The sequence below is a fragment of the Phascolarctos cinereus genome, unplaced genomic scaffold (genome assembly GCF_003287225.1).
Source record: "Phascolarctos cinereus isolate Bilbo 61053 unplaced genomic scaffold, phaCin_HiC Scaffold_4;HRSCAF=312, whole genome shotgun sequence".
NCBI lineage: Eukaryota > Metazoa > Chordata > Mammalia > Diprotodontia > Phascolarctidae > Phascolarctos > Phascolarctos cinereus.
This window is the reverse complement of record NW_027555847.1, coordinates 209,544,988-209,764,881: the sequence shown is the minus strand read 5'-3', so window position 1 is coordinate 209,764,881 and position 219,894 is coordinate 209,544,988. Positions and strand designations below refer to the sequence as shown.

At 39.3% G+C, this 219,894-nt stretch overlaps 6 protein-coding genes across 19 annotated transcripts; 2 read left to right on the top strand and 4 right to left on the bottom strand.

Moving 5' to 3' along the window:
• Window positions 1–4,524: 4,524 nt before the first annotated feature.
• On the bottom strand, window positions 4,525–43,658 carry REXO5 (RNA exonuclease 5). 2 transcript variants are annotated; one of them, XM_020965335.2, is made up of 20 exons: window positions 43,576–43,658; window positions 35,886–36,037; window positions 34,675–34,805; window positions 33,848–33,974; window positions 31,537–31,648; window positions 25,510–25,656; window positions 24,708–24,796; window positions 23,378–23,493; window positions 22,218–22,356; window positions 21,980–22,074; window positions 21,165–21,267; window positions 16,735–16,880; window positions 15,400–15,520; window positions 14,593–14,703; window positions 14,309–14,446; window positions 11,384–11,476; window positions 10,404–10,623; window positions 9,967–10,163; window positions 9,051–9,169; window positions 4,525–5,252 (listed from the first exon to the last, which is right to left on the bottom strand). In XM_020965335.2, exons 2-20 carry the CDS (start codon window positions 36,009–36,011, stop codon window positions 5,171–5,173), a joined length of 2,412 nt encoding a protein of 803 aa, XP_020820994.1. In that variant the 5' UTR covers window positions 36,012–36,037; window positions 43,576–43,658; the 3' UTR covers window positions 4,525–5,170. The 2 variants fall into 2 exon arrangements, with proteins under 2 accessions (XP_020820994.1, XP_078009007.1); XM_078152881.1 differs by lacking the exon at window positions 11,384–11,476.
• A 9-nt stretch (window positions 43,659–43,667) lies between these two features.
• On the top strand, window positions 43,668–57,104 carry ERI2 (ERI1 exoribonuclease family member 2). Of its 2 annotated transcripts, none has more exons than XM_020965336.2 (9): window positions 43,668–43,870; window positions 46,241–46,311; window positions 46,398–46,481; window positions 47,214–47,341; window positions 47,811–47,967; window positions 51,872–51,972; window positions 54,207–54,288; window positions 54,841–54,929; window positions 55,130–57,104. In XM_020965336.2, the coding sequence occupies exons 1-9, from the start codon at window positions 43,668–43,670 to the stop codon at window positions 56,480–56,482; spliced, it is 2,268 nt and encodes a 755-aa protein (XP_020820995.1). In that variant the 3' UTR covers window positions 56,483–57,104. The 2 variants fall into 2 exon arrangements, with proteins under 2 accessions (XP_020820995.1, XP_020820996.1); XM_020965337.2 differs by lacking the exon at window positions 43,668–43,870 and adding an exon at window positions 44,152–44,384.
• A 1,400-nt stretch (window positions 57,105–58,504) lies between these two features.
• On the bottom strand, window positions 58,505–97,191 carry LOC110193481 (acyl-CoA synthetase medium chain family member 3). 6 transcript variants are annotated; one of them, XM_020965332.2, is made up of 14 exons: window positions 97,105–97,191; window positions 87,171–87,451; window positions 79,191–79,401; window positions 76,670–76,877; window positions 66,970–67,113; window positions 66,701–66,857; window positions 65,898–65,977; window positions 65,188–65,311; window positions 64,283–64,363; window positions 62,876–62,977; window positions 60,582–60,709; window positions 60,367–60,466; window positions 59,674–59,793; window positions 58,505–58,770 (listed from the first exon to the last, which is right to left on the bottom strand). In XM_020965332.2, the coding sequence occupies exons 2-14, from the start codon at window positions 87,372–87,374 to the stop codon at window positions 58,684–58,686; spliced, it is 1,746 nt and encodes a 581-aa protein (XP_020820991.1). In that variant the 5' UTR covers window positions 87,375–87,451; window positions 97,105–97,191; the 3' UTR covers window positions 58,505–58,683. The 6 variants fall into 6 exon arrangements, with proteins under 6 accessions (XP_020820991.1, XP_020820990.1, XP_020820992.1 ...); XM_020965331.2 differs by lacking the exon at window positions 97,105–97,191 and adding an exon at window positions 96,677–97,038; XM_020965333.2 differs by lacking the exon at window positions 97,105–97,191 and adding an exon at window positions 96,705–97,038.
• A 99-nt stretch (window positions 97,192–97,290) lies between these two features.
• Window positions 97,291–104,280, top strand: THUMPD1 (THUMP domain 1 NAT10 acetyltransferase adaptor). Its single transcript, XM_020965334.2, is given in 5 exon segments — window positions 97,291–97,527; window positions 97,529–97,669; window positions 100,849–101,026; window positions 101,550–101,798; window positions 102,658–104,280. Coding segments are annotated over 5 exon segments (1,104 nt in total). The 5' UTR covers window positions 97,291–97,434; the 3' UTR covers window positions 103,101–104,280.
• Window positions 104,281–105,827: 1,547 nt separating this feature from the next.
• LOC110193529 (acyl-coenzyme A synthetase ACSM4, mitochondrial-like) lies at window positions 105,828–137,078 on the bottom strand. Its single transcript, XM_020965399.2, is given in 14 exon segments — window positions 105,828–105,914; window positions 108,338–108,417; window positions 108,420–108,456; window positions 111,193–111,292; window positions 113,099–113,226; window positions 113,344–113,445; window positions 114,032–114,112; window positions 116,646–116,769; window positions 118,061–118,140; window positions 129,342–129,498; window positions 129,641–129,784; window positions 132,704–132,911; window positions 135,012–135,222; window positions 136,878–137,078. Coding segments are annotated over 14 exon segments (1,740 nt in total).
• Window positions 137,079–162,237: 25,159 nt separating this feature from the next.
• On the bottom strand, window positions 162,238–219,671 carry LOC110193490 (acyl-coenzyme A synthetase ACSM1, mitochondrial-like). 7 transcript variants are annotated; one of them, XM_020965350.2, is made up of 17 exons: window positions 219,534–219,671; window positions 219,190–219,315; window positions 217,162–217,248; window positions 215,679–215,947; window positions 213,483–213,696; window positions 209,368–209,575; window positions 207,259–207,399; window positions 204,195–204,354; window positions 199,935–200,014; window positions 198,375–198,498; window positions 191,799–191,879; window positions 187,713–187,814; window positions 181,302–181,429; window positions 180,370–180,469; window positions 176,396–176,515; window positions 163,660–163,793; window positions 162,240–162,508 (listed from the first exon to the last, which is right to left on the bottom strand). In XM_020965350.2, the coding sequence occupies exons 4-17, from the start codon at window positions 215,877–215,879 to the stop codon at window positions 162,364–162,366; spliced, it is 1,938 nt and encodes a 645-aa protein (XP_020821009.1). In that variant the 5' UTR covers window positions 215,880–215,947; window positions 217,162–217,248; window positions 219,190–219,315; window positions 219,534–219,671; the 3' UTR covers window positions 162,240–162,363. The 7 variants fall into 7 exon arrangements, with proteins under 7 accessions (XP_020821011.1, XP_020821009.1, XP_020821010.1 ...); XM_020965351.2 differs by lacking the exon at window positions 217,162–217,248; XM_020965348.2 differs by lacking the exon at window positions 219,190–219,315.
• Between the last annotated feature and the right edge of the window lie 223 nt (window positions 219,672–219,894).

The window sequence follows — 219,894 nt, the reverse complement described above, 5'->3', positions numbered from 1 at the left end:
AATTCACATCTTTTGATTACAGATTCTGTTTTCTTCCCATTCATTGTCCCATTGCTGGAATGACACACGTTGCCACCCCTCTCTGAATTGGTCGATAGGCTTAGGGAATTGTCATAAGTGGAAAATTCATCTCCCTGTGGCTAATGTAGAGGCAATCATTTTAGGGTGAAAACCCAGGATCGACTCAGTGCCATGATGTTTAGACTGTTGTGGGAGAGGTAGCAGTTCATATACTTAAGAAAAATAGTCCTGTTTATGGGGGGTCCTTTTGGACTCTGGTCCCTTTACAATGAATGAAATCACTCTTAAGTGTCATCATCCTGGCCAGCCTTGGTCACTTCTGGTGGGTGGTGGCTCTATAGAGTTTCATTCTTAGAACACCATAGTCTTGGGGGGAGGTATATGTTTCTGTTGTTGGATCCTGAGGCCAGGCTTGGCCCAAACTAGATTAAAATGTAATTGGGAAATAGTTAACAAAATAAAAATACAATAAAATATAGAAAACATTACATTTTAAAACTACTAAGTCAATATGCTTCCTGCAGGGATCCTTATGTACAGATTAGTGGCCCCAATTTCTATTTGAGTTTGACACTAGTGGTCCAGGAAGGGAAAAGCAAATGGAGTTCCCTTTGTTGGATTGTTAATATGAAACAGCTTTGTTTCTCCATCGGGGGGGTTAGGGGTGGGGGTGGAGGGGTAGAGGAGTGTTGCCTATCTACTCATTACAGATCTTGCCCTCCCCTAAATACGCTCTTTCCTGTATGGTGCTCCATCTCTGCCTCACAAAACTGAAATTATGTTGTTTTAATGGGCTCTGGAGTTAGAGACTAAATTTTCGCTTTAGCCACAGGGTTGGCATTAGTGTTTCCTAACATGAGAACATTATTAGTGGGCTGCTTTTTTCCCCATGTGACCTTAGTTCCCTATCCCCTTACATAACCCAAATTCAGCATCAAAACTAGAAGTCTTCTTATAGTTTAGTATTTTCCCCATAGTTGAAGATGTTGCCTGGAAACTTTTTCTCAGTTGGCTTTTAGACTTGAATCTGTTTCATAACTCTGGCACTTCTGTTCCTATAATATTTGTGAATAACAGCTACAGAAACCCAAGGCCTTCACTAGAATAAACTGATGCTTGCTTCATGTTGAACTGGCAAATTCCATTTTTCAGTGTTTTCCTAGCACAATGGAGGTAATTCCAAGATTTGTTACCACACTGTACAGATGACTTTAAATTGTAATCCAGTTTAAATGGGAAGGAGAAAGAAAAGAAGCATTTGCCTTCCTTGATTAACAGCTGACCCTAATGACAATATAATGGAACACTTCTGGACTTTTTTTTAAGCAAGAAAAAGCCTGAGGGTAAACCTTGGTTATTAGAAGCTTCAAGCCCACAGTGAATGGAAAGAATCTCTTCCCCTGTATCTAGGGAGCCTTCCAAAGTGGAATGGCTCAGTAGGCTCTGAACAGCAATCACTTGGTCTAGGGTGGAAGGTGAGGCAAGAAGGGATTTTTGTCCTATATGGAATAAATTTCACATTTGTTACCAAGTGATTCAGTAATTTTGTCATGAGAATGACTGTGTCTTGAGTTATCGGTGGTCCTTCTATAATAATAAAGATCATAGGCTCTTAGGTCTAGAACTGGAAGGGACCCTAAAGTACTTCATTGTACAGATGAGGAAACTGAGGCACAGAGGGAGATTAAATGATGTGTCTGAAGTGGGACATGAATCTAGGTCTTTGGCTCCTTAGATAATAGCTGACGTGTCAGTCACTTCACAGCTTACAAAGAACTTTTCACATTGTTCTCATTTGATCCTCTAAACATCCTTATGACTTATATACAAATGTTATTTGCATTTTATAGGTGAGGAGACAGACAGCTTGAGGTATCATGACTTTGACCTTGATTTTGGTGCTGTGGCAGGAATTTGCCACTGGCCTTTCAAGCAGTAGACACACCCAGCCAATGGGCCCCTAGTTAAGTGCCCTTTCACAGTGAATGCTCTACCTGTATGGCATCTCACAGTGGAGGAGGTGCAGCCAAACGGCAACCGCTTTGTTTACTGTTCTGTGTTGAAGGATTGCCGTGGGGACCATGAGCTCATAGGTGAGTCTGCCAGGTGCTTTGGCAGATGGGCAGATCACAGCAAACTTGGCCACTCTACTGACTTTGATGATAGGGGACTGGAAAGGGGAGATTACAGCTTTGACTAACTTAGATTCTGCTACTTAGGTGCCAAAGAAATAATCTCTTCAGCTGCACCTTTCTTTTTACGTGCCCAAGGCCATGTGCTAGATTTAGAAAACAACAAATACCAACGCATTTGGCTTCTCTAGCCAAATATGGGGAACAAGAAATGTTTATGCACAGTGCCTCCAAAAGTTGTCTTCCCCACCCTACCTCCCCACCCAAACAAGGAGCTGGTTCTATCGCAGCTGTGTTGGCTAGGACTGACTGCAGAGCCTTGGCTTTTTTAAATTGGCTTAAAGGGCGTGGGAGGAAAAAAGGAACACAACTCATTTGTGAATGGAATGTGCCTTTTTGAAGAGTCCAAGTGGCAGTTTTGGCTCCTAACGGGTGGGATCTGCACGGAATAGACTATAACATTAAGGCCCTAAGCAAGGGATCTGATCAGTCCCTGTAGTTTTGAGATGCAGGATTTTTGTTGTTTCCCTGTAAACTCTCTGATGATGAGAGCAGTTTAATTTTTGTCTTTGTATCTCTATACCTGTTAACAGTGCCTCATACACAGGTAGGTGCATAATAAGACTTGAAGTAACCCCTGACCATCCCTCACTGGCCCCTTTCCCCTTAGTTAAGTTAGCTCAGTTTTAGCTCCTTACCTGACAACCAGGAATGGTTAGTAAGCATTCTGACAGTCTTCTGATGTTTCCCTGATTCAAACTGCAGGTCTAGAACAACCTTGGGCCAGTAGCTTTCTTGCAGTATTCCCAATTCTGATCTTGATGAGATACCGTACCCTAGACCAATTTGATCATGGGTCTGGTTGGATTTCCCTATTCTTTTCTCCTGCCTTTCCTTGCCTCTCCCCATCTCACCCCATCCATGAGAAGAAAAAAAATCCTTCTTTTGCCCTTGTGTTTCTCATACTTTATCACACGTCCCTTACAGTGGGATTCATCCTACAAACTTTTTTTTTCTGTTTTCCTCCAACCTCATCCTCCTTGTCGTCTGCTCCAATGACACTATGGACCACCCTTCTCCTCTGGAGTTCATGGTACACTCTTTCCTTCCATCTGGCTCACACCTCCTCACTATCTTCTGCTAGCTCATCATACCTCCTGACTTCTTCACAGAAGCAACCCTAAACCTTTTCTTCCTCTCTTTAATCTCCCACTTATTCCTTCCCTTGAATACTCCTGCCTTTACTAAAAAAAGAGAGCATCCAACACAAGATCCCTCTCCTCCCATTCTCTTAATCTCTAAAGACTTCAACATCATCTTCCATTCTTTTTCCTTAGTCTGTGGCAGGTGACCCTTCTTCCTGTCCAGGCCAACCCTTTATACTTTATATGTGCACATCCCCTCCCATTTCTCACCTAGATTATTGTAATAGCTTCCTACACTCCTATGTTGTAACCAAAATAATTTTCCACAGATTTGACCGTGACTCCCTAGTGTAGACAACTTCCTTAGCCTGCTCAGGCCAACCCAAATGCCTGGAATGCACTCCCTCCATCCCTCCACCTCATAAAGTTACTCTCTTCTTTTCAGATGCAGCCCAAGTACCATCTTCTATGTCTAACCTTTCCAAGTCCTCCCAACTGCTAGTATCCTCCCTCTCCTATTACCTTATATTTAATGTATATATCTGTATTTATTCACTTTATATTTATGCTATATATAGTCACATAGTTCCCTATTGCCTCTCCCATCTGAATGTAACCTCATTGTGAGCAGGGACTGTTTCATTCTTTGTTACTTGCATCACTAGTATCTAGCACAGCTGGGCAGCTTGGTGGGTAGAGTGACAGGCCTGGAGTCAAGAACCAAGTTCAAATTTGGCCTCAAAGACTTATTTCGCTATCTGGCCCTGCATAAGTCAATTAACCTTTGCCTGCTTTGGTTTCCTCAAATCTAAAGTGAGGATAATAAAAGTACCTACTTCCCAGGGTTTTTGTGAGGATCAAATGAGTTAATAATTGTAAAGTGACTGGTACACAGTGATATATGTTAGCTATTATCATCATACAGTAGCTTAATAAATGGTCGTAGATTGAATAAACATTTGTGCCCATTATGTGCAAGGCACTATAACAGAAGCTTATTTTATCGAATTTCCAATTTAAAGAATTAGGTAAATAAAGTAGACATTGAGTTTTTTTTTAGTTGACTTGATATAAACCTAAGAAATTTTCAGGATGAAGATTATCGGGTGTTAGATCATAAGTCTTAACCTTTTTTTGTCACTCACCTCTTTGGAATTCTGGTTAAACCCTCAGAACATTTTTAAATGCATAAAATATAATACAAAGGATTACAAAGGAAACCAAAGTTAGTGAAAATAAAGATGTAATTTTTTTTCAATCCAAGTTCACAGATCACTTTGAGGTCTGTGGATCCCAGGTTAAAAATGTTTTAGTTGGAGATACCCGCTAGTGAAGTGGAATATTGTAGCCCAAGTTCTACTGGAGACTGTAAATAGACAAATGAAGTGATCGTAGAGAAAAATGGGGAAAAATCCTTTTCCCATGTCTGGAGATTTTTATCACCCAAAAATGGGGATGAGGTTGTGCTGAGTTAGGAGAGAACTGCAAAAGCATTCCCACAGCACAGTGTGCCACGGACACCTTGGATCTGGCCGCCATTTAATACCTTCTTCTTCAAAAGGTGTATGTATCAAGTCTTGGATTTTTTTCCCCTTGGGACAGATATCCAATTTCATGAAAGGATCTGCTTTACAGAAATCTGTCTTATAGCCACCGTCTCACAAAATACATGTCTCTCATAAACTGAGAAATAACCGATGTTAAAAGGGTTTGCCTGCTTTTCACCAAGACCCCAATTTGTGCCATCCATGTGTATGCAACTGGCACCTGAAGGTCGAGAGATGGCATTTTCTTCTTTTCCAATGTTGCTGAGGTGGTGCTGTGGAATGGGAAATAGCAGGAAAGGAACTGTCAGTCCTGGCTGGCGACCCACTAAAGCACCTCTGGGGTGGCACTTTTTATATCATCACCATTTATTGATATTAGCCCCAGGCCAGTGGATGATCCACGAACACTGCAACAAACAAGAAAAATTGCAAATTTTAGTCTGAAGGAAGCCTGATCTTCTCATAGGACTAGACAGCTTACATTAGTACCAGTAAGCCTTCAAAAATCATTGCACTGATACTAAGGCTTTGTGGTATAAAGAGTGCAAACTTCACCTAGTGAATGGAAGTAGAGAACATAAATTGGTTATCTGGGTTCTGGAAGACTAATAGCTAAAGAACGATTGCTTTGCACACAAGAGATGCTCAATAAATATTTTTAAAATCACATTAAAGATAGAAAACGTAGGAAAACCTGACAGATGGGAAAAAAGGGTTGAGAAAAGAACTTATTGTTCAATCAGAAGATGAGAAGTTTCTGAAACCACTGTGGAGGGAGAGTACACAGGATCCCGGGGATAAAAGGATCAAGGGTACCAGCTGGAACTACAAAGGTCAACGTCCAAAGCTGGTGCTGTCTGCCGGCTGAGTGGGTGAAGAATGGTATTCCAGGTAGATCCAATTTCAGTTTTGTCTCTTCTGACCTGTGTATGATATACTTGGCCACCAAGAAAGCTCCCTCTGGGTGAATGCTGAGAATTGTGGCTCAACAGTTTGGTTCTAAGGTTATGCTGGGGAGAGGGCCAAGGGGCTCTAATTAATAGCAAAGCAGAAAATGGAAAACAAGGCAAAGAGCAGAGTCACTCTGAGTATTTTGCTTTCTAAAGCCAAAGGGAAATCTGGGTTCTGAATAATCTCTATTCACTCAGTTGTGGGTGGAAAAAGAGCTGCTGCTGCTGCTGCTGGCTTGAAAGGCAAACTCAGCTCTCTGTAAGGATCACCAGTAATTACCGAATGTGGACTCTGGGCCAGTACTGTGGCATGGACCTTTAAAGGCTTTATATAGAAAGCAGAGAAATGATTTAAAAATTGTGATTAGTGTGATGTGGTGGAATGTTATAGAATGTTTTCTCCAAGTGTGAAATATTAAAAAGGTCAAAGCAAACCAGGAAACAGATCTTCCCATAAGCTAGTGGCCTAAGCCTGGTTAAATCACCTTCCTCTCTGGGCACCATTTATAAAATGGAAACAGGGTCCATCCAGTTGTAAGATGTGTAATTAGAACATCCTTGGGAACCAGAAAAAGCAACTAAAGGCTGAAAATGGGGAAAAGATTTCCTTAGGCAAGTGGTTTAATTTTTATTTAGTCCCATAAGGTCACCTTAGCCATGAGGTATGTTTTGTGTAATTTCTGTACATTTTTCTTAATACCATCTTCCTCCTGTCCCTCCTTGATAGCTGTAGCCTATTTAAAGTAGAACATCAGTCTAATTTTTCAAAAAACATCCTGTGTAATACTTGTTTCTACTGTATATATGCAGTCTGAATTCTACCAGTCCAGCAGAGATCATGAGCAGGCATACAGAACTTCCCATAAGGATCACAGGTGTAGAGATTAAAGGGGCCTCATACACAATGTAGTCCAACTTTCTCACTTTACATGAGGTTAAATGACTTATCCAAGGTCACACAGAGAGGGACAAAGGTGGAACCTGAAGCTAAGTCCTAAATACAGTGTCTTTTTCTGTTGCACTACAATAAAAATCTGAAATTTTGTACCAACCAGGCCACAAAGAATTTTTATTCTCCCAGTTAGGAATGAAGAAGTAAAAGGGATTGAAAAGATGAAGAATGACTTAATTCTTCCTTTCTAAACCTGGGCTGAGTGGCAGCCAGCTGTCTATGCACCATGCCACCCAGTCTAGCTAGAGTCACTCCAGACCATGGGACATGCTGGGTCCTATACTCCTGCATGAAACATGGCATGCCTGGGACCTTGCAGACCTTGTCAGGATGGCCGATCTGGCAAACTTAGGACTGGGAAAGAGAAGCTGTTGAAATATGAATGTGAACGAAGAAAAAGTTTGGGGGCTGACAGGGCCTGAGTGAGGCTGGAAGGTGCTTTTAGAAAAAGGAGGGAAAGGGACCTGGATGGGGGCAGACTGCATCAAGTATGGCCTGGGGATAGAAAACAGGAGTATTCAACAGGAAAACCTCCATTCCTTTCCCACCTTCCTAGAGGAGAGAAAACACACACACTCTCTCTCTCTCTTTCTCTCTCTCTCCCTCCTTTCCTCTTTTGCTCATACAAAACACTCCTGATGTACTGTGAGGGGATGGTGCTCCCTAGTGGCCAGAGCAAAGGACCTGGTCCCATCGGACCCTCACTATTACCAACCCACACAGGCTGACAGTTCAGGAAGGAACCTCAGAGGCCACTGAGTCTGGCTCTTCTTAACTAAACAGGAATCCCTTCTAGAGTAGTCTCAATTGCTGGTCATCCAGCCTCTGTTTGAAGACCTCCAGTGTGGGGGAACCCCCTACTTTCTGAGGCCTAGGGGGAAAAAAGGGGGTATTTTTTTCCTCCGTCACCTTAAAAAATGTGAAGAACCTCTGCCTGAGGTTTGAGATGCAGGGTCTGGACCTTTGTCTTTAAATTAGGAATAAACTATGTCTCTGAGGGAAGAGAAAAAGCCCCTCAGTGTGGGGCTGGTTGCAGAAGTTTAGCTCATGGTAATGGGGTAAGCCTTCTGCCTTGGGGTGGAGAAAACACCACCCTTAAATCCTTTTACATAAGAAAAGCGATAAAGGACGGCAATCAGCTGCCTGAAAGAGCAATGAATTGGCCTTAGGAGAACAAGTTCTCTGCTAGGTTGAGGTTGTCTTGTCACCGGAACCTAGCCCCAATGCCTCTTTCTCTCTCTGTGTGTGCAGGCTGATGAGAATCTCCTTTGCTAGATCATCTTCTATAACATGCTCCCCAACTGTGATGTACACCAAAGCTCCTCCCTGGCCGTCTTCTCTTTTCTCCTTTGGGGACCATATCTTCTCCCATGGATTTAATTATTGTTTCTATGCAGACCACATCCAGCCCATCTATCTCCTAAGTGTCAGTCCTACATCTCTATCTGCTTCCTAAATCTTTCACAGTGGATGTCCTGCAGTTATCGGACATGTCCAAAGCTGACCTCATCCTCTTATGAACTTTTACATTTCTGACAAGGGCACAACCATCCTTCCACTCACCTGGGTTTGCCACTTTGGCTTTATCCCTGACAGCTTACTCTCCCTCAGCCCACATACCCAACCAATGGCTGAACTGTTATTTACCTCCAAATACTTGTGACTCCCATGGCTCTCACCCAGGCCCTCCACATCTCTCACCTGGACGACTGCAATTGCCTCCTAATCACACATAACTGCCAGAATGATCACTTTCCTGTTTAATAAACTTCGTATTGCCTCTAGGATCGAATATCAATTCCTTCAACCCTAGGCCCCACCCTGCTTGTCCAGCTTTACCCCACATGGTCCTGCCTTGCTGGCAGCCTTCTTGCTATGCCTTCACATGCAACACTCCATCTCCCATCTCCTCAGCTTTGTACTGGCAGCCCCCCATGCCTGGAATGCACTCCCTCTTACCTCATTCCCCCTTCTTAGAATCCCTTATTTCCCTCCAACTGCCCAAGTGACCCCTTTTCCATGAAGCCTTTCCTGACTCCCCCATTAGTGCCATGCTATCTCTATCCCTTCCCCACCAAATTTACTTGTATCTACTTGTATTATTTTGTATCTACTTATTTATGTACTTGTTATCTTCCCTGATAGAATGTCAGCTCCTTCAGGACAGGGGCTGTTTCATTTCTTTGTCTTCACAGTGCCTAGCTCTGCCTGACACCCGGGAGACACTTAGTAAATGATGGACAGGGACATCAGTTGTGCCTTGGTGGTTCATCCATTGAATACGGTTTCCCAGGCCCATTTACCTCTCTGTTCCTGGCAGGAGGACGAGGCACAGAGTGTGGGGTGGCAGCCTCCCATGCAGCTTTGCGATCCTCTCATCTAACCGACTCATGGCTATCTTCAGTTCTTCTCCCTGTGGTGACTGGGCAAGCCCATCAGAAAGAGAGATAAGTTCTGGGGCTTAGGATGCCCTCATCTAGCTAGTATTAAGTCTTTTCCCCAATGGCAAAGGGGGAAAAGAGATGGAAACACTGTGTATGGGCAGAATAACAAGGGTGTTGGGCCTTTCTGAAGCTGAGAGGCTAAAACCAGAGCTGAGACCAAGAGGGTCTCTTCCTCTTCTCCCACTCTGGGCCAGTTTAGGATCACTTCAGCCTGCACATATCACAGACAATGACCTTGGCAAATCAGGACGGCAGAGAAACTAGCAGAAAATTTTTGTGCATTCTTTATGGTGAAGCAGAAAGCACTGTTTGACTAAAACAAGAAGACTTAGTCCTGGTCCTAGCTGTGAAACCTTCCACGAAACCCTCACCTCTCTCTAGGTCCACTTTCCTTATCTGTAAAATGAGTGGGGTAGACTGAGGGTCCTTTGGGCTCTGGTATTCTATGACTTTCACTCTGCAAAGAGAAGCCTGTCAACTCTCTTCATTCTTTCACCGGCAGAAATCAATAACAGACACACTGAAGGAATATGGTGGGAAGAGAAGACAATAGGGAAATCAGTGGCATTAGGAGAGAGGCATGATGAGTGAGGACAGGTACAAAGACATGAAAACAATGGAGGGGCCATTCTAGGACACAGAACAGCTAAAGGTAACTGAGTAGGATGTCTGTGATCTGATCTGTAGCAATTGCATTTAGCTGGGTTGCAGATGTGACCCACCCTTGAGGAGGTCTAACCAACAGAAGACCAAGGACATCAGTAACCTTATTTACCAACGGAGACTTTTCCTTTGAGGCTAGTGGGACAACATCAGATGCTTGTGGGCTTCCTGGGTCAGGACAGGAGTGACAAATCCATTCGTGGAGGTGGCTAGGGGTCAGGGCTCTCCTGCACACCAGCTTCCAGTTGAGGCCAGTTGGACCCTGCAGAATTTTCAGGGCATTCTGGGCACATTCAGAGCTTCTAAATTCTGGAAATAAAAACACAACATATTAACAGCAGCCAGAAAACACTGGCATTCAGGAGGCCAAAATTCATCAGGCCCAAACCACTGGCTTCTGTGTGGGTCACGCTTCAGTATGGCTCTTTGCCTTCCATCTACTGACCTCTTCTCCTCATTAGACACACCGTCATTAATATTCTTCACTCCTCTTGCCCCTCCTCACATCCCTGACCCCCTCCAAGGCCAAATGAAGTGACAGACACTCACTCAGGAAGCAATACTTCTTGTGTTTTTTGCTTTGAGGATCCACAGGCAAGAAGACAGCTTCCAGACTGGGCAAGAGATTAAACTTCTGGGACATGTCCTCTTCAGTATAGCTCTCCTTCATTCCATTCACATAGATGGTACTTTCGTTCTCTGGGTCTGTCTCCAGGGTACTCACCATGGTGTCACAGTCCAAAGTGAGCTCTTGCACTGGCCTCTGCACCTGGAGTGGAACAAGATGAAGACTGACATATTAATTTCACCCATTCACCCATCAGACTTAAGCAATTTTCAAAGGCTGCCCAGCTGACCCTACTATCTTCTATTAGGCTGAAGGGTAAAAAGGGCCACATTTGGTTCTTTCCATCCAATCAGAAAGAGCCACTCAGAGCAAAACATTCAGGGCCCTAACAAGTAACAAGGAAGACAACTACATATTCAACCTGGTAATTAGTAATAACAATGGCTGATATTTTCAAAATACTTCCATTTGAGCCTCACAACCACTGTGAGGTTGACCTATAGCTAATAATATCTCCATTTTACAGATGAAGAAACTGAAATTCAACTGAAATGACTTGCCCACGGTCCCAAAGCTGGTAAGTATCAGCAAATAATAGGTACTTAACAAATGCACATGGAATTAAGTTAAAACAGGTATTCCTGACTCTAAATCCAAAATACTATCCACCAGGACTATGGTAACTGATCAAAGTCTCCATTTCTGAAGAGGACTGCTAATTTTCTTACTCTACTGATATTTTTCTATGGCAGGAATGGACAAGATACCTATTCCCATGTATGTTCTGTGTCTTCACACAGAACTGACCTAGGATTAATGAGCACCACACTATGTGAGTCACTGTGGCACCTGTATCAGCAGTGTGCATTCCCCAAAACTGGCTCTTAAAGACTGCCTAAAGAATGCATGCAGATAGGTCTTGTTTCCTGTTTTCATTCAGCAGTTCTCATGTGCTCTCTACCTTGATCCGGACCCCTTGGACACATGCACCATTCAAGGTCTCTATGGCCAGCTGGGCAGCTTCTAGTACTCTATACCGGATGCAAAGATAGGGCTGCAAAAAGAAAAGACACTCAGAATCAACTTTGCTTCTAGGCTTCACATGACTGTCCCTCCACTTTTCACTGCAGGAACTAAGGAAAGATTCTCAGTGAATCATGTCGATCAAGAACACCAAGAGCAACTATAAGTAGTATAATATTATGGGCAGAGCTTGATGGTTTTTCTGGCCTGTTTTTGAGGGGGTCATCATACTCCACATTCTGGGTCTTCAACTCTATAAAACCCAGTTTTACAGACCTGTATAATTCTACTCAGCCATGACTAAAATTGGGGAAACTGAGTCATATTAACTAAATTTGAATGAGACTAATTTATAAGTCAGAATGCAAGTTTGCTAATCCTCAATAGGAAATGAACCGTGGCAGAATAATTCCCTTCCTTGAGGAAACCTCCTATCAAAACATTGCCCAAGGAGTAGAGAATGAGTGGGAAACAAACAGAAAAATAGTGGTCAAAAAGAAGTATTATAGGGCAGCTAAGTGGCGCAGTGGATAGAGCACCAGCCCTAAAGTCTGGAGGACCTGAGTTCAAATCCAGCCTCAGAACAAACACTTGACACTAGCAATGTGACCCTGGGCAAGTCACTTAACCCCAAATGCCTGGGAAAAAAAAAAAGAAGTGATATGGCCCACTGCTGGCCTTCTCCCATCTCTTGTTACTTTTGTCTGATTCCCAGCTTCAGGGTTCTCTCCCCATTCACTAAAACGCTCACAATCCTCCGCTCTCCAACTGTCATCCTTCAGCATCACTTATTTAGCTTCCACCCTTAAAACATTACCTTGTGATAGTGCAATTTCAGATCGGTTTTTTTTTGTTGTTGCACACCATCTGATGGACTTAAGTCACTGTCATCAAGCACTGGACTAGCTGAGGTCAGAGACAGACATCCCCGGTGAAGCCACAGGACTGAAAATTGTTTACTAAATTGTAGAGGGGGTAGGTTTATGTTGATGAAGGGGAGGTACTCATAAACATGAAAGCAAATATTTAAAAATGCTTGAAGCTGAAGTAGTTATAGTTTAGCTTGGTGGCTTCCCAAGGTGATAAGGAAGGTTTTTTCTCTGTTATGTATGTATGTGTGTGTGTACATGTATACACACATGCCTAGCACACAGTAAGTACTATATAAATGTTAGATATTATAATTATTGTTATTTTATTTATGAATCATTTCTAAGGGTGAATTATTTTTTTCAAGGGTTTTCAGAAGCTGTTCTGTGAATTCATGGTATACATGAAAATTCTTGTTATCCCAATCCCTAGCTTTGGAATCTTACCTCTTCTAAACTTTATCTTCTGATTCTGAAAAGTTAGTACCAGAAAGGGTGTGTGGAACAGGGGAAAGAAAATTACAACTGAAATCATGAAATGTGATGAAAGTCTGAGTCCTAGCTCTGCCCTCTAATAGATGTGTGTCCAAGTTCACAAAATCTGTTTGCTCAGCTGTAAAATGTGGATAATAATAATGACATGATGTTTCACAGGATGATTATAAAGACAGAATGAGATAATAGATCTCAAAATGCCATGCAAATATAAAAGCAATACAGACATGAATGCTACTCACAAAAATGACCAGGGGCCAGTGGTCCGGATCAGCTACTGTAATCCCTTAGTCTTTGGCAGCTGCTTTTTCTGCAGGACTAGAGTTGCTACGGCTGCCATCAGAAAGGAACATTCTTGGCATTCTAAATACCTCTTCCTTGCTGTATGGAGCTTTTCCACTCAAATCCCCAAATGTCACTGATTCTTTGTAATTATTCAAGCTGCTGTTTCTTCTTCCAGTAACAAAAACAGTGGTAAACTACAGAGAAAGAGGCAGTGTAGTGCACTAGATAGAGCTGGACTTGACTGTTAGGGAGACCTGGGTTCAAATCCTACCTCTGGCTCATTTCTGGTTGTGAATATATCATTAATCTCTCAGTGCCCGAGGCAACTCTCTCAGACTATGTAAAATGCAGAGCAAGTGACAATCTACATTGCCAGAGTGTTTTTACACCAATGAAATCATGGCTTTAATCCAAAAATCAGGGAGATTAACGCTTTTGTGTAGCTACCATCAAGCTAAGCATAGTAGATATAGTCTGTTCTCAAGGTAGGAAAGATCTCGCTCTAAAGATTATTTTCAAAACCCTTTTTCTTTTTCCATTTTTTCCACAATAAATTTGCAGAACTATAGAGATGGAAAGGACTTCAGAGGCATCCAGTTCAACCTACAGGACCTGAAAAAGCTATCCTGTAAATGGTGATCTAGCCTTTAAATATTGCCCAGTGAAGGGGGCAGCACCCACCACCTCTTGAGGTAGTCCATTCCACTTTTAATTTTAATTTTTAATTTTTTTAAATTTTTTTATTTTTAGGCAATTGGGGTTGAGTTGCCCAGGGTCACACAGCTATTAAGTGCCAAGTATTTGGTCTGAGGCTAGATTTGAACTCAGGTCCTCCTGACTTCAGGGCCAGTGCTTTATCCACTGGGCCACCTAGCTGCCCCCCATTCCACTTTTAGATAGCTCCAATTGTAAGGAGGCAGTTATGTTTAACACTCCAGATGTGGTTTGACTTGATATCATAACAGGATCTCTTTTCAAAGTATGGAATAACAAAAACAGTGCCAAAAACTCATTCCTTGTAGTCTAGCTACATTAAATCTGCATCATTTCATTTTGGACATATAGAAGAGAAAATCGAAACCCAAAGTCACTTCCACCAAGACCACTGCTTCTTATCTGTGAAAAGTACACAGGTCATCTCCATCAGAGGTTTCATTTTGTGGCTATCAATCTGTTCCAGTACTGGCTGAAGGGTAATTCTCTCGGCTCTTTACCTCATCAGTTTCAAGAATGACTTCCAATGAATGGATAGGGCCAAAGCTTGCAAACAACTTCTTCAGAGGCTTGAGGCAGAAACTTCCCCCAAAAGGCCCTGCATAGACAGTTGACATTTCTGCCCACTTGACTTTGATCTACGGGAAAAACAAGATAAAAAACCCAAGAGGTCAAAGTGGAGAAGCAACAATACAGAGAGAATAATGCCCCAAAGTCATCTTCAGAAGATGCATCGGTTCATTTGATGAGATTTTAGCACCAAGAGAGTGTGGTTCAGCATTACCTTTTTATGCATCTCGACAGTGAGGCTGGGTGGAAGGGGATGTGGCCACTGTGAGAACTGGATGACACTGAAAGGTGACAGAGGGACCTCTGCTTGGGCTTGCTCAAGAACCTGTAAGAAGTACAAGGCACTGGGAAGTAGGGAATGGGGGAGATGGGTCAAAGGACCCTGACCATTTTTTATCTGAGATGAAATGTCCAAGGCTTTAAAAACAATAATACCCCACGATAGCAGAGTGAATCCTCTAGCTTATTTACATTTCTCAAATCCCCCAGAAGGAAAGCAATGGCTACTGTCTACTTTTGCAGTCAGAATGACAAGTGTTCTCATGTTCAACAAATTCTTTGACACATATTTTGGGATAGCAGAGCTAAAAGAAATACACGTAAGACCTGGGTGTTGACATGAAATCTTCCTTCATGTCACCTTAACTACTTTTCATGGCCATATCACTGTCACTGAGAGGGTAAAAAGCTGCCTATCTGAATATATACATACATAGAGAGGAAGTGTGGAGGAGTAAACACAGTACTGGGCTTTGAGGCTGGAAAGGCTGTTTGAATCATGCCATGCACAGGTGGGGCAACCCTGGGCAAGTAATTTATTTAATGTCTCTGATCCTCAGTTTCCTCATCTGTCAAATAATAGCACACACCCCACAGCGCTGTCATGAGAATCAAATAAGAGAGTCTATGTAAAGCACTCTGGGTGATTTATCATCATTTTCATTATGATACATGAAGTGTTCTGGGGGAGGTTCTCACTCTGGAAAAGCTTCATTTCTAACAAGGAGTCCACATCACTTACCTCCTCATCAGAAGTACAGAGAATACTTTGGCAGAATCTAGAAGACATAAGTGTGCTGCCACCTGCCTTATGGGACAGGAAGAGTAGTTTCTGACCAGCCAAGTCCAAACACTCTAAAATACTAAGAGAGAAAGAATGACAATGAGATGGGGAGGAGGAATGGAATATCCCTCTGAAGACTTAATCAGCTCCCAGAAAGACATGTAAGTTACTGCCTGTATCAAAATTCCTTGCAAAATATGAACTGACATGTATCTGCAATCTAGCCAACGTGACCAGGACTAAGGCAGACCTGATTATAAATGACGCTCCTGGGAAAAGAGCATTAAATAATGCTGCTGCATGGCCAGTGTGGTCTCTTACTAGTTTTTCTTTTGCCTTTATACCAATGCTTTTGAATTCGTAACTTTATGAGTAGGACATAACTTGGGAACAACAATTAGATGTCAATGGACAAAGTGTATTTAAAAACACACTCACTGAACTAATATTTTTACTGATACCTTTTTTATATGGCATTCATTTCTGAATACATCTCCTCCTCCTAGAACTGAACCCTTTTTTGCAACAAAAGAAAAATAGTTAAGCAAAAACTACTGATGCCGTGATGGTGTCTGCCACTGCATGCAACATTATGTCCCTGTAGCCCCACCTCTCTGATGAGAAGATGACAGAGGTATGTTTCAGGACCTGTTCTCTAGGGCCAAATTGATGATTATAGTTGCTCAGTTTGGCTCTCTTTTAGAATTCTTTTCATTTACATTACTGTTGTCATTGTTCACTTGTCCTACTGGTTCTGCCCAAGTCATTCTACATGAATTTGGATGATCTTTTAAGAAACTATTTCCAGGAGGTAATGACATTTTAAGTACCCTGCAATAACTCTATGGGCATAAGATTTAAAGCTGGAGATCATCTAGTTTGAGGGCAACAAAGGTGCCCAACGTCACAAAGCCAGTACATAATAGAATCAAGATGTCAACCTAAGTCCACTAATTCCAAATCCTGTGCTCTTTATTTTTTTCAATTAATATACATCTTTCCACTTGTTCCCTTCTTCCTCCCACTTCTGCCACTGGAGGAAGAGAAAAAAGAAAAAGAAACCCTTGTAACAAATATGCTAGTCAGGTAAAACAAATCCCCACACTGGCCATGTCCAAAACCACCTCCCCGTTATGAGGTGAATGGAATACTTTATTCGTGGGTCCTTTGGAATCAGTGTCCTTTCTACTACAAAAACCTGCCTCTCAATACACTGGGAAATGACATGGAGGAGAAAGCAATCTCCACCCTCATTCTACTTCTTCCCATTTGCCTAAGGATCAAAAAAGTTACCCTGAATTCTTCTGCCATGTTGCATCTGTTGGAAGTCTTGCTTCTTTATGGGGTCCACTGGGGCACAAGGGCAATGTGTTTTTCTGTTTTGGACTTGCCAGAAATTGTTGGGAGTTAACTGCTGTATCCAGCTTCATCTCTGCAATCTTGAGGAAAGAAAGAGTGGGAAACCCACCAGTTTCTTGGGTGTTTATTATAGAATAGTTTTCAGCTAGACAGGCTGCATTTTTTTTTAGGCAAAAAAGAAAAAAGAAAAGGTGGTAGTGGGAGTGGGGTGGGAGGGAAGGAAGGGTAAAACAAACTAGAAAGGTTCAATGGATGCTTCTCCTTTTTCAGATGCTGGGCTGACAACTCAACAGATGGTTTCTAATTTGCCTAACTAGAGATGCCAATCTGTCACAAAAAGCCCATTCTGTCACATATGTAAAGGAAATGCCAACGCACGGCTCAGTGAAAAGGGATGCCAATTTTGGCTGGCTCGTTTATTACTCTATAGTTAGTCACTTAAAGTGTATTTTTGCACTGAATGTGCAACCAAGTCTCCGGGAGAGGAAATGGCTTCCTTTGGAAAACATAATGAAATCCTTAGTAGACTCATTTTTATAGCTTCAGAAAGAAAAGTCTTATTTTGTTTAGTACTAGAAATGCCACTCTGTCCATTTATAACATTTAAAACTTATCTGTTCTCGGTAGTTACTCTGAGATACAAATTTGTGTCTAGCCTAAAAATTCTCTGGATTCCCAAACTCCCATTCTTAAAATTTTATTGGTTTCTTTCATTTTTATATCATCCTTTGCTTCTGAATACCTCTCTCTCTCTCCAGTGAGCCACCCCTTCAAATACGGAAAAAAGAGGGTAAAAAAAGCAGCTCAGAAGAACCCAACATTATCAAGCAAGCCTGACAGTGTATGCAACATTCCACCTCTATAAAGAAGAAAGGAAAGGTGAATTTTCTCATCTCTTCTTGGTCACTAAAATTACATTATCACAGAGTTTGGCTAAGCCCCTATTCTAACTGTTATTAGTTCTCCTCATGCTGTCGGTCTAATCTTGTACTGAGGTACAACTTGGTTTGACAAGGCGTGAAATGGAGCAGAAAGAGGATAAACTGTCTACACAAAAAATGTCCCCATATGAGGAATGGAAAAGATCTAGGTGCCCAATGGTGTAGTTTAGAAGCTCCTTCTCAAAAGTCAGCATTGAAACACCTTCTTGCTCTATGTGGAAACACAACCATGGATTCTGTCAAATGTGCTTATTTCCTGTACAAGATGGAGCATCATTAAAACCTGCAATGTTACTTTCCAGGTTGGTTTTATAGAGTGTGCCTGCATCTCCTGCCCTTGCATCAGCAAGACTGCATCATAAGGCAGACTCTTGTTACCTGATTCAACAAACAACAGGAGCATCCTCCCATTCTGTCCCTGTATCTGATAAGGGGGGGTTTTCACCTTATTTTTCCTTGGGACCAGGCCTACATGACACTTCCTCATCATACTGTTTCTCCTTTGGTCATCACCCTCAGCTTTCCACCACCACAACCACCTGGGACTTGGCCCTGGTCTCCTAACTCTTACAGATGAGCTTTCACCTTTTCCTGCTCAGAACCAGCCTGCCATGCCACTTTCTGAACAATTCAACTCCACTTCCATCCAACTACCTAGGCTTCCTTTAAGTCCCAATTAAAATCCCACTTCCTACAGGAAGCCTTCCCCAACCCCTCTTAATTCCAGTTTGTTCCTTCGGTTAACTGTCTTTTTCTGTATATAGTTTGCTTTGTATATATTTGTTTGTATGTTGTCTCCCCTATTAGATTGTAAACTCCTTGAGGGCAGAGACTATCTTTTGCTTCTTTTTGTGAACAACACTGTTAAAACAAATGACTCTGAAAGACTTAACATAACAGCAGCATGATGAAGCATACTCCCTACCTCCTGAAAGAGAAGGAATGGACTCGAGACACACACACACACACACACACACACTCTCTCTCTCTCTCTCTCTCTCTCTCTCTCTCTCCCTCTCCCCCCTCTCTCTTATTTAAGGGAGGAGGAGGGAATGGCCAATGTAGGAATTTACTTTGCTTGACTATACTATTTGTTACAAGGGTTTTATTTTTCTTCCATTTCAATAGAGGACAGGTAGAAGTGAGAGAAAATAAATTTTTGTTAATTAAAAAAAAAGTATTTGTGCCAAGACCTGAGATTTACAGAGAAAAAAATTAAATACTCCCTGCCTTCAAGTATGTCCTATTAGGAAATGTAGAGAAGAGTTCAATAATTAAACAGCTCTGACTGATCTGTCTACTGTAAATGCTACTCCTAAGATCAAGAAAATGATCCTGAGGTTCCTGAAAAATGCTTAAAGACAGATTTTGTGGTTAACATAAATCACCTTTTCAAAATTCTATCCTAGTTAAAAAATAAAGTTGATGAAGCAGACATAGAGGTAACACAAAAGATAAAACTGATCATTTCAATCACTAAATTGCAATATTTTAATGCTAATAATATCAATGCAACTAGAACAAGAGGAGCTGAACAGGAAAAATATTTTCATCAAATATCTCTGTAAGAGTCTGATATCCAAGATATATAAGAAATGACCTCTAGGTACATATGTATACACATACACTATACACACTACACATAACACATATACACACACACACAAAACACATCTACGGGAGAGAAAAGGGGGAGCAATAGAGCTAGCCAGCCATGAGGGGTCATTTCCCCCTCCCCTGGGCCCTTAAGTTACACTTTTCTGTCCACTGCCCAAACACTGACCCTTCATTCCACCCCATGCCAGAAGGAACCCAGAATTCCAGTTCTACTGGCTGTCAGATCCATTTCCCATTTCTCAATGATGGCAGTGGGGCAGTCCCCTCCAGGATAAGGACTCCTGGGACTTTTAGTTGACCCCCATCCTTTCTCTGTACCTCGACTGAAAATTCCTTACATGTTTTTGTTGTTGTTGTTTTTCTCGAGGGAATGAGGTTAAGCGACTTGCCCAGGGTCACACACCTAGTGACTGTTATGTGTCTGAGGCTAGATTTGAACTCAGGTCCTCCTGACTCCAGGGCCTATGCTCTATCCACTGTGCCACCTAGCTGCCCCCAAATTCCTTATATGTTGTCTCTCTAAATTAGAATGTAAGCTCCATGGCTGTCTTCTTTTGCTATTTGCATCCCCAGTTCTTGGCACATAATAAGTGCTTCTCAAATGCTTCTTCATAGATTAATTCAACTAACACAAATCCATAAGACCAAAAGCTATTCCCTAATGGACAAATGGTTAAAAGAAATGAACAAATAGTTCTCAAAAGAATTAAAAACCTTTAAAAATCATATGAAAGACTGCTTCCAATAACTAATAAGAGCAATGCAAATCAAAACAATTCAATTTTAGCTTACACCTAACAAATTGCCAAATTAAGAAAAGACAGAAATAGTCAATTTCAGAGGGATTGTGGGAAAAAGGGCACACTGATACACTGCTGGTAGAATGGAACATTACTCTAACCATTCTGGAAAGCAATTTGGAATTATGCTAAGAAAGTGACTGAAATGTCCATACCCTTTGAGTCAGGGATCTCAGTGCCAGATATATACTCCAATGAGGCCAATGACAAAAAGAAAGGTCCTACATATGCAAAAATATTTTTTGTAGAAGCAAAGCATTAGAAACAAGGCAGTAGTAGTGGGAATGGTGGTGTGGTGGTGGTAGTGGTGGGTAGTAGTAATAGTAGTAGTAGTAGCAATAGTAGTAGTAGTAGTAGTAGTAGTAGTATAGAATTAGAAAGTAGAAATAAAGAATTGAAAACACAGTACTACTTTTTGTTGGGGATAAAGAAGTAGAGAGACAGTAGATGCCCACCAAGTAAGAAATGGTTAAACATACTGTAGAATATGAATGTAATGAATAGAATCTGTGAGTCAAGAAATCATGAATATGCAAAATATAGAAAAGCATTGGAAATGATGCAAAATCAAGTATAACCAGGAAAATAATACCTATGACTAGGACAATGTAAATGGCAAGAACAACCCCCCCCAAAATCAAAACTAAATGACATGTAATTATAACAACCAACTCTGGCCCCAAAGTCCAGGTATAAGAATGCTCTTCCTTCCCCCCCTTTTTTTTCCAGAGGTAGGAGACTATGGGAGTGAAACACTACCTAAAATTTCCTATCTGGTTGACATGCGGATAATGTTTGCTGAACTATTTTTTCTCTTTTTGATAAAGAATAGTGCTCTGGGAGACAGAAGAGAAGGGAGGGAATATATTGGTAAATTAAAGTGACATAAAATCAAAACATGTGCATGTCAATTTTTAAGAAAAAGAGATAATGATTTACAATTTCACTCTAGTTTAAAAAAGCATGTAAATATTACTTAGACTTAAAGTACATTATAAGTACTAACCTTCTTTGGGCCGTGTTTAATAAAATACTGAGCCAGTTCAAGGGTTGCAACAGCATCTTCTGTAGAATCATGGCCGACCCTGTCAGGGCACTGTATTTCTTTCCTAAAGAAGTAAGAGTGAAAGAGAGCTTATTAACTCAGAGTCACAGGCTAACACTTGGCATAAAAGGCCCATGTCTGTGTAGCTCTCTCCGGCTGATGTTTTTTCCTGTGTTTTCTGGCTGCACGTGGAATCTCAGTGATTCAGAAATAACTAAAAGGGCCTACATCTACAGCAGGCATGTCAATAGATGCTGCTTGTCACAGTTTAGGGGCTGACAATGGTGGGATTTTGAAATGTTTTGTCAACTTTGATACTTTTTTTTCCATCCAATTCAATCACAGTTTAGTTCCGTGTTGTCTACCCTACAGGGCTCCCAAGAGATGTATACGGCACTAAGCATAAGTCACAGAAAAGATAATACAAATTGAGAGGTGTATATTTCCAATTCATTACATGAAGCACATTGTACAGCAGACAAAGCACCAGGGCTGGAGTCAGGAAGACTTGGTTCAAATCCTGCCTCAGACACTTACTAGCTTTGTGACCTGGGCAAGTCACTTAACCTCTATAAGCCTCAGTTTCCTTATGTGTAAGATGGGGATAAAATTGGCACAAGGATTAAATGAGATAATGTATGTTAAAGCACTTTACAAACCTTAAAGAGTTGTAAATTTGAGCAACAATCATGATTAGAGATATTCTGCCCTATTTGAACATGTCAATCACAGGGAACTACTGTAGTGTAAAAGAACTCAAACTGTAATAAACTTACCCTAAAACAGCCTTGGCTAAGAACTTGAGCTTAAACCTTCGTCCCAAATTTCTGACAAAAAGCAATGAAGTGTCAATAACATTGGGATGTATCATCTGTAGAGGGAAAATAAAACCCTTTTTCAACCTTCTAAAATAATGGGTAAATGAAAGGGTCAGGGAGGTGAGAAAGGTAGAAGAAAATAAAGAGGATATAACAGGATGTAACAGAAAAATGGAGTCCCCAAACAGGTACATACTTGTAAGGCTTGAAGGTCTGCATTTAAGGAATGGCCCACTAACACCGCATCTGGTGGAAGCAGCTTTTTTAACTTGGCCTGGACATCTCTGAGTTTTGTGGTCACAGGTTTAAGAATCTTCCGTGTGATGCCGGAGAACCTTTCCATAAAAACAAAAAGGTAGAGTCTGTGAGAGTAGCTGGTTCCATTCCCCCAGCTCCAATCCTGAAATGTTTCCTGAGGAAAGCATTATGACCATAGGGACTGTACTTATTAAAGAGAATGTAAGTCATTGCAGCTAATTAAGAACAGCTAACAAGGCTGCTTCTGAAATTTTGACTGTTGTCTACACTTACATATTGGATAGTCTTTTGAAACACTTAGCTCCCTTGCTTTCATGTTACTACATGGTTTCCATCCTACCTCTCTGACTAATCACATTTTCTTCACTGCTTCTTTTGTTGTTTTTTTTTTCTATCCCCAAATGCAGGGACCTATCAAGGCTCTGTTCTTCAGCCTGCTATTCTCTATGTACAATTTCAGCCTTCATGATCCCCCCCATTTTCACAAGTACATCTTCAATGGACAAAACAACAAAAATGTTTCATTGTCCACTTTCTTTTTGAGAATGCTTTGATAATGCCAAAATTAAGCACATTATGTGGCACATGCCTCAATACATTAATTCAGAATCTTTGAACAGAAAGACAGACATGTATTGATCCTGGATATTTTTGGTGAAAATTTGTTTTTTTTCTAACCGGCAGGCTAAGCTTTAAGATCAACTCAGGAACTGCATGCAATCTGATGAACTTCAAGTTTCCAGAAAAGTAATCTTGTTAGATGGCACAGTCTCATTTAATGTGATCTAATGCTAGAATGACTATTATGAGATCCCATGGCAAAGATACTAGCAATTTCCCACTGGTCTAAGTTCACAAGAGAATTATAGGGAGAAAAGTATAAGAATGTTACACATCTGAAAATGAGTCAAAGCACTTCTGGTAGAGAAATGTAACTGACAGGGTGCAGTCCAAATTTCTTCCCGATGGACGTTTATATCCTGGCAAACTAAATCATGCAACTCCACAGAAGCTCCAGGCCTCTTCCTATAAAAGTTTCCATTAATTCTAATCTGACCTGGGTTGGGAAAAGCTACAAGTCAATTTGCAGGTATTCACCTGGTGAGGTAGTTCAGAATCTTGTTGTCAGGTTTGACAAGTTCATCCATGACACAACGGCCTTCTGCATTAACCAACGAAACTCGTGTGAGTTCATTCCCATTTGGTGTAAGGCACTGAAAAACCAAAGACACAGTCAGGCTGCTGTAGCCTTGTGGGCCACTGTTTCCTGCTTTTCTAAATATGACCTGGTCTACTTACTTTGTGGATATCAAGGTGGGAAAAATCAAATCAAGGGTTTCTGAAAATTACATTCATGAAAACCAGCACGACACAACTTCACTGTAAAGGCTATGTTAGGGAAAGAATAGGAAAAAGATGCAGAGATGCTATCTCCCCACCAGAGAAAGCAGATGCCTGGTCTGTAATGGGAACTGGGGACTCACACATCATATACAAAAGGGTCCAGGACTATTTTCTACTCTTTATTCTGTAGCTGTAAAAATGTCCTCTTGTAGTAATAATAATAACAATAATAGTCATGTGAGGTAGGTTATAAAGCTATTTCTATTCAGGATTTTAACTCAGTTCTTCCTGACTCCAATGCCAGCACCCTCTTTACAATACTGCCTCACCGGCAACTGTGTAAAGAGATCATAAAACAGAAAGCCCTCTGTCAAAAGGATAAAAAGAAATAAATATGCTTCTTGTGGTTATACGTAAATAATTCATATGTCACAGAAATGTTAGACAACTAATGTAACTTATAGACTTATGTTTGGAGGCAGCTAGGTGGCACAGTGGATAGAGCACTGGCCTTGGAGTCAGGAGGACCTGAGTTCAAATCCGGTCTCAGCCCAGACATTTGACACTTACTAGCTGTGTGACCCTGGGCAAGTCACTTAACCCCAACTGCCTTGCCAAGAAAAAAAAAGCCAAGCAAAAAAAAAAATACCCACCAAAAAAAATAGACTTAAGTCTGCTGGAAACCAGCACCAAGGTGGTTTGTTTTTATTTTTTTTAAGTATTTGCATTCATAATAGCTTACAATAGCCCCATGAGGTAGGTAGTATAAATATTAATATTCTTAACTATAAAAAGGAGAAAATGAGGCTCTGAGACTTGCCCAGGGTCATAAAACTAGTAGGTGGTGGTGCCAGGATTCTGAGTCAGAAGATCTGAGTTTAGGTCTAGTGCTTTTTACCATGCTGTGACCTTCGTGTTTCTGGTACCCAAGCCCCATAAACACAGATTTGGAAACCCAATTCTTTGCATTAAACTTGAATTGATCAAAAACGCTTTGTTTCACTCTACCATGAGTGAATCCTGTCCTTGGAGATGGCAACATCTATTCTGAGCAGACATTATAATAATGAGATTCATCTCATACCATTTCACAGTCTAGGCCAAAAAGGGGGCTGCTGTCGCTTACTGGACCAACACATTCAGTAGAAACAAAGTTTTTACAGTTAGCCAAACCTGGAGATGAACAAACAAACAAAAACTATGTTTATACAAAAAATTACTGAGATGATGATGTTCAACTGTCTAGAAGAGGCACACAGAATTTAGCAAGGACAACTGGATCCTGTTGCTGCAACTGGTGTTACCCTTAGTACCCTTAGGGCTCTGAAAGGTCACCTTACATTTGTCATTATGGCATTCTACCTGATTTCTCAGCTGCAACACTTTGGTCATGAAAGCATCATACAAATCACTTACTCCTGGAATAAAATAAACAGTGGCTTCTGGGGAAAGTCTGTCCATCTTTTAAAAACACCAACAAAAAGCATAAACATTCCCCCTTTATTTAAGAAAATACTGGCTAGTGTAATTTTTCTGGCCATTGTCATTTGTCACCACAGTGAATTTTTATGCTAGTATTCACAGAAAAGGAACAGGCTTATAAAAGCACTTCTTCCCAGAATAAAAAGGAGACTTAACATGGACTAAACAGAATTAAAAACAGGAATAAAAACGTTCAGGGTTTAACTTTGTTCCATGTCCCTATGGACTTAGCTTCCAAGTTCTATTAAAGCACCACTATTATTGATAAAAGAGAATGGGTGGAGATGGATTCTATAGACAGTGGTTAAGAAGATCAAACATTAATTCTCTAGTTTTTTAAAATAACTTTCTTATCTTTACATATTTCTACTTCTATCACCATGCCAATGGTAATCTCAACCAACCTTGGAGTGGAAAGTCAAATTTTTTCATCTCTTCTTTGGTCAATAGGCATCTGACCAAACCTACTTTTTCATATCCATATTTCTGAATGATGGGATCATTTTGCAGGTCTGTGATGGCTTGTGGATTGGCAAGAGAGGACGATGACACTGAAACAAGTAGGTCCAGAGTTGATGTGTTAAAATGTGTTTTTAACAGAGCATTCCCAATGGCATATCTCTGTTGTATAGCTCTTTGAAAATAATTTTCTTATTACTCAACAATGATTTAGTGAAGTATTTAAGGTATAGCATATAGGGATAAAGCTAGAGCTATGATTTCTTTGATACAGGGAACATCCTAATGAGAAAACTCCCTCTACCAATTCAAGTTGACACCTTCTCTGTCACTTATAGTCTTGGAGTCGTCCGTAGCACTGACAAATTAAATTACTTGCTTATAGCCACAGAGGTGATACATGTCAGGCATGAGGCTGGGACTCAGCACTTTCTGGATCTGAAGCCAGCTCTCCATTCACCACACCAGAGGTGTCAAACTCAAAGAGAAATGGGTCCCGGTGGGCTACACGTTCATTTAGAAAAATCACAAGTTAACATTATCCATGCTGTATTTCATTTTGTTAAAAATTTCCCCATTTCATTTGAATCTGGTTCTGGCAGCACTCATGAGCTGTGCTGCCCACCTGGGCCATGACACTATACCACACTGTATCCAAATGCTACATGCAGATATACAACTAAGAAGGAGGTGTAGCTTTTTCTTTCATGGATCTAATATTCTAGACGTGGAGACACTGGTTTGTTTACTTATTTATGTCTTAAGAGATAAAAAGTGGTGTGATTTCAGAGGAGGGAAAGATCACTTCAGGCAGGGTGTTCAGGGAAGGTGTCAGGGAGGTAGTGAGACTTAAGCTGGGCCTTGAAGGACTGAGTGGAATTCATATGGGTGGAACAGGAGGAGGAACATGGCATTCCAGGTTAGGAAAACAGTGTGCACAAAGGTGCAGAGGTGGGAATACACTGGTAGTAGACTGATCTGACTAAAGCAGAACATCTGTGAAGGAGAATAAAGGGAGATAAGATTAGAAAAAGAATGTTGGGATTAATCATGGAGAGCCCTGAACACTAGACTTGGAGTCTGATCTACATCATGTAGGTAATGGGGAGACATTTGAATTTCTGGAACACAGTAGTAACACGATCAAAATGGTGTTTTCAGAAGATGAATACAGCATTAGTATACAGAACTGGTTTTGGTTTGGACAGAAGAACAATTATAAGTGGGGAGAATACTTAGACCACTACAATAAGTGCAGATATAAAGTGATAAGACTTGAACTAAGGTAAAGGCAGCAAAGGAAGAAGTATGGTAGAAAGAGTAGAGAGAAATAACAGGACCTAGTTATTAATCAGGCATAGGGGTAAAGGAGGGGAGTAACTGTAAGGTTCTGAAGGCTCAGGCAACAGGAAGAAGGGTAGTAGTACCATGGAGAAAAATAAACAAGTAGAAGGGGAAAGAGGCTTGGGGACATTGAGAACTAAAAATAGATTACATGAGATTTAAAGAAATGAATGGGAAGTGAGGAAATGAACACAGACCATTCATTTAAGACTGGCAGTAAAATAAAGAAGAGAAATAGAACAATAACTAGGAGCAAACAAAACCAATGCAGTTAAAATTACAAAGGAAATATTTAATCAGGAGAAAAATCTTTGCATAAAGGTTCTCTATTAAAAGTCTCAGATCCAAGATACATAAGGAACTGATTCAAACTTAGAAGAAAAAGAGTCATTCCTCAAGATAAGTGGTCAAAAATTATGAACAGGCAATTCTCAAAGAAGAAATATAATCTATCAACAACCGCATGAAGACATTCCCAATCACCAATAATTAGAGAAATACACAATTAAAACAACCCTGATATTCTGCCTCATACCTATCAGACTGGCAGAGATGACCAAAAAAGGAAAATGACAGCTGTTTTACAAAAACAGGAATATGAATGTCCTGGTGGCAGAGCTATGAACTAGTCTAGCCATTCTGAAAAGTAATTTGGAGCTATGCCACTAAAGTCTGCATATTCTTTGACCCAGCAATAACACTACTAGTTCTATACCCCAAAGAGATGAATTAAAGAGGAAAAGGATGCCTACACACAAAACTATAGCAGTTCTCTTTGTTTTAGCAAAACAGGAAGTTAAGAGGATGCCTATCAATTGGAGGAATCAATGAACAAATTATGGTATAGTAATGTAATGGAGTATTGTTTCAATGTAATAAAAGATGAGAGAGATTAATTTTCACAAAAACCTAGTAAGTCAAGTCAGGAAACTTTGTTGAGTACTTACTACTTTTCAGGCACCCTACTAAGCACTGAAGATAACAAAGAAAGGTGAAAATAGTCTCTGCTCTCAAAAAGCTCACAATCTAATGGGGAGGACAACAGAAAAACAACTTTATCCAAACAAAATATATGTAGGATAACTTGTGGTACTTCCAGAGGGAAGGGACTGACATTTAAAATGACTGGGAAGTTGGCTTCTGGCAGAAGATGAGAATTTAGATAGAGATTTGAAGGAAACCAAGGAAGTTAGAAGATAGAGATGAAGAGGGAAACAGGGCTAGGGAAGAGGCAGTGAAACTGAACACAGCTGGAAGATGGGAAGGTTTTCTACAAGGAATCAGCAAGGAGGTCAGTGTCAATCATAAACATTTACTAAGCACTTAGTATGTGCCAAACAATGTACTAAGTGCTGGGAATAAAAACAGAGGCAAAAGACAGTCTCTGACCTCAAGGAGACAATAAGTAAACAACTACATACAAACAAGCTATATACAGGTTACATACAAAAGGCCCCTTGTAGAAGATGGGATTTTACCTGGGATGTAAAGGAAGCCAGGGAAACCAGGAGGGAGATGAGGAGATAAAGAATTCCAGGCATGAAAAACACCTAGAGAAAATGCCTGGAGAGAAGAGATGGAGTGTCTTGCCTCCGGCCCTGTCAATGGACTGAAGAGTACATCAGGGAGTAAGGTATAAGATTGTAAATGTAGGAGTGGGCTAGGTTATGAAAGGCTATGAATGCCAAGAAGAGGATTTTATATTTGATACTGGATATAAGAGGGAATCACTGGAGTTTACTGAGTAGGACAGCGACATAGTTGGACATGACTTTAGGAAAATCACTTCAAATGGCTGAATGAAGGATGGATTGGAATGGTGAGAGACTTGAGGCAAGTAGACTGACCGATAGGCTATTGCAATAGTCGAGGTATGAGGTGATGAGAAGCTGTACATGTCATTACACTGTAGAGTTTGTGGAGGTAAGTAAGGGGTAAGAAGACTGGAAAAGTAGGAAGGGCCAGGTTATGAAAGGCTTTAAAAGCCAAGAGCATTTTATATTTGATCCTTGACGTAGTAGAGCCACTGAAGTTTACTGAGTAAGGAGGTGACACAGACAGACCAACATTTTAGAAAAATCACTTTGGCAGTTGAATGGAGGGTGCGGAAAGACTCAAAGCAGGAAAATCAACTAGAAGGTTACTACTGTATTAGTTATCATCACAGCACTTCAGGTGATGCAGGTCCACACTAGAGTGGGGGCAGTATCAGAAGAAAGAAACCCCCTTCTATGAGAGATATCAGGAAGGTAGAATTGACAGTACGTGGCAACAGATTAAATATTGGAGATGAAAAAGAGAAGAGCTGAGTATGATATTTATGAAGACCTGTATGAACTAAACCAGAGTAAAGAGAACCCAAGAAAACACTTTCTCCAATAATAACATTGTGAAGACAAACAACTTTGAAAGAACTCCAATCAATACAAGGACCGATCATATGATTTCAGAGAACTAATGATGAAGCATGCTACCCACCTCCTGACATAGAGGAGAGGGAATCACATTGTACAATGAGACACACATTTTCAGGCACAGACATTGCAGAAATTTATTTTGCTTAACTGTGAATATTTGTCACAAAGGTTTTGTTACTTTTTTCTCAATTTTTTTTTGGGGGATTGGCAGGGGGAGGCAAAGAGTAGGGAGGGAGAAGGGAGCTAAACGGCGCCTCCAGAAAGAAAAAGTAGATCACTGAAGCATTTTTTTTTAGATACACAAACGAGGACAAAAGGAATCACAAACAAGCAGGACAACTTTGAAAATGACACTGAATTTATTATATACTTAAAAAGAAAAAGCAAGCTATATTTAATAAAGATTTACAGTTTCATGTACAACCCTCTCTATTCTACTGTGTATATGGAAGTGCTCACTTTAATTGATGTCTGTTAAGTTCGGAACTTTTTTTAAATGGGAGAAAAACAAACTATGAAAAGGTCTCAAAGCTCAACATATAAATAAATAAACCAAAGTCGGATCATTAAAAAGTCAGTGGTTAGGAAGGCCAATTGTATTGAGAAAAACACTTTTGAGAAAGTGACACGCAAATGATTGTGGGCAGAAGGAAAGATGCCAATGGAGAGATCATACAACAGAGAGAAGATAACGGAGGCAACCAGGTCCCAGAGACAGTAGGAGGAGATTATTAGGTAAAATGTCATTTACAAATTGTTTGAAATATTCTTAGTTCATAGAATTGTTATTTTTCTATGTGTATGTTTAACACAAATATATTCATAACATCCTTTCGAATGAGCAAATCATTGACAAGATTTATATCTCTAAAATATTACAAGCTGCCAGAAGGGAACAATTCAAGTACTGTGGAAACACAATCAGGATAACACAAGATTTAGCAGCACCTACGTTAAAGGACTGCAGGGTATGGAATATAATATTCCAGACAGCAAAGGAGACAGGATTACAACCAAGAATCACCTACCCAGCAAAACTAAGTATAATCCTTCAGGGGAAAAAACGGTCATTCAGTGAAACAGAGGACTTTGAAGCATTCCTGATGAAAAGACCAGAGCTGAATAGAAAATCTGACTTTCAAATACAAGACTCAAGTGGAACATGAAGAGGTAAACAGGAAAGAGAAATCATAAGAGACTTATTAAGACTTAACTGTTTACATTCCTGCATGAAAAGATGATATTTATAACTCATGATATCTTTGTCAGTATTAGGGTAGTTGGAGGAAAAAAATTCTATGTATGTATAGATAGATAGATAGATAGATAGATAGAGGGCACAGAGTGAATTGAAGATTAAGGGTTCATATCTGGAGAATAAAATTAAGGGACGAGAGAGGATGATACTCAGAGAAGAAGAAAGAGAGAGGTAGAATGGGGTAAATTATCTCACAAAAAAAACCCCAGAAAAGTCTCTTACAGTGGAGGGGAAGCAGGGGAAGGTGAGAGGGAATGAGTGAATCTTATTCTCATAGGATTTGGCTTAAGGAGGGAATAACATACACATTCAATTGGGTTATGGAAATCTGTCTTACCCTACAGGAAAATAGGGGGAGAAGGGGACAAGAGAGCAGGGGATGATAGAGAGGAGGGCAGATTGGGAAAGGGGGTAATCAGAAGTAAATACTTCTGAGGAGGGACAGCATCAAAAGAAGAGAATAAATGGAAGGGCAGGATAGGATTAAGGGAAATAGAGTTAGTTTTTCACAACATGTCTACTGTGGAAGTGTTTTGCATAACTGCACATGTATAACCTATATTGAGTTGCTTGCCTTTTCAATGAGGGTGGGTGGGGAGGGAGGAAGAGAGAAAATTTGAAACCTAAAGTTTTAAAAACATATGTTTAAAAAAATGTTTTCACATGCTACTGGGAAATAAGAAATACAAGAGATGGGGTACAGAAGTCTATCCTGCCCTACAGGAAAATAGAAGGGGAAGGGGATAAGAGAAGGGGGGGAGACATAGAAGAGAGGACAGACTAGGGGAAGGGATATTCAGAATGCATGCCATCTTGGGGTGGGGGGAGGGGTGATGGGGCAAAAATTCGGAACTCAAAAACTAGTAGAAGTGAATGTTCAAAATTAAAAATAAATACATTTATATTTTAAAAAAACAAACAAAAAACAAAAACAAAAAGATTTATATCTCTACCTTGCAGGCTACTGGGTGTAGGCAGGATTCTTTCTTCTTCTTTATTTCCATTAGGCTGTTCCCCAATAAGGTCTGCAAGAAAATTGGCTGATGGAGCCGGCAAACAGAATCTCTGTACAAACAGTGAGTAAACAGGAACAGATTTTCACTAACACCCCTGAAAAGGTAATGAAATAATACCACCCAAATAAAATGTTTGTAAAAATTAGGCAGTTTTTAAACATCTGAATTCCTAGGTTCTCAGTATTCATGCATTCTTCCTTGGATCTGACTTGTTTGGGGGCACTTCAGTCTAATTGAGCCAGGAATTCTCTGCTTAGCAACCTATGAGTATTTTGATAAGGATCTGTGTATCAATTGTCTTAGTTTCAACTGAACAAACATTTATTAATATGGAACTAGGTGCCAGGCAGCATGCTAGGCACTGGGGAGACAAAAACAAAACAAGATGTAGTCCCTGGCCTCAAGGATACTTAACGATCAAAGGGGGGACAGAAAAGATATCCAAATAGGCATGATACAAGATAGATTACAATAAAGCAAAGGAAAACATTTAGAGAAAGTGTTCTAAGAAAATTGGAGGAAAAAAAAGATCACTTCTCTCTGAAGGAAATCAGGGAAGAGGGTGAAATAGATGGCACCTAAACTAGGACAAGAAGGAGAGAGTAGGTTGTCAATAAGTTGAAATGAAGGGAGAAATATATACATTCTGGGCCAATGGAGAGGCAGAAAACAACATGGAGAGACTGGGAAAAATAGCTAGCAACAGTTTGGCCAGAACATTGAATGCATGAGAGGGTGGGGTAGTATGAAAAACAAAAAGGCTTGAATGATAAAGAGGCATCAGATTATGGAGGGTCTTAAAAAGCTAGCTCTACATTTTGCATTCTATACCTTAGGCAGCTGGGATACACTCAAGGTTTCTGAGCAGGGCAGTGAGGGACATGACCAGATACCTGTGCTTCAGGAAAAGTATTTCACCAGCTGTGTGATGGATGGGCAAGGGAAATGACTGCAGGCAGGAAGAACACTGAGAAGGTTACTACACAGCACAAAGGAGAGGTGACAAGGGCCTAAGCTGTGTTTTAATGGATTAACCAGGCTTTATCTCATATGTATTTTGTTTACACATATAAAGATGTGTAAAAACTTCTCCTTAAAGGAAGGTTTTAGTTTGGGAGAGCAAAGCTTAGTACGAACTAGGAGTTTGGACAATCACCATTTAATTAGGTTCAGCCTTTTCACATTGTATATTACTACACAACAGTCCCAAAATAAATTGATTTTATTAAAAAAAATTTTGTATATTATTTTTAATTGACTTAGCTATGTATGTACTGAAAATTTAAATTCCTTTAGGTCAAAGACTGTTTTGTTTTTGTCCCAAAATCAATTGATATATAATGATGGGAAAACCTCACACAATGATTCAATACAGGCTACATGTGGAGACAGCCCTTTTATAGAGTTTAAACACCTAAAATGTCACATACAGAGTGACCTGTGCAGTCCCTGGAATAGTAGTCTCTAGTAGGATTCTCCACAGCCAGGTGTCTGAAATAGAGAGGAAAGGGCAATACATGTATTTGCCTGTGCCTAGGCAAATTATGCTGCTTTTCTCAGGCAGCTTCCCAGTTCACCCATTCACATTCATTCATTCATTCACCCATCAAGTTAATCCTAGTGTCCTGTACACTCTAAGCACAATGTTAGATGCTTTGAGGTACACAAAGAAGTATAAGGCATTGTTCCTGCCCTCCCTGAGCTTACTATCTAATTAAAATGTTCACTTATTTCTTTATTCCCCACTCCACCACACACCTTTTTTGCTTCTTTCTCACCTTTCAAAAATTACTCACTCAAATTCCTTCCTCTTTATCATGAATCCTTAAACATTTCTTTGTCCTCAGACAGTCCAATAAAGGAAGAAGACAGTCAACAAAAGCCACTATGAACTCGTACTAGAGCACAATTTGGTGAACACAGCCTAACAAGCCACTCTGCTTCTGTAGAGGGCACTGCACTTTTCAATCTAGTATCTCATTTAATCCTCATCCTAGATAAATCAAGCTGGTGGTAGTACTCCCATTTTACAAGAAAGGAAACAGGGAAGCTAAATGAGAAAGCAAGTCAGTGATATAGTCTGTCTATAAGTCTAGCCCTGAGCTATCCAGACCTGGCCACTGGAACAGTCACTAAAACAGAATGGGTTCTTCAGGACGTAGGAAGAAAGGTACTTTTTGAGACAGCATATCAGGGACAAAGCAGGAAGGCTTGGTTTGGACTGCTACACAAGGCTTTCTCAACTTACATATCTGAATGCCTTTCGGAGATGTTTGAACTGCAAATAGAACTTGTAGAAGTGCAGCTGACTCACTTCCTGAAGAACAATAACCACCACACTGTTCAGATGCTTTGGGTGAGAAAGATGGCACCAGCTGTTGAGAAATCAAAGCAACAGCAAGACCCCAAAGTTAGCTTCAAATACACAGTGAGGAGGAGGAGTGCAGAAGAGCAATTAGCAAGAGCTAACAGATATTCACTGCTGTCTCACATGGGTGATGAGGCCAGCTGTCACCACAGAGTTCAAATAAACATCAATGAGCTGTGCTGAATGGTCACAAGCCAAGCAATCTGGAAAAAGTGAAATTCTATGTATCAAATCCAATACTCCCCTGGCCTGGCACTTTAAACTGGAACCCAGCTTTCTTTTTAAAATGACTGACTATGGGAGAATGGGGTTTCCTTTTCTATGCAGGGAGCTGGTCCTCTGTCCTGCTTCCCTTCTACTGATGTGCAGTCCTCCCTTAAGTGGGAAAATACATGTGTGCTTTGAAGGGCCACCTTCACATGTCAATCAAAAAACTGTTCCACTTTTATTCTGCACATGCCAATAGAAAGATATATATGCATACTAATGACAGCTTTGCCACAACTCATTTCACACCCTGGCTCAGCTCAGGAGTTCTTAATCTTTTTTTGTGTCATAGATCCCTCTGGCTGAGTGAAGCTTATGGAACCCTTCTCAGAATAATATTTTTAAATGCATAAAAATTTAAAAAATATAATAACAAAGGAAACCAATTACATTGTAATACATTTATATATAATACACACATAAAATCCAAGTTCACTCACCCCAGGTTAGGAACCCCTTGTTCAGTGGATTTGTGTTGTTTTCCCAACACTGCAGACTTCAGCAGTTGACGTAACTGGTCATGGCTTATTTCACAGTTCTTAACAAATAACTTGGTGGATAAACGGGCTTTCTGAAAAGACAAAGATGGGAAACAGTCACTCATAATCATCAATATGTTTAGATGAAAAGCAAGGTAAATAATGTTTCAAAAATAAAAACAAAATAATAATCTATGTTTGGATCCTATCAACAGGTGTCCAAACAGCTTTCTGTTTGGCTGAAAAGAGGTATCCAGGTGGCAGAGTAGAGTACTAGGCTTGAATCAGAAAAGATCTGAGTTCAAATCCAGCCTCAGACCCTTACTACCTGTGTGACCATCAACAAGTCACTTACATCTGACTGCCTCAGTTTCCTCAATAATAAAATAGGGATGGTTGTGAGGATGAAATGAGATATTTGTAAAATGCTTAACACGATGCCTGGCTCACAGTAAGCACTTAATAAATCCTGGTTTCCTTCCTTCCACTATGCTACACTAGAGGCTACATAAATGGAGAGGCAGCATGACAGATACAGTAGTAGATTTGGATTCGGGGCTTTTGGATTTGATTCTTGGCCCTGCAATTTAGTATATGCATGACAAGGGGCAAGTCTTTTAAGTTCGGACAAGATGCCCTTTATGGTCCCTTCCTTCCAGTTCTAAACCTATGCATAACCCATGCCCATAAAGAATTTGTTTACTATGGTAACACAGACATAAACATTAAACCAGTATCTCCAGAGTGAAGGCCTCAAACTACATAAGAATATACCCACCAACTAAGTGTTTCTTTCATTTATCTCATGACATTGCAAGGCTTGTTCTTCAGCTCATTTGGTAAAAGTATTTCTGGAAGTCATAAATAGGTTGGGAAGAGAACAGTTTATACACAGTGGGGGGAGTTGCTTCCACTGAATAGTTGGTACTTAATATTTATATACTGTCATTATTACTACATAGTGCCATATTCTCCCTAACTATATAATATGTATACTTCAATGAGTTACCCATCAAGTCACCACTGTGGAGTTCATTTCCACATCACCTTGGGTTCTTGCAATAGGATTCTGTGGAACCTATTTATGATATTATCCTTCAACTTACAGTGACTCAGGTAAACAACAAGCTCATAGCTGTGATGGCCTCAAGATAGTGGTTAGTAGTACTTACCTTCCACTTAGGCTGACTGTCTTCATCATCTGGATCCCCACTGGCTGTACCTTCCCCAGAACCTCTAAAAAGCTTATTTTGTATCTGCTTCCTCTTTTTGCTTTTCCCATCTAGGGCTGCATCCATTCTTCTTTGCGGTGATACTTTTCCCTCTGGCAACAGATCATAATCTACATCAGAATCCTTTGTGATTCTTAAGACCCATGTCTACAGACTAAGCCAGGCTTCTTCAGTAGTACAACCACCCTTCTCCCTTCCCTCCCCCAAATGCCCAACAAATGGTGCAATGGCTTAGGGGGTGGCCTAGGTCAGTCTTATTTCAAGGTTATGTGAGTAGCCCCCTTGGTGCAGTAAAATGTGGATTTCTTCATTTCTTCTGTATTGTTAAAACACAGATCTGTATACCATAAAGCTTTCTCTGATCATCACTTGCTGTGTTAAGTTGGAGTGGGGTGCACTAAGGTGATAAGGCTTCTTTTACCTCTAAAACTCTGTAGTTCTGTGCCCTACACAGCCTTGAGCAGATGCTTCTGCACCACAGAGGGGGAATGAAAACTTTCCCCATATAACACTGGGAGAGATCCAGCTCAGCCTGTCTCTATTTCCCAACTTTATGTCCCATAATAATTTTCAATTAAAAACAATGATAAGAGGATTGCAGTGGGGTTGGAATATGAGAAAGCGGTAGCAATCCTCCTCCTTCAATTTGCTTAGGTTCAAAGATTTAAATAGAACTGCAGAGGTCATCTAATCCAAGTCTCTTATTTTTTTTCCCCACTTTTTAAAAAAAATTTTTTTTTAATTTTTTTGTATAAATTTATTTATTTTTAGTTTTCAACATTTACTTCCACAAAATTTTGAATTCCAAATTTTCACCCCATTTCGCCCCTCCCCTCACCCCAAGATGGCATGCATTCTGAATATCCCTTCCCCTAGTCTGCCCTCCCTTCTATCTCTCCCCACCCCCATCCCCTTCTCCTATTTTCCTGTAGGGCAGGATAGATTTCTGTACCCCATTTCCTGTATTTCTTATTTCCCAGTTGCATGTGAAAACATTTTTTTTTAAACACATGTTTTTAAAACTTTGGGTTTCAAATTTTCTCCCTTCCTCCCTCCCCACCCTCACTGAAAAGGCAAGCAACTCAATACAGGCCATACACGTGCAGTTATGCAAAAACATGTGAAAAACTAACTCTTTCCCTTAATCCTATCCTGCCCTCCCATTTATTCTATTCTTTCTTTTGACCCTGTCCCCCCTCAGAAGTATTTGCTTCTGATTACCCCTTTCCCAATCTGCCCTCCTCTGTATCATCTCCCTGCTCTCTTGTCCCCTTCCCCTCCCCCATTTTCCTGTAGGGTAAGACAGATTTCCATACCCAATTGAGCATGTATGTTATTCCCTCCTTAAGCCAAATCCTATGAGAATAAGATTCCCTCATTCCCACTCACCTTCCCCCATTTCCCCTCCACTGTAAGAGCCTTTCTTGTCTGTTTTGTGTGAGATAATTTACCCCATTCTACCTCTCCCTTTCTCCTCCTAGTATAATCCTTTCTCACCCCTTAATTTTATTCTCCAGATATGACCCCTTCATCTTCAACTCACCCTGTGCCCTCCCTCTATCTAATCTATCTATCTATCTATACATACATGTAATTTTTTCCCTCCAACTACCCCAATACTGATAAAGATCTCATGAGTTATAAATATCATCTTTCCATTCAGGAATGTAAACGGTTCAACCTTAGTAGGTCTCTTATGATTTCTCTTTCCCAGGTAGGTATTCTTGGTTGTAATCCTATCTCCTTTGCCCTCCGGAATATTATATTCCATGCCCTGCAGTCCCTTAATGTAGAAGCTGCTAAATCTTGTGTTATCCTGATTGTGTTTCCACAATACTTGAATTGTTTTTTTCTGGCTGCTTGCAATATTTTCTCCTTGACCTGGGAACTCTGGAATTTGGCTACAATATTCCTAGTTTTCCTTTGGGGATCTCTTTCAGAAGGAGATCAGTGGATTCTTTCCATTTCTATTTTGCCCTCTGGTTCTAATATATCAGGGCAGTTTTCCCTGATAATTTCTTGAAAGATGATGTCTAGGCTCTTTTTTTGATCATGGCTTTCAGATAGTCCAATAATTTTTAAATTCTCTCTCCTGGATCTATTTTCCAGGTCAGTTGTTTTTCCAATGAGATATTTCACATTGTTTTCTAATTTTTCATTCTTTTGGATTTGTTTTACAGTGTCTTGATTTCTCATAAAGTCACTAGCTTCCAATCGTTCTATTCTAATTTTTAAGGAAGTATTTTCTTCAGTAATCTTTTGGACTTCCTTCTCCACTTGGCCAATTTTGCTTTTTAGGGCATTCTTCTCCTCATTGGCTTTTTGGACCTCTTTTGCCATTTGGGTTAGGCTATTTTTTAAGGTGTTACTTTCTTCAGTATTTTTTTGGGTCTCCTTTAGCAAGCTGTTGACTTGTTTTTCATGATTTTCTTGCGTTACTCTCAGTGTTTCCTCTGCTTCCCTTACTTGCTTCTCAAAATCCCTTTTGAGCTCTTCCAAGGCCTGGGACTGATTCATATTTTTCTTGGAGGCTTTGGATGTAGGAGCTTTGACTTTGTTGTCTTCTTCTGGTTATATGTTTTGATCTTCTTTGTCACCAAACTAAGATAATACAGTCTGACTCTTTTTGCAAGGTTTGCTCATGATCCCAGCCAACTACTTGAGTTTTAAACTCTTTGTTAAGGTAAGAGTCTGCTTCCAATGAGGAGAATGTACTGTCCCAAGCTTCGGGGGTTTGTACAGCTGTTTTCAGAGATACTTGTAGGTACCTGTAAATTTTCAGTTCTTTCAAGGTGATATGATAAGGGGCGAGGTGTTTAATCTTTTCCTGGCTGTGCTCTGGTCTATGAGTGACTGACCACAAGCACTCTTTTTTCTCTTGGAAGTGTGAGGAAGATTTTTTCTCCCCAGCCACTACAAGCTCCACCACACCAGAGCTCCTCCCTGCCCTAACACCACCGACTAGAACTGTGACGGGCAAGATCCAAGCACAGGCAAAGCAAGAGAATCCTGCCTCAGCACTGGCAGAGAGATCCCTGTAAACCCCTCTGATCAGCCACTTGATTCCCCCTCAGTCTGTGGGCCAGAAGTTCAGGAGGCAGCTGCCGCCCTGGGGGCCAAAGTCAGGACCCCGAGCTTCTCTCTCAGCACCACAACAGACTTTTCCCATTGACCTTCTAAGTTGTCTTTGGCGTTTATGAGTTGAGAAGTCTGGAAACCGCCACAGCTGCCTACGAGGCCTGCTCCAGGTTTGCTAAGACCTGTGTGCCCACACCACACTGTGCTCCTCTACCAGCCGGGCACAATATACCCTTCTGATCAACCATCCAGGCTGTCTTGGGCTGGAAATTTGTTTCACTCTGTCTTTTTGTGGGCTCTGCTGCCTTAGAATTTATTCAGAGCCATTTTTTATAGGTATTTGGAGGGGTTTGGGGGAGAGCTCAAGCAAGTCACTGTTTTCACTCCCCCATCTTGCCTCCGCCCCCAAATCTCTTATTTTTAATGATGAGAAAATGAGACTCAGAAATTTAATGACTTGTCCTGGCAGAGTTAGGATTTGAACCCAAGATCTCTAACTGCAAATCTAGCACTCTTCCTATGGTACAACATTATCAGTCTAGTCCCCTCACTATTCTGGTCGCTTCCAACCAAGATGCCCCACCCTGGCCACCACTTCTCTATTTGTCTTGTCACCAATGTAAGGGCAAAGACTGTCTTTGATGGAATCCTACTAAAGCTGCCTCCAGCCCCAATATTGTAACTTCCTTATGGGCTCCACTAAACAGCAGGCCTGTCCTATTTTAACCACACAATCTGGCTTTAAGCACACCTCAGGCCCCCAGACTCAATATAACCACTGCCCCTAGCTAGCTACTGTCCCTAGATTTAATTCACATATTTGAACAGGTGTGTCCTTGTACCCAACCACAACCATACCATCCACTTAGCCGAAGACAGGACCACAATACCTAACTATCCCATCTTGACCAGACAGGACCACAATAGCTAGCCAATCAGAAAGCAGCACCACCAGGGCATTTGATCACCCAACCATAGAAGGGAACCCTTCCTGTTACCTAATCCCTTAACAAATCCCTCCTGCCTTTTTAATATTCATAATTTCTGTTGTGTAATCAGCATCATTGCACTATAAATTTTCCTGTGTTGTCTTACTAAGTTGCTGGTTCCTCTTGGAACCTAGCCTGCTTCTGAGGGGTGTCAATCCTCAATAAATGCCTGTACTTAGATTAGACGTAGTCTGACTCTGAATTCTTTGAGATGGTGCCACCTTGACACGCTATGAAACTGCAACATCTTCAGTTTTGTAATTGTATCCTCAGTGCTTAGCAGCTTTTTGGTACATAGTAGCCCTTAATACTTTTTCATTCTTTCACTCCCATAGCCACCACCCAACTTCAGTCCCATTACCTTGCCATACTGCACATAATAGACCCTTAATGAAGGTGTCAAATCAAAATGCATGAGAAGACATTTTCCACAATGATAACAAGGGTCCTTAACTTAGGGTACAATGACTCCCAACGGGTCACTGGTTAGATTTCAGGGAGTCCATGAACTGGAATGGGGGGGGGGGAGAAAGCATGTTTATTTTCACTAACCTTTAACTGAAATTGAGCATTCTTTTCAACTAAGAAATTTTTAAAAATTATTTTAAGAAGTTCACAGGCTTTATCAGACTGCCAAAAGGGACCAAGACACAAAAAGGTCAGGAAATCCTGTTCTAGAGCCTGGAAGGGATGTCAAGGGCTAGCCCAAGGACACACAGATAGAAAATGTGAGAGGCAAGATTGAAATTCAAATCCTGACTCCAGAACCAGTGGTTTTCTTAGTTGGTCTATTGCAACAGCCTCCTAACTCCCCACTCCCACTCTCCCTTCTGCAACCCATATTCCACCAAGCTATAACCATCAATAATCTTACTAAAACAAAGGTCTAGCAATATCACTTTGTTGCCCAACAAGCTTCTGTGGCTCCCCTTTGCCTTTGAAAGAAAAGGCGATCCCCCAAGCTCGCATTTAAAGCCATCCCCTTCCGGGCTCCAGCTACCTTTCCAGGCTCATTTCACATACGGGAATATGTGCCATTTGCCCATGCCATTTCCAGTCTCTAGTCTTTGGTAAACTGTCTACTATGCCAGGGTCACAAGATGGTGTCAGTAGACAGAATCAGGATGCCTAGATTGGACCCTGCTCTTAGATTCATCATTTACTAGCTGTGTGACTTCAAGTCAGGTAAGTCACTTCGCATTCGAGCTAAAAGCCTTCCCCTCTGAGATTTCTTTCCATTTACCACATATAACTTTTAGGTACTTAGTATTGTCTCCCTCATCAGAATGGAAGCTCATTTTGAAGCAGGATTACTTCATTCTTTGTACTTCTATCCCCAGTGCCCGGAATACTGAAGTGATTAATAAATATTTGTTGATGGACTCACTGCATAGGCTGCTCCTTATGCTTAGAATGCTACCCCATCTTGGATTCAGCCTTTTAAAATCCAAAGCTACCTTACCTGTCACCTTCAGCTAGAAGCCTTTCAAAAACTCGTTAGTTCTTAGTAATTTCTCCCTCTTTAATTATTCTTGCATTTCCTTATAATTTGTACCCTGCCCCACCTCCATCCTCCTTCCCTCCATGTTTGATGTAGTTAATTTCCTTGAGGGCATTCTTGGCACCTAATATTTAAAAAAAAAAAAGCACCGTGCTATGCTATGTGCTATAGGGATACAAATACAGAGAATTCTCATTAGTGGATATTCGGTTAGAACTGAACTAGAATCCTGCCTCAGCAGCTGTGGAATCCTGGCGAGGCTACTTAGCTCTTCTCTACCTCAGTCTCCCCATATGTTATAAAAAAAAAAAAGGACAATAACAGCACAAAACTCAGAAGGTAGCTGTGAGGATCAAATGTCAGAACATTTTCTAAAATTCTTTTCAAACTTTTAAGTGCTGTATAAATTCAAGCTGTTACAACTGCTCTCTCAACCTGTTTCCTCACATGCAAAATGGGGGATAATAGCACCTAATTCACAAGGTTGTTGTGAAGACCAAATAAGATGATAGATGGAAAGTACACTGCAAACCTTAAAGAGTTATAGCTGTTCCAGAAAGTCCTATCACAGTTTTAAGCTCTACCAATTAAAACAGACTAAACGGGTCAGTGGCGCATCTGCATATTCCTGGACTTGCAGTCAGAAACATCTTAGTTGGAGTCCTGTCTCAGAGGTTTTCCAGTTGTGTGACTGGGGACCAGTCCCTGAACCTTACTTTCCTTATCTATAAAAGGAGATAATCTGTCTGGGTGGATGTTAGGATTAAATGAGACTGACATACATAAAATGCTTTGTAAACCTTAAAGCTATATATTATCATCAGCCTTCCTCCATCCACCTTCTATAAATAGCTAGCATTTATACAGCACTATCTAAGGTTTGCAAAGTGCTTTGTAAATATTATATCATTTTATCTTCACAAAAACTCAGGGAGATAGGTGCTATTATTAGCACCATTTTTCAAATGAGGAAACTGAGTCAGAAAAAGCTAAAGTGTCTTACTTAGGGTCTCACACATCTACTTTGAACTGTAACAGTTTAAAACTGCACTGAGACTTTTGGGCAACTTCCCAAACATATAAATACTAAATAAACAAATAGTGGAGCAGCTATTATAAATAGCAGCTAGCATAATAAAAAAAGGGGAAATAAATAGTGGCTAGTAAAAATACTAGCTGCTGCTGCTGGTCTTAGTAACTGGGTCCTGTAGTACAGTGTCAGGCCTGTAGTCCTGAGTTCAAATCCAGCCTCAGACATTTACTTAGCTGTGTGACTCTGGATAAGTCATGTAACCATCTCTGCTTCAGTTTTCTCATCTGAAAAATGGGTATGATAATCACACCCACCTCGAAAGGTGGTGATGAGGGTAAAATAAGATAACATAAAGCCTTCTGCAAACCTTACACTGCACATGTATATATATGTGTGTATATATACACATATCTTCCTCATTTGAATAACAGCACATGTATTTACATATGAATATATGTTACATAATATAAACATAATAATGATAACATGTGTACCTTAATACGTGTGCTATCATTATTCTAAGTCTAATAAGGAAACAAATACCCATTTAGGCTGTGAGCTCCTTAAGGGCAGGGGCTGTCTTTTCCCTCTTTTTGCATCCCCGGAACTTAGCACAGTGCCTAGCACACAGTAAGCGACTAATAAATGCTTCTTGACTGCCATAAAATACAGACAACATAATTATAAATAAATACAACAAAGTCAATCTATACAAACGTATACAAAACTGCAGAATACAAGGCAGTGGGACGGGATGTAGCAGCATTTGTGGGGGCGGGGCGGGGGGTGGACGAGGAAGCGCCCGAAGGAGCTGAAGACGTCCGCGGACGGAAGGAGGGGTCGGGGCCCGGAGCCCCACATCCTCCTCGTCCCTTCCCTCCTCACTTCTCCTGGACCTGCATTAGGGTCCCTTCCCAGAGGAGGCCTTGGGTGCAGTAGGTTCCCCTCCCTCCCCCTCCCCCCGGAATGCCCCCCCAGCCGCCCCCGCCCCGCCACTCTCCCCTTCTACAGGTTCCCCTCCCCCCTCACCTCCTCGGTGGGCTACCGGTCCACGCGCCAGCACGCAGCCCGCGCCGCGGCCCCAAACTAAAACCTCGAAGGAATTTCCCAAGGCCTGGCCAATGGAGGAGCGGAAAACATCGATTGGTCGAAGCTTCCGCGAGGGGGCGAGGGACGAGCAAAGCCTGGCGGAAATGACGACATCAGAGGCCGCGGGAAGTTCGAAAGGAGGGGAAGTTCCTTCTTGTCGGCTTCCGAGGTGCGCCAACTGGGGGTGGAGAGCCGAAAACGCTGCGGAGGCAATGGCCACCAAGCAGCTGGCCCGGTATAGTTGTGTGCATGTGGCGTATGCGTGTGTGTCCGTGTCGTGCGTCTGCGCGCGCACGAACCTTGGGGTGGAGGGAGGGCTCTTTGGGAACCCTCGGGCTTCCTTGAGTACGCTGTCTGGGCGCATGCGCGTACCTGTGGAGAGCGTTTTCGGGGTCTTCGTCTGGCGCTCTTGGGGGGTCTCTGGCTGAATTCGAGCAGGTCCGGCTTGGTCCCCGAAGGAAGGAGGGATGTTGCCAGAGCGCCAGAAGGTCGGGGCAAGGCCAGGGGTGCGTCTATGTTTTTCTGGACTCGAGAGTAAGGAAGACCTCGGTTCGAATCCTGTCTCAGAGACTTACTAACTGTGACTGACCTGGGACGGATCTTGGACCTCTCAGCCTCAGTTTGGTCGTCTGTAGAACGGGAAAAACCGCACGTACCTCACCGGCTTGATGTGAGGATGAAGCGAGACATAAAACGCTTTGTAAACTTCAAAGTGATGTTATGTGCCCTCCCCTCCTGCACTTTGTAAGGTACTTTAACGTTTGCAAAGTGCTTTACAAATACCATCGTTTTATCCTCACAACAGCCGTGAAGATAGATATTGTTAGCTCTATTTTACAAATTGGGAAATTAAGTCAGAAAGAGCTGAAGTGACTTGCCCAAGGTCACTCAGCTAATAAGTGCCTGAGGCTGGATTTGAACTAGTTTTTCTGACTCCAGTCAGACATTTATTAATCCCCTACTGTGTGCTAGGCACTATCCTAGCAAAGTGGATAGAACACCAGCTTGGGAGTCACGAGGACCTGAATTCAAATGTGGCCTCAGACACTTGACACTAGCTGTGTGACCCTGGGCAAGTCACTTAACCTTAGGTGCCTGGTTGGGGGTGGGGAGAAGACACTACGCTAAGCTCTGGGGATACAAGGAAAGCCAAAAGACAGCCCCTGCTTTCAAAGAGTTCAGGGTCTAGTGAAGGAGACAATATGCAGACAACTATGTAAAAACAAGTTATAGACAGGATAAATTGGAGATAACTAACAAAGACGCTAGAATTAAAGCTTGTGGGGGATTTTAGTTGAGACTTGAAGGAAGGCAGAGAAGCAAAGATGAGGAGGGAGAGAGGGCATCCCAGGCAGTGAAAATGTTTGGGTCGAATTGTGAGAGAGAGGTCCTTGCATATTTTATTATTTTATGTTTCTTCAATAGCATTTTGAGACTTTCTATTATTAGGCCACCAGATGGTTGGGGGTGGGGATCCCTAAATTGTTAATACATCAAAATGTTGAAAAGTGATTGTGGTTCCTATTTTCCCCCCACATAACATCACCCAGTACTTAACTGGATGAAATACTCACATATAAAGGCAAGAATAATAGTGTACTTCTGTAGTGGTTCATATTTGACTTCAGATACATATTTTGAGTTTGACACAGTGTGGTAGGATACTAGGGATACAACAAAAATTATAGTTTCTAATTTCAGAAAGTTTAGATTCTGTTTGGAGTAACTGGGGAATATGACATGTATACAGATAGTTGTACTGCAGGGTTAAGAGTGATAGGATTAAAGAAGAGAAACAGACAAAGTGCCCTAAGAATATTTGAGGAAGGGGTGGGAATGGGGATTAAGGAAGCCTTTTTGGAGAAGTTGGCTTCTGATCTGAGCCTTGAAGAAAAGTAAGGATTCTGAAAGGCAGAGGTGATGAGAAATTCCAAACATGGGCCTAGCCTAGGTGAGTATGTAGAGGTGGAAGATGGCATGTTAAGTTTGGGGAAGAGCTTAATTGTCCAAATTGACTGAATTATAGACTGTGTTAAAGAGATATGTGAAATGATAATGTAAAGGTAGGTGAGGACCAGATTGTAGAGGACCTTAAATGGCAGGGTATAAAAAGTTTTGTGCAGGGGATCACACTTTATGCCTCTGATAGATGATTATGTCAGTTTTCTGAAGCATGTACAATTCTAAGTCCAGGGCTCTCTTTCCATTACCATTTCACATTACTGCAGCCGTTAGCCTCATTTTGCAATTGAGGAAAATGAGACTTGTAGAGAAGTTGTCACAAGAAGAATCCAGTCTCCTGACTTCTTAGTCTTAATAACAGACCATACTACATTAATGATAATTTTGCCTTCTGTTCAAGCCTGTTTTGATAAGGATTACACACAGCAATTTTGTGGTAAAGGAGCCCCAGAAATAGCTATGGTTCTGCTCATTTCACTCTTCATTATTTCATGCAAGTCTTTCCATGTATTTCTAAAATCACTCTGCTTATCATTTCTTACAGCACAGTAGTATTCCCTCTGCTGTTCATTTTCACAATGTGTAACCAAAGAAAGATCCTTTAATACTCCTTTAATGATTATCTTTGATCTACATTTTTTAGGCAACTTGGATTAATTAGGAGGAAGTCCATCAGTCCAGCTAATAAGGAAAATCTGGGTAGAATCAGGTCAAGTAAGTTGTTTGCTTAATTTCATCTTATTTTGTAGTGCACTGCATTTTAAGTACTGCTAACATAACCATAATTTGGCCTGTTGCAGAGCAATTATTTGACTACTTAATTATCATTGATTTTGAGTCAACATGCTGGAATGATGGGAAACGCCACTACAGCCAGGAGATAAGTAAGTTTGAAATAATATGTTAAAAGCTGGGTTTAATTAAAGTTGAAAATTAGATTAATTTGAGTTTATATTTTGTAGAGGAAATAAAACTTAATAAATGTTGTGTATGTGACTTGCACCTTTAATGTGTGTTCTTGATAATGAATAACTTTAGAATCTAACACTAGAAATGTGAGCTGTTTTTCAAAGTAAAATATTATGTTTTGGTGTTTTGCTGTAAAATTGACCTGATTTAAATAAAAGATTTTTAAAATCATTCTTATACTAATTCTTAAACATATTAATAAAGAAAATTCTGCACTTACATGCCAATTACTTATACAGGAATACTGATATTCCATAATGAGCAAATGATTTACTGAAGGAGGAATCAGTTTCTTCCTCTGTAAAGTGAGGTAATTGGATTAAATGGCTTCCCAGGTCTGTTTTAACTCTAAATCTGTGATCCTATAATCCTGTGAATGGATACACTCACCACTTTTTCTGTCTTCATGCTTAGCTGTAGTCTATTAGTATAGTCAAAATTTTATTTTGAAGAGAACAAATTATGTGATCTCAGGACTTTTACCTGTGATAGAGCCTATTATAGTTACCATATCACCTTGCACCATTCTTTCAATCCTAACTTACTTGGAAATACAATAATAGTGTTGTGTTTTTTAATTTGTGGTAGTTACAATGCTAATTTAGTAATTCTATTTTAACATATATATTGATTATTATTTATTTTAGTTGAGTTTCCAGCGGTCCTTCTAAATACATTAACTGGAGAGATTGAGTCTGAATTCCAGACCTATGTCCAGCCTGAGGAACATCCAATTCTTTCCAAATTTTGTGTTGAATTGACAGGCATAAGACAGGTATGACATAAATATTAAAATTAAACTAGAAAGTGAAGGCAAATGTCCTTTTTCCCAAGTATCTATTAGTACATTCTACCTGTTAGTGCAAAGACCTTTTAGTGTGTGCACGTGCGCATGTACACACACATACACTATCTGTGTATACATGCATGTATATATGTCATCATTTATTGGTGTGTGTGTATTAGAAAAGGAATAGGCTTGGAGGAAGTTAATATCAAATACTGTTATGGAAATGAAACAACAAAAACTTGTCTTCCATCTGAAAATTGTGGAGGAATTAGTTTTGTCGTCATAATCTTGCCATATGGCAAGTTTTATTCATCCCAACTTATAGTTTGTGATAGTAAGGCCCAATATGCTGTAAGGGGCTGATTTTTACTTCCAGTCTTTCCATTTAAAAAACTCATGTGCCCATTTCTAAACCTATTACTATCTGAATTTGTTTTTATGGTATTATATTTAGGCTCAAGTTGATGAAGGAGTTCCTCTGAAGATTTGCTTGTCACAGTTCTGCAAATGGATTCAAGTGATTCAGCAGCAGAAGAAGATAACTTTTGCTCCCAGTGTTACAAATAATTCTGCTTCAGAAGTAAAATTATGTGCATTTGTTACTTGGTCAGGTACAAAGAACTTTGGTTTGGGATCAATGTTGAATGGTATGTTCTTGTTAAAGGAAGATACACTGTTCAGATTAAACTGCATAATTTCAACTTGTCAGTTGAAATGAAAAGCACTATTTCTGATTGCTTTTTTGTGCAGGAAACTCAGTAACTCTTGGATCAGCTCCTCCATCCCCCAAATAGAGTGCCTGGTGTATGTTAGCTCAGATAATTAAATTCATGTGTGTCTAAATTTCGTCCTATTAGAAATTTTTTGACCATTTGTCTTCACTCTGATAATTTGATGAAAAGGTGAAAACTTCTCTATCCACGGACCTGAATAAGGCGAGGCCTCACTTCATGTTTGTGTTCTGAGACTCCCAAGGTTGAGAGATAAAGCAGGCTCTTTTTACTGTGTAGCAATGGTATGGTATAATCGGGTATCTTCATTTGGTAATAATATTTGAATATTTTTCTCATATCATTCATCTTTTCAACATGCGTATTAAGTAGCTTCACTGTGCGAGGCGGTGTGCTGGGTGTAATGGAGTTAACAATGACTTCAGTTCCCAAGGAATTTGTAATTTAGCCCAAAACATTCCTGATTTCTGAAATACATATATCGCTGTTCCATCCTTTAAGGAACATCCATCTGTTTATTAAAAACTTTCCTATCTTTTAAGGGCCAGCTCACATGCTACTTCCTCTATGAAGCCTTCCTTGCTCTTTCAGTTCTATAATGATTCCTCCCCTGGCCTCTAGTTTATATAGTGGTAATAGATGTGGCTGTTTGTAGAATTTGCTAAGCCTCGTTTTGACTCATTGGGCTTTGGATTCCTGTTTTTGAGCTCTGCCTTGAAGGATGGATAAGAATTTGAAAGGCAGTAGTGGGAGAAAGGACATTTTAGAGTGAGCAAAGGCACAGTGGCCAGAAAGAGTGGAATGTTTTAGGAATGGTGTGTAGCCCAATTTGGAGTGTTGGGTACATGAAAGGGAACAATGAAGTAGATTGCTAGGAGAGGTTGGAACAAAATTATAGAATACCTTGACTACTAGTCTGTGGAATTTAGATTTCATTTGGTAGACAACGTAAGCTCTTGGAGGTTTCAGAGTTTAGAGTGGAGGTACTTAGGTATGGGGAAGGGCATGACCAGAGCTGGGCTTTAGGAGGATTGATCTAACAATCCTATTGGAAGATAGATTGCAAAGAAGAAGGAATGGAGAGGAAACCATATAGAAGTAACTGTAACATGCCCATGACCAAATTATTCATCTTTCCCATTAAACTTGCCTGTCCTCCAAACTTTGCTGTTTCTGCAAGTTGCACTGCCATTATCCCATTCACCCAGATTTAAAACCTTGGAGTCATATTTGCCTCCTCTATCTTCTTTACTTGCCACACTCCCCATCCCCATGTTTAATCACTTGTTTCATATTCCTCTGCAAGATCTGTCACATCTATTAACTTTTTTCCATTTTCCGTGCTACCTTCATTTTTCTGTCTCCATGTAATTCCCTCCATCTGGGATTACTCCCCCTTTTTGGTAAGGTAGAACAAAATACTGCTTATCTTTAAAAGTCCAGCTCTAATCTACCACTTCCACTCAGATTGCTCTGATGTGACCAGGATAAAAGTATCAGTTCTTCTGATTTCTCATTGCACTTTATCTCTCATACACTTATCATAGAATCATGGGATTTCAGAGTTGAGAGAGACTTGAGTAGTCATATACTCCAACTTGTACCTGAACAGATATCCTCTCTACATCAGTGGTTAGTCTAGTAAGATCTGTTGCTAATGAAACCATCATGATTCTTTGTGAGCTCTGCTTCCTTTTCTAAATATTCACAAATCCAGTGACCAATCTTAATATTGGTTCTGGAGAATTGATTTAAATTCTGTGGGAACTAAAGATGTGGAATGTGGTACTTGCCATCAGGCTTCTGATGGTGAAATGGTTTTCTTTGTTACAAGAGAAGGTTGAAGGTAGGAGTTAGAGGAAAGGAGGATTTACAGAGAAATGATATGATAGATATGGGGGAAAAACATCAATTGAACTTTAAAATTTTCACAAATCATTCTTTGATTCCCAGAAAAATTCTACAACAAATTATTGAAGTCAAGCTCATTGGCCTATAGTTGCAGGTTCTACTCACTTCTCTTTTTCAAAATTCAGGACATTTACCTTTTTACATTTTCAGCTCTGTGGCCCTTCTTCCATTTTCCACAAGCTTTCAGCATTTGCATTGACCAGTTCTGTCAGTACCCTGGGCATGATGAATGGAATTCATTGAGGATAACTAGGGTCTTACTATCCCCTTTACTTATCTTGGGTTTCAACTCCCTGTTTAGCATTTTTGTTACAACCTTCCCAGTCCAAAGATCCTTTTTCTTGGCAGAGAAGAGAGAAGTAGAATAAGATTGAAGATTTCTGCATTCTTTCCCATTTTCATCACTGCATCTATCCTTAGGAGCAGTCCTATCCTTTCTTCCATCTTTTTTTTGACTCTACTATTGCTTAAAACCTGAGCTTAAGAACTCCAGCTTTTTGTTTTTATCTTGTTACTCTGCTTTTTCCTATACAGTTCTCTTTAAATTGAGGTTGACTGGTGCATTCTTATATATATCCATGCTGGTCTTTTTTTTTTCTCATTGGAGTCAACTGTATTCTGTTTGTTTTTTTTTTCTTGCTAGGCAATGGGATTAAGTGACTTGCCCAGGGTCACACAGCTAGTGTTATGTGTGTGAGGTCACATTTGAACTCGGGTCCTCCTGACTTCAGGGCTGGTGCTCTCTCTACTGCGCCACCTAGCTGCCCTGAGTCAACTGTATTCTGTATCATGTTAAAAATACTTATACACGTCGTTTCCCGTTTTAAGCTCCTTAAGGGGACAGCCATGTCTTATTCATCTTTGTACTCCATACAGATTCTTGTACTATAGCCCTTTGTATAGTGCAGTTATTTGTCTTACTGTATTGACTTGGAGTCATTCTGCTCTGTTTTGTATCTTTCTCTAATAACCTTGGTCAGTCTGTGAGCAGTAGAGCTGAAAATCATAGACTGATCACTTAAGTTTTGAGATTGGCAAAATGGCAGAGATAGCCAAGGAGAGGAATTCTAGTGTGTTAGTGAGAACATTACTGCAGTGCCTCAGGATGAAGGTTAACTGGGATAGACTGAGAAATCCAGGAGCTAGAAGTCACAGTGAGGTGAACAGGGATGGTGTAAAGGAGGGAGTGGGACATGTAGTTGTGATTAGACAAGGGAACTTTTACAATTTGTGGTTTTGGGGGTAAACCAATTTGAAGTCCATGATGTGTCTGTGCCTGTGAATGGCTGAAACTGGAGATGAAGCTCATTACAGTTTAAGACACCAAGGAACTGTGAGACAAGTATTGGAATATTATATTAACATTTGCCTCTCTGAGAGCTTAATAATCTTTTTCGATATAGGGTTTTTTTCCCTTTCCTTTGTCTTATTTAGTGCTTGAGAAATTCTATCACATCAGGCTAATTTCTTAAAAGTTAGCTACAGGAAATATAACAATTGTAAGATGTTAAAAGAGCAATAAATTCTTTGATCTTCTTGTAAAAAAAAAAAGGATCTTATTCACTAGCACTGACCAGGGAGTTAAAATTTTATTATGCTTTATACCAGGGATGGGGAACCTATGGCCTTCTAGGTCCTTGGGTGCGGCCTTTTGTCTGAGTCCAAGTTTTATAGAATAAGTCCTTTTATTAAAGGGATTTGTTCTGTTCAAAGAGCCACACTTGAGAACCAGAGGGCCACATGTGGTCTCAAGGCCAGAGATTCTCCACCTCTGCTTTATACTCTGTCTTCCAGTATTTATTTATGGAACTATAAATATAGCTGGTGAGAATGGAAATAAACAGTGATAACATTTATGTTTTATTTCATGTAGACTGGGACTTGGGAGTTTGCTTGGAATATGAATGTAGACGGAAACAATTGCGAAAGCCTGTATTCTTGAATTCTTGGGTAGACCTCAGAGCAACTTATAAGGTGAGAAAATCATCGGTAAGAATCAAAATATGTCCATGTGTTCAGGTTCCTTAAAAGATATTTCTCTGAAATAATAATAACTTACATATATACAACTATTTAAGGTTTTCAAAGTACTTCACATACTTTATACCATTTGATCCTTAATAATTCCTATGAGGTCAGAGCTATTGTTATCCTGCTTTATAGATGAGGAAACCTTGGCTCAGAAAGGTTTAAGTGACTTGCCCAGAATCACACAGCTAGTAAGTGTCTACAGCCAGATTTGAACCCACACTTTCCTGACTGTTGCTCCACTGCTCTATCTATTATACTATGCTACCTCTCTTGGAAAGTTCTTATAATATTTCTAATGTATTTAGTACTATGTTAGATACAAATAAATAATTTTCTAAATATATAAATTTTCCAAAACCAATAAAAAGAAGATGCATGTGTCAAATCAGAGCTAAAAATCAGGGAAAAAAATTGAATCCTTGGTCAAGTAAAGAAGCATTTATTGGAAGCAGAGCCAAGATGATGGAGTAGCAGGAAGAAATATATGGAGTTCCTACCAGCACTCCTCTAAACAGATCTAGAAAATATACAAGACTGAATCCTGATGAGGAAATCCAAGAAAAAGTCTAGCCCAGGGCGAATAGGGGGAGAGACACAGGGCTGTGGACACTGGAGCCAGTGTCTGAACAGAAACATTCTGGGGAGTACTCCAGCACAAGGAGAGAGGCTGGACACCAGGGCAAGAGGAGATCCCAGACCCACACATGAGCACCTCAGTCCCCTTTGCTCACTCTCCAGAGTGTAGAGGTGGCATTCTGGATTAAATTGTGCAACTGAGAGGAGCACGTTTAGAAGCAAGCAGCAGTGGTGTGGCTCAGACTCCAGGAGCAGAGCTAGGTCTTGTTTCCAGCTTCTTATGCAATCAGAAACCTACATGGGAGTTAACCAAGGCAGGCATCCCATACCAAAGGGAAGACTGCAATTCTGTCACTCTGATCTAGCTGAGCTTCCCAGCTGGCTGATAATAGCTAAGTCCCACAACATTCTCCTGTTGCTTATACCCAACTCTCTTCTTGATTTTCTTTTTTGTTGTTATTTTATTCTCAATTATGGGGAAAGTTGGGAGATAGAAAGGAGAGAATGTGGATTTTATAAATGTTACATATATGTATATAATTTTTAATTTTTAAAAATCCAAGCATTCATTAAGTGCCCATGCTGTGCTAATAGCTGAGTATACAAAGAAAGGTAATAAGAATCCCTGCCCTCAACAAGCTCACAATCTAATGGGGGAGACAACATGCAAACAATTATATACCAACAAAATATATTCATGATGAAAGTGGAGATAATCTCAAAGGGCTAACGTTGAAGCATACTGAAAATGAGTTCTTGCAAAAGGAAGGATTTCAACTGATACTTTAAGGAAGTCAGGGAGGCTGGGAGGTAGAGTAGAAGGGGAAAAATGTTCTAGGCATGGAGCATAGTCAAGGAAAATGCACAGTTGGAGAGGTGGAGATCCTGATATAAGGAAGAGCAAGGAGGCCAGCATTACTGGATTGTAGAGTACTTGTATGGGCGTAAAATATAAGAAAGATACGAAAAGGCCAGGTTATGGAGGGTTTTTTTAAATCAAACAAGGTTTTCTTTTTGATCCTGGAGCTGATATAGGGAGCCACTGGAGTTTATTGAATAGGGACATGACATGGTCAGACCTGTACTTTGATCACTTTGACAGCTGAATGAAGAATGGACTGGAGTGGGGAAAGACTTGAGCCAGGGAGGCCAACCAGAAAGCTATTTCAGCAGTCCAGATTTGAGGTAATAAAGGCCTGTACCAGAATGATGGCAGTGTCAGAGTAGAGAAGGAAGCACGTATGATAAATGGCAAAAGATTGGATATAGGGAAAGGAGTAAGGAGCTGAAGAGGACACCTAGGTTTTTATCAGAGATTGGATATAGGGAAAGGAGTAAGGAGCTGAAGAGGACACCTAGGTTTTTATCAGGTGGGGGAGGGGGGAAGGTTGAGGGGGTGTAATTGGAAGGATTGCATACCCTTGATAGTTAGGAAGAGGGGAGGGTTTTAGATAAAAGAATATTCAATTTTGGACATGTTGAAGGCTATGGGCATCCATTTTAAGATGTCCTTTTGTTTTTCATGATATAAAGGTTAGTAATCTGTATCACTACAAATAACTGTCTTCTATTTATGAATACATATCTTTTTATCCAATTAGCTTTTCTATGGGAGAAAGCCAAAAGGGCTAAGTGGTGCATTGCAGGAACTGGGAATAGAATTCTCAGGACGAGAGCATTCTGGTGAGAAGGATTTAAAAGCTGATTTATTTTTAGCTAAAATATAGAGTGTATATTGCATTTGAGAGATCTAATATGTATTTATTTACAATTTTTTCAAATGCTGAAAAAGATTCCGTATGGGTAAGTAGAATGATAGTAATTCTTTAATGGTTCCATGTCCGTAAGTCATAGGAAGTAAATTGCCGCCATCTAGTGGCTATTTTTGGTCCCTTGCAAAATCAGAGAGAATATTGCATTGGGAATCTAATGTGAAGTAAAACATGTTCAGAGCATAGTAATTCAGTGAAGAATTGGGCAAGGGAATTGGATTGAGTACAAATAAATATTACTTCAGAAATTTTGGTGAATCTCTCTGGCCTGTTGACTAAATTACTATTGACCCTTTTAATAAAAAAAAATGGGAAAATCTCAGTTTTCAGTAAGTAGTTTTGCATAAACACTAAGCTCATGGTTAAGAAATATTGAACCATTATACTGTTCATTTGCTTGGTTTTCATTTTTTATTTCTTTTTAGCATCACAAGGCATAATATTTGGCTGTTTCTTTCCCTAGGATTAGATGATTCTCGGAATACTGCCCACCTGGCTTGGCGCATGATCAGAGATGGCTGCACAATGAAAATCACTAAATCTTTGGATAAAGTTAGTGGTGTCTTGCTTTCTTTTTTCATTTAGATTATGTAGGGGGGGGAATAAATATAGATTTATTAAGTAAGCAAACAATTTAAATATAATTATTTTAAGGCAATCAGTAAAATTTTTCTTATTTGTCATACAGTATAAGGTAGGAACTGTGATCACCTAGTTTCCAAAGCTCTTGGATTTGTCTGTGAAACTTGTAGGTACCACGTTCAGAGAAGAGTCCCAGTTGTGTTGCCAGAGTTTTAAATCTGAATCAGGCTGAAGATACTCTTGGACATAAGAATGGAATTCAGGCTTCAAGCATGGATGATTTTTGTGATGGTAAAATTAACACCGGTAAAAATACCACAAATCCTAATGGAAAAAATCATCTAAAGTCAACTTCTATGAGTTCCTTTTTAAAGATACATCAAGATTATGTACCATTAGAGAGCACCAGAAATCTTGGTGAGGTTAAAAGTTGTTTCTCAGTTAATGAGTCTTCCCTTCCTCTTGGGAAATTGCAGCCACCCAATTCTAATTCACCAGGGTACAGCCAAAACCAAATAAAAAGTGAATATCTTACCCATAATCCTAAATATAATCCTTCAGCACTGGGTTCGGGATTAGTGGTTGTCTCTACCACCATTTCATCCATTAACGATATGTCTGATACAGATGCAACTACTAGCCTTGACTGTTTGCCAATGCTGGCTGATTGGGAGGATATAGCTTTACTGCCAGCTTCATGGCCTGAACAGAAAACAGACTCTGTGCCTCCCACTGATATCTCAAATCCAGGCACTTCATTGGACCCTGGGGAGAAGTTAATGATTTTTAAAAAACAAACAATGATAAATTACACAGACTTGGGAAGTTTAGGAAAAGCATCACAAACCCCTGAGATGTCAGGGTCTGTTGTTTACAGAAGCCCTCATACTACTATTTATAATGTGAAGGAATCCCTAAAACAGCCTTCAAATGTTGATACTTTTAAGTTACCTAATCTAAAAGTAAATTTATTGAGCAGATCTAAGACTATATGGTCTCCTCCCTCAACATTGGGGGAACCACAGATTCCTTATTCTGTAGTCATTAAAAGAAAGTCTTCTAGTTGTCAGGCTTTCCCCCCATCAAAAAAGCAGTCTTTCACAATACATGAAGAAAAGCCTACATCATCTCATTGCTCGCCAGTGAAAAATTCATTTCAGAAGGTGACACCTTCTGTCTTAAAATCCATTGTCAACCTGAAAGAACCATGGAAGAGTGGGAAAATGACACCTCCTTTGTGTAACTGTGGCCGAAGGTCCAAAAGACTCATTGTTTCTAATAATGGACCAAATCACGGCAAAGCTTTCTATAGTTGTCCTGTTGGGAAATACCAAAAGAATAGAAAGAACTGTGGTTATTTTAAGTGGGAGCAAACTCCTCGAAAGGAGAGAACCAGCGACATAGATTGCTCTCTTTCCACAGTAGGGATCAATTTTAGATCTCCTGGAACTTGTAGTTCTTCTAGAAATTTAATCTTTTCTTCTGAAAAATGTTTGAAACTCAGGCCATCTATGAGAACTTGAATATCATCTCTCTTTGTTTGCAAACCTTGCTTTAATTTAAATGGGTTTTGAATGCAACAAATATAAAAGGTATGTAGTATTACAAAATATAAGGAAGCTTAATGGGCATTCCTGAACCCTGTAGACTAGAATGTGCCTGCTTAAGTCTAAAGCATTAAAGAAGTAAATTTATAAAGAAATTTGCTTGGAAAGTGCTTTGAAAGACCCAACAAGGTCTGGCATTATGATTATTATTTTTTAAAAGAAAATTAATTTTATGGTATATTATTCCAGATAGGCTGAACTTTAGTCGCCAACACTAACTAGACTTCGATTACCATCTTACCCTCTGGTTGTTCTTCAACACTGTGCCTATTTCTTCATCTATAAAATAAAATTTCTCAAATTTTAAAGCAGGATGATGTCTAAACATATGCTATTTTAGTGCCCTTTTTTTTGCACCAACTCTTCAGCCAGGTATTATGTAATTGTCAAAATCATAAATGAAATGTTTTGTAAAATATCTTTGTAGGGTAAATTTTTTTTTCAAATGCTGTGCTGGGACATGTAAACCCTTTTAAGATTGAATTAGAGCTTGAAACAATGATTTTTAAATTATTAAATAAAAACAATGATAATGTTTGCTTTGTTTTTATTCAGTGATATTTTTACTTCTAGAAACATGCTAATCCTGTGACTGATGTGGTAAGTTTTTTTTTAAAAGTAGTATGAGCTGGCTATTTAGTATTTAAAAGAATGAGCATTTGAAGAGCTGGACTAACTTGTAAATCTACATATCTTATTAGAATTATAGTTCTGTGTGTGTGTGTTGAATTCTTGGGCTGACCTCAGAGTGACTTAAAAGGTAAGATGGTTATTAGTAAGAATCATTTTCTTACCATTACTTAAACATTTGCGATGGGTGAAATCTGAAATAACTGAGGAAAGAAAGGTTTGAGCTTCCCAGCATGTTGATTTAAGCAGTGCATGCCAGTTGCATAACAAATTGGAACTAGGACTCCTAAGCTTGGCATTGAACCCCAGATATAGGAGAAGACAGATTTTTATGCATTAAAAAAATTAACAGGATATAAACTAGGATACAAGATTAGGTAATCTGATTTCTAATTGGAGGAAAGATCATAGATTTTCCAAGTTGGAAAGAGTGAGTTTTGGTTGAGTTGGGAGGGGGTGGGTAGGTTTCCCAGAATTGAGATGCTGATTAATTGCATCCACCTGCATTTTATACCATCTATAGTATATCATCTTGTTATAGATTATACCATCTATCTTCCCTTGAGTGGTTTGAAGAAAAACAAGATGGAGTCATTGTTCATGAGATGGAATCCAGTTGGTTCTCTTAATTCTCACATCAAACCAACTCCTTTTTGTAATTGGCCTTCACTGTTTCTTCACATTATCACTAGTTCCATGATTATTTCTTATCTTAGCTACAAAATGCTTAAGGACAGGAACCATGTCTCATATTTCTCCACTTAAGCAGCACTCTACTTAGTGTGGTTTCCTTATACATACTCAATATTGATATTTTAAATACTTTAAGTTCAAAATTGATAACTACTCAGATCCTAATTTGTCTGCACTACAAAAATAATTATTTGCTTTACAAAAGGATTTATTTTAGGCCTCCTTTTAAGAAAATGGTGACATTAAGATTATTTGTTTTATCAGAATTAAATGTATGCATTTTTTGTTCCTAAAATAAAACGCAAATCTCCAGTAAGATAGCAGTTAGGGGAACTAGCCAGTTTTCCTGTCCCATGGAGTTGGGGAATGGCAATGGCACTTGGTAGGCCGTGGTTAACACAACTGCAGAAGCCACTATCTCGACCCACTTGTACACCTTCCATATCCTTTTCAGCCATTTTGGGGGAGGAATCGCCCATGGCATTACCACTTCCAACCTGGGGCTGTGGGGCATGAGGAGTCAGCTTTGGTTGGAGATCCCCAGGACACAGCACAGTGCCTATCACATAGTAAGCTCTTTACAGATGCCTGTTAACAGACTGACAAATCACAGAGTCAAACACAGAATATTTTATTTTACTTCAGAATTCTACTATGTAACATTGCTACCACAAGATGTTTATAAAACCATGAATCCATGAGCATCCATTATTTCTTTATTTCATCTTTAGGGTTTAAGTTCCAGAAAATATATGGATTTTACAGGTATTATGGTATTATGTAATCAAATAAAATTAGACTTTCCCCCATTCTTTCTTCCTCAATTCATTTCTTTTTATCTTCCCACTGATGGTCTTTGGCAGCTCATGAACAAATTGCACCTATTGGTATCAAGGTGGGAAAATGTTATTCTAGCATTCTGCACCTAATAACTAAAATAAATTGTACTAAACAAATGCTACATATGGTACAGACTGTAAAATTAAGGTTCTAAATGCCTAGTACTAGAGTAGAAGAGCACAGAACTTGGAGTGAAACTTGGGTTCAAATTCCAGTTCTAACACAAGCTGTATGACCATAGGAAAGTCACTTTAGATTCTCTGAGCTTTAGTTTCCTCACCTGTAAAATGAGGAAAATTAGAATAATCCCCATTTGTGTCATTCTTTAAGGTTTCCAAAGCATCTTATTCATCACCATGTATCTTCCTTAAAAGAGTGTTGATTAGGTAAGGTTAAGATCTATAAAGTGTTTTATAACTGTCAAACACTATGTGTCCATACTTTGAAAGGAAACGTTTGAAGTACTTTTATTTGAATTTGGTCTCATAGCTTGCTACAAGGCCAGTGAGCCAAATAGTATGGCAAATTGGGGAATAGTTAAACTATAATGTTATAGATGTTAATTCCAACCCCAAATTCTTGAGAATCAATTTAGGACACTGCAAAACATATTTGAGCATTTGTTGTTCAGTCATGTTTAACTCTTCTTAACCCCATTTGGGGTCAAGTATTTTCTTGGCAAAAATACTAGAGTGGTTTGCCATTTCCTTCTCCAGCTCATTTTAGAGATGAGGAAACTGAGGCAAACAGGGTAAAATGACTAGTAAGCATCTGAAGCCGATTTTGAACTCAGGTCTTTCTAACTCCAGGCCCAGTGATCTATCTATTGTGCTAATATTTGCACATACTGCTCATTTGAAAACAAAAACAAACAAAAAGCAAGTCCTCTTTCCCAAGACCATGAGACAGAACAAGTAGCCTTTCAATCTAATTCAAATACTTGCCTTTCTGGGATATTTGTATGGTGCTGTCATTCTTTTGACATGTTCCTGAAGCTCATTTTTAATTTTTTCTGGGTCATGTGACTTATAGTCAGGCTTGAGAACCACAAAGGCCTTTACTACCTTGAAAAAAAAAAGTAATTCTAAGAAATAGGAAATCTGTTAGGTACTTGTGAGCCTGCCTTGGGTTTATCTTGTTTTCATTGTGTCTAGTCGGAAAATGTTAGCATCTAATGGAGAAGGAATTGTGACTTTCTAGTATAGATTTTAAGTAGTTTACAGTTTATGCAGATAAGTTGCATGTATACCAAGTGGCATACGTGTGCCCAGTGGACTTTCTTGGAAGTAATCCAGCAAACCATGTTCACATAGGAATGGGAGAAAATGGACACTTAAAAGATTCCAAAATCTAGCCCTCATCCCACCACAAATACTGCATTGGGGTTAGGGATGATGAGAGGGCTACAGCTCTGCTGAAGATTGTTTGCCCTTTGTTGTGAGTCATTTCTTTTTAAATGGAGAAGATTTGCAAAACCAGATCTTAAAACCCAACCTGGTCTCTAACTGACTTGAATTTTTAACAAATTAATCCCATTAGTAAATTCTGCTTAAGGGCAGTGTGTTATAATACTGTTGAAAAGTGTGCAGTTTGACAGATGAAGAAGTTCCAAGGCTGAGGTGGTGGTGTTCTTTTACCTCTCCTCTGATTTGGTCCGGACTGCTGACCACTGCTGACTCCAGGACTGCTGGGTGCTCAGCTAGAGCACTTTCTATTTCGAAAGGACCAATTCGATATCTGAAAAGCAAAGCATTTGGTAGCACTTGATATATTGCTTAGGGGAGTGGTAGATTAATTTCTGTATAACAATGTTCAGTCCAAATGGGACATACAGAGAACAAAGGAAAATTACCCAGAGGATAAGATAACATCATCTGATCTTCCAATAAACCAGATATATCCATCTTCATCCATATACCCTCTGTCACCAGTCACATAGAAATCCCCACAGACGGTTGAGGCTGTTTTGAAAGGCTCATCCTGGCAGACGTTTAAATAGTATTGTATTAACATCACTGTGAATGTTATTGTTGGGTTGGGTGGGTTTTAAAATATTCAAAAAAGGGGCAGGGAGGGGAAGACCTGACCCATTCAAGAAGTCTCTGGCAAGAAGATGCAAATGATTAGCAAGAGTTAGCTTGTAAAATAGAAATGAACCCCTGAATGATAACTCCAACCCCAAATTATGGAGAATGAAATGAAAAAGGGAGAAGTCATGCAAAAAAAAGGTAAAGATTTTTACGTACATTTCTACATTTTGAAGCACTTTAAGGGTAATAAAATTGTGTGTGTGTGTGTGTGTGTGTGTGTGTGTGTGTGTGTGTGTGTGTGTGTATATATATATATATATATATATATATATATATATATATATATAAATTCTCAATAAGAGACTGAGTTCTCAGAACAACAGGTCAAATAAGGCCTTTGCTGGGAGAAATTTTAAAAGGTTCTCACCATGGCAGGGAAAGTCAGAACAGTTAAGTTTCTGCCTTAAGAAGAGGGTAATAAGGAGGCAATAAGCAGATAGAAATAGGATCAGAAGGTAAGCATTAATTGAGAAGCAATCTCGGGGCAGGCCTGTAGGAAGAGATTTAGCTAAGTATGGTTTGATAGAAGGAAGCTAGCAAGGATGCTTGACTAGCAGTAGTTAGGTCTGTTTTGAATCTTATTCTGTTTTGTCACATAATAAACTAGAGATTAATCAAAATGTGCTTTAAAGTAATGAACTTCGCCTTAGTAGTGGAATGAATCATCTACTATATTCCTACTTGTACCCACACATAAACATTCAACATCTGCCTAGTACAACATTAACCAATTAACAGGAATCAATATAGATTTTATCTTGCAATTGTCTGGCTTAAATGACACTGGACATCACATTTACTATCCTTTGCAATAAGCAAAATGAAGTTCTCAGCCTAATATGCAATTAATCAGCCAACAGTAATTTGTTAAATGTTTTTATGTGCCTGGCACTATGCTACATGCTGGATAGCAGAGAAGGGGGCTCTCTGTTATCCAGGCATACAGAAAAGTCCTCCAGGCTGGCAGCCCAGGTGTCACCCTTGACTCCTCAGTATCTCCAATTTGTCACCAAGGCTTATCAGCATCTCTCCAATATGCCTCCTCTTCCTAACAGCTACCACTAGTGCAAGCCCCATCACCTCGCACCTGGACTACTGCAATAGTCTGCCTGCCTTGTCTCCCCACTCTAATCCATCCTCCAGCCGGCAAGTAAAGTGATTTTCCTAAAGTGCAAGTTCTACTATAGAAACCCCCACCTCACACCCACTCCCACTAAATAAAGTCCATTGCCTTCCTGTTGATTCCAGGATCAAATACAAAATCCTCTGTTTGGCATTCAAAGTCCTTCATAACTCAAACACAGCCTCCTTCACCCACAAACCAGATCATTTACCTCAGAATACTTGACCACATGCTATGAGCATGTTAGTTAAATCCAATTAATCAACAATATTCTCAACCCTCCAAATAACCTCTTAATTTTTAAACTTTTCCACTTCATATTCTTACTACTTGTATAAGCCCCATAAAGATATTTGTTAGTTTAAAATAAATATGCGGTGTGTCAATTACCCTCAGATTTAGCAAATTTCTAAATACTGCTAATTTCCATTGGAGGGAGGAAGTCTTGTGAATCGTAGGGAAGGATAAATTGAGGGCAATTAAATTAAGATATAACTTGTCATTTAAATATCATTGATATCAAAGCACATGCCAATATGTCACGACTTGAAGAGAATATTAGAGATTTATCTATTCTAATCCTTTCATTTTACAAAAGAGGAAGGCTCCAAGAACTGAAGTAATTTGCCCAAGGTCACACAGCTAGTTAGTGGCACAGCACAGACTAGAACCTACGTCTCCTGAATCCCAGGCTAGTATTCTTTCTGGCATGCTGAACTGCATATTACAAATAGTTGAGAAAAATAGCTCACATTATAATAGCTAGCACTTCTTTAGCATTTTAAGGTTTGCAAAGCACTTTACAAATGTCTCTTTATTTTAGGTTTGTGGGAAATATACAAATTATATTAATGCCAATAATTATAATTAATATTTTCATTGTTTTAATTATACTTTGAAAATATTAAAATCATTAAATAAAATATTTCTTACAACATAGCCAGCAAATAAACCAAGTGGTCGGTTAGGTCGGACTCGGATGCCAATAGTTCCTTCTTGTTTAGGGGGCAGGATACTGCCGTTTTCATCTATAATCTTGAACAAAACAGAATGGTTTATTAGCTGAATGCTTATATAAACTGTCATATTTTAAGCCCCCTTTGCTTTGGAAATGCTTAAATCTTATAAATATTATGTGCTGGGGAACAGAGTCCTTCAGAGGCCCAAAGGTGTTCAGCTGTGCTGCAGGAAGGCTGGGATGGATGTGGTTCCCCCAAACCCTTTTTCAGGTCATGGGATTGTGAGAAAGGCAGTGTGCAGGGATAGAAGGGAGAGGGATGTGTCTGCAGGGAGAATAAGGAAAAATGGCAATGGAAAGTGATCAGTAATCACAGCTGACTCTGATGCTTTATACCATATTCCTTAAAATTTCTCCAGACTGAAGAGGGCTAATTTCTTTCCCTATGTTGACCACTACCTCCAGTGGCATTCTCATCCCCTAGTTAAGCTGACTGAGCCATGAATACATCCCATTCTCCATCACTTAATTCAGATGAGACAAGATTAGAACTACTATAAAATTGGAGGAAAAAACGGGAAAGTGGAGGGCATGTTCCAAGAAAACTGAGTAGTTAGGTTGGAACTGAGTATGAGTTAGGAACATAGGGTTTTATGAAAAGCAGTAGATAAAACAGATTTGAAATCAGATTTGGAAGGAAATTAAGTGGCCATCCAGTCCAACTTATACCTGAACAAGAATCCCCTCTATAACATACCTGATAAAGTGGTCAGCCAGCCTTTGTTTGAAGGCAAATGAATTTGGACTTGGCCTATGTTCCTTCTGATTGTAATATTCACTTCAAAATGTAATAATCTAACATCCTACAAGATTTACATCCTATTAACTAGGACTCCAGGGTGGGAAACCTGTGGCCTCGAGGCCACATGTGGCCCTCTAGGCCTCCAAACTTCACAGAACAAAGTCTGGATTCAGTCAAAGGGCCACACTTGAGGGCCACATGTAGCCTTGAGACCACAGGTTCCCCACCCCTGAACTAGGCGCTCAGCCAACATTTACTGATTCAATCTCCAAATATATATTACACGTTCTTACCCCCATGCCTTTGTAGATTCAGCTCACTGATACCCTTTCTCCTCTCCTCCCTTCCACTAGTCTATTCATTCTTCAAAACTAGTTTGTAAGCCTCATAAAACCAGTTATTACTATTTATTATACCTCCTTTTTTGGCCAAAAATAAAATAATCTGTTTTGATCACCCACCTTAATCACCATATTATAGAGAATGTGATACTTAATAATGAGAATAATTACAAAAGAAGGGTTAAATTCAATTTCTCTGCTGCTTTGTTATATATTCTTCCAGTAAAGCATGTGTCAACCTTAACATCAAAAGCTGGAGAAGGCTTTCCCATTGAACCATTTTTAATCTTCATTCCTTTGAAAGTTCCACAGATTAGCACCTATATTTTAAAGAAAGGAAAAAATAGGACAAACCCATATATTTGATTAAAAAATTATCTTTACAATGTTAATTGGTGCTTAATCTTTTTGTGTCATGATACTCCCTCTCCACCTCCCTTTAAAAAAATACATCATTCCATCATTATGTGAGGCTTCTAGAAGTATGAACTTCATACTGTTGTCTGGTTTATACTTGGGGAGTTGTTTCTAAAGCAAATTAGAAAAACAAACAAGTTTCTCACATTTTTAAAAAATAGACATTTTCATTCACAAATGTTTCTGGCTACATAATGTTTTTCCTTAGGCTTTTTTGTTTGGATGGTTATAGGGCCTTATTAAAGTTGGGTTTCCTTAGTTTGCTGAGCAATTTTTCTTCCCATCCTTCAAAAGATTTCATAGATAATTTAGATCTCATTATTCTTCCCTTGTGAGCTTATAGTCAGTAGAGTCCAAGTTCCATATGGCAAGGGTCTTGGTTAGCTAGCTGGCTCAGTGGAGAAAGCACTGGACCTCAAGTCAGGAAGACCCAAGTTCAAATCCAGCCTTATCAGCTATGTGACCCTGGGCAAGTCATTTAACCTCAGTTGCCTAATCTGTAAAATGAGGATAATAATAGCTCCTACCTCCCAGAGTTATTGTGAGGACCATAATATGCTTAGCACAGTGCCAGGCATATAGCAGGCACTTAATAAATGTTAGCCATTATTTCTTATTATTCTTATTCTTATTAAACTCTGTGTCTTCACCAGAACTTGTACTGTATAACAAAAAAAAGTTTATTAATAAATTGTTATGCAACCACACCACATGTAAATATGTGTACCGTTTCTGTCTGTCCATAGCCCTCATAGATGTCCAGCCCCGTCCTGTTTTTCCACTGTTCAGACACTTCAGGGTTCATTGGCTCTCCAGCACTCACACAATGCTTCAGACTTCTGAACTTATAACTTCATCGAAAGAAAATGTATGAGAAGTAGAGGGGGGGAAAAAAGGAATTAGGATTGTTTCTTATGCACTTTCGAAACAAGGTATATCATCTCCCTCCCTCAAATAATAATTTTAAAATATACCCCGAGTACCAAATTGAGTATTTTCAGGGTTCTGAAGTAAATAATGTCACAATTAGTAGCAAAGAAATGGCATGATGTAAAAGGAAAAAAAAATGGTGTTGTGAATTCAGTACAAAACATTTACCAAAAAAAAGAAAAAACATTTACCAAACCACTCTGTCCGGTAAAACCTATAGTAAAATAAATCCAAGCATTCAACATTTATTAGGTACCTACTATATACATCAGCATTCTCATCTATGTGATTGGAATCATTAGTTTCTGTGAACCAAGTGGGCTAGTGTCTTCTATTTGGCAGGCACTGTCAGTGCTAAGGCCCTTCTTATATATTCTATGCTAGGGCTTATAGTGTGAGTTGTACAGGATGCAATGTGGTCCCTGCTATGTTGCTTTTAGGAGAAAAGGGGGCCTATTTATCAACCCATTTGATGGTGTAATCCTTGTTAGGTATATGATCACTTACCTGGACTCCCAATTTTGCACAAGCATCCGATAGGCAGTTGGAGGTGAACAGAAGACTGTAATGGGAAATCTGGATAGGGTCTAGAATACAGAATTAGGAAGAACCATGTAACTTCAATTTTTATAAACATTTAAGTAGTTGTTTCATGCATGGCACAGGGCAGCTCAATGCATGTTTAATGGTAGATCCTAGCCTGATGTAATGAAAAGAGGAATCCAGGGAATTAGAAAGAAAGGGAATAAGCATTTATTAAGTGCATACTGTGTGCTTGGTACTATGCTAAGCATTTGACAAATATTATTTATTTGATTTTCACAACTACCCTGTAAGATAGGTGCTACTATTATTTCCATTTTACAGCTGAGGAAACCAAGACAGAAAGAGGTTAAGTGACTTGCATGTGGTCACATAGATTTTAACTGAGACCAGATTTTAACTCAATTCTTTCAGAAGATCTAAGCTTCAATGCCAGCTGCTTTCCCCCTCAAAAAAAAAATACAAAAAACCATTTAGATAACTTTAGACAAGGCACATGGGCTTTTGTTTCTTCATCTAGAAAATGAGGGGTTTGGATTTGATGATCCCTAAATGATCTCTGATTGTAAGCTTATTTAAGAAATGAGATGTGTTATACAAATACCAACAGCAAGAGAGAAATTCCCCCAGAACTCTGAACACCCCTGAGGGCATTTTACTTCCTAGATTTGAAATGCAGGCTCTGATAGAACAAGACCAGCCATGTTGATCTCTCAGGTCCCTTTCAGCTCTAGCATTCCCCAGGTCTTTCTTTTTGTTAGCCTTACTTTTAAGACAGAGGCTGGCTCAAAACGTGGCATACAGCTTACAAACACACAAGCTCCTAAGCTCCATGGAGAAAAAACACTACTCCACGCTGATTTGGCCCAGCCTGTATCAGACGTATTCCACATTATATCAGAAGGGGTCAAATCCAGCCAGTACCTGAGAAAATAAGAAGAGTAGTTGTACTTTGAGGGACAGGTGGGAAGATGAGCAAAATGGTTCTAACACTTGTCATTTAGACAATGCTCCAATCCATAAAAGAATGAAGTACCTTCCATTTATCGATAATCCTAACCCATAACTGCTGTGTGTGTGTTCTGTCATTTTAGGAAAGCCAGTGGTCCCACTGGTAAAATAGATGGTCATTGTTTCATTGTGTCTGGTCTTCACACAGCTGTGGTCATCACTTGCATGTCTGAAAAGGATAGCCAAAATAAGTCTGTAAATTCAGTTTGGGAAATGTTTTCATTTAATGGTGAAACAAACCCTCCTCCACCCCATTATTGTTAAGGTATCTTTTCTTATCTAACTGAATTGGGCTGATATCTCAAGAGCTGAATGCCATAGCTTTGCATCATACAAAGGGAATGTTTTTGTATGTGCTTGAAGCCTTAAATATTAATTAAATAAAAATCAAATACAAATTAAATTAATTACATCAATTAAATGAGATTAAATAAAGCCTTAAAAGTTCTGTCCTTTTTTTCCTTCTTGAGCCTACTGGCTTTTTCGATATATTCTAACCACTATCTGTCCCTATGATAAACTGCTTATCCCCTGACCCCCACTGAGGGCCTAGAATATGATGCTTTGTAGTATAGACCTCCACAAAAATCATACTTTAATAAGACATCATAACATGGAGGTGTCCCTGGATTCTTGAAAGCTATTCTAGTAGAATGTAAGTTCCTGTAAGTCCAAGAATGCTAAAAGTCTTTGAAAGGCTATAAAGATAGAGAAGTTATTATTATAGTGTTATTATTATGATTGTTATTATTTTGAGACTTGGTCTATCTTGCCCAGGCTGGAAGTGCAGGAGCTATTCATAGACCTGATCTCACTACTGACTAGTGCAGTTTTGACCTGGTCTGGTCCTTCCTCTTTTAGGCAGCTAGGTGATACTCAGCTCTTGAGAGCTCAACCATATTGGTGCTGAACTTAGTGAAGACACTCAATCAACTTAGCTTAATGCAGCTCAGAACTGCTAAGCTCAACTGACCTACCACCCTTCAACTCTCCAGGAGCAGGGATTATAGGAATGTGCTACCGATGGGGTGCTTGGGTGCTTGTGCTTGCACTTGGACCCCAAGTTCTCCCTTGTCTCAGAAACACTGCCTCTGGCAGTTTCTCCCCAGCCCAAGGACACTGTGCCTAGCAGTTACCCATGAGTGGGCCCCAGCAAGACCCTTTTCTCTCTCCCTGGTGCATTTACAAACAGCACCTGAAGAATTATTAGTTTGAACTGGCTTTGCACTGGGTCATAAAGATAATCTTACCCACTGGACTATCTATATTACCAGCCTACCTCATTATCTACATCCTGGACTCCTTATTATCTGTATTCTAGACCTAAGACATATGCATACTCCCTACATCTATCTTGTCAAACAAGACATTGACTGGTGGCAGACTGGACAACTCTCAGTTACCCCTGAACTTTAGTTAACTTAGTGATGTAGCAGGCCTAAAACCACACCTCCATGTGGCCCCACTTGTGGGCTTTTCCTAGTGAACTCTGGGTAAAGCGCCCGCACAGTAGGTACAAGAAGCGTATGTTCCTTTAAGAACTGACCACTCCTTAACCACTCCCTAGTCCCACCCTGAATCACCTAGTTAGCATATTTGACACACGTTTCATTATATTTTATCCTATATAAACTTTAACTGTACCGCTGTAAGGTCACAGTTTCCTTAAGATTCCTTGCTCGCTGAAAAGCATAACAATAAATCTTTGCCACCTTGACTTAAAGAATGCCTGAGTCTGTGAATTCATTCCAGACAATTCCGTCCTGCACGTCAGTCTTTGAGGTGTCTCAACCTCTCAGACTGTAACACTACCATATCTGGCTACAGGTAGAAAATTCTAAAAATTAAGATCCTCTAAAGCAATTCAGCATGTATGTTGATGTTCAATAACTTTTATGTGAAGATGCATATAAGGGATGATGGGGGGAAAAAAGTATATTTGAAGCGTGAGACTAGCAAAATAGTGGTGTAATTTTCTGCCAAGTAATCCAAACCCAAAACTTACACGTGTGTACACACACACACACACACACACACACACACACAGAATTATGTGCCATAGAGTAATTAAAGTTGAATTTACAAAACAGAAGATGAAAATAACTTACAAGGTAGAAACCCCATCAAATAGCATGCTATAGCTTAACTACTTGATTGTCCCAATCATATCCCTATCACCTAATCCCTTCCACAGACTAGAGCCAGGAGTTTTTAACTTGGGGCTCATGAACTTGTTTTTAAAAATGATAACTACACTTCAATATAATTGATTTCCTGTGTAATATGATGTAATCTTATGCATTTAAAAAACATTTTGAGAAGGGGTCATAGAGACTAAGAGTACCTAGTGGAGGGGGAGTGGAATCGGGAAGGCCTAAAGGGTGAAGAGAGAAACCAGAGAAAAGTGACTGGGAACAAAGAGTCTAAAAGACCAAAAACTTCCATGGAAAAAGCCTGAGTAAAAACCTAGCTCACAAGCAGAAATACAGCTCTTATGAGATAAAAGAAAGGACAAATCAAAGCATCATAAACAAATATTATACTATAAAGGAAAATGAACCAAAATTCTCCAATTAAAAAAACAAGTGCCATGGATTCCCCAGGGATAACAGTAAGAAACTCCAGAATGGTTCAACATGGAAATAACACTTAAAAAAAACCCAAGATATTAAGATTGAAATCAGGTCAGAAATCAGTTCTTCCAACACAGAATTCAAAAATGCAACCACCAGGGAAGGAAAAAAAAATTAAAAGCCATAATGGATAATCTTTCCAAAGAAGTAGAAGATCTGAAAAAGAGAATGACAATTTTGAAACAAAAATACAGAAGTAGAACATAATTTTCAAAACAAAAGCAAAAGACAATGACTTTAAAAGAACAAATGAATCCTATAAAAGCCATATTTATTGACTTCTTAAACAGAATGTGCAGAGATAAGGATTATAGGTCTCAGAAGAAATTGTGATTCTTAAAGCTGAATACCATATGACCGAAATAATGTAAGTAAACTGTCCAGAACTTCTGAACAGAGATAACAAAGTAATGATAGACTGAATCCATAGATTACTGTCAAAGAAAAAAAACCATGCTTAAAATTTTAAGGCATGTAGTGGTTAAATTTCATAATTTTAACAATAAAGCAACCAGGAGAAAGACCTTCAATGAAGGATCACTAATTTAAAAAAAAAACCATGATAAACCTCATTATAAATGGGAAAAAAAGTGGACTTTCAACAAAAAAGTAGCATTTCTGAAAACAAAAAAAGAGGTGAGCAGAATATTTAAAAAACAATCATGCATACAAGAGAAATGGAGGAAAGGTAAACAAATTATCTAGAAAAGACTAAGTACTGAAATTAATTATCTCTTATTTATGTTTAAAGAAAAGAAGAAAAAATGAACAGACTATATAAAAAATAAAGATCAGGAGCTGAGAAGGTTCCAAAGAACTAAAGATTCAAGGGGAGTTTAAAGGATCAGGAGAAAAGGAAGAGCTGAATTAATATTCTGTGGACCAAATCTCATCATCCCCTATGTGAATTTCTATCTTTATGGAAGGTATGACAGGGGAAAACTACAAAATGGAGAGAAGGGGAGATAAAAAACAGAGGAGGGCTAATGATGCTCTTCTCCCTAGTCCAAAGGTGAATAGAGAAGGGCCAGTCATTCTTTTACTCTCTCAGTAAGAGAGCAGGCACTGTGGGAAAACAGGATAAAAGCAAGGAAAGGAGGGACTAGGATAAGAAAGTCTTGCTACAGAAGGGGAAGGAAATATTCCTAAAAGGAGAGGTATATTTCTATGATAAAAGATAAGAATCTTAGAATAGGTTTCATCTGAAGGTAATTTACACACTGGGAAGTCACCTGCTCCCAGAAAGGGCTGTATGCTGTAGGATCGCACCTTACCCCCAGAGAGGTAGGTGACCTATAAGTCCCTCTGGCAGCCAGTATACAGGGTACAGGTAGGAGGGGATGGTGGTGGTGATAGAATCAAAGACAGGTAGTCTGGCCTTAGCAATAGTAAATGATAATGAGGATGGGATAGGAGCAAGCCTCCCGACTCAGGCCACAGAGTGACTCCCACTACATGACACTATTCCACTTGGTGCTGCTGTCTTTACAGAGTGATACTTCTAAGAGTGAGGCATAGTAGGAAAAAAGGAGGAAGGATTAAGATCTACAAATGCAAAAACAGAAATAGGATGGAAGTATTTAGAATTGGTATTCCAAAAAACTACCTTCTCAAAAAAGGAACAAATGAGGGTGTAGCCTTTGATTTGGATAATAAATTCAGAATATACTAGAAAGGAATAGAAATAAGAAAAAAAAAAGTAAAAGGGACACAAAAAAACCCAACTTAAACTAAGAGGTTAGAGTAAAAAAGATTTTGAAAGCCATGCGTAGCTGAGAGGGAAAAGAGAAGGGTCAAAAGATGTTAGGAACATAAATAAAAGAGAAATTAATAATTTAAGTAATTTCAATGAACTTGGGATAAAAAGGTACATAGGAGTTTAGGGATAGAGAATGAACCTATGGGAACAGATTAGCATCAAAATAATGTAAGCAAAACTAATCACAGAGGCAAGGCATTGATTTAAAAGAGAAGTGAGATAAAATCAATTCAAAAGAAATAAGTGGAGGAAAACACGAGTCTGTCATAACCTTAAATATGAATACCTTAATCCAAATAAATAAAAGGGACTAGCAGGATAGATAAGAAAGAAAATAAGCCCTCCAAATTTGCTACATACAAGAAATACATATGAAAAATATATACAAACATGTAGGATGAAAATAATACTGAAATAAAATTTACTACACAGCAGGTGATTCCAAAAAAGCAGAAGCTGCACTCATGCTATTAGGAGAAGCAAAAGTAAAAATTTACCTCAAGAGAGGTAAATAAGAAATTACATTATGCTCAAAGGTATCATAAACAATGAAACAATATCAATACTAAATATACTGCTGGGTCCAGACTAGTGTGAATAATTAATCACATGAAATGGTTGCATTTATTCAAATTCATACTTTTTGAAATTAGAATTATGTAAAATATGATAATTAATTCCAGCCCAATGGAAATATGCAGAGCAAATTTGAATAATGTGACTACTTCACAGGATTCATTATTCACACTAATCAAGACCTAGTTGTATGCACCAAGTGGCATAGCATCTAAATGTATAAGTTAACTGATATGCAAAAAGATATATAATAAGACAATAATTGTAGGAGACTTTAATATTTCTCAGAACTAGATAATCATGGATAAAAAGGAAAGTATAAAACCAAATAAACTATTGGAGAAGTTAGATCTAAAAGACTTGCGGCTTTTTCTGAATGGAACGTTAAGGAATATGCATATTTGTCACCACCACTTCACAAAAATAAACTATGTACAAGGGCAGAGAGAAATTACACATAAGCATGAAAAAGCAGAAATACTAAACATTTCATTTATAGATCATAATGTAATAAAAATGTCATACAGAGTATACAAAGAAAACAGACCTAAATGGATACAACTATGAGTTGCTCAAAGAAAAAAAAATAGAAAATTTAGAAACATGTAAAAGAAAAATAATAAGACAACACACCAAAACTTAAAGAGCAAATAGTTCCTATGCTATGCAAATTATTCTCAAAAACACACTCTATTAAACTTTTGAAAGACAAGTGTTATGACCTAATACTTAAACCACGGAGGAATAAATTTTTAAAAAAAGACCTAAAGGCCAATATCACTAATAAATACTAATATAATTTTTTAAAAGAATAGCAAAAGGCTACAAAAATATATACAAAAAATTACTCCTTATAAACAAATTGCATTTATATCAAGGATGTAAGGATGAGTCACAATTAGGAAAACCATCCTCATAACTAATCATATTAAAAAATAAAAGACCTGGCAGAGCCTAGATGGTGGAGTGAAAGCAGTGACTTGCTTGAGCTCTCCCCCAAGCCCCTCCAAATACTCATAAAAAATGGCTCTAAACAAATTCTGAAGCAGCAGAACCCACAAAAAGACAGAGTAAAACTAATTTCCAGCCCAAGACAACCTGGATGATTGATCAGAAAGGTGTATCACACGGGGCTGGGAGTGCAGTGTGGGTGCGCAGGCCTCAGCGAACCTGAAGCAGGCCTCAGAGGACTCAATCGCAGGCAGCTGTGGTGGTTTCCAGACTCCTCAACCCACTAATGCCAAAGACAACTTAGAAGGTCAGTGGGAAAAGTCTGTTTCTGTCGGTGCTGAGAAAGGAAGGTGGGGTTTCAGCTTCATTCCCCAAGAGCATGGCCCTGGGAGGGGGCAGCTGCTTCCCGAGCTTCCGGCCCACAGACTGAGGGGGAAATCCAGTGGCTGATCAGAGAGGGATTGCAGGGATCTGTTTGCCAGTGCTGAGGCAGGAATCTCTCGCTTTGCCCGTGTGTGGATCTGGGTCACAGTTCTGGGGTGAGGAGGAACGCTGGCATGGTGGAGCTTGTAGTGGCTGTGGAGAGGAACCCCTCCTCACAGTTACAGGACAGAAAGGAATACTTGTGGTCACAGGCCAGGAAAGGAGTAAACACCTCGCCCCTTATCATACCACCTTGTGAGAACTGAAAATTTACAGGTCCCTACAAGTATCTCTGAAAACAGCTGTACAAACCCCCGAAGCTTGGGACAGTACATTCTCCTCATTGGAAGCAGACTCTTACCTTAACAAAGAGTTTAATACTCAAGTAATTGGCAGGGATGATAAGCAAGCAGTACAAAAAGAGTCAGACTATATTATCTTATTTTGGTGACAAAGAAGATCAAAACATACAACCAGAAGAAGACAACAAAGTCAAAGCTCCTACATCCAAAGCCTCCAAGAAAAATATGAATCAGTCCCAGGCCTTGGAAGAGCTCAAAAGGGATTTGAGAAGCAAGTAAGGGAAGTAGAGGAAAAACTGGGAAGAGAAATGAGAGTGATGCAAGAAAATCATGAAAAACAAGTCAACAGCTTGCTAAAGGAGACCCAAAAAAATACTGAAGAAAATAACACCTTAAAAAATAGCCTAACCCAAATGGCAAAAGAGGTCCAAAAAGCCAATGAGGAGAAGAATGCCCTAAAAAGAAAAATTGGCCAAATGGAAAAGGAAGTCCAAAAGATTACTGAAGAAAATACTTCCTTAAAAATTAGAATAGAGCAATTGGAAGATAGTGACTTTATGAGAAATCAAGACACTGTAAAACAAATCCAAAAGAATGAAAAATTAGAAAACAATGTGAAATATCTCATTGGAAAAACAACTGACCTGGAAAATAGATCCAGGAGAGAGAATTTAAAAATTATTGGACTATCTGAAAGCCATGATCAAAAAAAGAGCCTAGACATCATCTTTCAAGAAATTATCAAGGAAAACTGCCCTGATATAGGAGAACCAGAGGGCAAAATAGAAATTGAAAGAATCCACAGATCTCCTCCTGAAAGAGATCCCCAAAGGAAAACTCCTAGGAATATTATAGCCAAATTCCAGAGTTCCCAGGTCAAGGAGAAAATATTACAAGCTGCCAGAAGGAAACAATTCAAGTACTGTGGAAACACAATCAGGATAACACAAGATTTAGCAGCTTCTACATTAAAGGACAGCAGGGCATGGAATATAATATTCCGGAGGGCAAAGGAGATAGGATTACAACCAAGAATCACCTACCCAGCAAAACTGAGTATAATCCTTCAGGGGAAAAAATGGTCATTCAGTGAAATAGAGGACTTTCAAGCATTCTTGATGAAAAGACCAGAGCTGAATAGAAAATTTGACTTTCAAATACAGGACTCAAGTGGAACATGAAGAGGTAAACAGGAAAGAGAAATCATAAGAGACTTATTAAGATTGAACTGTTTACATTCCTGCATGGAAAGATGATATTTATAACTCATGAGACCTTTGTCAGTATTAGGGTAGTTGGAGGAAAAAATTATGTATGTATAGATATATATAGATAGATAGATAGATAGATAGATAGATAGATAGATAGATAGATAGATAGATAGATAGATAGATAGATAGATAGATGGCACAGGTGAGTTGAAGATGAAGGTGATAGATAATAGATGGCACAGGGTGAGTTGAAGATGAAGGGGTGATATCTGGAGAATAAAATTAAGGGATGAGGGAGGATTATACTCGGAGAAGAAGAAAGGGAGAGGTAGAATGGGGTAAATTATCTCACACAGAAAAAAACAGAAAAGAAAAGTCTCTTACAGTGGAGGGGAAGCAGGGGAAGGTGAGAGGGAATGAGTAAATCTTATTCTCATAGGATTTGGCTTAAGGAGGGAATAACATACACATTCAATTGGGTATGGAAATCTGTCTTACCCTACAGGAAAGTAGGGGGAGAAAGAGACAAGAGAGCAGGGGGATGATAGAGAGGAGGGCAGATTGGGAAAGGGGGTAATCAGAAATAAATACTTCTGAGGAGGGACAGCATCAAAAGAAAGAAGAGAATAAATGGGAGGGCAGAATAGGATTAAGGTAAATAGAGTTAGTTTTTCACAACATGTCTACTATGGAAGTGTTTTGCATAACTGCACATGTACAACCTATATTGACTTGCTTGCCTTTTCAATGAGGGTCGGTGGGGAGGGAGGAAGAGAAAAAATTTGAAACCTAAAGTTTTAAAAACATATGTTTAAAAAAAAGTTTTCACATGCTATCGGGAAATAAGAAAATACAGGAAATGGGGTACAGAAGTCTGTCTTGCCCTACAGGAAAATAGAAGGGGAAGGGGATAAGAGAAGGGGGGAGAGAAAGAAAAGAGGACACACTAGGGGAAGGGATATTCAGAATGCATGCCATCTTGGGGTGAGGGGAGGGTGAGACAGTTGAAAATTTGGAATTCAAAAACTTGTGGAAATGAATGTGGAAAACTACAAATAAATAAAGTTATATTAAAAAATAAATAAATAAAAGACCCTCAAAAGTCATGATTGTGTCAACAGATTCAGAAATAGATTCTGACAAACTACAATATTCATGCATATTAAAAACCCTAAAAAGCATGGATAACAGGGGCATTTTAAATAAAAATAAAAAGTATCTTAGAACCAAAAAAGCATTATTTGCAATGAGAAAACACTAGAAATTTGCCTATTACATACAGGAGTAAAATGAGTAATTCTCCTTTCCTCACTATTATTTGATATAATTCTAGAAGGTTTAGCAACAGCAATAAGAAAAAGAACTTAAAGGCATAAAGGTTTGCAAAATTGTTCATGATATGATGGTTTATTTAGAAAACCCAACTAACTGCAATAATTAAAAGCATCACAGTGTCTTAGATCTAGAGGTAGAAGGGATCTCAGATTTAGGGCTTGGGTTAGAGACAAAACTAGAGACAGGTAGGACGAGGATTGGAGTTAGGGTATTGGGTATTTTATTTCATGTACTTAAAAACATTTTTCTGAGAAAAGCCTGTAAGTTTCACCAAACTGCCAAAGGGGTCCATGATACAAAAAAAAGTTAAGAACCTCTGCTCTAACAACTGGGTCAACCAGAAAAGTAACTGGCCTTTCTTTGAATGGTGTCCTCCATCCTAAATTATGATTTAGCATTTCCACGCTCTCACCACCAGGTGGTTCTCTTGCTACCTGCTGTGACAGCTGTCTTCCCTTTGGATCTTGATGCATTTGGGGGAGGATTTTGCTTAAATTGTGCAATAATTAGTTTTGTGAAAGCCACGGATACTCACTTCATCATTTCTTTGAGGTTTATCCACCCCTCCTTAGGCTTCTCAGAAACAATTAACTTGGTCGTCAGAATTGCACACTTCTGGGCAACAGAATCCACTGTCGTAGCAAAAATATCATTGGTAATAATGCACTTTGCCAGGGAAGTTTGTAGCCTATACAACAGATCATTTTCAGTGAGCTGGGTGCTTCCAGGAATTAAGACTGTGCCTAAGGAAAAGGGAAATGTTTAACTTTTAACTTTTCATATCTGTAAGGATACTATAGATTATATACCCCCTTTCTCAATTAGGACTGGTTGATTGTTTTTATCAAGTCCTAGGAACAAGACTTACTTACTTGAACTATTTTGTTGTTGCATAACATGGGACTCCAAACACTCAGACCCTTTTGCCATCATATGATCACAGGATTTAGAGATGAAAGGGACCTACTGATTACCTAGATCTTCATTTTACAAATGAGGAAACTGAGGTCCAGAGAAAGGGGAGAAAGGAACCTCTATTTGTAGACTACTGCTTGTATTAGGGGATTAAAGGGATTTTTGATTATAAAGTTCAGGTGTCACCATATTATAATTACTAGAAATGTCTTGTTAAATGTGAATTATTTAATATGAAAACTGAATGACTAAGACACCATAAAATAGATCCTTACTTGTTTTGTCATTGGTAGATTTTTCTTCATGTAGCCAAAAAGTTTTAGGATTACATGTTACTTCCAGTGAGTTAGTGAATGGCCATGAAGGATTAGTCAAGGGAGTGGAAATAGGGTGGTATACAGAAAAGAGTATACTGCAAATCAAGAGATTTAGGTTATATGCCTATCTCTGCCATACAACTCAGCTGAGTGACCTTAGTCAAATCACCTCACTTGGTTTTCTCATTTGTAAATAAGGGGGTTAGCCTACATCAGGAATCTTAACCTGGGGGGCCAGAAACCCTTAAGAGACCCATGGATAGACTTCAGGGGGTCCATAAACTCGAATGGGGAAAAATTACATCTATTTTCATTAACCTCAAGCTGAAATTTAGCATTTCTTTTAATTGTTTTAAAACTTTCTTCTGGGAAGGGGTCCACTGGCTTCACCAGACTGCCAAAGGGGTCCACGGCACACAAAAGGCTATATTTAAGCCTCATTCTAGGTGTGACATTCTATGAAGCTCCTTGACAAAGACCTGTGATCTAGGGCTAAGAGCACTACACAGTTAGTCAAAAGGCCCAGGCTCTATTTTTCTACTCTAACAGATTGTGAGATGCCTTTGGGCATTGGTGCTCAGTAATTATTGACTGAATGAATTTGAAATGAAAAGTTTTTAAAAACTGGTAAATGTTACTTAAAATAAGGGACCAATTGTAATGGAATTTGACCTATAAAGAACAAGGAGGAGCTTTATAAGTTCAAATACTAATACACAGATCTCCCTGTGTGTCAACACTTGATCATGACCTTCTCTCATTTAATACATGCATTTCCAACCATTTTAAGAGTCTTTAATGAAGACTTTCCAAATATGTTTTATATAAAAAGCAGAAGGACCTGTAGATATTTCATGTTACCCCTAAAGATGATCTTGGCCAATACCCATGTACAGGGAATAGCTAACAGGAAATTAATTAATGAATCATAGAACATCAGAGCTGATTAAAAATTAAATTAAAACTAGTTTGGCCTTATTCTTTCATTGAATCTATACAGAAACTAAGGCTCATAGTCACAAAGCTAGCCCAGCCTTCTTTCTTCATCAGTGTTTCTATTGTGAAGGACAACTCTGTTAGTTTAAGATGACCCCAGGGCCTTGAGAATGAATATTCAAATATAAGACACAAGTGTGTACACTTATGTACATGTATATATATGCATGTAAAATTTGAGCATATTACATATTATTGAAAGGTAGCAATTATTATAATAAATCAGAGATTCCAGTCAAATAAGCAAAAGGTTATAACTGACAACAGAAATGTAAATATTAATTTGCTAGTAGTTATTCCCTATTTATAGACAGTAGGCCAAGGTTGCAATGAGTTTAAAATATTAAACTTCATATATTTCTTTAGTAGCATCTTCCCAATAAGTATATAACCTCTTGGGGGGGGGTGAGGATTATATTTTTGCATTGTTGCTCTTAGGGGAGGTAGGTGGTGCAGTGGATAGAGTGCCAGACCTGGAGTCAGGAAGACTCATCTTCCTGAGTTCAAATCTGACCTCAGATACATACTAGCTGTGTGACCCTAAGTAAGTCACTTTACTCTATTTGCCTCAGTTTCTCCATCTGTAAAATGAGTTGGAGAGGGAAATGGCAAGACACTCCTGTATCTCTGCCACGAAAATACCAAATGAGGTCCCAAAAAGTCAAACATAACTGAAAAAAATGACTGAATAACAATTGTTGCCCTTAATATAGTATGTACCCTATACATATCTCTTGATTGATAGTATGGTTTATTAAAAATCAAATATATATTAATTTAGAATTTATGAATCATAAAAATTAGGGACTAAATGAATGCATTACCAACCTGTCCGTAGACATGCCACATTTGTTAGCCACCATTCTGGAATTGCAGGTAAAATTACAATTACCCTGTCTCCCTTTTCCAGACCACAGGATTTGGTAAGGACATTAGCCAATTTTTTAGACAAAGATCCCAGCTCCTGAAAATTCCATCTCACTTCCTCTCCATTATCATTTACCCACCAGAAGGCTGGGTTTGATGGTCTCTTTCCAATCTGGTAGACACAAAAGATCATATATATTTATATATTTTCAATTAAATGTTTTGTTCAAAATTTAACATTAAACATCAGTAGAAAAATTAAATTTGTTTGCTGACTTCTTTCACTGAAATTCAATTCAATGTACAAAAGTATCTTAAGACTTTTTCAGCCCCTTCAAGCCCCCATCAAAACTCTGTCCATTTGATGGACATTCACTTATGTTCATATGACTCACAGTTAATGTGTACTTCGTTATAGGTCTGCTTTTTTGACTTTGCATTATTTCAAAAAGGTCTTTCTAGATTTATCTCTATTTCTCATATTTATCTTAATTGCAATATAGAAATCAAATATATAAATCTGTCACAATTTGTTTAGCTATTCTCCTATTATTACCTCTAGGATGGGGGACATGGGAGACAGGGCAATTTTATATAATTCAGCTATAAGAATCTTTGAACAGATGGCCATTTGGGGGAGAGGGGGGCAGCGGCGGCGTATTTTAATAACACTGCCAGAGTATATTCCCAATGATGGAATCATTTGGTCAAAACGTATGACCACTTTTATTAACTTTTATTGTGCACTGACAGATTGTCCTTCCAAAAATTTCTACAAGTTTAAAATTCTATCAACAATGAATCAATGTATTTGTTCCTCCACAACCTCACCAACAACAGGTTTCTTTTTTCTTCTTGAAGCAACTGGAGTTAAATGACTTGCCTAGGGTTACACAGCTAGTAAATATCTCAATCAAATCCTCCCAACTTCAGGCCAGTGCTGTAGCCATCGTGCCACTTCTCTGCCCTTCCAACACTGCTTTCACTGCTCTTGATGATTTGCCAATTTGATGGATGGGGAGTAATACAATAAAGCTGTTTTAATTTTTGTCTCTTTGATTATTAGTGAGGGCAAACATTTTTTCAAGCAATGATTTACAATTTTTGTTTTCTCTTTTGAAAATGATGCAATCAAACTTTGAAATTATTGCAATATAATTACAAAAGACCAGTGATGAATCATTCTACTGACCTTTTGACAGAGCTAATGAACTCAAGGTACAGAATAAGACATACATTTCTGGAGGGGGTGGAGCCAAGATGGCAGAGTGAAAATAGTGACTTGCTTGAGCTCTCCTCCAAACCCCTCCAAATACTCATAAAAAATGACTCTAAACAAATTCTGAAGCAGCAGAACCCACAAAAAGACAGAGTGAAACAAATTTACAGCTCAAGACAACCTGGATGATTGATTAGAAAGGTATATCGTGCCGGGCTGGGAGCGCAGTGCAGCGCAGTGTGGGCGCGCAGGCCACTGGGAACCTGGAGCAGGCCTCAGAAGACTGAATCTCTGGCAGCTGTAGAGGTTTCCAGACTCCTCAATCCACTAATGTCAAAGACAGCTTAGAAGGTCAGTGGGAAAAGTCTGTTTCTGTCGGTTCTGAGAAAGGAAGGCGGGGTCTCAGCTCCATTCCCCAAGAGTGTGGCCCGGGGGGGGTGCAGCTGCTTCCCGAGCTTCCAGCCCACAAACTGAGGGGGAATCAAGTGGCTGATCAGAGGGGTTTACAGGGATCTCTCTGCCAGTGCTGAGGCAGGATTCTCTTGCTTTGCCTGTGCTTGGATCTTGCCTGTCACAGTTCTAGTTGGTGGTCCTAGGGCAAGGAGGAGCTCTGGTGTGGTGGAGCTTGTAGTGGCTGGGGAGAAGAATTCTTCCTCACACTTCCAAGACAAAAAAGAGCACTTGTGGTCAGTCACTCATAGACCAGAGCACAGGCCAGGAAAAGAGTAAACACCTCGCCCCTTATCATATCACCTTGAAAGAACTGAAAATTTACAGGTACCTACAAGTATCTCTGAAAACAGCTGTACAAACCCCCGAAGTTTGGGACAGTACATTCTCCTCATTGGAAGCAGACTCTTACCTTAACAAAGAGTTTAATACTCAAGTAATTGGCCAGGATCATGAGCAAGCAGCGCAAAAAGAGTCAGACTATATTATCTTATTTTGGTGACAAAGAAGATCAAAACATACAACCAGAAGAAGACAACAAAGTCAAAGTTCCTACATCCAAAGCCTCCAAGAAAAATATGAATCAGTCCCAGGCCTTGGAAGAGCTCAAAAGGGATTCTGAGAAGCAAGTAAGGGAAGCAGAGGAAACACTGTGAGTAACGCAAGAAAATCACGAAAAACAAGTCAACAGCTTGCTAAAGGAGACCCAAAAAAATACTGAAGAAAGTAACACCTTAAAAAATAGCCTAACCTAAATGGCAAAAGAGGTCCAAAAAGCCAATGAGGAGAAGAATGCCCTAAAAAGTAAATTGGCCAAATGGAAAAGGAAGTCCAAAAGATTACTGAAGAAAATACTACCTTAAAAATTAGAATAGAGCAATTGGAAGATAGTGACTTTATGAGAAATCAAGACATTGTAAAACAAATCCAAAAGAATGAAAAATTAGAAAATAATGTGAAATATCTCATTGGAAAAACAACTGACCTGGAAAATAGATCCAGGAGAGAGAATTTTAAAATTACTGGACTATCTGAAAGCCATGATCAAAAAAAGAGCCTAGACTTCATCTTTCAAGAAATTATCAAGGAAAACTGCCCTGATATAGCAGAACCAGAGGGCAAAATAGAAATTGAAAGAATCCACAGATCTCCTCCTGAAAGAGATCCCCAAAGGAAAACTCCTAGGAATATTATAGCCAAATTCCAGAGTTCCCAGGTCAAGGAGAAAATATTACAAGCTGCCAGAAGGAAACAGTTCAAGTACTGTGGAAACACAGTCAGGATAACACAAGATTTAGCAGCTTCTACATTAAAGGACAGCAGGGCACGGAATATAATATTCCGGAGGGCAAAGGAGATAGGATTACAACCAAGAATCACCTACCCAGCAAAACTGAATATAATCCTTCAGGGGAAAAAATGGTCATTCAGTGAAATAGAGGACTGTCAAGCATTCTTGATGAAAAGAACAGAGCTGAATAGAAAATCTGACTTTCAAATACAGGACTCAAGTGGAACACGAAGAGGTAAACAGGAAAGAGAAATCATAAGAGACTTATTAAGAGTGAACTGTTTACATTCCTGCATGGAAAGGTGATATTTATAACTCATGAGACCTTTGTCAGTATTAGGGTAGTTGGAGGAAAAAAATTATATGTATGTAGACAGACAGATAGATAGATAGATAGGTAGATAGATAGATAGACAGACAGACAGACAGACAGACAGACAGACAGACAGACAGATAGATAGATAGATAGATAGATAGATAGATAGATAGATAGATAGATAGATAGATAGATGGCACAGGGTGAGTTGAAGATGAAGGGGTGATATCTGGAGAATAAAATTAAGGGATGAGGGAGGATTATACTCGGAGAAGAAGAAAGGGAGAGGTAGAATGGGGTAAATTATCTCACACAGAAAAAAACAGAAAAGAAAAGTCTCTTACAGTGGAGGGGAAGCAGGGGAAGGTGAGAGGGAATGAGTAAATCTTATTCTCATAGGATTTGGCTTAAGGAGGGAATAACATACACATTCAATTGGGTATGGAAATCTGTCTTACCCTACAGGAAAGTAGGGGGAGAAAGAGACAAGAGAGCAGGGGGATGATAGAGAGGAGGGCAGATTGGGAAAGGGGGTAATCAGAAATAAATACTTCTGAGGAGGGACAGCATCAAAAGAAAGAAGAGAATAAATGGGAGGGCAGAATAGGATTAAGGTAAATAGAGTTAGTTTTTCACAACATGTCTACTATGGAAGTGTTTTACATAACTGCACATGTACAACCTATATTGACTTGCTTGCCTTTTCAATGAGGGTCGGTGGGGAGGGAGGAAGAGAGAAAATTTGAAACCTAAAGTTTTAAAAACATATGTTTAAAAAAATGTTTTCACATGCTACTGGGAAATAAGAAATACAGGAAATGGGGTACAGAAGTCTGTCTTGCCCTACAGGAAAATAGAAGGGGAAGGGGAGATAAGAGAAGGGGAGAGAGATAGAAGAGAGGACAGACTAGGGGAAGGGATATTCAAAATGCATGCCATCTTGGGGTGGGGGGAGTGGCGAGATGGGGTGAAAATTTGGAACTCAAAATCTTGTGAAAGTGAATGTTGAAAACTAAAAATAAATAAATTTACATTAAAAAAAAAAGAAAGTAATACAGGTATAAATTCTGGAGTACCATACAAAAACCAAAAAAGAAATTAATTTTTTTTGGAACTCTTTCAAAATGCACGAGTTGCTTGGGTGGCACTTACATTAGATTTACAGTGCGCAATAATAAAAGTGACATTCTGTCCAGGTGACAAAAAAAAAAAAAACAAAAAAAGCCATACATTTCTGAACATGGTCAACATTTGAATTTGTTTTGACTGACTACAATCAAAATACAAGGATCTTATTTCCATTTCCTTCAATTGAGGGGATGCAGGGAGAATTGGGAGAGAAAGGAGGGTTAGTTATGGGGTTACCAAAATGAAAAAAAAAAGTTTCAAAAAAGATGGACATTTGAGCCTTTTAAAAAATACATAGAAGAGAACAGAATGAAAGTCAATAGGAAACACATACAAGCAGGGCAGCTTTGAAACTAATCTGTTAAACTGATTATATGCTTAATGAGAAAGATCAGCTGTTCATAGTACAGATTTGCAGATATATGTAAAAAACAAACAAAACAAAAGAAAATGATCTGTTCATATCCTTAGACCTGTGGCTTTTAAGTACCTATTCATATTTTAAATGGCAAGTTTTTATTTGTCATATTTGTTATAAGCACTTTTTCTCAATCTTTTTTTCTTATGATTTCTATTATACTGTTTTTATTATGTGGAAAAATGTTATTTTAATGCAGTTATGCACATCTATCTTGCCTTCAAAATTCCTCCTGTTAACTGGATAAAAAAATTAATCTTCCCTCAATTGTGATAAATATTTCATCTCATTTTCTTCCATCTAAATGATTATGTATTTGAAGGCTATTCTATTTCAACTTAACTTAAAAGAATATCCAAACAAGAAACTGCATGTTTGGAATATTATTTGAATTATGAGAAAATCTTCATCTTTGAGTTCAAATATCCACGACAATCACCTCTCTTGGCCTGTTGAATCTTCCATTCCCTATGTTTCTTGACTGTTGCCTGTTATCTTCTTTCTCATAAAGCCCAAACTTTGTTGGGTTTTTTTTCCCCCACTTCTGATTCTACCCCTTCACTTCTACCATTCTTGATGGTTAGGGCAAGCATCTATTTTATAGCCACCAAGCTTCCTTCTTCCTAAAAATACAAAGAGCAAAATCTACCTCAAATCTCACTTCTTCCTGATCAAGAAGTAGCATGTAGAAGCACAACAGGCTTTACTCACACCTTCAAAAACAAAAATGAGCCTAAGGAAGTTAAATAGTTTGTAATTTTTGTCCCCTATGGAAAGGCATTATTCAGATGGGCTCCCACTTTAACAAAACTGAGGGAACATAAAAATTATATTCAAATTTTGAAAAATGGAAACCTATTGCTAGAGTTTACAGAAATATTTTTAGTGCCTCTCTAGAATATACTCTCTTCACCAAACTCTCATTCAGAGATTGGGTCCCTTGAGAGACAACTAGCCAGATTCAAGTTATTCTTTGGGTCTGCTATCCTAAAACTATAGCCACCAAAAAAAAAAAAAGGCCCCATCTTTTGATTCAGCCAAAAGACAATTAGTCAAAGCAAAGGCATTTACCATAACTGCAAAACATCTCCCTAATAAAACTGGGGCATACTTTCATACAACTTTATTCTAAGTTAGTGGAATGAGGAACAAATAAAGTTCACAAATGGAGAAGCACACATAAGGAACACATGTGGCCAAGGCAGCTTACACCTTTGGCACTAGAGAAGTCTCCATTATCTTCTCATAATGTATCTGCCCTGTTCCTCTTGAGGTGAAGCATTTCTGCTGAACTCAGTTGATCAGATTTCCCTGATGAACTTCCTTTCCTCTGTCTCCCTATAACATACTGCATGTATGTTGTAAAGCTAATTATGTAAATCTGAATTTGAAGATAATAAATTGGGCACAGGGACGTACGTGTTTAAAAGAGAATGTTTCTAATCCAATGGAACCTAAGAGGAAAAAACCCCATTATAACTCTTTTCTCCTTTTTCACAAAACCAGGCCTCTCAAAGCCCTTTCTGATAGAATGGTAAGAGTATTCTAGTGATGGACCATATTCAGGGCCATGAAAATAGTACACTTAAATAGTATTCCTCTTTGTTAGCACTTATTTCCCCTCCCCCCATGTGTAATTTTATATTTGAATCAGTAATTGAATAAAGTCATAGATATTACTGCAATTCATGTAATAGATTTTAAAAATTTAGGAGACTAACATTTCTGTAACACATTTCTCAAGACTTTTTGTTTTATTTTGCACCTTTGAGGGAAAAGTTACCAAAGGGGAGAGGGAATCATCTATCTGTGTACATGCAGCATAAGCTGCAACAGCCATGTGTCTTTGTTACTTGTTACTGATTTGTTAAAGTATTTTAACATCCATTTGAATTTTTCTCTGATTAAAATGGGCACAGTGGATAGAGATGCTGGACCTGGACTCATCTTCCTGAGTTCAAATGTGACCTCAGATACTTAATAGCTGTGTGACCCTGGGCAAGTCACTAAACCCTCTTTGCCTTGATTTCCTCATTTGTAAAATGAGCTGCAGAAGGAAATGGCAAACCACTCCAGTATCTTTGCCAAGAAAACCCCAAATGGTGTCATAAAGAGTTGGACATGACTGAAAAATAACTGAACAAAAAAAAACTGTACAAAATGAGAGAAAATGACTCTGTTCAGTTCTTTGCTTGAAAGATGAAGAACATACAATAAAGTACAGCTTTGGCATTTGTTACACAGAATTATTTCCTATACAGTAGATTATAACTTTTTTTGGGGGGGGAGGAAGTCTAGACCTATGATTTAATTATTTCACAAGCAACTGTTCTGTAATATATCGTCTTAAAGAATTGCCTAGAACATTAAAAGGTTAAATGACATGTATAGGGACACATTGTCAGTATGTTTCAGAAGCTGGATCTGAACCTTGGTCACCTTAACTCTGAGGCAAAATTTCTATCCATTATGCAATGGAATTTTTCTAATAATAATACTTGATATTTATATTGCTTTTTAAAGTTTGTAAAGCATTTTATATACATGCTCTCATTTGGTCAAATTAATCCTGGGAGGTAGGCACTCTGTTATTATTATCCTTATTTTACAGATAAAGAGAGGCTTAAAGAGGTTAGGTGATTTGCACATAGCCATATAATTAAAGTAGAATTTAAACCCAGATCTTTTCTAACTACAAGACAAAGCGTTAGTGCCACCTCTTCTGGGAAGCCTTCCTGGACCACTCTAAAGTCTTGATTTTACCCTTCTCTGAGATCTTATTGTAGCATACCCTTTAATATTTTGCTAAGTGTTCCCTTGTTCTCATAGTCTTTCATATGCCTTAGTCTTATCTTCTCAACTGGATTATCAGTCTATTGAGGGCATGAAGCATGCCTTATACTTTCCTTATATTTCCCAATAACACTTAGTCCAGTTGTGTGCAAAAGACACTCAATACATACTTGTTTGGATTGTTAATACTTAGTATCCAAATTGCTTAGCCTATCACTACATATTTTTACCTGAAACAATATCAGGACTGGAGATTTAAGAAGACATACAAGAACCATTTTACTATAATTATTCATATCCTTCCCTCCATCCCAGGGGTACCATACCTTCTCCATGTTGGCCCAATAATCCAGAACATCTTTGGCAAAGTTGAAATATTCTGGCACCTCTATTTTGAAATCTCGTTTAACAGATTCATAGTCTGAAAAGTTCTGAGGGGCTAGTACTCTGTAATCTTTGTGGAATGCTCTCACGGACACCTTGGGGATCCTCAGCAATTGGGAGCACTGTATTCTGAGCAAAATGTTCATGGCGACAAAAGATGGTATCAGTCCAATTGTGTGATTCCGTATTTAGGACGTCTCTGGTTAGGAATCTAATCTTCTATCTGAAAAGACAAACAATGCAGTCAACATTCACTGCTGTCCTGAGGACAGTGAGACACTCAAAATAGCTGCTACTGATCTGATGAATTGCTGGAGAAGGAAATGGCAAGCCACTCCAATGTCTTTGCTAAGAAAACCCCAAATGGGGTCAACTGGACACACTGAAGAGACTTAACAAAAACATTCTACCATAGCTTTTACTTTCAATATGAGGAAAGGTCTGAGACTAGCTATCAAGTAATCATGGTAGCTTTCCCATGTGGATTTCAAAAATAGTTTACCAATGTTAATAAAGACTTTCAATGATAGATAACCTACAAATGAAGAATCTGAGAATAGCCCAACATATAATTATGATTGTTATCAAGCATTTATATGTAGCTGCAACTGATGATAAAGATTTTATGGTTTCATAAGCAACACAGTAAGAATATATTTCAAGGTTTTCACATTCAGATAATAACCTACACTACTTTCCAGGCCAGGCCTGGGCATGTTCATCTTTGATTGAATTTATCTGAGAGTTAATAATGATAGAGCTGTGAAACTATACTTAAAACTCTTTTAAAACTTTGTAGGAAAATCCCCAAAGGAGGATTAGGTCCTTAATGATTCAGGGGGAAGAGTAGAAATTATTCGTCACTACCCTTTTCCCAGCAATACCACTACTAGGTCTATATACCAAAGAGATCATAAAAAAAGGAAAAGGGACCTACATGTACAAAAATGTTTATAGCAGCTCTTTTCGTGGTAGCAAACAATTGGAAATTGAGGTGATGTCTATCAATTGGGGGATGGATGAATAAGTTGTGGTATATGATTGTGATGGAATACTATTGTGCTATAAGAAATGATGAGCAGATGGATTTCAAAAAAACCTGGGAAGACTTACATGAACTGATGCAAAGCAAAGTGAGTAGAACCAGGAGAATATTGTCACCAACACTGTGCGACAATCAGCTATGAATGACTTAGCTCTTCTCAGCAATATGATGCTCCAAGACAACTTGAAAGGACTTATAATGGAAAATGCTATCTATATCCAGGGAAAGAACCGATATAGTCTGAATGCAGATTGAAGCATACTATTTTTACTTGATTGTTTTTGTGTTTTTTCTTCTTTTGGCTTGTTTCTTTTTTCATGCCATGACTAACATGGAAATATATTTTACATGATTGCACATGTATAACCTGTATCATATTGCTTACTGTCGTAGGGAGGGAGAAGGCAAAGGGAGGAAGGGGAGAATTTAGGACTCAAATCTTTTTAAAAAAAGAATGTGTTAAAAATTGTCCTTACATGTAATTGGAATAAAAAATTTAAAAAGAATAAAAGAAATTATTTGTCACTTATTTGCCTAAGTTGTAAATGTAACCCTAAAAAATAGAATTTTGAGTGCCTTTTAATGCGAGACTAGATTGGTAAGACTAATAAAAGTAATCATAAAAATATAATCACAAGCATTTACATAGTGTTTTAAGGTTTACAAAGTGTTTGGTGTATGCTGTTTCACTTGGCCCTCACAACTCTGTGACATAAGTGTTAATTAACAATGTCAGTTCATGTCATAGGATGTTAAGATTTATAAAGCAGTTTTCATACAACCATGGACAACTAAGTGTCACAGTGGATAGAGCACTGCCTGGCATCAGGAAGACCTAGTTTAAATCTGGTCTCAGTCACTTACTAGCTGTGTGACTCTTGGCAAGTCACTTAACCCTGTTTCCCTCAATTTCCTCAACTATAAAATGAGCCGGAGAAAGAAATGGCAAAGCATTCCAGTATCTTTGCCAAGAAAACCCCAAATGAGGTCATGAAGAATTGGACATGATGGAAACAACTGAAAAACAACAACAAATTTCACACGACCACTCTGTACTACATCGAAGCTGGTATTTGCACAATGTTAAAAATGACCATGCAACTGGCTGTATAACAACAAATTTAGCTAATTAACAAGTTGTTTGATTTCTCACTATAATAGATGTTTGGATATCATGGAAACAGTATGGTAGAGTGAAAATAGCACCACCTCTGGAATCCGAGGACCTGGATTCAAATCCTGCCTCTCAGACTTCACTACCAGTATAAGTACCAAGTTTCCTCATCTATAAAATGAAGTGGTTGCACCAGACAGTTTCTAAGGTCCCTTCCAGCCCTGACCTATAATTGTGTGGGAAAAACAAAGTCTGTGACAGAAAACCAAAGTTCTAATCTTGTTTTCTTTACTGATTTTCTCAGTGGTGTGATAAATCAAAGAGCTGTAGGTTCTCCCAAGGTAAAATGAAGGTAATAACAATAATAATAATAGCTAGCATTTTTGTAGCACTTTAAGATTGGCAAAGGGCTTTCAATTTGATCATAACAACAACAATAACAACAAAGGAGTTAGATTTTACAGATAAGGAAACTGAGGTAAACAGAAGTGAATGACTTGCCCAGCATCACTCAGCTAGGAAGTATGTGAGGCAGGATCCAAACTTGGGTTTTCATGATTCCAAGTCCCTCATTCTGCGAAAAAATAGAAATTAATATTACCTTAATTAATATTTTTACTGTGTTGATTTTACAATGTAATTGATTTTATGCTGTATTGATTTTTATAGTGGTTAGCATCTGCCTGAACTCACCCTGCTCAAAAATACAATCTTTCCCAGGCAGAATGTGGGTAAAAGGGAACGTTGCTATAAATCTTGCAACTAGCCCCAGGGACATGTTTGCTAACCAGTTTAACCTGGGACTTCAGTTTGTTCTCACTAAACATCAACTAGTTTAAGCTGGAGTCCCTCCAAGCCACTGGGGGTGGTTTGATCTCCCCTAAAGGAACCACTAAGTGGGGGGTTCAGATTTTCTAGCCAAGAGGACTTCAACCCCATAAACAATGAATATTCCCTAATTGATGGAGAGGAGTGTGATCAGCCTCACCAGGCCATTCCAATTTCCCTAGCTGTAGCCAATCATAAGATCTAAGCCCTCCCTTCCTACTTCCTTTCTCCTCGGGTAGCTGACCTTATGAGAGGGCCAGTATGACCCACTTTGTTAACAGCTATATGCATCACTGTTAATAAACCAATTATGCTTGGAGAAATATACCTCAGTTTCCCCTTGTCTCCTTTTACTTGCCACAGTTCCATGCCACCAGGCTGCCTGAAGATATCAATACTGTGTTGCTGTTGTTATTCGGTTGTTCCAATCATGTCTGACTCTTCATGACCCCATTTGGGATTTTCTTGGCAAAAATACTGGAGTGGTTTGTCATTTCCTTCTCCAGCTCATTTTACAGATGAGGAAACTGAGGCAAACAAGGTGAAGTGACCCACCCAAGGTCACCCAGCTCATCAGTATCTGAGGCAGGATTTCAGGGCTGGAGCTCTATCTACTGTGCCACTAACTGGAGGCTCATGATAATGCTGCCATCAGTTCTCTTCTTTGGGATCATCTTTGAGGTAAGAGCATATCATAAAAATGTCATGTTATTGAAAATGGGGCAGTACGCCAAATAAGTTTAGGAACCTCGTTCTAAAGCAAAGGTCAGACCATGTCACTCCCCTTCTTCACAAATTATAGTGACTCATTACCTCTAGGATCAATTGTTAACTCCCCTGTTTGCCATTTAATGCCCTTTACAACCTGGTCTGAAAGCACTCTTCTAGCCTTATTACACATTATGCCTTTTCACACACACACATTGGTCTAGCCTTTGTGCTGTCATACCCAATTCCAACTCCTCTCTCTGAATCTCTGTACTGGAAGCAGCCAGGTGGCTCAGGGGATAGAGCACTGGGCCTGGAGTCAGGAAGGCCTGAGGCTGGATTACTAGCTGTATGACTCTGGGCAAACCACTGAACCTCTGTTTGCCTTAATCTGCTGAAGAAGGAAATGGCAAATCACTCCAGTATCCCCAATCCGGGGACATGACTGAAACAAATGAATAACAAAAACACACGATAAAAATGGATACTGAATAAAGTTAAAAACAAACAATACACAGAGCAGCTAAACTCTGGTTAATGTGGGAGGGGAGGGCATTAGCAGTTGGGGGGGGGAAGGGGGAGGCGTCAGGAAAGATGCCATGGAGAGATGGTGCTTAAGCTTCATCTTGATGGAAGAAATGAGGGTCTATTAGGGGAAGGTAAGACAGGAGTACATTTGAGGCAAGTCCAATCAGTTGCTTAGTTCTATTTATTCTACCCTTGCCAACATATCTTATATTAATCTCCTCTTTTCATTTTTATTGCCATTATCTTAATGTAGGTCCTTGCCTGTACTACTGCAAGAGTCTCCAAACTGGTAGGGTGGCTTCTAGTTTCTTCTCCCTACAATCCAATTTTATATATCACAAGCATCTTAATCTTATTTATTTAGCGACCTGATCACGCCATTCCATTAATTAAACCCTTTCATGGCCTTCTTAATAAAGCCCAAATTCCTTAGCTTAGAATTCAAGGTTTCCACAATTAAGGTTCAATCTTCTCTTATCCTACTACCCTTTACCTTTTTCTCTGAAATATAGTTTAGTGGTCTCCAAAGTGGGGGGCGGTGGTTTGACACCTAAAGATAACCCAACTGGATGGTAAGAGAGGTCACATTCAGCACTGTGCTGGAGCCAGCTTGGACCTACTTATGAGATAACTGTTAAATGTTCAGTGTCAGCATTTTATACCTCATACTACAAATCCAGGAGGTAGGAAGGGAGAGTATTCCAGGCAAGTCCAATCAGTTGATTTATTTTTTTGTTGATTGTCTAAACTTTAAAGAATGTTAATAAACTTCTTTTCCCCTCAGAGAGCTGGCTGTTAAATATTTACCAGTACATCACTGCTCATCCCACAATCTCCATGATAGCCAACTGCAGGACTTGTCTCTAACACAACCCTGTTACCCCCTTCACCCATCATGGCCTGACACTTGCCCACTTGAGCCCCTCCTGCTGCTGGCCTCCCATGGCTGGGCAAGCTCCCAGCATCTCTCCTGCTCTACTAGGCTCTTTAGGGTGATGATAACCTCAATTTGGACACCTACAGTCAATTCACTCCCCTCCCAAGCATACCTCCATCCTGCCACCCAGATTACTTCCTGGCTAAAGTAGGTACCCCTCACCAGGGCAGTCTCTTCAACTCAGGGCAGTGGTCAGTGAGTAACAGTGCCACCCCTTCCTTTTAATTTTAGGTGGGATAAGTGAATCACACAGGGTGGGCAGGAGGGCATGGATTTCAGTCTGTACTGCAGAACTCATTATATTATCTTTCCCCCAAAATCTATCCCTGTCATGAACTCCTCCATTTTTATATAGGCCACCACCATCCTTCCAGTCACCCAGGTTCAAAAACTTGATTTCAATCAGGCCTCATAACACATTCAGTCAGTTGCCCAATTGTGTCATTGCTACCTCCACAATACTCTTACATCTGTCCTCTTCTCTTTGCTCACATGGCCTAGTTCAGATTTTCATCATCTTTTACCTGGTCTATTGCAATGGCCTCTTAATTGATCTTTCTTAAAGCCTCCTCTCAGTGCAAACTGCTCAGAAAGTGATTTTCCTAAGGCATACACTTGTCTATCACCACCACCCCACCAAAAGTCTCTTGAAGTCATTTTTAAACCTTTTTTTGCACCATAAACCACTTTAGTGGTCTGGTGAAAACTATGGACCCGTCTCAGGCTAATGTTTTCAAATGCATAAAATACATAGGATTACAAAGGAAACCAAATATTCTGAGATAGTTATTAAAATATTTTTAAACATCACAGACCTCAAGTTAAGAACACCTAATGGCTCTAGGATCAAATATTATTTTTTAGAATCTAATTCTTTTTAAATTTCTATTTTTATGTAAGACAGTACATATAAATCATTAGTACAGTAGCATACACACACACATATAACTTACAAATTAAACAATCTAGTTAACTAGACCACTATCTTCTATAACTATTTCTCTTTGCTCATATTCCTTTCATTTAGAATGCCCCTCTGCTCCTATGTCCCCAAATACAAGCCTTCTGAAACACTACCCACGTTTCAGGACTCTGTTCAAATGCCATGTCCTTACGAAAACTGTCCCAGTTCTCCTGGTTGGAAATGACCTTTCCTTTCTCTAAACTTCAGCAGATTTAAATGGCTTGTGCAGTTCTTGTGTAACACAAGCACACCTACGTTGCACCTGCTTTGTTCCAGCACTACATTACAAATTACAGTCATCTGAGGACGTGTTTCATTCCCAACTAAACTAATTTCTTTGAAGTGGGTGGGCAGGGAATTATTTTAGTCTTTGTATCACCCTCAGGAATAATAAAGAGATCATCTGTCTTGAAGTCTGGAAGACCTAGGTTCAAGCCTTGACAGGTTTCATACCCCTGGGTAAGTCACTTACCTTTTCAGTGCTCTCCAAGCAACCCCCTAAACCCTTATACTCTGCCTTGGTAGAGGTAGTTTCCTCAGTGGGAATCCACTATACCAATGAAGTCACAGGTCCAGACCCTCCCTTCTCCCCAGTCTCTGGAAATGCTTAGAATGTTGGTTTGAATGTAATAGGAGCTAAATAAATGTTTGTTGAATGTTGAGTGTTTTTGGGCCACGTGAGAAGGTAATGGGAAACAGATATTTGGTGGAAGGATGGTTAAGACTGTTTTCCATTCTATTAATGAAAAAACCTCAATGTATTTTCAGTCTTCATTGCAATGTTCTGATTCTACATAGCAAAAAATATGTAAAAGATCCGTGATTTTGTCACAGGGAATTCCTTCTACCCAGGAAGACAACAGGATTGCTAGGATCCCTTCAGCTCTAAGTCTCTGACCCCAATTTTATATGATTTTAGTATCAGTCAATTCACAAGCATTTATGAAAAGAATACTAAATGCCAGGCACTGTGCTAGGCACAAGGAATACTATACAAAAGCAAGACGTACCCTTCAAAGGGCTTACATTCTATTAAGAGGATATAGCATATTCACAAATAGTAAATTAAAAAAATAAATTGATTTCAGAGGCCAGGAGCAACTAATGTGGGAAAGTCAGGTGAGGCCTCTAGAGGGAGATGGCACTTAGGCTGAGCTTTGGAGGAAGCACAGGGTTCACAGAGGCAGAGATAATGAAAGGGCATTCCAGGACTGGAGGAGACAGTGTACAACACTACGGAGGTATGAAATGTAATGATCAGTTTGCTATAGCACTGAGTGTTCAAAGGAGAGTAATCTATAATCAGCCTAACTGGCTGGAGCCAGATTTAAAGGGCTTTAAATAAATGCCTGAGGAGGGAAGAGAGCACTGGAGCTTGGAATCAGGAAGACCCATTTTCCACAGTTCAAATCCAGTCTCAAACACTTACTAGCTGTGTGACCCTAGGCAAATCACCTAATTCTGTTTGCCTCGGTTTCCTTATATGTAAAATGGGCTGGCAAAGGAAATGGCAAACCACTCCTGAGGAGTTTATATTTTATCCTAGAGGAAATGGAACCACTGCTGTTCCTTGAGCAGGGGGACAACAAAGTATGACCTGTGCTGGGGGGCTGCCTGTGATACATAAAGGTTAAGTGTTTTGCCCAGGGTCACAAAACTAATGACTGTCAGAGGCAGGATTTGAACTCACATCTTCCTGACTCTAAGCTGGTTATGGTTCTTGTCCTTCATTCTCAAAGAAGACCAAAATGACACCACTATGTTGGGGTCAAGGTACAGTGTGTCCAACTGTGGCTGATCAGACCAACATGACCTTGGAAGGCTCCACTGCAGTATGTCAGGCGCAAACAAGCCTTATGAACATTTGGAGTAGAGATGTTTTGCTTCTTTTGAGCTTGCACAATTCTGCTTTGCTCATAGAGCACAGAGACTTCTTTGATGTGGGCATGCCATGCTAGGTGGTCCTGTACCAGTGTCTCCCAAGACTCCCAAGAGATTCCAAAGTTTTTCAGAGAGACCTTGAAAGTGTGCTTGTATCACTTCTACTGGATATTCATGTGAGGGTTTGCCTTATGTAAGTTCTCCATAAAATAGTCTTTTAGGCAAACATACATTTGGCATTTGAACAACACAGCCAGCTTTGTGCTTTTTGCAGTGGAGTCTGAATGCTTGGCAGTTCGGCTTAAGAAAGGACCTCAGTGTCCTGTATCTTATCTTGCCAGGTGATCTTCAGGATCTTCCTAAGCCAGTTCAAATGGAAGTGGCTCACTTTCCTGGAATGTTGTTGGTACACTGTCCAGGTTTCACAGGCATACAACAATGAGGTTAGCACAAGGTCTCTATAGTTTGGTAGGCAGTCTAATATTGCTTCCCTCCCACACATGCTTTCCTGTGGAGCCACCCAAACATTGAGATAGCTCTGAAAAGTCGTGTGTCAACCTCATCATCTATGTGTACATACCTGGAAAGTATACTGCCAAGGGAAGTGAACTTATCCATAGTACTTAAAATTTCTCCATTTGCTATGGGATAGTTCCACATATGGATGACGTGTTGCTGGCTAATACAGAACTACTTTCTTGGTGTTAATTGTTAGGCCAAAATTAGCACAAGCGGCAGAGAATCAACCCATGTTTCGTTGCATCTCAGCCTCAGAGGTTGCATTAACTGCATGATGAACTGCAAACAAAAAAATCACGCACCAACACTTCAGTGTTGGCTTGTAATCTTTTGAAGTTAAATAATTTACAGTCTGTGCAGGCAGCTGACCTTGATGCCATTTTCATTCTTGTTGAAGGTGTCTGACAACATCACTGAAAACATCATGCTAAAAAGCATGGAAGCAAACATACAGCCCTGCTTCACTTCACTGGTGACCCATAAAGTATGAGAGCACCGTCCATTATCCAAAAACCATGGAAGCATGCCATTATGAAACTGACTACAATACTGAACTTTTCTAGACAACTCAATTTTGCCATGATCTTTCATATGTCTTCACATCTGATAGTGTCAAAGACCTTCGCCAGATGGAGAAGAATATTGTGTATACACCTCTGTTTTGCTCCTGGCATTTCTCTTGTATTTGTTACACAGCAAACACCGTATCTAGGGTTCCTCAGCCCTTTCTGAAACCACACTGGCTATGAGCCAGGGATGGGGAACCTACAGCTTCCAGGCTTGTGGCCTCCAGGATGCAGGGTCCCCACCCCTGGAGCTGTCAGTCTATTCTATATACCATGACTCCTCTACCTGATTCTTCATATCAACATACATTTTTCATGCATAAACAGTAGTGAGAGTCTCGCCATTACATTTACATACATATTATCTAGAAGTTTTCTCTCCATACCCCAGCTCCACAATTTGGGGCCACTGGACCCGATAACCTCTGTAGGAAGGCGCTGTTCATTTCCAACTGCCACTGGTCCAGCAAAATGAGCGGGGGTTGGACCAAAGGGCCTCTGAGAGCCCTTCCAGCTCCAGAGCTATCAAGGTTACAAAACCAGTCACGTGGCAGAGCCAGTGGTGGAATCCAAGGCTTTTGTTTCTCCCCCCTGGAGCTGCAAGGAATGGGAAGTGGGATGGCTTGTGCTCATTTCCGTGAGGTGAGAAGGAAGTGGACAGGTTTAACCACCAGCAGTGAGCCCCCTTCTTCCTGGTAAGCGAATGTTCACTAAGTCCATCTTCACTAGCATTAGTCATCCCCTACCCTCTCACTCTCCCCCTTCCACCCCCCGCCCCCGTCACACCTGGAAAGAGTAGGACAAACAGCAAATCCCAAGGGCACGGAGGAGTTTAAGGAACCTCACTATCCAATCAAGCAGCCGAACCCTGCCTGTCGCGAACCACTAGCCCCGCCCCCAAATTCTTCCTTGGCCAACCAGGCTGGGTTCTTTCGCCCGCACTCCACGTTGGGGGAGGGGGACGGGAAGTGGAAAGAAGCATTAGCGCAAACTGGCGTCATAATCCCGCGCCCCCCGCCCCACGGAGGAAGCACGTGGTTTGGAACTGTTGCCGCGTGCTTTCCTCTTTTCCTGCCCCGAAGAGCCCCCCTGGCCAACGCTTCCCCTTTCTTCACGATGGCCGCAGCCGGGGAGCAGCCCCCACAGGCCGGCGGGGTGAAACGACGAGGAAAGGCCCAGTACGTGCAGGCCAAGAGGGCCCGGCGCGGGGGGTGGCGGCGGCGGCCCGAGGCAGCTCGAACCCGGTCTTCAGGGCATCCTCATTACATGCAACATGAATGAGCGCAAGTGCGTGGAGGAGGCCTACAGCCTCCTCAGCGAGTACGGGGACGACCTGTACGGGCCTGAGAAGGTAAGAGGGAGGGCAGCGGAGACCCATTGCTGCGAGTTCAGACGTGTCTGAGCTCGGCCTCCCTGAGGCCAGGGCTCTGCCCCGCCTCCACCGGGGGCAGCCCGAGCTGGAGATGGGGCGTGGCTGCCACCTGGCTCGCCCGGCCTTTCTTTGCCCTCGGCGCAGGCACCTGTGGTGGTACTTGAAATATGTTTTTAAAGCAACAGAAGTTGCTAGCATATGTGGTGTTTAAAGTTTGCAATGCTCCACGTACATATATACACATGTGGGGTGTTCAAAAGTTTCAGTATATTTGTGTTTATGTATATATTACACATATGTACAAGCGTTCCAAAAGTTTTAGTTTACTGGTATGTATGCTCTGTGTGTGTGTGTGTGTGTGTACACGTACGGGTGTTCTGAAAGAATTCGTTTATTTGTATAGGTGCATATGTAGATATATATGTACAGACATTCCAGAAATTTTAGTGTATTTGCATGTGTACATGTACATATGTAAGCGTTTTTTAAAAATCTTAGAATATATATACACGCATATGTACGGGGTATTTTAAAGTCTTAGTGCGTGCGTATGTTCACACATATGTAAGGGGTGACCCTAGTGTATATGTATACATATATATGGGGTATTAAAAAAATCTTAGTGCACTTGTATGTATATGTGTATGTGCATATGTACACAAATACAGTACACAGGGTGTTCCAAAAGTCTTAATGTACTTGAATGTATGTATGTATATATACATAGACACACATATACAGGATATGCCAAAAGTTTACTTATATGTTTATGCATGTACTTATGTGAGCATACGTATATCTATAGTGTTAAAGTATTAGTGTACATGTACATGATGTACAGTGTTCCAAAAGTCTTAATATACTAGTATGTGAGTATATTTCTATGTCCACATATATGAGATGTTCCAAAGTCTTAGTGTATATGTACATATATACATGGTGTTCTAGAAGTCTTAGCATATTTATATGCGGGTTTGTGTGTATTTGTATGTATATGCATATATACATACATGTAAGTACATACACATACAGGGTGTTCAAAGAGTCTTGGTGTACATACATGTCTATATATGTGTGCAATGTTCCAAAGCTGTGTGATACATGTATGTATGTGCACACATGTACATGCTATACATGCACATGTAGAGGGTGTTCCAAAAGTCTTAGTGTGTGTATTGTTGTTGTGTTGTGGGGCGGCTAAGTGGTACAGCGGATGGAGCACTGGGCCTGGAGTTGGGAAGATCTGAGTTCAAATACGGCCTCAGACACTTAACTACCTGTGACACTAAGTCATTTAGCTTATGTTTTCCTCAGTTTTCTCAACTGTATAATGGGATAGTATTAGAATCTACCTCTCAGAGTTGTTGTGAGGATTAAATGAGATAATACTTATAAAAAGTGCTTAGTACAGTGCCTGGCTGTTCATTCATTTCAGTTATGTCCGACTCTTCGTGACCCTGTTGGAGGTTTCCTTGGTAAAGAAACTGGAGTGGTTTGCCATTTTCTTTTTCAGCTCATTTTACAGATGAGGAAACTGAGGCAAAGAGGGTGAAATGATTCATCCAAGGTCACATAGCTAGTGTCTCAGGCTGGATTTAAACTCATGTCTTCTCAATACAGGCCTGTTCTCTATCTACTGTGCCACCTAGCTGCCCAGCTACTAATGCTTTAAGCTATGGTGACTGTTGTGACATTGTGTGTGAAGGAAAAGAGGACTCTGTAATAAGGGGTGTGTGTGTGTGTGTGTGTATGTATATGTATGTATGTATGTATATGTATATGTATATACACATAAAATAATATTGTATACACATGTATTTCAAGTTCCTCTTTTCTCTGTTTTCGTATGTGTGTGTACATATGTGTATACATATATATCCATACATGCATATATGCCCTAGAGCAAGTAAATGTTCCATTGTTGAGGAGCAGGTAGCTTCTTTATCCCAAGACCTTTTGACTTCCCCTTCTGTTCTACTCAGGATGGGCCTTGAACCTTCCTGACCAGCCCCATCCCTTGAAAGACAATGCCAGGATCTCACTATTAAGAGCTTCACAGGACCTTAGGGATCGTTTAGGCCTAACTCATGAATTTTAAAGATGAAGAAACTAAGGTCCAGAGAAAGGTAGTGACTTGTCCAAGGACTGTATAAAGATGGTCCCTAAACCCAGGTAGTGTTTTTCATGCTGCATAAATGTGTGTGAAGTTTTGGCTTCCATTTGGGCTGGTAATAACAGACCCAGATTTGGGAAGTTCCAGGTGACTGGGGGGGAGTTGGGGTGTCTATAACCTGGTGTCCCTGGATGGATTTCAGGGATCCTGTGAACTTGAATTTTTAAAAAATCTGCATCTTTATTTTTCACTAACCTCAAATTAAAATTTGGCATTTCCTTAGATTATGAATGTAGGCAACAAAACCATTATTCTGAGAAGGGGTCCATATACTTCATCAGAAGGCCAGAGAGGTCTATGACACAAAAAAAAGTCAAACCCTTACTGAAGGGGATTCTGTGTACTTGTAACATAGCAGAAGATCATTGAATCTAAAGTTGGGCGAGACTTTAGAGGTTAGACTCCTTTTACAGTTGAATCTGAAGACCACCCAGATGGGAAAGTGACTTGACCAACATCACTCATGGAATAATTAACTTAACTGAGAGCTAGGCATGGCCTCACCTAGCTTGGGATCCCCAGTAGGTACCCATACCCTGTTTGCAGTTTTGCCATTAGTGAATGCTATAAATAGTTGTTCTAACTTTCTTTTTAACAGGTTAAATTAACTGCAAAAGCCCTAGAACATCTACTTTTTAAAAAAGAAAACAGGGCCCTGAAATGGTATATTTATTTTGTGAAAGGGAGCACACATGTCCTGGTAAAATAAAATTCAGTGAATGTAAGATATTTGAAATTTTCAGGGAAAAGTATCACATATGACAATGGTTGGGGGGAAGTAGGGATGTATTCTGAAGTTCAGGGGGTGGGGCAGACAATGTGTTAAGTCTCTGCTTCCCAAAAGTAGAGCTCCTCACACCAGCAATAAAAATTTTGTTGCGGGCTGTTTACTGTATGCTACCCAGGGTTTTCTGTGCTTGTTTAATTACTGCTTTTAAATCTGGGCTAGTACCTTTATTTAAGCTTCTGAACTTAATGCAAACAGTTTGTAGACAAAGATAAGCAACCATCTGGAAGTGAGGAGGAAGAGGAAGATGATGCAGAAGCCGCCTTGAAGAAAGAAGTCAGTGAGATTCAGGCCTCTACGGAATTGAGATTAAGACGATTCCAGTCATTGGAAAGTGGAGCAAATAATGTGGTCTTCATCAGAACACTTGGCATAGGTATGTGAGTCTTAGACTTCCTAATATAACAAATTTACATTAGTTCACGATATTGGCCTGCATAGGGAATATCCCTGCCTCAACATGAATGGCTCCATAACTTGAATATGATGACTTGGCTAATGATGTGAACATTTCATCTTTCTAGATTTTTATTTTTCTGAAGAAAAGTTTGTATTACAAATGGCTAATATTTTACCAGATGGTACTATGGCAGTGGAATAATGTGATAATATTGGTGGATGATACAGATCTCCATAAACATAGAAATGTTTACCAGCGTATAAAATTTTTGGTGGCTTTCCTGTTAGTCCATGTTTTCACCAAAATAGTTGACAATAGTGATCTGGAGAAGTAACATATTTCTTAGTATTGTGTCTAAAATCCTCTTAAATTGTGAGGGCTCTGCTAAATTACCTGGTTGAATTAAAAAAGGAAAAATTAAGATGTTTTAGAGAAAATTTCTAAAATACATAAAAATTCACTTTTTTCTGTAATAATTTTTTTTCTTTTCTCTATGAAGAACCTGAGAAACTTGTACATCATATCCTAAAGGATATGTATACAACCAAGAAGAAGAAAACACGGGTTATTCTGCGCATGTTGCCCATATCTGGCACATGCAAAGCTTTCTTAGAAGATATGAAAAAATATGCTGAAACCTTCTTGGAACCTTGGTTTAAAGCACCAAATAAAGGGACATTCCAAATTATTTACAAAGCACGAAATAATAGTCACATGAGCAGAGAAGAAGTTATTAAAGAACTAGCAGGTATGTTTCAGGTAACACTGAGGCGTGATACAGGTGTGGAGTATTAAGGTGCTTTGGAAAGAGGTCTGGAGTTGAGCTGGGTTTCAGTCAGTTCTGCCGGTTCTTTTTAACCATGGGCAAGATGTTTAGCCTCTTTGGGTCTGTTTCCTCATCTGGATAAGATGGACTAGATGTCTTATATGGTCTCTTATAAATCTACAATTCTGCTGTAAGAATCTATGATAATTGGTCACATTATTCTCAAGATCTGAGGTATTTTCCCCCTTAGAATTAAAGCTTTTGCATATTGAATTAGGTGCTCATTGGATCATAGATTTAGAGCTGGAGGGGACCTTAGAGTTCATGGAGACCAGCTCCCTTATTTTAGAGATAGTTTTGGGAAAGAAAACCCAAACTCAGGAACTTGAGGCTCAGTGACTTGTACAGGGTCTGTCACATAGCTGGCAGTCATTTCCAAGGTGGGATTCAAACCAGGTATTCTGATTGCAAGTCCAGTGCTTGTGTCCACTATATCAGACTGATTCGCTAATAAATCTATTAAGATGTTTTTAAAATACATTGTAATAATCCTCACATTTCTGGTTTTAAAGAAGTTGTGTTCACTATAGCAGGTGTGCTTTTTCTGGGTTACTGAGGTGAACTTTTTCAAAGTTGAGTTACATCAACAGGTAGCATTATCACCTCATCCTCATTACTTTGCAGATCCTCAATGATTTTTAAGTTTTATTTGAATTTGTTATTCCAACAAACTAGAAATACAAAAGGAAGGGGGTGGGTGCATGATTAAGCCTGTCATGTTCACAGAGCTAATGATGGTCCTTTTCAGCCTAAGTAGTTTGTTCATCTCTTTCTCTTGCAGGCATAGTGGGCTGCCTCAATCCTGAAAATAAGGTTGATCTCAGTAATCCCCAGTATACCATCGTAGTAGAAATCATTAAGGCTGTCTGTTGCCTGAGTGTTGTCAAAGATTACATGTTGTTCAGAAAATACAACCTTCAGGAAGTGGTCAAGAGTAACAAAGAGGGCTCTCAACCAAACCCTGGCCAGAATGCACAAGTAAGAAATGGAAACAAGGCACAACTGGCGTTTGGAAACACAGACAAGGAGAATCTCAAGTCAAAAGAAAGTGACTCTGCAGAAGAAAAAAATAATCCCTTAGTGATAGTAGAGGGTAGTAAAGAGGAGGGGCCGCTTTCTGAGACCCAGGTGGAAAGTGAAAAAGGAGACAAATTTGAAAATGGAAGCCAAGTTATGGAAGGTTCTAAATCAAATGAAAGCAACCTAGTCTCAGAGAAAAATTAATCAGTTGAGGCCAGAAGTAGTAAGAGAAGAGGCATATTCCAAAGATGGGCACAAAATTAAGCTATCCAAGTTGAGAATGTTATTACATAATGAAACTTGCCCTGGAGGTGAGTTTAATCAAAAGTTTTTCGAAGTTGTGGAAGTATTAGAAATACAATACCATATTTCACTAGTGAACAGAATAGTGTGGTCTTCCCCCTCACAGGGAGTGATTAATTGGTTAAATTTCTTATTTACTCCCAAAAGCATTTTTTCATCATCTAGTCTGGAAATAGCTTGGGGGCAACATCCTAAAATTCCTACAAGAGAATAGGATTTTAGTTTTTGGACCACTGTTTAAAGACAGGAGGGTTAAATGTGTTAGAACTTTTCACATATGAGCAAGGTTTAACTTAGAAGTTGTTAGATTCTTAGACCATCCGCTTTTTCTGGATTTGTGTGGAATAACCTGAAGGAAAAATTTATGCACATTATTAACAGTATCACTTAGGGAAATAGAGGGAAAATGCTTTTTATATAAAGTTCCAGCTGATGCCCAGCTTCAAGGAAGAAGGTACTTTAATGGTGTAGAAGCATCAGACTCAGGATCCCTTGGAACTTAAAGATATCTGAGCATATAAAGATAGCCACGTCCATCTAGAATGTACTTTGACTATTATATGTTGCCACAAAGTTGAGTCCCCTTTACATTTTAATTTTGAGAGCTCCTGTAGAAAGATAATTTTTTTTTTCATTTTCAAGAGTCTTAGATCTTTTATATTTATTTCTGTGGTTTTGGTACTATCTGAATGTGACATTTTTCATAAGCAACTCTTCCCCAAGTTAGTCATTGGTACTGCATCAAGCTTGTGATAAACTGAATTAGTTCATTTAAAGGTTTGTTTTCAGTTTTATAAACTGTTTTCTCACAATGATGTTTCACTTTTAAATGTCAAAATTCCATGGTGTAAAATTGATAAGCTCAGATTATCTTACCATGTAGAGAAGAGGGTAAACTCTGTGTCTTCAGGTAATGTTTCATTAATACTAATGTAACTATAATTTTAAATGTCCTCAAGGCACAGTTCTTTTCCTTATTGTTTTGGTTAAATACTTGACTGTAACCCATAGCAAGATATTTTGTTTTTCATTGATACTTTTTCAGAAATGCAAAAAAGTAAATTTCTCTTACAGAAGCCAACGTTTAATCTGATTTTTTGTTTGTTTTTGAGGAGATGGGAGTGCGGCATATGGGAAGGGGGTATAGCATGGGCTAGGGGGTACCTAGGTGGTGTAGGACAATAGAGCATTGGGCCTGGAGTCAGGAAGATCTGAGTTCAAATCCAGCCTCAGACACTTACTAATTCTGTGATTTTGGGCAAGTCACTTAACCCCTATTTGCCTCAGTTCCTCATCTGTAAAATGGGGACACACTGGAGAAGGAAATGGCAAACCACTTCATATCTTTGCCAAGAAAACCCCATGGGGTCACAAAGAATCAGTCACGACTGAACGACTCAACAACAACAAAGAGCATGGGCTCTTAGAATAAATATAAATATATACAAAACTGGGGCCTTCCTCATTTTCATGTGACAGTGATCTTTGGTTCTTAAAGGCTGTACTCACAGAGTATAAGCGAGGGTAGGTCTTAAAGCTGCACAGGGTTTTGAGTATGGACCCAGCAGTGGCCCAGGGTCTGTAGACCAGCCTACTGAAGTGTGAAAATGTGGCTGTAAGGGTAATTCATTTTTTCAGCTGTAGCAACCTCCAAGGATGATCTAGTAAATCATAGAAAAGTTAGTGATCTGTGTCAGGTGATGGGAATATTTCCCCCCCTCCCCCTCAAGGAAATTTCAAATTCTTGAAATAGATATGAAATTGTGTGGAAAGTTAATCACTACATAAAAAGGATTAAGTGAAGAGCTCCTTTTATAAAGCCAAGATTATTTAAAAAACAAAGTTAATCACCCCTAGCCTGTTTTGTAAATAGGGATATTTTAGTTGATTTTCTTTAAATCAAAATGTTCTTGAAGTTCCATTACAAGCTATAAAAGTGAAACTAGGAGAAAAATGTAGCCAATAACTATGATAATTTTGATGAAAACAATACTTAAAAGGTAACTGAATTCAGATTAGGTAGAATAACCAGTATTGGTTATGGAGAACAGGTGGTCCCTTTCCTGAGGAGTATAGGGTTAGGAGGACTATGGTCATACAGTTCCTATGTCTGTTGGTTTTGATTATTTGGTGTAAATATAAAAGGCATCAGGAAGTTATATTTTTTAAAGCTTGCTAAATCCATTCTTTGGAACTAATAAGCTTCTAAAACTTGGATTAGATACTTTGCCAATTTAAAAAAATAAACCTAACCAAATATAATATATAAAGAATGGAAGGACAGAGTTCTTCTCTGTGAAACATTAACTTCTGAAGTTCTTAGCGGTTTTATTTTTAGCCAATAAGACACAAGACAGTTGAAGTACAGTTTCAATTTTTGGGTGTACAGACTGAAATATTCCAAAATATTTTTGGACTGTCTTAGAGCTTAAAAAAAAAAGATAAGGAAAGCAAGGATTTAACATTTTAGTTTTTCAACTGGAAAAATCCCCCAATAACATTGTACAGTACTGTGATTTGATAGTAACCAGTCACTAGAATATGATTAAGATTAAAGGAAGCAAAGGTAAAAGCAGACGGAAGAACTCCATGTGAGTTCTTAAGTAGTGTCTTGGTGTTCTGATCAGGCTAAGCCCGTCCCCACTCTTGGTCCCTTAGCACATTTCGCTTTATTTTCCCAGTGATGGTCTTTGGGAGTTCTTGAACAAATTCCACCTAGTAGAGAGAAGCATACCACAGAACCATTAATAGTATTTTTTCCATGACCCTGCTTGATTTGTAATATCTATTACTCCAAAATACACCAGTTTCTCCGATTCATAGGCTTTAAGACTTGAAAGACCATCAACATTAGGTGTTCTTAACCATGGGTCTATAAACTTTATGTGTTGAAAACTTTAAGTATAATAAGTTTCTGTTGTATTCCAGTATATTTTATGCATTTAAAAATATTATCTTGAGAAGAGGCCCATAGTAGGCTTTGGCAGACATCCTCAGGGTTCCAAGATACAGAAAAGGTGAAGAAACTTTGATCCAGTCCAGCCCCCTCCGATACAGCTGAAATAGTCCAAGAGAGGGGAAGTGACTTCTTAGTTCACACAGGTGCCTGGTAGTATGAAGCAAAATTAGTGGGCAGTAGGATAAATTAAGTGTAGGTGGGTGGTGGGATGGGGGAGCCATGCAGAGAGAAGACACGGTTAAGCTCCCCTATACTTCCTGGAGACTAGGAGCTCTGTTGTGCTAATGAATTGAGTATTGCTTTTTCCTAGGCACAAAGAGTTATCTTTATAAGCAGTATCTCTGTGACACCAGAATAGTGATTCATTGGTGAGTTGTAGTTGGGGGGAAAAAAGCCAAACTGGTGGATGAATTGAATTGACTAATTGTTTCCATATATCAGTCTATTCAGCCAAGGTCTTATGTCCTGGGAGAGAGAGTCAGTGAATATTAATCATAGAATATTGGAACCCTCAAGGGGCCATGGAGTGATTTAATCTCTGTTTCTAGGTAGAACTACATTTCCTAAATCATTTTTAAAAAGTAACTTTCTATTTCATAAGATCCTCCACAAAAGATTCCAGTCTTTGTTTTGTAATACAGCATTATTGCTTGTAACCCTTAAAGTCTGGGAAATTTCTTTGACATATTTGTTACAGTTAGAGTTTAGGAACGAAATTAGAGGTTCTTTGCCAATATGTCTTCAAGCAAATCACATGTGTTTTCTGTGTTACAGTTTTGTCTTTTGTGAAAATGGAAGAGTCTCTAATGAAAAAATTGTCATTATAAAATGAGTTACTACTATATATTTACCAAACTTATAGTTTACTAGTCAACAAATAAAGACTTATAGTGAAAGTAATTTCTGCAAGACGGTTTTCAAAAGAAACTTCTAGTTATGGTACTGCACAAATGAAACAATCATGTATTCTTTCTTATTATTAGAAAGTTTTCTACTATGTGAGGGGCATGATAAGCAGGATAACTAGCAATAATAAGAATAGCTAGCATTTACATAGCACTTTAAATGCTATTTGCAAAAATCTCATTTTATACTCACAACTACCCTGAGTAATTGCTATTGTATATTATGTTTTACAAATAGGGAAACTGAGGCAAATAATTAAGTGACTTGTTGAGGATCACACAGCTAGTGAGCATCTGAGGCTGGATTTGAACTTGGATCATCTGTGCTACAGGTTCATTACTCTAGCCACTGTACCACCTAGCTGCCTCTTCAGATGTATTTCTTCAGAGGTGTCTGTCCTAATAACATAAGTAAAGATAGGACTTGTGAGCTAGGGACCTTGTCAACTAAGACCTTTTCAGAGTCTCATTGTCATTGGACTTTTTTAAAGAGTATCAGTCAGTCTGCTATGATTTTATTAGTCTAAGGCATCACCTTATTAAATGTATGACAACAATGTAAATGAACAAGAATAGAACCTGAGTGCTATTCAGTTTTAATGATCTATCTTGGCTCTAGAGAAGAGCTAAGAAAATACACCTTGCTCCCTTCTTTGCAGAAGTGGGGGATTATGAATGTAGAATATGCTGTCAGATTTGGTAGATGTCTGTCAATTTTGCTGAATTACTTCTTGTCTTCTTTCATTCCCTCTCTCTTTTTTTTTGTAGGAGAAGGGGAAGAAGCATTTATATAGTGCCTACTATAGGTCAGATGCTCTATAAATATTATCTAATTTGATCTTCACAACAAACCCTGGGAGATAGGCTTTGTTATTATCCCTATTTTACAGTTGGGAGAACAGGTCAAGCCCAGAACCAGGATCACATAGTAAATATCAGGCTGGATTTGAACTCAGGTCTTCCAGACCTGTACTCTATCCAACGTTACCACCTATCTGCTTCTTTTAAATAGAGGAGGATTAGGAGGGATACATTTAGAAATAAATTTTTTAAAAAGATCAATAAGATGGGACAGCTGGAGCAGCATCTAATGAGATGAAGGTGCACTTTTCCTTCAAATTCTCCTTTTAAAGAAAAATTAAGAAAATGACAAACATCAACCAACATTAACTTTACATTTACAAAGAACTGTGAATCTCTGTTACATACTCTTTTTTTCCTCCAAGTAAATACGCATGTTAAACACAGTACTCCTTTTATTTTTAAGTACTTGCCTTCCTGGGATATTTGTAGGGTGCAGTTAATTTTTTCACATGATTCTGAAGCTCAAGAGCCAGTGTCTCTGTATTGCAGATTTAAAGGGTGCAGATAGAACAACAAAAGCTTTCACCACCTGGAGGAAGAAAAATCCGAATTTGTCTGTTACAGTGGTTTTCAAACTACATCAAAGGATAGCCCCATTCTGGAAAAAGGACTTTTTTTTTTTAAATTTTGAAACTATAGTTAAGGTAGAGGCCCAGCCAACCATCCTTGACTTCTTCAGCTACTGCCGCGAGAAACTTTGTGATAGAAATTTTGAGAGAACCTGGTTTCTGAAGTCAGACCCTGGAGCATCAGGGAAGCAAACCCCAGGGCTAGGTTCTTAAGCACCCTTGACCTCTGTATGCACTGGATTCCTGTCCCCGGTAGTAAGTCACCGTTTGTATTGTACTTTAAGCTTTATTAAGCAGTTCTTTAACAAACAGCCTTGTGGAGGTAGGTGGGGTAGGTAACACTCCTGCCTCACCTTTGTCTCCAGGATTCATCTCTGCCTTCAAGAAGGAGTTTGAGCATGAAGTCTTTCCAGAGCACCCCCTACCTCCAACTGCTATTGCCTTCCCTTCCAAACTACCTTGAACTTAACTACTTTGAATGTATTCTCTTCATTCTGTAGTTGAGGCAGCTAGGTGGCTAGGCCTGGAGTCAGGAAGACCTGAGTTCAAATGTGGCCTCAGATACTTCCTAGCTGTGTGACCCTGGGCAAATCACTTAACTCTATCTGCCTGTTTCCTCATCTGTAAAGTGAGCTGAAGAAAAAAATGACAAACCACCCTAGTATCTTTGCCAAGAAAACCTCACATGGGGTCAGAGTTGGGCACAACTGAAACAAAAACAACAAAATAGATAAGAACTACGAAAACTAAAGTTACCTGTTCAAAGTCACGCACAACTAATATTGATCTAGGATTCAGACCAAGGTCTCCTGACTCCAAGGCCACTCACTATTCTATCTGCTCCAACACCCACCAATTAGAAATTGATTTGAGTCAACAATCATTCTTTAAAAAAAAAGTACTTCCCTTATGGGAAGGTTAAAGACTCATTTTTTCATAAATTTTAAGTTCACAGACCCTACGCTAAGAACCCTTGGCGTAGAGGGAAGTGGGGGGCCCAGGACAGAAGAGGGAAAATCTAAATTAGTTCATCAGCTGTTTTCTAGCAGTTCACATTAAGCAAACTATATAGAAATTTCAATTGAGTCTAGGGAGCAGGTAATTGGGGGAGGGTTGCAAACCCCAAAGTAAGCTTGTAGTGATAGGGGAACTCAGGTCCGCATGTGGGTCCTTGGAAGCTAAAGGAGAGCACTAGGAGATTTGGCAAAGACAATTTTACCTGTGTTTCTACTTCCATGGTTGGCTATGCACCAAGCGAGGAGAAATTATTGTTATCTTCCCTCTTTCTGTACTGCATGAACTGACTCCCAGTTCAAAGCATGAAGGCTAGGAATGTTACAGTAGTTTAGTTACATTATGGATTAGATAGGCTTTTGTGGGATTGCTTGGGGACCTCACCACCTTTTATCATATATGTGTTTATATGTATGTGTACATATGGAACGTGTACATTCATGTAATAAACACGTGAAATACAACAATACACTTGGGAATAAACATAAATGTACATAATAGATCAAATAATAAACAGCAAATGTGCAAAATAAAAATAATTCTTAGTAACCATTAAACTCTATACTGTATTAGATTCTGTTCCATTCTTGTTGACATGAATTGTTAATGTCATATATAATGTAATATGATTAATATTATACATATCATATATGTATACATTTGTGCAGTCATTTTCAATCGTGTCTGACCTTGTGCCCATATTTGAGGTTTTCTTGGCAAAGATACTGAAGTAGTTTGCCATTTCCTTCTCCAGTTCATTTTACAGGTGAAGAAACTAAGGCAAACAGGGTGAAGTGACTTGCCCAGGGTCACACAACTAGTAAGTGTCTGAGGCAGGATTTGAACTCAGGAAGATGAGTCTTCCAGACTCCAGGCCTGGCACTCAAATGCATGCCCCACCTAGCTGCTACCTCAAGGTCTCTTTTAAGAACTTTGGAACTGATTGTGTGATATGGGAGTCACTGGCACAGGACCACTCAGTATGGCTTGCCCACGTCACAGAAGGTGCTGTGCTCTATGAGCAAAGCAGCATTAAGATGGCTCAAAAGAAACACGCGACGCATAAATTTAGAGAATCCACCTAAAATATTCACATGGACTATTTGTACCCAACCTATGGCAGAGAATATTCCCAGCTCGTATTGGTCTGATCAGCCACAGTCAGACACACTGTAATTTCACTCTAGCATAATGATGTCATTTTGGTCCTCGAGAACCAATCAACCACAACCAGCCAACATTAATGTAGTATATATGCACGTGTATTAATGTACTCTGTATATACACATTAATAATATGCATTCTTATCTGGAAAGAGCTTTATAATATTTAAAGTGTATAGATATGAGCTATAAAGATTAAAGTTACTTCTCCAAAGTCATACCATTAGTACTGATCCCTTGATAGCTTTATCCATATCTCTATTTATATGTCTATCTAGTACTTTTACATAGCTGCGATCTGTAAATCACAATTCACAATACTATTTTTATTCTGAGTTCTAAACCACTGATTTACAAATGAACTTGGGACAGCAATCTGTTGGGAAATTAGTGTCTAATGTTCATTCACACACATTGCTTCTTGACAAGAAGAGGCTGCTCTGTCAATTCTATCTTTTAAAAGATAATTGTGACGAGGCATTTTTCATCAAGTTGCTATTCTAATTATATTCATTTTACCTCTCCTCTGATAGGATCTGGACTGCTGACAACAGCAGATTCTACAACAGCTGGATGCTCAATTAGAGCACTTTCAACCTCAAATGGTCCAATTCGGTACCTGAGAAAAAAATCAATGAGTCCTTTAGACATAGCATCATTTAATCCCATTCCTCTATTTTATAGATGGGGAAACTGAGGCCCAGAGAAGTTGGGTGAGTCACCCGGAGCTACACAGACAGTACATAGCAGTCAGGAGCTGATCCCAATGCCTCTGATTCTAGATCCCAACTGCCATCATAATCTCTGAAATTAACTTTTAGGAACTTTATTTTTATTTTGCAAACTGTTATTTTCTATTTTTTTCCTTCTACCTATTTTGACTGCTCCTTCTTAGTTTCTGGTGCTAGATCAATACCTGTGTCCTATTCCCTAATATGTGTGTCTTCCAAGCTTCTGTCCTGGGCCCTCCATTTCTCTCTACACCAAGGTTTCTTAGAATAGGGTCTGTGAACTTAAATTTTTTTTTTGTAGTTGTGTTGCATTTTATTGCAGCCTGTCAGAAGGTTCATGACATAAAAAAGGCTAAGAACCCCTGCTATCCTTCTCTTCGTTATCTCATTAGCTTTCATGGATTCCATGATGTGCATATGATGTCCAAATCCTCTCTCTATGCACAAATGACATCCAGATCTATATATCTGGCCCTTTCTATCTCCTGAACTCCAGTCCTATGTCATTATGAACATGCCTTTTGAACGTACCCTCCTGGATATTCCAAAGGCATTTCAAAGTGAACATGTCCAAATGTGACTCATTCTCTTTCATATTTCTAGTCATTTGGCCTCACACCTTCAGAGTCATTCCTGTCCCCCACCAGCATCCAATCAGTTGTTAAGGTTTGTTCATTCTACCATGAATATATCTCTCCGGTCCCTCATTACCTTTCTTGTGACTCATATCGTGCCATCCCAGGTCATCATTTCTCACCTAGACTATTTCAAAACTAGCCTCCCTCCTTCTAATCTCTCTCCCTTCCAATACTTTCTCCACACAGTTGCCAAAATAATCTTCCTAAAGCATAAGTCTGATTATGTCACTTACTTGCTTAATATTCTTTTTTTAAAGAAGCTGTACCATTATATTTATTTTAAGTTTTTATGTTCTAGTTTTTGTATTCAGACATTTTTATTTTATTGAAAAGTAAATTTTTCTTACTACGCTTAAGATTCTTGAGTGGCTTCCTATTGCCTTGAATATAAAATATAAACAATTCCCTCGGCATTTAAAACCCTTCACAATCTGACACCAGTCTACTTTTCCAGATTTATTTAACATTATTTCCCTTCATACACTCTTATGTTCTAATCAAACTGGTTTACTTAGCTGTTCTCCAAACTTGCTATTCCAGCTTCCACTTTTGTGTCTTTGTACAAATCGTCTTCCATGCCTGTAACATACTCCTCCTCCTTTCACTTCTTAACATCCCTAGTATCCTTTAAAGCTCAACTCACATGCCACCTCCTAATCCTCCCAATGTTGGTGCTTTCTCCTTCTCAAAAGAAGCTTGTATTTATGTATCTGCTAGAATGTACACTCCTTGAGAGCAGGGACTTTTTTCTGTTTCTGTCTTTGTGTCTCCTCCTTTGTCTTGCTGCTTACATATCCTGGCCTTTTGTGACTCTGGGCAAGTCACCCAAGCACTCGATACTTAGGAAATTCTCTAAGACTTTAGTTTCAGAGAAAGTGCAGGCCTACATTGGTAGAGGGAGTTTCCTTTTCCAGAAGTTCCCTACAGTAATGAAATCCCAGGCCTAGTCCTTGTCCCTATCTTTAGGGGCTAGCATAATGCTTTGTTTATATTAACAACTTAATAGATATCTTTTGAATCAAAGTTTGTTGCATTCTGTATAGCAAAGGTGCTAACCCAGATGATATGATGACATCATCAGCTCTCCCAACAAACCAAAAATAGCCATCACTATCCATTATCCCTCGGTCTCCAGTGACATAAAAATTCCCCCTGATGGTGGCAGCTGTTTTTGATGGGTTGTCCTAGAAAGAAGGAAGCAATTCTAAGATTAATTTGATCCAAATAGTGATAAATTCCAAATTTTGAAGCATTTTAGAAATCTTTTCAAAAGCAGCCCATCAGATTCCGAGTGTTCATACCACATATTCCGAGAAGAAACAGAATGGTCTTGTAGACTTCAATCTGAGAGCAATTTCCCCTTCTTTACCAGGTGGCAGAATATTACAGTTTTCATCTATGATCTAGAATGAGAAAAACACTTTGCTTGGCTGTTCAGATTGGATTCTCATTGGAATGAAAATAAAGATCTCCTTTGATACAAAAACCCATCATTTTAATACCCATATTCTTCGAGAGATATTGCATCCTTTCAAATCCTGGAACGTCACAATCTCTGAAGAATCAAAGATGTGGCTGACCCAAGAGCAAGACATGGAGGGAGACAGAAAGAGGGGAGAGAGAGAGAGAAGCATGCTAAGCATCAGTTGACTACAAAACATTTCTAGTTCGGACTGACATGCAAGATGCTATTGAAGGGATATTATTCAGAAAATGTAGGATAAGAATAGGATGTGGTCTTGTCATGCAAAAACAGGATCTTCAGGCTGAGTGTTGCCCAAGCATCCCCCACCTCCCACTGGGGAGGATTTCTTGGGGGAAATGAACGAGAATCACATAGGATGAAGAGGTGTGCAATCTAGGGTTGCAATCTGGAAGAGATCCCAAATCCACTGAGGTATTGGAATTAAGAGGTGTTAAAAATGGAAGGAGCCTAAATTGAAGGAAATTTTCTATCTTTGTCAAACCAATTATATTTCCTTGACCTACCTGGACATCATAAGGTGGCACTCCCTTTCCCATTGATCCAGGTTTAATTTCGTTTCCTTTCTGATTGGCACATATTATTCCCTGTAAAGAGGAAATGTTTTTAGTGGCATGCTAAGGTATGCTTTCTCTTCTTCCAGCCCTCTCCAAGGGAAGAGATGCATAGTAGGGCAGCTAGAAGGTTGGCCTCAAAGTCAGGAAGACCTGGGTTAAAGTCCCACCTCTGGCACATACTGGCTGTGTGACCCTACACAAGTCACTTTTCCCATTAGTGCTCTAGGCAACTCTCTAAGATTGTCAGTTGCAGAAAGGGTGACTCCATAGTTATTTCTCTGGATGTGGTTAGCATTTTCAAACATGTGTCTTGGAATTGTCTTGGATCATTGTATTGCTGAGAAGAGCTACGTTGATCATGGTTAATCATTGCAGAATGTTGGCATTGCTGTATACAATGCTCTCCTGGTTCTCCTTGCTTTACTCAGCATCAGTTCATGTAAGTCTTTCCAGGTATTTCTGAAGTCTGCCTGCTCATCATTTCTTATACCACAGTAGTATTCCATTACACTCATATACCTTAACTTGTTCAGCCATTCCCCAATTGATGGGCATCCCCTCAATGTCTTATTCTTTGCCACCACAAAAAGCCGCTATAAATATTTTTGTACATATGGGTCCTTTTCCCTTTTTTATGATTACCTTGGGATATAGATCTACTAGTGGTATTGCTGGATCAAATAGTATGCACAGTTTTATAGTTCTTTTGGCATAGTTCCAAATTGTTCTCCAGACTGGTTAGATTAGTTCACAGCTCTACCAGCAATGCATTAGTGTCCCAATTTTCCCACATCTTCTCCAACATTTATCATTTTCCTGTTCTGTCATGTTAGCCAATCTGATAGGTGTGATGTGTCATTTTGATTTGCATTTCTCTAATCAATAGTGATTTAGAGCATTTTTTCATATGAGTATAGATGACCTTAATTTCTTCATCTGAGACCTGCCTGTTCATATCCTTTGACTATCAATTGGGGAATGATTTGTATTCTTATAAATTTGACTCAGTCCTCTATATATTTTTAAAATGAGGCATTTATCAGAAACACTGACTGTAAAAATTGTTTCTAAACTTGCTGCTTTCCTTCTAATCTTGGTTGCATTGGTTTTGTTTGTGCAGAAACTTATAGTCGCAAAATTATCCATTTTCGCATTTCATAGTGTTCTCTATCTCCTGTTTGGTCATAAATTCTTCCCTTCTCCGTATATCTGACAGGTAAACGAATAGTTGCTTGCTCTCCTAATTTGCTTGTGATATCATCCCTTATATCTAAACCATGTACTCATTTCAATCTTATCATGGTATAAAGCGTGAGATATTGGTCTGTGCCATACTTTTTTCCAGTTTTCCCAGCAGTTTTTATTGAATGTGAGTTCTTATCCCAGAAGCTGGAGTCTTTGTGTTTATCGACTGTGTTGACTACTGTGTCTTGTGTTCTTAAATCATACTTTATTGTTGTTGTTGAGTCATTTCACTCATGTCTGACTCTTTGTGACTCTATTTGAGATTTTTTTTGGCAGAGATACTGGAGTGGTTTGCTATTTTCCTTTTCCATACAAATGAGGAAACTAAGGCAAACAGAGTTAAGGGATTTGCTCTGGGTCACACAGCTGGTAAGTGTCTGAGGCCAGATTTGAGCTCAGGAAGAGTGTTCCTGACTTCTTCAGGACCAGAATTCTATCCACTGTACCGCCCAGCTGTCCAAATCATACTTAAATGAAGGAAAATGAATTGCTTTGTCTTAAACCTTCATCCCTTTGTATCCTTTCCTCCAGTCAGGGCAATATCAGATTAGAATAGGGAGAATATTGGAAAGATTATATAAAACCATAGAAGCAAGCCCAGATTTATTTTTTCCCCATGGAAATTAAAGCCATCTGTTTCATGACCCAAGAGAGCAGGTCTGGAGAGGAAGGTAGGGCCTGAATTTCTGATTTCACTGATATAAGTGGGTGATCTGGAGCCAGCATGACAGACTTATAGAGCCAATTGTTAAATTTCCAGGATGAGCATTTATACATCAGAAATTGACAAAGGCTACAAGTCAAGGTTTGTATTATTATTACTTTTTATTGTCTAGACTTAAGAAAGTGATGGAGAAATGTTAATAAGACAGATTAGATATAAAAGTGTGTCATCCGTACTTTTTTTTGGAGAGCTGTTCGTTAAACATTTACCAGTATACTGTTGCATGTAGGGAATAGCCAGGTGAGTAAACTCCCTCTTCTATTGCAGGTTATCATTTTCTCTGAAACTTATAGTCAGAAAGAGCTATCTAGAGCACTGAGAGGGAGTACTAGATAATTTAAATGATTTACATGATTTGCCCAGCGTCAAAGGTGGGAGTGTAACCTAGGTCTTCCTGGCTTCAAGGATAGCTCTCTCTCTCTGTCTCTGCTACAACACATTGTCTGATTTGTCAGAGGATTAAAGAAGGGGAGAAGAGGGAGTGTTCCTTACTTTCCATACCATGTGAAAATACAATAGAGTTTCAAGGGTTCTAGCAAAATTTTTTCTGCATGTGGAGAAGCTTTCAAAGTGACCTTAGTCATTTGCACGTACCACTTCGGTCTGTCCATAGCCTTCATACAGCTCCAGTCCTGTCTGGCTTTTCCACTGTTCCCTCACTTCTGGGTTAAGTGGCTCCCCTCCAGTCAAGCAGTGCCTCAAAGTTTTGAAGTTATAGCTTAAAAGGCAGAGAAATTGTATAGGTTCATCTGGAAAGTGATTTTAATTAGTTGACTATTCAAGTTGAGAAGTGCAGTGAGAGAGAGAGAGAGAGAGAGAGAGAGAGAGAGAGAGAGAGAGAGAGAGAGAGAGAGAGAGAGAGAAAGAGAGAGAGAGGAGTCTTGGGAAAATTTCCTAAAACAATTTGAGATTGTGTGAGACAAATGCCTAAAAGATTTATACATTGTGATACAGCATTACCTCCACTAGGCATATATCCCAAGGAGGACAAAGAAAGAGGGAACATATGTCAAAATACTAATAGCAGCACCTTTTGTGGTATCAAAACACTGGAGGTAAAGTGGGAGCCTAATGATTTAAGAATGGCTGAGCAAATCATGGTAAACAAATGTAATGAATTATTATCACACAGAAAGTATGAATATGAAGAGTTCAAATATACCTGTTAAGACTGATATGAACCGATGCAGGACAAAGAAAGCAGAACCAAGAGAATGATGTAAATAATGACCACAATAATGCAGAGGAAAGGATGGGGATAAGGATTATTCCTGAGATATCACTGGTTTAGAGAATTCCCCTATGAAGGAACTCTCAACCAAACCAGGTTAATATTTTCTTTGCACCTTATGGTCTTAGAGTATCTCCTTGGGCACGGAGGTTAAATGACTTGCCTAGTTTCACAAAGCCAAAATGTGTGCCAGATTCTGGCAGCCAGAAGAAGGTCTTGAACCCAGGTCTTCCTGGCCAGCTCTCTATCCATTATGCTATGATGTCTCTCAAATGCAAAGGAAAACAGCTCCAAGAGACATCAGAATTCAGATTAATATAATCACCAATCTTGACTCCAGAGGCCCAAAGTTGAACCACGCCTCCTTCCTCTCAGTAGACAGGTGGTGGCCTATGAGTGTGAAACTCTGTATACCCTGTCAGACATAGTGTATTGCTTTGTTTTGCTTAACTGTTTTCCTTTTTTATGGGTAGAGTAATTCTGTGGCAGGGGTAGGGTAATATTCGGAAGTGACATTGATGTAAAAAAAAAAGCATCATTAAAACATTAAAAATTTTTTTTGAAAGAAGAAAATACAAATTTCCTACCTGAGAAGAAAATGGCTGCGGGTAGGGGTGACCGGGGGTGTCTATCCTAGAGCTTGTGTTAGAGCATTGGTTTAGAAAATAGTATAACTCTTAAGCTTCAAGATAAATGATTCTGCAAAACTAGAAATTATCAGTTCTCTGCCCCCAAGGAAATATAGAAAATAAAAAGAAATTTTTTTTTTCTGAGATACCTCTTAAGGTCTTTTTGTATAAGCATCCGGTATACAGTTGGGGCACTGCAGAGAATGGTTATGGGGTAGTTGTTGAGAGTCTAAAGAAAATATAAAAGAGACATCAAATGTTAAAGGTCAAGAAATCAGTGAGATGTTTTAAGTTTCTAAATACAATCATAGATTTAGAAGTAGAAGGTACCTCAAAGGTCATCTTAGTTCCAATTTCTCATCTGACAGATGAAGAAACCTAGGCCCAGAGGAGGAAAGTGACTTATCTAGCTGGAGACAGCTAGGTGGCATGGTGGATAGAGTGCTGGGCCTTGAGTCAGGAAGACCTGAATTGAAATCCTGCCTCAGACACTAAATGTATGACCCTGGGCAAGTCACTACACCTCTGTTTGCTCCAGTTTCCTCATCTGTAAAATGGGGATAATGACAGCATTTACCTCCCAGGGTTGTTGTGAGGATCAGACAAGATAATGTTTATAAAGTACTTTGCACAGTTCCTGGCACATAGTAGGGGCTTAACAAATGCTTGCTTCCTTTGTTCCTTCCATAAATCATTCAAACCCAGGTCATCTGACAACTGCAGATCCAATGTTCTTTCCAGTGAAAAGTACTGCTGCCTCATCTTTTCTAATTCCTTTAAAAAAATCTGTTTGTTGACATCACAAGACAAAGGATGCTTATTCATTGACAATACCTTGATTATATACTTCAGTATCATCAAATGTTGCAAACAAAATACATTTTATATTATAGATATCTCCCACATAAAGTTTCAACTAGTTATATTTTACTGCAGAAATAACTAATCACCCAGGGTATTTTACTTGAAATCTAACTTCCTTAGCAAGACCTCATTAGCCCCCTATTTACATAAAATATAATTAAAATAGAATTTTTATGCAAATATATAGAACAATATTTGTACATGTGAACTGATACAGCAGGAACTCTCCTCTTTTCCTAGGAAAATATGATTCTTTTAAATGAATTTATAAAATGTAAGAATACTACAGCCTTCAAGTTTCTCAGGCCTGCTTCTTCTGGGTCAGAATCTAATTTTTTTTAGTATCACTGTAATTAAAACAATTCTTATACCAACGATTCTGATGTACGCATTAAATTGACAAAATTAATTAAAAATTTAATGTTGGCAGTGTCTGGCAGACTAGGAGATGAGTTAAGCTATGACTTAGAGAGAAATCCAGAAATTTCTAGGTCACTAAGAACAAAACATGTATATTGTCTTAAATCTTTTTTAAAAATGTAATTAAATTTTTTTCTATAAGCTGAAGAACCATCAGCACACATTTATATTCAAATGCACAAACAGCCCCCAAGATAAGAGCTGCACAGGAAATTATACTTCTTGTAAGCTTACATGTTAACTTTAACAAGATAATAACTAGATCATCTTATTTATTACTTTATCTTCTCAAACTCTGTTATTTTTCCCCTACTGTGTATTTTTCTAGACTGTTGCTGTTGTTATTATTATCACATACACCTGAAATGTACATGATTGTCATAATTTTTGAATACTGCTGTAAGATTTTGAGCATTCATGTTTGTCATTTCTAATGGCACAATAATATTCTATCGCATTAATATTCCACACTTTGTTTTAGCCCATTTACTGATCATTGGACAGAGTCTGATTTTATGTTATTACAAACAAGGTTGCTATGAATATTTTTGTATGGGCAGGTCTTTTTGTCTTTAGGACATAGTGTAGGTAGTGGGATCACTGGGTCAAAAGGTATTTATTATATAACATCACATTGCTTTGCAAAAAGATTGCACTAATTCATGGTTGCTCCATCAGTGAAATAAATAATGTGTCTGTTTCTTTCTTCATACCCACATGGTTCCCCCAAGAATCAGTGCAATCAAACACTCAGAGTTTAGGTATGTACATGCAAGCAGTAGCTTTACTGAGATACAGAGGATTTTATTTTTAAATAGCAGGGAAGGATAAATGGTGAATAAAAATTCCCATAGTGCTTCTATTCCCCTTTTGAAGAAGGTTGGTTACTCTGAGTAGAGGGGGCCTGAAGGGAGCCTGGGGTCCTGTCAGGTCAGAGAATCCATAAGGTGGTCCTTCTGTGCTCCTTGAGAGTCCCCTTACTAATGAATAATCACTTACCTACCTAAAGGCCCACACCTCTGTTTTAGGTCACTTCAGTGGAGAAATTTCCTTATCAATTTGATTTAGCTGTGACTTCTCTATTGCTTTCTTTTTCTGAATTTTTAGCTGAATAGCTGAACTCACCTCCTAGACTAACACACTCTGCCAACATTAACATTTTAATTAATTTCGCCAATTTAATGAATGTAACATGGTATCAGAATTATTTTAATTTAGATTTCTTTTTATTAATTTGGATACTTTTAAAGTGGTTATTGATAATTTTGTTACTTCTTTCAAAGTATTTGTTACTAAGTGTTTGCTGGGTTATGGATCTTGCTGTTAAAATTTATTTCAATTTCTTATGGATTTTGGATATCAAACTTTTTTTTTTTAGTAATGTTTACAGGAATTTGCCCCTGATGTGGGGGGCCAAGTCTTTATGGAACATCTCTAAGTCCTTATGGACTTTAGGGGTCAGTACGTATAGAGGCTCGCTTCAGGATAAACGCTGCCATGACCCTTGCCCTAGCTCGGTTTGTTATGGTTTGTTGATTCTGAGTTCTTACTCATGCCCAGCCTTGAGACTAGGTGGCTGACTCGGGTAGACAATACTAAGAACTGGGCAGGAAAACAATAGATATGAAATTTGGCATTAAAACTACTGTCTCATGAAAAAATGAGGATCTTTAGCTGCTTAGATTGTTTATGTTATCAATTAGCACTTGTAGATCATTTCTCATTGTACAAAGCTGTTTTCTATATAATCTTGTAACCTCTGAAAATAAACCAGTCTTATGAGCATAGTCTCAGACTCGCCTAGCCCGACTTTTCTTTCTCCAGTTCCCCTTCCCCTTTTTCTTTCACCGCTCTGTGGTACGTTCACATCGGCTGCTGGCACCCTCACCCATTTGTTTCTTTTCTTTTTATTCCAGATGTATTGCTTTTTGTTGTGCAAAAGCATACTCTCTCCCTCCCCATCCCCCCCCACATATATGTACATGTGTATACATGTACATTTATGGATTTTGTGACATACATATATGTACACACATGTATTATATCCATACATACATGTATATATGTAATGAAATCCATTTATTTTTCCCTTTATAAATCTCTCTGTTAAATAGCAAAGAATTTTTCTATCTCATCCTTTTATAAGGAAATTCAATCCATATTCTTGGTTATATTTATTACATGTGATATCCTGTACTATACTTTCATTTAATTTCTCATATTTTTTTAGAAAGGAATACAGCCTTCCTTAATTCATTGGTAATACTGTATCTCAACCTTAACATACTCACATTGCACTAAACACAGTCACTATGTTTTATATCATTCATCCTATACATTTTTTGAAAATGTGGTTTCCCTGGCCTTTTCCCCGTTTGAGATAGGAGTATCACTTTGGGATTGCTCCTGGGGGGGGCGGAGCCAAGATGGCAGAATGAAAGCAGTGACTTGCTTGAGCTCTCCTCCAAACCCCTCCAAATACTCATAAAAAATGGCTCTAAACAAATTCTGAAGCAGCAGAACCCACAAAAAGACAGAGTGAAACAAATTTCCAGCCCAAGACAACCTGGATGATTGATCAGAAAGGTGTATCGCGCGGGGCTGGGAGTGCAGTGTGGGTGCGCAGGCCTCAGCGAACCTGAAGCAGGCCTCAGAGGACTCAATCGCAGGCAGCTGTGGTGGTTTCCAGACTCCTCAATCCACCAATGCCAAAGACACCTTAGAAGGTCAGTGGGAAAAGTCTGTTTCTGTCGGTGCTGAGAAAGGAAGGCAGGGTTTCATCTCCATTCCCCAAGAGTGTGGCCCTGGGAGGTCTGGCAGCTGCTTCCTGAGCTTCTAGCCCACAGACTGAGGGGGAATCCAGTGGCTGATCAGAGAGGGATTGCAGGGATCTCTTTGCCAGAGCTGAGGCAGGAACCTCTTGCTTTGCCCGTGTGTGGATCTGGGTCACAGTTCTGGGCGGCGGCGCTGGGGTGAGGAGGAGCGCTGGCTTGGTGGATCTTGGAGTGGTTGTGGAGAGAAACTCCCCCTCACAGTTACAGGACAGAAAGGAGTACTTGTAGTCACAGGCCAGGAAAGGAGTAAACACCTTGCCCCTTATTATACCACCTTGGAAGAACTGAAAATTTACAGGTCCCTACAAGTATCTCTGAAAACAGCTGTACAAACCCCCGAAGCTTGGGACAGTACATTCTCCACATTGGAAGCAGATTCGTACCTTAACAAAGAGTTTAAAACTCAAGTAATTGGCCAGGATCATGAGCAAGCAGCGCAAAAAGAATCAGACTATATTATCTTCCTTTGGTGACAAAGAAGATCAAAATATACAACCAGAAGACAACAAAGTCAAAGCTCCTACATCCAAAGCCTCCAAGAAAAATATGAATCAGTCCCAGGCCTTGGAAGAGCTCAAAAGGGATTTTGAGAAGCAAGTAAGGGAAGTAGAGGAAAAACTGGGAAGAGAAATGAGAGTGATGCAAGAAAATCACAAAAAACAAGTCAACAGCTTGCTAAAGGAGACCCAAAAAAATACTGTAGAAAATAACACCTTAAAAAATAGCCTAAGCCAAATGGCAAAAGAGGTCCAAAAAGCCAATGAGGAGAAGAATGCCCTAAAAAGCAAAATTGGCCAAATGGAAAAGGAAGTCCAAAAATTACTGAAGAAAATGCTTCCTTAAAAATTAGAATAGAGCAATTGGAGGCTAGTGACTTTATGAGAAATCATGACACAGTAGATCAAATTCAAAAGAATGAAAAATTAGAAAACAATGTGAAATATCTCATTGGAAAAACAACTGACCTGGAAAATAGATCAAGGAGAGAGAATTTTAAAATTATTGGACTATCTGAAAGCCATGATCGAAAAAAGAGCCTAGACATCATCTTTCAAGAAATTATCAAGGAAAACTGCCCTGATATATTAAAACCAGAAGGCAAAATAGAAATTGAAAGAATCCACAGATCTCCTGAAAGAGATCCCCAAAGGAAAACTCCTAGGAATATTATAGCCAAATTCCAGAGTTCCCAGGTCAAGGAGAAAATATTACAAGCTGCCGGAAGGAAACAGTTCAGGTACTGTGGAAACACAATCAGGATGACACAAGATTTAGTAGCTTCTACATTAAAGGACTGCAGGGCATGGAATATAATATTCCAGAGGGCAAAGGAGATAGGATTACAACCAAGAATCACCTACCCAGCAAAACTGAGTATAATCCTTCAGGGGAAAAAATGGTCATTCAGTAAAATAGAGGACTTTCAAGGATTGTTGATGAAAAGACCAGAGCTGAATAGAAAATTTGACTTTCAAATACAGGACTCGAGTGGAACATGAAAAGGTAAACAGGAAAGAGAAATCATAAGAGACTTATTGAGATTGAACTGTTTACATTCTTGCATGGAAAGGTGATATTTATAACTCATGAGACCTTTGTCAGTATTAGGGTAGTTGGAGGAAAAAAATATATGTATGTATATGTAGATAGATAGAGGGCACAGGGTGAGTTGAAGATTAAGAGGTCATATCTGGAGAATAAAATTAAGGAATGAGAGAGGATTATACTCGGACAAGAAGAAAGGGAGAGATAGAATGGGGTAGATTATCTCACAAAAAAAACCCCAAAAACCAGAAAAGGGATTACTCCTCTCCCCCATCTCCATCCTTTTTGCTATACTCATGTTTTGTCATTTAAAAAAAAAATCTGTGGCATCCTAAATCAACCTATTTCTCTCCTTCCTTCAACTTTCCTCTAGAAGCATTTTTGTTTGAAATGTGGTGCTTTCCTTTTTGATTACTTATAAAATCTTTGTTCTTGTGTCCTGAAGTTTGACAGTATATTTGGCTGAGTAGAATTAGGGGTTCATTCTTCTTGGTATTCTATGAATTCTTCTAACATGGAGTCTATTCTTCATTTTCTATATTTCTGGCAAAATTTCCCATATGATTTCTTGAAATATTGAGACATACTGAGGTTCTTTTCTTCACAACTCTTGGGAAACCTAAACATTCTTTAATTTTCCATTTTTGGTCTGCCTTCTGGATCTGTTTTTATTTGCATAGATTCCAAATCTTTTGACAGTTGTTTAATTTCTTAGGCAATTTTTTCTGTATCCTCTGTTGTTTTTGCAACTTTCCCTCCAGTGAAATAATTTTATTTTTGTTTTATTCATATTTTTTGTGAAAATTGTCATCTTTTTATTGTTTAATATAGTTATAATGATAGGACTCCAATGTAGAATCACTTAGACCAAGTGGTCCTAATGCCCATAAAACAGATGGCAAAGATAGACAAAGTTGTACTTTTCGTTGTTCTATGTTAACCCTATTTCAGGCAGTTAATGCTTGCAACTTCTAGTTAGATAAAACTCAGACCCTTTCCCAGTTTCTAGTCCCAATAAAGAAATTCTTCCTACCTGAGTCTCACCCAAGTGCAATATCAATAAGCGACCCTAGGAACTTCACCACATCTGGATCTATTTAGGAATGTCCTCTTTCACATCTGACAACAATTACCTATCCTCTACCAAGCCCATTTTTAGAGAATATAACTTTTCCACCTGAATCCCTACTTTATGTCTTTTTTCCCACACATCTATCTCCTCTCACTGGGAAAGTTTTTTACATGGGTGGAGGTAAGTTGTGTCTGTATGGGAGAATTTCTGTCTATATCTACTTGCTTCCTGTGCATATAATGATAAAACTCTTGTTTATATCACCTTCTCAAGTGCCAATTTCCATAAATTCTCTAACCTAAGTCTTTGCTTTAACTTCATCTGTTAGGCCAAATAATTTTCCATAAGTACTTAAAATTGTTTAATTTCTTTTTTATTATGTCTTAGATTTTCAAATTGTTTTCTTTATTTCACTTCATGATTTTTGTTGTTGAATTGTTTCAGTTGTGTCTGACTCTTTGTGACCCCATTTGGGGTTTTCTTGGCAAAACCAAAGTGGTTTGCTGTTTCCTTCTCCAGCTCATTTTGCAGATGAGGAATGTGGCAAACAGGGTTAAATGACTTGTCCAGGATCACATAGCTAGTAAGTGTCTAAGGCCAGATTTGAACTCAGGAAGATGAGTCTTCCTTACTCCAGGGCTAGCACTCTATCCACTGTGCTATCCAGATGATATTTTTACTAATTTTATTTCTTCCTCCAGTTCTTTTACTGTATCCATTATCTATTTTTTTTGTGCCTCGAGGAAATTCTTGTTCTATTTTCCTTGTTGGTCATATTTGAAAGTGTTTTTCTTCAGGCATTTCTGCTTTCATTTTTCTTAACCCATAATATTTTTTCATTGTGTTATAATGTTTTTATTGTATATTCATTTTTTAAGGTTTTTTTTAATAAAAATAATTTTCCTTTGAAAGTATGTAGTAGCTTGGTTTCATTTTGACGTTTCCATTGGTTTTTTGAGGGAGTTATTGAGAAGAATGAGATCTTTTATTTTTCCATCTTCTTGGAAGTCTTATGTTTTAAATCTAAAGAAATATTAGATTTGTATTTAAATAATTCTTTCTGAAGAGGTCTTACTGTGTCAGTTAACTCAGTGGTATTTTGTCCTATGTAAAAGCACATGATAGAGTAAATGAAACCTGAGATATAGATTCATAGACTGTTAGATCTGGAATAGAATCCTTAGATTCACCTAATTCAAGCCTTCACTTTGCAGATGATAAAACAGGTTTGAAGAGGCAAAATAATTTTTTGAAGATCACACAACTTACTGGTTGAAGAGATAGAATCCAGGATGACAGCATCATAGATTTAGAGCTGGAAAGATTTTTTGTGCTAGAAGAACCTTAGAGGTCATCTAAGTCCACTACCTTTTTTTCCTTTTTTGGTTAATAGCTGAGGAAACTGAGGCCCAGATAAATTAATTGCCTTGCCCAAACTCACAGAGGTGGCAAAGCTGGGATTTGGACCCAGCTTCTTTGACTTCAAATCCAGTATTCTTTTCTTCAGTGTATTTTTTTTCCAATTGGCCAATTGTATTTTTGATGGACTGTTCTACCTCTCTCATTTGACTGTTAAAATCCTTCTTGAGCTCTTCTAAGAAGGCTTTTTGGGTTTCAGACCAGTTCATATTCCCTTTTGATGCTGCAGATGTGGGTTTGTTGACAACGTTGTCCTCTTCAGAATTTCTGTCTTGATCTTCACTCTTCTTATAATATGAATCTATGGTTCGTTTCTTTTTACTCATGATGTTTCTTTATTCCCTGGCCTTTAAAGAGATTGAGCTCTCCTGCTGGGGAACAAAGGGTACTGACCCAAGCTTCTTGTGTTGGGAGCCTAGGTCTTGGTCACTGGCTTTGCGTTCTGGGGCCTGTTACACTGGGATTTGGAAGCTGTAGGTTTCTGGCAGCTTACCTTGTGTTGGTCTGGAATCAGCAAGGCTGGAACTTTCAGGCAATTCTAGGATGCCTGCTTTTCCTTTCCTTTAGCTTTCTTCAGCTCCTTTTAGATGGCTGCTGCAGGATGTTTATCTGCCTGGGGCCCCCTGCGATGTTGTCTCCCTCGGTTCTGCTAATGCACCAGGAGATTCCTGTGGTGGAGTGCCGAGGCACCTGGTGGTTTTCTGAGCTGGTTTCCACTGGTTCCCCAGACCTCACCGAGGCACTTGAAGGTCCAGGTGTTGGTGTGTGTCTGTTCTACCACCTGGGCTTCAGGATTTCATCACAATTGGAGGCTTCAGGGTTCTGACAGCTCACCTGGTGTTGGGCTGGAACCAGCAAGGCCGGGCCTTTAGGAAGCCTTTAGGCTGTTTTCTTCACCTCCTTTCAGATGAATGCTGCAGGATACTTCTCTGCCTGGGGCCCCTTGTAGTTCTGCCTCCCTTATTTTTGCTGAGGTACTGGGAGACCCGTTTGCTGGGCTGCTGCACTGCTGCTCCCCGTCTTTCTTCTAGTTCAGGTGTTCCAGGGTTTTTTTTTTTTCTGGGGTGATATTTTCTGGGTTTTCAGAGGTTGATAGGGGAGAGTGAGAGTGACTACCTTTTCACTTTGCCATCTTGGCTCCCGGAAGCGGAAGCTCTCCAGTATTCTTTTCATTTTACTTATATCACACTAACCCAGGTTTCCTGACCCTAAATTCCACTTCTTTTCTTTGTTGCACCTACTCTTTTCTTTACTTTTCTCACCTCTGAATTTTCATTCGTTTCATGTTTCATCTCCTTTGATTTTCAGGTAAGATTTTATCCTGTAGATATTTGGCTTGCTAGCTCTTATTGCTTAGTATATGCTGCTTCTGTCTCATTCAGTAGGTATGTACTCATTAAGATCACACAGCACATCATGGTGAATAGAGCCCTGGGCCTAGAATCAGCAAGACTCATCTTCCTGAGTTCAAATCTGATCCCAGATACTTATAATCTGTGTGACCCTGGACAAATCACTTCACCCTGTTTGCCTCAGTTTCCTCATCTATAAAAATGAGCTGGAGAAGGAAATGACAAACCACTCCAGTGTCTTTGCCAAGAAAACCCCAAATGGAGTTATGAAGAGTGGACACAACTGAAAAGACAACTGAGCAACAAAGGAACCTCAGAGGTCATCGTCATCTAATCCTTCATTTTTCTGGTGAGGAGCCTGAGGCCTACAAAGATTAGGTGAGACTGGCCTCCCTGCTATTCTTTTCATGAGATAAATTCCCGGCATTTTCTCTAGTTGTCATCCATGCCTGGAATACTCTCCCTCCTTATTTCCACCTTCTGGCTTCCCTGAAGTAACCACTAAAATCCCATCTTCTATTTGAGACCTTTTCTTATCCCCCTTAATGCTAGCTCCTCCTGTGTGTTGATGATGTATCCTGTATTTATCTTGTTTGTACACAGTTGTCTTCCCTGTTAGACTGTGAGCTCCTTAACAACAGGTGCTGTTTTTTGCCTTTCTTTGTATCCCCAGTGCCTGAGAACATATTATTGTTGTTGTTTAGTCATTTCAGTCACGTCCAGCTCTTTGTGATCCCATTTGGGGTTTTCTTGGCCAAGCTACTAGAATGGTTTGCCATTTCCTTCTCCAGCTCATTTTACAGATGAGGAAACTGAGGCAAATAGGGTTAAGCAACTTGCCCAGGGTCACACAGTTTGTAAGTGTGTGAGGCTGAATTTGAACTTGGGAAGAGGAGTTTTCCTGACTCCAGGCCTAGCGTTCTATCCACTGTACCACCTAGCTGCTTTTGGTACATTGTAGGCACTTAAGAAAAATACTCACTGACTGACTTGCCCAACGTCATATAGGTAGTAACAGTGCTAGGATCTGAATCAAGGTCATCTGACACCAGTACCAGTGGTTTTTCCATCAGTTCATCTTCTATCACTGATAAACCATAGCAAATACAATCTGAAGCCCTGAGTCAGATACTGACTTATCTCGGGCCACATAATGAGCTAGATATAGAAGCAGGCAAGGTCCCAGCTTTTCCAGAGTGTAGACTTATGTTCGGATTCCCAAACCACTCCACCTCAACAGGTACCACTGAGTAGAATCACAGGGCAAAACTACCCCTAGGTCACATAGAGTTCTCATGCGTTTAATGGCATATGGTAAATTCTACTTTTTAAATGTTCTACAAGGAAAAATAACTGCCCTTCATCATGTTTTTCTAAAGGTCAATGAAATCTCAGCCATCTAATACCTTCCTCTAGCCCTACCTACCTGAGAAGAAGGAATAAGCCTAGAGTTTGCGAAGCAGTATCAAATTCATGGATTAGCACAATGAGAAGAACAGAGAGTGGGTGTAGAAAGGGCTGCCCTGGGGCAAAGCACCCAGGATCTTGCTGGACCTAGAGGTCTGCCTCTGCCACCTATTGTCTTTGATTCACTGAAGCATAAGCAAAATACTTAAGACTCCTTAGTGATTGTTAGAACAAGGCCCTTAAGCTGCCATGGATTATGGTGATATTAATAAATCTTAAGCAATTAAATGAGGCTAGATTTTATGCTTGAGAGAGCTGTGGGTGTTCTCTTGTTAGGATGTTAAGTAAATGCATTCAACAGTGAAGCCCCTAGAGACTTCACACAGTAAACAAGAGTAAATTTCATAAGCCCAAGAAACTCCATTTACTGACTAATCACTTATTTGTGATTATGTGGGTGACATGGAAGAGCTCAAAGAGTTTGTGCCAGGAGGCTGGTGGGGAGGCTGTAACATACATCTAAGAAGACATCCGCGTCAAACTGGGCCATGCGGTGCACAAAGACGCAGGCTCCTTGAAGCCAGGTGGAAAAGACACTACCAATGGCAGCTTTCACCCAGCCCGTATCAGACATGTTCCACATGATATCTGAAGGTTTCAAGTCCAACCAGTACCTGAACAACACCAAAGAATAAGAAAAAAAAAACACAAAAAACATCTCCACATTAGTAAAAAGCAAATAAGCATCTCCTGAGATGCTATAACATTGTAAATCTAAATCTGTGTAGGCAGCCATGGTGTAGTTTCAAACTATACCTTCCACAAAGAGTGTACCCAATACCAAGGCTACTCTGCGAGTGCTGGGCCATTTTGGGAGAGCCTGTTGTCCCACTGGTAAAATAGATAGCCATCGGTTCATGGCTTGCTGTCTTCACACAGTTATGTTCTTCAGAGGCTGACCTGTAAAATATAGCCAAAGACAATGGCTGAAGTTGAGGGATGAGTTTAATGCCGACACTCTAGTTTTGACATTGATAAATTGTGATAGCTTGTGCACTATGTACAGTTTATGAATCACTTCCCCATGTATGATGTTATTCAATTTTCACAGCCTGACATTTACTTGACATTGGAGATGGGCCCTGGGGCAGAGGTGACCTGGCTGATTATCGGTGGGTTGATAACTCAAGGATGTTTCACCCCTGTGTAAATAGTCATCTACTACCTACTGACTTTGACCCCTAGGCACAACCAGGCTCCTGCTGCCACTCATGAGCCTCCCTTCTGTATCTTGCTCAGGAAATAATAATCATATTAACATTACCAGTGTGAAAGGCATGAGAAATTTGAAGCAGCTGGGTAGTTTAGTGAATGGAATGCTTGATTTGGACTCAGGAAGACCTGAATTTGAATCTTGCCTCAGAAACTTACTAGCTGTGTGACTGAAAAAGGAGGTTCAGGACTAAGCTTTAAATGTTAACCAAAGGAAAGTCCTTTCTTTTTCTTCTCAAAAATAATTTTTATTTTCAACAGTCACAACATGCATTAGTCAAATAAACAAAATGAGAAATTTCTTCTGGAAAAAGCAAGCAAATAAACAAACAAACAAAAAGCCATAAACTCCTTCCATTTGATAAGTCCCAAAGGTAAAAATTGCAAAAAAATTACTTATTGCTCAATGTCTCCTGCTTTTTTTTCAATGTGTGTACTTAAACAAGAGCAATTAGTATAGGACTCCTCCTTTTGCAGAGAAGACAATTCAGGCTTAAGTGAGTTGTCCAGGGTCACAGAGGTAGTAAGTGAAGTGGTACATTAGATTGTAAGCTTCTTAAGGGCAGGAGCTCTCTTTTGCTTCTTTTTGTATCCCCAGAGTAGTGCCTGGCACCATTTATTGATTGATTGAAATAGCACTCAAACCTAGGTTTTCTGTTTCCTGGTCCATTGTTGTGATAGCCTTTAAGGACACAAAGCCAAAAAAGAAAATGGAAAAATAGTCCTTGCCCTTAAGGACTTAACATTTTACTGGGGGACACAGTATATTAAAAATAATTAAATGAAAGATAATTTGAAGAGGGAGAGATCACTAGTAATTAGGGAGAGCAAGAAAAGTTTCCTAAAGGAAGTAGTACAAGAACTGAGCCTAGCAGGGAGCTAGGAATTCTAAGAAGCAGAAATAAAGGAGTGCGGTCCAGGAATGGGGACCAGCCCGTGCAAAGCACCGAATTCCTAGTTTGGGGAACTGCAAGCACATCAGTTTGCACTGGAACAGAGAATACATAAACAAGAGCAGTAGAAATCTGGGTAGGTAAGCTGCTGCTGGATCATGAAGGGCTACTCATGAAGCTAGTGCCACCCTAGCAGTTATTGTCCCCATCTTACAGATGAGGAAACTCGGGCAAACAGAGGTTAAATGACTTGCCCAGGGTCACACAGTTAGTATGTTTGAGGTTTGTTTTGAACTCAGGGCTTCCTGCCTCTAGGCCCAGCACTCTAACCACTGTACTACTGAGCTACTATAATTTCTATCCAAATGCATTTTAAATACAAATAATTATAAGTATACATTATGATTTTATAGTTTTACTTCGAAATACAATTTTTTTATCCTATTGTTTTTCTTTGACTTATGGATTAAAAAAAAAGAGGGAATACTACATTAATTAATGCAATTTAGTCATTGGAGGTATTCTTAAATTCTGGTCCTTAAGGCTCTGCTCCTGTGCCTCCTTCATAAAAGAATCTATTCTGATGCCAATAATTCTAGCACTGTTTTCCTCCTCAAATTATCAAAAACAAATTATTGTTTTTTTATATATAAATAGTAGACTGTAAGCTCTTAATTTCCTTCAAAGCTTAGCTTAGGCTCCACCTTCTATGTGAAGTCTTTCATGATCTTCTCAGCAATTAGTGACTTCTCCCACCCTAAATTGCTTTGTATTTATCACATATATGCACACATATAACTATAATATGATTATGTAATTATAATTATAATGTAATTACACATATCTGCACACATAGGCATATATATGCATGTGTGCATGTACATTTGCTATCTCCCTTATTTCAGTATAAGTTCTCTGGGGGCACAGATTATTCATTTCATCTTTGTATCTCTAGCTTCTGGGACAGTACATAGTGAGGTTTTGATAAATGTTTGTTTATCGATTGATCAGTTGTAAGTCCTTAATAAATATTTTGTGGATTATATTGGAATAGAAGGGAAGGGATGGAATCTCCAGTCCTAGATTCAAAGAATCATGGAATTTCACAGTTGAGGGAATCTCAGCAGTTAACTAGTCCAATCCATATACCATGAAGAAACCCTGTCACAACACATTCAATTGGTCAGACATTCTTTACTTGAAAACATACAATGAAGGGAAAGCCATTCTGTCACAAAGTAGACCATTCTATATGTGAATGGGTCTAATAGGGCATTTGCCTTTACTTAAACCCAAATTTGCCTCTTTCCAAGTTCTCCCCATTGCTCCTGGTTCTGTGCTATGGAGCCAAACAGAATAACTCTAATTGGTCTTCCACACAGTGGCCTGTTGAATACTTGAAAGAGTCCTTCCAAGAAAAGGCATCATAGACCTGATCCTATTTGCTTTTCTTAGGTATATTACTTCATTCCTTTTCAATTCAATAAAATCAAATACCTATTATGTGGAAGGCACCCTGCTAAGAAAACAAACAAAGCTATCTGTCCTGGATGGGTTGTACATTCTACTGGTTTGTAAGATTTCTTGAGCTTCCTCCTTTCTTTGTGGTTCAATGGATTTTATTATATGGCTCAGGTAAGGATCCCCAGGCAACTAAATTCATTCTTGCTCAGATATTTGTGGGTAATATAAGGTAGAGTCAGAAAGTACTCACTCAAATAATTCATTGAAGTTTAGCCATCCACTACGGCTATTTTCTGACACCAGGATCTTGGTTTTCAAAGCAGGGCAATTGGACACAATAGAATCCACAGCTGGGGCTACCTCCTCGCTGGTCACAATACACTTGGCCTTGGACGCTGTCAGCCTGTAGAGAATGTCTTTGGCTGTCAACTGGATTGTCCCAGGCATGAAGACAAGTCCTGGAAAAACCAGAGAATTCACATGCAAGTACGGAACTGGAATCATCTTAACTTTCTGCTAAGCATTTGGCTGATGTGGACTATTTCAGAGAAAAATGTTAGAAGAAGTCAGTTGTTGACCTTTAGGGAAGGGAAGTAGCCACTAAACTGGACCAGAAAATCAAGTAACAGACACTGAATGGCAAAACACTACTAGTTAGGATCCTTGAAATGAATTGGATAGGAGAACTTGGGTTTGATTGCTCAGAAGATTCTTATATACTCTTGAAATTGAATTAAAATTATTATAATACCAAATGGTTATGGTAGAATCAATATATTGATGATGAACACGAAGATGGAGTAAGAAAATACCTCAGAGAAGACATCTCTCCCTTCTTTTGCAGAGATTGGGGTCCCCAAGTGTGGAGCACTTTATATCTGATATTCTTGATGTGTTGATTGCTTTTTTTCCTGAATTTTTTCTCTTTTCTTAAAAAAAATGCTTTGTTATGAGGGATAGCTCTTTTGAAAGTGAAAGGGGGAGTAGGAGGAGGGAAATATAGACAATGTAAAAACAAAAATAAATCCCAAAATATATTAAAAAATACCTCAGAGGATATGCGTACCTGGAAAATTAAAAAATTAATTATTACTCAAAGAGATGACAATAATTAATTATTGTTATACAAATGGTCACTGTCATAGATTTAGAGCTAGAAGGGATGAGCCCTTTCATTTTGCAGATGAAGAAAATGAGGTCCAAAGAGGTTAATGACTTGTCCAAGGTCACCCAGGTAGTGAGTAAAAGAACTAAGATGAGAACTGATAGCACCTATCCTGCTAGACATGCTGTTTTTCACTGACATTGGCCAATGTGTGACTATGATAGTGCAACCATCATAGAAACCAGTATGATGGAGTGGAAAGAGAATAAAATTTGAAATCTGAAGACCTATTTATCCTGTATAGAGCTATTTGTTTGCATGTTGTCTCCTCCATTAGATTGTAAGTTCCTTGAGGGCAGAGACTGTCTGTTGACTCTTTCTGTGTCCCTAGCACTTAGCACAGAGCCTAGCACCTAGTAGGTGCTTAACAAATATTTATCGACCTCTGAGACATTGGACAAGTTACTTAAGCTTCACTTTCATCGTTATAAAATAGGAGGTTTAGACTGGAAGATCATACCTTTAGAGCTAGAAGACAGCTTTCAGGTTCTCTAGTGTAGCCCCCTCACTTTACAGATGAGGAAACTCAGGCTGAAAGAGTCTATGTCACCTACCCTTGCCCAAGGTAGTAAGTGGGGAAGCTAGGATCCAAACCCAGGGATGATCCTAGTTCCTTGCAACTCTGTTGTTGTTCAGTTGTTTCAGTCATGTCTGACTCTTGGTGGCCCTGTACGGGGTTTTCTCCAGCTCATTTTAGAGATAAGGAATGGAGGCAAACACGATGAAAGCACTTACTCAGGGTCACACAGCTAGTAAGTTTCTGAGGTCAAATTTGAACTCAAGGCTTCCTAACTCCAAGCCTGGCACTCTATCCACAGCATCACCTAGCTTCCCAATTCTAAAACCTTCCATTGAAAATCTTATCACATTTTAAAATTTAGCTTGAAATCCTATTTACTAATAATAACTGATATTTGTATAACACTTCAATGTTTACGAAGCGCATGTCTCATGACAATCTTGTGAGATGAGAAATGCAAGTACTTTCTCCACATATTATTTAGAGAAACTAGGAGTTGAGTGACTTACCCAAGGTCACATATCTAATAGACAGCAGAACTGGGACTTAAGTCCATTTCTTTGGACTCTGTCCTTCACTCTTTCTACCATACTATAGCTGCATCCCCATTTAGTAAATAAATTATTTGACTGTGCAACACATAATAAGCAAGTTTATTATAACATAGATTTTATAAAGGGGCTTCCATGGATAAATTCCCAATTTTACAGCAAGAATATTGGCCATTAATTCAGTAATGTCTTTTATGTTTCCCTGACTGGAATGCCTGTTTTTTTTTAATAATAAGCTGTTTGGTTATTTGAAATATCACCTTTCATTGGCTCCTATCTGTCTAAATTGGCCCCTTGACTTAGGAATGTTAACATCACTGACCTGTTCGCATACAAGCCACATTGACCAGCCACCACTCTGGAACTCTGGGTAGAATCACAGCTACTCTCTCTCCTCTTTGGAGGCCACATGCCTGGGAGAGGGCATTGGCCACTTTGCGGGATAAGAGACCCAGCTCCCTGAAGTTCCATTTCACCTCAGCTCCTTTGCCATTAATCCACCATAGTGCTGGGTTGGGGGGACGCTCTCCTTTCTGGTCAGTGAAACAAGAGAAAGGAATGTGAAGGCCACATGCCTGGCGTCTGTGATGGAACCTTTAATGATAGGAATAGGGAATCAGGGCTTGCTATATTATTTTGTTGATTGTCTAGACTTAAGAAAGTGATGGAGAAAAAGTTAATAATGAAGATTAAGTTTAAAATGTATCATATGCACTTTTTTTCTTCTGGACATCCAATTGTTAAACATTTACCTCCACATCCCTGAATGAAGGAGACAACCACCTGCACTGAGACAGCCTAGTCCAGCACAGAAGTAGGGAGGGGGATTTAATGAACCCGGGAGAACAGAGGTATCCCTGGCATTCTGTGATTCTATGAAATGACTCATCTAATACTCTGTAATATCAAAGAGAACATTTGAATCTTTGAGATGAAAGGAATTTTAGAGGAGATCTGGTCCCATGTCCCACACAAAATGCAATAAAACCTTTTGTAACATCTTTGATAGGTTGTCATTCAATTCTTCCTTGAAGTGAATGTTACTCACATAACTTTGAAAGAAGAGGCTTAGTTTAAACTGACAACTTTGTATTTATCTTCAATCAGCCTCTGAGGGGCTCATCAACAGATAATTTATAAAAATCATATTTGCCTTTATAAAGTTCCTATAGGTTCAAAAGAGTTGAGAATTATGAAGATGCTAAGACACCAAGGAACACTTCTGATTGTGGTTCAGTGCTCAGATATATTACCTGTCACTCTTCCCTGTGCGCTCCCAACTCCATCTCCAGAACTGGAAGGAATTAGATGAACTTGAGCTAATCATATTCATAAAAGAATAGCAATGACAGTTCATTGACTTTATTTTTATTATTTTAAAGCATTGCTACCAATAGCACCCTTTGGGATAATCTGAGACCAGGAGATCTTCAAAAATTATAGCTAGCTGAACAGAGTTGCTTGGTACCCATAATAAATGAAGTCATAATGCGAGAAAAGAGAAGGCACTAAGGCAGAGGTGGGGGGAGTGTAGTTAGAAGGGGGCTACTTTTATTTGAGAAGCAAATTTCTTTCCATAGGGGAGAAAAGAAAGCTGGAGGGTGAGAGGCTTAGAGAGATAGAGGATTGAAGAACAGAGGTGTAACTAGTATGGGACAAATAAGGCTTTGCCCCATGGTATTGAGCTAGGAGATTTGCTTTCTCCTCATGGTGACTGCCATCTCTATGCCAACCTCTTCTTTGTAGTCTTCGGCCACCATGTGATGCAATCACCCTGGGTCACCCCTAGTGTTCTGTCTCCATGGCATTCCTCTCTTACAATCCGCCTTCCTCCCAAGCTTCTCAAGGATGCCCCTCTCTCCTGTAATAGACTGCACCTATGGTCAAACTGTGCTTCATACCACTGTCCCCTTTCCCTACTTTCCTTAAGTTAAAATATTCCTAGTTGTGGCTCTGTTGAAGGATGATAGAAGGGCCCCCAGAAGCCATTTGGTCCAACCTCTTCATTTTATACATGAGGACAACAAGGCCATGTGAGGTTAAATGCCTTCTCCAGGATAATAGGCAGTAAGTTTCAGAGATGGAACTTGAACTTGGGTCTTCTGGCTCCTGAATCAGGGCTCTTTCCATTGGAGTCAATGCTGAGGTGGACGAAAGTTATGTTATTACAAAGTGCAACATCTCTTACCTTTTCCAGCTGTGCCCATCTATCCAGTACATCCCCAGCAAAGTTAAAATTCTCTGGTAAGTCCCGTTCACAGCGATTTATGGCTTCAAAATCAGAAAGACTCAGAGGAGCCAAAACCTGGTATCCTTGATGAAAATACCTCTTAGGAAACTTAGGACTCCAGATGAACCTAAACATCTGTAACTGTAATAAAATCTTCATGATGGCAAGATAGCCTCAGCAGTAGAAATATCCTACAAGAAGAAGAATGGAGAGAATATCAGTCCTCTGTTTATCTCATGCAATGTTCAGAGGTATCTTATGGTTCCCATAGATGTTGACCATCCTTTTCTTCTTGCTTGAGTTTGGAGAACCTGAAACATGTCCAGACAAAGGTAACCGAGTTAGTGATGGACCTTGAGACCATGCTATATAAGGATCAATCAATCAATATTTATTAAACACTTACTATGGATGTGCTAGGTACGAAAAGATAGAAAAGCCAGTGCCTGCCCTCAAGGAGCTTATAATCTAATGAGGGTGACAAATGCAAACAAATATATACAAAGCAAGCTACATACAGGATGAATAGGCAATAGATAACAGAGGGAAGACACTAGAATTAAGATGGGTTGGGGGAGGCTTTCTGTAGATAAAATGGGATGTTAATTGGGACTTAAAGGAAGCCAGGGAAGTTTGTAGGCAGAGTTGAAGAGGAAGAGCATCCTGGGCATGGGGACAGCTAAAGAAGATGCCTGGAGCTGAGAGATGGATTGCCTTGTTCATGGAACAGCCAGGCGGCCAGTGTTACTGGATCTAAGACCACGTGTCAGGGAATAAGAAAACTGGAAAGATCGGAGGGGGCTAGAGTATGAAGGACTTTGAATGTCAAACAGAGGATCTTGTGTTTGATCTTGGAGGCAATAGGGAGCCATGAGGTTCATTTCAAAGAGCTGGGAGTGGTAAAGCATGGAGAAAAAAAGTCTGGGAGCTTTATGACAACTGTCATCAGGTATTTGAAGGGCTGTGATATGAAAGAGGGATCGGACTTGTTTTGTGTGACTTCAGAGGGAAGAATAATGACCATGGAGTGGAAGTCACAAAGAAGCATATTTTGCTTTGATGTAAAGTTAAATTTAACAATGAGAGCAATCTCAAAGTAGAAAGAACTACTTTGAAAGGTAAAGAGTGGTCTCTCCCTTGAAATTTTCAAGTGAAGGCTGAATGACTCCAGTAGTTGTTGGGGATGATGTGGAGGGCATTCTTAGGAAGGTATGTGTTGAATCAGATGACATCCCTTCAGGTTCCAGCATATTGTGTTTCTGTGACTTTCATGGCAAGTTTCTATCTCAATCCCTCTGCTTCTAGTCTCTCCCACCTCCAATTCAACCTTCATTCCACTTTAACACTGACCTACCTAAAACAGTGCTTTGCACATATGTCACCCTTCTTCAGCCTCACAACTTCCTTCTATCTATCCCTCCCACTAAAATAAACCTTCTTTTTTAAAAAAATTATTTATTTTATTCTGAAATTAAGAAATGAAACAAGCATTTCTATAACATAGCAGAATAGGATAAAAAGATGATTGTACATGAAATAGCGAATCTATTAGGTACAACTTGCTATTCCTTTTAAGTTATGTGACTTTCTTTTTCCCCCCTTTTTTCCCTCCCTCTCCTCCTTCCCCTGCCTTAGAGATGGCTACCATTAGATACAAATATACGTGAAACCATTCTATACATCTATTCATCAGTTCTTTCTTTGGATGCAGATAATGTCTTCCTTCATATGTTCCTTGTAGTTAATTTGGGTATTTATACTTGTCATTCAAAGTTGTTCTTAAAACGCTATTGTTTCTATAAATGATGTTCTATTAGTTCTACTCATTTCACTCTTCATTATTTCATGCAAGTCAGTCTGTGTTTTTCTAAGATCATCGAACTAATCATAAAATAACCTTTCAGTGGATTTCCACTATAGGATAATATCCAAATTACTTAGCTTGACATTCAAGACACTCCATGAATGGGCCTCTACCTACCTCTCCAACTTTATCCCACCTCTATTCTCCTACACAACTCTATGCCTCCATTCTGAGCAAATGTATCAACCCTTATCATATTGTATGCATTCTCCTTGATTCCTTCACTCTCCTCAGAAGGCTGTCCTCCCTTCCATTTGTCTAAACTCTATCTTCCCTTCAGTAATTATAATAGCTCAAGTTCCTTTTTCATTAAACTTTTCTCAAATGATCTACTCTGAAATCATAGACTCATAGTATTTTATAGTTGGAAGGATCTTTAGTGGCTATCTAACCTTAATTGCGAGTCTACTTTGTCTTTAGGCAGCCCAGTCTACATTTGGGTGACTCTAATTGTTAGGAATTTCTTTCTTTTTATCAGGCATAAATTTGGATGTCTGCAGCTTCTACCCATTGCTCCTAGTTGGTGGGGAAGGGGTTGGCAATGGCAAAGAGAATTGAGCCTAATCCCTCTTAGAGTAATGACAATCCTTCAAATACTTGAGCACAGCACAGCTACCATGTCCTTCTCAAGTCTTCTCTTCACGAGGATAAAAGTTCCCAGTTCCTTTAATTTCTGTAGGGTATGCACTAAAGACTCTTCACCATTTTGGTTGCCTTCCTCTGGATACTCTCCCACTTACCAATATCCTTAATAATATCTAGTGCCTGCAGAACTGCACACAATATAATACACACAGATATGCTCTGAGTAGAGCAGAGTGTGTAAAGTGGTACTATCACTTCCTTATTCCTCAAAGCTATGCCTCTTAGAGAAGCCCAAGCTCTCCTTTGGATTTTTTTTGGGGGAGGGTGGGCTGGTATATCACACTTCTGACTTCTGTTGAACTTGCAGTCCACTAAAGTCACCAAATCTTTTTCAGGTAAGCCATTACCTAACCGTGCTTCCCCCATGACCTTCTCAGAACTTCTGTAACATTTATTACTTGTACAGCTTATCTGGCATTTAGTTTATGTTGATTCTTTTTGGTTAGCTTTTTATAGCCGTATCTTCTCCCTTACTGGACAATGATTTCTGGAGGGACAGGGCAAGGACATGCTTTAAACCGGTATGGTACTCATCATTTGTACTCAGTATTTGTTGATCATGATAGATAATGAAAGGGCTTACATTAAACACACATTGTTTCTCCATCATCTTGTGCAGAATGGAAAATCTCTTCTAGGAGCAGATGTGCTTGGGTTGTCAACAAAATTGCATGTGCAAACACCTAACGAAGGGTATAGTTTGCAACATCCTGTCGAAATGATGCCACTGCCCAGAGCTGCTTGTTCCAGAGTGGGGAGAATTGAGAGCTACATTTGGTTCTATTAATAGTCACAAAAGCCAAATGATGATAACTGATGGCAGTTTTGTTTATGACTAAACTATCACTAATGCTCTCATAGAAGGCACTCCATATCTAAGAAAAGTATGTACCGTTCCTCATTTAGAGAGATGGGGAAGAGAAGGAGGTAGAGAAAAAAGGATAAAAGGTAGCTTATTTATGATTTAACTTTCTGCTCGACCTTTCTTTGGACACGATGAGTCAAAATTGGATCTGTGGCTGGGAGCAATGACTCTCTGGTGTCCTGAGGGACCTCCCTCCCCCAAGGCAAATAATGACCAGAAATAAACAGAGGGATGAACTAGATAAATGTTGACACTTCCAATGTAATAAGACTGAGTGGAGTGCAATAGCTCTTTTTTTATATGATCTTCATTAGCCTCTGTCTATTTGTGCTAGGCAGTGCGGTGAATGGAGTGCCAGCCATCTCTAGAGTCAGCAAGACTTGAGTTCAAATCCAGCCCCAGACACTTACTACCTGTAACCCTGGGCAAGTCACTGAACCCAGTTTGCCTCAGTTCTTCATTTGTAAAATGAGCTGGAAAAGGAAATGGCAAAGCACTCTAGTATCTAGTACAAAAGAAAACCTTAAATGGGATCACAAAGAGCTGGACATAACTGGAACAACTCAACAACAATAACAATAAATCTCAATGAAATGCTGAAATGAAGCTGCTTTCAGAACCCTTCAATAATTGGGAAATTCTCATGTGCTAGGGAAATTGGTGTCTTATTCATTCTAAACAGAAAAACAAATTAAATTCGTCTGCAAACCTATTTTTTAGTTTTGTCCCACCAACTAAGAGATTGTTAGATCTATGAAACAAAAACGCTTGCTTTCATTTCCTCCATAAGCAAATGTCACGTTCGTTCATGTTTCTTTTCTTACTAAATTACTGGATTAACATATCTACATTTCTGGAACCAAATATTCTAGGTTGATCCAAACTGAATTCCCACTTCCCACATACAACTTAATGTTTTCCCATAAGTGCTGTGCAAAACAATCATAAAAGTGGCATTGAGTGATTGCCTACGTAGACTTTCCAATAACCCAATATGGATTTTAACATTTGTACAGTATTTCAGCTGAACTTTAATTCTAACCAGAAAATATTACTCTTTCTGCACTGAAGTGTCCAGTTTTCTATTACCTTAATCTCAGAGTTCCCTTTTTATTGGCGATTCAACCAAGGTATTAAACTACTGTCTTCAATTTGCTTGAAATATCTGATTCATAACAGAGTAGCCTCAAAAAATATCATATAGACTTGGAAAAACTAATTTTGAAAGCAGCAATAGTCAGTCTTTGGCTCGTGAAACCTTGAAATGTGTCAATTAACAAAAATTTCATGATAAACCGGGTAAAGCAAGTAGTTTACTGTTTTATATCAGCCTATTTTTTTCAATAGTTTTAATACAAATAATTCAGTGAAGTAATTTCTAAAACCAGTCAAATTAGGAAAGATAATACTTATACTTTTTAAGTGGGTGCCTTCTAAAAAGGTAAATGCATTTGGAGATACAGGTCTGCAAGAATTTCACTAAGTCTAAAAATCCTTGGAAAGGGCCCCAGTGTCCTCATGTGTCTGAAAATCCCTCTTCTAGAAAATAACATGTAATTTTCATATTGTCCTTCGCAAAATAGCAAAGCAGCCTACTTCCATATTAAAGAGTAACCAGGGTTGTGTCTTTTCCAGAAAGAAGTGATAGCTAGCTCTCTACTATTGGAATACTTTAGATTTAAAATCCTCTTCATTTAGATTGTTCTATGCATTATCCCACAAGATTTTGCTTACCAGGAGTTGTTACTGTTGGTTCAAAAAAGCCTTTTTTTCTTCTGCAAGGACCCTTCTCCTTCACAAACCAATTTCTTCTTTTCTCTATGTGTGTCTAAATCGCTGTAGCCTTGAGCCTTTGAAGCTCAGTTGGGAGGACTGTGCTCTCCTGGGAGTAGGGTTTTTTGTTTCTCTGGACAACATGTGGTTAAAATGGCTCATAAGACAAAAAGGTGAGAGCAGAAAGGGAAAATACAGGCCTGGCCTCCCCTTTTGGTTCAGTGCCAAAACATGAATAATCTATTGTACAATAAGTTATTATTTTCTCCATGGAAATGGTGATATCAAAATCCATAGACCTCCAGTGACTTAACAAGGTTTCAAAATAATTATTATGATTAAAATTATTGTTGATTTGTAATTTTTGGCTCTTCCATATTTAATACAGATTTATCCAATGATGCCCAGTTAAGCCATGATAATCACTGTTCATTGACACTATTAGAAGATACGACAGCTTGAAAAGATATAAATAACTAAACTGCTTAGAGTAATCTAGGTCTTAGAGATTAAAAAAAAAACCCAACCAAACAATATATTTCCTGTCTTCTAATTTCAAATATTAGCTCCTAAAATATAGGAAAAAGATCTTTTCTGCAAAACACACGCTTTCCTCCCTCCTGTCCCTTTTACATCTAACCTCTGAGGCAACTCTAAATATTTGTTGGTGATGATAGTAATGTTGTTTCATAGGTTGCATAGAAAAACAATTCATCACCAAATGTACAGCCCAAGTGATGAATCAGGCAGGCCAAGTTCTGCCTATTCTTTCAATTCAAAGTCATTCCCAACTTTCTCTTCTCTTCCACTGCTATTATTCTATTTTAGGCCATCATTGCCTTGTATATGGATTAGGTTCCTAACTAGTTTCTCTGAATCCAATCTCCTTCCCTAGAGTCAGCTAGGTGGCACAGTAGATAGGGTACTGGGCCTGGAGTCAAGAAGGCTTGAGTTCAAATCTGGCCTCAAACGTTTACTAGCTGTGTGACCCTAGGCAAGCCACTAATCACTATCTGCCTCAGTTTCCTTAACTTAAAAAAAGGAGGATAACAGTAGCACCTACCTCATAGAGTTGTTGTAAGAATAGCTTCTTTAAATAGGTCATGTTGGATTTGCCTCAATTGTACTCCACATCTTATTTTTTTCTCACACTTGGCATTGATATTGTTCTTTGCTTTTACTTTTTCTTACCTGGGACCAAGCCTCCACATCACTTCCCATCTGCACACCATATTGTCTACATTCTGTTCATCATCCTCATTCTCCTCCCACCCAAAATTCAGACTTTGCTCCAGGGAAGCTGGGCTCTGATAGATGAACTTATGCCTCATCTTGACCCTGAATAAGACCTCTGTGCCACTTGCTGGATATCTCTACACCATGCCACCACATGCATACACTTAATGTGTTGTCTTGCTCTATTAGAACATTGGTTCCTTGAGGGCAGGGACTGTCTTGATTGCTTGTATATGTATTCATAGCCTTCAGACACTTCTTCTGTGAAGTTTGAGTTCAGTCAAAGGGCTGCACTTGAAGACCTAGATGGCCACCTGTGGCCTCGAGGCCATGGGTTCCCCACCCCTGATAGACCTATCTTCTTGCCGCTATTGTGAGTTATGTGGAATATATGGGTACTGAAGAAAGGTGAAAATTGTAAGAGGGGGAGGGTGGCTTGATTCCCTGTGCAAAAAGGAGAAGGATTTTCCTGATGGTCAAGAGACTCAGATAGAAGCCTATATTTAATTTTTTCCTGGGTTAAATAAAGCCTTTCTATATTTGATATCTTATTAGCTTGAGTATGTACAGGTGAACTTGGCATCTTTTGAGAAAGCAGAAGGGCCAGATACAAATGTTTCCAGGGTTTTGACACAAGTCAGACAGATTTTGTGGGAATCACCACCTAGAAAAATTTTGTGGGAGATGTGAACCAGATACTGATGTATGATATGTGTAATGAATGAGGGTACAAGCCAGAGAGATTGTGTGAGAGAAGAACCCTTCCAAATTGAACAAGGATGCTTGTATCATGGAAAGATGCTTTGATACCAGTGTTCTATATGGGAAACCATCTGTTTGAGGAAGCCCTGCCTCAAGGACTCTTCCATCTCAGAATCTCTCTCCACTAAAGCTGCCACCTGGAGAATTCTGGACAGAGGCCATTGAGCCTTGCTTATCTAATGCCCATGTGGCTGCTTGAGCATTTCTAGGATATTTCTAATCTTCATTTAAGACTCAAGAGATAGCTGGTCCCCACCACTAAGGATACATGTAGTCCTTGATTTCTTGCAGAGCTGATCTGATGCCCTGTGGGAAAATCTTGTCTGCATTGAAAGCTGAGATAACAAGTCACCACAGGATTACTCTAGCCATCTAATAACCATTTTAAAGGGATTGTGTGCTTCTAGTGACTAGGCTAGTGCATCTGGGGCCTTATTATAAAGGAAACCCTAGGGAGAGTGTGGACATGTAGACTGTATCATTATTCAATCCTTTAGGGACTACACTGCCCTCCTAGCAAAATAGGAACCAGATTCATTATTATAATTCTACAAGGGGAAGTCAAGAGTTGTGACACAGAAGAAAATTTGTACTTAATCCCTTAGTCCAATTCCTTAGATTCAATCGATAGATGAGAAGTTGTGAATTCTGGGATGATTAGGCATTTCTTGATCACACCTACCTCTAAACCAAACATTGGAAGAGATTCAGCTTTCTGTTTCTTTGTTTTATCGTCTCTGAAGATTGTATGTATTGAGGGATGGAGAGCAGACCCACAGTATTGTTCATTTCAGCTGTTTTGGCTTTTATTTTGGAAAACTAATCTTCCGATTTCAGTTTATGGATTGGAGACATAGAAAGAGACATCTATAGAGGTTGAGGAGTGATGTTTTTGATAGTTGTCAAATTGGAATTAGCTAGAATGGTGTTGATTGGTCAAAAGGAGGTCCACTAGGTCAGTATTGAGCTAGTGGGAGGAATCTGATGATTCGGCTACTACAGACCACATCTTTAAAGCCACAGAACTAACTGAGACATGGAGAGAAAAATAAGATTTAGCTATATCTGCTATTTATGAACTTTTTATAAAAAAGCATTTGGCTTGATAGAATAAAATGTGCCTTTGAAAGTACTCTTCAAATTAGGAATTCTTTATTTCTGTGTAAATTACATGATAGTTACTACTCTAGAGATAACTTTTCTCTGTGATTTGCAGAGTGGAAGTCATCGAAGAAAGTGGTATAAAAGGAGATGGTTTGGTGGTTTCATAGAAATTCCTTATTCAGATGCTCCTAGACACAAATGAGATACTGCTAATGGCATCCAGCCCAGAAAGCCTCCTCAGTGAAATCCACATTACTGTAAAAAGAGCAGTTTGCCCATCTATATTAGAAATGCAAAGTATATGGAAAATATGTATCATTTATTATTTATTGATATGTAACTGAATTATATGTGTATGTGCATTGTTAACAGGGTTTTTACTGAGCCAGTTTGTAATCTGAAAATGACAAAACAAGCAGGCCAGAGACAAAATGCCAGTAATCAAGTAGCAGTTTAATTAATTAATTTCATTATGAGGGACAGATTTGCAAATCGGGAATTCACCTCGATGTAGTGAAGGCATAGATTGTATGTATACATCACAAGTGGGAAGGGAGGAAGGAAGATGGATTACAAACAACCATTTCCTAGGGCTTGAGTGGTTTCCCATGACAAGCCCAAGTCCCACGATCATTAAGGTACAGATGTCCTGAAATTGCGTGGGAATAGTATTGCTTCAGGCCCTTGGGGATCATTGGTGAGTCATAGGACCAGAGTTCTGTGATAGGAACAGATTCTACTATCTTTGATTCACTTCACTTAAGGTACACAGGCACAAGAATGAAGTGATAGTGAGAGCGTTGTCAAGGGTTTGAGTGATCATTTCAAGCTGCATTGTAAACTTCTGACTTGCAAGCTAGAAGAGGCAATTCTAAAAATCTAAATTATTAGTATAGTCATTGCACATATATCAATTAATATGAAAATTGTAATTCCCTTCACTACAAATATATGTACTTGTATATGTATATTATATGTGTAAGTGTATATATATGTATATGTGCATACATATGTGTATGTCAATCAACAAATGCTTGTTAAATACCTATTTTGTGCCAGGCATTGTGTTAAATGCTGGAGATACAAAAGGAACCAAAAGACAGTTCCTACCCTCAAGGCGCTTACAATAGAATTGGGGAAACAACATGCAAGCAACTCTATATAAGCAAGCTATATACAGGATGAATGGGAAATAATTAACAGAGGGAAGGCACTGGTATTAAGAGGGGTCAGGGAAGGCTTCCTATAGGAGGTAGGACGTTAGTTGTATATGTATGTGTATGTGCATATAAATGTATATGCATGTATGTATATGCACATATATGTATGTGTGTATATATATGTGCATGTATCTGCATCCAGTGTCTGTCCTCCTGGCTGCTCCTGGAACAAGATACTCCATCTCCTGCTTCTCTGCATTTTCACTAGCCATTCCACATGCCTAGAATGCTCTCCCTCCTTATCTCTGCGTGGCTTCCTTCCAGCCTCATCTAAACTCTCACTTTCTGGAAGAAGCCTTTTCTGTTCCCCCTTAATGCTAATGCCTTGTCTCTGAGATTACTTTCAATTCACCTTGTATGTGTCTTGTATGTAAATAGTTGTTTACATATTGTCTCCTCCATTAGAATGTGAGCTCCTTGAGGGCTGGGACTGTTTTTGCCTTTCTTTGTATTCCCAGTGTTTAGCACAGTGCCTGGCACCTCTTGACACTTTTAAAAATCAAGTTTAATTTTTTTAACTTAAAATTCTGTTTTCTGTCTTCTCACATTCCATCCCCCTGTTGGAAAAAAAAAAAAGAAAACAAAACTTATGTATCTGATATGTATAGATAAGCAAAACAAATCCCCTTGTTGGCCATATCAAAAATCCTGACATTTTTATTAACCTGGGTCATATTCTTAAATTCATCTTCTTGTCTGCAATTAATTTCTTCTTTATTATATAAATATAATTTATTTGGTTAGTGAGTTCCCTGAGTCTATTATTGGTTTTGTCAGACAAGTCCTCTCTGGAATGAGGACAGTGTGTCTTGAAAATTTCCTTCTTGAGAGTTTTCTTTCCCTCTTGCTCTGACTTTCCTCAGAGAATTTTAGTTTATGGGATGCTATCTATTCTTCCTTTGAAATCTACTTTCCCAAAATTTAGGGTGCCCTTAAGACTATCCCCAGCTTTCCTTTCTTCCAATCACAAACTTAGGGAGGAAACAGTCATTTCTCTGCAACATTTTCAGCATTTACACCACAGCAACTAATTCTGTCAATCAGGTCTAGTACTTTTAAAAAATCGTTTATTTATTTTATTATATTTTTGGTTGTATTTTGAGTTCTGCGTTGTGCTCCTCTCTCCCAGTCCTGAATTAGAGAAGGCCAACATTTGATGTGTAAAACCATGCAACATATCCACACATTAGTTCTTTCTTTGGAGGTGGATTTTCCTTCATAAGTCCTTTGTAGTTGACTGGAATATTCGTATTACTCAGAATAGCTTAATTATTCACATTTACTCTTCAAACAATATTGCTGTTACTGTATATGATGTTCTCTTCCTTCTACTCATTTCATTCTGCATTGTTTCAAGAAAGTCCTTTTGTGTTTTTCCAAAATCAATCTGCTTGTCATTTCTTACAACACAATAATATTCCATCACAATCATATACCACAACTTATTCAGCCATCCCCCAGCTAATGGGCTTCCCCTCAATTTCCAGTTCTTTGCCACCACAAAGAGAGCTGCTGTATATATTTTAAAACATATAGATTCTTTTCCTTTTATCCTGATCACCCTGGGAAACAGACCTAATAGTGATATTTCTGGGTCAAAGGGTATACACAGTCTTTGGGCATAATTTCAGATTGCTCTCCAAAATGATTGGATCCAGTTCACAGTTCCACCAACAGTGCCTTAGTGTCCCAGTTTTCCCACATCCCCTTAACATTTATCGTTTTCCCCATCTATTTATATTAGCCAATAGATCCAGTATGCTTTATGGTTCTTCCACCCTTTGAAGCATGAAATTATTGTTAAGGTAAGTTAAAAAGTTATTAGCTGCTTTGTTTTTGGGGACGAGAGAGAAAAAGAGAGAGAGAGACAGACAGACAGACAGGCATAAAGACAGAGAGACAGAAATAGAGACAGAGAGAGGCAGGAGGGAGACAGAGAGAGACAGAGAAAGAATGTTTCAGAAGATACCCACATCATTGAAATCTTGTCTCTATTATAAAGTCGCCACGGTGGAGTGGATACAGAAGAGGCCTCAGAGCCAGGAAGACTTGGGATGATGTCTTGCCTCTGAAATATATGTTGGCTTTGTGACACTGGGCAAATCACTTGATATCTCAGTACTATGAGCACTTGTAAGTCACAAGAAGTTGCTGACCAACATTCTGCATTGGAGAGTTTCCCCATCTGGGAGTTCTGTACTAAGGAATTCACAGGTACAATCTCTATCCCTATCATTACTGTTTTTCACATATGGTATTCCATCTCCCACCTCTGTGCCTTTGTCCCTGACATCTCCCTGCCTGGAGTGCCCTCCTTCCTCAACTCCTCCTCTTAGAATCTCAGATTTCCTTCACTGCTCAATTCAAGAACTATCCTCTACATGCAGCTTTTCCTATTCCCCTGAGTTGTTCATGTCCTCCCTCTACAAAATTACCTTGTATATATCTTGTCTATACTTATATAGGTACAAGTCATCTCTCCCAATGGAAAGGAAGTTCTTTGAGAGCAGGGTGAATAGCATAACACCTAGGACATAATCGGTACTTAATAACTCCTTGTTGATTGACTCAATCGCCTCTGGGTGCCACAGTGGTTATTATCTCAATGGCAATGAACTACAGTGAAGAAAGTTCATTACCATCTAGACAATAACAGTGGAAACACCTGAAGTTCAAGTGTGGGGGTGGATGTAAAGGGAGGTTGTATGAGACTTGGCAACTGATTTAATATGGGGGATAAGGGACAAGAAAAAGTCAAAGATGGTAACATGGGTGACTAGAAGTATGGTGGTACCCTCCCTAGAAATAGGGATTTTCAGAGGAGGGGAAGGTGCAAGGGGAGAAGATAGCAAGTTCTATTTTAAACATGGTGAATTTGCAATGATGACAACATATCCCAAAGGAAATATGTAGCAGGTAGTTGTTAATGCAGGACTAAAATTCAGGAGAGAGAGAAATTCAGATTGGGAAATCATGTCCATCATTTGTATGGAGATGCTAATTGAACTCCTGGGAGCAGATGAAATCACCCAGAGACATTTTAAAGGCAGCTGGGTATGATTCTTGGTGCTGTTGTCCAGTGTAAAATTAACTGGTCTATAAAAATCAGAACCCACAATTGTTTTTACCTACCATCCAACTTAAGTAATCAAGGATAGGAAGCACATACTTTATTTGTGAGTTGGCAAGGTACTTGTTTAAAGGATTAGAAGAGACAGAGCTAAAAGGGACCTCAGAGATCATCCAGTCTAACTGCCTCATTTCACAGATTAAAAAAACTTTGACCCAAAGAGATGAAATAAGATCACAGAAGCTATTAGTGAGAGTTGTTGTTGATGAGTCATTTTTCAGTTGTGACCCCACAAAGATACTGGAGTGGTTTGCCATTTCCTTCTCCAGCTCATTTTACAAGTGAGGAAACTGAGGCAAACAGGATAAAGCGACTTGCCCAGGGTCATAAGGCAATTAAGTATCTGAGGTCAAATTGGAACTCCGAGGATGAGTCTTCCTGACTTCACACCTGACACTTTATCCACATAGCTGCTGTATGAATAATAGTGCCAGGATTCAAATCTAGATCCTTTGACTACAAAGTCAGTGTTTTCCCCACTCTACCACAGAATTATCCTCTTTTATCACCAGTCACTAACTGGGTGGAGGTAGGAGGGGAAGGGAAATGCGCAATCCAGATGCAAAGGTGAAAACAACTCACTCACTTTCCCCATTCAGTAGGTAAGTGGACAGGATCATTGTGGTTGTTATTGAAAGCCCCACAGGTGCAGTAAAGGGAGAATGAACCTTTGTTTCCCATCAATGGAAACTGGACACTAGTATTTAAGAGTTTAAACCAATAGAGCAGTCTATGTTTTGGGGCCCCCAGAATGTAGGTTGGGTTACAGTAATGACTGAACTTTATCAGTGTCCCATGTGTTTTTTAGAACAGGAGATGCTTGGTCCAGTATATTACCCCTTCTCATTTACTTGGCAAACATCCCATTTCAATTCTTTAGAACCTGGGGCTTCTCCCTTTGGGTGTTGAGAAGTAGGGTGGGAAGGAAGGTCTCACAGCCAACCTCATTGTATGCAAAGCCTTCTTTTGGTATCCCCAATTTTGCCCTTTGCCATTTCTTACTCCTAAACTTATTCCTTCTTCCCAAGAAGGGCAATGAGTACCTGAATTGGTGTCATCGTGGATGAGGAAAGAATGCTAGCCTTGGAATCAGCAGAGACCTCTGTTCAAAGCCTGCATTGGACACCTATTAGTTGTGTTAGAATGGGGCAGATCACTTAATCACTCTAAGCCTGTTTTCCTTTCTGTAAAATGGGGATAAAGCCTGTAGTATCTCCTTGCTGGACTATTGCAAGAATCCAATGAGAATATATGTTAAATGCTTTACAAACTCCAAAGCAGTATGTGTGTGTGTGTGTGTGTGTGTGTGCACATACACACATGCAAGTATACATGTAGGCATATATGTATATATAGGTATTATTGTTTAAAATGTTAGCTATTATTATTATTTGTGAGCTTCAAACCTTTTATCCCCAAGGGAAATTTGGACTCCATCCCTAGAATCATGCTGAGATAAGTGATCTTTTACCTTTTCCTGCCCAGAACCAGGCCTCCCTCTCACTTTTTGGCCATCACATCCAAAGCCTCCTGCTATGTAGCTCCCTTTCTGTCTTCCACTTCAGTTCCTTTTTATGTGTTGTTTTCTCCTAATAGAATGTAAACTCCTTGAGGACAGGAACTGTCTTTATTTTATCTATATCCTTAATGCCTACCACAGTGCCTGGCACACGCAGTAAACATCTAATAAACTTTCTTTGTCTCTGATTTTGTCTCTCTCTGCTTTTGTGTGTGTCTCTCTCATCCCTGGTATAAAGAAAGAGAATGAAGGATGAAAATCATAGTTCTTTCCTACATTTTGTAAAGATTGTTGTGCTTTAAAAATGACTAATATGGAAACGTTTTACATAATTACACATCTATAACCTGTATCAGATTGCATACCATCTCAGGGAAGGGAAAGAGCGAGAGCGAGAGAGAGCGAGAGCAAGAGAGAACAAGAGCGAGAGAGAGAGAGCGAGAGCAAGAGAGAGAGAGAGAGAGAGCGAGAGCGAGAGCGAGAGCGAGAGAGAGCGTGAGAGAGAGAGAGAAAGAGCGAGAGAGAGAGAGAGAGAGAGAGAGAGAGAGAGAATCTGGAACTCAAAACTTAAATTAAAAAAATGTTGAAAATTATTTTCACATGTAATTGGGAAAAATAAAATATTATTCAAAAATAACACGGAATTAAAAAAGAAGGTTGTTATGCTTTGGGAACTTTGGAGACAGTTCTGGTGAGCCCTTTGCTTGGATCCCATTCCTTCCCCATGGAGCCATATTGAGTTCCTTCAGACTACAAGGTTAAAGTAGAACTAGAAAATGGCAAGGCAAGGGAAAACATACTCATAAGCAACCATATACAATGTGAGAATCCATGAGTGGTCTGATAATTCAGGGAAACACAGGAGTATTTGGGCCTGACCTTTTTTGTGATTGACTATCTTTGCTCTATCTACTCCATTTATTCCTGCCTTCCTTTTCTCTTTTCCAATGACACAGGGGCTTTAGTATATGGCCAGATCACTGGATATAGCATCTCTCCACCTGGAGAACTGGAGAGCCTAGTTCCGGGAGAATTGTAATGACATGAACATCAGTAAGTCAACAAGCATTTATTAAGTGTGTATCATATGCCAGGCATTGTGCTAAGCACTAGAGATACGACGAAAGGCAGAAACAATCCCCATTCTCAAGTGACTTCATGCCTTAGGTAAGTGCCTTTGAGAGATTGACTGTGAAGCTTGGTTAGACAATCGTAACTGGTTCTGGCTGTCTAAACGTGCTGAAGAGGAGGCACTTTAATTGATTGCAGAGGTATTTTTAAAAGGTTTGTGAGCTTCAGCTATAGTTTCTTGGCCCTGGTGCTCTAGGCATAGCTAGGTGATACAGGAGATAGAGTGCTAGGCCTGAGGTCCCGAAGACCTGAGTTCAAATGTGGCCTCAGACACTTACTGCCTGTGTGACCTTGGGCAACTGACTTAACCTCTGTTTGTCTAAGTTTCTTCAACTGTAAAATAGGGATAATAATATCACCTACTTCCCAGAATTGTTGAAGATCAAATGAGATATGTGTTAGTGCTTAGCACTGTGCCTGGCACATAGCAGGTGCTTTATAAATGTTTGTTTCCTTCCTTTTTCCATTCTTGGCTTTATTTCTCTTGGGGAGGCTCAGCAATTGGTGAAGCAGGGGAAGCCTATGACTTTGTGACTTCAATAGGTTGGGGTTGCGGGGGAGGGCTCCTCAACATCCTTCTGTGCCAAGGTTCAGGTTTGCAGCCAGGGCAGTATTGATGCTTTGAGAAACAAAGAGTTATCTATGGGAGTGACCTTAGGGACCCCGGTCCTGCAGTAGCTGAGATACGTGCTCCTTTGGCAAGGATTCTGCTACCTCTGGGTGTGAACTTGGTGAGATAATACTATGTAGGAACTGAGCTAAGTTGAACCTATTCTACCTACAGAGTAAGGTGGGATAGCTGAGAGTACGGCTCTTGGGGAGAAGGGTATGTTTGCATTTTATTCTTGCTATCTGTGAAATAAATATCCTTTTGCAAAAGCCAGCCAATGTTAAGTGATTAAATGGAACCAGGAGGCTGGTCACTGGCTGCCTACCATGTGCAGGGAACATAGTCAGTAGTAGGTAAAGTTGAGACAGAGCAAAGAGATACTAACAAAACCTTCAGGGTATCCTGGAACCCTGAGGAGTGATGTAACTTGCTTGGCCAAGAGAGAATAAGTGAGTGTAAATGCTTCACTAGTATCTTCTATGCTGGTAACTTCCATCTCTCATACAACTTTGTGAGATTCCAATCAGGGACAGACCTGAACAAGACCACTCTCTTCTCCATAAAACCTGAAGCCCTCTTCAATGTTTTTGGGTTGCCCGGTCTAGTCCCATGGTCTGTGGAGAACCCAGGGGTCCCATTCCGTAGTAGTTAAACCAAGAAATATTTGGAAAAGCATTAAGGTCCTGGGTTCAAAAGAAGTGTCTCCCATGATCATTATGGACTTCTTCCCACCATGGCTTGGATACCATGCCTGTAGCCCTGGAGACTGCTTGATTATATAACTTCTCTATGCCATTTTGGAGGTGTTGGCTACTGCCCAAGTTGGGGAGCAGGGAGTATTGGCCTATTTTCCTTTACTTGTCTCCTTGTTTTCCATTTAATTGAGTTTTTCCAGTTGACACCTAACCTTACCTTAAACCAGGTGTTCTTAACCTTTTCATTGGTGTTTCATGGACCCCTCTGGCAGTTTGGTGAATACCAGACTTCTCACAATAACGTTTTTAAGTATATAAAATAAAATATATAAGATTATAAAGGAAACAAATCTAAATATTGAAATATAATCATCAAAATTATATACGTATATAAAAGTTCATAGATGTTAGGTTAAGAACCTAGGGTAAATAAATTGTTTTTGACCCCTCACTTTAGTGTAGGATGGTTAGTCTAACTCTTCTGTGCAGTCTCAAAAAGACTAAAACCAGATGATGAAAATTAAATAGAATAAGGTTCATGCTGCACAAACACATGAAACATAACACAGTTCTTAAGTTTAGTAAAAATACATTTTATTTACAAAGCAGTCAGTGGAGAACAAATGATACGGAGGGTCCCAAAAGTCTTAGTGCAATTTAAAGCCTAAATTTCTCCCCCATTAGATTGTAAACTCCTTGAAGGCAGAGACTATATTTTTGCCTTTTCTGTATCCTCAGAACTTAGTATAATGCCTGGCACACAGTAGGTACTTAAAAAATGTGTATTGAATCAAATTGAAAAATTAAATAGATATATAGCAGGAAGTGAGCCCATGGAGCATGTTACACTTTAAAACCATTCCACATTGAGAGCTGTAAGGGACCTTCAGGGCCATCTGGTCCACACCTCTCATTTTATAGAGGACAAAATTGAGGTCCAGAGAAATGAAGTGACTTGCCCAGAGTCACGCACGTAGCAAGTGGCAGAGCCAGGACTCGAGATCCAAGGCCTCTGATTCTGAATTCATAATTCTTTTTCACTCTTCCAACTTGCAAGTCCACTTTTTGTTCTACTACATCATGCTGTTTCTAGACACAATGTACTTTTTTCCTTCGTCCCACTAAAAAATTAGTTCTGAAAGAATAGCAGAAGCAAATAACTGCATGGGCCAAACAACCCATCGGCAACTAATCAGATTAAAATAGTCAGTGGTGGAGGGAATGTGAAAAGACAAGCACAGGCACATATTGTTGTTGGATTTGTGAATTACCATTTGAGAAAGCAATTTGGAATGATGTAAACAGAGTAGCGAAAATGTCTATGCTCTTTGACCCAGAGATTCTAGTACTATATACATCAAGGAGGTCATTGGCAAAAAGAGAAGCTCTATTTAAATCAAACTACTTATATTTTGGTGTGTGTGTGTGTGTGTGTACACATATATATATATATATATTATATATATATATATATATATATATACATATACATATAATACATATATATATGTATGTATGTATGTATGTATTTACAATTAGTCTAACTAATATTTATAACTAAATATATATTTATATATTTGACTAGTGGAAAGAAGATATACATTTATAGCAGTAATTTTGTGGTAGCAAAGCACTGGAAACATAATAAATGCCTTTTGATTGAGGAATGTCCAAACAAATTGTGGTATGTGAATGTAATAGAATGTAAGTTCAGTAAGAGATTGTAAACATGGTGAATACAGAGAAGCATGGAAAGACTTACATGAATTAATGCAAAGTGAAGTAAGCAGAGCCAAGAAAACAATATACACAATGACTACATCAATGGAAGGGGAAAGGACAGCAGCTGCAAAAATATCAAAGATGACTATTGCAAAATTATAATGAATAAAATGCGCCCTAAAGAAGAGATATGAGAAGATACATTCTTTACAAAAGTGGGCAATTCACAGATGTGGAACATTGCATATAATGTCTTTTTTATGTATTGGTTTGTTTTACTGATTTTTTTTCTTTCTCTTTTTTTGTTGAATTTTTTATTATAAAGAACGGCTTTCTGGGAGAAGGGAAGGAGAGGAATATGGGAGAACTATAGGCAAAGTAAAAAGGATATCAATAAAAATCTTTTTTTTAAGTGAGGTCTTTCGGTGCTAGTTAACATCTTCCCAACTCCCTCCTCCTTAGTTCATACCTTCCAAGGGATCCATTAAGGGTTAGAGGGAATTATTGAACAAATTCTACCTTGCTCAAGATAAGCATAGTGATAATTTCCATAAATCTAAGCAAGCCTTGCCCTCCCTTGAGGAATTTCGCATGCAGGTGTTTTATCTAACATCAGCACAGTGTCCAACACCACAGAGTTGGGGTTTATATTTTAACTTGTGAGCTCCTGGAGGACAGGGATTATGATTCTGTGACTTGCTCGGTTGAACTCCTCAAACAGAATTTTGTTCTTCTTAATATTGAGGATGAAGATTTTGGGAGCTGGAGGTGTGGAACTGAGATGGGAAAAGGGAGATACATGTATACCTTAACATAGAAGATACAGAAGATGAGTTCCCTGTTACCTGGTGTGTGTTGGTGACTGCAAGAGGAAACCAGTGCCTATAGTAATAGGGAAATATTTAGGTAGGAGTATCTAGAGTCTGGTTCTGAAGACCAGCCTTTGAGATATATATATATATATATATATATATATATATATATATATATATATATATATATATATATATATATATATCTTGAATAAAATACATATGTTAAAACATTTTGCAAACCTTAAAGATGTGTATTGTTTAGTCATCAATAAGTATTATTCACCTACTATATACAGGCACCATGCTAGGCTGCTGGGACTACAAATACAAAGTGAGCCCTGCCCTTAAGGAGCTTATATTCTATGGGGAATACAACAGTCACAGAAAAGTAAATACAGGGCATATTTTTTAATGCCCAGAAATTGGGAGCGCTAGCACCTAAGAGGATCAAGAAAGCCTTCTTAAAGGAGGTGACACTTGAGGTGAGCCTTGAAGGTTGCTAAGGGACCTAAATGTGAAAGTAATGATTTTATTTATTATGATTATTTGTAATGAGGTAACAAGGAGAACCCTCTGCTCGATCCTCTGCCACTTCCTGTACCCTGTCTCCAGACACATGCTCTGGCCCAGGGCCAAAGGATTCTTGCTTTGTGATGCCCTATATAGGTTCCTATGGGCTTTAACTTTGGGATGATGAAGCAATTCTCTTGTTGGTCCCTTGGTCTCCATGGTGGGATATGGGGACTGGCCACTGATTATGAAGAATTGCCCACTCAGTAGACTTCTTCCATTCCTCTTGAGTGTGGGGCTCCTACATTAGACTTCCCATGAGGCAGGGGAGGGGATTTTCTCTGCTTAAATGCTCACCTCCACTGCCCTAGAAGCTCTGGCATCTTGCTCAATTAAAGCAATGAGAACATGTGCTGATCTAGGTAAACCTGAGATTAGATCTCAACACCCAGGCTGCCTCTTCTGTTTTGTGTTTCTTTCTCTGACCACGAGTGACAGAATGGTGATTGTGAGATGGCTGCTTTAGCCTTGGTGACAGCCTGATAACTGGGAGGGGTCAGAAGATCCGGGTCTGGGTGTCTGTTGCCTAGCAGGTGTTGGCCTCTGAAACAACTTCTTGGAAGATAAAGGCATCTAAGTAGGTCTGGCTGACAAGCGTGAGCACTACCCCGATTTGCCAGAAGATATGGACCTTGAATGAGTTGTATGGACAGTATGGAGCAGTTGCTGTTGGTGAGTTGTTTTAGTCATGTTCAATTCTGCATGACCCCTTTTGGGGTTTTCTTGGCAAAGATAGTGGAGTGGTTTGCATTTCCTTCTCCAGCTCATTTTACAGATGAGGAAACAGAGACAAACAGGCTTAAGTGACTTGCTCAGGGACACACGTCTAATAAGTGTCTGAGGCCAGATTTGAATTCAGAAAAATGGGTCTTTCTGACTTCAGGCCAGGCACTGTGCACTAATGGCGCCACCTAGCTGCCCATAGTATGGAGCCGAGGTAAAGGTAAAAATGCCTGTTCGGCACTCCCACAACATCTCATGTTTTAATACTTTAAATATCAACTTTATAGGAGTATGTAATGGGAGTAATGGGTTACTGTTTCATGTTTAAGTATTTCAATGTGCACTTCTGAGTTTTTTTGTTTTTAACATGTCTTTTGTAGTAGACTAGCACTGATCTCCTTTGTACATTGAACACTTTTCTAGAAGTGGCCCTCTGTGCTCCTCTTGGGAAGCCCCTAGACATGAGCCATTCCTAAGCTTTGCTTTAGAGATCCCTCCCAGTTCTACTCTGAGGTGGGAGCAGGATGAGCCAGAAAATATCAGAAAAGACTTTTCCTCTCTCTTTGGAGGTTGTGCTCCTTTCGGGACTAAACCAGGTCCAGAGCTAGGGCTCTTTAGTGGGATTACTCTGTCCTTGTCCAAGATTTAAACCTAAGATCTCTCATATTCATTAGCTTACTACCAAGACAAGGCAAGAAATATTTATTAAACATTTACTTTGTGTCAGATACTGTACTAAGCCTTGAGAATCTAAATACAAGCAAAAAGAAAGCTATCCCCTGTCCTCAAGTAGCTTGTATTCTAATGGGGGAAGACAGAAGACAAAAGGGACCTGAAAAGTGTGTGTGAAGGGGTGGGGGGTGGGGAGATGGAGTTGTGGTGGAGTGAAATTTTTGAAGTCCAGAAATTCAGGGACAGAACTAGTGTTGAGGTCTAGGGGTGCTGGGAACCCCAAAATTCAAGGGCAAACAAAGGCAAACAAAGTAGGTCCTGCCTCGAATGAATTTGACCCAAGTTTTCTTTCAGCCAAAGACAAGGTTTATTAGAACACCAATCAGGATGGTGAGATTTTAAGCATCCGCCCTGTTGGCCAGGTTTTAAGAATCTGAGCCTTTGTAATGAGAATACAAGTGAGCCAGACTCTTAACGAATCTGAGTGATTTAATGGGGGCAGGATAGACACATATACAGTGGTCACAGAGTGGCCAATACCTTGGGCAACTGGGAGGTAACAGAGAAGGACCCAGAAGGGCCTGGTGAAGTCAGGGAGGGCCACAATGAAAGGGCAGTTGAAAGGATTAACTTGGAAGGGCTGAGTGCCCCATGTGAATGCCAGGGACCTGGGCCATATGGGGAAGTCTAGGACCTTTTCCTTTTTAGGGTCCAGATCCCGAAGACATGGTCTTTTCCTTTTAGGGTTCACTAGGAGGGGAAAACAGATTTCCCCAAGAAGAAATCAGCAATGGGACAAATGGCAGTCCTGATGAAAGAATATACCAAGGTGAGAAGGCCCTGAGGGAAATTCCAGGATGTTATAGCTGCTGAAGCAGGCTTTTGAAGTCAAGAATGTCAGGGGGCAGATCCAGAATCAGAGAAGGGAGCTAGCCTGCCAAAGCTAGAAACATCCATTTAAAGATCATTGTTTGGTCACCCATGCTCAGAGAAAGAAACAAAAAGCAGAAGATGCAGCCAGGGCCTTGAAGACTAGTCTCAGGCTCCCCTAGACAAACACATGCTTTCACTGCCATATGTGAGCAGCTGCTCTACTTACCTGAGGCAGGGAGGAGAGGGGCACCTCCTCCCCACCTTTGGAAGTCCAAGGAAGAGCAACTGGAATCCCACCTTTAAAGGAGAGGAAAGAAGGGCAGCTAGGTGGCACAGTGGATAGAGCATTGGCCCTGGATTCAGGAGGACCTGAGTTCAAATCCAGCCTCAGACACATAATACTTATTAGCTATGTGACTCTGGGCGAGTCACTTAACCCCAATTGCCTCACAAAAAGAGAGAGAGAGAGAGAGAGAGAGAGAGAGAGAGAGAGAGAGACAGAGAGAGAGAGAGAGGAAGGAAAGAGAGCTATAGCAGAATGGTCTTCCACTTCTGAGTGGACAGTGTTTTCTGCTTAGTGGCCAATCCTTTTTGGCCCAGTCCCCTCCCTCCCACAAGAATCAATCATCATCATCCCAAATCACAAGTCCATAGTGATCAATAAGGGGTAGCTTTGCCATCTCAAAGCACAAGTTCTTCAGCCCTGAGCTAGAACACATGTCTCTCTAGAAGTTGTTGTTGTTGTTGTTGTTGTTGTTGTTGTTGTTGTTGTGTTGTTGTTGCTGTTGTTCTTCTTCTTCTTCTTCTTCCTCTTCTTCTTCTTCTTCCTCTTCTTCTTCTCCCTCTTCTTCTTCTCCCTCTTCTTCTTCTTCTTCCTCCTTCTCCCTCCTTTTCATCCTCCTCCCTCCTTTTCCTCTTCCTCTTCTCTCATTTTCCTCTTTCTCCTTCTCCTTCTCTACCCTCCCTCCCCCAGTGAGAAGAGGCATTGAAAGCAGGGAGTGATATGATATTTGTGTTGGCTAGTATGGCAGGATAATATCCTACCCCCTACCCCATGCGAAGTAGTCTAATTTTTCCTTAACAGGTACTGAAACTATTCTCAAGACTTGATTGGCTCAGGAGATTAAAGCCTATTGCTATCACTTCCTGGTTGCTTGAGTATAAAGCAGCCAAGGAGCTCCAGGTACTCTCTGTTGCATGGCTGTTAGACCATATAGGCAAGGGAACTTCTCTCAGCTGACTGACTCCAGATGTCCTTACTATATATCCTTATTGAATATCTTCCCATTTTCATGACTACCTAAATCTTTTCTTAACTGTTGAAAGACCTACGAGAGTCTGATTTTGTTCCAGTATCAAACATAAACTATGAGGGCAGTGGCCTGTGTCAGGCCCAGCTCAGAATGTCTAGAAAGCAAGAGGTCAGTCTTAATGTAGACGTAGGAAGGTTTGTGATACCAAGGTCCTGTACAAGGAAGCATGAAGCATACAAGACCAGTAAAGGAAGCCAGTTTTATTGAGGGAATATACTTACAATATGAAGGGCAGTCAGGGGAGATGGTGCAAACAGGTCTGGCACCCCACTGGGACCTAGAGGAAATGAGGTACCCTTCCCAAACCAGTAAAGTTTGGTGATTTTCTTTTTAAAGGGTATTTTTCTCTGGGCATGGGAGGAGCAGGCTTTAGGGGCAGGAAAGCAGGGAGTTTGGATTTAGATGAATGTCAAAGTTCAGTTTTGGTGCTGACTCAGTTCTGGAGGGAATGCAGTGGAAAGTGACAGCTAGGTGATATTCAAACGTCCTTCAAGTGGAAAAAAGGGGGATTCAACCATTACTGTAGTCTTACTCTTACAAGGTGATGCAGGGTTTTTTTCAGCTTCCCTGGGGCTTATTTGTTTAGTAGGTTGGGGACACTATTCCTTATGATCAATTTAGTTGAATGTAAGTAAGGAATTCAGGACTCTCAGATCCTGGTTTGGGTATTGAGGGATAGCAATGAGAATGAGAATTGAGAGTGAATGCAGGAGTAAGACTATAACTTGGGTGATACATGCTCTGAGGAACTTATCCCGGATTCTGAATCCATTGATAATTTACCTCTGCTCCATACCAGTGGCCACTATGTGGTGCTATAGTGCAGAGAGTGCGGGGCCTGAAGTCAGGGAGACTCATCTTTCTGAATTCAAATTTGTCTTCAGACAGTTACTAGCTGTGTGACCCTGGGCAAGTCACGTAACCCTGTTTGCCTTAGTTTCCTCATCTATAAAATGAGTAGGAGAAGGAAATGGCAAACCATTTCAGTTTCTCTGCCAAGAAAACCTCAAATAGGATGATGAAGAGTCAGATACAACAGAAATGACTGCACAACAGCAATTCCCCCCCTCCCCACCCAACCCTCCCAAATCTTTTTCAAGAGCTGGGCAATCAATGGAATCATGACTGCTCAATTTGCCAAAGCTGAGCTGAAAGTATAAGTAAAGGTTCAGATGTATTTTAGTCTGTTCTCTTTTCCTTTGTGTTCCAGAAGGCTGAAGCAATTGTCTTGATGATATCTCTTTGTGTGGCTAATCCGTTTAAGTGAACTGTTTATATAAAAAGTTTAACAGATTCTATGACCTCAGCTGTGATATTTAAGAATCCAAATGAAGAACAAATGTTCCAGCTGGGAATCAAAGCTGAGGTGGCTTTCCCCCGTTGATTCTAATTCTTCTTTACAACATCACTAATGTGAAAATAGGCTTAATATGAATGTATATGTAGAGCCTATATCAAATTGCACGCTGTCTTGAGGTTGGGGAGAGGGGAGAGATGGGGAGAAAATTTGGAACTCAAAATCTTATAGAAGTGAATGTAGAAAACTGAAAATAAACACATTTTAAAAAATCACTTCAGATAGGAAATGAAGAAAAAAAAGCTGAGGTGGGCAGGTCTTTGGGGATTAAATGACTGAAAGACTATAGAAGGGAGCCTGACTTGAGGGTGGGATTTGGTTATAAAGCATTATAATAACATAATCACAAAATTACATTGAAAAGACATTGGTAAAAACATCATAACAGCACTTTTTGTAGTGTCAAAGCCCTGGAATGACAGAACAAATTATGGTATATGAATATGAGAGAATACTATTACACCATAAAAAACAGTGAGAGGGACAGTTTCAGGGAAACCTAGGAAGACATGCACGAACTGATTCATGTTTTCTCCCTCTTTAGATTTTGAAATCCTTGAGAACTAGGCCTACCTTTGTATCCCCAGGGCCTAGCACCATGCCTACCACAAAGTAGCCACTTAATTAATGTTTATTAACTGACCAACTGACTGACTGCGGAGTGAAATGAGCAAACCAGGTGAACAATTTATACAATATAATTTATACAAGTCAGCAAATCAGGAAAACAATTTATACGTTGACTTCTTGTTGTTCAGTCATTTTGTCTGACTCTTCGTGACCCCATTTGGGATTTTCTTGGCAGATATACTGGAGTGGTTTGCCATTTCCTTCTCCAGCTCATTCTACAGATGAGGCAACTGAGGCAAACAGGGTGCAGTTGTTGAGGCCAGAGTTGGGAGAGCATGGTTCAGATGTGGAAGAATTCCCTTAGACCTTCTGTGTGGCCATTGGTGATGATTCAGGATAGACCCCAAGAATGTTGGGGTGCTACATGAAATAATGAGGAATAGACATACGGGTGTTAGTGTCCTGAAAGAATTCACTCGGACAGTCTCCAAGTTAAAAAAAAAGGCATTTATTGTGGTGATGCACCCAAGTGGGCCTACTCCCCATAAGGCAGAGCCCCAGTGGGCTCTGCTCCAAGTGAAAGGCAGAGCATAAGTTGAAGGCCCTGCTCCTCTAAGGGAGCACAGGGGCCCCTGCTTCCTGTAGGGGGCAAAGGTGGTTAGCCAGGTCAAAGGAATGGTTTAAATACAATTTTATGGAATGGGGGAAGGGGACAAGAGAATGGGAGGAGCAAGCATGGCTCCAAAATATCTGGGATATCAGATAGTCCCCAGGTGATTGATAAGCAAAGAGAGGGAAAGGAGAAGGGAAGAGTTGTTCTGGAATTGTTCTGGAAAGCACCTGTGTGCTTTGTGAAAGCACCACAGATAAGTCCACAGATAAGCAGGGGCTTCAATGCATAGTCTTCTTTGATCACTTTTCTGGGTGGTCATATCCTGCATCTCCTATCTCCTGTCCTGCTTGCTCCATCTGCCTCAAGCACTCTTTTCTACCTCATCAAAGTGACTTGCCCTGGGTCACACAGCTAGCAAGTGTCTGAGGCCAGATTTGCACTCAGGAAGAGGTTCCTTACAACATTGTAAGGAAAAGGACAAAGAACTCTGGTCAATGCATTGAGCAACAACAATTCCAGAGGACCGATGATGAAGTGTGCTGTCCACCTCATGGCAGAGACAATGGACTCTAGATGCTGAATGAGACATACACTTTTGGACACTGACAATGTTTCTTTCTCCAGTCCTTCTCCATTTTACAGATGAGAACCTGACACTAATAGGGGTCAAATGACTTGCCCAGGGTCACACAGCTAGTAAGTATCTGAGGCCAGATTTGAACTCAGATCTTCCTGACTCCAGGTCCAGAGCACTATCCACAGCCCTAGGCAGTGAGTAACAAAGTGGAATTTGAACCCAGGTCCTCTGATTCCAAACTCAGTGCTTTTCCCATCGATTCCAAGTCCAATACTTCATCCATTATGACGCATTGTCTTTCTAAGAAATGATTGCCCCAGGTTTCATCCTATGACATATTTCTATTAGGTTGGATAATTGAGAACCAATTCTGTTACCCACCATCTTACTTTAAGCAGGTATATCAGGATTTTCTTCTCATTAGAATTGCCCACCTGAACATTGTAAGGCAGACATGGTTTCCCTAGAGAACCCAGCTTTACTTTCATTCTTTTGGATGCAGCACAGAGCGGTCCCTGTTTAAACAATGGGAGAAAGAAGGAAAGAAAAGTCTTACACTGAAAATGTGCTTATTTTAGGGAGATAGAGGCAGAGCTCAGCTCATGGCCCAGCACAGAGAAAGAGGGAATTCCTAAGAGAACAAGTTCTCCAAGGCTCCCTGCTGTTTCTTTCACCCTACCTAACATGGAGAGCCTCCAGGAAGAATGAACATACTCCTTGCTCCATAATGCCACTTTCAGACCCTCCCTCTGCCATAGTCACTCAGCAAACACTTCTCCTTTAAAGTTCATTGGTCCCTGGCCAGATCCTTGTTACTTCATTTGTTGTCCTAAACAAGGTCAGCATCTGGTTCACGACCTTTATCTCTACTCCCAGTCCTGGCTCTCTTCATACATCCTGGCTTCCCAGTCCTTCAATTTACTCAACTGTAATGACTCCTCTCTCTAGACTGACATAACCACACATAGTAGTGTCCATACTTTAGACCCCACCCCACCTCTGCACTACACTACTAAGTTTGTCCCAGATGCCATCATTTCTAGTTAGGGCTCTGCCTTCTGAACTTAGCTAGAGCCAACAGTAGTTTACACTATCTCAAAAAAGCCATTTCTTGATTCATGTCAAAGATTATTTTTCTTTTCTCCTAATCAAAGCCAAAAGTGCTTACTATATGCCAGGCACTGAGTTAACAAAGACAAAAATGAAATAGTTCTTGCCTTCACATAGCTTATATATACATATTAAATGTACATGTTAAAGTATTTACTATATATATATATATATATATATATATATATATATATATATATATATATGCATGTATATACACACAGAGGATACAAAGTATATGAACAGGCAGATTTTAAAGGAAGAAATTAAAGCTATCTTCAATCATATGAAAAAAATGCTCCAGGTCATGAATAATCAGAGAAATGCAAATTAAAGCAACTTTGAGATTTCACCTCACACCTAGAAGACTGGCAAAGATGATAAAAGAGGAAAATAAGAAATGTTGGAGAGACCGTGGGAAATGTGGGAAACAGGCACATTACTACATTGTTAGTATAACTGTGAATTGTTCTAGCCACTGTGGAAAGCAATTTGGAGCTATGTCCAGAAAGTCACCAAACTGTGCATACCTTTTGACCCGACTATGCTATTACTAGGCCTATAATCCAAAGAATTCAAAAAAGGAGGAAAAAAGACACATGCGTACAAAAATATTTACAGCAGATAATGTCACGAAAGCCCAAAACTGCAAACTAAGGAGGTATCTTCCTCTTAGAAAATGGCTAAATGATTTGTGGAACATGAATGTAATAGAGTATTATTGTGCCATAAGAAATAATAAAAGGGACAATTTCTGAGGAAATGGAAAGACCTTTACGCAGAGAAGAGTGAGCAGAACTAGAAAAAATCGTACAATGATAACATTATATAAAAAAGCAGTTTTGAAAGACTTTAGAACTCTAACCAAAACAATAATAAAGCATGAGTCCAGAAGAATAAATGTTACATGCCACTCATCTGACAAAGAGGTGATAAATTTAAAATGCAGAGAGATAGATACATTTTCAGATGTGGCTAATGTGGGAATTTGTGTTGCCCAACGACAGAGATATTTATGGAGGGCTTAAAAATTTTTATTCAGTAAGGGAGGAAGGTAGTCAGAGGGATAGACAAATAAAACTTGCTACTTAAAAATAAGAATAAGGAACTAAAACAAAACAAAACAAAACCATGGGGAATTTGTTCTTTCTAAGAGGATGAGGTTATATCTCCAATGCACTGCCGCATAAATTAAGTTGACTGAAATACACAAAGTCTGATATGGGTTGGGACTATTCACTTTTTGGCTCAAAGTTATTTTTCATACCACCTTCTAAGCACAACTTATTCAGCACCTTTGGTCACATTTGTCTCTTCCAAATGTGTGAGAAGGAACATTGAGTGTCCTGAACTCTAATCTAAGAATCCTTGGTGTACTGAAAGAGGGCAGTGTAATAGAAAGAATGTTAGATTTAGCCTTGGGGAACTAGGTTGGGATCTCAGCTTTAATACCTGACGGCTGAATGACCATGGGCAAAATCTTTGACCTCTGACTTAGTTCTCATCTGGGGATAAAATGGGAATAATACATTACATACTGACACTAAAGTCATAGTGGGGAATACACTCTGTAAAACTTCAAGGTGCTAGATAAAGTGAATTATCCTTATCTATTTATTCATTCTAGTTGGAAGCACTCTGTGGACTGCATGGAAGTTTTACTCTGCTCTTCTCCATTCTTTCAGGGCAGTGAGATGATCCAATCAAATCAAATGCATAGCTTCGCCAAGATTCCCCTGTCCTCCTCTTCCATTTCCAGAGATAAAACTAGCAGTCCTTAAAAGCAGAGACCTAACAACATGATTTCCTCTTCCAAAGCACTAGAACTCTGAGGAGTTCTAGCCCACAGCATTCATATCAAATGCTTAGTGCTTTTTCAATGCCATGTCACTCCCTTACTCAATAAATTTCAATGGCTCCCTGTTACCTTTAGGATCAAATATGAACTTCCTCAGTTTAGCATTAAAAAGGCAAACAGGGTTAAGTGATTTATTCAGGGTGACACGACGATTAAGTGTGTGAGGCCAGATTTGAATTCTGGACAATGAATCTTCCTGACTCCAGGCTCAGAGTTCTATCCACTGCACCACCTAACTGCCATATAAAGTACTGGAATCTAATAAAATGGAATTCGAAAGTGATGAATGTAAATCCGCATACTTTCGGTTCAAAAAGTCAATCTTGCAAACACGGCTGGCCAGAGGGGGATTGCAGGGATCTCTTTGCTGGGGCAGGATTCTCTTGCTTTGCCCCTGCTTGGATGTGGGTCACAGTTCTGGGTGGTGGTCCTAGGGTGAGGAGGAGTGCTGTCATGGTGGAGCTTATAGTGGCAGTGGAGAGGAAAGCCTCCTTCCAATTCCAAGACAGAAAAGAGTGCTTGTGGTCACTCACAGACCACAGCAAAGGCCAGGAAAGGAGTAAACACCTCACCCTTGATCATACCACCTTGGGAGAACTGAAAACTTACAGGTCCCTGCAAGTATCTCTGAAAATAGCTGCACAAAACCCCTGAAACTTGGGACAGTACATTCTCCACATTTGAAGCAGACCCCTACCTTAACAAAGGGTTTAAAACTCAAGTAATTGGCTAGTATCATGAGCAAACAAAGGCGCAAAAAAGTCAGACCATAGAATCTCTCTTTGCTAACAAAGAAGATCAAAACATAAAACCAGAAGAAGGCAACAAATCCTTCCTTCCTTCCTTCCTTCCATCCTACACCTTCCTTCCTTCCAAGTAGCTTGTTCCTGTGCCTGCAGAGAACATTTTGCCTTCAGTTTCTTTATCTACAAAATCAGCAGAGTTATTGCAACCAAATGAGAATTTTTATATATATATATATATATATATATATAATATATATACATATATATACATATATATATATATATATACATATATATACACACACACACACACACATATATAGTGCTTTGCAAATGTTAAAGCATGGTATGAATGCTAGCTACTATTATTATTTCATTTTTTCCTACTCTCTATTTACCCTCTTGCCATATCCCACTGTTCATGGGTACAATTCTTACAGAGCAGTCCCAGTTGCCAGTCCAGTTAGTAAGTGTCTATATCTAGTCTAGAGGTATAGTTAAGTGATCATTTACATTGAAATTTTAGGTGAGAAGTGCTTCAAGAACATACAAGTCAAACATTTGCCACATTGTCAACACAATCTCTTATGACCTCAGAATTACTTGAACATGGGGTACGCAGTAGGAATTACCTAATGGGAATGACTCAACATTATTTAGGACAATGACCCAGAACTAAGTGATCTGTCTTTCTTGGAGGTGAAGGACTTTTATGCCTCAGAGTAAGGCCGAGAGGGAAAGTACTTATAGCACCCTGGTGGCCCTCAGTGGGGATTTTATCACTGCCTTACATATCCTTTTATGCAAAGTATTTTGGGGGTATTTTGTGGGTGAATTCATGCCATTCACATTCATGATTATGGTTATTGTGTTTTTTCTCCATCATAACCTCTTATAATTTTTCCATTCTTTTCCCCTTTTCTTCTTTACAAAGTAGGAGGGGAAAGGACAAGTGAGATTGTCCCTAGTAAATTATAATTGAGACAGTCTGTTTTCACTTCTTGCCCCTCTTCTCTATTCAAACCAGAACCTGATCACTGATTCTTTTATTCCCCCCTCCTCTTTTAATCTCCCCTTTATGATCTACGTTCTGGAGTTGAAGTTTGTTTTTCTTGTGACTATTCCTGCCCAACTCTACTTTCTTTCTCTTAAACCCCACTCTTTTCCTTGTCCCCGCCTATTTCTCTGTTGAATTTAGTGTATTCGTACACCAAATTCTCTCTCCCTATTTCTCTTTCTATCTCTGTCTTTCTTTGTCTCTGTATGTCTGTTTCTGTCTCTCTGTTTCTCTCTATCTTTGTCTGTGTGTCTATCTCCGTCTCTATGTTTATGTATCTGTCTCTCACCTGGCTCTGTTAAAAATCAAACTCTTAAGATGGCCAATCCCTTTACTCCCCCGTTGGTGTTAGTTTATTCTTCTTTGTTTTCCTCTCTTTCTTTTGACTTGATTTGAATCAATATCTTTTACTTTTTTTTTTTTTTACCAAATGTAGGGAAGGTGGGGAGAGTATTTAGGGCATTGTCCCTAGAGCCTTTCGGATCCCTATCCTAAGGTTAGACAGTAAGAAGGTTGAACCATTACAATCCTCTCTTCTTCCTCAGTTACACGTGGCTGAGCAGGGTGGGGGTGGGGATGGGTTTTGGTAGAGTATCTGCAGGGGAGGTGGGAGAGGGGAGCCCAAAATAAGTCCTAGGCACAAGCCTTCAAGTTAGTTTGTGTTCCTGCTATGGGACATGTAGAGGCTGGTTGGGGTAGGAGTGCTGAGTGAACTCTTTAAGAATTAGATTTCTCCAGGAATACCTGAGTTCAAATCCAGCCTCAGATACATAATACTCACTAGCTGTGTGATCCTGGGCAAGTCACTTAACCCCAATTGCCTCAGCAAAAAAAAAAAAAAGAAAAAAGAATTAGATTTCTCCAGTGCCAGTTAATAAGAGTTTTTACCTTGTCTAGATTGTGTCTTCTTAGTTCTCTGGATTTGGGGAGAGGGAAAATCAACAAGCATTTTAAAAGTACTGTGTTAAGAACTTTTCAAATATCTCATTTGATCCTCACAACACTCTATTAGGTGCTATTATTATCTCCATTTTACAGTTCAGAAAAGTGAAGAAGATAGATGTTAGGTGAATTGCCAGGGTTACAATGCTAATAAGTATCTGAGGCTGGATTTGAACTCAGATCTTCCTGACTCCAGGCAGGTTCTATCCACCCCACCAAGTAGCTATCTCAATTTAGTTAGTTTATTCTACATTTGCTTAATTCGTACCCCCCACCCTTTTTTTGAGGATTGAAGACTTAAAAGGTCCAGCGAAATTGGCTAATTCACCATTTTATTCTATAATACACAGTTTCATAGAATGGGTTATTTTGGTTGTAAGTCTTTTTTCTTCTGTCTTTGACAATATTGGATTCCAAGATTTCTATATTAGTTGCAGCATAGGTTTTTGTGATTCTGATTGGAGTTACTTGATCCTTGGTTTCTTTCTGTATGTTTGCAGCATTTTGTCTTTGATCCAAAGATTTTGGCTATGGCATTTCTGGGAGTTTTCATCTTGGGGTTTCTCTCAGGAGGTGACCAGTGCTTTCTTTCTATTTTTTCTTTGCCTCTATTTCTAATAGATCTTGGCAAGATTCTTTTAAGATTTCGTAAAATGTAGTATCCATTTTTTTGGTTGGATTTTCACAGAGTCTGATGAATTTTAAGTGATATCTTTTCAACCTGTTTCATGGTCATTTTTAAAAAAAATGAAATATATTTCACATATATAACCAAATTTCCAGTTTTCTGACTTTGTACTAATGTTTATTGTTCAATAATTTCAATAAAGTTATTGAATGTTATTTGTTTTATTCTATTTTTCAGGGAATATGGTACTTGGGCAAAATTTTCTACTTTTTGTTCAAAGCCATTTCTTCTCCTTCCACTTTTTCCCCCCTCAAAAGCTTTACTTTCACTTTTCAGCTTCAGTTCTTATGGCCAAGCCCCCCCCCCCCCCCGCCTCCTTTGGAAGCCCTATTTGTACCTTTTGTGTAGTTACTCTGATCTTTTCTGATGTCTCTTGAACTTTTCTTAACCTAGAGTATTTTGTCACTGTATTCAAAGCTTTCTTCATTGCATGTCTTTATTCTCTATTCCCAGATAGCAACTTTGTGTTAGGGCCAATTCACCTCCTCCCACCACAGATAAGTTGGCACCTATCAGGAGCCAGTTCTGTCTCTTGGTTTGGTTCCAAAAGGAATGCTGGTTTCTGGCTTCTTTGAGGGTCTTAACATGTGCACACTGTTTGTGGGCACACAGTGCACACACTGTGCCCAGTGACCTACTGGGACCTGGCTCTATACTCATTGTGGCTCCAAAATTCCAGGGCCAAGATCCTGCTGGTTTCAGGTCTGTTTACTAGAAATTGGGTTTGATTCACCTCTTTTTAGCACAATCCCACTTAGAGCACCTGAAGATTTCTGGAGAGATTATCCAAAGTTTTAATGGGCTTACCATACTATAAGAATGGCATTGTTTAGACCTAAGACATAAATGTACTTGCTTTCTCTGAAAAGGTCAACAAAACAATGACCATCATATGAACTAACATTTGTATAGCATTCTAAAAGAGGTAAAAAGAATAACAAGAGGTAGAAGAGAAAGATGACTTCTGACTGAGGCAGATTCAAGAAGGAGATGACATTAAACCCGGACTTTAAAATCGAGTTGTTAGTCAACAAGCATTTATTAAGCACCTACTACATGCCAAGCACTATGCTAAGTACTGTGTGTACAAAGAAAGGTAAAAGATGGTACCTGCCCCTGAGGATAATCCAATGGGGGAGGTGACATGCAAATAACTGTGTTATGTTATGTTAATGTATTAATAATATAAAGAATTCAGAGAAACTTGGGAAGACATAAAATGACACATAAGTACCTAGAACCAGGAAAACAGTATATACAATTACCTTAATAATGTAAATAACCTTGCATACAATTCCTTCAATGACATAAAGAGAAACAACACTGAAAGATATTAGAATTTTGATCCATACGGTGACCAGTCATGCATTCAAGGGACTGATGGTGAAACATATCTCCCTCCTTTTGGCAGAGAGGTGGAGGACTACAGGTGTGGACTGAGGAATATATTGTCAGGAAGGGCAAGTGTCTTGATTAGTTCTTAAATGTAGTTCTTTGTTACAAGGGGGGCTTCTGTTTGTGGAGGTGGTTGTGCAGTATGTGTGTCCTTGGCAAGTTCCTACCTTCTCTCTACCATTTACTGCCTTTGTGATATTAGGCCAAGTCTTTAAGTTCTTTGGGCCTCAGTTTTCTCATTATAAATGGGTATGTTGGACTAGATACCTTCTTAGGTACCTTTTAGCTCAAAATATATGATTCCAAGTGAGGTAATGTACTAAAATGCACCAATAAAATATTAACCTAACAAAATTATTTGTCAAAACCCTTGACCTTGCTTGGCTGAGTCAAGAGAATGATCCAAATCTAGCAAATATGTTGATGGCGCTAAGAGGGCAAAAGGAGCAAAGTCTCTTTCCTGGGATGATTTTTTTCCCCTGAATTGCACATCAAAAATTATCAGAAATTAGGAGTGGAATGGAGGCTCTTGAGTACTACAGAGAAAAGGGTCTGACCAGCAAGTAGTCAGGAATTAGGCACAAAGGCAAGACAGTGATGAACTTTGACTTCATGTGGAAAAGCAGATGCCAGTCAATAGAAATTTACACTAGGAAACTTAGGAGAACTATGGCCTGATGATTCAGCAACTAAGAGGCAGTGTGGCATAGTAGAAAGCACATTGACCCTGGAATCAGATGTTCTGAATTCCAATTCTGCCTCCAGCACTCCTTTTGTGATTTCGGGTAAATTGCTTAACTTCTCTGGGCCTGTTTCCTCATCTGCAAAAATAAGGGGTTGAACCAGATGGCATCTGGGGTCTCTTCCAACTCTGTATCCATAATCTTATGCATGCCATGCATCCTCAGTGTTATCATGACACTGGGCACCTCCACCAGGTGCCCAAAGCCTAACTCAGTTCAACATACATTTATTAAGCACTGGGCACTGGGTCTACAAAAACTAAAAGGTCTTTGCCCCAAGGATCTTACAGGGATCTAGGGGATACAGCATGAAAACACTTTTAGCAAATGCAAGATTATTTGAGGAGGAATAGAGGACTCAGGAGATCAAGAAAGGCTTTAAGAAGGAGCAGCGCTCTGGAGTTAAGGATTCTAAGGCAAAGAGGAGAGGAGGGCATGCATCCAAAGCATGGGGACAATAGGCTGGACAAAAACATAAAGGCAGGAGATGCAATACTGAGTTTGAGGAATGGCTAATTGGTCAGTTAGGCAAGACTAGGCGGGAATTGATGTGGTTAAGTTGTGACCTAATGATGAAATCCCTTTTATAGATCCAAATAACCTTTTTTTCTTAGTTGGTTCTGTTGTTCTTATTTAGTCATGTCAGACTCTTCGAGACCTCATTTGGGGTTTTCTTGGCAAAGATACTGGAGTAATTTGCCATTTCCTTTTCATTTTACAGATGAGGAAATTGAGGCAAACAAGGTCAAGTGACTTGCTCAGGGTCACACAGCTAGTAAGTGTCTAAAGGACAGATTTGAACTCAGAAAGATGAGTCTTCCTGACTCCAGGATTAGCACTCTATCCACTTTGCTGCCTAGCTGCTATTATGATCCACTATCACTAAGATAACTTTGGGAGTTTCATTCTGTGGCACACTCACAATCACAACTGGAAATGAATTTTTATGATCAATTGTAAAAGCCAGGAAGAGAAAAAAATGCCCTGGTCTCTTTTATTCCAGCCTAGTATAGCTTAAATCCTTGCATGTAACTGACAAAGACTCCACTTAAGAGAGACACAGGTTCCAAGGCAATTGAGATAGAGGCCAGAAGTAGATCACAGATTAAGCTTCTTTTCATTTTCCTTGAGTTCTCTCCTCTTGATCTTTCCTGTGATGGTTTTGGGCAGGGCTTCGACAAACTCCACCTGATCAGGAAAAGACAAAATCCTTCCAGATTCAGTATTTGAATTTCCCACCAAATCTCCTTCAGTGAGTTGAAGAGGTGACTGACAAAGTTGATGAAGAATGCGCATTAACAGCAAATATCACCATCTCACATTGACATAGCACTTTGAGGTTTACGAAACACTTTCCTCACGACAGCCTTATGAGTAGCTAGTGTCCTCATCTATCAAATGTCAGGGTTGGGTTAGATGTCCAGTTAAGCTTCTAAGGTCCCTTCCAGTTCTGTCTATGAAACTATACTGTATGTAAAACCATTTTACAGATGAGGCTTACAGAGTGATGTGAGTTGCCCAGGGTCACACAGTTAGGGTCAGAGAGGATTTGAATGTTAGTTTCGAAGTACAGTACTCTGGAACAGCATTCCTAGGTCCTCCTTTCCTTCTCCCTATTTCTCCCTTCCTTTCCTCCTTCCATCTTTTCCTCTGCCAAGAAGATAAGAGAAGACAAGGAAGATTACAAATTTTAGATCTTTTTTTTTTCTCTTTGAGCTCTTCTGTAGTCCCCCACACCTCAAACTCTCTATCATCCACCAAGCTTTCAAGTGTGACTTCGATCCTAGACCTAACAGAGAATTAACTGAGGATGTCTGTCCTTCTACTAAGTGAGTCATTAAGAGGAAAAAAAGGTAATGGTGGAATATCATCGCTTGTTGAAGGCAACCTTTTTATAGCATTTAAGCCATATTGGGTTGGTTTTTTTTATTTCTATTGATGCTTTTTGGTTTTGGGGGTTTTTTTTGCTAGGCAATGGGGTTAAGTGACTTGCCCAGGGTCACACAGCTAGTAAGTGTTATGTGTCTGAGGCCGAATTTGAACTCAGGTCCTCCTGAATCCAGGGCCGGTGCTCTATCCACTGCGCCACCTAGCTGCCCCGCATGTAAGCCATATTGACTGAACTGCCATGTTGTTGTTCAGTTGTGTCTGACCCTCCATGACCCCATTTGGTGTTTTCCTGGCAAAGATACTAGAGTGGTTTGCTGTTTCCTTCCCCAGCTCATTTTCACAGATGAAGAACTCAGGCAAACAGGGTTAAGTGACTTGCCCCAGGGTCATATACTTAGTAAATGTCTGAGACTGGATTTGAACTCAGGAAGATGAGTCAGACCCCACACTCTGTTCACTGTGCCACTTAGCTGCCTCAAACTGCCATGACAGAAATAAAGCTTCATGGGGATGATTTTTGTGTGAAGATACCTGTGCTTTGTTCCACAGTCTCAGAGGATCTTTCTTCTTTCTTCATTTGTTCTTTAGGCAATGGGAGTTAAGTGACTTGGCCAAGATCACACAGCTAGTAAGTGTCAAGTGTTTGGTCTGAGGCCAGAGTTGAACTCAGGTGTTCCTGACTTCAGGGCCAGTGCTCTATCCATTGCGCCACCTACCTGCACCCCCTCAGAGGATCTTTCTAACCCAGCCGGGTAATACCATGTCATCGGCCACAGAGCTGGCCTAGTATAGAGCATTAATCACTTGATGTAGACCTAGTACAATGATGGAGCCCAGGAGTCCAAATTCATGCATCCCTGAATGATGGCTTGTTAATCCACTTGAATTGAACAAGCATTGATTAAGCATCTTTTATGGTTGGGCCATGAGGCAGTGTGGTGTAATGGAAAGAGATGACTGAGATTGATATTCAATTTCTGACATGTTTTAGTTATGTGACCCTAGGTAAGTCACTTATCATTTCTCAGTGCTCCAGATCAAAGGTGTCAAAACCTGTACCCAGAAGAAGTAGCCTATAAAATGACCACACTCCAACCAGATTCAAATGCAATTGGAAAATGTTTAACAAAATAAATGAAAATATGGTACAACATAGATGATGTTAAATTGTGGTTTTCTAAGCCGATATGCAGGTCACAGGGATCCGCTTCTATTCGAATTTGACATCATTGTTCCAGGCAGAGTTTCCTCATTGGGAGCTTCTTATATCATTGGTGTCAAACTCAAATAGAAACTGGAGTCAATAAACCATAAAGATCCTGTGGACTATATCTTAGAAAACCGCATATTAACATTATATGTGTTTATTATCTATATATCTATTTATTACTGTTTTGAAATAATTTCTTATCATAATTTCATAATAAATTTATAATTTGTTTTACTTGACTATATGTATTTGTAACTGGTTGTTCTTGCTTACTCAATGGATGAGGGAGGTTTGAGAAAGGGAAAGGAGGCAATTTGGAGCTGAAAATAGAATAAAATTGAATTGTTAAAAAAAAGAGTTGGCAACTAGAACCCAGGTTATCTGACGACTTCCAACCCAGTGGTCTCTCTAATATGCCACATCGCCTTACTTGAGTTATGCTGACCAATGGTACTTTAAGCTTGATCCTCCTTCCCTAGTACTGAGACAGCTGGTTATCTAAACTTGGACATTTGTGGGTGTTGCAAGGTCCTGGGTTGGAGATAAGTCTTACTTTCAAAGGCAAGAACTCTAACTTTCAGGGGTGACCACCATCCACCATGATAAAATGTTGGATTGGGCTGGGGTAGGGTAGCAAGTGGCTGCATATGCTGGGTAAGGCTTAGGTGGATAGACACTGGGATTTAAAAAAAAAAATGGGCTGCCTGGGCAGGCTGAATATAGTAGGATTCCTGGATAGACACTTACAAGGGAAGGGATAATATACTGGTATTGCAGGAGTGTACTTTATTGTAGAGCCATGATGATCAAAACACTTGAGCCTTGTATTGATATTATCTAGATGAACACAGGACTGAAAATTGGGAGGCCTGGATGCTAGTGGCATCATGGGAAAGAACATAGGGATTAGGACCCTATCTCTATCACTACTTATGGGATTCTGGAGAAGGTGCTTCTCTTTTCCAGCCTCAGTTTCTTGAACTAAAAACGAGGGGGTTGGAGCAGGCTAGCTTTAAGGTCTGCTATAGCTCTAAGTGTTGTATGTTGTATGTTCTACGTTCCTACTTCAGGCTCCACCATGAACTTGCTGTGTGATCTTGGACAAACCGTATAGCCATTCTTGTCTTCAGCTTTCCCATGTGTGAATGAGGGGTTTGGATTGAATGCCCTCTCAGGTCCTTTTTGACTGTCACATTCTGAGATTCTAAGCCCAGTTTTGCTACATCTAAGTATCTTTGTAGAATTGCCCTATATGGGATTCTGATATGCTGGAGAATTATATTAATGAAAACTTCTCTCTGATAAATGAACTCCCCCCATGCTCCCTCCCTTGGCCACACAATTTTGACAAAAACAGAAGGCCAGTGCAGGTGGGAGTCCAAACTTCCTCACAGGGTCTCTAAGTTGGACTTTAGACGGACTGGATGGTGAGAAAGGGTTATACCCTCCTCCACCCCCCACTCCCATCCTGACCTTACCTTCCTGGGGTACTTGTAGGGGGCAGTAATCTTCTTAACGTGCTGCTGCAGCTCCTGAGCCAGCTTGTCAGGGTCATGGGACCTGAACTCCGGGGTCAGCACCACAAATGCCTTCACCACCTACAGGATTGGAGCAGGTCAGGGGTGACTTGTGGACAGGTGGCAAAAGTATAACATAGGACATGCATCCCAGTTACGGGGCAGAATAAGGAAGATCTGTGTGCAGAGAACTATAGAGTTGCTAAAGAGGTCAGTTGGTCTGTCAATAAACACTTATTAAACTGTTACTATGTGCCAGATACTGTGTTAATGGCTGAGGATATACAAAGACATAAAAGACAATATCTGCCTTCAAGAAACTCAGAATCTAATGAAGAGACACCAGGAATCAGAAGATCTGGTTCCCTGTCTTAACTAACTATTTTTGTGACCTTAGCAGCACATGCCATTTTTCTGAACCTCGGTTTACTTATGTGTAAAAGACAAATAATAGTAATTGCATCATCTTTATCATAGGGGAATGGGGGTCAAGTGATTTCTAAATTGAATCCTGCTATGTCACAGGATCACAGTTCAGAAGCAGAAAAAACCTCAGAGACCTAATCTAGTCTAATCCCAGGTCAAGTGACTTTCCCAAGGTCCCACAGGTAGCAAACATCAAAGGCAGAATTTGAACCCTTGTCCTCTGATTCCATGTTCCCTGAAAAATGGAGGCAATCTGTGCTTTGTTTAGTTCACAAGGCTTTTGTGAGGCTCACCTGAATTATATAACAGACATGAAAGCATTTTTTTTTCCAGGAAAAGTGGAATGGAGGTTTTGATCCTTGCAGGAAACTTCTGATGTGGAAACTCCCTCTACCAATGCAGACTGGCAAGTCATCTGAAATCACAATCTTACAGAAATTCCTGAGGCACTGAGACTTGCCCACGGGTTATACACCTATGATATATCAGGGGTTGGACTTGAACCTAAGTCTTCCTGACAAAAGGTAGATCTCTATCTACTCTTCCACATTGCCTCTTAGGAAAACTTAAACTATACAGTGCCATACAAATGTAACAGATTAGGGTAGCTCAGTGGAATGAGCTCCAGCCCTGAAGCCAGGATAGACCTGAGTTCATAATCCGACACCAGGCATTTATTAGCTATATGACCCTGGGTAAGTCACTTAACCCCGATTGCCTCAAATAAAAAAGGTAAGGGATTATTATACAACCCATCATCGTGCCTCTAAATCTTTTTGTGTTTCTTAAAAGTGTGGAGACAATAAGTATGGTTATAGGCACAGATCTAACAACTGTTAAGTTACCCTGAGAGTTGTAGAGTCAACTTTGGTTAATATAGTCCATTTTTAGTTCTTAGCTACAGTCAAATCACTAATTCATTTGCTGGAAATGAGCCAACAGTATAATTCAGTTGTCAAAAATATTAATAAAATCTCAGGCCAAATGAATAGAAGCACAGTGTGCCGATCAAGGGAGATAATGGTCACATTATCCTGGGACCACATCTAGAGTTTACCTTGAGTCCAGTTCTGGATGCCACATTTTAGGAAGGGCATTACTCTAACGGAATGTGTTCAGGAGAGGGTGACTGGGATGATGTGGGGCCTACAAACGAGGTCATAAGAAAATAGTTGAAGGAATTTGGGATGGATAGCCTGAAGGAGAGAAGACTTGGAAGGACATCTCCATTGTCTTCAAATATTTAGAGGGCTGTCACGTGGAAGAAAGATTGGACTAATTCCACGTGACTTCAGACAGCAAAACTGAGACCAACGGATGGATGGTATAGGGAGGCAGAGAAAATGGCTCAACATAAGAAATAATTTCTGAATAATTAAAATTCTGTAACAGTGGAATGATGGTGTTAGTCAGGATGGCCAGGGGTCAAACTTTCCCTCTCCCACACCCTAGCTGTGGCACCATGGATAAGTCACTTAATTTCTCTATAACCAAGGTAATTCTCAAAAACTCTATGTTGCAGAACAGTTGTCAATTTATATCCTTGAACAGAATTTCCATGAAAGGGTTTCCTAGGTCAGTGGTATCAAACTCAAATAGAAGTAGGGCCACTAAACTACATAAGGATCCCTGCATCTGCACATTGACTCAGAAAACCACATATTAACATCATCTATGCTTTATTGTATTTTTATTTATGTTGTGAGATATTTTCTGATTACATTTTAATTTGGTTTGGGCCGTACTTGGGAGCACTGTGGCTGTGATGGTCCTCAGGCCCCGTGCTTGACACAGGCCAGTACCAAAAATAGAACTTTGTGTCAGTTTATAGGATCATACTTTAAGAGCTAGGAGGGACATTACAGATCATTTAATCAAGTCTTATTTCTTATTTCTAAATATGAGGTCACCAAGGCCCAGAGAGATGAAGTAATTTGCTCACAAAGTAATAAGCAGGGGCAGAAGGAACTGGGATTTCAATATGAATCTTGCTACCTCCCTTCTTTGAGGGAAGGACGGATAACAATTTGTCAGAGGTGTTATAGAGAGTGTTACATATATTTCTACCAGAATGGGGAGCTGCAGGAGGTGTCTGTTAAAGTCCATCCAACTTTAAGATTTTCTGAGCACCTGCATGAGACAAACATGTGCTGGATGCAAATCTGATATCCACACTAACAGATGGGAGTGCTGTGGTGAGGGCAAGCCTGCAAAATATTTCCTCTTAGCTTTAGAATGAATTGTACTTATCTTCATTATATTTCACTTGGGCAGATATTAAAGTTAATTCATTCATTCATTCATTCATTCTTGGAACACACGGGGTATGGAAACAGCATTGGACTGGATTTTAGGAGATCTTGATTTGAGTTCTAGCTCAACCAGTTACTAGTAATTTGATATTGAGCAATTCATTTCATCTCTCTGTGCCTCAGTTTCCTCACCTGTAAAATGGGAATTATAATGCTTGTACTGCCTACCTCATAGGGTCGTGAGAATCAAATGAATAATATATGTACTTTGTAACTATAAAAATTTTAAATAGACACCATTGTCTAAACTAAAGCAAGGTTGTTTTGAGGATCACATGACATGTAAAAGAGCTTTGCAAATATTAAAGCACTTTGCAAATGTTAGCTATTGTTAAATTATGCCTACCCTGAAGTTTAGGAAAAGTTCTGTCTCCTCCTTGAGTCCCTCCTGGACTGCTTCAGCCCACAGTGCTCTGGGAGATCCTTTCCAGCTTTGAAATTCTATGATCTCTCTTGGCTCTAGCTTTTACTGGCTGAGTGGTTTGAGAAAGTGTTAAATGAATTTCCAATTATCATTTGTGTGACCTTGACCCTGTTTTGAAGAAGACGTTAATAAACCGTAAGGTGTTATATAAATGTGAATTATTATAACCATTATTAATATAATTATTCTCTAAACTCCTTTTCCTTCTAGTACTTTGTTGTTCTCAGTCATAGGTAGGTTAAATCTATCTAAGTTGTAAGTTCTGCGAAGGCAGAAACTATGTCTTATACATATTATGTCTCCCCTATAACTCCTAGCCCAGTGTTACTTACATAGCAAGTGTTCAATAAGTACCCATAGATGTGCTAGACTAGAGGAGAAAAAAATAATTTAAAATGCAGTATTGCCTTCTGGCTACATGGGGCAACTGTACTCACAGCCATTTTTTCCCCATCACTCGGACTTTACCAAGGCTGATTTGGCTTGGAAATCCTGACCTCCAAGTTAGTATGTCTATGTATATATATATATATATATATTTTTTTTTTTTTTTTTTTTTGCTGGGAAGAGGGGTTTAAGCAATGGGGTTAAGTGACTTGCCCAGGATCACACAGCTAGTGTTATGTGTCTGAGGCCAGATTTGAACTCAGGTCCTCTTGAATCCAGAGCTAGTAATCTACCCACTGTGCCACCTAGCTGCTCCCAAGTTAATAATTTTGAAGACATGCATTATAGCCTTCTATGGACTCGCTAGGTCTTGGTTCTTTTCTCACCTCTCCTCGGAGTGGGTCTTGGCTGCCAACGACTGCTGATTCTGCCACAGCTGGGTGTTCTGCCAGAGCATTTTCAACTTCAGAGGGACCAATCCGGTACCTGAAGGAGGAAATGGGCTTTCAGAGACTGTAAGGCTATTGTCCCTACAACCACGTCAGAAAAGGCAGCATCCCAACAATTGTCCCTCTGGGCAATATCATGTGTACCTCCATAGTGGGATCATACAGCAGCTCTAGTGTAATAACCTCTCCCTTGCTGCCTCAGATTCCCCTCTTCCTTTAAATCTCCCCTCTATGTGACTTCTGAGAAGCACTTCTATCCTAAGACAATGACTGACTTCCTCCACGGTGCTGGACCTCTCTACTCCCTTGGACAAGGGACTGATGGGATAGATTGTCTTGAGCTCTGCACTTTGTGAAGTCCCATGCTTCAGTGGTTGGGCAGTGTCTCAGGGAGGCATCTAGTAGGGGCAAGGAGGGGAAAGGGATGGCTTGGACCAGGTATTGCTAAAAAACCAAAACCTTTGTAGAAGTTTATACAAATAACTTTATACAAATAAAATTTATACAAACAAAATCACATTAGCAAGCTCTTAATGAAGGACTACTTTTCCTTATGTGTTCATTATGTGACTTTTTTTCCTCTTCAAAAGGGCAAGTTATGTCCATTTTAGTCTGGTTTTATTGTGGTAAAAAAAAAAACTTTGCAGGGGGATCCATATGGTATAATATGTACCATGCTTTGTAGTTCTCTAGAAAGAGCCCTGCATCCCCACAATTCTCCTGAAACAGCCTTTGGTCCATGCCCCTTAGCATTTAAGAGTAAATCCAAGTCTCACACCACATAGATATGGCCTTGACTCTAGCACAAACCCTTAGGAACTGGTATGGCTGTAACTGTGAAACATGAAAGCCCCCAGCAAACAGCCTACCCTGAAGCTTTAATGATGTCATCATCTCGACCGAGGTACCATATATAGCCGTCTTCATCTATAGTGCCTCTGTCACCTGTGATATAAAAGTCACCACGTTCTGATGAGGAAGTCTTCTCTGGATTGTCCTGAGTTGAAAAGAACATTTTTTGGAAAGTGATTTAACATTGGGAGAGGATTGATTCATTGTAAAGATACCCAGACTTTTCTCCAGACAGTCTGCTAATGCCCTGAGTCACTTCTTTCTCCTGTAAGTACCTTGGACATTAAAAAAAAAATTGGACCCATGACTTCATTTGGGTAGGGAACTCCTGGCAAGGAAATGTCCTTCTGTGATTTAGATTGTCAATTTCTCTGCAACCTATAATTTGGAAGAGTTGTTTGGGGAGCACTAAAAGGTTAAATGATTTACCTGGGGTCGCACAGGCAGGAGATGTCTGAGGTAGGACTTGAATCCAGGCCTTCCTGACTCCAAGGCCAACTCTCTGTATACATTGTTTCTCCTTGGGCATTATACAATATATCCCAGGAGTCTTAGCGTAGTTTTAAAGCTTAAAATGTTCATTTGTGTGGATAGCTCCTCAGTGGTCCTGTTCTCCCTATAGTATTAAACTGTAAGATCCTTTAATACAAGGACTGGGTGCCTTAGGTACACTTCCCATTCTATTATATGTTTTTGCCATCTAATTTAAATTAAATTAATTTTATATTTGTATAATTGCCAATTAACTTATATTGTTTAATTTAAATTTATTTAAATATAATTTACATTAATTAAATTAATATAATTTTAATTAAATTTAATTCCACTAATTAAATCACAAAGGAATCTGTCCTTTGCATAGAAAGAAGATGTTACCACTTTGCTGGTAGTTTGTCACAGGCTATGGGTTTTTTTTTTTCAGTAATGGGGATGGGTGGAACTGAGTCAGTCATCTGAATGATCAACAGGATATACTTTCAGGAAGGCTGACATATCTGAGATGTGGTCTGACTGTGGATCAAAATTTTCCTAGGGTTAGTTTACTTAGATATTTGGAGCTAGAGTCCATCTCTTTTGAGAAACAGCAGGGCATAGTGGATGGGGCACTAGAACTGGGATCAACTTTGTTCCTTTCCTGATTTAGACACTCACTACTTGTGCGATCTTGAGAAAGTTACTCAAGTAGTTTCTTCATTTGTAAAATGAGAAGGTTGGACTCGATGGCCTCTGAAATACCGTCCAGCTCTACACCCTGGTTCTCGTTGGCACCATGTTCTAGCCAACTGACTTTTCAGACTATTACTCTTCTCTTGTCACTAATTTGGCATTGGAAAAGGAGTACCTGTCCTAATAGGAACTGGTTGGACAACTTTTTCTCCACCAAAGTTCTGTAATGCTTTTGGTGAAGGATTGAAAACGGAATAAGGTATTAATCTTGATGCACAGGTACTAAATTGGAAACCCTGGAGGCCATAAGCAGGGAGTTCTGCTGCCTGAGCCAGATTGAAATGGAATTGTGAAATGTTTGACAAAATAGATGAAAATACGATACAGCATAGATAATATCAATTTTTAATTTTCTAAGTTGATATGTGACCTTCAGGGATCCATTTCTTTTCAAGTTTGACAGCATTGTTCTAGGACAATGGTTTAACTCTTACTCTGGATTGATTATTAAAATTAAGGCTTCTTTTAATCATTGCCTGGAATGCCTTGGTGTTTCATCATCAATACCAATTATTTTTGGGGGCTATTACTTTGTAAACACAATACTAAGTACTTAGGGTACAAAGATTAAGTCATGCTTCCTGTTCTCCATTTGGAAGTCTTGAGCTAAGGCTTAAAAGATCATACTTTTGGGGCAGCTAGGTAGCGCAGTGGATAGAGCACCAGCCCTGAAGTTCAGGAGGACCTGAGTTCAAATCCCATCTCAAACCAGATGCTTGACACTTACTAGCTGTGTGATCTTGGGCAAGTCACTTAACCCCATTGCCTAGCAAAATCAAACCAAAAAAAAAAACCCAAAAAAAATCATACTTTCCTGGGTTCATCCACTAAAATGACTTTTGTATCAATCCCTGTCATTAGAGAGGTAGTCTGGCCCTGGAGAGTCATAAATCTATGTTTAATTTTTGCCTTAGATGCTTAATAGCCATGCTACCTTGGACAATTTTCTCATCTATACAATGGGGATAATAAGCCCTGCCTTGCTTATCTGAAAGGGCTGTTGTGAGGATTTCATTTGATCCTTAGGAAAATCCTTGACACTTTAGAATTTAAAAAGATGTGTATAGATAGCTGAAATAGGGGCAGGTAAATAAGGATTCGAATGACAATAATAATATCAGGATCACCAAAGTCCTAAATGGATGTGAGACTTGCAGTGCAGTGAGATAGAGTGGAAACAAGCATAGTCCCTGGTGACCAAGGTCATATGTTCAAATCTTGTCTCTGGTACTTACTACCTCTGAGATCTTGGTCAGGTCATTAAAATGTCCTTGGGCCTCAGCTTCCTTATTTGTAAAATAATGGAGTTGGGTTAGATGGCCTCTGAGGACACTTCTATCTCTATCTCTAGCTCAGAATGAGAAGGTAAAGGGCGGGGGAGTCCCTCCTTGCACCATGTAGCCAGCCTGCTTGGAAGAGGCTGGGGATATTGTTCCAGAAAGTCATGATATGTAAAGAGAGGACACTGCTCCCCTATTTGGCACATATGCATACATTTTATAACTGGTTCCAGTCATCTATCATGTGGTGAAGGGATAAAATTCTGATTGACTGCTGAGCCAGAACTGGGGATGTATTCAAAGACAATAACTAACCAAAGCATTTTTCTTGACTTGGTGCATTTGAGGGAGGTGCATGCTGCGTGTAAGCTTCTGGATGGGGAGAGACTTTGGGCCTCCTCTTTCCCCACCTGAAGCCTGCCTGTGACCTGTGAACGGAAGCCTCTCTTCTTGGTCTCTGTTTGTATCGGAGATGACTCTTGAGCTTTGGAAAGCCAGAAAAGCAAGCACTAGAGGCTGGGGAGATGAAATCCATGGTGGAATTTGCCAGAAGCCAGAGAGGGAGGAGTAAAGTCTCAAGCAACTTATTTGAGTCAACATAGATGGAAGACAGCCCAGAGGGATCAACAGTAATTCATCCATTGCTTATATCAAATTAGAAAGGGAACTTGCTGGGGGAAAAATACTATAAAGAAAATACTATAAAACTTTAAGTTTGAGTGCACATTCCCCAGAGTCAGAGGTGGTATAGGGAAGAGTATTTCCCCAGGTGTTAGGGAGAAATGCTTTGTAATTTTTATTCTTGCTATATTTTTACAGTAAATATTCCTTTGTAAAAGCTAATTGATATTCATTGGTTAAAGGATACTGGGACACTAATCACTAGTGGTAGAACATATTGGTATGGGGACTCAGGGTAATAGTATTAAGGAAGAATCCTCCTGACTTCTAAGAGGGAAATGTTGCCTTGCTCAGGTACCAGACTTGTCTGCAAGTAGGGGAGATGGGATAATGATCCTTAGAACTTACGGGGTTTATTAAGGTTTTCGTTACATATTTTAAATACATTTATATACATTTGTTATATACATTTTATATACATACCTTATATACATTCCTTTTATGTAAAAAGGAATGATAAAAATCTATGTTGGAGGGAATAGGGTTATCAAATAAAAGAGAGGAACACTGTTATGCTCAGAGTAGATAGGAAAATGATAAAGGATGATAAAGAGAAAGCAGATTCACTTTGTTTCTGATTTGTTTACTGAAGAGTCCAAACTTCAGACTGGGAATTTAGAATCAAAATGGTTAACAAGAAATTGAAACCACAAATAAATGTGGAGACATTTAAAGAAAGTCAATATGGTATTGGACACAGAATTTGTTGTCAGGAAGACCTGTGTTCAAATTCAACTTACTAACGGGGTGATCCTGGGTGAGTCACTGCACCTCTTTAGGTCTCATTTCCCTTATTTGTAAAAACTGAGGCATTTGAGTTGATGGCCTCTGAGGTAGTTCTAAATCTTTGACCTGCCAGGTCTCAATGCTTACAAAATCACCAGGCCCAAATTAAGGGCATTCCAGGCTTAAGAAGTGGCAGATGTGAGTCACCAATACTGAGGTTTGAAAACCTGAATATGAGACTTACTATAGGATTGGAGAAGTGAAAATGATTTGATTTACCAAAAAAGGAGAAGAAGGTAAATTCTTTAAAGTCTGTTGAGTTTGACTTGCATTCTTGTAAAATCCTAAAACCTCTTATTAAAGGAATTACTTCAGGCTTGCAGAAAGCTGTAGTGTGGGAGGTTAAAAAAGAGTGAGACTCTTCACATTCAACTCATAAGTGGCTCACTGGGCAGAAATAAAATCACTAAAAATTCATGTAAGAAAATGAAACTGTACTTCAAAAGAAAATGAGCAAAGCAGTGCAATCACCATGATGCTGAGTTTTGAAATCTCCTTCTATGATTAAACTATCTCCTGTCCCTTCTTACACAACTGGGTCATCACCACTGTAAGTCAAAACTTTGACTCTTGGTTGACTCTCTATTCCATTCCCTTCAGTGGTTGTTTAAATGACTCTTCTCAAGCCTCCAAGACCCACCTCTGATTCTGTACTCTCAGCATATATCCTCACCTCCTACCTTATTAACAAAATTAAGATCATCCATCATGAGCTCCCACATTTCTGTATTCAGACTCTCAAATCCTGCTTCTTACCCTATTTTTTTACTAGCCCTCTTCTCCTTTACTTCTATCTCTGAGTAGAATGGTAGTACTTTTCTTTGTCAAGACCAAGGCTGCTACTTATGTCCTCCATTCTATCCCTTCCATTTGTCTCCTCTACTATCAATCACTTTCTTTCATCTTTAATTATTTGCTCTATTAGCTCTTTTTCAACAGCCTATAAACATGCTCAGATTTACAAAAGGAAAAGAGGGTGGAAGGGGAGGGGATGAGATGATTTCCAAACTAAGTTCTTTTCTTTGATAAAAGGGGAATCCAGAGGTCAAGGGATTTACCTAATTAATCGTATAAGATATTAGAATCTTATTTAGCATTACTTTGTCAATTTTTGTTTAATAATGAAAGTAGTGAAATAAGAAAGTTTATGTTACTTTATGATAAATATCAAAGAATGGTAGAATAAAAGATAAATTTAGCAATGATAAATGCAAATGGACTAAATCTACTAATAAGTAGAAAAAGGGGTTATAAGGGAAAGGAATAAGTATATATACAGTACCTACTATGTTCCAGGCATTGTGCTAAGTTCTTTACAAATATTTCTAATTTGATCCTCCTAAGGTAGATGCAGCCATTTTCTCCATTTTAAGGTTGAGGAAACTGAGGCATAGAGGTTCAATGATTTGCCAAAGGTCACATAGGTAGTAAGTGTCTGAGACTCGATTTGAACCCAAGTCTTACTGATTCTAGACCAAGCTCCCTATCCATTGCATTAGCTTGCTGCCTCATGTTACAAAATAGATGAAAAGCAGAATCGAGCAATATGTTGTTTATATGTGTTTGTTTAATGCAGAAAGACTTAGAGAGTTTAATGAAAGGTTGTACTGAGGTTTATACTACTGTTAAGTAAAACAGGAGCATCACTGAAGGTATCAGATAAAGTCAAGTTCAAATCAGAAACTATTAAGAAAGCTATGCAAAGAGGTTATATTATATTCCAAAGTACTATTCAAAGTGACAACGTGTCAGTTTGAAGTCTGTATGCACTTATAATCTTGCAATGAGGTTTATGAACAAAAAGTTCATAGTGTTTCAAAGAGAAACATACAAAAAAAAAAGATCATAGAAACTTTCCCTAGTCAGCTCCATTGTTGGAATATGATCAAGGAATGAGCCAGAATGGGTTCATGTGAGACTAATTTCATTTCCTTTTTTTCAGTAGATCTAACTTTCTAGCAAAGACATTTAACAATGTGTGTCACTATCTTTTTGTAGACAAAATGGAAAGATGTGGACTGGATAAACTTATAGTTGGGTGGATTCGGCCTTGGTGGATTGATTGGATGAACCCAAAGGGTGAGAGTGGTGATAAATGGATTGATTTGAACCTGGAGAAAGGCCTCCAGGGAGTTTTCCATATCTCTGTCCTTAGCTCTATTCTGCTCAGTATTTTTACTAAAGACACCTTTAGATGAAAGCAGAAGGCAGATTTATCTATTGTAGATGTCATGACACTAAATCTATACCTGAGTAACAGTCTCCCTAAAATATCCCCCACAAGTGAGTGAACCACTTCTGCTTGGAAATGTCCAGTTAAGGGTTACTCACTACCTCTTGAGGAAGCCTATTCTACTTTTGGGCAGAACTAATTATAAGATCTAATTCTTCTTCCATTTGACAGCCTTTAAAGTACCTGTCGGCAGTTCTCCCACTGGAGGGGAATGGGCTTACCACGTAGCCAGAGAATAGGCAGATGGGTCTTGTAGGTTTGATCCTGATGGCCATTTCCCCTTCTATCCCTGGGGGAAGGGTATTGCCTTTCTCATCTATGATCTGGAAGAATAGAAAAGTGGCAAGACATGATTATTTAGTAAGCAAAATAACTTTAACTTTTTGATGGGTGGGAGAGGGGTGGAGGGAAGGAGAGAATTTGGAACTGAAAATAAAGTAAAATTGAATTAAAATTTAAAAAACACTTTGGAGAGTTCAGAGAAAAAAACAGATACTTCAAAGTCATCTTTGATATACTTCCTTCTCACAAAGCCAACCCCTGAAGTGACTCCCACCTCCTCATCCAAAATCTAGACCATCTAGAATTCAACAATATTCTGTTTATAGGAAACATTCAATGCAGAAAGACTTAGAGGGTTAAAATTAAAAGGTTGTACCAAGATTTATCATACTGCAGTTAACTCAAGTACAAAGAGGAGTGTTGCTGATAATATCTGACAAAGTTAAATTCAAACCAGAAACTATTAACAGAGATATGCAAGAAGATTGCATTAGTGCCAGTGTGAGCCAAATCTGTGTCTGAGTAGCTGTCTCTGAACTACAGGCCCTGTCTTGTTATATTGGTTGCTCAGATAGGGTAATCATTTAAAAACCAGGAGAGGTTTTTAAATGCTGGAGGGAGGGCCATCTTGGAATGGTGCTACCTTTTTGCACCCTGCTCTTTACATCTTTGCTATACTGGGGTTGATTTCCTCTGTGCATATGCCTATGGAAATAACACTGGGCTTGGCATTAGAAGATTAGGTTTCAATTCCTGGCTTTGTCATTTGTCAACTACACTTCCTTGTCTGAGTCTTAGTTTTCTCATCTTCAAAATGGGGATAATAACTTCTGCAAAATCTCCTCCATATGTCTATTGTGATGATTACAGGAACTGATAGGACTCTGCCACTACAATTGATGTCTTGATTTCCCTCCCTACTCCCCAAATTAAAATTTGGACAGGTAAGTAACTGACAGGATCAGAAAATGTGTTTGGAAATTTTCCCATTCAGACCTTTTAAAGCCCATTTCCTTAGTTTTAATTAGAATAGTGAGTATCATATACATATACTTTGAGTTGATTTCATAACATAGTGCTTAGGGCATTGGACATGGAATAAGGAAGTTTTAGGTTTACATTTCACCTGAGGACATTCACTGGCTGTTTAACTCTTTGGGTCTCAGTTTCTTCATTTGTAAAATGTAGGGGCTAAACCGGATGGCCTCTAAGTTCCTTTTCAGAGTTAAATCTATGATCCTATGATTCTTTCCTTGCAAGACTTCTATAATTTATCCCAAAATTAGGTCGACTAGATTCACAGATAGGTTAACTATACTTTCCCATTGCTGGTTTCAAAGATGTCAAGAAATCATAGGATTTAGAGCCAAAAGGAACATTAGGGGTCTCAATCTCCCAGCTTCCTCTATAATTTTACAGATGAGGAAACTGAGACCTAGAGAGGAAAAGTGACTTTCTGAAAGTCATACAAGAGGTAAGTATCAGAGAAAGAACTTGAATCCAGGTTCTCTGACTCTGAAGTGAGATTTCTTTACATGTCCTCCCTCTAAACAAGTATTTATTTTTTCTATTTCATATCTCACTGCAAATAAGCCTGCATTGTCCAGTAACTAAAGAGGGTTTCAGTCATCTTTTTCAGTTCAGTTCAACCCGGAAAGTATTTATTGATCTTCTACCACCATATACCTAGACACTGTGGGAATATTGATAAGGAAGATAAGACATGGATTTTACTTCCAGGAATCTTGTAATTTTCCAGGAAGACAAAACAGAAGTACAACACAAGGAAAATACAATAAAAGTATTTTTCTTTTATAGCAGTAATGTTATAATCACTTGCCAAAATTTATGAAAATCAGAGAAATGAGAGATCAATGAATTCAAAATAATCTGGAGGAAATAAGACTGGATCTGGATCTTGAAAGATGGGTTAAGATTTAAATCAGTAAATGGAAGGTGGGAAAGGGATTCTATGTTGGGATAAATAGCACAGAAAAAGAATAGAAATAGAAATAACCAATTCAAAGCATTCGCTTTGGGGAGCCCTTCCTGACCAGAGAAGGAGAAAGAGTGGTCATGTTGGAGAATATCAGAGATACGATTGAAAATGCAGGGTAGGATAGGTTCAGCTAGAATCTGGTCTGGTACGGTATGTTATAGCTTCTTGAGCAAGGGAGTAATCTATCTAAATGATAGGTAGGACAGATAAGAGACTGGAGGGGGAGGGAGTCTATTAATAATAGTTCAGATGTGAATTGGTGAATTTATTCTGTACTGGTGGTTACTGGGGACATTTTGTGAAGAATCTGTAAGTTTGTTAGAGTCTGGAACTCCCAGTGTCAAAATTCCACCAATGATCCATATGAGACAGAAGTCCTAGGGACTGAGAAACATGAAGTTAAGTCAGAATTCAGCTCTGAATTCCTTAGGACCACTCTTTACATATTGCCACGTCTTGCTTTGCACCTGCTGCTGATCTACTTTCCAAACTGGACCTCCAAAGAACATGTCCTGGAGGAGCCAACCCACTCAGCTTGTCACACCCTCAGACCATATTTCTTCAACGTGGCCCTCTTATGCCCCCACACATACCCCATTCTTCCCTTTTTCTCTTGGTCTGAAAATTGAAATAAAAGCAACACTACTATTGTTTCTGGGAAAGGTGTGTTAATCACTGATTTCCGCTTGCCAGATTTCCCATTTCCTATGATTTCGCAGATCAAAACTCTTTTCCTTGGCCACCACTCCTCTATATGTGTTGTTTGCCCCAATTTGAATGTGAATTGAACTTTTTTTTTTAGGCAATTGGGGTTAAGTGACTTGCTCAGGGTCACATTGCTAGTAGGTGTTAAGTATTTGGTTAGAGGCTGCATTTAAACTCAGTTCCGCCTGACTTCAGGGCCAGTGATCTATCTACTGCACCACCTTGCTGCCTCTGAATATTCTTGACGAATAAGGATTGGCTTGTTTTTGTATTTGCTTTCCCAAACCTTAGATGACTGCCTAATAAATAAATAAATGCTTTTACTTTCATTCATTCAGGTGGTTTGCTTAAGGGTCACAGAGCTAGTGGCAGAGATAGGATTGAAAGATTACTAAAGAAGAACTGACATAACTTGGTGACTGATGGGATTTAGGGGAGGATAACTCCAAGATGACTCCAAGTTTCTAAGGCTGGGTAATTGGAAGAATAGCTGTGGATGGAAATGGGAAGTGTGGGAGGTATAAATCATTTCGGAGGAAGATGATAAACTCACTTGTGGACACAAACTCTTTATTCAGAATTTGATATTCAACAAGCATTTATTATGCTCCTACTATGTTTCAAGCATTGTAGTAGGTGCTGTGGATACAAGAATGAAAACAGTTCCCGCTCTCAAGAAACTCACATTCTATTGTGGGGGGAAGGCATGGTCCACACATGAATAAATACGAAATATATATATTTTTATATATATATATATATATATATATATATATATATATAGAATATATATATACGCTATATAGAAAGTTAATAGAAATAGTTTCAGGGATGGGAGAGGAGCTATGTTCTATAAAATGGGAGGGTTCTGTAAATTTGTCCAACACCGTCCAAATAGCTGATGGCAGATGTGGGATTTGAACCCAGGTCCTCTGATTCAAAATCCAACACTCTCTTCTCTGAATCATACTTCCTTCCTCCTCATTTTTTTCATGAAGTGTATTCTTTTCTCATTTCCACTTCTGATCTTTCGAAGCTTAGTTGCTCCCCCCTCCTCTAACTCCCTTCAATCTTATGAAACCTTCCTAGAAGAATGGTTTTAAATGTATAAAATAAAGTACATAGGATTACAAAGGAAACCAGTTGTATTGAAGTATAGTTATTTTAAAAAGTTCCTGAGGTAAGGATAAGAAGAAGGGTGTAGAAGAAAGTAGACTCTTTAGAGGATAGATGTATGTTCTTATTACCAGTGCCTGATAATAGAACTTTATACATAGTAGGCACTTTACAAATGTTCACTGAGTGAAATGGAGAGACAAACCTGCATGTCAAAGGGTGGAATAGCTATCCCCATGGAGCCTTTCTTGATCTTTATTCCCCTGGGCACTGCACAAGTTAGTCCCTGTTGACCGTAAACAAACAAAATAAATGCATTTAATGGAAAGAGTCCAGATGGATCTGCAGAAGATCTACTATCTGCTAAATAATTAGTTCCCTCAATTACAAAATCAGTGTGCCAGAAAAGATATATTTTTTTTTCAGCCAAAGACAAGGTTTATTAAAGATCCAACTCTTAAGGAATCTGAACACTTGTGAGCTATTGTAAAAATCTGAGCCCTTGGCTAGGTTCTTTTTTTAAAAAAAATTTATTAATTTATTTTGATTTATCAATAATCACTTCCATATGCTTTTGAGTTTAAAATTTTTCTCCCCCTTCCTCCCCACCCCCCTCCCCAAGACAGCACACAATCTGATATAGGCTGTATACATTTACATTCCTATTAAACATATTTTCACATTAGTGAAGTTGTAAGTAAAAATTAAAACTAATAGGAGGAACTATCAGAAAGAGGAAACAAAACTCAACAGAAGAGAAAAAAATAGCAATTCAACTTTCATAGCTCTTTCTTTGGATGTGGATAGCATTTTCCATCACGAGGTCTCTGGAGATGTCTTAGATCCTTGTATTGCTGGGAAGGGTTAAGTTTGTTAATATGAGTCATAGCACAACATGGCTGTTATTGTGTACAAAGTTCTCTTGGTTCTGCTCATTTCACTCAGTATCAGTCGATGCAAGTCTTTCCAGGTTTTTCTGAAGTCAGCCTGTTCATCATTTCTTATAGCACAATAGTATTCCATTACATTCATATACCACAACTTGCTCAGCCATTCCCCAATTGATGGGCATCCTCTCAATTTCCAATTCTTGCCACCACAAAAAGAGCTGCTATGAATATTTTTGTACATGTGGGTCCTTTTCCCATTTGTTTGATCTCTTTGGGATATAGCCCTAGAAGTGCTATTGCTGGTCAAAGGGTATGCACATTTTTATAGCCCTTTAGGCATAGTTCCAAATTGTTCTCCAAAATGGTTGGATCATTTCACAACTCCACCAACAATGCATTAGTGTTCCAATTTTCCCACATCTTCTCCAACATTTATCATTTTCCTGTTTTGTCATGTTGGCCAATCTGATAGGTGTGATGTGGTACCTCAGAGTTGTTTTGATTTGCATTTCTCTAATCAACAATGATTTAGAGCATTTTTTCATATGACTATAGATGGCTTTAGTTTCTTCATCTGAGAACTTTCTGTTCATATCCTTTGACCATTTATCATTTGGGGAATGTCTTATATTCTTATAAATTTGACTTAATTCTCTATATATTTTAGAAATGAGGCCTTTATCAGAGAGACTGGTTGTAAAAATTCTTTCCCAATTTTCTACCTTCCTTCTAATCTTAGTTGCATTGGCTTTGTTTGTGCAAAAACTTTTCAATTTAATGTAATCAAAATTATCCATTTTGCTTTTCATAATGTTCTCTATCTCCTGTTTGGTCATGAATTCTTCTGTTCTCCATAGATCTGATAGGTAAACTATTCCTTGTTCTCCCAGTTTGCTTATGGTATCAGCCTTTATATCTAAATCATGAACCCATTTTGACTTTATTTTGGTATATGGTGTGAGATTTGGGTCTATGCCTAGTTTCTGCCATACTCTTTTCCAGTTTTCCCAGCAGTTTTTTTTCAAAGAGTGGGTTCTTATCCCAAAGCTGGGGTCTTTGGGTTTATCAAATAATAGATTACTATAGTCATTGACTACTGTGTCTTGCATATTTAACCTATTCCACTGATCCACCACTCTATTTCTTAGCCAGTACCAAGCAGTTTTGATGATTGCTGCTTTATAATACAATTTAAGATCTGGAATTGCTAGGCCACCTTCCCCTGCATTTCTTTTCATTAGTTCCTTTGATATTCTGGACCTTTTGTTCTTCCAAATGAATCTTGTTATTATTTTTTCTAACTCTATAAAATAATTTCTTGGTAGTTTGATTGGCACTGAATAAGTAGATTAGCTTAGGTAGAATTGTCATTTTTATTATATTTGCTCGGCCTACCTGGGAGCAACTGATGTTTTTCCAGTTATTTAGATCTGACTTTATTCGTGTGAAAAGTGTTTTGTAATTCTGTTCATAGAGTTCCCGGGTTTGTTTCAGTAAGCAGACTCCTAAATATTTTATAATGTCTACAGTAAGTTTGAATGGGATTTCTCTTTCTATCTTTTGCTGTTGGGCTTTGTTGGTAATATATAGAAATGCCAATGATTTATGTGGGTTTGTTTTATAGCCTGCAACTTTGTTAAAGTTGTTTATTATTTCAAGTAGTTTTTTACTCGATTCTCTAGGATTCTCTAAGTATATCATGTCATCTGCAAAGAGTGATAGCTTTGTTTCTTCTTTGCCTATTCTAATACCTTCAATTTCTTTTTCTTCTCTTATTGCTAAAGCTAAGGTTTCCAGTACAATATTGAATAACAGTGGTGATAATGGACATCCTTGTTTCACCCCCAATCTTATTGGAAATGCTTCTAGTTTGCCCCATTACATATTATGCTTGCTGAAGGTTTTAGATAGTTGCTATTTATTATTTTAAGGAATACTCCATATATACCTATGCTTTCTAGTGTTTTTAATAGGAATGGGTGTTGTGTTTTGTCAAAAGCTTTTTCTGCATCTATTGAGATGATCATGTGGTTTCTGTTGGTTTTGGTGTTGATATGCTCAATTATGCTGATAGTTTTCCTAATATTGAACCAGCCCTGCATTCCTGGTATAAATCCTACCTGGTCATAGTGTACTATTCCCGTGATAAGTTGCTGTGATGTATTTGCTAAAATTTTGTTTAAAATTTTTGCATCTATATTCATTAGAGAAATTGGTCTATAATTTTCTTTCTCTGTTGACTCTTCCTGGTTTAGGTATCAGCACCATATTTGTATCATAAAAAGAATTTGGTAAGACTCCTTCTTACCTATTTTCCCAAATAGTCTGTATAGTATTGGAATTAATTGTTCTTTAAATGTTTGATAGAATTCACATGTAAATCCATCTGGCCCTGGAGATTGTTTCCTAGGGAGTTCATCAATGGCTTGTTCAATTTCTTTTTCTGAGATGGGGTTATTTAAGTATTTACTTCCTCTCTTGTTAATCTGGGCAATTTATGTTTTTATAAATATGTAATCATTTCACTAAGATTGCCAAATTTGTTGGAATATAGTTGGGCAAAATAATTCCTAATTATTGTTTTAATTTCCTCTTTCTTGGTGATAGCTTCACCCTTTTCATTCTTGATACCAGTAATTTGATTTTCTTCTTTCTTTTTTTTAATTAAATTAACCAAAGTTTTATCTATTTTATTGGGGTTTTTTTTCCATAAAACCAGCTCTTATTTTTATTTATTACTTCAATAGTTTTCTTAATTTCAATTTTCTTAATTTTTCCTTTGGTTTTCAATATTTCTAAGTTGGTGTTTAGTTGAGGATTTTTAATTTGTTCTTTTTCTAGTTTTTTTAGTTGTATGCCCAATTCATTGATCTCCTCTGTTTCTATTTTATTTATGTAAGCATTTAGAGATATAAAACTTCCCCTAAGAACTGCTTTCGCTGCATCCCGTAAGTTTTGGTATGTTGTCTCATTATTGTCATTCTCTTGAATGACATTATTGATTGTTTCTATGATTTGTTGTTTGACCCAATCATATTTTAGAATTAGATTATTTAGTTTCCAATTCAGGAAAGATATTTTTAAAAGATCCTTTCCAGCACTAAATTCTATGACATATGTCATTCCAAAATATATCAATATCTCTCATACGCCATTTTTATTTTTGGTGCCCTTCAAGTTTTTTCTTTATGAAATGCTTCTCCTCCTTTTCCCCCAGGCTCCTAACTTGGTCAGCTGTTTTTTTCAGTTGTGTCTGACTTCACAGCCCCATTTGGGATTTTCTCGGCAAAGATACTGGAATGGTTTGCCATTTCCTTCTACAGCTTATTTTACAGATGAGGAAATGGATGCAAAGAAGGTTAGATGATTTGCCTAGGCTCACACAGCTAGATCTGAGCCCACATTTGAACTCAAGAAGATGAGACTTTCTGACTCCAGGCCCAGTGCTCTATCCATTGCATCATCTAGCTGCCCTCCCTTTCTATAAGTCTTGGCTTTTAGCTAGTTGTTGGTTCTTCTTAGGAGGGATCAGATAAGCTAACTAACTCTTAGGTATTAATAATAGAACTCTTCCCAGATGTATTTGCATTCTCTTTTGAGACCAACCAAACCCAAAAGGATTAATCTCTAATGTTAGAATCTTCCTCTGCTTTGTAATCTATAAATCTGGGGTTAAGGTATGTAATAATTTTTCTCTAAGATTCCCTCTGGCTTCTAATAACTAGCATTGAGACAGTGCTTTAAGAGTTGCAAAGCACTTTACATATTGTTCTCTCATTTAATCATTGTAACAACCTTTGGAGGTAGGTGCTATTATCCTCACTTTGAAGCTAAGGAAACTGAGACTGAGAGAAGTTAAACAATTTGCCCAGGGTGTCTAAAGATTTCCTGGTTCAAAATGCAACACACTGTTGTGTTGCCTAGCTGCTTGAAATCCTATAAAACATATCATTACACTTTGATGAAGAACATTTTTTTTGGGGGGAGGGTGGGATAGTGAATTTCTTAGTATTCTTCAATCAGATCATATCATGGAGATTAAACATTTATTGCACATCACTGTGTCAGGCCCTGTGCCAGGCTGGAGATAAAAATGCAATAATTCCTGCATTCAAGGACTTACACTGAGCATCTCAAACTGTATGTCCCATATACACTGGATATGGGGGGAGAAAGAAAAAGAGAGAGAGAGAGAGAGAGAGAGAGAGAGAGAGAGAGAGAGAGAGAGAGAGAGAGAGAGAGAGCGCGAGCAATTAAGGATGACACTTAGGTTGTGAGCCTGCGTAACCACGTACAGATGGTGCCCTTAACAGACTTAGTGAATTTAGGAAGAAGGGAGGGTTTTAGGGGAAAGATAATACATTTCATTTTGGACATGTTGAATTTAAGATGTTCATGAGACATCCAGTTAGAAATGTTCAATATGCAGTTGGAGATGAGAGGAGGTCAGGAGAAAGAATAAGACTAGGCAAATAGATCTGAGAATAATCTGCAAAGAGATAATAATTGAATCCATGAGAGAGGATGAAATCATCAAGTGGAATAATGTAGAAGGAAAAGAGGACCCAGGACAGAGACATAGGAAACACTCAGGGTTAACATATGTGACATGGATGAAGATCCAGCAAAGGAGACTGAGAAGGAAAAATCAGACAGGTAAAACTAGGAGAGAGCAGTGTCATGGAAACCTAGAGAGAAGAGCATATCAAGAAGAGGGTGACTAACAGTGTGTCAAAGGCTGCAGAAAAGTAAAGGATGAGGATTGAGAAAAGGCCATTCGATTTGATATTGAATAGAGCAGTTTCAGATGAATGATGCAGTTGAAAAACAGACTGCAGAAGGTAAGAAGAGAATTAGAGGAAAGGAAATGGAGGCACTGAATATAGATGGCCTTCTCAGTGAGTTTAGCCATGAAAGGGAAGAGGGATGCGTGATGGTAGCTAATGGGGATGGACAGATCAGGTGAGGGGTTTTGAGGGTGGAGGAGACATGGGCATATTTGTGGGCATTAGGGATACATCAAGTAGACAGTGAGAGATTGAAAATAAGTGAGAGAGAGTGGAGATAATAGAGAGGGAAATCTATTGGAGATGAGATGGAATGAGATTCCTTTCACATGTAAAGAGGTTTGCCTTAGAATGGAGAATGGAGTTAGTGATGAAAGATTGATGCTCAGGAGAGACGCATGTCACATATATGGTTATGAGAGTCATCTGCATAGGAATAGTAAATGAACCAATAGGAACTGATGAGATTACTAAGTGGGAGAGCGTAGAATGCTGAACACATGTTAGGAGCTTAATTCATGCTTGTTTCTAATATCCTAGTTATTTTTTTTAGCATAGCAATAATAATGACACAAAGCGCAGGTCAGGCCTACATAGTTTTAATCATCAGAGTGGTGGTATATTAGAAAGATCTGGACTTGAAGACTTGGTTTCCATCTAATTCTGTTACTTAGTATTCGTGTGAAATTGTGCAAGATTTTGGATCTCTCAATATTTCACTCATTCATTTATTCAACAAGTATTTACTGAGCATCCTTTGTGTGTTGAACTTCAAAATTATTACTAACCACTGTTACGTCTACTGGTTGTTGAGATGCAAGTGAGCTAACAGATGTAAAAACTTGAAAAGTTTAAGTTCTTTAAAAGTACATATGGAATTTGACCCATATCTCAGCTTTCCAGAATTACAAAATCTGGGTTGTAAGCTTCCCATGCTCAGGGATGTTATCTTAGACACTCAATACATATCTTAAATGAATATAAAAATAGAAGGATGATAAGATGAATGATTAAATGGATGGATGGATAGACAGAAGGATGAATGCATATACTGATAGTGCTGGTGATTCCTTCATTGACCTGAGGAGAGATTTTCCCACCTACCGTTTCTGACTGTCCATATATTTCATGGATAGCCAAGCCTGTTGCTTTTTTCCACTTCTCAAAATCTTCAGGCAACAGTGCATCACCACCAGTGGCGGCATGCTTCAAGGTTGGGAACTTGTAACTTAGACAGAGGAGAAAAATAAACATAAAATAAGATGAGCATAATACATATACTTCTGAAATCTCATTTTGAAGAATTTGGAAATAGCCCTACAAATAAACTTTCATTTCTCTGTCTTTCTCCTCCATCTTCTCTCTGTCTGTCTGTCTCTCTGTCTCTCTCTTTCTATCTCGGTCCCTCTCTGTCTTTATATCTGTTTCTCTCACCTTCTTTCTCTCCCTTCTCTCTCTTTCTTTCTCTCTTTTCCTCTCTCTTTTTCTTTCTTCATTCCCTCCCTCCCTTACCTCTCTTTTTCTTTTGCAAAGAAAAACTGTTAAGCCAGAGTAAGTGACAGAGCAACTGTATTTTACAATGAGTGCAACATTTGATATTCACAGTCCCCCATCTCTCTTTGCAATAAGAGGAAGGTTTTCTGGGGTCAAAATTGGCCATTGCCACCATTCAGAGTTTGCCTTTGTTAGTTGAACTTAGTTTGTTTAATGGTTGAATTTTGATTTCTAAGGGCCAGTAAACAGGCTACTTATCAACATTTTTTTTCTCCCATCCTTCTGATCTGTTGGTCAGGGATCTTGGAAAAAACTTCAGAGATCATTCAGTACAAATTTCTCATTTTATAAATGAATAAGTGAAGCCCAGACAGGTTGTGATATGGGTAGCAGAGCTGGGATTCAAATATAGGTTGTCTGATTCCAATATTCTTTTCACTACACTACGTGATTTGCTTATCATCTGGGCACTTCACTTCTCACTGGTTGTTTGAATAAGGTCCAGGGCCAGGGAGCAAAAGGGAAAGGTCCAACTTTTTGGTATTTGGGGCAAAAGCACAAGGATGAGAAATCAGAGGTCTGCTGTAGAGTTTGATAAGCTATTTACCATCTCTAACCCTCACCTATGAAAATAAGGAGATTGGAGATGCTTATTATGCTTCTTGTGAGCTGCTCTGAACAAAGAATTATTGGAGAAGGAGTTATTGGTTATTCTGAGGTTGGGTGGGTACAGTATTTCCATGGATTTTGACTAATTATGTTCCTACCATCCATAACCACAGAGAACCACTATTTTAGGAAAGGCCAGAATTTTGTTGCTTTAAAATGGTAAAGACCACTGCAATATTTGCATAGCAAAGAGGAAGTATGATCTTTAAAAGAAGTTATAAGGATCAAATCATAACCAAGGTTGATTGAAATTAGATAACACTTCAGAATGCTTTTGTAAAGAGAGATAATCAGATGCATATTTTACTATGTTGTCACTTTAGTTATGATTTTTTAAACAGCTGTTGAATAAAGAATGTTAAGTTTACTGAATATTCACATGAGACAGCAGGTAACTTGCCCTTTTTTAGATGTTGCTCTAGAATTAAAACTAGTCCAAGTGCCAAGGAAAAAAAGATGAACCAACTGGACAAGTGGGGCTACAGGGTCCTCCAATTATACCTGGAAACATCCAATTGTAGAAGCATTCGATATACGGATGGTGCAGCTGTCATGTAAGTGATGGGGTATCTGGAGAGAGTCTGGCAAATGAAAAAAGAAAATTACTTTTTTTCCCCCAAAGGCAGGAACACTGTTCAATTACCAGAATCCCAATTTCTTTCCCATGAGATTTATTATTTCATTCTTTACTATTCATTATCATTATTATTATCATTTCATTATATCATTTCATATTACATCATTAATCAATCAATTCATTCATTCATCTTAACTTAAATACTTATTAATAACTTTAAAAAGTTAATCACTAATAAGGAAAATTAAAATTAACTCTCAGGTTTCACCACACACCCTGCAAATTGGCAAAGATGATAAAATATGAGAATAGTCAATGTTGGAGGGATAATGGGAACATAGGCATATTGGTGTATTGTTGGTGGGACTGTAAATCATACAGTCATTTTAGAAACCAATTTGAAATTAAGCAAATAAAATAACTAAGATGTCCATAGTCTTTAACTCAGGCACACACCAAGAAGGCAATTGATAAGAAAAAAGTTCCTGTATATACTAGTATACATGTAGCAACATTTTTTTTTTGTGATAGCAAAGAATGACAAAGTAGATGCTCATTGATTGGCTAATGGCTAAACAAATTGTGATACATGAGTGTAAAAGAATAGTACAATATTCTAAGAAATGATGAATACAGATAAGCATGGGAAGATCTACATGAACTGATGCAGAGAAAAGTAAGTAGCCAATAAAACAATACACATAATGACTATGATAATGTAAATGAAAAAAACCACACAGAGAAATCAAAAGCCAATGTTGCAAAATTATGAAGAATAAGCATGGCTCAAAAGGAGAGATAGGAGAAGACACTTTCACCCGACCCTTTTTTTTTTAAAGATGGGAGGTCCAAAAGTGTTGCACATTGAACAAATTTTCAGACTTTTTTGATGTATTGATCAATTATACTTTTTTATCTTTAAAAAAGTTATTTGTTATATGAAATGATCCCATCAGAGGAGAAGAGGAAGGGATATTAGGGGAAACTGTTGATATAAAAAACAAAGGACATTAGATATCCAAAAAAGCTATGTAAAAAAAAAAAAGAACCTACTAAGTATCAAGATACTAGGAATATAAAACTAAAACAAACAGTCCTCACTCTCATGAAGCTTACATTTTAGTGCAACTCATTTACAGAGTAACATTTACAGTGTGCCAGGAGCTAGTGTTTACAAAGAGAAATTACCAGATAGAATATGAAGAACACTGTCGGAAAGGTGCCAACAAAATGCTTATGGGAGTTCATAGGAGGGAGAGATTTCTTATGGTAGGAAGGCTTTATAGAGGCAACAGCATTAAACCTGGACTTTGAAGGATGGGTAGGAATTTTACAGGCCCTTGGCATAAGCAAAGACCCTGAGGAGGAAAAGCACAAGGAATATCTGAAGAATGGTGAGTATTCTGGTTTTACTGACTAAAGTTTGAAAAGAAGGCTAGTGTCTAATTCAGGAAGATCTTGAAAACTGGCCAACCAGTTAGAGGAGTTATTATTGATTCTTTTATGCAAGAGTTCTTAAATTGGGCATCTGTAAACACATACACACATACACACATACACACACACACACACACACATAAAAACACACTTTAAAAATTACATAGAATATATTTATCACATATATTATATATTCACATAATATTACAATGTATTACATTACTAAAATGTTATATTAATAAATAATTATCAAATCATATATCCTATTATATTGTATTATACTATATTGCTTTTTACATATTACATTATATTATATACTATTGTGACGATATTACACACTATAATACAATATAATTTCTGTTTTTTTATAAATATTATATAACAATGTATATGTGCCCTGCATATATATTTTGATACCTATATTTCAATATAATTGATTTCCTTTGTAACTCTTTGTATTTTGTCTTATGCATTTAAAAACATTTTTCTGAGAAGGGGTCCATATCAGACTTCTCAAGGGGACTATGATGCCAAAAAAAAAAAATTAAGGATCCTGACTCTAGAGTACAGCATAAGATAGGCTTCTAGAAAATGAAAGCAGAAAAAACCCATTGCTGTTGTTGCTGTGAAGGGGAAACAATGAAGTCTCTGAGGCTGAGATGCAGCAAAGTATGGATCAATCCTCTGCTGCTTATACCAATTTTGGCTTAACAATTATCACCAAAAAACAGAGGTTTTCCACCAGCCACCACCACATCATCCATACATCGAACCATAGCTGGAGTGTGTCCAGAGGAACAAAGTGATAAAGGGCCTTGAGTCTAGGTCATATGAGAATCAGTTGAAGAAACTAGAGGTTTTTATTTTTATTTATTATTATTATTATTATTTGGCTAGGCAATGGGGTTAAGTGACTTGCCCAGGGTCACACATAAACTTTTTCTTTGACCTCATCTGGGCTCACCATGGTGGGAGCATATATACACTGATGATGTTGGCATGGCACTTTCTTGCACATGGTAATCACATTGTCATGAGCCTGCTAATTCACTCCTTTTAGGAGACACACAAATTTGCTGAATAGTTTTGGTTGCAAAATCTATACCAGCTTTACGGTGCTCCCCATCACTGCAGTCACTCCAAGAGAAGACGAATTCATCTCCAGCTTTAGTAAGCTGACCTTCATTTACCAACTTTGTTTCACTCAGGGCTGCTATTTGGATGCAATACCTGCTAAATTTTCACAAGAACTGTTTGTCTTTCAGGTCTGCTATATTGTATGTTGTCTATAAGTGTATGCACATTCCATGTACTGATGGTGGGTGGAATCATTTTTACAAGAGTTTTTGTACATATTTTTGTGTTTTAACTGCAGGTTGGGATCCCTGCTTGCTGTGGTAAGCAGGCTAGTGTTAAGTGAAACAGACAGTTTTTAGGGTACCTTTTCTAGCCCCTTCCTTATGCCAGGAAACAAGCAGTGTGGGCCTTAAAAAAGGCTGCTTAGACACCCAAGAGGCTGCTGAATTCCACTGCTGTTTCAGTCCAGTGAGAAGATGACCCTATGGCCTAAGCTGCCTGTGTGCAGGTTTGTGAATACAGCTCCCAGCGTATTTGTACCACTGTTTCATCATTTGCCTGTTGCCACAGGACTTTGAGGTAGGTAAAAATGGTAAAATAGTATGGCTGATGTCTTTTGACTCATGCATAAATTGTATTTAGGTGAAGCAGTTATGTGAAGTCATTGGCCTCACTCTCTCCCAGAGTCATTGGAGTCCAATGGCAAGACAGTAGTCAAGATGACTGGTGACAGCTTGGGATGTAGTGGGTGAGCTGGGGTCTTCCATGTCGACCAAACTTAAGTATGGCCACAGTGCCTCCTTCAGTCATAGGAACAAATTGTTCTCATCTACCATTCTTCCAGGGAAAGTCTTCACATACTTGGGATAGACACCCTCCTAATTCACTGATGGGTTTGAGACTCCTTGATTACCCTCAACCTAGTTTAGCCCATCTGCTGAAATGGTTTAGTGGGGTGTGGCTGCTGCACATGCTACAGCTTCTTAGAGTCACATGTGGGAATTGAGTAAATCAGAGGACCACCAAAGGTGGAAAGTATCCTTGAAAAAGGCCCTGCACCAGAGGTGCTAGTCTCCTCTGAACACTCATTCATCCTGGTTACTGAATTATACACAAGTGAAATGACTTGCTTAATGTCATAAGGGCAACAAAGATTCAAATTCAAGTCCCTGTATGCTAATCGTAAGATGACAGGGAGTAGATGAAAAGCTAGAAAGGACCTTAGAGGCCATCTAGTCTACTGTCTTCATTTTCTAGATGAGGAAGTGAGGCCCAGTGGCAGAACTGTGATTTGAACCTGTGCCGTCTGGCTCCCAGCACAGCTAGGTGGCATGGTGGATAGAATAATCGATTTGGAGTCAGAAAGACTCATCTTCATGAGTTCAAATCTGGCCTCAGACACTTACTAGCTGTGTGACCCTGGGCAAGTCACTTTACCCTGTTTGCCTCATTTTCCTCTCCTGTAAAATGAGCTGGAGAAGAAAGGGCAAACCACTCCAGTATCTTTGCCAATAAAACCCCAAAAGGGGTCATGTAGAGTCAGACACAACTGAAAAATGATAGAACAACTATCTATGGTTCCAAGGGTAGTGTTAGTTCACTGAACTACATGGTTGTAGCTATTCTAGTGTGGTAGTGGGTCAGTTAGGGTAAAGTTTTATTCTTCTTACCTTTAGAATGGCCTCAGGTTTGAACTGGGGCATTTGATGGATGAAGCTGCAGGTTCCTGAGCTCCAAGGTTCTAGTACTGACGCCACAAAGGATAAAATCCAGCCAGGGTCTGACAGGCACCATGAGATATCAGAACTTGTAAGTTTCAGGACTTGCCTGCTAGCTCCAAAATACAAATATTAGTGTTTGAGGAATTAAGTAGGAAAGAAAGCATTATGCAGTGGGTAAGAAGCTGACCTCTGAGTCTGGAGGACTTGGGTTCAAATATTGCCTCTGACTCTCAGTACCCCTGCAACTCTTTGACCAATAAATCATTAAGTACGTATTAAGTGCCTTCTTTTTATTTGCCAGGCACTTTGTTAGGATGGGGATATAAAAAGTCTTTGCCTTAGCTTACATTCTCATAAGGGAGAAAACACGTGAGTGCATATACACATTTATGTATATGCACACACAGACACAGACACATATATGTACATATAAAAATATATACATATATGTATATTTATAAATATATGCGTGTGTGTATATGTATATATGTTTAAGGACTGGACCTGCAATTTCACTGATATAGGGAACTCACTAATGAAGATTGGCGCCTTCTCTGAAACTTACAAAAACATATATAAAGTAGATAACAAGGTAATTCTAGAGGGGAAGGCACTTGAAGCCAGGAGGGCCAAGAAATGACTCAGGTAATAGATGGTGTCTGACTCGAATCTTGAAGGAAACTAGGAATTCCAACAGGCAGAGGTGAAACTCTAAGACTTTAAGTTGCAGATTAATAGCTGATCTGATTTGGTAATAATAGGGAACAACAACAATAATAATAATAATAACTTTTATATTGTGCTTACTATATGCCAGTCACTGTGTTAAGCACTTTATAATTGTTAGCTTTTTTAATCCTCACAACAATCCTGGGAGGTAAGCTCCCTATATCAATAAATCACAGGTATGGTCTAAAAAATAAGTGGGAAATAAAAACAAGTGGAAATTGTAAAATAATAATAATAAAATAATAAAAACAAGTGGGAAAATAAGTGGTAAATTTGTGGTCTATAGAACTGAAGAAACAAGGGTTACTGGAGTCAGAACTGAATGGATAATCCTAGAGAGGCACTGCTTGGCACCTGTTGGTGAGAACTGGATTTATGCTGATGAAAGTATCTTTGATTGACAGGAGTCATCTTGAGGAGGAGAGTACTCATTTTTTTTTATTTAGCAGACATTTACTGTGTCGAAATAAAAAGACGAGTAAGATAGGGCATTTTTCCTCCAAATCTGTATACAGATTTGCCTTCAATCTGTATGCAATACAGATGAGATACACACAAAAATAGAGGGAGGGTACTATGGTGGAAAGAGGTCTAGATTTGGGGTAAGCAAAGACCTGGGTTTGAATCCTGCCTCTGACACTTACTATATTAGTGAGGTCATGGGCAAGTCAATTTACCTTTCTAATCTTTAATTTATTCATCTGTTGAATGAGGATAACAATAGTTAAACCCGTAGGGTTGTTGATAGAATCAAATGTGGTAACATATGTAGAAGTATTTGGTAAACCTGCAAGCATCGCAAAACTATTTGCTATTATGGTTAATGATAATACAAGGTGAAAATAAGGTGTACTAAGTGCTGTGACAGAAGAAAGGAGGGAGAAGTCAGCTCCAGCTGGGGAGGAGGCAGGGAAGTAGCATTTGAACCGAGCTTTGAAGGTCTAAGAATTAGCGTTGTATGTGAGGTGGATAAGGGCAGAGAGAATATCATTGAGCAAATGTACAAAAATAAAAAAATACAAAATGTATTTGGGAAAATGTCAAACAGTCCAATTTTACTACAGCGAAAGGTAAGGGAAGAAGGAATAAGGAATTAGTTTTCAAAATTAGCAAGAAATTAGAATGGGAAAATAAATTGGAGTTAGGTTATGAGGGGCCTTACATGTCAACTAACAAGCTTGTACATGAATCAATAGGTATTAGGGGGCCATTGAAGGTTTCCGAATGGGAGATTGGCATGATCAGGAGTGGCACTTTAGGAAGATTAGTTTGGTAGGAGTACAGGCTACATTGGAATGGGAAGAGATTGGAGAAAGGAAGGCCATTTAGGAGGTTATTTCAGCAGTCCAAGGAAGAGGCAATTAGTACTATGCAGCATTAGTGGGAATGCAGAGGAGGTGATAGATGTGAGAGATACCATGGTGGCTAACTCAAGAAGGACATGATGACTGTTTGGACGTGGGGATGGTAAGTAGAGACTTTTGATCCTGGGTGACAGAGGGAACGGTGCTATATATTGCCTTTGTCCAAATAGTGACAAGGAACACAGAGAGATCGCTGGGGGGGAGGTGGGGGGTGGGGATGTTGAAGAAACAGAATGAGAGTTTCACTTTCTCCCTACCTTGCTGGTGCCATCATCAAACCTTTTTTGACAACAATGGGTTGTCTTTGACTCATAAAGATGAGGCTTTTACCCCAGTAATAGGGAATAAAGAAGGAGTTGTGAGGTATAGTCAAATGTCTTTCTTTGGTTCCTCTTGTGAAACAATGAGGAATGGTGGAATGTCTGCTGAAGGTGGGGCAGGGACATGAATGAAATGGAAATTCAGGTCTGATACTTTTTTTTGAGGCTTTGGTTCAATCACTGGAAGATAAACTCATCAAAATACCAGGGAATGGCCTTTAATCAGGGATCAGATGAAGTTTTATAGACTGTTGTAATCAACATTATCCAGTTTGAAAGCACTATACCTGGCTTGCAAAATTCATTCCAACCTCACTCATGTTGCTACATCTCAACTTTTTCTTCCCAGCCTTTTTCTCCAACCTTGGGCTCCAAGCTCTTCTAGGTTCTAGCTTCAGCAAAGATTAAACATTCACTTCTAGGCACAAAAACACTAGAAAAATGCAGCCAAAGGGAACCAGGGGGAGAAGCAGGATTGTTTCACATTCTTTTAGATCTGATTTTCATTAAGCCTGCCTTGGTTTAAGCCTAGGGTCTGTGGCCTGGGCTCTAAGAGGGTCTCCTCACTCTCCCCTTCACTGCCCCGCAACTTTCCCTTACGTGGATGGGAGACATGATCTCAGTGCAAGCCCAGGGGTATGCAGGACCATTTTGGGTGTGCCTGTAGTTCCACTGGTGAAGAAGATAGTCATAGGCTCTTGCATTTTTGTCTTTACACAAGTGTGGTCCACAGATGCGGCTCTGTAAGGCATTTGAGATGAAATGACAGTCATTAGCTTCATTGTTCAGCATCATCTTGAGAGGAATAAAATGGGTACTAGAGCATGGATATGGGCAGCTAGATGGTGCAGTGGATAGAATGCCAGGCCTGGAGTCAGGAAGATTCATCTTCCTAGTTCAAACCTAGCCTCTGACATTTACTAGCTATGTGACCCTGGGCAAGTCAGTTAACTTTGTTTGCCTCAGTGTCTTCATCTGTAAAAAGATCTGGAGAAGGAAATGGCAAACTACTCCAGTATCTCTGTCAAGAAAACCCCATATGGGGTCCCAAAGAGTCAGACATGATAGAAAAAGACTGAACAACAGCAAAATCCCCAGTGTGCTTAACATAGTTCCTGAAAACACAGTAGGTGCTTGATAAGTTTTTATTGAATAGAATTCTCAAAAATAATGGTTTTAAATACATAAAATGAAATACATAGGATCACAGAGGAGCCCAATTATAATTAAATACTTATCAAAATTTTTTTTAAAAAGATGTCCCCTGGCTTTTGTGCTAGGGAGTCCTGTACTTGACCAAGTGGGTAAATGGAAAAATCCTGAAAGATTGAGGGGAAATGTGGTATTGTGGAAAGAAGGCTGTATTTGCAGTCAGAGGACCTGATTTCAAATCTTGGCTTTGCTACCTATTTTCAGTTCTGATTCTATGATCCTATGATTTAGAGGATAGACACCCACAGTTTTCCAGGATAGGCCACATGAATAGAAATTCATAGGCATGCAGGCTCTGTGAATTTAATCATATGGTTATTCATTACATTTTTTGCAGTTGTTCAGTCGTTTTAGTCATGTGCAACATTTAGTCATGTGATTGCATTTGGGGTTTTCTTGGCAAAGAAACTGGAGTGGTTTGACATTTCCTACTGCAGCTTACTTTATAGATGAGGAAACTGAGGCAAATAGGATTAAATGACTTGCCCAGGGTCACACAGAAACCAAATGTCTGAGACCACATTTGAACTCAGAAAGTCTTCCTGACCCCAGGCCAGGCACGCTATCCATTGCAACACCTCATTACATTGACCTTCAATTATAATGACCAATTAATGAAAACCTCCTAGGATGACACCTGGTAACAATCACCCACAAGAGGTACAAATATTAGCAGATTAGGGGTCATGCCCTAGGAGCTTACAAATTGATGTGTATTAGGAATCAAATTAAACATTTTTTTTTCTTCTTTTGCTAAGAATCTCCAAAATGTTCAATGCAGTAACTAGCAATTCTAGGGCATCCTGGGCATGGAGCAAAAAAGGGCCCCCAAATAAATTTTTAACAAAGTCGGTTGGTGGGGGAAGAGAGACTAAGGAGAATAACATCACATCTTTGGAAGGGACCCTGGAGGGAGAGATCCTGGCCCACTGCCTTCTGGTAGGGAGATAGAACCCTTGGAACCTAGGCTGCTACTGAGGGGCCTTCTGCAGGGAGAGAGGGAAGGGTGGGGTCAATCCAGGGAGGACTCCCCTTCTACGAACCAGTTGGAGGTCTGGTGGAAAACATGCCAGCTTTGCATGTTAAATAAGTATTCTTGCTAACTAGGTGCTAAGCTCAGCTGTTTCAACCTACTGCAGGACTCTGTAAGTGTTGTCAGCACCCTTTAAATTTTCATGCCCAGAGGCAAAGCCCCAGGTGCCCTGCCTAGGTACAACTCTGCATTGTTAGACACTGCAGGTTTAAAGGGTTAGGAAATTTAGAGTTTAAAGGGATCTTGGAGTAGAATATAGACTCCTCATGAGGACACTGAGAGAGGAAGTGATATGCCTAGTGTCATACAGTTAGTCATAGAAAGTTTGGTCCTTTAATTTAGGCCTTTTGACACTCAGTCCAGGATTCTTTCAATGACACCCATATTGCTTCTTAGTACTTGGAAAGAGACCTTCAAGTTTCCCCCGAGCTCCCACTATTGTGATAGGAGGATCATAGACTCACTTAAGCAGCGTCTTAAAGTCCAGCCACCCGTCAAGGCTCTTCTCGGATACTAGAAGCTTGGTTTTCAGCTGGGGGCAGTCAGATGCCACAGAATCCACGGCCAGGGCTGAGGTTTCATTGGTCACAATGCATTTGGCTTTTGATGACTGCAGCCGATACAAGATGTCTCTGGCTGTCAACTGGATCGTTCCAGGTAGGAGGACAACACCTGAACAAAATAAACATCATAGGATTTTTAGATCTGGAAGAGAACTTAACTAACACTCTCATTTTCTAGTATACCCAGAGGAGGGAAATGACCAACCCAGAGGAAAGTTTAGAATATAGTAGATAAAATACTGGACTTGGCTTCAGGAAGATCAGGCTTTGATCATCTCTGACACCTGTGAAAACATGTGACCTCTTACCTCTCTAAGCCTTAATTTTCTCATCTGCAAAATGGGGATAATAATGCTTGTAGTACCTGCCTCACAAGATTCTTTGTGAGCTTCCAGTGAGATGATGCACGTAAAGGACCGTACAAATAAATGTCAGGTATTATTAATCCAAATCTATTCAACCTAGCCTAGCACACTTTCCCTTAAGTTTTTCATATCCCAGTTCCCTCACGCCATGCTTCCTGGTTAAAAGCTCATGGATAATAGTCATAGACACCAGATAAAAGCAAGCTTGCTTGCTTGCTAGTAAGTTTCTCAGGCTTCTGGGATCTTTTGGATTCATTTTCATCTTCCTATGCAGAGCAGTGTTTGGCTTACAGCACGTGCTTGATAAAATGCTTGTTGATTGAATTGTGCCTTGTTTTATAAAACAGGAACATTTTGAAAACCAAACTCAAAGGGAGGCATAATGAAAAGAATACTGGATTTGGAGTTCAAAGAGCTGGTTTCAAATCTTGGCTACACCCCTTACGTCCTGTGTGACCTCCAACAAGTCATCCCATGTCCCTCAATCTCAGGCTCCTCATCTTTTTAAGGAGGGGGTTTAATTAAACAGTCCCTTCCAGCCCTAAATCCTACGATTCAATGATCCAAAATATCCAATGAATGCTATAGACAAGAAGGACTATAAGGCTCAGAAGAGAGAGAGAGAGAGAGAGAGAGAAATCACAGTGATTTAGAGTAGTCAAGAAGTGCTTCTGAGAGGAGGTAACCATGAGCTGGGCATTGAAACGTGAATAGGATTCTGATAGGCAGAAGAGGGAACGAACTGGATATGTTAAGGGATTATGTGGAGCCCAGTCTGTGTGGAGAAAAAGGTCATGAGGAGACTAGTAAGAGATAAATTTGGAAAGGTAGATTGAGATAAATCATGAAGAGCATTGGATACCAGGCTAAAGAGTTTGCAGTATGGTGAAGAGTACTGGTTCAAATCCTGATTGTTCACACATTGTGTGAACTTGGTCAAATCATTTCACTTCCCTCTGCTCCAGGCTCTTCATAATTAATGATTTGTTGTTATTCAGTTGTATATGATGCTTCATGGCCCCATTTGGTGTTTTCTTGGCAAAGACACTAGAGTGGTTTACCATTTCCTTCTCCAGCTCAATTTACAAATGAGGAAACTGAGGCAAACAGGGTTAAAGGATTTGCCCAGCGTCACACAGCTAGTAAGTGTCTAAGGCCGGATTTGAACTCAGGATGATGAGTCTTCCTGATTCCAGGCCCAGCATTCTAGCCACTGCACTACCTAGATGCCCAGTTAATAGTAGCTAACATTTATATGACACTTAGATTGTGCCAGGTGATGGTGTTAAGCACTTTCCAGTTATTACCTTATTTGATCCTTATAACAATCCTATGCTAGTAGCATTCTTCCTATTTTATAGATGATGGTGGATAGAGCACCGGCCCTGGAGTCAGGAAGACCTGAGTTCAAATATGGCTTCAGACACTTAACTGTGTGAAGCTGGGCAAGTCACAACGCCTGTTTGCCTTAGTTTCTGTAAAGTGAAAATAGTAAAAACACCTACCTCCCAGGATTGTTGTTTAACACCATTGCCTGGCACATAGTAAGTGTTATATAAATGCTAGCTACTGTATAGATTTGAACTCAGAAGAGAAGTCTTCCTGACTCCAGGCCTGGCACTCTATCCACTGTGCCACCTAGCTGCCCTATGTGAACTTGTTCATTTGTGTCTATCTCTTCACACCCCCATTTGGGGTCAAAGATACTAGAGTGGCAAAAAGGGTTAAGTGACTTGCCCCAGGTTCCACAGCTAGTAAGTCTCTGACAATTGCTCTCTGGCTCTTATTCCCTTATATTTCATATTCTACAGGCTATTGCACAGGTGGGAATATAACTGCCTTTTGCAGTTGAATGAAAGCATTAGGATGCTCGCTCCCCCTCTGTGGGCACACTGAAAGCATCCCTGATACAACTCTGGCAGCAGATAGGATGATGGGGGTGATACACATCTCACCCTTTTCCCAAATGTTTTGATTTTCTTAGGCTTCCACACTTCAAAATCTTTGGTTCCACGTAGCTTGTAGGTTGATTATGAGTATTTGGGACGGTGATAATCTATTAAAAGGTAGCACTTACATTTCTGTATATCATTGTTATATCTCAGTGATTATAGGCAAGAGTTCACCCTGAGATAATGATCTGGTTCCAATATAGTTTATTGATTGAATTCTCCAAGTTATTTTGAAGTCTGTACAGGCACTTAGATGGTGTAGTGGATAGAGTGCCAGGCCTAGAGTCAGGAAGAACTGAGTTCAAATTGCGCCTCAGATACTTATTAGCTATGTGACCCTGGTCAAGTCATTTAACCATTTGCCTCAGTTTCTTCATCTACAAAAATGAGCTGGAGAAGGAAATGGCAAATCACCCTGGTATCTTTGCCAAGAAAACCCCAAAATGGGATCATGAAGAGTCAGACACAACTGGACAGCAGCAACAAGCTTCTGATGTATAATTCTAGCCTCTTCTGCTTTGACTCCTTACCTGGCTTTAACCTCTTGACTTTTATTTCCAGTTGCTGATTAAGGGAAGTTAGGATTTCTAAAATGCCTTTACTCTCTAGATACTTTTCTTCATGTTACTTTTAAAATTACTTTAATTGGGCAGAATGGTGTTCAAGTTTTTAATTTGGGTGTCAATAATCTTCTCAAGTCACTTCTGCCACAATGGTGTTTGATGCCTTCATTTAGCAGCTTCACCTCTCCTCTGGTGGCTTTTACTGTGATAATATATATTGCTGTGCTCTGGTCCTGAAATATTTTCATGCTTTCTGTCAAATACTATGGCACAATGCATTCCCTCATGATGGCTATAGCTGATACTAGCTTTTAAAAATTAGTCTCCTTGAAGTAAAAGAGTCAGAGTATATAATGAGCTCATCTCTTTCTTTCTTTCTTTCTCCCTCTTCCATTTTGGACGTGGCCAATATGCAATTTGTTTTGTTTGACCAACAACATTTGTTTGTAACGAGGCTTTTGTTTTTCTTTCACTCTGATGGGGAGGTTAAAGAGAGAGAAGGCAGATTTTTGTTGATTGAAAAAATTTTTTAAATTACTCTCCTTTGGTATAGAGTATTGGTTTACTGGTTGGATTCATGTTGTCAAACTCTAAAAGAGGTCTTTTTTTCTTCATTATTTTGGGGTTAGCATGTCCATTTAAAAAAAATCATTTGAAATGTCAGTGCATTTTTGATGATGTCTTTATTAGGTATAATTTCTGGAGTATCTATTAAGTCAAGATTTTCAATGACTTGGGGTTCTTTTACTTTTCTCTCATCATATTTTAGGAACTACTCAATTTCATATATTATTTCCCTTCATTTAGGTAAAAGTTTATTTTTAAAAATGATTTTCCAGGGGGCAGCTAGGTGGTGCAGTGGATAGAGCACCGGCCCTGGACTCAGGAGGACCTGAGTTCAAATCTGTCCTCAGATGCATAACACTTACTAGCTGTGTGATCCTGGGCAAGTCACTTAACCCCATTGCCTAGCCAAAAAACAAACAAACTAAAACCCAAAAAAATGATTTTCCTACAGTGATTGGCAATACATCGTTGGATGAACTAGGGCTGAGGTGCTTGTGACAAGGAGCATCATGAAAACCCTTGCCTATAACTGGTGAGATTTGTTTCTTGGGGAAAGCTTGATCACTGACCTGCCCGAATACAGCCCACTGTCAGCAGCCACAAGTCAGGAATCCGGGGCAGGATCAGAAGTAGCCGGTCTCCCCGCTGCAGGCCGCAGTTCTCCGTTAAAACATTGGCTGCCTGTCGGGTCAAGTCACCCAGTTCCTGGAAGTTCCATTTCACTTCATCCCCTTTGTCATTCACCCACCACAGGGCAGGGATTAATGGGTCTCTTTTGCCCTCCTGTGGTCAAAATCACATGGTTAAAACAGGCATTTACAGACCCAGATGCCCATTGCCTCTTATCTGGTCTATTGCAGTAGCCTTGCAATTGGCCTCCCTGCTTTCAATCCAGCCTCTACTCAGTTGCCAAAGTGATTCTCCTAAAGCATATATAGGTCTAATCACGTTATTCCCTTGCTCAAAAATGCCAGTGTCTCCCTGTTACTTCCAGGATAAAATATTAGGTCTTTTGGTATTCAAAGCACTTCATAACCTGGTTCCTTCCTACCTTTCCAGTCTTCTTATTCATTATTCCTCTCTACTCACTCTACAATTCAGCTATGATGTTCTTGATACATGACACCCGATTTCCCATCTCTGTGCTTTTGTCTGGGCAGTAGCCCATGCTTAGAATGCCCTCTCTTTCGCCTCATCTCTGCCTCTTAGTTTCCTTGGCTTCCTTCCAAGTCCCTGCTCCAAGTTCACCTTTTGCAGGAGGCTTTTTCTCTTGCAGCTGTTTGTGCCTTTTGCTCTGAGATAACTTCCCATCTACTCTGTCAGAATTTTTGTTTAGAATTTTTGAATCAATAGTCATCAATTATATTGGTCTTTAGCTCTCTTTCTTTGGTTTAGTCATCCCAGTTTAGCTATTAGGATTTGATTTCTCTCGCAAATGGATTTTTCTAGAGTGATTTCTTTCTTAATCTTATAAATAATTTGCATAATATTGTTATTAATTGTTGCTTAAAAGTTTTATAGAATGCTCCTGTAAATTCAACTAGGTAGCACAGTGGATAGAACGCTGGGCCTGGAGTCAGGAAGGCCTGAGTTAAAATCTGGCCTCGGACACTAGCTGTGTGACCCTGGGTTTAACCTCTATCTGCCTCAGTTTCCTTGTCTATAAAATAGGAGTCAGAATACCATCTACCTCCCAGGATTGTTGTGAAGATTAAATGAGATAATAATTGGAAAGTGCTTAGCACAGTGCCTGGCATATAGTAGGCACTATGTAAATGCTAGTTATTTTTACTTTTATCATATAATTGTTGTTGTTATTTACTCTTTATATTTCTTAAATGTTCCTTGTTATTGACTTGAGAATAGGAGTTCCTTGAAAGCAGAAGCTGCTTTTACCTTTTTCTCTGTGTTTCCAGTGTTGGGTACAATGCTTTATTGTTCAATTGCTTCAGTAGCGCCTGACTCTTTGTGACCCCATTTGTGGTTTTCTTGGCAGAGATACTGGAGTGCTGTGCCATTTCCTTCTCCAGCTCATTTTAGTAGATGAGAAAACTGAGGCAAACAGGGTCACACAGCTAAGGCCAGTTCTGAACTCAGGGAGATGAGTCTTCCTGACTTTAGGCCCGGCTCTCCAATCACTACGCCACTAGTGCTTAGCACATAGTAAATGTTTAACAAATGACTTTTTGCTTTATGGAAAGAAAATCAATTTATTAAGTTTATCATCTTTAAAAAGTAAGGACCTTTAATAAAAAATATTTTGTAGACCAGGAAAAATGTTAGAACGTTGGCTTTTCATCTGTGAAAAATTGTCTACTTCTGCCCTCTGCATTTTTTGCATCAGACTGGTGGTTCCTGGTGGGCTGCTACCATGCCTGTTCTATTTGTTCAATACAATCAGTACCTGTTGTTGTTTAGTTATTTAGGCGCATCCAATGCTACAATCAGTATCTAGTAGGTGCTTAATGGAATGGATGGAAAAAGTCATACAGTGATGGGCATGTGAAAACTTTGGTCCCAACTGAATCTCTAGAGACCTGTCTTGGTTCAACCCACCTATCTGTGGATAGGCTTAGCATCGCTATATTAGTCTTAGGACACAGGGCTGTGGGCAGAGCATTTCAGGCATATAGCTATCTCTTAGGCCATTTACCACCAAACTGGACACAGTCTTCCTAAGCCAGAAGCTAGGGTGTATCTTTGTATAGACGGTAAGGACTAAGCTCAGTCTGATTTCCCTTCAGCCCAGAAAAGTTCCCCATCACCTTCTCCATACGTGCCCAGTGATCCATCACATCACTGGCAAAATTAAATTCCTTGGGGATTTCATAGTCTCCCCATTGTGGTGTCTCTGTCCTTGAGAAAGGCCGGGCAAGGAGGTGCCTACGATGAGGGTGAAGGGAACCACAGATTGGCCAGGGAATCCAAAGTCCTCGGAGCACCTGGGATCTCATTAGCAACTGCATGACCAGGAAAGTTCCAGAGATAAAGAGTCAAAGAAAGTGCTCACTCCTTGAGGACAGGACCACTTTATCTGCCAAAGAAGGAAACAACCATCAGGTTAATTATTTCTCAGAAATATAAAAGTACAGGTTCAAGCAAGAGTGAATCTGAATTACTCATAAACATAAGTCCTTGACATATGACACCTGTCAGGAAAGTTGACTGTGTTCATTCCAAATGGGGAGCCCCTACAAGGGTATTATTATATGTTACTTTCACTGAATTTTAAGACCCTAGCACTAGAATAGGTTGTTTAGATCAGTGGTCTCCAAACTTTTGTGATCATACACCTTAATTGGTAAAAAAAAAATTTGAAATTTTAAATAAGCCTCCAATATGTGTACATTACTTATTTACAAATTACAATGAAGTGGCATGGTGTAGTGGATGGAGAGTTCACCTTGGAATGAGCAAGACCTGGGTTCAAGTCTCATCTTTGACACATACTGGCTGTGTGACTCAGAAACTCTCTCACTACAAGTTGCAGGGAACTCTGCTGACATATGTTGGTAGAAGGAATTTCCTGATCTGGGAGTTTTCTATCAATATAATCACAGGTCCAAGTTTCTTTTCTGTAAATTATTTATGTGCACTATTATACTGATAATTATCTACATGATAATACCCAAAAGAGAAATTAAAAAAGATGAGATAAAGATGAAATAATGTTTGATCCTAGAATCAGTTTGGAGCCATGGGAGTTCATGGAATAGGGGAGTGACGTGGGGTGACTTACACTTTTGGAAAATCATTTTGGCAGCTGTTTGGAGGATAGGTTGGGTGTAGGGGTGGGGTTGAGGCAGTGTGACCAATTAGGAATCCACTGCAATGATACAGAAGAGAGGGACGAGGGCTTGAATTTGGTGGTGGTGTCTGTGTGAGAGGTAAGACAAGATTGAACAACTTATTGCATATGTGGTTTGAACATTGGATACGTGGTTTGAGTCAGAATGAGGAATTGAGGATGACACTGAGATTTCAAACATTGGTGAGCAGAAGAAGGAGGGTGGTGCCCTTGACAGAAACAAGGGAAATTCAAAAGAGGGATGTGTTTGAGGGGAAAGATAACATAATGAGATGTAATAGTCTCTCAAAGCTCACTTATGCCTGTTCATTCTGTATCTTTCATTATCCCACTTAAAACCAAAAGGAGGGAGGTGGGGATTTTCACTGGTCACTGCTCAGAATCACCAGCTCCATGAAGGGCTGGGGCCAGGGCCATAGGATGACCTGGTACACTCTTACCTTTTAGGAAGGGGAATTTTCTCAATGATGTCTGCACAGTTGCTGAAGATGAGAGGCTGACACTGGGCTGAAAGGGGCTGGGGGACCCTAGGATTTTATAAACAGGAGTAAGAGAACATTCGAAAATAGGGGTAAGTGTGGTTGTATTGGAAACAAGCTCCATTAATTGTCTTAGAGGGGGTGGGATGTGACCAATCTTCCCACTTTCCAATTGGTTGATCACACATTCCCTCGGATCAGGCCCTGGCACCCCCTTCCCCCCTCTTCCAGGTCCAAAGCTGGCTCCCTGCTTTGGAGAGAACTGATTTATACTGTCTCTTGACATTTGGACAGACCTTCTCTATTCTTCATCTATCTTAGACAAACCAATAATGGTTGTCCATCTTTTCAAGCCCTCTAGAAGAAGTCCAATAAGTTCCTTTAGAAATCCGTCCTAGTAGCAAGATGCTCTTTCCTTTTGACTGACCTTAGCTTTTATGTCGACAGTTCAAGGTTAAGTCACCAGAGACACATTACAAATTTTACTAACTTCCCAATTTTGTCTAAGGTAGACTGGGAGAGTTTGAGTCTAGAAAACAGCATGGGACACTGTTAACAGTGCTTTGGTTTCTTGGGATGGCAGACGGAATCTCAGATTACTGGAAGAATCCCCAAAGGCTCTATATATCCTTGCAGACATCCCTTCTTACATTTCATTGATCTTGGTCTTAATACTCCCACTGAGTGAGCATCATATTTATGGTTTCTATGGTTTCTTAGGCCACAGAGAATGACTTTATAGGAATTACCATTTAATAAAAATAATGGTTGGACTATGACACCAGAGAAGAACATAGTGCATATACTTCTACTTATTTGTTTGGTTTTAGTCATATAGGCAGTGTGTGCCAGATGCAGGACCTGAACCTTGTTCTTTCTGAATCTTGAGGGCGACTTCCTATCTGGTATACCCCACAGCTTCTTACATATAATTATGAGCACTTCATCCCCGTGTCCAACCTGGGAGACCTCAAAAGAATATCAGTTTATAAAATTACAATCATACTGCTAGTTAATATTCTGCTAACTTCTTACACATAAAGACAGTATTATCTTCTGCTGAAGATTTCAAAATTTTGACAGTGTAATTTATACATCTGTTGTCAACTTCAATCATTTGCATGAAATGAGTTTTTTGCCTCCATTACAGCCATCTGTGCCTCTTATAAAGAGAAAATGTATTGGGTTTTTCTCAGGTAAGTCTTAATTTGCCAGATAGACTCCCAGATTCTGTCAATATTTTCATCTATAGATGTTTGTAATAGATGCACAGGGCCCTCATTAATGATAGCATGAAATATAAATTAATGAGCTTTGCATTTAAGGCCCACTCCTATCTAATTCCCACCTACTTTCCCAGTATTATTTTCTACTCTTTCTCTTCCTCTACATTCTGGCTAACCTGGACTATTAGCTGTTTCTTGAATTCAACATTCCATCTCCCTCCTTTAGCATTTACAGAAACCCTGTACTCATCTTTGCTCTTCTGAATCCTTATCTTCCTTGCAAAGCTCGGCTTACTTGTGTCCTTCTCCCTCTACTGTTGGTGCACTGTCCTCCTAAATTTTCCTTTTTCTAGACTTATTTGTACATGCTATATCCTTCCTGTGGAATGGAAGCTCCTTGAGGTCAGGGACTATTAAATTTTTGCTTTATACTCCCAGGGCTACATAGTGGGCTATATCTAATAGGCTCTAAATGTTTGTTGAGTTGAATTGGACTTGACCTTACTTAAGGTAACAGAAGTGTGGCCCAAATCCCTACTACATATACATGTGAGTGACTGTCCCAGAAATTAGTGATCCTTGTCTCGTATTTCCTACCATTCCCTTCCTATCTGATGTCCATACCAGGTTACTGCATAAAGAAACAGCTAGAGAAGGCTATAGCAAAGAGGAAATGATTTAGAGGAGGCAGTCTGGCATAGTGGTTTGACTCTTGAACCTGGAGTCAGGAAGACCTGGTTCAAATCCTGCTGCTGACACTTACTGGCTCTGTGATCCTGGGCCTGTTTCTTGGGATGTAACATTGGAGGAGGAGGGTTGGACTAGATGTTCTCTAGGGTCCCTCTCAATCCATTAGTAGACCCGCAAACAGGAGCAAATCTGTTTCAGCCTATATATCATAAACTTTGGTTAATTCAAATGCCCTTTCTTATAACAGTCCCATTTATTCCCTATTCACCCTGTGCAAGAGTTAGCTCTGCTTAATGGTCTTTCTTGACAGCAGGACAAGAAATGTGAATATTGGTGTTAGGCTGCTCCTCTGCTCCTAATTTGCTGATACTGCCCACCTGGCTGTTTCATTTGCAAAGACCCTAAGGAAAAAAATACCTTTGGTCAGTAGTGGAGAATATCCCAGAAGATTCCAGGAGGTTCCTAGCAAACCCAGGAGAGCAAGGAAGCCCTAGGGGTAGATGGGACTGTGAAGGGTCGTCATCTGGCAGGATTCTGTGGAAATACTTGGCAAATAGAACTTTTATTTGGGGAAGAAAAAGTGGAGGAAGGGATAGGAGAATTGGCTCATATATTGTTAGTTAACTATTAAATAAAAAGGAGTGCCAAAGTACAAAAAATCAAAGAAATCCTAGGTAAAAAATAATCCATTACAAGGATAGCATGCAGATGAAGTAGAACAGCATAATTTAATCTGACAATTCAGCCTGATCTGGTTTCCTTTTAGGCCAAAGAAGCT

Bases quoted from the DNA above. Each gene is read 5' to 3' on its own strand.
- REXO5 (XM_020965335.2), bottom strand. From the start codon at position 36,011: ATGGATGCAGCCCTAGATGGGAAAAGCAAAAAGAGGAAGCAGATACAA. The intron at 22,357-23,377 runs GTGAATACCTGC...TTTTATGGAAAG, and splicing joins ATTCTGAACTACCTCACCAG to GTTCTCCGGCATCACACGGA. The intron at 5,253-9,050 runs GTAAATGGGCCT...TGTTTGTTGCAG, and splicing joins CTCCTGCCAGGAACAGAGAG to TGTTCGTGGATCATCCACTG.
- LOC110193490 (XM_020965350.2), bottom strand. From the start codon at position 215,879: ATGCAGTTGCTAATGAGATCCCAGGTGCTCCGAGGACTTTGGATTCCC. The intron at 198,499-199,934 runs GTATAATTGGAG...CCTCTGTCTAAG, and splicing joins CTACAATTGGATGTTTCCAG to TTACAAGTTCCCAACCTTGA. The intron at 187,815-191,798 runs GTTTGTCTCTCC...CTATTCTTCCAG, and splicing joins TTCCACCCTTTGACATGCAG to ATCATAGATGAGAAAGGCAA.
- ERI2 (XM_020965336.2), top strand. From the start codon at position 43,668: ATGGAGGAGCGGAAAACATCGATTGGTCGAAGCTTCCGCGAGGGGGCG. The intron at 47,342-47,810 runs GTATGACATAAA...TATTATATTTAG, and splicing joins AATTGACAGGCATAAGACAG to GCTCAAGTTGATGAAGGAGT. The intron at 54,930-55,129 runs GTTAGTGGTGTC...TGAAACTTGTAG, and splicing joins TCACTAAATCTTTGGATAAA to GTACCACGTTCAGAGAAGAG.
- LOC110193481 (XM_020965332.2), bottom strand. From the start codon at position 87,374: ATGAACATTTTGCTCAGAATACAGTGCTCCCAATTGCTGAGGATCCCC. The intron at 79,402-87,170 runs GTATGGTACCCC...TGTGTCTACCAG, and splicing joins ATTGGGCCAACATGGAGAAG to ATTGGAAAGAGACCATCAAA. The intron at 76,878-79,190 runs GTTGGTAATGCA...CCTTTTCCTTAG, and splicing joins TGTGGCATGTCTACGGACAG to GCACAGTCTTAATTCCTGGA.